This window comes from Astyanax mexicanus, chromosome 4, assembly GCF_023375975.1.
Source record: "Astyanax mexicanus isolate ESR-SI-001 chromosome 4, AstMex3_surface, whole genome shotgun sequence".
NCBI lineage: Eukaryota > Metazoa > Chordata > Actinopteri > Characiformes > Acestrorhamphidae > Astyanax > Astyanax mexicanus.
This window is the reverse complement of record NC_064411.1, coordinates 35,956,147-36,244,504: the sequence shown is the minus strand read 5'-3', so window position 1 is coordinate 36,244,504 and position 288,358 is coordinate 35,956,147. Positions and strand designations below refer to the sequence as shown.

Here is a 288,358-nt window from a genome sequence, read left to right as displayed (position 1 = left end):
CAAACATGTATGTGTTCCGATCACTCTATCACAGAAAAATAAGAGTTGTAGAACTTATTGAAAACTCAAGACAGCCATAACATTATGTTTTTTTACAAGTGTATGTAAACTTTTGACCACAACTGTACATTGTTAATAAACAGCTGTACTGCTTTCCTTCCTTATTTCTCCTTCTGTATGGATATGTGAGGTGTTTTATATAATCTGCGCAGCAGCGGGTTTGTGTGAATGCTCCCTTTAGTTCACGGTGGTTTAGTGAAGTGAAATACGAGGGAAATACGAGGCTGCGAATATAGAGCCAAACAAATCTGGAGCTGCGAATAACAAACCAACTTCAGCTTCGTATTAATCCACACATACACAACAAAAATAATCCCAGACGATTATTAAGCATCTGCAACTGCATACACATAAAAACAAAAAAAATAAAATAAATAAAAATAAAATATGCAGCTTAGTCTTTTTTAGTACTAGAGTCAGACAGAGTACGTTTTTTTGTTCTTATCTCTCCTTTAATTCTTTTTCTTATTAGAGAAAGAGGGAGAGAGAACATTTAAATTAATTAAATAAAAAGAACCACAACATACCTGTACATACACTATACTATCCGTATTTCCCGGGACATGTACGTATTTCACGTCCTGTCCCGGGCATTTTTTTTTTTTTTTCAGAAAGTGAGGAAATGTCCTGGTTTTTAAATTACCTTCATTGGACCAGAGAGCAGTAGACAGCGTGACTTGTCAGCGTGGCACCCTCCCTTCCATCCCTCCGGTGCAGTTTCACAGTAAGAGCACACACACAATTCCTACATTTGTAAATCAATACTGCAGTCATCCAGACTATGAAGGAACACATAAAAAATCATGTAGTAACTTAAAAGTGTCAAAAAAACTGCAAGGGCTGGTGCTCGATTGAGCGGCACCCGAGGGCAGGCCAGGCCAGCACAGAGGGTTAATTTGGCTAATTATTAACACCTGCTATCAACACCTTTAAAGCAAAGCCAACCAGCCACTCAGTGCTGGATATATGAATCTCAAGGGGTTTTCATTCGAGCTTCGGCTCTCTTTTCCTCCCTGCTCAGCAAGTGCAGTTTTCCAGACAAACCAAGTCTCCCTGAAGCTGCGGGAGTCTCCCGCATTTCAGTAGTGGCTCCCTGATGCCCGCGAGTCACATATAATCTCCCGGAATTCAGAACGAGTGCCCCAAACGCGCACACAGGCCACAGGCTTTTTTTTTTTCTCTAATCGCATGTGGGAAGGAGAGAGAAAACAGAGAGGGTTCTGATTGGCCTGTTCTCTGCAAAGAGTCTGTGAGACAGCCAATCAGTTTTTAGTGTGGGCGGGCAGTGTTTTTCCCCCCTCTCTGACAGGATTTTTTCAGTGAGTGAGAGAAAGTAGATCATGGCGGAGGCAATATTAATAATTATTGTAATATGATATGAAATGTTTTTGATGTTGTGCAATTTTTTGTGATATTGTAACTGTCAATTTTTGTCAAAAAAAAAAGGAAAGTAGAAGCAGAGAAAAAAAGATAAAACTCATTTAATTTCACCTCTGAATATTCTAAATTTAATATAAAAAAAATCGTAAAATAAATCATGTAAATGTAAAGTTTCGTTATCCTTTGGTGTGTGTTCAAAGTTTTTTTTTTTTTGGGGGGGGGGATGGAGGGGGGGGGGGGGTTAACCTCCCTGAAATCAACTTTTGCAACTTGGGATGTCTGGTTTTCCTGCCTGTGCTTTGAAGCGAAATTGGACAGCATAGCTGGCTTTCTTCTCCCCTCTCGAGTTTTTATCCCTCTCTCTTTCACTGGAGTCTGTGAGAGCCAGGGCTGACCCCGACTCCTCCTTTTTCCCCCTTGGAATATATATATACATACAGTGGGGAACCGTCATGGCCCTCTATATTTTTAAAACATATAAAAAATACTTATTTAAATACAACTTATATATACAAAAATATAAGCATATTATTCAAACTTGTCTTGGAACATGAGGGGTTAAAAAGTGGAGCCGTTGTCTCCCCCTATCGGGACTGTGATGCCTCTGCAGAAGGTTGGTTATTGGTGGGCCCGCTGTTAATTTACAGAGGGCCAGGGAGGTGTCATTCAGCGGCATGTCAGTGTCAAATGACAGTAAAATTGACCAATAATGTCTTCCCACTAAGTGGGCGGACTTAACGTATGATCATTTCCGCCTGCTGTGGCGAGGCTAGCAAGAGAAATAGCTAGTGAGATAAACAGCCAGCAGAGAAACAGCTAACCAGCGCTAGCTAGTTTGTTGAGTCATGATGGAAGCTAAAGCTAGCAGTATGGCTGTAGAGGAGCACAGCGCTGCACATTTGTTAAATTTGTTATCCAAACCATTTTCTAGATTTACTTTTAATGAGAAATTGACATAAGTTTAGCCTTGATTTCCATTGAGAAAGAACTGTTAATCGGTTTGAAAGCGAAAGATCAGTTTCATGACCCTGCTGCCATCAACCACTTTATCCAAAAGAACAGGAGAATGGACTTCATTTTCAAGTGTTCTCCTGATGAGTGAGTTATTTAAGGTTTGTTTAGGCCGCTGTGCCAACTGGTTTGATTATGTCTGCGCTGCTGATGCTGTTTGTGTAATTTAATTGTGAATTTAATGTGAATTTGATGTGAATTAAGACAGTTTCTGAGCTTTGCTGCTCATCGCGGCCAAACCAAGCATTCACTGCCACCAAAATTAACAAATAAAACAAGATAATCCCAACAGAAAGAAATAATATTTAACCAAAATGAATAAAAAGAAAGGGCATTCCTGCTTAAAATAAACTCAAAAGAACAGATAAAATTATGAGAACGGATCAAAAACCAAACTTGCTTTAGATTTTTCACCAGTGTCATATTCAGATTACTTTTCCACCTGGGGCTCATAATGACAGTTTATGGGGCGGGTCGAGTTGGGCTCGGGCAGAACCGTATGGGCTTGGGTCAGGCTGATCGGACCCCAGCCTGTGAAGGTTCTGGCAGAAATAGACTTAAAACTAAATATATTATTTGAAAGGGAGAATTATAAAATAGACTTAAAACCAAAAATATTATTTAAATGGGAGAATTATAAAATGCACCTTCATCTAAATATATTATTTGAAAGGGAGAATTATAAAATAGACTTAAAGCTAAAAATATTATTTTAAAGGGAGAATTATAAAATAGACTTAAAACTAAAATACTATTTGAAAGGGAGAGTTATAAAATGCACCTACATCTAAATATATTATTTGAAAGGAAGAATTATAAAATTAACTTAGAACTAAAAATAGCTGAAAGGGAGAATTTTAAAATGGACAAAAAACGAAATATATTATCTGAAGGGGAAAATTTTTTAAATAGTCTTAAAACTAATTATTTTTTAAAGGGGGAATTATGAAAAGTAGACTGTAAACAACATTTATAATTACATCATAGGTTTAATGAATAGCTTTAACCCTTTACTGCAGATCCATTTTTTTTTTGCTCATTTTCATGCGATTTGCACTACTATGCTATCACACTGGATATCTTAAGTTTTACATATAGCACGATGACCATTCAGGGCTTAAACTGAAGTATACGGTGACCGAGAAAGCCCAGCGCAGTGCAAATAGAAAAGCGCTGCAAAAGCACAAAACACATCCATCAAAATTACAACACAGGCGCAGCAAATAGAAAAACGCGCTGCAAAAAGAAAAACGCGCTGAAAGAGAGAAGTCTCAACCCTCTGCTAAACGGCACAAATACCAACACCTGCAACTGATCAACAGTTACTACAGGAGAGAAAGAAACTACAAATAAGGTACATTTTTATTAAAGTTAATTAGAGAATATTATCATAAACAGCCCATCTAAAGAAAAGCTATGCTAATGTTAAAGGGGCACTAAACCCCCTTGTTTTTGCTGACTTTACACTCAGCTCAAATAAAAAAAAAGGCTAAAAAATAAGAGGGGAAGTTTGTGAGGGGCACTGGGTGATGTATGGGTTTAGGGGCAGGGCAGGAGGGAAAGCTGATTGGCTGAGCTGCAGCAGTAAGACCCAGATGGTTGGATGTCAGCAAAGGGGCGTTATTATGACTGCATTACACCAGTGCAAATATCTTATGTTATAGCACGTCCTTTCATGTATTACTGCTTAACGAGATTTAAAAGGTATTTTCCTTATTTATTAGAGTATTTAGTGTTTTTATGGAGAAGGGAGGGAAAAAGAAGTGTTTAAAAGTAAAGAAACTGTACTGCCCCTGTTATAATATCTTTATTATGATGATAGGCACAACACTCTAGCTAGTAGTTTCCATAACCACATTTAATTTCCATCCTGCAGGACTTCAGAAAAACTCAAACAGAGAAGAGGAGCCGTGAAGACAGCGATGCGTATGGCGAGTGCTCTGAAATCAGTAGCACCAAACAGCTGAGCATCATAGAAAAACGCTGCCATAGCTGAGAAAGAGAAGTCGAACAGACACACATAAAAAAAAAACCTGCAATTCAGAATTAATCATTGCTGACAGAAAATAAAAACATAGATCTCAAAGCTATTAAAAAATGATCTTTAACAAATCACCTTATGCTACACTAAAAATAATGAACAGAGTTAAAGGCTAAAAAATTGGGAAAAATGTGAGCTACTACAGCTACAAAAATATGTACGGAACAAGATGATGTTAGCAATGTGACATTCCGGTAAACAAATATGGCGGTGTTGTGTCGAATTCAGCACCTCCCTCAGGAAAAGCACCCCCTCTGGTGAGCATGCGCTTTGTTGTTTTGTATGTAACCATGACTAAGATAACCACGACTTTTGACGTGTATTTCTAAGTAAGTTCATGCGGATTATCTCCGCTTTTATCAAGAAGACAGAGCGAATGTGCTCCTGAGAGAGGGTGCTTTTCATGGCGGGGGTGATACATTCGGCACAATACCAGCAAACCCAATGAGCAGAAAGTAATGATGTTAGCAACACCTTAGCAACCACCTGGAATATGTTAGCAATGTCCTAGCAACAGCTTAGCAACCTCTTGTACTAATCATAGGAACTCTATTTCTCTTATTTCTTTATTTCTCAACTCTGTGATGCCCGGGGCTGAGACTCTGCGCTCTGTGACACCCATGGCTGAATCGTTGCGCTCCGTGATGCCCGCGGATGAGATTCCGTGCTCCGTGACTCCCATGGCTGAAGAGCTGCGCTCCGTGATGCCCGCGGCTGAGACGCCGCACTCCATGATTCCCGTGGCTCATCCACGCTTCTCGACTCCGGCCACCCCAGAACCTGCATATGCTGCTCCCGCAGCCCAGGAACCTGCATACACTGCAGTACCAGCAGTTTCAGGCCCCGCTGCAGCTTCAGCAGCTCAAGTCACCGTGCCTGCTCCAGCTGCCCCTGTTCCCACTCCAAGAACTATGTTTGGCCTGCCCCGAGGCCTCCTGACCTCGCCCCTCACAGTTGATATCTGTAAACCTTTAAATAAATCTATATATATTTTTTTTACCTGATTTAGTCTCTTGTGGTGTTGTGTAGTCTTACTCAAGTATGAACATGTTTAGAGATGGAATTACAACAAAAGTCTCTGATTTGATTGGAATTAAAGTAAACTTTATCTCCTGGGAGGTATATGTTTATATTCTTGGTTTTGCAACCAACAATCATCAATTTGTGTTTCTCTAGATGCCGTAAGAAGCTTGGCCATCTACTTTGTTGTTTTTTTTTTGCCATATAATTGTTTGTTGTGCCCACCATATTCTTCTGTCTTTGATCAATGGTAAAAGATGGCTAAAATTACCATCTTACTTTAGAAGAGAAACACAGATACACTATATGTACAAATATATATGCAATATATGTACAAATGAGTGTCATGTATGAAATATTTGGCCATATAAAGTAAAAGGATATATGCACATATACAGTGCTCACCAAAGCTATTGCCACCCCTGGTTAATTGGTGTTCTTTGACTTTTAATAAATTCTTAATTTCTTATAATATATTACAACAGTGCAAAAAAAAAAAAAGCTTTAATTCAGGTTCCTTTATTTGGTGGGGAAAAATCACACAAGAAATAAATATTTTAAATTAAATCATGTGTGCCACAATTATTGGCACCCTTGATGTTAGTACTTTGTACAAAGTTCAAGACAGCACTTAATCCTCTCCTATAACTCTTCACAAGAAAAGAGAATACAGGACGAGGGGTCTTCCACCATTCCTCTTTACACAACCTCTCTAAATCCTGAATATTCGCTTGTGCTTTCTCCTCTTTAGCTAGCTCACCTCACAGGACTGACCTCAGATGGTCATGTAAGGAGCTTGATTTTGTGCCTCGTGAACCATTTTTGAGTAGATTTGGCCAAACCAGGATTATTCCACCATATATTGATCTTTGCTGGTATTTCAGCTATTTCTCATTTTCTGCAAACAAATGCACCAAATTACAATATTTTTATTTGGAATTTGGAAAAATGTTGTCCGTACTTTATAGAATAAAACAACAATGTTTCTTTTACTTAAACATATATCTATAAATAGCAAAATCAGATAAACTGATTAAGAAACTGAAGTCTCTTAATTATTTCCAGAGCTGTATATCTCTACAGTACCAGTCAAAATACAAGACAAACCTTCTCTTTCAATGTTTTCATTTTTCTTAAAACCCCTGTAAAGCATTAGGTGCTCTGGGGTTATCTGGGGTGCTGTTAACTTGCAATTTCTAAAGCTGGTAATTCTGATGAACTAATCCTGTAGAGCAGAGAAAACTCTTGGTTTTGCTTTTCTGGGGACCATTTTTGATGGTCTTTGCGACTGCACCTGAGGATACTTTCAAATTTCTTGAAATGTTTTGAGCCAAGAAATTCAATTATTATAATAAATTATTTCTTGCTCTGTGATTATAATTAGCAAAATATAAAATAAGTAAATAATTGGATACATTTCAGATACATTTAATTGACACATTTAAAAGTCAAATAAAATAAAGTAAATTTGTAACAAGCTAAAAATTGTAGTACAGTATGTTAAAATATATTTTCATACCCAACGAAGTATACTAGAAGTGTGCTTCATGGAGTGAAATTTGTGTCAAAAGTTTTCAAAAGACAAACAAATATTGCAAATATATACTTTTAAATATGCTTGGTTACTTTATTATCCTTTGCAGTTATTTTAAAATTATTTTAGGGTTTTTTTTTTTTTTAGTCATTGCTTTTATTTTTGTTTTTGTGAATTTTCTGTGGATTTTTTAAGTTAGTTACCTAGTCAGTGAGCTAGTGAGTTAGCTAGTTAGTGAGTTAGTTAGTTTCCTAGTCAGTGATCTAGTGAGTTAGCTAGTCATTGAGCTAGTGATATAGTTAGCTAGTTTCCCAGTCAGTGAACTAGTAGGTAGGTAGGTAGCTAATTAGTTAGTTTCCTAGTCAGTAAGCTAGTGAATTAGCTAGTTAGTGAGGTAGTTAGTTACCTAGCTAGTTAGTGAGCCAGTGAGTTAGTTAGTTACCTAGTCATTGAGTTAGCTAGTCTGTGAGTTACCTAGTCAGAGAGCTAGTGAGTTAATTAGTTAACTTACCTAGTCAGTGAACTAGCGAGTGAGCTAGTCAGTGAGCTAGTGAGTTAGTTAAATAAAAAGCTCACCTTGATGTTGTATGCTAAATATTCATGTGCAACATAGGTAAATAGCTAACTCACTAGCTCACTAACTAGCTAACTCACTGACTAGGTATCTGACTAACTCACTAGCTCATTAACTAACTAACTCACTGACTATGTATCTGACTAACTCACTAGCTCGCTAACTCACTCACTGACTAGGTATCTGACCAAATCACTAGCTAGTAAATTAGCTAGTTAGTGAGGTAGTAAGTTACATAGCTAGTTAGTGAGCCAGTGAGTTAGTTAGTTACCTAGTCAGAGAGCTAGTGAGTTAGCTAGTTACCTAGTCAGTGCGTTTGCTAGTTAGTGAGTTTCCTAGTCAGTGAACTAGTGAGTAAGTTAGTTACCTAGTCAGTGAGCTAGTGAGTTAGCTAGTTAGTGAGTTAGTTAGTTTCCCAGTCAGTGAACTAGTGAGGTAGCTAGTAAGTGAGCTAGTGATTTAGTTAGCTAGTTTCCCAGTCAGTGGAATAATGAGGTAGTGTAGCTAATTAGTTAGTTTCCTAGTCAGTGACCTAGTGAGTTAGCTAGTTAGTGAGGTAGTTAGTTACCTAACTAGTTAGTGAGTTATCTAGTCAGAGAGCTAGTCAGTTAGCTAGTTAGCTAGTCAGTGAGTTAGCTAGTTTGTGAGGTAGTTAGTTACCTAGCTAGTTAGTGAGCCAGTGAGTTAGTTAGTTACCTAGTCAGAGAGCTAGTGAGTTAGCTAGTTACCTAGTTAGTGAGTTAGCTAGTTAGTGAGTTACCTAGTCAGAGAGCTAGTGAGTTAATTAGTTACCTAGTAAGTGAACTGGTGAGTGAGCTAGTCCGTGAGCTAGTGAGTTAGTTAAATAAAAAAGTTCACCTTGATGTTGTATGCTAAATATTCATGTGCAACGTAGGTAAATAGCTAACTCACTAGCTCACCAACTAGCTATCTCACTGACTAGGTATCTGACTAACTCACTAGCTCAATACCTAGCTAACTTACTGACTAGGTATCTGGCTAACTCACTAGCTCATTAACCAACTAACTCCCTGACTATGTATCTGACTAACTCACTAGCTCATTAACTAACTAACTCTCTGACTAGGTATCTGACTAACTCACTAGCTAGCTAACTCACTTACTCACTGACTAGGTATCTGACCAAATCACTAGCTAGCTAACTCACTGACTAGGTATCTGACTAACGCAATAACTAGCGAACTCACTGACTAGGTAACTCACTAGCCCATTGACTAGGAAACTAACTAACACACTAACTAGTCAGTGAGCTAGTGAGTTATCTAGTTACTGAGTTAGTGAATTAGCTAGTTAGTGAGCTAGTGAGTTAGACAGTTACCTAGTTAGTGAGTTAGCTAGTTAGTGAGCTAGTGAGTTAGCTGTTTACCTACTTTGCACATTAATATTTAGCATACATCATCAAGGTGAGCTTTTTATTGGAGTGAAACACTTGTTTAGAGAATAAACATAACATTAAACTTAATGTTGTGCGCTGGAAGCTGTTCGCTCCCCGTGTTTGGAAGAACGCTTGAAGCTGGCGGGGTGGGCGTGGTCAGTCTCAGACAAGGGTTCAGGGAACCAGCAGTCAATCCAGAACCAGCTGACCAATGAAGATTCAAGGGTAAGCCTTCTTATAAACCCCACCCACCCCTTGAAAACTGTGCCAAAACTCAGAAGCAAAAAACTGAAGCAGAAGCAAATGAGAGATTCCAGAAGCAAAAGTCTTTACCAGAAAAATCCGCAGAACATTCACAAAAACACACAAATAAAAGCACTGACTGACAAAATCCAAACTAAAATATGTTTAAAATAACTGCAAAGAATAATAAAGTAACCGAGTATATTTAAATATATATATAAAAAATATATAAAAAATATATATTTTGCAACATAACATTTTTTAAATTTTGATTGCAGATTTTATTTTTTTTACAAAAAACGTTTGGCTCATAATTCACTCCATATATTAACACTATTAACACAAAAATCAGCCTTGCTCCCTTGTTTAGTATAAAAGTGTGAAAATACTATTTGTAAGTGTAGGGGCTGTATTAATACTAGCTTGGTTGTATTTATTAGCATGTAGATGAAGGACTAGGCTAGCAGTGAGAATCAGCTGTGCACCACAGGGATTCCTATGGTTGGACACATTTGTGTAATATATACTGGGTTAAACTCAGAGGGACACGGTAGGCTACTGTTGAGTGAAATACGACATGAAATAAAATCGTACTTAACATTATTTTTTTATTTCTGGCTCTGTCCTCTTTAGTCTCCTCTTTACTCTTTTTTAATAGGGTTTCTGTATGTGGACAGTCTGCTTTACCTAAAAATGCTACTGTAGCCGTTTAAAAATGGACACTATGTGCATCCAGCATTGTCTAACTGATTCTGAGCTAATGACTCCTTTTTTTAGCTTTGCTCTGCATTTTCCACAAACATTTAACCCTCAACAATCAGTTTAGCTCAAATTCTTTTTGGCTGAAAGGGTGAAAGACTTCTGCTTTATAATAAAATTGCATAACTGTTTTATTATGATCCACTTGTATTTATTAGCCTGTAGGTGAGTGACTAAGTTAGTTGAGCATCACATGGATTTTTAAAGGTGTTATTCTACAGTTTTTTTATTCATTTTATAATATTTAGTTGTGGTCTCTAGTATGAATGAACGCCATGTGAGCTGTTGTTTTTGTGAGAAAAAAAAAGTCCTCCTGTGATAGGATGTCGTCTCTTCCTCATGAATATTCATACATGCAAACATATCACCTCTGATTGGCTAACATCACTGTGCTACACATTTTAAAATTAAGACATTTTTACACTAATATAAGTTTTGCAATGCCATATGTTACTTTTCAACATATGTAATGCCCTACTAAGTGCAGTTCAGTCACTGACCTAGTCTTAGAGTCTCTGTAAAATGCCAAATCCACCTGAGATCCTATTTAAATCTATGTAAACAAACAGAATGGGTAGTCCAGGTCCAGAAAAAAAAAAATCCGGTGTGGATTTGTACTTTTAAGTAGTGTAAACAGAACTGTTCTAAACATACACACCTACCTATCTCAAGTGTACTTCGCTGGTGGTGTTCCATATACAAATTCGAACCATTTGTTCATTATCTCTGAATTACTGGGCAAGTCATAAAACACTAATGTGTTATTTGCACAAATAACACAGAAACGCACTGCCATGTTATTCCTAGCGCTGTTAGCTCCTGTCTGACGAGAGAGTGTTGTCTGTGGGCGATCATAAGCCAAGGTGGGCAGGGCCGTGAATACTAATTCACGGGTTGACATAGACACAGTCCTTTTTTTCCTGATCAACATGTATTTCTGAATATTTTCTTTTACTGGCTACTGTATAAAATGTTTGAAGAATAAAAAGCATATTTAACACTAGTTTTTATAAATAAAACGTCAGTCTCCTTTTGCTTGGGTTTGGGTTTCTGTCAGCTTTCAAGACAACATTTGCTTTGTCTAAAAATGCTGCTGTAGACGGAAAGTCAGTTTAGCTCCAATTTCTTTAGCTGAAATTGTGAAATGTGTCTTCTGAATAGAAAAAAAGAGAATTATTGCTGTTTTTTTATGATTCACTTGGCTGGAGGTGTAGGGGATATATTGATGTTTGCTTGGTTGTATGTATTAGCCTATAGATAAGGATGTAGGCTCACAGTCAGGTTAGCCATGCACCACAGGGATTTCTAAGGTTGGAGATACAGTATATACACTACCGTTCAAAAGTTTGGGGTCACATTGAAACGTCCTTATTTTTGAAGGAAAAGCACTGTACTTTTCAATGAAGATAACTTTAAACTAGTCCTAACTTTAAACAAATACACTCTGTACATTGCTAATGTGGTAAATGACTATTCCAGCTGCAAATGTCTGGTTTTGGTGCAATATCTACATAGGTGTATAGAGGCCCATTTCCAGCAACTATCACTCCAGTGTTCTAATGGTACAATGTGTTTGCTCATTGGCTCAGAAGGTTAATTGATGATTAGAAAACCCTTGTGCAATCATGTTCACACACCTGAAAACAGTCTAGCTCATTACAGAAGCTACAAAACTGACCTTCATTTGAGCAGATTGAGTTTCTGGAGCATCACATTTGTGGGGTCAATTAAACGCTCAAAATGGCCAGAAAAAGGGAACTTTCACCTGAAACTCGACAGTCTATTCTTGTTCTTAGAAATGAAGGCTATTCCATGCGAGAAATTGCTAAGAAATTGAAGATTTCCTACAACGGTGTGTACTACTCCCTTCAGAGGACAGCACAAACAGGCTCTAACCAGAGTAGAAAAAGAAGTGGGAGGCCGTGTTGCACAACGTTTGTGAGACGCAGAACAAATGAAAAGATGCTGGAAGAATGCCTGACGCCATCTGTTAAGCATGGTGGAGGTAATGTGATGGTCTTGGGTTGCTTTGGTGCTGGTAAGGTGGGAGATCTGTACAGGGTAAAAGGGATTCTGAATAAGGAAGGCTATCACTCCATTTTGCAACGCCATGCCATACCCAGTGGACGGCGCCTGATCGGAGCCAATTTCGTCCTACAACAGGACAATGACCCTAAACACACCTCCAAATTGTGCAAGAACTATTTACAGCAGAAGCAGGCAGCTGGTATTCTATTGGTAATGGAGTGGCCAGCGCAGTCACCAGATCTGAACCCCATTGAGCTGTTGTGGGAGCAGCTTGACCGTATGGTACGCCAGAAGTGCCCATCCAAACAATCCAACTTGTGGGAGCTGCTTCTAGAAGCGTGGGGTGCAATTTCTCCAGCGTACCTCAACAAATTAACAGCTAGAATGCCAAAGGTGTGCAATGCTGTAATTGCTGCAAATGGAGGATTCTTTGATGAAAGCAAAGTTTGATGTAAAAACAATGTTATTTCAAATACAAATCATTATTTCTAACCTTGTCAATGTCTTGACTCTATTTTCTATTCATTTCACAATGTATGGTGGTGAATAAGTGTGACTTTTCATGGAAAACACAAAATTGTTTGAGTGACCCCAAACTTTTGAACGGTAGTGTATGTATTATATAGTGAGTTAAACCCACAAGAAGTGAAATTTGACATGAAGTAAAAAGTAATACAATGTTCCAAATAATCAAAAAGAAAAAAATCAATTAATTTCCAGTACTGCCATTGTAGTAAGTACATCTATTAACATGTTTGCCCTGATCACTTTACAAAAAAATAAAAAATAATACAAATAATGTTACAACTGCATTTAGACTTTCCAGCAAATCTTTATGTAAAGCACTTTAGTCAGTTTGTGGATGCTGTTAGTAGCTGCTGCTAGTCAGCAAATGGCAGATATTGGTTATTTGTTTGGGAAGATTTTTAAGAGTTGTTTTTAACTTGACATTCTGAGCTTTAAAATTGTCCATTAAGTTTCGAGGCTAAACCAGTATAGTGTGATGTTTTAGTTTCTGCAGACTGGTGACTTGGGTGAAACATAAAAACAAAACATAGAAACTGACCAAGACTGTGACATGGTGATATTATGGAACAAGAGTTTGAACGCCTTTTAATTTTTAGCTAGTTAATATGAAAATACTTTGTCTCAGCACAACCAGAGTAAACAAAGCTGAACTCCTTTGTTGCAAAGAAATTGTATATTTACTGGACAAACTAGGTATCTAGTGGAAGCCAAAGAAATCTGCTTTGTTTCTTCATTTTATGTAAGGGAAAGATTTAATGTAATTATATGGCAAGTTATTGTAAATTGACTTATTATACCATTTTATAAGGAGTGTATAACACTTTTTTAAGGATTAAAATCTGTTGAAAGTGAAAGATTTCAAGTAATTATCAATCAATCAATCAATCAATCAATCAATCAACCTTTATTTTAACTCGGATGTACATTGAGGGCAGCCCTCATGTAGCCGAGCATTTACAGAAGCAGGGATTGACATAACAGAGAAAATGTAATTATTGTAAAATATCAGTAAATAAAGTATAAAAATAGATAAAAAATAAATAAATAAATAATAATAATAATAATAATCAAAATAAAATAAAATGAATGATTATAATTAAGTATGCTTTAATTGACAAAAAAATTAAATCAAAAGAAAGTAAGACTAATAAAACAAAAATGGTTTAAAATTAGCTAAAACTAACTTGTAAATAAATTAACTAACAAAAATAAAAGCAATAATAATAATAATAAAAATAGTAATACCAATAAAAGAAAATCATATCAAGATAAAAAGCAAAAATACAAAACTATTAAAATAATAAAAATAATAATATAATAACTGTAAGAATAAGAATAATAAAAAAAATAAATAAAATGAAAATAAAATAAAATTATAGGACAAGTTCTTGTTTACGATTTCTTGTTTTAAATGTGACAGTATTTTCACATTGTTGTTTTTTTACAGACATTTTTTGGCCTCCCCTGCTGACGGAAGATTTTTTTACACTTTTATTTTTGAACAGTGTATTCATTCATGGTTGTATACAGTCTTCATTTTATACATATATGTTCTAAGCGTCCGGTTTGCGTTGTATCTTGAATTGATTCCAAGCTATTGACTCATACTTTAATGCTTTCATTTGTATTTTTCTGAAGTATTTACCCTTTGAAATTCCCTCTGTAATGGAAATAAGTAGAACTTGAGGAGAAGAACCACGGCTCACAGCAGATTAGCTCAGTAATAAGGCATTGCTATATTAAGATTGTGACACCTAAAGATTTTTATATCTCATTTATCCGACATATTCTTTATTCCACGTGGGTCGCTTGATTTTTTCTGGCTTTTAATGCCCTTTAATGTGACCCAGTGAGGTTTTAAATAATGTAAAATACTGCCCGACATTGGGTCAATTTCAGAAATCAAAGCCGCGACGTAAAATTGGTTTGATTTAGCCCGTCCCCGAACCCAGCCCCTCTAAATTTAACAGTGGAGCTAGACATTATTTCTGCACACACTCAGGGCCTAATGCATCTGACTGCAAAGAGCGTAGACAGATAGCGCCAGCAGTCCTGTGAACTCAAAAGCGATCCACAATCTACTTGAAGTACAAAAATTGCCAGCAGGGAGCCTGAAATTACTGACATGAAATATGCATATGAAACTTTAATATTTCTCTGGCTTGTTTTCAAAGATAAGGGAAAAAATAACCACTGGAGTCAGGTGGGAGTTAATGTTTTATGAGACTAGCCCAGAGTGACCTGGCGTCCCGGCAGGCTGAATAAGAGGCACCTGGTGGGTTGAAGATTTCAAAAGACTGAGGAATAAAAATAAATAAATAAATAATAGAGAGGCAAAAACACTTTAGAATATTTGAAACAGACCCTTTTTCCATTCAACTGTGGGAAATATTTCCTTCGACAATACCCAAATGTTCTGTGCCACCAAAAAGCAGACTAAAAACTTTCTATATATACAGTATATACTGCTCTAGAAAAAAAAGAAAAAATCCGGAATATAATTAAGAGGAAGATGGATGATCACAAGCCATCAAACCAAACTGAACTGCTTGCATATTTTTGCACCAGGAGTAAAGGCATAAAGTTATCCAAAAGCAGTGTGTAAGGCTGGTGGAGGAGAACATGATGCCAAGATGCATGACAACTGTGATTAAAAACCAAGATTATTCCACCAAATATTAATCTTCTGAACTCTAAACTTTATAAATATGAACTTGTTTTCTTTGTGTTATTTAAGGTCTGAAAACTGCATCTTTTTTTGTTATTTCAGCTAATAAATGCTCTAAATGACAATATTTTGGTTTGAGATTTGGGAGAAATGCTGTTTGTAGTTTATAGAATAAAACAACAATGTTTATTTTACTCAAACATCTACCTATAAAAAGATCAGAGAAACTGATTCAGAAACTGAAGTGGTCTCTTGATCTTTTTCCAGAACTGTATATACAGTGGTATAAAATGACAAGGGTCATTGTATGCACCTGCCTTATTTTGTTTAAGGAATTTTTGCACACATTTTTGTAAAGCCTATAGTTGAATTTGGACACATTATGTGTGGAAACATTTGGTCATTAAGTAATTAAATGACATATAATTCAGATTTATTTATATAAAAAAAAAATGTTTTATATTTAATAACGCAGCTATTAAAGTCACTTGATATGAAGTGGAAACATTTCCTGTCTTACAAACAAAATCAGCTGTAGAAGATTCAGTTTGAGACACACATTATGGCATTTGGGAGCTTTATTGGTTTGTGTGTGTGGTGAAAGGAATTCTAATTAGAATCAGGCTAATCGATTTTTGGTAAAGCAGTTTAATTCAGAAGATTTTAATTCAAATGTATGTCTAAGGGTGATGTCACATACTAGCTTTAAAGTGATTTGGACCAAAACATGTTATATATATATATATATATATATATATATATATATATATATATATATATATATATATATATATATATATATATATATATATATATATATATACGTATATGTATATGTGTGTGTGTGTTAGCACAGTTTTGCATAAATAACGGGTTCCTATGTGCAATTGATTTGTTTGCTTGCCTGGTCGCAAGATCAGTCTTCATTGTGTATTTTTAAGCGTGAGAGCAGTGCATAAATTGAGCAGCTACTCCCATCTCAGTGTATAAATGTGCACACAAAATAACTTTAAAATACATTTTTTGTTAAGCATAGCATCTTGTACATTGACCTTATTGCAAAAGTAAGATATATAATTAAAAACATTATTAAAAACTACTAAAAGAACAGCATTTGTTACTGTTCCCACTCTCTAACTATAAACTTTACCATAAAATATAATTATTAAAATTCGTCAGATTTGTATTTTTTCGCAAAGTTGTGTGACTCCAAAACCCATCTATTTAATAACAGGAATTAATTTATAACAGGAGTGAGTTTCAGTAACTGGAAGGAATGTTGTCTCCTGGTTTATTGATTTATTGATATGAATATTGGTTAATGTAAACCACTTTTTTGTTACTGTTACCTTTAACTATAAACTTTACCATAAAATATAATTAATAAAATTCTTCCGAGATGTATTTTTTCACATTGTTGTGTGACTCCAAATCCCATCTTTTTAATAACTTAGTTATTTTATAACAGGAGTTCCAGTAACATGAATGAGTATTGTCTCCTGGTTTATTGATTTATTGATATGAATATTGGTTAATGTAAACCACTTTTTTTTCCAATTCTGTTTGGTTCATTGGTCCATTTATCCATTTGTTTAATAAATTGCATGATATTAAATTAGATCAATTTCAGGGTTGGGTCTTCTTGATAAGAGGAAATAGCTTTGCATCTTTTAGAAACATGCAATGTGCATGAATATATAGTGAGTCTATTGTCATAAATATCAATTATTTTAACACGCAGTCAACCATTTCTTTAAATAAATCAGTGAACTTGCTTTTGAACGTGCTTTTGAAATGTCACATGAGTTCTGGTAACAGGACTGAGAAAAATGTAACCATCTTCAGATTACAAACCTTGTAAAAAAAATTAAGTAAAGCTGCCTGAGTTTGACCTGTACATGTTTTAAAAAGTTAAACACATGTGTTATTAGACACAGATTTAAAAAAAAAAAATTAAGTTAACACAAGCAAACGGCACCCATTCGGTTGAATGGCCCTTATATAGTATTTTCCTGACGTCTTTAAGTACTCACTCTCCTCAAGCTAAAATCAGTGTCAACAGGGCTTTATAGCATAAAATTATACAAACATGTCAAAGAGAAAGAGGTAGATGAGAAAGAAAAATGTTGGATATGGAAACATGTCTCTGTCTCTGGTTGAGACTGCATTATATTCAAAACTCTGCAGTAATTGATATTCAGCATAGGGGTCATAAATATAATGTCCTATTTCAACTTTTATTTTAGTGTAAATCACTGACACTGAACCTTACTGGCTGATTAGGAGCGGTCGGCCCGGTGAAAAGTTGCCATGGGAACGCGGAGATTCATCAAAGTGACAGTGCTCGTCAGACCTATTCATCATCATAAACTAATGGAGTAGAATATTAGTGGAAATAAAAGCCACGCCGGTGGAGTTTCACACAAGGAAATAATGGGCAGAACTTGAGTCAGGTTATTGGTTAAAGACGTCTGGCGCTGTGGTTACAGGGTCGCTGCCCTCTACTTTGTTACTGTGCTGGAGAAAATGACTGTATAGCATCATTACGGTCATTTTAAGAGCACTGCATTCAGGTCAGATTTAACGAACTGATCAGACGCTCGCAGAAAAGCAAGTAGGAGGTTTAATAGTGTTGGTAATAGGCTGTAAACAACCATGTTGCCAGCATAAGAGGCATAAGGCATAAGCAAATGGTCATAACTGAGATAAAATATGAGCCAAAACCAAGCAACCAAACCAAAAGGGCAAAGTCTAACAGCACAACAATGAAAAAAAAAAGAGAGATCATACACAGACAGGCAATACATAAATGTTGGCAATACTTTGCAAAGTGAGAGTGCGAACAGACGGATATCAATACGAGGAGGCTTATGACTTACAAATCTAAAAGCAAGGAATCTAATACTCAGGTAACTGGAGACTGTATCTTATCTGATTGGTGGGAGAAGAATACATGACTGAATGTACATAAAAAGATGCATTGTGGGAAATAGACCTCTAGCATTTTCAGTTAAACAATTTATATAATGTACTCATGGCACTTTAAGCTTGTACTGTTTGCCGTTGCCATATGACAACTATGAGATTTATCTATTTTAACCTTAGTTTTAAAGTTCATTTGTTTCTTTTCATCTGCTAAGCTGAAAGCTTTTCATCATAGTCCATAATTATATCTGGTTACATACTTTCTCTGTATCTTGCCTTGACTTTTGTCTCATAAACATCACGCAGCAAGACCTAAGCGTTAATAAAACTCTCTCAAATGATGTGCAAAATCCACATATTTAAATTTAAAACACTGGGACACATTAGCCAATCAATGTTTTAAAAAATCAGTTCTTAACATTATTATTAAAACACTTTTTTTTCCACAGTTTTCATTAAGATTCTGACATTCAGATATTCAGGATTTGTTATATTTATGAGGGATTCATCAATGTGAGAAATGAGTTTTAAACAATTTAACATTTTAAGAATTCATGATTTTGACTTTTTTTTCTTGGACATTTCTTAAGAAAATTCTTATAAAGTAGCTGGTAAATAAGGCTTACCTTGATAATGTTTTTTTTATTATTATTTGTGTACTTGTGTAATGTCTGTATTTTGAATGATGTGTAAACAATGTAATTATTGTGCCTTGATAATGGAAATGTTTTTTTTTGTTTGTTTTTTTTCTGGTATAATTGTTACACTTTAGCCCTTGTGTGTCTTCTTTTCTTTCTTTACTTGTCTTTCCTCTTCCTGTCCTGAGTTTCTGTCATCCACAGCCTGTTTGTTTTCTTCCTCCATGTGCTCTTTAAGCACATGGCCCTGTATTGTTGTTGTCTTATCTGTAACCCAGCCCCGTCCTACTCATTAGTTTCCCCAATTGTCTTGTTTGTAACCCTGCCCCCTTGTTACTGGTCCCAGGTGTTCCTCACCAGCATGTATATAATCCTCTTTGTTTCAGTGTTTCTTGTCCAGTCTTTTGTATGCTTTCTGTGCTCATGGAAGGTTTGTGTGTTTATTGCTCCTAAATGTATCCCAGCTCTTCTATTTTTTATTCTTTTTTTAGTCTTGTTTTCATTGTTTAGTTGTCTTTGTTTTGTTAAATAGTTTTTTTTTTTTACATTTTTCTACTGTCTTTGCATTCTTTTTTTTGCTGGTGTTTATTTTTATTTTTTTTTTATAAATTATTCATATAAATTATATAAATTATGTTTTATAAATAATATATTTTTTTAATTAAATATATTATATATGTTGTTTTTTTTTTAACTTACACAGACAACTTGTGGATGTTGAATGTTTTTTTTTTTCTTTTTTCTTTTTTTTTTTTTACTGCATCGCCAAAGTATTGGATCGGGACTTGGTATCGGCAAAATTAAATGACTCACACAAAAAGTGATTTGGACATTCCTAGTCAATATGAAATATAGCAAAAATGATTATGATTGTGTCTACAATATATATTGTGCGATAAGTCGATAAGGTTATTAGTGTGACAGGCTTACGCTGCAAATAAAAAGGCAAAAAATAGACAAAATATATGTAAATTAAAACATATATGCTTATTTTAAGCAAAATCTGTCAGTGAGGTGAGCACATTTTTCTTAGCAAGATTTCTTAAAAAAGCCATTGCAAAGTCTTAAAATCAGTGAAAACAATAATTAGAATAACTTGTTGCTGACTTGTATTTATTGTGTGTTTAAATCACTTAACATAAGGTGAAAATTGAAAGTCAGACTGGTTTAAATAATTATTCCTAAAATAAGCAAATGGTCTTATACATATGCCGACTTTACAACAAATAATTTTTTAAGCAATTTCACTGCCACAGATACATTTCCAGGGTCGGTATAAAATCACTGCGGTCGCATCATCTTGATCTTTCAGTGTAAGGTGGTTAGGATTAATAGTTTTGGTCAGTCTTTTTCTCTTTCTGCATTCAAAACAATGTCAACAACCAATAGGAAAGCTACGGGAAGCATCTGATTTTACATATGATAAAAGAAGAACTATTTTTACAGTTAATATTACTTATATGGTTCTTACTTTAATATGTACAGTAGCACAGGTGGTTACTTTATTTGTAATGCACTTTAAAGACATTATATTTTAAGTTATTTTATTTTGCACTAGTTTGTCTTATTTGTGCAGAGTTATTTTTAGTGCAAACAAGTTTAATAAATTCTCATTTTGTGAGAATCATGTTTTTTATTGCTTTAATTCTAAATCTAAAACAAAGGCAAATGTACAGCAGTAAAACTGTGATTCTTGGCTATAAAAGGTTGTACCAAAAAGAGGAGAGAAAAACAGCTTATAGGCAGAGTTGAACACAAAATGTATACTATTTTTAAAAACTATCAAGAACTAACAGTGTGGCAGAAAAAATAAACTGTTGAATGGGGATAATCGTCTCTGATGAATCACGGTATTGACATACAAAGGCAGTTGTGGCCAAAAGGTGTTTCTGCTCCATTGTTAAACAGCTTCTCTGCCTGTGAAACTCCATTAGAAGCATGATGGGAAATAATCTTAGAAAGAATCCCTTTGGATTCTTGCAAATAGTGACCCTGCAAGCTCCTCATTCTTTGCTAAATCTTAGCCTGTTACTAGTATGTGTCTAAAAAGTCTGTGACTTGTCTTTAGATGTGAGAGGGTCACAGACTTTATGAATGAGTTCAAAGTTCAACTTATATAGCGTCTTTCTAGAAACCCAAGGACGCTTTACAATTTACATGTTTTTACACGTTTCAATAGCACACAGCATACTCTCAACCAGAAACGACTGTCCACCTGCATCGGGCACTACAGCATTTACCCAGGACAGAGTGCCAATCCATATCTGGGCACAGTCATACATACACACACAAACTTACATACATACCACACACTTTACACATACACACCAGATCAATTTAGAGTATCCAATTTTCTGGGCAATTTAGAGTATCCAATTAACCAGATTCATTTTAGAGTATTTGATTTTTCTGGGCAATTTAGAGTATCCAATTTGCCTGATCACCATGTTTTTGGACTGTGGGAGGAAACCTGAGTCCCCGGAGGAAACCCACACAGACACGGGGAGAACATGGAAACTCTACCCAGATAGGGACTTGAACCCAAGACCCCAGTGCTGGGAGGCGAACGCGCTAACCACTCTGCCACCGTGCCGCCTTGCCGTCTTTAGTCTGGTAAAGTCCTTTCCGACGTTGTCTAGTGTATCGTTCGCATTACAGTGCTTCGTAAGACAAAATAAGTCTTGTTTGAGAAGAAAAATATATTTATTGCCTTAAAATAAGTAATTTAATAAAAATAGATTATTTTACTTGCTATGATTGAGTCTTTTGCAGTGTAGGTTCTGGCCATGCTTTTCTATGATTATACAAGCTGCGCTTGTTGGGCAATTGAGAGCCAATGGACCTTGGGCAGTAGCTGAAAGCACTAATTAGCAGGGGTGGAGAAGATTTCTGAGGTTCATTGAATCGTTAGCATGAACTGTTCATCGCAGAAAATGACTGAGTCTGAGAGAAAAGCTCCAGCATTCTATAGCACTGAGTGTCATGCCATATGCTAAAAATGAGTCAATCTCCAGACGGCAGTAGAGCCAGCTGATCGACGGGTGGCAGTAGCAAATAATCCAAATATTTTACTCCTGAAAATTGCTTTCGGGCTGACACTTAGCAGCCCTTGGCTGGAGACGGGGTATTTCCAGCGCATTTGCAGGAGTTGCATGGTAATTGCCAGCTCGAAGCAGCTGGGCCATCCAAGAAAGATGAGAACCAGATTTATGAAGGGATGTCATATTTCACCCATATTTATGCCCGGCATCATGAGCGGCCAGGAAACATCAGGGCACTTCAAATTAGAACATGTTGTGCAGTTTAATAGCATGTTTGCAGCGAGGTGCCACATCTAATTCCACACATTTTCCAGCTGTTAGAAGAGCTTTAAGTTGTCATTCGTCTTGTGGGCAGTCGGGTTGGTAAGAGCCCGGAGCTAGAAGTTGTCTCATATACTGTATAATGTGTTTCTTAGAAGGTCTGCAGATATACTGAAAAATATCTAATGAACTTGTGGAGCTCAGAACAGCTCAGAATCCATAATTCACCCAAAGACATTGTAAATACTTATCACGTCTGACCCTGACTGCTCCTTTAGCTGCAGTATAATATATGAGAATCATACAAAGTGAGCTCTCAATCTCTATATAATATTTATATTTCACCACTCACCATTTGAGCCTTGTGTATAAGTTAGTACATTTATTCACAACATCTTTGTTTAAGTTGTACATGTATGTTGTACAGAAAAGGGTACTGTAACTGGAACCCATTTTACAGATATGTCACTAAATAGAACTAAATCCGGTGACCAGACAGGCCAAATAATGAGTGGTTTAGTTTTAGTCTTAGTCTTTTGATTAAAATGTATAATAGTCTTGATCACATTTGAGTTTTTGTCTAGTTTTAGTTTAATATATTTAGTCAAATAAAAAGTATAGAGTATTACTTTTTAGGGTTTTACTATTTTAGGTTTATGTTTTTATTTTGGGAATATTTATTGCTAATGTTTATTAAATAACCAGCCTTTACATTGTCACCCCTCCTTACCCCACCTCGATTGATGTAATTAATATACAGCCCTGGAAAAAAAGTGAGAGCACTTAAAAATGATGAGTTTCTTTGATTTGACCAAATTTGAAAACCTCTGGAATATTACCAAGAGAAAGATGGATGATCACAAGCCATCAAACCAAACTGAACTGCTTGAAATTTTCACCAGGAGTGGCATAAAGTTATCCAAAAGCAGTGTGTAAGACTGGTGGAGAAGACCATGCCAAGATGCATTAAAACTGTGATTAAAAACAGGGTTTTTTTCCACCAAATATTGATTTCTGAACTCTTAAAACTTTATGAATATGAACTTGTTTTCTTTGCATTATTTGAGGTCTGAAAGCTCTGCATCTTTTTTTGTTATTTCAGCCATTTCTCATTTTCTGCAAAAAAAAATGCTTTTAAATGACTATATTTTTATTTGGAATTTGGGAGAAATGTCTGTAGTTTATAGAATAAAACAAGAATGTTCATTTTACTCAAACATAAACCTATAAATAGCAAAATCAGAGAAACTGATTTGGAAACTGAAGTGGTCTCATAATTTTTTCCAGAGCTGTAAATATCATTATTATTTGTATGTGTGTCTGTGTGTGTAGGAGTGTTTGAAATGAGACATATATTCAAAGTGTAGCCTAGGGACCCTGATTACCTTAAGCCGTATAAATGCTTAGTGTTTCGTAAGTGTTCCAGAACAGTATTATAATGAATTGTAACATTGTAACAACACCACTGATGCATTTGTACACCCTTAATATGTAACATCTTTCAGTAGAACATTCTATTCGCCAAACAACATTTCCCCTTGAGTTTCCGCCTCGAATTTCAGACTCTCCCCAACTCCGTCACCCATTTTAACCTCAAGAAGGGCTTATTAATGAGATGATGAGTTGGGTTAAGTGTGCTGGGAGCTGGAAAAACACTAATGTAAATGGTAGGGCATCTCCAGGCCCAGTAGGTTATTGGACAACATTGCTTTGGGGAACATTTCAGCGCAAAGCACCTCGAAGCACAAGTGTCTCCTCAGTAAAAGCAAGGCGAAGTTTCCCCTAGTTTGTCCTTGATTGAGTTAATAGAGCCTGACAGTGGAAATGTGTTCTTGTTGGCACTGCCCTTTCCTTCGTAGCCATGGGCCAACCAATAGTAATGCCACACTGCTGTACTCCTAGTCTAATGTGCTGCTACGCTGTTATATATTCATGTAGGACCACGGTTCAATATTTAAATATATATTGTGCCCTCTATATATGCTGTGACAGTCAAGTCAAAATTGCTTTTCTGCCGGATACTCAAGCAGAGCAGCTCAGATATTCCTGCTATGTATATTTATTTTTAGGATAATACCCCCAGGGCCCCGGACCCCTGAAAGAAGACGAAGAGGAAGAACAGATATTGCATTAAAAAACTGACAAAACAGACAGTTTTTCACTAGACTTTAATCCATCTCAAAAGTAAAAACAGCCAAAAGTTTCAGAGTGGATTGGTTTAATATTTTAACTGTCAACATTGACTACATTGTAATATTTCTCACATCAAAATTATTCACACATTCTATAATGAGAAACCTTTAGGACTCTTCTTCTTCTTCTTTCTACAGCAGGGAACAGAATAAAATTCAGAATTAAATTTAAAAAACGACCCCTAAATTCCAATTCAATTCTTGGGTTTGAATTTGAATTTAAGATTACAAGAAGGAACCAGGAAGCTTTCGAATTGCAGGAAGTAGAATTAGAATTCCATGAAATTTAAACATAAAAATGCATAATACATAATTAAGGTGTATTGAACAATGAAGCTATAGAGAACATATTAGATATGATTACAACATGCATTTTATACAGATATTGTATAGAGTATGGACATACTCTATAAAACAGTTAAATTGCGAAATACTTTATTACTTAGTATTTCCCAAAATTCTGTGTGTCACGTCTGGTGTTGTAGGCACTTCCTGTCCTTCCACACTGGTCTCCAACGGAGGTTGTCAGCCCAACAACTACAATACCCAGAATGCACCACCCGCTGACAACACACACACTGCTGATCACGTGACACCTCACCTGCCCCGGCCTGTTAGCCCTGAGTATTAGCCACAGTATAAAAGTACTGCTCAGACGCCCTTCGGCGCCGCGTATTGCCTAGGTTTCGTCCGACATTACAAAGCGTTATTTTCTGTGATTATTTTCTGTGTATGACCTTGCTTTTGTTTTTTTTGACTACCGATTTTTGCCTTTGCCTTCGTTGTGGATTTTTTCGTGTATTACCCTGGACTGTTTATCGTTTATGTTTTTCGGATCATCTTTGATACTGCCTGCCTTGTGTATGACCATTGGACTGTTTATCGTTTCTGTTTTTGGATTGCCTCTGATACTGCTTACTTCGTGTATGACCACTGGACTGCCTCACTATCCTGTTAAGCTCTCCGCTCCCAGGTATACCTTTACTGGTGTTTTGTTTATACTGCTAATCTCATTCTCTGTACCCTGTGGGTTTTTAATAAAATCCTTGACTGGTTCCGCGAGTGTCTGTATTCTGTGCCCCACCATGACAGAATACGCGGCCTCACGTGAACAGACAGCGATCTCTGACCAGTTAAAAACAGGGTTGATTAGCCAGGGACAACTTCTCGGTCAGCACCAACAAACCCTCGTTGGTGTGACTCACGCTGTTACAGAGCTAGCTAGCCAGCAAGCTAATCAGCAACAACAGCTGACTAGCATCCTCGAGCACCTACAGGGATTAGCTTCGGCTAACGCTAGCTCTACTGCTAACCCTAGCCCCATGGCTAACACCAGGCCTCATAACCCCAGCGCTTCTTCCTCCGGATTTTTTGTGTGCAAACCGGAGTTATATGACGGTGATCCGGTGAAGTGCAGCGGTTTTATTTTACAGTGCTCTGTTTACTTCAGTAACTCTCCAGTGACTACTGATCAAGCCAAGATAGGCTTTATTATCTCTCGTCTCTCCGGGAAAGCACTCGAGTGGGCCACTGCTGTATGGGATAGCATTTCGGTGGCTAGCTACACGGATTTTTTGGACACTTTCCGCTCTGTGTTTGATCACTCGCGTTACGGTCAATTCAATGGAGAGTTACTGCTCGCTCTGAAGCAAGGTCACAAGCCAGTCGCTACGTATGCTCTGGAGTTTCGGACACTAGCTGCTGGCAGTGGATGGAATGATGCAGCGCTTCTTCCAGTGTTTAAAAACGGACTCAACCCAGACATTTTAAGAGAGTTAGCTTGCCGAGATGAAGCACTCACTCTGGATCAACTCATTGCTCTCTCGATTCGCCTGGATCAGCTGCTATCTCGTCGTCCCAAGTCCAGCGCCCACGTAGCTTCTGAACCCCATCCACACGTCTCTGCCAGCGGTTTCAGTGGTACTACATCTGCTCCGGAGTCCACACCTGAACCCATGGACATCCAGAGGTCCAGACTGTCTGCTGCCGAACGCCAACGCCGCATTCGTCTCCATCTATGTCTCTACTGTGGAGAGAAGGGTCATCACAAAGCTGAGTGTGGTTTCCTGACCCGATCCATGAGGCCTCCTGCGACGGGAAAGCGTGTGGAAAGGGTTCCACGCGCCAACGTGGTACGTAACTTGACTCCTTGTCGTGATTCTAAGAATTTCTTTTTGCCTATGATTTTAAGTTCATCCACTGGTTCTTTTCCCGTTGCAGCACTCGTCGATTCCGGATCGGAGGGAAACTTCATAAGCCTGGAATTGGTGAAAGAACACAACATCCCCACGAAGGAGCTCCGTCGCCCCATCTCTATCCACGCCGTTGATGGGAAATCGGTGCGCTCCAGACCTGTCACTCTCCAAACTGTGCCACTCTCTCTCCAAGCCAGCGCTCTCCACCACGAGGAACTGTCTCTGTTCGTGCTTCCCAGCACGGAACACCCGTTGATTTTGGGCATGCCTTGGCTCAAGACGCACAACCCTCAGATTTCCTGGCCTGAAGGGGACATTACGGTTTGGTCTGATTTCTGTTTTGAACATTGTTTAGCCTTTTCTGATATAGCCTTACAGTCCACTTCAATTGAAAGCCCCGAAGTCGTAGATCCTCCCGTACTTCCCTCTGAGTATTCTGATTACCTGGAAGTATTTAGTAAGGCTAATGCTACTAAGCTGCCACCACATCGCCCCTATGACTGTGCCATAGATCTTATTGAAGGTGCCACTCTTCCTAAGGCTAGAATATATCCTCTCACTCTTGACGAAGAGAAGGCTATGGCTACTTATGTGGAGGAGGCTCTTGCGCAGGGTTTCATTCGCCCATCTAGGTCTCCTGTAGGTTCGGGCTTCTTTTTTGTTAAGAAAAAAGATGGTGGTCTCCGTCCTTGTATTGATTACCGTGGTTTAAATGATATCACCAAGAAGTTCGCTTACCCGCTCCCTCTCATCCCTAGCGCTCTCGAACAATTACGTGAGGCTAAGTACTTCACCAAGCTCGACTTACGCAGTGCCTATAATCTCATTCGCATCCGTGAGGGGGATGAATGGAAGACTGCCTTTACTACCACCAATGGGCACTATGAGTACCTGGTAATGAGTTTTGGTCTAGCTAACGCACCGGCAGTCTTCCAGTCATTCATGAATGACATTTTTCACGACATGATCAACAAGCATGTAGTCCTTTTTATAGACGACATTCTGATCTATTCCCCAGATTTAGAGTCCCACGTTCGTCATGTCCGCTCCGTACTTAAACGTTTGCTAGACAACAATTTGTATGCTAAAGCCGAGAAGTGTGAGTTCCATCTCCAACGGGTCACATTTCTCGGCTATGTCATTAGTCCCCAGGGCGTCCTCATGGACGACACTAAAGTTTCCGCAGTCACCAATTGGCCCGTTCCTCAGTCCATAAAGGACCTCCAACGTTTTTTGGGCTTCGCTAATTTCTATCGGAGGTTCATTCGCAATTTTAGCAGTATTGCCGCTCCGCTTAGTGCATTGACTAAGGGGGCCACCAAGGTACTTAATTGGTCGCCTGCAGCTGAGGCTGCTTTTGCTAGGCTTAAGTCCGCGTTTGTTTCAGCCCCTATACTCGCTCATCCCAAACCCGATTTGCCCTTCGTGGTCGAGGTTGACGCTTCTGACTCTGGGGTGGGGGCCGTGTTATCACAGCGCAGTGGTTTTCCTCCTAAACTTCATCCCATAGCCTTCTTTTCTAGAAAGATGTCTCCTGCAGAACGCAATTATGGCATAGGGGATAGGGAACTGCTAGCTGTCAAACTAGCTCTCGAGGAGTGGCGTCACTGGTTGGAGGGGTCCGCTCATCCGTTTACTGTTCTCACGGATCATAAGAACCTGGAGTACTTACGTAATGCTAAACGCCTCAACCCCCGCCAAGCACGCTGGTCACTGTTTTTCTCCAGGTTTGATTTTTCTATTTCGTTCCGACCTGGTAACCGTAACACCAAGGCGGATGCGCTGTCACGAATCTTCTGCACTCCTGACAGCGCATCTCAGTCCTCTGAGTGTGAGCGTATTCTACCTCCAGACGTTAAAATAGCAGTTATTCACTGGGAGTTGGATGATCTGATTCAGCAGGCTGCTGAACGGTCACCTCCTCCTGAGGGTTGTCCACCTCAGAAAACTTTCGTTCCCTTACAATATCGTGATCGTCTCATTAGCTGGGCTCACTCTTCTCTCACGTCAGGCCATCCGGGTGTCACGCGCACCTTACAGTTAATTTCGGCTCGTTATTGGTGGGAAACCATGCGAGCTGACGTACACACTTTTGTAGTCTCTTGCTCGGTATGTGCTCAGTGCAAAACGCCAAAGACCCTTCCAGCCGGTAAGCTAGTCCCTCTACCCGTTCCAGAGCGACCCTGGTCTCATATCGCGGTAGACTTTGTCACGGACTTACCTGAGTCCGAAGGGTACACTACTGTTCTCACGGTGGTAGACAGGTTTTCTAGGGGGGTTAAGTTTATTCCTTTCCCTGCTCTACCTACAGCTTTACAGACAGCTCAGGCCATCTACTCTCACATTTTTAGACACTTTGGTATCGCTGAAGATATCCTTTCGGATAGAGGCCCTCAGTTCACGTCTAGAGTATGGAAAGCCTTCTTTGAACATTTAGGGGTTCATGTGAGTCTTACCTCAGGGTTCCATCCCACTAGCAATGGGCAGTGTGAGCGTGTCAATCAGGAGCTTGGTAAATTCCTCAGACTTTACTGTCACAAACATCCCTCCGACTGGTCTCAATTTCTTATATGGGCAGAAATTGCACAAAACTCCCTCACTAACTCTACCTCTGGTCTCACTCCCTTCCAGTGCATTCTGGGGTTCCAACCTCCGTTAGCTCCGTGGACAGCCGTGGCTACTGAGGTTCCGGCAGTAGATGACTGGATGAAACGGAGTGAGCAGGTGTGGGAGGAAACTCATCAGCAGGTCTCGGATGCGTTACACCAGTACAAGGAGAGGTCTGACAGACACCGAGGCAGTACCCCCCAATACCAACCCGGGGATCGGGTTTGGTTGTCTACACGGGACTTGAGGTTTGAGGGAGAGTGCAGGAAGTTGGTACCTAAATACATCGGTCCCTTTAAGGTGTTGTCTCAGGTTAACGAGGTTACCTATAAGATTGAGCTGCCAGCTCAATACCGTGTGCACAACTCATTCCATGTGTCTCTTCTCAAGCCTCTTGTCCCAGGTCCGCTCGCTGAGGGTACTCCAGATGACGTTCCGCCCGCGGCAGTGGAGGGGGAGGCCTCGTCTACGTATGCGGTGAGAGAGGTACTGGATTCTCGCAGGCGTGGTGGCGTACTCCAGTATCTGATCGACTGGGAGGGCTACGGCCCCGAGGAGCGTTGCTGGGTTGCTGCCGGCGACGTGCTGGACCCTGCTATACTGGCTGAGTTTCATGCCCGTTACCCGGGCAAGCCTGCTCCCAGACCCCGTGGGCGTCCCAAGCGCTCGCTTTCCTCGTCGGTTCCGGTGCGTCGGGGTTCCCGGTCTCTCAGCCCCCGCCTGTCCGGTACCTCTGTGGCGACTCCAGTTCCTCCCGCCGGTGCTCCCTGCTCGTCGGGTGGTCGTCGTCGTGGTCGTCCTCGTTCCCGTCCGACTCCTTCGGGGGAGGGTACTGTCACGTCTGGTGCTGTAGGCACTTCCTGTCCTTCCACACTGGTCTCCAACGGAGGTTGTCAGCCCAACAACTACAATACCCAGAATGCACCACCCGCTGACAACACACACACTGCTGATCACGTGACACCTCACCTGCCCCGGCCTGTTAGCCCTGAGTATTAGCCACAGTATAAAAGTACTGCTCAGACGCCCTTCGGCGCCGCGTATTGCCTAGGTTTCGTCCGACATTACAAAGCGTTATTTTCTGTGATTATTTTCTGTGTATGACCTTGCTTTTGTTTTTTTTGACTACCGATTTTTGCCTTTGCCTTCGTTGTGGATTTTTTCGTGTATTACCCTGGACTGTTTATCGTTTATGTTTTTCGGATCATCTTTGATACTGCCTGCCTTGTGTATGACCATTGGACTGTTTATCGTTTCTGTTTTTGGATTGCCTCTGATACTGCTTACTTCGTGTATGACCACTGGACTGCCTCACTATCCTGTTAAGCTCTCCGCTCCCAGGTATACCTTTACTGGTGTTTTGTTTATACTGCTAATCTCATTCTCTGTACCCTGTGGGTTTTTAATAAAATCCTTGACTGGTTCCGCGAGTGTCTGTATTCTGTGCCCCACCATGACACTGTGCTTGTTCTCTTTAAATATTAAAGCTATTAAAGGAGCTGTTGGCCATTAGAGGCAACAATGTTACCCGGTTAAGCTGTAAAATACTTTAATAAATGATCATTACATTTAACAAAACATTGTTTCATTTGATTATGCTGAAATAAAGATATTGCTAATCATTCATCATTAAGGGAATATATGCTTAATGTTAGTTTCTTTACTTATATTTCTAAGAAAAATGTATGTTAAAACTATCACATTCTCACTTAGAATAACGTGATATGAGTGAGTTTGTATGAATTGCCATTAGTTCAGTTCCACTTCCTGTAATCCAATTCCATTTAAATTTAAAATCCTGCAGAGTGAATTAATTTCAACTCCCTTCAGTAAATTGAATGAAATTCTGAAATTAAATATAATAATTTGTTTCAGATAGTTTATTTAGCAGTGAATAGGGCCAAACACTTATTTTAAACACAAGGAATAATTACTTAATTTATTTGAGTAGATGTGGTTAATGACTTTGATTCATTCATTTTAAATATATATCCTAGAAACACTCAGCCATACATATTTTTGACCCATGTAGAGGGAAAGTGATACGCAAATGTAAAAAAAAAAAGATAAATAACTAGTTTTTTGATGAATACCTTTAAAACCAAATGATTAAATTAATTTATTGCAAATATAAAGAAAATTATAACTCAGCCAGGTTGGTCACTTTTGACTCATTATGTGCATCAAAATAATAAATAAAATGAAGTTGACCAGACCAAACATGGCATTTGTAAGAAATTTGTAAAAAAAAAAAAAAAAAACTGTTTTTGATTCATTTAAAAGTGTTGGTGTACTTAACACAAGGCCACCTATTAGCAAGCTTTAGATCTTCAGATACTTTAAAAGAAGACCAGTGAAAGTAAAATGTACCAATGTATTTTGGTTCTTTCCCTCTAAACCATTATTCTGAATCACTAACGCTGTCCGACTCTTGGTTCTTTTGCTCTTTTCAGAAGCTTTTCCGACACGTTAGGATTCTCCACTTTTTCACCCCCGACTCTTTGATTGCGTTGGCAGTGTGTGTTTTTTTCTGGGTCATTATCCTTCTGCATGATTAAGCACCAGCAAATGACTGTGGAGGCTTTTTCCAGCACATGAGCAGAGAAGAGTTTTACACCTCTAAACTTTTTTTCTGTTCAGAGACAAACATTACTATTCATATTAATGAACATAGCCACTGACCAGCACTGCCACACGGATCTAAGCTTCATCACCACTTTTCTTTCTATCTTGTCCACCCTGTACAAGGAGTGTCTATTTGAATATGATGAGTTTCTTTGATTTCACAACATTGAAAACCTCTGGATTATAATCAAGAGGAAGATAGAGGATGATCAAAAGCCATCAAACCAAGCTGAACTGCTTGATGTTTTTTGCACCAGGAGTGTCATAACGTTATCCAAAAGCAGTGTGTAAGACTGGTGGAGGAGAACATGCCAAGATGCATAAAAAAATGTGATTAAAAATTATTCCACCAAATATTGATTTCTGAACTCTTAAAACTTTATGAACATGAACTTGTATTCATGTTACACCCAAAACTGTAATGCAAAATGTGATCTAATCTTCACCCAGGTCAATGGTATTGACAAATTTTATATGCCTAAATAAAATAACACAGCAAATAAAAGATCTTGAAGGTCTTTGTTGAGAAAACTCCATCAACACTTGGAATCAATAGCTGTTCATCCCACCCAGCACCACCAACCTGCATTCAGGAGGAATTTTAGTCCATTCTTCCTGGCAGAAATGCTTTAGCTTTGTCATATTCCTTGAACATCGCAAGTGTATGCCATTTCAAGTCACTCCATAGCATCTAGAATCTGTACTCTGACTTTGCCCCTCCAAAAACACATTTGTTTTTCTTAAGCCATTCTGTTGTGGCCTTGCTACAGTGTTTTGTCTAATAGGCCATTGTCCTGTTGCATTACCCAACTTCTTCTCATCTAAGATTCAGCTGACAAACACACACTCTCTTGCACTTTTTTCCTACGATAGTATATAAAATCTTTAACAATATCATTATATAAGTTTTAGCATCTCTCAAAATCGTGGAGGCCTTTCATCCATAACCAAAGTTTAAAATGTCCTTTTAGCGGGGTTCCTGTTTCTGCTTGTTTTCTCTTATCTTGGGAAATTGTTTAAATTGGACTAGATTTTGAAGCCACACTGGTTTGTCTTTGGGTGCCCCTGACTTTTATTTGGATATATCCAAGATATTTCAGGTCTTTTTGAGTTTTGTGATGGTCCACCCAAGATGCCTCCAAACCTCCAAGAAGTCTTTAGGTTTAGAGATTAGATCAGGCCGGAAAAATCCAGCCCGATCCCAACCTCACCTGCCGCATTCACTGTCATTTTGAGCCTGAGCCCAATTTAAACCTGATTTTTTTTTAGTTTTAAGTGAATTGTTAAAACTGAGCTTTTAAAAACATGTTCGGCATGTTTGAATTAGTGAAATCTGTTCAAAATGATTATAATGATGTTAACATTGCAACACTGAAGAAGCCTAGACCTATTATCTGAGATGAAAATGTTTATTAAGAACAGATCTCCAAAAGATGAATCATCCTGCATCTCAGCATGTCTCACTGATGTCTCATCGTGGATGAGTTCTTATTACCTGAAACTCAACCCCTGCAAGACTGACCTTCTGTTTATCCCAGGAGCAACAGGTCTTCAACACAATCTCTCCATCTCTTTCGAGAATTCACTCGTCAATCCATTGGCAGAAGCACGAAGCCTTGGCATAGTAATGAATATTCAGTTATGGTTCTCAAGCCTTGTTGCAAATTTGACTCGATCATGCAGATTTCTCCTGTATAACATCCAAAGAATTTGACCCTTTATCTCTCGGGAAGCCATTCAGGTGCTTGTGCAGTCTCTCTTATCATCTCAAACCATGACAACTACAAATCTCTACTGGCTAGTCTTCCACTGTAAGCCACCAAAACCCTGCAACTAGTTCAGAATGAGGCGGCAGTACAGCTCGTCTTCAATCTTCTGAAGTTCAGTCATGTGACTCCTTTGCTGCGTTCCCTCCACTGGCTTACTGTTGCCGCCTACATCAAATTTAAAACCCTGACGCTGGCCTACAAAGCCAAAAATGGACCTGTTCCTTCCTACTTGATGGCACTGATGGTCAAAATCAGATCTGTACCAAGAGCTCTTAGAGCTTCCAGTACGGCTCGGCTCAAACTATCATCCCTTAAAACCTACAGAAATCAACACACATCCCAACTCTTCTCTGTGCTAGAACCAAGGTGGTGGAACGAACTTCTACAGGGTGTCAGAACAGCAGAGTCACTCTCTCGGGCCGGATCTAAGCTCTAAAGTCAATGCTACTTCTAGACATGGTTAAAATTTGGCTTGTGTGTTGCATCCAATAGTTTTAAGGGGCATGTGTGAATGGAACTCCCTATTGTAGATCTTGCCAAATGTTCCCAAAATCTCCTGCCCATTTGTTTTTATCAGATATTGCTGAAAAATTATATCCATTGGGGTCCGTTGGGAAATATCCAAGCCAATATTCCTTTAGATACATTAATTTTTCTACTGTATAGCTTGGTATTTGAAACGGAAACTAATTTGCATTCATGTATTATGTTCCTATCCACTCTTAAATGTCAACTGATCACACTTTACCTGTCAAAATGCTTTCCTTAAAACTATTTATAGCAAATTTGAATCCGGACAATTTGCGGTGATGCAATCTTGCCTGGTGCGGGGCTGCCGTTGTGACGGTGCTGTGTAAATCTTGTGCAAACTGTGGATGTTGACTGGATTATTGAAGGCCTTCGCTAAGCAACAGACCTCAGGTATAAATAAACAGCCTCTCAAAATGTCAGCGAGCCTCAGATAAGGATCTATCTCTGCCTCAGTAATGCAACAAGCGAAGTTTTGGGCGATGCGGTAGGCGGTCAGAAAGACTAGATAACGTTGGGGCTGATCTCGTGGTGTGATAAGGGGGCCTCATGGGAGTCTACAGTACAAATTTTGGCGGTATTTTTTTTCGCTTGAACCGTTTGTCATCTTGAACAGCAGTCATATGAAACTTTAATAAACCCTCACTTGGTGGTGCCGGCTCGTTCTGTTTGACCTTGGCTTGAACTGCTGCTGAGCATCCAGCAGGGGTGATGTAGACATTGATACAGCAAGCTGAAGTGCACCATTAGTAATGTAATATCATGAAATACATAACTAATGGCGTAACGGAATATACAGTATGTTCAGTTGGTGCTATTGACTTATATACAATGACTTCTTACTAGAAATGCCTTTATTAGATGTTGCCTATTGGTTTATTTGGTTTATCAGGAAACTAATGAACCACCAAGGAATTAACTCAAGGTTGTGAGTTCAATAAATGTGACTAATAAGTTGCCACTATATGGCCCAAACATATCAAAACCCATTGATCGATACTGAATGTTGGTGATCTTCGGGCCTTCAGGAAGCACTGCATGATTAAAAGCAGGCATGATTCTGTACTGGACATCACTGCATGGGTTCAAATAAACTTCTAAAAATCACTATCAGTAAACAATGCAATGTTCAATGCAAGTTAAAGCAGTGTCATGCAAAGATGAAGCCATGTGTCAAAATCATCAAAAAACAGCATTGTCTTCTCTTAAACAAACTCGATTTAAAATTAAAGGTTTTGATGGCTATGACCACAGAATCATGCCTATTTTTTTTTTGCAGTGCCGCCTGAGGGCCCAAAGATCACCAGCACTGAATGTTGATTGCTGGTTGTGTCCATTGCACAAAGAATTTCTCCAGATTCTCAGAATCTTTTGGAAATGTTATGTACTATAGGAGTTGGGGTATTAAAGTCTTTACAACTGTATTATGATGAACATTTTCAAAACTCATTTTTAGACACAGCTTTTTTGAATATTGGTGAACATTTTTTTTTGCACCAGGAGTGGCATAAAGTTATCCAAAAGCAGTGCGTAAGACTAAATGATGAGTTCCTTTGATTTTAACACATTGAAAACCTCTGGAATATAATCAAGAGAAAGATAGATGATCACAAGCCATCAAACCAAACTCAACTGCTAAACTTTTTGCACCAGGAGTGCAGGCATAAAGTTATCCAAAAGCAGTGTGTAAGAGTGGTGGAGGAGAACATGCCAAGATGCATGAATACTGTTATTAAAAACCAGTGTTATTGCACCAAATATTGATTTCTGAACTCTTAAAACTTTATGAATATGAACTTGTTTTCTTTGTGTTATTTGAGGTCTGAAAGCTCTGCGTCAAAATTGTTTTATTTGAAATTTGGGAGAAATGTTGTTTCTAGAATAAAAACAACAATGTTTATTTTACTCAAACATTGACCTATAAATAGCAAAATCAGAGAAACTGATCCAGAAGCTAAAGTGGTCTCTTTAATTTTTTTTCCAGAGCTGTATATATATTTGTGAAGAGGTATATGTGTATGTATATGGACAATAAAATCTATTTTTTTGAATTAACAGGAGTTAAATTGGGATTTTTAACTCAGGACACTAATATGTTTTTCATGGGTATCAACAGTGTGGCAGCATTCACTTTAGTAATATTATGAAAATATGATAAAAACTAATAGCTTTTGACATTTCTTGCATCTGAATGGCTTTAGTTACGTCTATAATTAACTCGGCTCTTTTAGCATTTCTTGTTTGTCAGTTTTGCCATTAAAATGATAGCAGAATATCCTCATTTTCGACAAGATAAAAGCTTCAGGTAGGCTTTGAAGTAGCAGAATGATTTGTTTCAAAGAATGATGACACCCATATGACACCAAGAACCCCATGCTGCAATTTTTAAACTGCTTGCCTCAGCTGCTAATTAAGCTGTGATTGTGACAGTAACAGATAACAGTGTTTTAAGGTAGGTGTTTCCGATAAAATAGCCAATAAGTGGAGGTTTAAAGTAGGTGTTTCAGATAAAGTGGCCAATGAGTGAAACTTTGAAGTAGGTGTTTCTGATAAAGTGGCCAATGAGTGAAACTTTGAAGTAGGTGTTTCTGATAAAGTGGCCAATGAGTGAAACTTTGAAGTAGGTGTTTCTGATAAAGTGACCAATGAGTGAAACTATGAAGTAGGTGTTTCTGATAAAGTGGCCAATGAGTGAAACTATGAAGTAGGTGTTTCTGATAAAGTGGCCAATGAGTGAAACTTTGAAGTAGGTGTTTCTGATAAAGTGACCAATGAGTGAAACTATGAAGTAGGTGTTTCTGATAATGTGGCCAATGAGAGGTGGTTTAATGAAGGTGTTTATGATAAAATGGCCAAGGAATGGAGGTTTAATAAAGGTGTTTTTGATAAAATGGCCAATAAATGACATTTTGAAATAGGTGCATTTGATAAAGTGGCTAATTATTGGAGGTTTATTGTAGGTGTTTCTGATAAAATGACCAATGAGCAAAGCTTTGAGGTAGGTGTTTCGGATCAAATGGCCAATTTATGACATTTTAAAGTTGATGTTTCTGATAAAATGGAAAAAGAGAGGAGATTTAATGAAGGAGTTTCTGATGAAATGTTCAAGAAATGAGGTTTAATATAGGTGTTTCTGATAAAATGGCCAATGAGTGACATTTTGAAGTAGGTGTTTCTGATAAAGTGGCAAGTGGATGGAGGTTTAAACGTAGGTGTTTCTGATAAATTGGCCAATAGTGAATTTTTAAGTTAAGTGTTTCTGGTAAGATAATAAAATGTCCAATATGAAAGGCATATGTAGGTGGTTCTGATAAATTGCTGAATAAATAAATACTGAAGATAAGTGTTTCTGATGAAGTGGCAAATGAATGAAGCTTCAATGTAGATGTTTTTGATTAAAAGACCAACGCTTTATATGTTTTTGTATAAAATGTTAAAATGGCCAATAAATGAACCTTGAAATTAAGCTTTTCTCATAAAGTGGCCAGAGAGTGAAGCTATGAGACAGGTTTATCTAACAATTTGCCTTTTTTAGAGGTATTTCTGATAAAGTGGCCAATGAATGAATATGCAAGTTAGGTAGGTGTTTCTGCTCAAATGATAAAACAGCCAATGAATAAAGCTTTAGAGTAGTCATTTCTAGTAAAATGACCAAAAGAAGCTTCAATGTAGATATTTTTGAGCAAATGACCAATGAAAATAGCTTTAAGGTTTTTGATAAATTGCTAAAATGGGCAATTCATGAACCTTGAAAGAAAGCTTTTCTCATAAAATGGCCAGTGAGTGAAGCTATGAGGCAGGTGTATCTAAAAAACTGGGCATTATTCGAGATGTTTCAATGTGGCCAATAAATTCATATTCAAGTTAGGTGTTTCTTATTAAATGATTAAACAGCCAATGAGCTATAAATAAAGCTTTAGCGTATACGTTACTAATGGAGGCTTCAATGTAGATGTATTCAATTAAAAGACCAATGAAAACTTGTAAAAATTGTAAAATTGACAATAAATTAACCTTGAAAGTAAGCTTTTCCTCAAAGAATGGCCAGTGAGTGAAGCTATAAGGCAGGTCTATCTAAGAAAAACTTAGCTGTTTTTAAACTATTTCTCTTATTGTCTCCAATAAACTCAGGACAACTCATGACAATGAGCTCCTGCGTTTGATTTACAGTCCAGACAATTAAAAGAACATTCCTATAGAAAGACAGTATTACATTCTGATTTTGCAGAGCTCAGCATTTCCAACCATTGCGGATGTCTAGCCTTGAACATCCACGCTTTAATATTTATACTCTCCTGAAGATAAATCATTAGTATGGCTTTAATAAAGAGTAATTGTGTTCACTTTCTTCACGGCGGCTCTTTGCGGCGAGTGTGGATTCTGAAAGCAGTCTCTCTGACCTTGACGGAGGCACCTGCCGTCCATCGGTATTCCGTTACGATTGCGTACCCATTTTCACACTGATGGGAGCGCATCAATCACATTTAAAATTCTAACACTCTTGCCTCACCACCGTGGCTACAAATGAAACGTTTGCGAAACCTCGCTGTGATCTTCTCCGGAACGTCGAGGCCGGCGGATGGAGGATAGTGGTATTTTGGGTATGTGTATGTTATTTCATTTTATTTTATTATTTTTTTGTTCAGCATTTTGCCGGGAGAATATGAATGTTGTCAGAGATGAATGTCACGCTGTTTACTTCTGTTATGCTGACCGTGCCGCTGCACATGCGGTGCGGAACAGATTTTTAGAAGATGATAAAGCAAATAATAGCAGGGCCCGTGAAAAGGAGCGGGTGCGGGAAAGACTATTAAGCAGAAGCGGCAGATCAATGCACGTGGATGATAGGCTTTTTCAAAAAAGCACGGCTGTGATGAATGATCTGACCCGTCAGAGTTGACACGCCTCACATTTGGCCTGCCGGCGGTGATACTACGTGGTGCCTTGTTCAGGTCTGACCTGAGTGAAAGGACTGGTCAGCTTGCAACTGTGAATGGATGGATACTTTTATTGGCAGAAGCAAATAGGCCTGGAGGACTTTTCATCGACACAATCAAAGCTGGCAAGTTGTTTAGTTAAACTTCTGAAGCCGCTGTGGCTGGTGGAGCATAGTGGGTACCAATATTGGGTCCACTGTGTGCTAGACTAGAGCATCAGCCAAATGCTACAAATATATGTTACAAATATAATATAAATTAAGCAGTTCTACTAACTTTTTACCATATGTTGTAACCCAGCTAACAATTTTTAGTTAGTATACTTATATAGTGCCTTTCTTGAGACCCAAGCACTCATCCCCACACACTGGTGAGAAGCTGTAACTGGAAACAACCTTTGACTGTCCACTAGCCCAGAGTGCCAATCCATATCTAGACATACAGACCTATACACATTTAACCCCTACTGTACATACAGGTGCAGCTCAAAAAATGTTGAATATTGAACATTGAAAAGTTACTTTATTTCAGTAATTCATTTCAAAATGTGAAACTCATATTATATAGATGTATTACACACAGAGTGATCTATTTTAAGCCTTTATTTCTTTTATTGTTGATTATTTCTGATTATGGTTTACAGCCAATAAAAACCCAAAAATCAGTGTCTCAGACAGTCCTGCTGGAAAATGAAATCCGCATCTCCATAAAAGTTGTCAGCAGAGGGAAGCATGAAGTGCTGTAAGATTTTGTGGGAAATCACTGCACTGACTTTAGACTTGATAATATAACTCAGTGGATCAACACCAGCAGATGACATGTCCACATGACACCAGCAGATGTCATGTGGATTTCATTTTCCAGCAGGACCTGGCACGCTGCCAAAAGTACAAAATTGGCCATACAATATTAAAATTTTCTAAATTACTGACTTATCATCAACAATAAAAATTAATACATGTATATAATATACGAGATTCACATTTTGAACTGAACTGAATTACGAGTAAACCGCTAAGCCACCATGCCGCAGTAAACATTTTGTAAACATTGCAGTTTACTAGATGTTCTCAGAACATTTTTATCTAACGTTTTTTTAATGCTAAACAATCCGGTTGCCTTAAGATTTTTAAGCATTGATTACTTAAAACCTTTAGTAATGAGAATACAGTAAGTTATTTATTAGTTATTTAATTGTGTAATTTAATTGTTTTGTTATATAAATCATCAATCTGTCTATGAAAAGTGTTCCAAAATGACCTAGAATCAAATATTTTTATATTGACTTCCGTTAAAAGTAATGAAGTGTCTATAACAATTTGAGTCACCAGTAACTCTGAATCTAACAAAAAGGAAATGGACCATCCTTATGAGAGACAAAGAAATGAAAGAAAAAAAAATGAGGAGGCGGCTGAAGACGGCTCAGATGATGAGGAAACAGACACTGAAATCAAATGAGAGGCAGCAGGATGGAAGGATTAGCAATAGTATATCGAGAGATTAAAAATTACCATTAAATATCCGTTGCCACAAATGTTATCTGTTCAGCAAGAATATATCCATCTTTGTTTTAATGAGAGATGTTACACTTTGTTCACTCCTTTTTAAGCGAAAGCTGCTTTATGTTTTATTCTCCCACAGCAGACTGAGTAAAAACAAATACATTTAAAAAGATCACGTATGGAACGTATGGTAATTATTGCTTATTTTTAAAAGCATTAAGGCAAATAATGAATTCTCATCTGAATTAGTAAATATCAAAAATGTACAGCTCTTGTCGGCAGAGCTTCAGGCAGTATTTTTTCACTCGATTGGTATTTCATGGAAATCTGTGTGGGATTTAGCTTCAGAAATTTGCCCAGTCCCATTTCCACACTCAGGTTTTCCAGGTATAGACAACAGAGCGCAAACAGTGTGCTGCTGTCATGGCTATTTTTCTCATGAACAGGTAATCACTGAGTTTCAGTAAGGTTTGCTAACCATAGCCGGGTAATTTACCACCACCACTAGAGTAGTAGAGTAGTAGAGATGAAAACAAGTTCATTTTCATAAAGTTTTAAGAATTCAAAAATCAATATTTAGTGGAATAACCCTGTTTTTTTATCACAGTTTTCATGCATCTTGGCATGTTCTCCTCCACCAGTCTTACACACTGCTTTTGGATAACTTTATGCCACTCCTGGTGTTCAAACAGTTCAGCTTGATTTGATGGCTTGTGGTTGTTCATCCTCTTGATCATATTCAGGAAACTAATAATTTTTAAGTGGTCTCCAAAGCTGTATTAATTTATATATATATATATATATATATATATATATATATTTGGATTTATTTATTTATTTATATATTTTTCTTAATTTTGTTGGTGTTTTGTTAACCTATCTGTTTATGTAAAGCACTTTGGGCTGCATTTAAATGTTTAAAATGTGATATATAAATAAAGTGTGTTATTATTATTATTATTATTATTATTATTATTATTATTATTATTATTATTATTATTATTGTTAGAGCTGGGATAGCAAACAATAAAATAGTAACAAAAATGAGATTAATTTTAATCAATATTATTTATCGATTATTTTCTGGATGCTATAATTTGTGTATTTCCACAGCTTGCAGATGTCTTGATTCCTACAAAGCATTTTTCTGCTCACTGTTCACTTCTGGACACTACAGCAGCAACAACAGCAGCACAACAGCAGCAGCATCGAGGTTATACACCAACATCCAATTATGATTCCTGACGAGTGTGGAGATGGTCTTAGAGATGAGCTTGGGGCGTCTCGTGCGCCGCAGTTTCTTTTTGTTTAACAGGAACATGCAGAAACCCGCAACGCTGCGGCGATGGAGGCCTGTCTTCAGCCTGTGGGAGGATTTCGCCATCTCATTATTTCTCTGTATTTTCCTGCGTTTTTTTTTTCTTCTCCCTCTCCTTGCCGAGACAGGCTGGAATTGGTTGCCTATAGGTCGATTTGCAGTCTGGGCCAGATCACGGGTGACAGGCGAAAGACAGGTGGAGGTGTTATGAAGGGATGGACTCGGACTCGTACATGACAGGTGAACTCATGCTTAGAGGAAGACATAGCCGATCGCTGTATGGCTGAGAGAGCCGCTTTAGGCTGCTCAAAATACAAATGACCCACGCGTCCACGCCCGCCTCTCGCCTCGCGCCTTCCTCACGAGTGTGGCATCGGCATTATCTCGCCGTACAGGGCAGCAAAACAAGGCGTAATACAAACGAACTGATTAAAACCTCCGGTGGAGGAAGAATAGAGATTTATGAGATGTGAGGATGAAGCTGAGCTCGATAAATCCGCCTCTGTTGGTCCCTTAGACTTTAGATTACAAATTCCCTGCTTTATGGCTTATTATTTATTTTTATTTATATATATTTTTTTCATTTCTTGCAAACCTGAGCTCTGTAGAACATGGAGATACAGCATCTTTACAAATCATCAAACGTAAATTGAATAACAACAATAGAAACTTCTATTCTGGTTAAAATCCCAATATCCATTTCCACATTCAGGTTTGTCAGGTATAGACAACATAACGCCAACAGTGTGCTGACATCATGGAAACGGGTGAGCTGGCCCTTTTTCTGCTGAACAGGTAATCACTGAGCTTCAGTAAGGTTTGCTAACCATAGCTGGGTAATTTACCACCATCACTAGAGTAGTAGTAGAGATTTTAAAGGCATTTTGGACACTGAAACATATGTATTTACTATTGGTGTTTTGTTCAGCTATAATTTTTTTGTCCATTTCTTGTAAACCTGAACTCTGTAGGACATGGAAAACAAAACTAGAAACGTTCTATTCTGGTTGAAAGTGAAAGCAATTGAAAGCATTCATACATTTAGCCTCCAAATCTGTCTACCCCCCTTTCCCCAATCCCATTTCCACACTCAGGTTTGCCAGGTATAGACAACAGCACTCGAACAGTGTGCTGCCGTCATGGAAATGGGAGAACTGGCCATTTTTCTGCTGAACATGTAATCACTGAGCTTCAGTAAGGTTTGTTAACCATAGCTGGGTAATTTACCACCACCACTAGAGTAGTAGAGATGGGCATTTTGGTCACTGAAACATATGTGTTTACTATTTGTGTTTTGTTGGTGTTTTGTTCACCTACCATTTTTTTTGTTTGCAACAATAGAAACATTCTATTCTGGTTGAAAGTAAAGTGGTTGAAAACAATTATACATCATTTCATACTAACACTGTATAACTGTATATTTTTTTCAAGATTTGCTCTGTTTATAGAAGATAATAATGTTATCTTCACTTTAAATCTTCACTTTAAAGGACTATTATGGATTATATTTATAAGGAATTATAAGGAAACATGCTGACTTCAAGCACTGGCAGCTCTGGACAGCAGAGCTTCAGACAGTATTTTCTTACTTGAACTGTGCATTACATCACCAAAATCTGTGAGATTTGGCTTCCTAACCACCCTGCCCACCAACATTCCCCCAGTCCAACCCATTTCCACACTTAGGGTTGCCAAGTAAAGACAACAGCATGTAAACAGTGTGCTGCAGCCATAGAAATAGGAAAGCTGGTTATTTGTTTTGTTTTTTCTTCTGCTAAACAGGTAATCACTGACCTTCAGTAAAGTTCACTAACCATAGCTGCGTGATGTATCACTACCAGTAGCATATTAGAGATCAGTCAATCGTGCACAACACAGTTTAATTTAGGGTGTCAGTGTGTCTTTGCTATCGTAACAACGGGAAAATTATAACTGTTTAAGTGGGTTTTAAGATGAAAAACATTTGGTACATGAGTTTTTTTTTGTGTAAATAAGGCCTTCCTTTATATTTATAGTATAGTATTTCCTTTATATATTTATGTTTATGTGAACACATAAGAGTACATTTTGCATGGGGCCCGGACATGTCTTGAAACAGTCCTGCTAAAGGCCTAAATGCACCATAGCATGCTCAAAAACTAGACCTACTGTGTCTACATGTTGATAGTCATTTAAGATAAACAAGCGCGCATTCTGTATTTGTACAGTCACATTTTTTTACATGTAAAAAAGATTTAGAGACCACTTAAAAAAGATGAGTTTCCTTAATTTTACCAAATTGAAAACTTCTAGAATTTAATCAAGAGGAAGATGGATGGTCACAAACCATCAAACCAAGCTGACCTGCTTGAATTTTTGCACCAGGAGTAAAGGCATAAAGTTATCCAAAAGCAGTGTGTAAGACTGGTGGAGGAGAACATGCCAAGATACACGAAAACTGTGACTAAAAACCAGGGTTATTCCACCAAATATTGATTTCTGAACTCTTAAAACTTTATGAATATGAACTTGTTTTCTTTGCAATTTTTGGAGGTCGGAAAGCCCTTTCTCATTTTCTGCAAACAAATGACAATATCTTTATTTGGAATTTGGGAGAAATGTTGTGCGCAGTTTATAGAATAAAACATTATTATTCGCTTTTTTTTTCCAGAGCTGAATAATATGTTTCAGAGCTTTTATTCACATGCATAATCTCAAACCACAATACAAAGCAGACTGTAGAATGTGGGGACTTGGTGAGAAAAAAGTTAAAGGTAGTGTTTTCATTAGCGGTTTAAATCTAATAATAAACACTGTGTGCGCCAGGCATTATTTGCACAAAACTCAAACACATCTGCTCATAAAGCCAGAATTTCAGATGGCAGAACCGGTTTCTATTTAACTCAGTATTTTAGAGTGTGTTAAATTTCCAGTTTGATGCTAAGCGTAAAAGTCAAAGCTCACTTTTTGACCACCTCTGCTTTTGAGTCCTTGAGGACGGCACTGAGCAATAAACTGTTCAAGGGCTGCTGCATCACCTATAATCATGCCTCAAGAAACAGTGGCCTCGAAAACAAGAAACTCTGCACTGCCTTAATACACATAGGTAAGAACCGTCAATCTGGGCTTTAACGGTGCCTTCCGGGAAAGCTAAATTCTTTTCTTAATACTGAAGATTCCAGGAATGTTGAAAGCCGTTATTTTGTTGATATGCTCGTCATTTGAGGTTGTACATGTATTTCATGTATTTCACGTACAACCTTGTGTGTTGTCGAAAGCAGGCATGCTGCCAGAGTGTTTCCTTGTGGGTCAGAATGTGGCAGAGCCTTGACCTCCTGAGTGGACTTACTGCCCTGTGTGTTTTTTTTCTGCAAGGTCTCATTACGTGGACTGTGCTGGACACATTTAATGGGTTGCCCTTGGAAACTATTCTGCACATTCAGTATAGCTGGAGATTGCCTATGGGAGCTGTCTAGTTAAGTAGATGGTGCACTTCCTCCAGTCATTACTATCATTGTGATGCTGATAAGCACAGGTGTCTGTTGGTTGAAGTATCAAAGCTGGGGATCCGGTGCTTTCCTCCAAGTGCATTGGACGCTGAGTGTTGCTGCCTTGGACGTAGTTTGAAACAAGTAAGTGTATGAATTCACATGACTCAGAGGAGGCATGAGCTTAGGAGATAAATCGGGGATAAATATTGGAAATATCAAGAAAATCCCAGAAATCTTCCAAACTTTGCAATCTGCAAAGGATTAGTATTGGTAAAAAAGCAAACAAACAGCAACACATCTGATTCCACTTGTTTAATTAATTAGTCAAGTCTTCAAACAATGAAACACCAGCCCATTGCAGATAACACCAGCCCATTGCAGATAACACCAGACCTCCACGGTCTAAATGATAGCATTTAGGTTCTTCAGAAGATTAAATAGGTAATCTACTTGCAAACAAAGAAAATCAGATCTAGAAAACCATCATCACTGCACCTTTAGGTAAACGTATTTGCTAACATATTTCATCTTTTAAAGAGAGAACAAAAAATCCAACTCCAGTCTTGTTACAGATCTAAACCATAAACCCATAAATATTATAAAGGATATTAGTTGATCAAGTCAACTTTACTAATAAAAGCAAGCAGACAAATTGAAGAAAGCAGATTCAACCACATTGGAGGTTTTTGAGCATAAAACACCTTTTTAAGATCATGCCACAACTTTTCAATCAGACTTGCACTAGGCAACTCCTAGTTAAAGTCACCATCATTTAGTGTTCTGAGACATTTTAAGATGTACTTGCTGGTGTGCTTCGGATCATTGTCCTGCTGCAGAATCCAAGTATGCCTGAGCTTAAGGTCACAAATTGATGGCTGGACATTCTCGCTCAAGATATTCAGGTAGAAGATTTATTTTTTTTATTTTTTTATTTTTGGAAAATGTGAGACAGGCCTTTGTATTTTTTTTGGTCAGCAGTAGTTTTTGCCTTGGAACTCTCCCATGGATTCCATTTTCACTCAGTATCTTTCCTTTCTTGGTTCCTTTGGGACCTCTTAGATGAGTTGTCCATGCCCTTTTGGAGTAACCGCCTTTTGTATTTACCTTTGTTTGATAACAAAGTCCACTCTTCTTTGCAGAATTGTTTTAACTCAGCCACACTGGAGGGATTTCAAGCATTAACCACCTTCTTAAGATCGTGCTACAGCATCTTAATCAGACCATCACACTACCACCACCATGTTTTAAGTTTAGTATAATGTTTTTTTCTTGCAATTATGTGTTAGGTTTAGGTCAGATGTAAATGGAGGGGCAAATGTGAGATATGCCTTTGTGTTGTCTTTGGTCAGCAGTGGTTTTTGCCTTGGAACGCTCCCATGGAGACAATTTTCGACCAGACTCTTTCTAATTATTAAATCATTAATACTGACCTTAACTAAGCCCTGCAGCTCTTTGAATATTGTTCTGTGTTCTTTTAGGACCTCCTGGGTGAGTTGTCCATGCCCTTTTGGAGTGACTACTTTTTGAATTTACCTTAGTCTGATAATAAAACTTTTACAGACTTTACCTTTTTTACATTTCCCCTTTAAGTAAAACGAACCTTCAGACTTGCAGAAGGTTAAAGCAGCATTTATTACAATTCACAAACCTACAAAATGTGAATGTGGATGTCTTTAGGACCAGGGTTGAGAAACAGCGGACTGAATATAAGGCATCAGAACAGATAGAGTGTATTGTACAGTGTGTCTACCTACACGATCTGCAATCCACAATCAAATGGCCTAGCAATTTCATAAATTTCATAAGGTCAGATGATGTGGACCACTCACCTCAATGATAAGTTCCAGTCTAATGCTACGTTTGCATATAGTTAATATTCTGTAACCAGAGCATAGCTTTTATGCGCGCCCACTTTTACATCCACTTACTGACCACTTCATGATCCCTACCTTTTAGGCCCACTCTACCTACATTTTAAGTCCGCTCTATTGGTTACAATTACAGGCTGTGGTTCAATAGATGATTCACAATTTATCAACCCCCTCTAACAGACTTCAATTTCTGACCACTATTTCAGGACCACTGTTGTCCAAATATCCTTTGGCTGGTGGACTATTTTCAGCATCGCAGTGACACTGGCATGGTTGCGGCATGGCAGCAGGACAGTGTATCGGGCATGCAGTCAAAAATATCCTGCCAAAATCATCACTGTGGTTAGGAACTCAGCACTTGTGAAGAGAAAGCTGATGTGTAGGATGAACCAGGCATCTGTTGATCTACAGTGTTGATCAGCCCACCTTCAAGGTGATCCTAAAAAAAGTGTTTTTATAGATCTTCATCTTAATCTTCTGTTTTTTTTCCCCCTTTAAATCTGATAGCGGAACAAAGAATCAAACAAAACAAACTTATAACCTCCAGCGAGCGTGAGAGGCATAAGGCTTGACCTCCCTTATAGCTACAGGAAGGAACCTTGGGAGGAAGCATGGAAGCCTCACAAGAAGGGACCCATCCTCCTTTAGTCAAAACTGCTCATAAATTGTTGACAACTAAAAAAAAAAAAACTATACAGTATTATGATGTATGTGCATTACAATATCACAGGTTAGCATACAGGGCTTAATTATATTGAGGTGAACAAATATAATTGTAATATTGGTGGTGGTAAGAATAATAAGATTAGTTAATAAAATCAAAACTAAACAAATAAGTTTAAAGGTTATTTCAGAATTGCCAGTCTTTTTAAGAGAATGAATCCAGCACCCTGTGATCTAAGTAGTTGTGATGATTCATAATAAAATATCAGAAAATAAGTATATAAATAAGTCTGTCTAAAATTAAGAGCCAGGAGGTGTTTTTTTTTTTTAGAAAATCTTCATCTAAATCTTCTGTTTTTTTATTGGCCAAGGAGCTTTACAGAAATCAAATTGAAGGACATAGAATCATACAACTTACAACCCCCCAGTTAACAATAGAGTCGAGAGGCAAAACACCCTCAGAGATGTGGGAAGGAACCTTGGGAGGAACCATGAAAGCCTCACAAAAGGGGGACCCATCCTCCTTTAGTCAAAACTAAAGAAATCTTAATGTCTATGATGTAAGATGTATATAAATGTACTGTACAGTATCTCATGTTAGCATATAGGGCTAAATTATATTGAGGTATAATTTTATAATTATAATATTGGTGGTGAGAATTATAAGATTGGTTCCTGAAATTTTAGTGTTCAGTCTAGACTTTTAAGACCCAACCATTTTCTGGAAGGTTATTTCAGAGTTGCCAGACTTTCTAAGAGAAGGCATCCAGCACCCTGTAATCTAAGTAGTTGTGATGATTCATAAGAGAAGATCAGTAGTGTATTAATGTAGAAAATAAAGTACCTTAAAGAATATTGTGCCTGTCTAAAATTAAGAGCTAGGAGGTAACATAGACACAAGTACACCTTAAAACACTGGCATGCCTTTTCTCCAATGTCCACATGGTCCTGAATCTTCAGTATAACTTCAGCTTTAAGAATGAGACTATGTCTCAGTGAGTATTGGACATTTTTTTCCAGAAGTTATTTCAGAATTGACAGGCTTTCTAAGGGAATGCCTCCAGCACCCTGTGATCTAAGTAGTTCTGATGAGTCATAAAAGAAGTTCAGGAAATCACAATCAGTAGTGTATCTTTGTAGAAATTAAAGTGCCTCAAAGATTGATGTGCATTAAACTTTCAACACCTTGTCTAAAATATGAGAGCCAGGAGGTAACATAGACACAAGTACACCTTAAAATACTGGCTTGGCTTTTGTATACCGTCTACATAGTCTTGGATATGCAGTACATCTTCAGCTTAGACTTAAAAATTAAGACTGTGTCTCAATGAGAACCAGATATTTTCTCTAAAAGCTTTTCCAGAGTTTTATATTAGAGCTGTATAAGAGAAGGTATCCAGTACCCTATGATCTAAGTAGTTGTGATGATTCATAATAGAAGTTCAGGAAATCACAATCAGTAGTGTATCTTTGTAGAAATTAAAGTACCTTAAAGATTGGTGTGCATTAAACTTTCAATGGCTTGACTAAAATATGAGAGCCAGGAGGTAGCATAGACACAAGTACAGCCTGAAACACTGGCATGCTTTTCTCCATCGTTGACATGGTCCTGGATCTTCAGTACATCTTCAGCTTAGACTCTCAATGAATTCCAGAGTTTCATAAAGGGGGTTGTATAAGAAAAGTGTCTTCCCTCTACTGAAGTCTTCTAGAAATATGAACTAATAAAAAAAACAATGCCTATGATCTACTGTTAATAATTGAGACAGTTATAAGTAATAAAAAGAGGTGAGATCTTGCAAATAAGTAGAAGGGAGTCCATGTAAGGCATGGAACTGGAATGCAGTGCAGTTCTGATGATTCTGATAGGCTAATATGGTCAATTATTTTAGTTTTGACTCCAAAATTACAGCACAGCGATGATTGATGTGCTTTAAGCCTTGGTTTATATGCTGGAGCACTCGCACTTTGATCTGCATAATCAGAATTCGCTTAACGTGTAGATCACAGCTACGACAGGAGGCCCGCTGGTTTTGTTTCCATGGTAATGAGCCTTGGTGCACCATAGGATCATGTCGTGTCAGTGTAGGACTTGACCGCACAAGCCCTCAGACCTACCTTTCGCTCTGGTCATGACAAGAACCCTCCATGTCCTTGGTTTTTGACGGTTTTGAGTCTGCACCTAAATTAGATGCTGTCCATCACGCTGATGCCCTCAAGGCAGTCTGTAGCCCTGGGAGCGAGCTCTAGACCCACAGAAGCTCCCGACCACTAGGCCAAAGCAACAGAGAACCACCAAAAAAAAAAGTAGCTTTAGCCGTAGATTTGTGGTGTTCCAGTGACAGCAACAATTCCTTTTTACACAGGCCATCGATTCCACCCAGTAATCAAAGCGCCTCTCGGTAAAAGCCAAGCACAAAGCAATCCCAGCACAAAATGTACTGCAATTTAATATGTGAGGGACAGGAGCAAATAGGAGTCAGGATGAGTGGATGGGTGATTTAATTGTGTAGTCACTGCAATGTCCCCAGCGGTAGCTGATGTGTCCTTATTTTGTGGCCAGCCAGAGGCAATTAACTCTGCTTAGCTGCTTGCTAACAGTTTGCCGTGCTGTCGCGCAAGATCGCTCAGTATGCCGCTGTCGCCTTCACGCTGCTGAGCTTCGCAATACATTTTGTACGGGGGATTAGAAACGGAGCGTTTTTCATTTAGGCCCTTTCATATTTTCATTTCAGCTATCCGCCCACACGGACGATTTAAGGGAAATGACTTGATAAATGAAGAGCGAAAGAGAAAAGCAAAGAAATTTTGATGGCAGTGTTAAATAAGTACTTTATATCATTATATACTTTGTAGTCATTAAACAGTACCAGTCAAAGGGTTGGACAGTAGTGTAGATTAATGCTAAAATCATAAAGAAAAACATATGGATTTTTTAGTAATGCACATCTTGCTTAGAAAGAGACAGTTTTGCACATCTTGGCTGAATTTTCTCACTCAGCTTTATGAGGTAGATTCACCTGGAATGTTCAACTTTCAGTTAACAGCTGTGCTGAACTTGTCAAGAGGTAATTACCTAAGTTTCTTGCCCTCTTAATGTGTTTGAGAGCATCAGTTGTGAAGTTGTGAAGATGTAGAGTTACAGGTATACAGAGACTAGAACTACAGTTGTATGCCCTTTGGGATTACTTGGATTTCTGCATAAATTGGTCATTAAATGTGTTCTGATCGTCCTATTAAGGTCACAGCAATAGACAAACACAGTCTGCTTAAACTAATACCACACAAAAAATTATATGTTTGCATGGTTTTATTGAACACAACATGTTAACGTTCACAGTGCAGGGTGGCAAAAAGTATGTGAACCCCTAGGCTAATGACTTTTCTAAGAGCTAATTGCAAATAAGGGTTACAAAAGTATCTCGTATTTCTAAAAGCCTTGATGTTCACGTGTCCACGGTAAGACAGACGGTCTACAAATGGAGAAATTTCAGCACTGTTGCTACTCTCTCTAGGCGTGGTAAAGTCCTGTAAAGATGACTGTAAGAGCACAGCGCAGAATGTTCAATGAGGTGAGGAAGAATCCTAGAGTGTCAGCTAAAGACTTACAGAAATCTCTTGCACGAGGAAAATATTAAATAAGAATGGAGTTTATGGGAGGACACCACAGAGGAAGCCACTGCTATTAAAAAAAAACATTGCTGCACATTTGTACCCACAGTACCCGGATGTTCCACAGCACTACTGGCAAAATATACTGCGGAGAGATGAAACCAAAATTGAGTTGTTTGAAAGGAACACACAACGCTATGTGTGGAGAGTAAAAGGCACAATTACCAGTATAATCTGTTGTACCTATACTCAAGGTAGTTGAATTTTGGTACCACACTGGTTCTGTTTTTTTCTTCTTCTATTGTTGTTTAATGGGCCTCAATCAAATGTTTGGTTGAATCAGATCAAGTTCAGTTGATCCAATTTGACACCTTTTTTTGGAAGGGAAGGACCAGATTTTGGTTCTTTGGTCTGCACTATGGTTCGCTATAACTTTTTATGCCTACTGTTTTGGTTCAGACCAGACTAAACAAGCTATATTTTCTCTGTGTAACATAAGAATAACTCGGTACTTTCGTATTGTCTTCCAATAACAAGCCATTGGCTGGAAAATGCCTTTGAATACGTCATGGAATTTAAGACGTTAAACGACTTCCATTACAGTATCCTCTTCTCTCACCCTGTGAACCATCAGTACAGCAGAACATACTCATTCTGATTGAAAGCAGATAAAAATAACGTGTGAAGGCCTTTTTTTTCCCCCGAACCCCCCGGGGAGACGGGATTATTTTGTGCCTCCGTGACTTCTTTTTTCCCTCGTTGCTTCCCACCGAAGTAAACATGGCTGAGCTCATTTAATCAGCAATGTGCTTCTAAGAAGTACAGACGTCCCTTCCCAGGTGGGCGTCATGTGCACTACTGTCGTACGGATCCTCGGGGGGATTTCAGCCATGGCTAATACTGTAAGCCTAGCATTTGGCCAAAAAAAAAAAAAAAAAGACAAGGCCGGGATTTGCTCTTCCCTGCTCAACCCCGACTTAGAGCCGATGGCCTGATTGAGGGAAGGCACTGAGAGGGTCTCTACTGGCAGGTGGTGGTGGAGCTCAAAGAAATAAAGCTGTGAGACTTTGGACCCCCTTCCCTTCCCCCCACCTGTCAGCGGCACACGAGCAGGAATCAGGACGCTCCTGGATAAATACAGTCAGCAGATAATGAGACACGACAGCCATGGACTGGCCACCCAAGGAGGGTAGGGGAGATGAAGGGCCAAATTAATGGACCTGTGATGGAAAGACAGTCGAGGATGAAAGCATCCAATAAAAGCATCCAATTGCATCCTAATGGCCAAAAATATTCTTGTTGATGGCACGCTCTGTACAGTATACGGCATGTGTACTGATTCTCAGTGCAGGCTACTTTGCAATGTACAATACTGTCCAGTATTGCGCAGCATATATTGTGTTGAACTTCCTGTATTTACCTATAGCTTGAGACCTATTGAGAAAAAAAAAGCATTCGACTGGAAGTTCAGAGGTTTTCAAAACTGTCATATAATACAAAAATACTGTACTCCTCTTTGCTAGTTTTAAATACAAATACTTGTGGGCTTCATAGTATAGGAGAATAGTAGTGTCAGGTTGCATCGTACAAACAAATAAAATAAAATTACTATGTATGACCTACTGAAATGAACCATCTTTATTTTTAAAATAAAGTCTGAAATCTATTTTTGTTTTTTAAATAAAGTGGCCTGAACCCAACAATAAAGCAACAAGGATGTTTCACAATTACATTCTACTCACAATACTTTTCACTCAACACTCATCTGCACATACTGGTGAGAAGCAGCAGCCAATTACCCACTGCATACTCTCAACCGGAAACGACTTGAACCTTGGACCCCAATGCTGGGCGGTGAATGTGCTAAGCAATAAGCCACTGCACTGCAAGCCACTGTGGATGCTCCAACAGGACAATGACCCCAAACAAACAAAGAAATAAAATGTAATGGATAAAGCAGACTAACATTCTGTTGTGTTTTGTTTTTTGCAGTGATATTTGAACTTTCATACAGTTTTTACAGTTTTATTTTCAAAGGAACTGAAGTCAAAAATCGCTTAAATAGTCCACCCTGTCATTTGTGGACACAATAAAATAAAAAGGGATTAAGCTGAGAAACTAATTTTAATATCAGACAAATATAACCTGTGTAAATATAAAAAGCACTTTTTAAATTATGATTATATTTATTAAGGGGGAAAAAACAATCCCAACTAATCTCGTCCTTTGTGGAAAAGTGTTTGACTAACCATAACCAGGCCTGATTACTGTCAGACCTGTGGAATCAGGAAACCACTTTTAGAGCCTGTCTGACAACATGAAGCAGCTAAAAGATCTCAAAAAGCAACACATTTTGCCACAATCTAAAGAAATAAAAAAAAGATGAGAAAACAATGTCAATTATCATCTATTAGTCTGGAAAAGGTTACAAAGTCGTTTCTAAAGCTTTGAGACTCCAGAGAACCACAGTGAGCGCTACTATTCACAAACGGAGAAACCATGGAACTGTGACTGGCTGACCGAAATTACTCCAAAAGGGCATGGACAACTCATCCAGGAGGTCACAAAATAACCCAGAACAACATTTAATCCCTACTACCTTTCTACATCTTCCTTCTGAACTGCATGTCATTGTCTGCCGGTTTGCATTGTTGAGAATGTGTCGTGAATGAGAAGAGTGCTAAAGCTTCTTATTATGCTACTCTGCTATAGCAGCAATAAAGGTGACCTGATTTGAGTTGGATTGTGAGATGTTAATTTAATGCGGTGGTATAATGGCACTACGGCTGAATTGAATTGATTTGATCTGCAGTGGTGGGTCTTTGTGTCGCTGTGGAACGGTGTGACGAACGTGCGTAGGCCGAGCGGACGGGGTTGGACGAGGTTGGACGGGGTTGGACGGTGTTGGGCGGGGTCGGACGAGGTTGGACGGGGCTTCTTTCTTTTGGACTCGGAGAGCTTTCCATTCCCAAAGGAGCCCAATCAGGACGATCTGCTCTGTATGTGCCTCAGCGTACCAAAGGAATGAATCGTGCCTGTCAGATCTCATTGGATGCAGCCAGCACTGAGGAAAAATTAAATTCTCTAATGTGCTTTTGTCTGTCTCTCTGTCTCTCTTACTCGCTATCTCATAACCATGTGTTCTCCCCCCTCATTCGCTCCTGCGCTGCATTGGATTGTCTTTCAAATACCCTTATTCTAATGACAACCCTCCCCATCTGTTGCAACTTTGCATGCAATCCCCCATTGGCTTCAGCTCAAAAAGCAATTTTTGACATTGAAGTCTTTGCTTTACTGTAAAACGTTTCTCGGCGCGTGCGTTTGTGTGCGAGTGCGTGTGTGTACGAGTGTGTGGCCTATATAGTGAGTGCACTGCAAATTGTCTTCACAGCGCCACAACAACCGACGCTCATGCTATGCCGTGTGCATGCTGAGAAACACTGCAGTGATAAATCGGGTATGCAACATGTGCACAAAGATAAACAGTGTGTGGTATTCGCTAATAAGACTGTAGGGTAGGAGTGTAGACAGAGGAGTGATAACACACCACAGTGATGCGCTTCAAATAACTATTTTTATCGAATGCATATCATATTTGTATTCATACAAATACAATGGCTTTACTGTATTATACTATGCTGATGCCTCTATTTAAACTCTATTACTCTTAGTCTTGTTTATACCTTAGTACTTACTATATTATACTGCCACCTTTATACTTGTTATATACTATACTGCTGTAATATATAGTATGTAGTATATAATAGTATCATTATGTAGTTTCACACAGGGCTAGATTGGTTGGATATTTTTTCCCCCTTAATAAATAAAATCATTATTTAAAAAGTGCTTTTTGCTATTAAAGTTTTTTTGATTTTCTTTGATTTTTAAAACAAAGAAAAATCACATTGAAATATATATTTATATCGTTAATTTACTACTTTAAGCTTTTTACTACAATGTTGCCACTTTAATTTTTTAAATAATAATGTTCATAAATTTTACTACACTGTACTAATTTGCTATATTTCAACCTTCATTATTACTAAATTGTGTACAACATAACAATATACAACATAACAATACTGTTTTGCCACTTTTTTCATTTTCATTTTTATTGTAATACATTTCTATTACATTATACTACTATACTACATTACCACTTGCCATTCTTAAATTGTACTATACATGAGTTTATAATATAATAATATATTATAACTATATATTATAATATATAGTTATAATAATTTAACTATATAAATATAGTTTTACTTATATTTCTAATATACTATAATACTGTATAATGTTATATTTTTACCATATACAGTATAGAACATACTTATAGCCTATTTAAAACAATGAATAAATGAGAAGACTGAATAACTGATACTAAACAATGATGTTTTCTTTGATAAGTAAGATAAAAACACTGGTTTAGAATATTGTATTCACATAATGCTGAAAAAATCGAAATGGCTTAAAACCTGTTCAATTTCAGTTTTGTCCCGTTTTTAACCATTTCAACAAGACAATGCTCGTCCACATACTGCTGCCTTCTCTAGAGATTTTGCCTTGAAGACACAGCTGCTATATCTTGTCCAGCAGCGTCGCCAGATCTATCTTTGATTTAAAATAAGTGGGATAAAAAAAAAAATCTGTAAGAAAATGCATTAAATTGGCCAGAACTGCATGAAATCATTTAAGCTGAATGGAACAGATTATAGCAGGACATTGTTAGGAACCTCTACAACTCTACAATGCTGAGACATCTGGCTTATTGCATTCCACTTGTATTACAAATGTATTACAACTGCTTTACTACAACTTCTGCTAATATCAGTCTAAACCATCAAACCAAGCTGAACTGCTTCTTGAATTTTTGCACCAGGAGTGGCATAAAGTTAAAGTTATCCAAAAGCAGTGTGTAAGACTGGTGAAGGAGAACATGCTAAGTATGATTAAAAATCACATAAATCACCAAATATTGATTTCTGAACTCCTAAAACTTGAATATGAATATGAACTTGTTTTCTTTGCATTATCTGACGTCTGGAAGCTCTGCATCTTTTTGCTTGTTATTTGAGCCATTTCTCAATGCAATTTTCTTCAAATAATTGCTCTAAATGACTGTATTTTTCTTTTATATTTTTACTCAAACATTCAGAAACTGAAATGGTCTTTTCATTTGTTTCCAGAGCTGTATATGTGCAGCACAACGTGTATATATAAGGCCTGTTATGTCTTCTGAAAGTTTTTTTTTTGTTTTTTTCTCCTGTGAAAAATGTCTCTGAGTGCTTGCGAGTGTACGTAAGGTTGAGAGCAGGGTGATCAAAGGATGTGTCTTGTCTCCAGCAGGGGCTTGTTCGGGTGCGAGATGTGCAGTGTTTATGCCTATGAGCTGGGTCCTGACTCTAATTAAGCTTACCGAACCTGTGGCATCGCTCTAAACCCCACCAACCCCACCAACTCCCAGCCCCACCCCCACCGACCTCACTCTAACTCTGACTCAAAGAGTCTTTTTAGAGCCCACCATGTGCTGCGAGGATTATCTGAGTGTATCTCTTTTGCTCTATCTCTCTCTGTCGCACTTACACACACACACACACACACTCACACACACTTGTGTGCCTAGCCAGGCCATCTGCTCAAAGGTTGATCAGAGTGAGGGATTCCCGCAGATGCGCGGCCGCTGCTGAATGAAGGTAAGTGGTAAGTGCACACTAGAGTGGAGAAAGCTTTAAGCCCACGCACATTAACAACGGCAGAAGAGCCGCCATGCCACCGCCGTAGCATTAGCGTGATGCAGCGCTACCATTAGCGAGCCCAGTGGCTTAGCTAGTTTGCTTCTGTAATTAAGCTGCAGAGAAACAGGATCACAGCCCTTTTTTTAATGGCCCGTGAACAGAGTCATGATGGCGCCTTAGTTACGGATCACCCCGCAGTTTTTTTTTACTGCAGTTTTAAAGCTGAGGCGCTCGCCAGTGCTAGCCTTGAACCTTCCTCAGCAGGGGCCTAAGGCTGGAGTGCGTTTTGGGGGGTGTTCACCACAGCTAGTTCAGGCTACTCCAACATTAAATATGGAGAAGGCCTATTTGCAATAAAAATTAAATGATCTGGAGTTGCATAACGTCCTTTTTTTTTTTTTCAGAGCTCATCACTGACCCACATGGTGCGGATTTTCTGGATTGGTTGGTTCAGCCCTCAGCATAATACACGTTTTAACCCTCCTGTTATGTTACGGGTCAAATTGACCCGTTTTAAAGTTTTGAAGATCTAGGAAAAACAGTTAAAAGTATTTTTTTACTTTTAACTTTTACAGGGGTTGGACAATGAAACTGAAACACCTGGTTTTAGACCACAATAATTGGTTGTCCTGACGGACAGTTCTGGTGGAAACAGGAGAGTTGAGGTGCACATTGAATTCTGCCGTGATTTGGGCAGCCGTGGTTTTATTTATTTTTTTGATACAATCCGGGTTAGCACCCGAACATCCCTTTCAGACAGCTTCCTCTTACAGCGTCCACAGTTAATCCTGTTGGATGTGCTTCGTCCTTCTTGGTGGTATGCTGACATTACCCTGGATACCGTGGCTCTTGATACATCAGAAAGACTTGCTGTCTTGGTCACAGATGCGCCAGCAAGACGTACACCAACAATTTGTCCTCTTTTGAACTCTGGTATGTTACCTATAATGTTGTGCGCATTGCAATATTTTGAGCAAACCTGTGCTCTTACCCTGCTAATTGAACCTTTACACTCTGCTCTTACTGGTGCAATAATGTGCAATTAATGAAGATTGGCCACCAGGCTGCTCCAATTTAGCCATGAAACCTGCCACACTAAAATGACAGGTGTTTCAGTTTTATTGTTCAACCGCTGTATTTGCAAACACCCTCTGCAAAAACAAAACTAAATCAAAATTGCAATGTCATGTTTCAATGTTATGTAAAACTATTTTGTTTAATATGCTGGTCTTTCAATAGTAACAAAGTAGTGAAACATTAAAAAAAAAGTATGAACATGTATTTTTTAAAATAAAAATTGTGAATAATCCTAATTGAACCATTACCTGTCAGAGGTAAGGAACACCATTGCACTACCTATTGATAGAATAATTAGCAATGCAGGTAGTAATGAAATATTTACAGTGCTTTTTAGGATTTTTTTGGTTTCAGACATCTTTTGGATGGTTAAACATGCACCAGGTCAATATGACCCAGAAACAGCATTACTGTTCATGACAAATAAACATAATAGAAGGGTTAATACTTACAGTTTAAATACTATTATGCTGTTATATTGGCAGAAAAAAAAAACGTACAGGAAAAAAGTTCAGTCCATGGGCCCTATTTCAGCTATCTAACCCATTCAGCGCCAATGCCCATGTCTTGGAACTCATCTAGCCCACATGCCAACCAAGTGAGCCCCACATTAGAATGTTGGCTGGCATATTGCTTATGTGAAAATTGAGGTAAGTGGTGTTTACCTATTGCTTACTACACTATATTGCTGAAACTATTTACTCACCCATCCAAAAAAAACATCCAAAAAAAAATCTGGTGTTACAGTCACTTCCAAAGCCTTATAATGCTACTTATCTGGCTATATTGTGTCAAGCGTAAAGTTTGGTGGAGGGGGGATTATAAGATTATGGTTTGGGGTTGTTTTACAGGAGTTTATATACTGTTATACTGTTTAATTGGCAATACTTATTTATACTATAGAACCATTGCCCACTTCCTTGAACCCATCTAGCTCACATCCCAAACAAGTGAGCATCCTAACCATGTGAACCACACAGTATAATGTTGGCTGGTTATAACTGAGGCAGGTGTTGTGTCCCAATTGCATACTACACTACATATATTGATGAAGGTACTCACTTAGCCACAGGGTTAACTATGGATCCCATTTTTAGGGGAGCCTAAATGGGACCCAAGTGAGATAAGGGTGACCTGTAGTGATGGGGCTCATTTCTGTAACCCAGTACAATCACTTCCATGGCCCTGCAATGCTACTTGTCTGACTGTATTGTGCCAAGTATAAGTTTGGTGGAGGGGGGATTATGAAATTAGGGTGTGGGATTGTTTTTCAGGAGCTGGGCTCAACCCATGCTGTTCAGCAAAACAAGGTTCATAAACACATGGATGTGCAGGTTTGATGTGGAAGAACTTGACTGGCCTGCACAGAGTCCTGACCTCAACATAGTAGAATAACTATGGGATGAATTATAGCTGAGACTCTGAGCCAGACCCTTCTCATCCAACATTAGTATCTGACCCTGCAAATGTGCTTCTGGAAGAATGGTTAAAACTCCCACAAAACACACTCCTAAACCTTGTGGAAAGCCTTTCCAGAAGACTTGAAGCTGTTGTAATTGTAAAGGGTGAGCTGAGATCACATTACACCCAATGGATGACGAATTGGATGTTACATATCTTGATAAACATTGTCATGTGTGTACTGGGAATACATCATACAAGGCATTACCACTCACAAAAGACAGTACAGTGGGTGGTAAGGATTGTGATTGGGGCTCCATTCAATGGGGCATCAACCTGTGCAGCTGCTATTATATGGTCAAATTTCTACAAAACGTTTCTTTAAAATGTATACAAAAGGGATAGATAAAGCTTTCTATGGATCATCACCAACCATGGCAACATTTATTCAGCCACATGCTATTTATAGGACGTTTTCACACTTGTCTTAAATAATAAGTTTGCACCCGTGACTTTTTCAGGGCTTGTTTAGGGGAGGAGCTCATTATCGCTAGCTTGCTTACACACACAATACCTTCATCTGAACTGTGAGTAAATTGTACAGTTCCACACATATTTTTCTGCTTCTAAGTTCCCAAAGTAGTGTGAATAAGATTTTGCCACTTGCTGTGTTTTCTTATTTAAACGCTCAAGCAGCAAGGAACAGTGTTTTTTGGGATGCATGGCATTGCTTGAGAGCACCTGATTCATTGCTTGCCCCAGTGCTATAAAAGTGTGGTTTTATTAGCCATATATTGATGCATGATAGTGAAAAAATTATACTTTTGAATGTCCAAGTCAAGTCTCAAGTCTTTGGTTACAAGTCCAAGTCAAGTCTTAATTCTTTGTTGGGTAAGATTTGGTTAAGTCTCAAGTCGTGGTCACTAGTCCAAGTCAAGTCTCAAGTCTTTGGACGCAAGTCTAAGTGAAGTCTCAAGTTTTTGGTCACTAGTCCAAGTCGCAAGTCTTTGTGAGACATTGGTCAAGTCTAAAATCTTACGTCATGAGTCCAAATCAAGTTTTAAGTCTTTTAGTGACGAGGCTTGGTCAGGTCTCAAGTCTTTGGTCAAGAGTCAAAGTCAAGTCTCAAGTCTTTGTTGGGTGAGACTTGATTAAGTCTTAAGTCATTGACCACAAGTCCAAGTCAAGTCTTTAATCTTTGGTTATGAGTCCAAGTTAAGTCTTAAGTTTTTGGTCACAAGTCCAAGTCAAGTTTCAAGTCTTTGTGGGGTGAGACTTGGTCAAGTCTCAAGTCTTTGGTCACAAGTCCAAGTCAAGTCACAAGTCTTTGTTGGGTGAGACTTGGTTAAGTCTTAAGTCATTGACCACAAGTCCAAGTCAAGTCTTAAGTCTTTGGTCATGAGTCCAAGTCAAGTCTTAAGTTTTTGGTCACAAGTCCAAGTCAAGTTTCAAGTCTTTGTGGGGTGAGACTTGATCAAGTCTCAAGTCTTTGGCCACAAGTCCAAGTCAAGTCTCAAGTCTTAGTTGGGTGAGACTTGGTTAAGTTTTAAGTCTTTGGTTATGAGTCCAAGTCAAGTCTTAAGTCTTTGGTTACAAGTCAAAGTCAAGTCTTAAGTCTTTGGTCACAAATCCAAGTCAAGTCTTAAGTCTTTGGTCACAAGTCCAAGTCAAGTCTTAAGTTTTTATACTGTGATGTTGTAAAGTTTTATGTTTGAGATTATATACATATATGTATAGTTAGAAATGCTTATACCAAGGGTTATAAAGCATAATGAATTGTTTATGAAGCTTAATGAATGCATTGATAATGCTTCATAGATACCTGATTCATAGGAATTGTTACCATCTGAGTTTTCATCTTTGTTTAAATTAACCAAAGGTCCGTAAAAAAAAACAAAAACGCTACTGTAGCTCGCCCTTACTTACAGTTTCTTGCACTATCAATGCAGAATAAACACTGCATCTCCTGCCTATAAGAACATTAAGAAACAAATGTCTATGATAACTGCTTTTAACTCTAGCACTGTTTTACTGCAAACAATTCCCCCACTTTGCACCCCACTTTAGACATTTACACCAGCCATTACTTGTTTTTAATTGACGCACACAGTAGTGGCTTGCATGCTAATATCCCCTTATGCTCGAGAATCCTCAGACTGCAACACTGAGCAGTTATTTTCCACACAAGAGCTTACTCATGCTTCTAGGTCTTTCCCATCATTATAGTGAAATCTCTAAAAATTGATTGTACCATAGGTTGCTAATAGACCATATGTGTAATTAATGGCCCACAACAACCCACTGTTTCATGGACTAAATAGGTTGATCGCCTACCAACCGACAAGTAGCTGTTGAGAAAATAATAATGAATATAAAATGCTGTGAAATACTCTGTGAAAACCAACAAGACCACTGTCACCTACAGCCATTAGCGCTAGACCTCTACTACTGGTGCTGCAAAAGGTATGACCCTGATTAATTAGCCTTTACATGCCTGCTGTTCTAAAGAGCCGTTTCACCATTATGCTAAATGCTAGATCAGCAATAGTGTGTTAAGATTAATGCTTACAAATACAGCTACTGCTTAAAGCTATTGTATTTAGCAGTAATTGTATAGATTAGCAGCAGTTGCCTACTGAATCATTCAGTTTAAGATCTCTAATTCCTGGTACTTAAGCTGCTTTTGGGTGGTTTGAACTGGTCTTTGCTGGTTAAGGTGGTTGAAAAAAAATGGTAAGTCAAGGTAAGACAACACACAGTTCACTATGCTGGTCAGATAGCAGATAGTGTATGTTGGGTCATGCATGTGAACCAGCTTGGTCTAGTTGCTCATGCTGGTCCACCAGCTTGGTCTTCCTTATCATGTTGGTTGACCATCTTGGTTTTGCTGGTCCAACATCTTGGTTATGCTGGTCATGTTAACTGGCCTTCTTGGTTTTGCCGGTCATGCATGTCAAACAGCTTGGTCTACTTGCTCATGCTGGTCTACTATCTTGGTCTTCCTTATTATATTGGTCAACCACTTTGATTTTGTTGGTTCCCCATCTTGGTCATGCCAGTCAAGTTAACTGACCAGTTTGGTTTTGTTGGTCATGCATGTCATCCAGCTTGGTCATCCTTATCATATTGGTCAACCAGTTGGGTATTGCTGGTCCAACATATTGGCCATACTGGTCATGTTAATTGGCCAACTTCGTTCTGCTGATCAAGTTACTTGGCCATCTGCTGGTTATGCATGTCATCCAACTTTGTCTAGCTTCTAATGCTGGTCTAACAGCTTTGTCTTCCTTATCATATTGGTTGACCAGCTGGATATTGCTGGTCATGCCAGTCAAAATAATTGGCCATCTTGGTTCTGCTGGTTATGTTAATTTGTCAGCTTTGGTTCTGCTGGTCATGCATGTCAACCAGCTAGGTCTAGTTGTTCATGTGGGTCCACCAGCTTGGTAATCATTGTCATATTGGTCAACCAGCTGGATATTGCTGGTCCAACATCTTGGTGATACCAGCTTGGTTCTGCTGGTCAAGTTAATTGGCCATCTGCTGGTCATGCCTGTCATCCAGCTTCATCAAGCTGCTCATGTTGGTCTATCAGCTTTGTCTTTCTTATCATATTGGTTGACCATCTTGGTTTTGCTGGTCCACTATCTTGGTCATGTCAGTAAAGATAATTGACCATCTTGGTCTTGCTGGTCATGGTAATTTGTCTGTTTTGGTTCTGCTGGTCATGCATGTCAACCAACTTGGTCTAGTTTCTCATGCTGGTGCACCAGCTTGGTTTTCCTTATCATATTGGGCAACCAGCTTGGTTTTGCTGGTCCTCCATCTTGGTCATGCTGATCATGTTAATTGGCCGGCTTGGTTCTGCTGGTCAAGCATGTCATCCAGCTTTAAGATGCTTGTCAATTATGTTGGATGACTTGGTCTAGCTAGTCATACTGGTTGACCAACTGCGTATTGTTGCTGTACATCCAGTGTTTTTGAGTGTTTTTTGCTGGTCATGCTGGTCAACCAGCATTTTTGTTGATGAACCAGAAAGTTTCCAGTTCCACGTCGGTGGTAAAGCATTACATATGACTCTATATATGTAACATATTAGCCCTCTATAAATGAGGAGCCATGCTGGTCATATTGCCGCCATATGGCTTTCTTGCAGCACAGTTTCCCAACTCTTTATCCAACAGCAATATATGTTACAGTAAAGCCTAAACCTAAGCTAAAGCATCTATAGATGTGATTTAAATAAATAATAATAACTGCTCAGAAAATAGCAGTAGATCAAAATAGGTACAGTAGATCATCCGTGTAAACCAGCTAAACCACTAAACCAAACTCAAACAAAAAACAAAAGAATACCCTGATGAAGAGCTCAGCTGGTACTAGCACTTGTTGGCTTCTTCAAGCTGCATAAAATGAAATTCCAGCTCTTCAACTCAAACCATAGTGAAGTATTTCCATTTCTACCCAACCATAGAAAATTGTTTCAGAGTGAATGTCTTAATTCTTTCGATAAGCTACAAGCAATCAACTACGATGCTTCAAATTTAATTACGCCACACGTTTCTGATAACTATCTAAGGGTTGCAGCCTTTTCTGAATTCATTATACACGACTGCTGGAAATATTAGCCTTTCTGATTTGGCGCCAGCACAAGTTCAGTGTAATTTTGCCCACTCGAAGGCAGAAGTGGTACTTACAGCTGTGTACACTGACGCTAAAGCATGGGGCTGTTTGTTGATTTTTCTTCTCTTTACACAGAACTCAAAGTCTTCACAATATATGAGAATCCTACGCAGTTATTTGTAGTCTTCCTCTTTGTAGTTGGGTATTCTGCACATTTGTACATCTTTGCTCATTTACCAGCCTCCTTTTGGATCATGTTTCATGAGTAGTATCTGGATTTTGTTCTGGTAAGACTTCAACCACATGCATTTACACTTTTACACAAGATGCTGTAAATGAGATTGGTGTATGTGGCGTGAAAAGTAATTGCCCTACCCTACAGATTTCTTTTGTTTTTGCTTTTTTGTCATACGGATATTTTTCAGATTATCAAACAAACTTTAATATCAGACAAAGATATCCTAAGTAAATATAAAAAAGCAATTTTTTTCAAGTGAGACCTGCAGTTCTTAAAATGTTGTTCTGGGTTCTTTTGTGACCTCCTGGATGAGTTCTCCATGCCTTTTCTGTGTAATGTTCGTGGGCTGATCACTCTGGGAAGGTTCACCAGTGATCCATGTTTTCTCTATTAGTGAATAATAGCTCTTACTGCTGCTCCCAAAGCCTTAGAAACAACTTTGTTACCTTTTCCAGACTGATAGATGATCAATGACTTTTAATTTTCTGATCTGTTTTTGAATTTCTTCATAATGTGTTGTTTTTTAGATCTTTTAGCTGCTTCATGTTGTCAGACAGGTTCTATTTAAGTGATTTCTTGATTCTGCAGTTCTGGTACTAATCAGGCCTGGTTGGGGTTAGTAAAATTAAACTGTATTAAAAAAAAAAAAGGTGATTAATTGCAGTTAATATATAAGGGGCAAACGCTTTTTCAGACAGGGCTAGACTGGTTTGGATGCTTTTTTTTTAAATAAATTAAAAAAAGTTTTTGGTAACACTTTATAATACCTTTCATTAATGTACAATCAACTAATGATTAATAACTGTTATTTTTCACATTTTTAGAAACTAAATAGTTGCTATCACATTTGTAAATACTAAGGAACGCATTGGCAACATGAACTGCAATTGATAAACATTTGCCTGGTTTAAAATTTGAATTTACTAGCAATTTATTAATGTTCAAATTCTGATGAGCTACTGCTTTGTTCACATGTACTAATCATTAGTTATAAAGTGTTACCAAGTTTTTTTTTTGTCTGATTTTAGAGTTTGTTTGATAATCTAAAATATGTATGAAAGTATGACAAAAAATGCAAAAACAGAAGAATTGAAGGGGATTAATAAGCAACATGTCTACTTAAGAACATCCAAAAAATTGACAGAATAAACATTGTAAGAACATAAATTGTAAGGTCCAGAAAGCATTTTACTAACCAAAAATTGCTGGGTCCCAAAGTGATCGGATTTCAGCGATTGGACTTTTATCTGTTTGAAATGTATCTTGGGTGCATTCACACTTTAACCCACCAGAGATATGTCTTGTATGGTATTGCACTGTCACTGGAGGAATGCTATGATAAGTACTTGATAAGTCATGATAATTTGCCATGATCATCTTCCCATGAGTAAATTAGCCAGTGTTAACAATTTATACAGGAATGGACATTCCTACGCCATCCCCTAAGGTGTTGGCATGCCATTGTATTTGGATTATTATTGAGATAATTGGAATAAAACCTGGTATCTCTGAAAAATAGCAACTTTACAACTTTAGATTTAGATGATGTCTAAAATTAAATACTTATATTTTTGGTACCAGTAGAAATCGTTTTACACTGAGGTCTATTTAAAGTTCTGACAGTAAACTGAGGTAAATTGTACTCAGAGAAATTAAATCTGACTACTCTCCATCATGACACGTGCCTGAAAAACACTGCTGTGCAGAAACTCTAATTAAATATCCCATAAAACAGGAGAACGTATAGGCACACAACAATGACCATAATTAAAGATGACTGCAGGCTGGCTTACATTATTCATTAAATGTGAAGAAGGCATGACACTTGGTGTCATCCCTCTAGTCATCCCTGTAGATAAGGTGGAAGCTCCGATAAACGCGAGAAATTGGATGTCACTCAAGTAACTAGTATAGTGTTACTTACGTGGTGTTGGAAACTGCGAAAACACAGAAATAGTAACATTATCCCTCAATATTATTATACTGGCCAGCTTTTAAACGGACATGTGGGAGAGTGAAGTAAACTGAAGGTCACTCAAACACTCATAGCAAGCATACACTCTATAAAATACAGTTACAGTGCACCTAATGAATAATTGATTTCTATCATAAAAGAACACATCTTTGGCTGAACTGAACCATATTTATATTAAAGATATTAGAAATATTGGAACCATGCTGTCTTTAAGAGGCAACATTGCCTTATCTGCAACAGAACTGTACTAGATACGCTTTGGTACATGTGGGCCACATGTGCATTTTCAATATTAGGGCTTTTTTTGATTTATGTGTCGTTTATCAGAGGCAGTACTGCCATATATGTGCCAGAAATGGACCAGCTATAATTTGGTACATGTGGGCCAAATACACATTTTTCAATTTTAGGGTATTTTTTTGGCTCACATGCTGTTTTTTAGAGGCAAAATTGTTTTAGCTGCAGCAGAACTGAACTAGATGCGCATTGGTATATGCACTTTTACCTAATATGTAGTTTTTCACAGGCAGCGCTGCCATATCTGTGCCAGAATTGGACCAGATACATTTTGGTACACCTGGGCCAAATGTGCATTTTCAATATGTGGGCCACTTTTACCTAATATGTAGTTTTTTTACAGGCAGCACTGCCATATCTGTGCCAGAATTGGACCAGATGCACTTTGGTACATGTGGGCCAAATGTGCATTTTCAGTATTAGGGCCTTTTTTGGCTCACATGCAGTCTTCTAGAGACAACATCGCCTTTTCTGCAGCAGAATTGGACCAGATGCACTTTGGTACATGTGGGCCAATTGTGCATTTTCAATATGTGGGCCACTTTTGGCTTACATGATGTTTTCTAGAGGCAACATAGCTTTATTCTCAGCCAAAATGGACCAGATGCGCTTTGGCACATGTTGGCCTCATATGCAGTTTCAATATTAGGGCCAATTTTGATTCATGTGTCATTAATTACAGGCAGCACTGCCATTTTTTTCATGCTGTTTTTTAGAGGCAAAATTATTTTAGCTGCAGCAGAACTGAACTAGATGCGCTTTGGTATATGTGGGCCAAATGTACAATTCAATATTAGGGCCTTTTTTGGCTCACATGCTGTCTTCTAGAGGCAACATCGCCTTATCTGCAGCAGAAGTGGACCAGATGCTCTTTGGTACATGTGGGCCAAATGTGCATTTTTAATATGTGGGCCACTTTTGGCTTACATGCTGTTTTCTAGAGGCAACATCGCCTTATTTGTGCCAAACCTGGACCAGTTACAGTTACAGATATAGAACAGATTCATGGCACGTGTTGGCTACATATGCATTTTCAATATTAGGGCCAATTTTGATTAATGTGTCATTAATTAGAGGCTGCACTGCCATATCTTTGCATGAATTGGACCAGATGCAATATGTGTGCCAGAAATGGACCAGATATATTTTTGTGGGCCAAATGTGCATTTTTCCATTTTAGGGCATATATGTGACAGAGGTGGACCAGATACATTTTGGTATATGTGGGCCAAATGTGTGTTTTTTATATGTGAGCCAATTTTAGACCAAATGCCGTTTTTCACAGGCAGCACTGCCTTATCTGTGCCAGAACTGGACCAAAAGCATTTTGGTACATGTGGGCCAAATGTGCATTTTCAATATTAGGGCCTTTTTTGGCTCACATGCTGTCTTCTAGAGGCAACATCGCCTTATCTACAGCAGAATTGGATGGACTTTGGTACATGTGGGCCAAATGAGCATTTTCAATATGTGGGCCACTTTTTCCTAATATGTAGTTTTTTACAGGCAGCACTGCCATATCTGTGCCAGAATTGGACCAGATGCACTTTGCTACATGTGGGCCAAATGTGCAATCAGTTACACTGATTTTTTGCCTATTTTTCGCTCGGTTTTTGATCATTCTCGTTATGGACAGTCTAATGGAGAACTTTTGCTGGCTCTCAAGCAAGGTCAGAAGCCGGTGGCTTCCTACGCTTTGGAGTTCCGCACTCTTGCAGCTGGTAGTGGTTGGAATAACGCAGCTTTGATTAACGTATTCAGATGCGGACTCAACTCAGATATACAGAGGGAGTTAGCCTGCAGCGATGATTCGCTAACTTTGGATCAGCTCATCTCACTGTCTATTCGGTTGGATCAACTTCTCTCGCGCCGCCCCAAGACCAGCTCTCGCGCTCAACACACTCCTGTGACTCTGCCCCGCACCCCCACACCAGAGAAAGCTGCGCTGTCTGCCCCAGAGCCCATGGACATCCAGAAAACCCGGTTAACTCCTGAGGAGCGACAGCGTCGGATCCGGCTTCGTTTGTGCCTTTATTGTGGGGAGGCCGGTCATTTCAAGGCTGAGTGTGGTCTCCTGACCCGACCTGTGAAAGCTCCAGCCCTGGGACAGCACATGGAGTGCTCTCCACACGCTAACGTGGTACGTAAGCAAAACACAATTCTTCGTTCCAAATGTTTCTCATTACCAGTAAATATTATGTTGCCTGATGGTATGCTCTCTGTCTCAGCGCTTATAGATTCCGGGTCGGAAGGGAACTTCATCAGTCTGGACCTGGTTAAAGAGCATGGCGTACCCACCCGAGAACTTCTGCGTCCCTTATCCATTCATGCTGTGGACGGGAAGACGGTTCGCTCCAAGCCAGTTACTCTGCAGACACTACCCATCACCCTACAAGCCAGCGCTCTTCATTTTGAGGAACTGCCACTTTTCGTGCTTCCCAGCACCGAACATCCTGTTATCCTTGGCATGCCATGGCTGAAGACCCACGATCCCACTGTCTCCTGGCGCGATAGGGATATCACGGTTTGGTCTTCTCACTGTCATAAGAATTGTTTAGCTTTGGATAGTCTTATCATTCAGTCCACTTCTGTGGAGAGTCCTGAAGTTTCTGATCCCCTTGTTATTCCCACTGAATATTCAGATTTTTTAGAAGTGTTTAGCAAAGATAACGCTACTAAATTACCTCCTCATTGCTCTTGTGACTGTGCTATCGACCTAGTGGAGGGTGCCACTCTACCCAAAGCTAGAGTTTACCCCCTCACTCTCGATGAGGAAAAGGCTGTGACTGATTACGTTACCGAAGCTTTAGCTCAGGGTTTCATTTGCCCGTCGAAGTCCCCTGTCGGTTCAGGTTTTTTCTTTGTTAAGAAAAAGGACTGAGACCCTGTATTGATTACAGAGGTTTAAATGCTATCACTAAGACGTTTGCTTACCCATTGTCCCTTATTCCTTGTGCTCTTGAGCAGTTGCGTAATGCCTCCTATTTCACCAAGCTCGATCTGCGTAGTGCGTATAATTTGATCCGCATTAGGGAGGGGGACGAGTGGAAAACTGCGTTTACTACCACCAATGGCCACTACGAATACTTGGTTATGAGCTATGGTCTCACTAACGTCCCCACAGTATTTCAGTCATTTATGAATGACATCTTCAGGGACATGATTGGAAAGCATATCACTCTTTTTATAGATGACATTTTAATTTATTCCCCCGATCTAGAATCTCATGTTCAGCACGTTCGTTCGGTTCTTCAAAGACTGTTGGAGAACAATCTCTATGCTAAGGCCGAGAAATGCGAGTTCCACCTTCAGAGAGTCGCATTTCTCGGCTATGTCATCAGCTCCCAGGGAGTTCTCATGGATGACTCTAAGGTAGACGCCGTAACTAGTTGGCCAGTTCCCCAATCCATCAAAGACCTCCAACATTTCTTAGGGTTTGCAAATTTTTACAGACGTTTCATACGTAACTTCAGCAGTATAGCTGCCCCGCTTACAGCGCTTACTAAGAATGCCACCAAAGTTCTTAAGTGGTCCCCTGAAGCTGACCAAGCGTTCCAGAAGTTAAAAGCCGCCTTCGTCTCTGCCCCCGTTCTCATGCATCCGAAACCTGAACTACCCTTTGTAGTAGAGGTCGACGCTTCTAATACTGGCATAGTAGCAGTTCTCTCCCAACGCAGCGGTTCACCGCCTAAACTACATCCCATAGCCTTTTTCTCACAAAAAATGTCACCAGCAGAGCGTAACTATGGGATAGGGGATAGAGAGCTGCTGGCTGTCAAACTTGCTCTAGAGAAGTGGCGTCACTGGCTGGAAGGGGCTGCACATCCATTCACTGTTCTAACTGATCACAAGAACTTGCAATATCTCCGTACTGCTAAACGCCTAAATCCCCGTCAAGCTCGTTGGTCATTGTTTTTCTCTCGCTTCAATTTTTCTATCTTGTTTCGACCAGGTAACCGTAATACTAAGGCTGATGCCTTATCCTGAGTTTTCAGTTCCCCAGACCACACATGCCACGCTTCTGAGCCTGAATGCATTCTGCCATCCACAGTTAGAGTAGCAGCTATTAGATGGGAACTTGATGATCTCATTCAACAGAGTCTAGCTAACACACAACCTCTGGAGGGCTGTCCTCCTCACAAGATATATGTACCCGAACGATTTCGTGATCAACTCATTGGCTGGGCACATGCTGCCCTTACTTCTGGTCACCCCGGTGTTACATGTACGCTACAACTGATCTCAGCTCATTATTGGTGGGAAACCATGCGAGCTGACATACAAGCTTTCGTAGTTTCATGTTCTGTCTGTGCACAATGCAAAACACCCAAAACCCTTCCAGCTGGTAAACTATGTCCTCTGCCTGTTCCTGAAAGGCCATGGTCTCACATTGCCGTAGATTTTGTTACTGATCTACCTGAATCAGAAGGGTACACTACTATTCTAACAGTTGTGGACAGATTTTCTAGGGGGGTTAAATTTATCCCTTTTCCTGCACTACCTAATGCTCTTCAGACAGCTCAGGCTATTTATACTCACATTTTCAGACATTTTGGTGTCCCAGAGGACATTCTTTCGGATAGAGGCCCACAATTTACCTCCAGAGTTTGGAAATCTTTCTTTGAACACTTTGTGTCCACGTCAGTCTCACTTCTGGGTTTCATCCCACTAGTAATGGGCAATGTGAGAGGGTAAATCAGGAATTAGGAAAATGTCTGAGGTTATATTGTTTTAAACACCCTACTAATTGGTCTCAGTACCTCATTTGGGCTGAAATAGCCCAAAACTCTCTCATCAACTCCACATCTGGTCTCACTCCATTTCAGTGCATTCTGGGTTACCAGCCTCCGTTGGCTCCGTGGACAGCGTCGTCCACTGAGATACCTGCTGTTGACGACTGGATGAAGCAGAGTGAGCAGGTGTGGGAGGAGACGCATCAACAGATTTCGGATGTTTTACGCAAGTATAAGGAGCAGTCCGACAGACACCGTGGTACCACCCCCCAATACCAACCCGGAGACAGGGTGTGGTTGTCGACCCGGGACTTGAGGTTTGAGGGGGCCTGTAAGAAACTGCTGCCTACGTATATTGGCCCATTTAAGGTTTTGTCTCAGGTTAACGAGGTGACTTATAAGATTGAGTTGCCTGCTCAGTACAGAGTGCATAACTCGTTTCATGTCTCTCTGCTCAAGCCTCTTGTCCCAGGTCCGCTTGCTGAGGGTGTTCCTGATGACGTGCCGCCCGCGGCAGTGGAGGGGGAGGATTCGTCTACCTATGCTGTTCGAGAGGTGCTGGATTCACGCAGGCGTGGCGGTGTGCTCCAGTACCTCATAGACTGGGAGGGTTACGGCCCTGAGGAGCTTTGCTGGGTTGCCGCCGGTGATGTGCTGGATCCTGCTCTACTGGCCGAATTTCATTCCCGTCACCCTGGTAAGCCTGCTCCTAGACCGCGTGGGCGTCCCAAGCGCTCACTATCTTCTTCGGCTCCGGTGCGTCGGGGTTCCCAGTCTCGCAACCCCCCCGCCTGTCCGGCACCTCTGAGGCTACGCCTGGTCCTCCCGCCGGTACTCCCTGCCCGTCGGGTGGACGTCGTCATGGTCGTCCCCGTTCCGGCTCTGTTCCGACTCCCTTGGGGGGAGGTACTGTCACGTCTGGTGCTGTTAGCTCCTCTGTCCCTTCCACACCCAGCTCTAACGGAGGTTCTCAGGTCAACAACTACATTACCCAGAATGCACCACCCGCTGACATCACGCACTCACCTGATCACATGACACCTCACCTGCTTCCTCCAGGAAGCCCCGAATACTGATTACTGGCACTATAAAAGAGCACTCCACACAAACACCCACGCCGCGTATTGTAGGTTCTCCTCTTTACAAAGCGTTACTTTATCTCTTGTCTCAGTTTACTTTGTGTATGACCTTGCTTTTGTTTTCTCGACGCTGATTATTGCCTTTGCCTCTGATATTGGATTGCTTGTGTATTACCTGGACTGTGTTTTCACTACTGCCTCTTGGATTACCTCTGACATTGGATATCTCGTGTATGAACTCTGGACTGTCTCTCGTTTATGGTATGGTTTTGTCTACATTGCTCTGGTTTCTGGTGATTACCCATTTTCTGTATCAACCACGTCTTACATCTGTTTATTTTTATAATAAACGTATTGTTTTATCAGTATCTGCACGTGTCTGCAATTCTGTGCTCACCATGACACATGCGGGTTTCTAGAGGTAACATCGCCTTATTTGTGGCAAACCTGGACCAGATACACTTTGGCACATGTTGGCTGTATATGCAGTTTCAATATTAGGGCCTTTTTTGGCTCACATGCTGTCTTCTAGAGACAACATCGCCTTATCTGCAGCACAATTGGACCAAATGCACTTTGGTACATGTGGGCCAAATGCGTATTTTCAATATGTGGGCCACTTTTGGCTTACATGCTGTTTTCTAGAGGCAACATAGCTTTATTCTCAGCCAAAATGGACCAGATGTGCTTTGGCACATGTTGGCCACATATGCAGTTTTAATATTAGGGCCAATTTTGATTCATGTGTCATTAATTACAGGCAGCACTGCCTTTTTTTTGTTGCCAAAATTGGACCAGGTGCAATATGTGTGCCAGAAGTGGACCAGAAACATTTTGGTGCATGTGGGCTACATGTGCATTTTCAATATAAAGGCTACTTTTGGCTCACATTGGCTCAAATACTTTGGGATGCACTACCTTAGACTACTTTAAGGTACCTTAGCATAAAGTATGTTTGTTGAAAATGAATGCATTTAATTGCAATGAAACTATATTAAAATTATAGTATAGTAACCTTAGCTATGACATATTAAAAGTTTGAGTTTCTGCACGGATCATCTTCATACTAGACTACATAAGTCTGCTATATTCTTACTGGGGTGTGGGCGTGATGTGATGTGCAGGTGTGATGGATATACACGTATAAACCAATAGGGTGTCAGAATGATATATGTTTATACTTCTCTACATCCATCCACAATCAGATTCACTCTATTTGAATAGATAGATTTATCTTGATAGTTTTTTTTTAGATTTATTATTTCAATAATTATTCAAGTAAAGTATAGGTAGCCAACATTTCAAGTAATTTAAAGTATTTTTGCTTCATTACTCTATGTCTCTAGAGATAACTGCAGAAATCTATCAGTTGCAGATGCCTTTTTCTCCTAAAAGGCTATAAATACCAGCAATCTACTCATTTTTAAACACAGTACATTATAATGTACAGTCTGTATAATAATAATTCTCTCAAATCTTCATGTTCTACCTTGACACGTTATTATTTTCTTTCTGCAGTTTCCTCAACTGCAGCTCTTTAATCCGTAAAATTCCATGAAAGCAAACAGCTCAGACTGGAGGAATCCTGTATTAAACGACATTTCAAGGCTTTATGATATTGAAGTGGATGTAATGATATCTAAGTTTCCATCTCTGAAGCTAATGAAGCGTTTTATATAACAGCTAATGTTAATGAAGTTAATAAAGAATCTAATTACGACACTGAGAGGACGCTGTATTATAATAGTGAATAGTTGTGGTGAGAGGGAGACGGGTTGAGCAGCATGTTTGTTTAATATGTAATTAGAGTGATTTGAAGAGTTCAAGGTAGGAATGTTTTTCCAAATTGAATCATCATTTAGAAGCACATCCCTAGTGTAATGTATCCTCAGCGCTGATAGTCAGTGCATAACCTTCATATGCTCTGCTCCTACTGTACTGTATCTACACAGTTAAATATTATGATACAGATGCAGTAGATAGTAATAGAGTATTTAGCATAGAAGTAGAACTCTAGCACAAATTGAATTCTTAAACATACACAATTAATTAGTTAATTATTTAAAAAATATTTTGTAATAATTTATTGAATTATTTACGTGACAGTTTTAAGCATTTTATTTAACTAAAAAAAAACAACACTAGATTTTAAGTGGTTCACACTTTTACAGAAAGTACTTTAAATTGACTTAATAATACTCAGCTTTTAAAAGTTCTCAAAAAATGTTCAATAATAACTTAAAATAAGATCTTAAAATTCTTCCCTATAACTAAAAGTGAACCCAAAATACAGTATTTGTAACATTTGCAAAAAGATTTTGTTTACATAATCATAAACTCAGAGAAGAATTGATAAAACAGTGCCGCTACATTTATCCTGTCTCATTACATTTTGGAGTTTCTAAAAAAGGAATGAATAGACAGAAACTCAAGCAGGAGTGAGTGGCCAGTCTTCATTAATTGCACATTGCACCAGTAAGAGCAGAGTGTGAAGGTTCAATTATCAGGGTAAGAGCACAGTTTTGCTTAAAATGTTGCAATGCACACATCATTATGGGTGAAATACCAGAGTTCAAAAGAGGACAAATTGTTGGTGCACGTCTTGCTGGTGCATCTGTGACCAAGACAGCAAGTCTTTGTGATGTATCAAGAGCCACGGTATCCAGGGTAATGTCAGCACACAGCCAAGAAGGACCAACCACATCCAACAGGATTAACTGTGGACGCTGTAAGAGGAAGCTGTCTGAAAGGGACATTCGGGTCCAAAAAAACATAAAACAATTTAATGTGCTCCTCAACTCTCCTGTTTCCACCAGAACTGTCTGTCGAGAAATTAAATTATTGTGGTCTAAAACCAGGTGTTTCAGTTTCATTGTCCAACCCCTGCATTTTGTGTGCACATACATACATGTAATTTCCTGTTGATTCGGTGGAATATGCCATATCATATCTTGTACATTACCTTTATACATTTCTCTGTGCACAATCCAGCTCGGTTGCTTGTGAATTTATTACACAAATAAATATTAGACTTCAGCCTGAAAAATGTCATCTGATGTGTAAGTGTGTCATGAATCTAAATTCCAGTTCAAACAGGGACTTTGCTGTTTTTTTCAGAACAAATGAGAAGAGAAGGGATTTCGCTGTGGGTGTAGGCTCTGTTCTCAGTGCATACAAAGTGCTTTGTGAATAATCTTTTATACCACTTTAATTGATAAACTGGCTTGGAAGTTCCCCCCTACGAAAAAGAGGCCGGAATTAGTTTGAATGCGATAAGGCTTTAGAGGCTCGGGTCTCATTGTAGCCTCATAAAATTAGAGCACTGGCTTTTTTCTACGTTCCCAGAACGCTCTCCGTTAAGTGCATTTGGTGCGGTTAACAAGAGGCAGGCGACGAGGGTGAGCGAGAATACGCGCTGAGAGAATTCGCCGGGCCGCTTGGCTTTAAAGATATCCAGTGGAGATTTGTTAAAGGAAAGCACGCATTGGTTTAAATTCAGATTTTTACCTTAGTAGATATATGAGTCATTTCTATTGAGCTAAAGTGCCTACTTTCCCAATTTACTGCACCAAAAAAGCCGCTAAACAGTGAATTTTATGGCTGTTTTCAATGTTCTATTGCCTATTTGTGAAGCCGTTCATCATGGGAAAAGACATTTTATCGTCGGCCCCTCACTGTAACAAGCTGCTCTCTTGCTGTTTGTTAGCTCTCAGGCTTAACAAACAGAATATCATTTCATTTCATTGGCTTCTAACTGCCAAACAACGCTGGGTGCCCATAAAAAACATTATACTGGTGTTTACAGGCTTTGAAATGTAACGCTTTGAGGCACAAGCGACCACTTGTTTCTTTTTTGTTTTTTTTTCTCTCTCATTTTTTATTAAGCGTTTGTATTTAAAGAGGGACTCTCTACATTGTCTTAAAAAAACTCTGGAAAAAAATAAGAGACCACTAAAAACGATGAGTTTCTTTGATTTTACCAAATTGAAAAACTCTGCAATTTAATCAAGAGGAAGATGGATGATCACATCAAGCCATCAAACCAAACTGAACTGCTGAAATGTTTGCACCAGTAGCAAAGGCATAAAATTATACAAAAGCAGTGTGTAAGACTGGTGGAGGAGAACATGCCAAGCTGCATAAAACACTGTGATTAAAAACCAGAGTTATTCCACCAAATATTGATTTCTGATCTCTTAAAACTGAATATGAATATGAACTTATTTTCGTTGGATTGTTTGAGGTCTAAAAGCTCTGCATCTTTTTTTTTTTGTTATTTCAGACATTTCTCATTTTTTTGCAAACAAAAGCTCTAAATGACAATATTTTTATTTAGAATTTGAGAGAAATGTTGTCTATAGTTTACAGTAGTGGTAAAATGGCATACAATACAAATGTTAGAAGAAGTAGATTTCTGTAAAGCTGGACCTGCATAGTTGTTGGAGGAGCCTGTTCAAACCTGCTTACAAGATGATCCTGGATGATAATAGATTCATAAATAGTAGTAGTTTGTGATTATACATAGTAGATGACGTGCTATAGATATAATGAAATACAAAAAATATAACATAACTCAGCTTATGGCTATGCAGGAAGAGAAAGATGAGAAGGTAAAAAACTCAGAGATCTTCAGGCTGGAGTTCAGGCTCCTTCTCCTATAAGTAGAGTCAGGAAGGATAGATAATGGGAGGAGTTAAAGGGAGAAGATGGGGCGGCAGAAGGTTGCGAAAAACTCGCCATGACACATAAGAGAAATCAAGGGAATTTATAGAATGCTAGATTGGAAAAAGGAGGAGCTTTAGGCATGTTCCTCCTCTCAAAACGTAGTTATTTCATAATACCGCTAAAGAAAAAAGCATTTTATAAGGCTAAAATATGGTGGTTTGCCTAATAACAATAATAATCCCCAGTAAATATATTTTATGTAAAGTAGAGATTACTCAGACACAATGCTTACACCATAAAAACTGTGTCTGCAACTGCTTACTATTTCTTTTATTTTAGTTTTGCACAATGTCCAGGTAGAGACAATTGAACAACTGATATCGGCTTATGCAAATTATTTAGGGCGTGTCAGTGTGTCTTGGCTATCAAAATGACAGGAGAATTACAACTTGCAGAGCTCGAAATGAGAAAAGGGTATGTACTAACTGGCATGTTTTAATTCTCTTTTAATTAATCATGGGTGTGTTTAGGGCATAATGTCAGGTGTACCTTGACTTTGGATTGGTATTTTAATGGCGCAGCTCGTTATCCCCGGAATGCTAGATTGTTTTCAGCTGTTGTGCATTTTCTTTTGTATGTAAACCTGTTTGTTTGCATTACTTGTTGCGAAGTATTGCCACTGTTTATCAACAAATTACAGAGCATTCTCATTTTGTTTGTATTTTCCGTGCATAGCCTGTATTTTTTTCTTTGACTACATTACATTACATTTGGCAGACGCTTTTGTCCAAAGCGACTTACAATAGTCAAGTACAATGTAAAATAAGTTTAAAGGTAAAACATCTTTGGATAGGGATAAAAGGAGGTCAAAGGGGAATAATAGGATAGAGGAGTGAAGGAGGGGAAGAAGGAAATGAGGTTAGAAGTAGTTAGTGTGTTAGAGGTGTTAAGAGAGTAAGTGCTCTTTGAAGAGCTCTGTCTTCAGGAGTTTCTAAAAGATAGCGAGAGATTCTCCTGATCTGGTAGTGGAAGGTAGTTTGTTCCACCATTGGGGAACTCTGTATGAGAACAGTCTGGACTACATTTTTGATCATTTATGTGTTTTCCTGTTTTGTGGACTACATTTTGACCAGTTATGTGTTTTCCTGTTTTTTGGACTACATTTTTTTATTATTTATGTGTTTTTCTGTTTTTTTTTTTTTGACTACATTTTGATTATTTATGTGTTTTCCTGTTATTTGGACTACATTTTTGATAATTTACGTGTTTTCCTGTTTTTTGGACTACATTTCTGATCATTTATGTGTTTTCTTGTTTTTTTTACTACATTTTTGATCAGTTATGTGTTTTCCTGTGTTTTGGACTACATTTTTGATCATTCATGTGTTTTCCTGTGTTTTGGACTACATTTTTGATCATTTATGTGCTTTCCTGTTTTTTGGACTACATTTTTGATCATGTATGTGTTTTCCTGTGTTTTGGACTACATTTTTGATCATTTATGTGTTTTCCTGTTTTTTGGACTACATTTTTGATCATTTATGTGTTTTCCTGTTTTTTTGGACTACATTTTTGATCATTTATGTGTTTTCCTGTTTTTTGGACTACATTTTTGATCATTTATGTGTTTTCCTGTTTTTTTGACTACATTTTTGATCATTTATGTGTTTTCCTGTTTTTTTGGACTACATTTTTGATCATTTATGTGTTTTCCTGTGTTTTGGACTACATTTTTGATCATTTATGTGTTTTCCTGTTTTTTGGACTACATTTTTGATCATTTATGTGTTTTCCTGTTTTTTTGGACTACATTTTTGATCATTTATGTGTTTTCCTGTTTTTTGGACTACATTTTTGATAATTTATGTGTTTTCCTGTTTTTGGACTACATTTTTGATCATGTTTTTTCCTGTTTTTGGACTACATTTTTTATCATGTTTTTTCCTGTTTTTTGGACTACATTTTTGATAATTTATGTGTTTTCCTGTTTTTGGACTACATTTTTTATCATGTTTTTTCCTGTTTTTTGGACTACATTTTTGATAATTTATGTGTTTTCCTGTTTTTGGACTACATTTTTTATCATGTTTTTTCCTGTTTTTGGACTACATTTTTTATCATGTTTTTTCCTGTTTTTTGGACTACATTTTTGATAATTTATGTGTTTTCCTGTTTTTTGGACTACATTATTGGCTCATGATTACTCTTTTGGCTTGTGATTTGGCTCTGATATTTTGTATCAGTTCCTATTTGGTTTTGAATCTAAGCCTCAATAGAAGAATAGAAAATAGATCTTGTGCAAACATTATTTAGATATATAACTCAGAGAAAATACCTTAGATTTTTTGGCAAAGGACCTACAAATTACAACCCCAATCTGCTGTTGTTTAATGGTTCTGTATTTTGGCCATATGGGTAAATCTGACATTTTGAAAGAAATTCTATGTATGTATCTGAAAGGGTTAAGCAACTTAGAAGAAACCTCCCACGCTTTGAATCCAATACATGAGGTGTGTGTTTTTTTATGTTTTTTCACCTGCAGCTAGAGATTGTAGTGGTGTATTCATGTGGAAAACAAACAGCATGATCAGAAACCGACCTGTTTAATCCAGATACAAGACTATAATCCTTGTGTGTGCATGTGTGTCTGAAAGTGTATGTGTGTGTATAAGTGTGTGTGTGTTTAAATGAAATGGTTTATGGTAGGCTAATAGTGCATTATGATAATCCTCCAGATATTAAATGGTGCATTTGGTTTCTCTAAATCGAAATCAGTAAACTGCTGAGATGTTCTGATAAATATTAATGGTGGCAGTTCTGTAAAGATGACTCTCAAAGTAAAAAGATGCAAAGGAATGCATTTATTAGGAATTTGAAGTTTAAGTTATTTAAAGTGAGAGTAATTGCACCTAGCATGCTAAATACTACTTTTAAACCAGTCTCTTTTCAGAGTGAATGAATTTGGGGATTATAGTGAGAATTCTGTTGCATTCTCTTTTAGTTTGCCAGCTCTATTCAGCTCTAAAGACCCTATTTTAACGTTCTATAGAGCACTGGTTAATACACCTCTGTGTATTTGGTATCGTGAATGCGAAAAAGCATGCCTTGTGCTGTTCGAAATGTGCAAAAGGCATGTACTAATTCTCTTAATTAATCATGGGTGTGTTATTTTGGGTGTCATGTGAAATAAACCAATCAGTGTCTCAGTAGTCATTACCTTTAAGAACCAGGTGAGCTCTGACTTTGGCACATTTGTATCTAAACAGCGCAGCACTTTTACGCATCTCAGCAGAGTTCACAATGTGAAGGTCTGTCAGCAGCTTTGTTTAAGGGAACAGCAATGATATTTTATTCTTTAATCTGTTTATTGTTGATGTTTAAGCTGTTTTGCAGTGCGTTTATTTGTGCGTGTAACAAGCAGGGTTTAGATAGGCTAAGATTGGGAGGGTGACTGTTGACTGTTGATTGTTGTCAGGGTTTTAATCAGTCAGTGGTGCACCTGTATTTCCTGCCCCCAAGATAAAAACACACCAGAAATGAACTTAAACACACCTGACTTCCAGATCACCAAGCCCATTAGTGTAGATTTATTTCAAAACTCTGACGCTATTTTAACAGCACGGACACAATACATGAAAATAGACTTTTAGTAGTGTGTTAGATAGCAACAAGCAAAGAGAAGGTATATGATAATTCAGTATATCTTTGGTTTAACCATGCGCAAATAAGCAGATGACAATAAATTAAGCTGTTCAGATATCCCCATGTTCGCAGTAGCTCTTGAATCAGCACTATTGGCAGCACCATGGTTGCTCGAGTAACCAGAAAATTATAATTATAGCAATTATAGCTAGAAAAAAAGGCCTTCTGGGTATAATCCTGGTATACATGTGACACTGTGGATCAAGGAATACTAAATGCCAGAACATCCCAGGTCTCGTTCAAACTCCCCTCAATGCGCAATGTGTTGTTAGCAAGCTGACGAGTTTTTAGCCAGTTTGTAGCTTTTAGCCTTTCCCCACCCACTTTGAAACCATGAGATAATTTACAGAACTTACAGTAACAAAGGGAAAATAGTAAGGTATTTAGTCTAGTGACTGAGGATTTAGGGAAGTAAAGTTTCACAGTAACCATGACAACGATCCACTAAGCGGTAATAACCGTTGAGTTATTAGCCAGTTTTGCCAACTTTTTAAGATTTAGCAACTTTTCAGACCCTTCACTTTATGTTTAGTTAATTTCCTGAATTGATCATATTTGTGTCACTACTACCTGACAAATTCATAAATATTGGCTATATAGCTAATTAGCTAATATATAGCCAATTAATATCAAAAACTTAACAATATTCTCTGGGGTTTCTGGGGTTTAAGGTGAGGTTTTGGATCTCTTAAATAATTCAAAGACAGTAGAACGTTAAAGGACTTAATGCAACACTTACTTAATGCCAAAAAAATAGCTTGAACAGAATTCGAAAGATGATTACACCTTAGAAATCACTTAGCTAATACTTAAAGCATTTTTTTTTCTGCAACGTATTTAAGTTGTTATTAAGGGCAATCTTATTGAAAGAATCACCAGTTTTGAGGCTTTGTTTACCTAGCAGCCTGTATTCCCATGACTAGTCTGTAGGGGCAGATGAGCTGCTCTCCAGTATCAACAACACCATTTACTTTTCTTTAAGTCTTTGACTTTGGGCTTGGTTATGATACTTTTGGGGGATTTTATGGGTAAAGATGAGGAGTCAAGGCTCTTTGGGTGGTTCTGAATTGGCTGTGTTTTCTTTTGCTCGAAGCATGAATTCCATTCCATGCCCAGTTGCATGAATTCACAGAATAATCGCATATTTCCGCCGTAAAGCGGCTCGAAAACGAATTCTTGCATAAGGCATAAGGCTTGCTTTAATGCCAGAATGCGACGAATGTGCAAGGTATGAGCTAATCAGCCTGACAGCGTGTTTACAAGTGTTTGGAATCAGCGAAAAGCTGCATGTTTATATTGAAAAACTTGAACTTGGTTATGCAATTGGCAGAATAATCAATAATTACACAATCGGTAAAATAAACAATAGTGAGCCGCGCTGCGCAGCGACAGCCTACCCCGCGTACATGAGTGTGCCTCATACACTCATATGCTTCTACTCATCCCACGAGTTAGTCACTTTATTGACACAGTGTGAGTGCGGATGTGTGTGTGTGTGTGTAAGTGTGTGTGTGTGTGTGTGTGTATTTCCATGGCAAATATTCCAGGCATGAATGAACGCTTCAGAGGGAAGTCTCTTTCAAAATAGGTCAGCTCACAATGAGGCTTCACACATCAAAAGCTATTAAACATTAAACAGTGGGAGGCTTACCGTAAAAAAAAAAAAAAAATATATATATATATATATAAATATAAAAACAGACTTTTTTAACGGAGGAATTCAGTTTACGGAAAACAGCCCAGGTGTTGCTTTCGCGTTACAATTTTTTTAGAGGGAGTTTCACAAAAAAACACACAACCCACATCCCAGCTAAAACAAGTCTCCTGCAGTCAGAGGCGACGGATATACACATGTGCACTGCTACAAGCCTTCTCTTGTACACATGCACGCACACACACACCCCTAACACACACACACACACACACACACCACACACTCGCACCACATTTCTGAAACTCTGAACGTGGATGTGACAGAAATCCAAAGAGGGCTTTTCTGATGGCGAGGCTCCATTTCTCTTGGGGTTAACACACTCTCTCTCTCACACACACTCTTACACACACACACACAACAAACCCCTCACCCACACACGTACACACACATACACCAAGACACCCACGCACATAAACACACACACACATATATATACACACTCCCACACTTTCTCTCTCTTTCTCTCTGTGAGCGTGGCACACTCTGTGTGTGTGTTGTGTGTGTGTGTGTGTGTGAGCGTTGCTCTGTGTGTGTGTGTGTGTGTGTGCGGCTGCTGTATTAATCCACCGATGGTGGGGAGGAGAGTGGAACCCCCGCAGGGACGTGACAGCAGGCAGCCTCACATGTACACACACACACACTCACACACAGTGTATGTGGTATAAAACACACACACCCACAGCAGCCCAGCACACAACTGGACAAAATACAAGATACATACAATTCTGTAACAGTGCTAACTTAAAAAAAAATGTAGCAGCACCAGTCAAAAGTTTGAACACACCATAAATACAGTTGTTTTTCGTTATTATAAGATGTGCTGCATTGTAGATTAATACTTAAATCATCCAAATTATGAAGAAAAACATTATTAATTAATTGTTTTAGTCAACAAAACAGAAAGTTAAGCTAAACAAACCATATTTTAGATTTTTGCTTAGACAGAGACAGCTTTGCACATCTTGGCTGGATTTTCTCAGTCAGATTTATGAGGTAGAGTCACCTGTAATAATCAGCTTTCAGTTAACAGCTGTGCTGAACTCGGCAAGCGTTAATTACTGTTGAATTTTTTTCCCTTTTAAAGGTGTAAATTTGACTTTTATTGTAGTAAAACATGATAAAAAGTACTTACCTTTGTTGAATAGCCCACCTCTGCTCTCCTACAGCTTTCTGAAATACAGTCATTTTGTGTTTTTTTGCCCAGCACTCGCCCGTACAATGGTCGTATCAGGGCATATTTAATATTGATAAATCAATTTTAACACTGTTATCCAGGCTCAAAGTAGCTCCACACCTCCTTGCTAGAAACAGGAGAGCCCTGACTTTTAAAACGAGGCATTACTAACTTACAAAGTGCACAAGACGCTTATTAAAAAACACTATATTCATCCTATAATACTAGCTTCAGCTCCGTGCCCCGCCATCACTGTACTGATAATGATAGACATATATACATAGACTTGAGGAGTCCATGTATATATGTCTGTCATTATCAGTACAATTCTAGCAAGGAGGTGTGGAGCTACTTTGAACATTGATATTATAATCATATCCTCTTCCAAAACCAAGAACATATTGAATACCAGATATGGGCGAAGGTGAAGCAACAAACAAGTGCATTTTGTGACTGTCCAATGAAAAACAAGTATCTCCATTTTTGTCAATTTTTAGACTCCTACACAATTTCAACAAACCAGCCGTCCCTCACACTGTGTCAAAAGGTTTTGATAAATGGACCAATAGGGTGTCTCCAAAATTACCTAATAATAAACAGTTTGTACATTGACAGCCATTGAAGGTTAAGAATGTTTTTTCTCTCTTCTGTAAAGTTGCTGTTTTTGATGATCCTTGTTTTTCATTGGACAGTGGCAATATACACAAACCCAATTCCAGAAAAACTATGGGATGCTCAGTTAAATTGAAATAAAAACAGAATGAAATGATTTGCAAATCTCATTTGTGAATCTCACAGATCCATATTTTTGAACGCATATCAGAAAAAGTCAAAGTGAGACATATTACCATTTCTTGAACACGTAGCCCTATTTGAATGGGATTATTTTCTTAGGGGGACGTCTGTGAAAAATATTTAACACTTCTACTCAGCGATAAAACTCTTGCATCTGGACTGCAATAAAAAAAAAAAACAGGAGGACCAGTGAGTTTTAGGCGTTTCTCGGTCACATAACATCGTGTTCAGTAGCTCCTCCATTTCCACTCGCTGTTGTGTTTACGTGGATTTCTATGGAAACGCGCACCCAAAGTGTAATTATGGTGTGTAGCGGTGGACAAATAGATATTTTACTAAACGCAAGATGATAAAACTTGAACGAGAACTAAAATTACCGGAGGACCACATAGTTCGTCTGAGAAAAACACATACATGGTCGTTCTGGACGGGAATAAAATAACAGAGGACCCCCCATTAAAGAGAAAATTACCCCAGGACCCCCCCAAGAAACCCATCCAGATAGGGCTTTTTGACTCATTTAGAATCTGATGGCAGCAACACAATTTTACAAAAGGCTGCAACAAAAGTGCTATTAATGAAACACTTACACAAGTGCAACAGGAGCTAAAATGAGTATAAAAAGAGCATTTTTAGACATTTAGGCAGACATGTATCGCAACACTGGGTCTTGTTACACATTGCATTTACTATCTGCCTTGGTAAACTGAGAAGGTGCTTCATTATTAAAGTCTCGTCTTGGTGTTCTGAGCTTTGTGAAACAAGAAACCTAGAAAGGCTAAAGGCAGATGCAGTGAGACAAACAGACTGTTTTTTTCCATTATATGAGCTCTTTAACCTTTTTAATCCCTATCCATCCATATTTTCTTTTTAACTACAGTAAATATAATGGAAACCTGCTGCTGCTTACTAATAATCTAGCATTTTATTTTTCTTGTATGAATAATTAACAATGAATAATAAAATAAGCTTTCAAAGGTACATGCTATGCACACTATTTCCTGGAGACCCCAAGAGACATCAGCTACCCTGAGGGCATCTTGTGGTCTCGCTTGTTTTTAAAGGCATTATTAATTGCCCTCTAATGGTTAATTAATTGCCATGATGCAGACTTTGAAGTAAAGCATGTAAATGTTTATATTTAGTTACGTATGTATTTATTTGAGACTCTACAAGAGATCTGCTGCCCCGAGGGCAGCACGTGGCTTGTGTGGGCAACATGGAGCAGGAGGCTCTGCTGGGAAGGGAAGTAACAGGAGGACATTTTATACAGTAAATATTAAAGTAAGCTTGTGTATCAGTCAGTAAATCTGTTAATAAAACCTGATATATGTGCTGATACAGCTCTGGAAAAAAAAAAGAGACCACTATCAGTTTCTCTGATTTTGCTATTTATAGGTATATGTTTGAGTAAAATGAACATTGTTGTTTTATTCTATAAACTACAGACAACATTTCTCCCGAATTTCACGTAAATATATTGTCATTTAGAGCATTTATTTGCAGAAAATGAGAAATGGCTGAAATAACAATTTAAAAAAGATGCAGAGCTTTCAGACCTCAAATAATACAACATTGACTATTCCAGAGGAATGTTCTCCTCCACCAGTCCAACTTTATGCCACTCCTGGTGCAAGAATTCAAGCAGTTCAGCTTGGTTTGGTGGCTTGTGATCATCCATCTTCCTCTTGATTATATTCCAGAGTTTTTTTTAATTTAGTAAAATAAAAGAAAGTCATTAATTTTAAGTGGTCTCTTATTTTTTTCCAGAGCTGTATATGTGTTTATTTTGTATTAAAGCTCAGTGAGGCTTAAGTAGACAATGGATCTTGCCACAAGATTTAATTTTGGGTAGTGAACCTCTTGGTGAGAAACCGTTGACTGCTAGACATGCCTCTCAAAGACACCCAAAACATATTTCCCAGTTGACAGGCATTCAGAACGGGCACATCATTAGAATGACAGAAGCAGGAGGGTTGTTTTGACAAATTACCCACCATCTAATGGGCTGTCCATCAGCCAGCCACTGTCACCTTCAATTGCACTGGTGTCGTGAATAAGAAACCAGGAATTTTACAGACTGTGCAACCGTATTGTCATTAATATCCAGGTTCTTTTTGGGATCCGCTTGAGTTGGAGTATGGTATACTCATGATGAGCACTTCAACCTACTGCCACAACTGCTGGTTTGATGATGACCAGATGCCCAATGGCTCACAGTCAGCAACAGCAATAGCAGCCCAGCAATATGTGCAGGTCATCTTGCAGCCACATGTATTGCATCTCTTTTGGCATGGGTTTTTCTCTTTTTTAGCAGGATAATGCTCAACCACAAACAACAAGAAGCAAGGTTTCATTTCTGGAATGTCTCCAACAAATTGCAATGCTTCTTTAGCAAGTTGGCAGATTTATTGCGAAATAAAAAAGAAAAAGTATGGGACCAGTTGCGGATACTGACATGAGTCATACCTATGAGCTTGCAGGATCTATAGGTCCAGTTGTAAAATCTGTGGGCATCTGGGGGCAAATGTGCCACAAGATGCTATGCTCCATGCTAACCTTTATGTTATCTCTATCCAGGCTTTCAACGGGGTACTACAGCCTCCTTTAGATGGTACTGAATTTTTTGCACTATAATGCACACCAGATTGTAAGGTGCAATCAACTGACATCTATTTTCTGGTCTATTTTTATACATAAAGCGCACCAGATTATAAGGCACATTATGTGACACTATTAAGGAACAGGGATGTCACTGTGTTTTCCTTTTAATTCAGCAGCCAGTGAAGAGACCCGTGAAACTAAGCTAAGTTAAGTAAACAAAACTGTAATTCTTTAAAAAAAATATGATCTATTAAATTCAAACAAGCACTGGATGAAAAACGGTTTATTTTAGTGAGTTGAGCGCTTTCGTTTATTTACAGTAAGCTTAGAATTACAGATTTCCACTAAGGCTAGCCAGACAACGCTACACTGAGGAACCCTGAGTGGTCCGGTAAGCCAGAGCAATATTAGCTAGCGGTAGCGTGCAGGCTACAGTCCAATAAAACTCACCTCTGAACGATGAAGGAGCTACCACTTACCATGGTTAGTGGCTAATGCTAATACTGCTCCAGTAGTGCTAGCAAGGGTTGGCAGCAGGCTATAGGCTGATAATACTCACCTCTGAACACTGAAAAAGCTAGAGCTTAGTGCGTTTGGTAGGTAATGCTAATGCTGCTCTATTAGTGCTAGCCCGGGTTAGCAGCAGGCTACAGGCCGATAATACTCACCTCTGATCACCGAAAGAGCTAGTGCTTAGTGCGGTTAGTGGGTAATGCTTATACTGCTACAGAAGTGCTAGTTGGGGTTGCCAGCAGGCTACAGGCTAATAATAACCACCTCTGAATGGCGAAAGAGCTTATAGTGCAAAAAGTGCGGTACATAAAGTTTTCCACGATTAGTCAATATTAAAAAAATAAAAAAAACACAAAAATTACACTTTTTTATCCAAACTTCTGTAAACAGTAGTGTCGGTTTGTCGTGATTCATCAAACCACCCACAGAAACTCACGTGGAGCTTCTGAGGCTCTCCACGATGCTCGCAGCCACAAATTGAACATTTGTTGTGATTTATTAAAGCATAATGTGATATTGATTAACACATGATGTATCATCTGGCTCTACAACACATACACACTCAAACATAGCGATACACACATATACACACACATATATACACGCACGCACGCACCTCCAACACCAATAAAACCTAGGCACATGCCAACACACCCTGGCTGAGTGAATGAGCTCACTCTTTATCTCTCTGTCTCTCTCTCTTTTGCTCTCTCTCTCTCTCTCTCTCTCTGCCCCACCTCCCTCCAACTCACTGCAGCGCTGGGTGCTGGATACTGCCACACACTCAGAGCCTCTCCACACTAACGCTGCACTATAGAGACACACTCTTCAGATCCTCAGAGCGAGCGAGAGACAGAGAGAAAGAGAGAGAGGGAAAGAGTGAGAGAGAGAAAAAGATAGAGAGAGTCTACAGAGAAGAAGACGAGAAGGGAAAGATAGAAGATAGCAGAGCAAGGAAGATACTGATACTGATCAGATAATACTGAGAGAAAGGACAGAACAGTAAGAGTGGAGGGAAAAGAGAGCGAGAGACAGAGACAAACACAGCAAGATAGAGAGAGAGATAGAGAGAGAGGGAGAGAGAGAGAGAAAGATAGAGGGTAGCATTGACACAAACAGAAAGAACATAACAGTAAAGAAGAGGAAAAAAGAACAAGAGACAGTAAAGCAAGAGAGAGTCAGATGGAGAAAGATAAAACATTAAAGAAAGACTAGATAGAGGGAGAAAGAGAATAGATAAGGATAGACAGAACAGCAGAGAGAAGAGCCGTTATGTATGTGTGTATTTACTGGACGGAGAGTTTAACCAGCAGATCCATCCCCTATTCGGACTCCACCGGTTCCACTCTCAGGACACTCTGACCAGCGCAGTAAAGGTAGGTGTTTCTCAAAATGTTCAAAAGCTGCTTTCAGGCTTTTGTTAGAGCTTTTTAAGATGTTTCTCCACACCGGTCCTAGGAGAGCGAGGCTCAGACGTGAGGAGAGAAGCGTAATCAGTGTGCGGAGAGTGTGTGTGGAGTGTGTGCCGAGTGCGTACGAGCCAAGCGCAGCTCACGGATTACACTGATGAAGTCGTTTAAAAGGCTTTAATGATGATGAACGGCTCGTGCGCTCGGCGGTGAATCACCTCCCCCCTTAAAGACTGTCCACCGCAAGCGCTCACCAGCTGCTGGAAAGGGGTCTCCGCTGACCACGTCTGCTCAGCTTTCCCAGAGAGGGTCTGGGATGTTGTGTTTATTTGGTTTGATGGAAATCCGCTGGAGATTTAGTAAGAAAAAGAAGGAATTGGTTTTCATCCCAGTGGAGGAACTTCTGCAGGTTTTAATTCCAAGCCTGATGTTTTTGAACGGTTTAGAAGTTGTTGTTTTTATTTTTTTAAATCATTGACCATTCTGGAACAGGTAAATTAGAACTAGGGTGGTAGCCTAGATTGTTAAGAGTCAAGACCAAGACTTTTAGAAGTCAAGTCCAAGTCAAGACTGGGAAAGGAATGGATGAGAACAAGACAATGCCAATTCCAAATGAAGTTAAGACTAACAATTGAGCAAGGTCCCTTGGCAAGAGTCTTAAGATCGTCCTTGAGATCAAGACCTGTGGAGTTGAGGGTTTCTAGACACTCTTCCAAAAATTGACTTTAGGTCAAGGATTCTCTAATTCTTTATACAGTCAATTTAGTTCAAAACAGAACCACTACAACCCAAATAATAACATAAGTGCTTGAAGCATTCTTTACCTTATTAATTCGTTCTTCAAATAGCCTAAAGGAAAAGGTCTTGTAGATGGTTTTAATTCGGTACCATACAGAACCCTTTTCCCCAGGCCTAACATACATTAGGTTCTGGAAGTCAACCTATATTTTGTGGAGATCCTAGTCCTGTAGTCAAGACTATATTTGTAGACAAAAAAAGGTTGTGAGTAGTTGAGTTTAGGTCTGAAGCGTTGCATAAACTGGGTCAAGTTCTGGAACAGGAGTCTCCAACAGTGCTCCAAGAGTGCTTCCTCTCTGCAGACTTTGGACTCAATCCATCAGACCTGATCCAAATAATTAATGCTTTCACTCTTTGATTGGCTGAATTGGTGTGTGTTAAGTTTGGCTTAGAGTTGGAACCTTCAGGAAGGTAGCTCTCTCTGCTGGTAATCTAGACCATCAAAAGTGTAGAGTTCGCTTCAACCTTACTGGCATTGTGGACACCAATCATTCATCTACTAGAAAAATTGGTTAAGAGCTGTGCTGGAGCTAAGGGGTTTGTATATGGTACTTGGCTTGGGTGTATGGTTTTAGAAGTCAATCTGTAGTTGGTGTAAGAGTCTTATTCTCTTATTACTCTTCAGTAACCCTTGACCCACTGGAGCAGGTGTCTAGAGAAGCTTTGTCGCTGAGCTTTTCTATATGGTACTTGGCTTGGATCTGTGGTTCTAGACATCAATAGGAAGTTGATGGGTAACCTAGACCTGAAGTCAAGACCACCATTTTTTAAATCCAAGCTCAACAGTAGTTGACACTGATTTTAAAAGGGTATTCAAACCAAATGAGAGCCTGACTAAGTCAAGATTCAGACCCTAGAGTATAGAGTCCCCTTCAGTCCGTGGCAGCTTTCCTTTGACATCTGTGGTCACTAAGCATCCATCTGGAAATCTGTGTGTGAGGTTTTTAACTGCAAAGCTGATTCGCATCAACTTAATCTCAAACTCTTCAGAACCCCTTGACATACTGGAGCAAACATCGGAGCAAATGTTGGCGCTGAAGGTTCCTGTATAGTTGTTGAAGGTGTGGTTCTAGAAGTCTAGAAGTTTGTAATCTTTCTAGAGTCTAGGGCTGTAGGCAAGACAATATTTGTGGAGAGTCAAGGTTGAGTCTAAAGGATGTCAAGAAAAAGCTTGCAGCTTGCAAAGAAGCTAGAGCTGTAGTCAACATCAGTTTTGCTGGGTATAAGACAAGCCCAAGACTATGACTATTAACGGTTGAGTTAAGAAAGAGTCTAAAGAAGGCCAAGGTCTTAATCTAGACCCTTAAGAATGTAAAGTCCCAATCCGTCTAGTTGGCACAGTGACATATATGTTGGTCATCACTATCTGCATGTGGGGATCTTATTTCCAAATCTAATAGACTGAACTAATAAACTAATTTATCTCTTCAGGATTCTTGGATATGATGTATGGGTTTAGGAGAAAGTGTTTGCATGGAAACACGGAATGAAATTGAAACTACTTTTTTCAAGTTAACAGAAGTTATCAATGAGTCTAAAGGATTCAAATCTAAAGGCCAAGTCTAAACAGAGTCTAAATGAGAAGAACAAGTGTCTTAAATCATTTGGTCCAGTTTGTTGCCAGTACAGTGACTTCTCAGGTCCTTTTTTTTTAGGTGGTGTGTAATTTTTTTCCCTTCCCTGCTAAATTTTGACTACCTTCAAGTGCACATGTGTCATGTGTCAGAAGAATGAGCATAATGGATTACCATCAGATTGGATGGATTACCCTGAAGACTATAGAGGCATGAGTGTACGATAATAACATCTTTAATTTTGATAGTACTAACAGTATGTGATAGATAACAATTTATGTAACGTTAGTCTTTGGAGTAGGCCCTGTTGTCAGTACAGGTCTGCAATATTTGGATCATCGTAGATCTTGCTGTATGTAGGAGGCGTGTTTGGAGCCAATCTCTGGGCAGTTGGTGGGGCCAAACTGGAGATAGTGGAAATGAAACATCACCTGCAAGCAGAGAAGGGTGTGGAAGGGAAGGTCTTATAAAAACAGGCGGAAGCTGGTGATTGGTGGAGATATGAAAGACACGCATTGGGGTTTCCAGCTAAAACTAGTGCTGAAGCTTATATTTACATTAGATACAGGAATTAGAAATGTAACCTATTGTGTCCATACTGTTGCTTGACAGTTGCAGACAGGAAAGGAAGTTCGATTTCGGCATAACGGCGCTTCTTTTTCTTCTTCTATTGTTTAATGGGGATGAAAGCCTGCCATCGTTTCTATAATTGGTCCAAATCTTTAAACCACTCAAAAAAAAAATGTTTTCACACTGTAAACAAATCAGATCATGGGTCAGTTCATAAAAACCAAGACCACTTCTTTTGGTCAGAACAAATTTTGGTTCTTTGGTCTAGACTATGGTTTGTGGCACCGTTGAGCACTCTTTAAGACCAAGCCTTAACCAATCTTTAAATTACAAATTGAAACTGCAATTTATTGCTCTTTTCAAAACTGTTTAGTGGAGTCATTTAAAAGTGAGCTAAACTCTACAAGTAATTAAGGTAGAATTCTTGGGTTATTACTTTCATTTAGCAAAACTGCTTCAAAAAAATGACTTAATTACATGATTTATTGCATAGTTATCTCTACCCTCTCTGAAATTTCTGATTTGCATCTTATTCATATTCTGTATCAACTAGTTCAAGTCTGTACTTTCTGACACTTTTTAATTTGTAAGTTCGGATCTGACACAAAAATGGGGGAGGACGAATTTACATAAAAGAATCTCATCTTCAACTCACAAACACAAATGTGTCCATTCTCAGATCCACTTGACTAAATCAAACACAAAAAAATGAATAAAAATCTTTATACCATTTGAATTTAAGTCAGATGTCAGAATTTCAATTGGATTCAGTTTCCAAGTAGGGCATCCCCATAAGTCAGATTTTCTACTTGGAAAGTCAGGAAAGCCTTATTAACCCAAAGATCTTAATTCAAGATGGCTGTGTCCCATATCAACAGTAGTAAAAAATGTGTAGACTTTACTGTCTGACTTCTGTGGACATGTTTCTATAGTGTTTGAATGTTTAAAATACTGCACAGTGTGTTACTATCAACTGGTTTTGGCTAGATTCACAGTACAACATTGGAATAACTGTCAAAACAGCACTTTAAATAGCGTTTAGCTAATTATTTCTTTTAAGATGTAAAACAAAACTGTGTAAAATGATCTCAATATTTAACTGGAATGCTGTTGATTCAGGTGTGACATCATTTTTAGCTCTAACATCTGACTTTTAAAGGTATGAAATGGAATGAAACATAAATGTATGGCAACACTTTACTTGGATAGTACATTGTTGATGCCCTTATATATGCTCAACTTACATTTTATATATTATTCTATGTATATTAAATGCAACTGAAGTTGAATGTAAATGACTCTCTATGGAATGTAACCCTACTTCTACCCCTAACTCTAAATCATAAACTTGACCTTTAAGAATCAGATTAAGGGTTATATTTACGTTTTAGGGTAATGTTAGGGGTTGGTTTTAGGGTGGATTTAGGGTTCTGGTAAAATTTAGCACTGAGAATCAATTTGTTTTCAGATCTCCTTTTGTTTTGTTTTGTTTTCTTGTACCCTCTGTTACCAGTCACCTCTCTACAAAGGTGTGACAGTGAGATCTGGTTTGACTGAGGTTTATATAGGGTGCCGGACAGGTGCACCTGGTTGATGCTAATCACCTCAGGTATTCTGGGAGTTGAAGTTTTGAGATCCAACTGTACCATTTCTTTTCCTATGTCTAAAAGACAGGGTGGGGTTGATTTAGGGTTTGGTTAAAGGTAAACAAAAGCACTGAGAATCATTTACATTCAGAAGATATTCAACTTGGTGTTAGTTGAACATCAGTTGAGTGTTAGATGAGTGTTATGGTTGGGGTATGTAGGTGTTGGATTTAAATGCAGAGCAGATAGGGAGATTTATATAATGAATATATTTGTTAGTATATATATTACTTAATATGTTTTTACTTATATGGATATAGTTATATTATTCATTAGTCAGTTTGAATAATAGTTTTGAAATAATAATGTATTATACGCAACTGTTTCTCCACCAAGGAGACTGGAGAATAGGTGAAAAAAAAAAAATCAAAAGAGGTGTGCAAAAAAAAAGGCGGGAAACAGAGCAAAGTTCCAAATGTTCCAACAAAAGACAGCTTGCAGCTTTAAATAAACCAAACGAAAACACAACCAAACTCAAAAAAGATATATATTTTCTTTTCTCTTTTTTATGTATTTCTTTTCAGATATCTTTGCTTCTTTTGTGAACCTTTCTTTTGAGATCTGTTTTTATGAGATATTTGAGTTTTTTTTTTCTTTTCTTTTCTCTTCTTTTCTTTTCTTTTACCCTCTGTTACCGGTCAGCTCTCTACAAAGGTGCGACAGTGATGTCTGGATTGACTGAGGTTTATACAGGGTGCATCACAGGTGCAGCTAGTTGATGCTAATCACCGCAGGGGATTCTGGTAGTTGGAGTTTTCAGATCCAACTGTACCATTTCTTCCCATTTGTTTACCACTCCCCCTGCTGGCAGCCTGTGGTGTGCAGCACTGCCCAATCACAGTGAGCATCTTTGAGGCATCTATGAGGCATCTACAGTGGACTAGATATGTGTACATCAACGTTAGAGATCAAAGCAATATCCAGTTAGTAGTAAAATATTTTAAAAAATTCAGTTACAAAACATCTTGAAAAGACTATCCTTACTACAGCACTTCTAGAAGCTTTAGTTTCTTCACATTCAAATCTAATTTGCTTTAGATCTCGATTAGATAAGATTTTTCTTTATAGCAATCTTCCTCAAAGTTCTCCATATTTTGCTACATCCCAACTCAGGCTAAACTTTCAGTGGTTGCTCATCAGTTGCTAGTCAGCATGAGTTTAGGGGTTAGATACTATCTATTGAAGGATTTGTTGGGGAAACCAAACTTTTCTTCTATCATTTCTCCAAAAATTCTTTATATTCGAAGATTCCACACAGATTCCCAGTGGTTGGGATGAGGTTCCTGAGTGGGCAGCTCAGTGTCTGTTGGGTTAGCTTCGGCTGCTGCTGCTGGTCAGGCAGCTAATGCAGCGCTGCAGTGATGGGTTAAATATTTATTCTCAGAGTCCAGTGATGAATAAGAAATAGAGAAAGATGGGGGAGCAGTAAATAGGCTCATGGCGCTTCACTTCGCTGGGTTTTCAAACACACCATGGCCTGACGAAGCTGAGGAAAGTTCAGAGTGATGCTGTATCGTTTGAGCTCAGTACAGCTAACAATGTGCGATTGCTTGTTATTTAGAAAACCCAGAGATTAGGGGAGAATCTTAATATAAAGTAAATTTGATCTTTACTGAGGCTTTTATAAAAAGAAGGCTGGTAGAAAATGCTTGTGTTCACCATTGCTAGCTTGGTGCTAGCATAATAGTTCCTGTGAGAGTGTAATGTAAAGTTTCCATTAGACGTTTTATGGGAGATAGATGTATTTAAGGATGGTATCTAACATGCTTTTAATAATGTTTTGACTGTATTTGTCTCTTATTTTAACTACATAAAAAAACTTTTAAAAACTGTAATTCCTCTCTCTCTATTTTTGAAAATACAATAATATCAAATGTATATATGATATACACAGCTCTGGAAAAAAATAAGAGACCACTTCAGTTCCTGAATAAGTTATATGTTTGAGTAAAATGTACATAGTTGTTTTATTCTATAAACTACAGACAACATTTCTCCCAAATTCCAAATAAAAATATTGTCATTTAGAGCATTTATTTGCAGAAAATGAGAAATGACTGAAATAACAAAAAAGATGCAGAGCTTTCAGACCTCAAATAATGCAAAGAAAACAAGTTCATATTCATAAAGTTCATAGAGTTCAGAAATCAATATTTGGTGGAATAACCCTGGTTGTTAATCACAGTTTTCATGCATTTTGGCATGTTCTCCTCCACCAGTCTTACACACTGCTTTTGGATAACTTTATGCCACTCCTGGTGCACAAATTAAGCAGTTTAGCTTGGTTTAATGGCTTGTGATCATCCATCTTTCTCTTGATTATATTCCAGAGGTTTTCTTGCTGTATTTTACTAATCATATGTACATATTATCTATATTATGTACTATGTACTATTATCTATATAGAACATACAGTATAACGTCTATTTTTATTTTACTACATAATTTAAACAGACAAACTGTCCCTTACACTGTGCCAAAATTTCTTGATGAGCGGACCAATAGAAACACGTCAAAAGGACCTAAAATAATCTCTTTTTGCATTAACTTTTATTGAAAGTTTAGAATGTTTTTCTCTCTCCTGTAAAGTTGCTGTTTTGGAGATACTTGTTTTTCATTGGACAGCGACTACAATTAGAAGCAACCAATCAACCAACAGGAATGAAGCTTGGTGGGTAGTTGAACCAGACTGTCATGGAGTGTCTCAGAATGGCTGCACACCGGTCAAATTTGACGTTGACAAGTAGTTTGGTTTGTTGTGGATTCCTTGTGTTCCTTCATAATCTGGATGACTTCAGTATTAATTTACTGATTTAAATGTGGAAATCTGAAAACTAGGGCTATCTATGTGTAAATACTAATAGTTTAATGTCTTATTTAGTTCACTATATAGGAAAGTAAGGAGGCATTTCAGATTTACCCAGAAACAACTTGCTTGAGTTGTGACGTCAGCTTTTTAAAGCCTTCTCAAAATCAATTTTCCCCTGTTCATATGACAATACTGAAAACAGAGTTTTTTCAAAAAATCTTGGATCACCTTCTGAGTGATTTATTTTAAAATGCTTGTTTTTTTTTTAAGAGAACAGGGCACAAGAGAATCCAAAGAGTACATATGGTTGGGCATACGATAATCTAAAAGTTAATCTGCTGTGGCCCCACCCTTCTGAGCTAGTCCCCCCTAACCCCAACTAATCTAGATTATAGAATTAGCTTCAATCTAATGTTGTTTGGGATGGCAGCCTCTTGGTGCTACTTGAGCTTATTTACTACATTATTGTAACTAAGACGGATTGCAGAAAAACATCAAGCAAGCTACTATTCTAGCTACTCTTGTTTTGTATAGCTAAAACCCTTGACAGACCTTGGGGACAATGGCAATAAATGCACAAAAAATGTTGCACCCAGAAGGAAGGGTGTTGGCTTGCAATGTTATTAGAAATAAATATAAAGGATACCAGTCACAATACATGATTACACATTAAGATTTTATCAGTTTCTTTGGGCAACATATTCAGTAAAGAAGTAGTCTGGAACTTCCTGCCATGAGTAAAACAACATGAAAGGTGTCTCGGCATGGAATTGTAGAGGTTCCTAATGGTGTCCAGTGATAAAGAATTCATCCCATGCAGCCTGTATATTCATGCAGTTCCTACATATTTTGTTGTAGGGTTGGAATATTGATAGCATGTCCAACAGAATCCCACAAGACATAGTATCTGTGTCTTCAAGACAAACTCCAGATATGGAAGCAGCATATGGATGCAGAAACATTGTCCTGTGGGAATAGCATACCAGACTATTGCAGGACCTCATTAACCCCATAACTTTAGGTTATCAAAGTGTCTGTTATGAAGACCAAATGTGATCTGCCATCATAGAAATAGAGTTGAGCCAATGTAGTGTTAGGAGTCTTGCCCATGGAATCTTATTGGTGTAGAGCAGTATAGTCACCCAGATTGGGAATTGAACCTCAGTCTCTCACATGATGTGGTAGCTCACTTGCATGCAATGGTGTTATCCACTCCACCACACCAAAACACCAAACCTTTTGGATGTGTGAGGTGAATCAACAAACCGTTAATCTTGCCACTGTTGACAGATTCATTGGTTGCGTCAACTAAGGCAAAAGTGGGACTCTTCACTGAAGATCCATCTGCCATTTTGACTTCATCTTGGTGGAAACAACCAATGGATTTGTTTGTTATGGTACCAGAAAGTCCCTATTAAAATAAAAAGCCATAGCCCCAACACTTGCCCTAGCCCTAGCCCATAATTTGTAGTCCACCCCTGAAACTTCAGTCTCACAACCTTGTGATTCGCCGTAAACTCTCCTCGCTCATGGCTGTCTGCTACCCTTGATTCTGTTTGATTTGTAAATATGTCATGGCCTCAGTAAATATACTGGCAGAGCTGACTAGCTCATGAATGTTGGAGAGGATGTTTCAGTAAAGTATTCTGACTCAGCCAATCAAGAGTGGTTCACTCCAGAAGCCTAAACTCTGCCTCACTGAGCACCAAAAAAAACATATTTCTGTACTGATTTATGCCAATACACAACAACATTTACACAAATCTACTTAAATTCACATATTTACTGTCAGACATGTGAGTTCTGCTAAGATTTACTGTCTAAAACTTCCCTAGGTCACTTGCCCTGAGGAGCTTTCACATTATGCAGCCCATGCTGGCCACATGCTGCCCTCAGGGCAGGAGAACTCTGCCAGAGTCTCCAAAAAATACTTATAGTAAGAGTTACTGTTTCTTACAGTAAATTCTATTTTATACACATTTCAATATCTGCTTCAGGATAAATAATCAGCTATTAGCAAGCAAAGCAAGTTTAGGAATCATGTTCAAAATAGTGTGCTAATAGAATGTCAAGTAAAGTGGCAAGAGTTAAAATCAATCTGCTCAAAGCACATTGGTCCAGATGTTCTGGTCTTGTCTAGGTGTTCTTTTAAATCATGGGCCTGTCTAGAAGTTCTAGTCCTGTTCTTGTCTAGGTGTTTCTCTGCAGTTCTGGTCTAGACTCGGTTATCGCTGCAGTTCTGGTCTGGTCTTGGTTTTCTCTGCAGTTCTGGTATTGTCTATGTGTTTCTGAGTCCTGTTCTTGTCTAGAAGTTTGCTGAAGTTCCCTCTAAAACCTTGGCCTTGTCTCTGTGTTTTCTAAAAGTCTTGGTCTTGTCTACATGTTCTCTGAAGTCCTGGTCTTGTCTAGGATTTCTTCTTAAAGCTGGTCTTGTCTATCTGTTTTCATAAAGTCTTTGTTTAATTTATGAGTTTTCTTAACTCATAAATTGGTCTTGTTTAGAAGTTCTCTGAAGTTCTGTTCTCATCTAGATGTTCCTTAAGGTCTGGTCTTGTCAGGTGTTCTCTAAAGTCCTGATCTTGTCTAGGTGTTCTGTAAAGTCCTGATCTTGTCTAGGTGTTCTCTAAAGTCCTGATCTTGTCTAGGTGTTCTGTAAAGTCCTGATCTTGTCTAGGTGTTCTCTAAAATCCTGGTCTTGTCTAGATGTGTTCTCTACAATTCTGGTCTAGTCTAGGTGTTCTCTGCAGTTTAGATTTTGTCTAGGTGTTCCCTAAGGTCTTAATCTTGTCTAGAATGTCTATGAAGTCCTGGCCTTGTCTAGGTGTTCTCTAAAGTCCTGGTCTTGTCTAGATGTGTCCTGCAGTTTAGATTTTGTCCAGATGTTCTCTGAAGACCTGGTCTAGGTGTTCCCTAAGGTCTTAATCTTGTCTAGATTTTCTCTGAAGTCCTGGTCTTGTATATGCATTTTCTAAAAGGCTTGGTCATGTCCAGGCGTTCTCTGGAAAAATAGTCATTTTTATTTCTTTGACAGCAAGGGTTTCCACCTTGTACACCTGCCATAAAAATCTAACTTGCACTTGCACTCTTTCCGATGTTAGCTGCTGTACCTTGACATCAACTGTGGCAGGAGCTACCTGTCCCATGAGGATATTTCAGGATGGCTGTAGACTATATGGCTCAATTTGCTAGATCATCCTGACCTGATCATGTTGGCAGTAACTTGTAAATCAATTTCCAAACAGTAAACGAATGATTTTGTTGAATCATCTGCATCTACAATCTTCTTTCTGAAGATCCCAGAGAGCTCTTTGGATCTGGTCATGGTGATCCATTCAAATTTAACAGTCAAGTGCAAACCAAACAAATGTCTGAGGTTTAAATAAGATAAACTCCTACAAAATGCTCTCAAATGATCTCTCTAATTATGTGCAGCTGAAATTATGCTCTTAAAATGTATCGCTGTATTTTTTAAAGATTTTTAAGATTCTTGCACATATCATTTTTATAGGTTTAGATCTTGTCCTATTGTCAAGAGTAAAAATAATAAAAAAGCTTTGAACACTATAGGTTTTGCTTGACCCCACAAAATGACTAAATGTACTGGATATGAGCAATGCTTATAACAAGGGCATGATGGAAAAGCTCTGGTTGCATATGGCAGGGCTATAGCTGTAGCTAATCTCGTAATTAGTTATTAGTAGTGCTGAGTTAACTGCCCTTCATAATTGTGAGTATGCTGACACTAGAAAATGTAGTTTACCTTAAATATGACTAACATGAAAACTTTCCAGCACCTGTGTGCTAGCCTTCTGTTGCTAGCAACACAGCGCTATACATTTGTGCTGTTTGTGTCTAAATTACTTAGTCCTAAATTGAACTTTTTAACAGATAAAAAAATGACATTACCGTCATGGACCATGGAATTATATATTGATAAGACATTCTTAACGTCTGTCATGTTCATGTTTGTTGGTTAATTGCCCAGCCCCAATTTTAGCACAGCCACTGTTGGGCAATTTCAACCAATACAAGGTCATCTATAATGGATTACCGTCCACCTGGCATGAAGGGTCACATTGGTCTATTTTAATTCCTATTCCCTTTTTTTGGTAGCCAAATTGTTGCTAATTCTTCAAGTATAGTAAGTCTGAATTTAAAAACAATATCACCTGTGTGCTAGCCTTCTATTGGTATGCTTACTCTTATTCTTTAGGAGCCAAATTGCTGCTATTGCTTCAAGTATAGTTGTTTGGATTAACATTTACTGTTTTAGACTTCTGTAGGGGCAATTACCTGAGGAACTTTCACGTATCTTATGCAGCCCATGGAGGCCACATCCCATTCCCTTTTTTTGGTAGCCAAATTGTTGCTAATTCTTCAAGTATAGTTGTCTGGTTTAACATTTACTGTTTTAGACTTCTATAAGGTCAATTACCTGAGGAACTTTCATTTCGTGCAGACCACGCAGGCTACATTTTGCCCTCAGGGCAGCAGATTTCTGCTGGTGTCTTCAATAAAAAAAAAATACAGTATCACCTGTGTGTTAGCCTTCTATTGGTATGCTTATTCTTATTCTTTGGGAGCCAAATTGCTGCTATTTCTTCAAGTATAGTAAGTCTGGTTTAATATTTACTGTTTTAAACTTCCATAGGGGCACTTTCCCTGAGGATCTTTCATATTATGCAGCCCATGCAGGCTACATATTGCCCTCAGGGCAGCAGATTTCTGCTTGTGGCTCCAAAAAAAAGAATACTGTATACCTCTGTGTGATAGTCTTCTTTTGCTAGCAAAACAGTGCTTATTCTTTTTGTTTGGGATCCAAATTGTTGCTATTTCTATACAAGATTTCTGCTTGTGGTCTTCAAAAAAATTTTAAAACCGTATCACCTGTGCGCTAGCCTTCTATTGGTATACTTATTCTTATTCTTTGGGAGCCAAATTGCTGCTGTTGCTTCAAGTGTATTTGTTTGATTTAACATTTATAGTTTAAAACTTCCATAGGGGCACTTCCCCTGAGGATCTTTCATATTAAGTAGCCCATGCATGCTACATTTTGCCTTCAGGGCAGCAGATTTCTGCTGGGGATAACTTTCTTTTGCTAGGAACACAGTGCTTATTTGTAATGTTTGTGAGCCAAATTGCTGCTATTGCTTCAAGTATAGTTGTTTGATTTAACATTTACTGTTTAAAACTTCCATAGGGGCACCTCCCCTGAGGATATTTCATATTATGCAGCCCATGCAGTCCAAATTTTGCCCTCAGGGCAGCAGATTTCTTCTGGGGTCTCCAAACAAAACAAAAATTCTCTACACATCTGTGTGATAGCCTTCTTTTGCTGGCCACAGAGTGTTTATTGTTTTCTTTTTGTTTGGGAGCCAAATTGCTGCTATTGCTTCTAGTATTCTTGTTGCATTTGCTGCTGTAACACGTCATAATTGTGGCAACACCACTGAGCGCCAAACTATTCTATCAGAGACTCACGACAGTCACGCAGACACACGGCTGACATGAAAAGACTTCATTAGTCTACAGATTCATTTCCGTTAATTCTTCCCCCGCTCTCCCGCACGGTCTAACTAACTGATGTGCGGCTTCGTAGAGGCTTGATAGAGTTCGCATTGGGGTGTACAGTATGTGTGTGCATGCGTGTTTATTGTGTTGTTTTATCACGCAGCACGGCCGCATTTGAAAGTGCTTTTACAAAGGGAATTAATTCCTCATTCAATTCAGCGGCGCTCTGCATTAGCACACAATCGGGCTTTGTGGAGCGACTCCCCTCGGCCGTGTTTTCGGGCATGGCGGTAGCCCTCCGCTGATCACAGCGGCCAGGCAAAGCCGGCGCGAGCAGGCTTAACCTTGGCCATGTGCACAGATCACAGCTTCAAATGCTGGTACATGAATAACAAGGCTGCTCCTTTGAGCTTTATCTAGGAAGGTCCACCGATTCTGTGAATGCGAGATTAGAGGCGGCGCTTCTGTCGGAGCGCCGGCGTCCAGGGAATACAGCAACAATGAAACACTACATCTCTTTATTTACACTATGCTTTGTGCAGGTTAAATGCAGAACAAATGGAGAGAGAGAGAGAGAGAGAAAGAAAGAGAGAGAGAGAGAGAAACAAGAGTAAAGCTGAGTAGTGACGGGGGAAAAATAAAATCACTGTTCACTCCTCTCATAATGAAAAGTACAAAAGGGCAATGGTTATTTGTGTATAATATAGATGACATAGTGATTTGTAGATGATATAGATTTATATAGGTAGACTATTATATTATACACAGTATATACAGGGGTTGGACAATGAAACTGAAACACCTGTCATTTTAGTGTGGGAGGTTTCATGGCTAAATTGGAGTAGCCTGGTGGTCAATCTTCATTAATTGCACATTATTGCACCAGTAAGAGCAGAGTGTGAAGGTTCAATAAGCAGGCTAAGAGCACAGTTTTGCTCAAAATTTTGCAATGCACACAACATAATGGGCGACATAAGAGGACAAATTGTTGGTGCAATTTGTCCTCGTCTTGCTGGCGCATGTGTGACCAAGACAGCAAGTCTTTGTGATGTATCAAGAGCCACGGTATCCAGGGTAATGTCAGCATACCACCAAGAAGGACCAACCACATCCAACAGGATTAACTGTGGACGCTGTAAGAGGAAGCTGTCTGAAAGGGACGTTCGGGTGCTATCCCTATATATCCCTGGTACATATGTGGCACTGTGGATTGAGGAATGTTAAATCCATCCATCTGTCACCCACTATCAGGGCTTGCTCAAACCCCAATAATTGACATTGCCTTAAGCTTGTCATGAGCACAATATCCAGTGTTCAACCTCACTCACTAGATCACAGATACATTTATATGGATTTGGGCATTCCCAAGTTGTCTTCTTAGTTTACTTCTTGCCATCCCATGACTTCTGGCATGCCAGGATGTGTGCCATTTTGGAGAAAACTGTTATATACTGTACATGCATATATTCTATATGTGCTGTAGGTTTGATAGATTGATAGATATATAAATAGCTCCATCTAAGAAAAGTATATGTAAAGTTTTCATCATATTTTTGAAGCCCTCCATGTAATTCCTTTAAAATACATACAAATAAATAAACAACCCTCACCCAATACACTTCTTAATGAATTTCCAGTTCCCATTCAACACCTACGTCCATCTAATAGGTCCTTCCTAACAGAAAATCAGGTGAACTGCAGGTGAAAACTGAAGAAACCAATACAGCAGCAACAGTGGTTCTCAAACATTTGAGACCATGTACCACCCACAATCAACACAATCAAACCAAAAAAACTGTGTATCATCCACAGGATCATATGAAAGCAAAAAAGAAATATGTGTAATAACGCTCTTGGATATGAAATTGCTTTTTATCCAACAGCAACAATATGTGATTTTCTTAAGATTCTTAAGATCCAGGGATTTAGACATTCCCTGATACCCACCTGCATTTGCTTGTATACTCATGTTTTTGATGCATTAAAAAAACATATATTTGATGATATAGTTTGAGAAACACTGACATAGAAGATCAGATCAGCACCTAAACCTGTGCTCTTCTAAACTACATGTTCTATAATAACATATCTATAGTGTTAGAAATAAAACGTTGTATTTGCAGAACAGACTCAAGGTCTTCTTCAGAATGCAAAGCTGCGTAACGAGAAAACCACAAGCAAGAGAGAAATATCTTTGACAGGTGAAAAAAAAAAAAAAAAAAAACGACCAGGGAAAAAAACAGAAACATGGAAAATGAAAAGTGAGGATCAGGATAGTAAGAAAATGAGAAGCAGCAGACAGGAAATAAATCAGTTCAGATGAAAAATGACAAGACAATAAAATGCAGGGTACCATAAATAATATGTGTCCAGTGCAGAGGAGGCGCAATTACACAGGTCCTGAAGAGTAAAAAAAATAAAAATATATTCCAGTTAGAAAATACTTGAGTAAAGGTAGAAGTAGAATATATATATTTTAGTATTTTTTACTCAGGTAAAAGAATAAACACACACATAACTATATGTATACTAAAAAAAAAAATGTTTTGTGTTACAAATGAACACAAGATTGAATTAAAAATAAATTGATATGGCTGATGGCATGAATTGTCGTCTTATTGAGCTCCTATTGAGCAGACTCTGATACACATTTCCTAATAATATCACTAATAAAAGGGTAGTCAAACTCAGCCACGTAAAAATGCCATTCAAAACAACAAAGCCAGAGGTTTATATAGCAAACAATGTTTCATTCCAAATAAATCTTTGTATATAAACCAACCTGTATGGTGTTTTTTCAAAATAAGCCAAGGACTGCAACAGGAAAATATAGACACTGAAGACTCTGAAATATTATATTAATACTTACTAGGGGTGTGCCATATCATATCGTGCGCAATAATATCGCCAACATTTTTGAATATTGTGAACAATATTATACACTGAAATATCGTGGCAGCATATTACCTACCCCTATTTATTACACCAGGGTGTTTTTATCAAAAGAAAAATTCACACTGTTCTGACCTCTTCATTATATATTTACTATTATTACAGATTATATCTGTCCAGCATCATTTATTTTACTTCAGTATTGGTTATATATGGAGTGCATTATTATTAGTATCATGACATTCTGGTTCATTGACTTCTGTTACAAATCTTATAAAATTCTTTTTTTTATTATTATTTTTTTTAATCTCTCAGTTAGTGGTGTGCCATATCATATTGCATTCAATAATAAAATTTAATTTTAAAGAAATATATTTTTTTTTAATTCAGTGTTTTGTAATTTCACCAAGAGTATCATTATTGCGAAAATACCATGAAATATCGTGATATTATTTTAAGGCCATATCGCCCACCCCTAATACTTACATTATTCGAAATAATTAAATAAATATATTTTTAGAACAACAGGCTATATAAACTAGAAATTTTTAAAATACGCAGGAAGTATTAATCTTTTAAAAAATGTATACATGTTAAACTTTTATAATTTTATACATGTTTACAGAGAGAAAGAGAGAGAGAGAGAGAGAGAGAGAGAGAGAGAGAGAGAGAGAGAGATTGCCCCCCCTGACTGGACTGGAAGCCGTATATGTTTTTTTTTTTTGTTTTGTTTTGTTTTCACCTCTGAGTGACCATCTTTCTATTTTTCCTATCTCAGTTTGTCAGTCATACAATTCAACCAATCAGTGAAGGAAGGCAACGTTCTAGCCAATTACAGTTGGAGGGGGGCGGGTCACTGACTAAAGTTCATACTTGAGAAACAGCTACGCTCACCGTTGTTCGTGTGGCATGGATATTCGGACTTATTTCCAAACAAATAAGAGGACAACAAGTGACACTGGAGTACATGAGAATGGACAGGAAGCAGCACCATTCATTTCAGTTGGAAACGTAAGCGTTGAAGTCAACACTGGAGTAAACACAAACGCCGTCTGCCACTCTACTAAAAGTGGAGTAAACCTCTTTCTGCTCACCACACCTCCTCCCTCACATGCACAAACTTAGGTTTCTTGCAGGCAGAACAGTTCTCTGTTCTGCTCCTTGTACTCCCTAGCTGTTGTAGTTAACCCTCCTAGCATGAATGTTTACTTCAGTCAGTGTTCTGACATCAGTGCTTATGTTTTTCACTGCTTGTGTTTTTGCATATATTTGACTTTTAATTTAATTGAATGAACAAAGCACTGCACTATTGTTTTTTGTTTGTTTGTTTTAGATTTTGGGATTTTATTGACAGATTGTTGTTTCTCGGCACTGGAGTCGCCATAGAGCCGCTGTTCAATTTGAAGCAAATAAAAGGCTTTTTGAAAAAAATGTGCCCCCCTGAAAAAATACAATGCCCCCCCTTTAAAATGTTTCTGCAGCCGGGTCTGAGGCATGTTGACCTTAGAAGTCCAAGGCTACAAATATCTTTCTAACCCATCCCAGAGGTACTGGATGGAGCTCCATCTGTCCAAAGAACACAGCTCAACTGCTCCACAGCTCAGTGCTGGATGGCTTTGTACCCCTTTACCTGATGTTTGGTATTGAACATGCTGACCTTTGAAGACTAATGCTACAAACAAATTCAAAGAGTATCGAATGAAGCTCCGTAATTTCTAGAGACCTACTGCTCTCACTGTTAAAAGTACACATTTAAAAAAAAAAACTTTTAGGGATTCTTCAATTTGAAACTGTTTGAATCTGCTGCTCTACATCCAAACATCTTTCCAACCTATCCCAAAAGTATTGAATGGAGCTCCATCATTCTAGAAAACACAGTTAAACTGCTCTCACTGTTAAAAGTCTAACAGCATCTTGAGGAAGTTGAGTCAACTTACTGACCAAAAAAAACAAAAAAAACATTAGTTCCGAGAACTTAAAACTTCTTAAAATGCTTCTAAGTTAACCAACTTTTAGTTACCACACGTGTCAGTGCTCTTTCTCCAGTGTTGGTTCAAACTGCTTTCCCATAAGGCTCTTGGTGCCATATATTTGCATATTGGGCGTGGTCTCTCCCTTACTTACCATCTTTGTGTTGTCTGTTGCCCAACGCTACCTTATCCTAGGCATGTGTTGTTATAATATATGAGTTGATTGCAAAACTTCAGTGTTGGCGTGTTCTAAAAGCTCACAGTATGTTGGTTTGCTGTGGCAGAGTGAACTCTTTATAGAGTTTGCTATTATGCTGCCCAGTGTTATACCTTTAGAATTGGCAGTTCTAAAAAAAAATATATATTTCTTAAATCCACGATGCTTCAAAAAAGCTGTTGAGCTTACTAAACTTTTGTTCTGTAAATAAAACTCAGTTAAGTTAAATGATCTTAACCAATTCAAGTTAAAATGTAGCTTTGACTCAGTTAAGTTGACTAAATCTAAAATTGGATATATTTACAACTTAACTGAGTCAAATCTAAATGATAACTTGATTGAGTTAAGTTGAATGAACTTAAAATATTTTATATTTACAACTGAATAAAAGCAAAATGGTGACTGAGTTTGGTTGAGCCAAACTTTTTTTTACAGTGTACAGCTTTCCAATAAGGCTCCTGGCACCATAGATTTGCATATTGGGTGTGGCCTCTCCCTTGTTTACCATCTTTGTGTTGTCTGTTGCCCAAAGCTACCTTATCCTAGGCATGCCTTTGAGTGATGTATGTGTTGAGTGCGTGCTCTCAGTGTTGTAGGCTGTGAGAGCAAGTTACTTTTTGTGTGTGTTCATAGTGCTCACAGTATGTTGGTGTGGAGCTACAGGGTTGCTCTTTACTGGATTTCCTTTTAAACTGCACCAGTATTTTGCTGTTAGTTTTGGCAGTTCTATGAAAAGTGCTAAATATGTTGAGAATGATTTTAAAAACAAATTAAAATGGCTGAATTTCTTAAGCCCACAAAACATTTAAGTTAATTAAATTATTGTTGTGTGAAAAAAAAACTCAGTTATGTTGAATAAACTTACAATTTTATGTATTTAAAGCTAAACTTTTTTTCAGTATAATGTCCACAAGGCACATTTCACTTCTTGTGCCCAGGCCGTTAAAATAGCATCATAGTTTAGGAATAAATAAAAAAATAGACTTTTACCTCATCATTTTCCTTTGACTATAAGTTGTAAATATATCGAATTTTGAGTTCATTCAACTTAACTCAATCAAAGCTAGATGACAACTTTTTATTTAACTTAACTGAATTTTGTTCACATTATAGTTTAATTAACTCGGGAGATTTTTTTTCAAGTATTATGGGTTCAAACAATCTTTGTTTATTTAAAATGTATATATAGGTATTTAGCAATTTTACCATTTTTTAAGGTACTGCCAATACTGACAGCATAACACTGAAACAGCACAAAAATGAACTCTGCAGCTCCAAAACAACATACAACTAGCACTTTGTGCTCAAAACAAGTAACTTGCTTTTACAATCTACAACACTGACATCTAAGAACAAACACACATATATTAAATCAATGCACGCCCAGGATAAGGTAGCTTTGGGCAACAGACAACACAAAGATGGTAAGCAAGGGAAAGGCCACACCCAATATGCAAATATATGGTGTCAGGAGCCTAAAGGAAAGCTGTATAAACCAGCACTGTAGAAAGAGCATTAACACATGTAGTAACTAAAAGTTGATTTATATCACATTTTTTCACAATATTAGTTATTCTGATTAAAATACAAAATCTTTTTTTAAAATGAAGTGGTACACTGATTTATTGGTTTATTTCATATTAGGCTCAAAACACACCCACAACCTAAACCTATTTTGAGTTAGTTGAACATTTGTGGGCACATATTTACATTCAAACTGAGATCTTTGAGTTGAATCAACTTATAATAACTGAGTTTAGTCTGTTGCCATTAACAGCTTCTTTTCCATTGGCTTCTGTCACAATCTATTTGTGGGTGTGTCCAACAGTTTCTGACTAACACTCACCATCAGTGTGTAGTGATTCACCCTGGGCTACCTTAGAAATAAATCAAGTTCCCTTTTAGTTGAAATAACTTGATGTTTTCACTTATGCTAAGTCAAGTTATCATTTGCTATTACATTAAACATTTAAGCAAACCGAATGTCTTAGTTAAAAGTTAAGTAAGCTCAATTTATTTGGTCTTACAGTATAGCAAAAAAAAAAAGTTAAATCAAATTCACCTTTAGTTGTAAAAACTTCATGTTCTAAGTTATGCTAGCATAAGTTTTTGTTTCCCATTATTTAACTTTTTTAAGGAAATCCATTTTCTCAATTTTTAAAAAAGAAAATCCAGTGGAGAATTAGTACATGACTTTTTTGCATTTTGAGCCTTACAGTGTGTATTTTTTGTGTCCTTATGATACCAAAGACACACCGATAAAATTGATTAGTACACTTTAGATCACTTAAATACCCCAGGTGTATCACTACACACTGATGGTGAGTGTTAGTCAGAAACTGTTGGACACACCCAGTATGCAAATAGATTGTGACAGAAGCCAATGGAAAAGAAGCTGTTAATGGCAACAGACTAAACTCAGTTATTATAAGTTGATTCAACTCAAAGATCTCAGTTTGAATGTTAATGGGACCACAAATGTTCAACTAACTCAAAATAATTGAGTATTGTTTAGAAATATCCAATTTTATGGAAAACAGACTTAATTTATTTGATGTCAAACAACCTCTGGCTTTACAGTGTAGCGATGCTTTTCTACGCAGATCACATATGCTGTGCATATGAGGTTGAACCCCTGTGTCAGCACTGGATGCACCTTAAAGTAATAAATTTCCCGAGCTCTGCATTTGTTAGTGAAGTACGGTCTAGCGGGGAAAAACGAGCGCTCACAACAGAAAGTGAAAGAAGACAACGCAGGAGGAATTATAAATAGCACAGTAGTACCGAGGGCCAGACGCCGGGCGGAGATCCTCCCTGCTGCCGGCGCGTGGATCCTGAAAGCGTGCATTAAAAGTTGTTCGACTCATATAGTAGCGAAGTTCCCGCTGTGGTGTCTTGACTGGATTTTCCTTTGTAGTTACGGATGGCCTGCGCCACCTTGCCACCAGCACAGTGACTCACGGCCCCCACACTGGGATTCTATTTTGTCCTTGCCCTCCTTCTTTTGCCGAGGCAATAGCTTTTTAAATGTCATACTGGTACGTCTCCAGGGTTCTATAACCTTGTCTTGCATAACGTTCCTGTGACAGCGGACAGGTATTGCTGCTTTATTCCACCACTGTTTATTGGAACACCCTTCTGTACAGTACATGTGTGGCCCCCTGACTTCATGACAGTAGCAACGTGGGAAAAAAGTAGTCCAAGGACTAGGAAATAGTGGAGGTAGATTTGAGAATAAGCTCTTTTCAATTCTTAAAACTGGTGTGATTTAAAGCAGCAGTCCGTAAGATTTTGTCTCTTAAAATGGAAGCATTTAATGTATAAGGGCACAAAATATTCTTTTACGTTAATGTTTTTAGTGTCTTGGCATGACCATCCCTACGAAGTTTGTTGGATGTAAAAACAGAATTGTGCAACCAGTATCAGATGGTAGAGAGCAGATAGTTTTGTGTGTTAGAAGAACTAATATTATCAGGTTGAGTAAACTTACCAGCCAGTACAACTCAATAAAATGAGTTCAGAGAACTTCAACCTGAAAACTAAGTTTGTTGAGCCAGTAAAAAAATGGGATTTCAACCAACTTTTAGTAACTACACGTGTCAACGCTCTTTCTACAGTGTTGGTTCAACCAGCTTTCCCATAAGGCTCCTGACACCATATATTTACATAATAGGTGAGGCCTCTCCTGTACCTACCATCTTTGTGTTGTCTGTTGCCCAAAGCTACCTTATCCTAGTCGTGCATTTGTGTAGTAGCTGTGCTGACATCCAGCCTTCAGTGTTGTAGGCTGTAAGAACAAGTTACATTTGTTCTGTTTTCCTATTGGTAACAGTATGTTGGTTTAGAGCTGCATAGTTCACTCATATACTGCCCCAGTTGTACGCAATCGGTATGAGAATACTTACATACTTATAGTTACACCATCTTTTAACCAGAAATGTAGTAATGTTAGTTAATGCAACTTGATTGATTTTGTTTATGGTGCAATTCAATATTTCCTGTTCATCTTAAGTAGAACAATTTTATGTCTTGTTTTTTAGTGTAGCCTGTCATTACCAAAAATTGATTTATTAATCTTGTTGATTTGCTCATATAATATATTTTCTCAATCTTCCCTATTACCACTATGTCAGTTTAGCTGAAGTTGTCTTAATAAAGTCAAACTATGTCAATATTCAACAGTATGATAAATTTTATTCAATACTTTGGTCACACAGCTAATCCTTTACATACTTGTGCCTGTAAAAAGTAATTCGGATGCCTTCAGTTAATACTTAAAAAAAATCCCTGTTGTAAGATTAAAAAAAAGTTTTATAAATTGAGCAGAATTTTTCATCTTAATTTTTTTGTTGTATTGAGCTGTAGTGACATAAGAAATGGAAGTGCTATTTCAACACACTTTCCTGATGAACCCAGAATAAATAAATTCCCAGCCAGCTTATAGTCACACTCAGAAACTTGCTTTTATAGCCTTCAACACTGAGACCTGGCAATTACTTTTATCACCCATGTCAAGCTCAAGTAAAGGCAGTCTGCAGGGAATGATTACACGCTGATGGAGAGTGAGAGGTGGGAGGACACGCCCAATATGCAAATAGCATGACCAACATCAGGTGAAAACCCCTGCATAAATTGCTCAGTAGACCCTGTTAAACTAAAGAGTAAAACTGAGCGTGTGCAGTAGAGCAGAGTAGTCAGCTGGGCCTCAACTAGAGTTCAACTACAATTTGTACATTTTGCCAAAACAAAATGATTTAGTTAAAACAACTTTTAACAAGAAAATGAATAATGATAGTTGAGGCAACTAGTTTGTTATATTTTTTGTTCAGCTGACTTACAGTTTTTCTCAATTGGTTTGGCTCATTTCTTGAAACTGAGATGACATTCCTATAACTAAAAGGTAAATTAGCCAAACAGACTTACAGTTCTTCGCAACACTTCAGATAACCAGCAAAATGTCATATGTCTCACAAAACGTTCATTCTTGCTTCAAAATGAAGTCCCTCTCCCATATAAATAGTCAGTACCATAAAAATGGCATAGATCCTTCTCAATTGCTTTGGCACATTTTCATTCATTTCGTCCTCCTGTCAAAATAAACTGGACGGTGCAGCAAAACTACATGGATCCTCATCAAATGCTCATATCGCTCCAAAAACAGTTTACCCATGTGTCAAAACTAATTTCCTTTCTCACACAAATCATCAGTGTCCCCATAATGCATTGTCCCTTTGGCATTGTGTAAGTACTGCAAGTCAAAATGCTTAGATGTTTTGTCTTTTTGGCAGAGTTCTAGCTAAAGGAATACAATGTTCACACCACACGTCTTTACACATTACTGTAGGTAGAAAAGAAAAGAAAATACTAAGGAAAATGTATCAAATATACAATGTATACAAAATACAAAAACCTGCAAAAACAAAACAAAATACATTACAGTATGTAAAAAAAAACAGAGACTGTAAAAAAGATGGACGCCGTGTCGCCGTTCCCATTCATTTAATGAAAATGAAGCCAAAATCTTCCTCCATGTTTGCGATCCTGACACCCGATTCTGCACAGTAGAGACCAGAGGAGGGAGAAAGACTGTGTAGAGACAGCCTACTCATTTAAATAACCCCGCCCCTGAGGGCTGCCTCGCCGTCACAGACTGCAGAGCGAAGCAGAGCTAATGGTCTGTTATTGGTCCCACCCATAACCGGCCCTTTACAATAACTACACCGTTTTGAATAGAGCTGAATAACGTTTTAAAAATGAATTCTGTGGGGATATAAAAATTTGACAAAATAATCAGAGGTTTCACTAGCTGCTGCATTTAAATAATGGAGGTATAATTACAGTATATTATAACAAAAACGTGATTGAAAGTTGTTCTGTTTTGCCATTGAAACCTATGGGGATGGGTGGGGTTACACAGCTTTCTGCAGCCGAACAGCAGGGGGCGCCCGACCTGGGGTGGCTTCACTTTTGAGAGACGATGCTCTGTCCAGCTATACACAGTCTATGAAAAAACAGTCAAGCATCACAAATGCAATACAGTAAAATTCTGAATACTCTGTGTCACTCCCCTCTCTCTCTCCTGGTCATCTTTCTGGCCATCCATTCACTGCTGTCTGTTTGGCCACAAATTCTCATCAACATCGCATCTGATGTGTTCTTTAGCAATGCACCTTGGGAAGAATGCCTGAGCCATCCTCTACACTGATCGCCTGTTATATCATCACAGAAGTAGCATAAAAGTACAAGCACCAGGCCAAGCTGTATATATACATCAATGCCAGCATTCAAAATCATAGACAACACCTGTCAGGTAACAAACTGATGGATTGGTCACCTGTAATGTGAGACACCCCTCCTCGTCAAAACCTGCTTTCACCTGTTACCTACTCACCTGATTGTCATGAATTTATGAAATGTTCCAAAATATGTGTTCTGTATTGTAATACAATTTCTTAATTCATTTTGACATTTGAGCAGACTATTCTGCAGATGATGACTTATACGATGAAATTGTGCTGACATGTTTTGGAGAGAACAACCATTACACTGAGAACCAACCAATTGGGATAGACCAACTAGATGCATTCTTTTGGAAAATGTACTAAATGTAGGATGATTGTGTTAAGTGTAGGCTAATTGTACAAAACCATTTGCAAAGATGTACTAAGTGCTTGAGACATGTACAAAGCATTTGAAATGTGATGAAAGCAATGAGAAATGCCATTCTGTTGTGAGGAACCGCAAGTTAGTTTGGGGATTTGTCCATGTTATTTTGATAATGTCATCTCAGTTTCAAGAAATGAGCCAAACCAATGGAGAAAAACTGTAAAAATCACATTGGGGAGAAAAAAATTAAGTTGTGTTTTTTTTTTACAGTGCATGTTTAAGCCCCGCCTGCTCCTCATTCTCTCCACATGTGTGTAGCCTTGAGTCTTTTTTTGAGAAATTTTCTTCTCTTTTTTGTCTTTCCATTATATCTATACCTTTTTATCTGCCATGTTCTCTGTTTTCCACTGTTTATGTTTTATGTTCAGACACCTTTGTATTAGTTGTCCTACTTTCTCACTGTTTTTCATGCTTCTTTATTTCTCTACTTCTCTGCTTCTTGTTCTGTCGGCTCTGATTTCCCAGCTCTTGTTTTTCTATACCTTTAGATTGCTTGTCATCAAGCATGAACCCTGACAGCTTACATCAGTACAATGCAGTGTGGCAGACTGCTAATTAGTACTTAGTAGCGGCTGTGTTGTCGCATACGCCGCAGCACACGGGTGATCGGTTGCGTCTAAACTCGTCTGTAAGCTGTTCATGCTGAACACGTGTTGAACTTCACAATGATTTCTCCTTTTAAAACTTTTAAATAATATGATTGTGTTGATGGTGTTGGGTGTGAGAAGTTTATAAGGGCATTAACTATATATATATTTTTAATAACAACTATTAACTGTAAGATAAAGGTCAGAAATTCTATTTTATACAAGTAAACTGTGAAAAAACCCAGGAATAAACATGTTTTCTTTTCTATCTAAACACATGTGTCATTATTTCAGAATGTAAATACTTTTTTTTAGACTTTTCAACAGAACAGACAACATTATTACAATGAAATATAACAATACAAGACATCAAACCAAGCTGAACCTCTTAAGTTTTTGCACCAGTAGTGGCATAAAGTTATCCAAAAGCAGTGTGTAAGACTGGTGGAGGAGAACATGCCAAGATGCATGAATATATATATAGATTATATAGATGGCATACATGTTTTTGATGTACCATGTATATTATATCAAATGTACATGGACAAAAATACTTATTTGTTTGGTAAGAAACTACCTCCACCATGCTTGGAAGCTGCATGTTGTTTCAGCCTAGCGAGCTCTCACAGTGTAGAAACGTAAGAATTCATTCTGTAACTTCTACACAAAACTGTGAAGATAAAGGTCAGAAATGTTGTTTTATTCAAGCAACCTGTGAAAAAAACCTAAACACATGTTTCAATACGTCAGGATGTAAGTACATTTTTTGGACTATTCAATAGAACAGACAATATAATTACACTGAAATATAAAAAGAAGAGACATCAAACCAAGCTGAACCTCTCGGATTTTTGCACCAGGAGTGGCATAGCCAAAAGTTAGCCAAAAGCAGTGTGTAAGACTGGTGGAGGAGAACATGCCAAGATGCATGAAAACTGTAAATAAAAACCAGGGTTATTCCATCAAATATTGATTTTAATGTGGGACGGCCTACACGCCTACAGGTTAGTGTGGTGTTTTTTAGCTTTCATGGGACATGGAATAACATTTTAATTTAGGTGATGTGGCATGTCAGTGTATATAAATATTCAACTCTTGGAAAAAAAAACACTTAAGAGAACACTTAAAAATGATAAGTTTCTTTGATTTTATCAAATTGAAAACCTCTGGTATATAATCAACAGGAAGATAGATAATCACAAGCCATCAAACCAAACTGAACCGCTTGAATTTTTGCACCAGGAATGCAGGCATAAAGTCATCCAAAAGCAGTGTGTAAGACTGGTGGAGGAAACATACAAAGATGCATGAAAACTGTGATTAAAAAACAGGGTTATTCCACCAAATATTGATTTCTGAACTCTTAAAACTTTATGAATATGAACTTGTTTTCTTTGCATTATTTGAGGTCTGAAATCTGGAATTTGGAAGAAATGTTGTCTGTAGTTTATAGAATAAAAAAATGTTCATTTTACTCAAACATTTACCTTTAAATAGCAAAATCAGAGAAAATGATTCCTAAACTGAAATATTCATTTTTTTTTCCAGAGCTGTATATTCTATAGATGAAATACATGATTTTGATTTACAGTGTATATTATATCAAGTGTACATGGACAAAAATACTTATTTGTTTGGTAAGATACTACCTCCACCATGTTTGGAAGCTGCATGTTGTTTCAGCCTGGCCAGATCTCACAGTGTAGAAATGTAGGGATGAATTCTGTGACTTCTACACACAATCGTAGAGAATCTGAAGAAAAATCTGTCCAGTCAATGTTAAACTTCGTAGATAATGCAAGAAAATGACCAAATCTCTAACTCTTTTATTTTACACCAGTTCAGCCCAGGCCAGACCAAAGTTTAAAGCCCTGCCCGTATTTATTATATAATTTTGCATGTTTTTTTTTTTTTTTTTTTTTTTTTTTTTCAGCAAACTGTAACCCTGGAAATATTCAAAAAAAAAAAACAAAACGGATGATGCTGTTCATTTATGGATCCAAAACCCCACCAAGAAGATAAGCACCCAGTGTTAAATGACACATGGAGCATTTAATGAACTCGTGCCGTGTTCATTTCGGCCCAGCTGGGCTTATATAAACACAGTGGGCGTTAATTTAATACTGTGGATTTTGTCATGAACTATTTTAAAGGTTTTTTACAACAATGTGATTATTTTTTGTTGTTTTCCCATGATAGCACAATAAATAATTAAATAAATAAAAAAAGATCTCCCAAGCTGAGTTCTGAATTAACTTAACTTTGGGAAGTGTTTCTTTCCCACAACCTTATATCGTTTCTGTCCAATGAAAAACAAGTATTTCCAAAACAGCAACTTTACAGGAGAGAGAAAAAAACATTCTAAACTTTTTTACAGAGTTTATTTCAGGTCATTTTGAAATATTTCTATTGGTCCATTCATCAAGACATTTTGAAACATTGTTACGGATAGTCTGTCTGATCAAAATATGTAGTAAACTAAAAATGTTCAAAAATGGAGATGAATGGATATACACTTTTGTAAGTTATAGCAAGTGTGTAAAATGGCTAAAACAGTCCAATTTCAAAATATTGCTGAGAGTTGTCTGCCCCTCCCCCCAAATGTAAAGCCTCTATGGGTTGCAAGAGAATACCAGACCTATTGACATCTGTCTTGTAGTCCTTCTGGGATCTAAGCTGTCTTCATCCATCAAAAACATTGCCAATACTTACCTGTGATTTGCTCTGTCTCAGAACATTTTTAATAGAATGCCAAGGTGGCAACATGCTGTGTTTGACTGCTGTTGTGTTCTATACCTGGCAACCTGGGATATGGAAATTGGACTGGAGAATGAATGAACAGAGGGTGGAATCAGAAGCTAAAAAAACAGACAAGCTTTCTCCATATTTTAAATACATTGGCAATATTTAGTTATAATTTGCTCCATCTCAGGTCATGGAGCTTTTAAGAAGAATGCCAAGGTTGCCACATGCTACATGTGTTTACCTGCTATTGTGTTCTATACCTGGCAACCTGGGTTATGGAAATACGACTGGGGAATGAAGGAACAGTGGGTGGGATCATAAGCTATAAAACAGACACGCCAGGATTTTAGAAGGATGTCAAGTCAAGGTTGCAACATGTTGTGTTCAACTGTTGTTATTGTGTTGTATACCTGGCAACCTCGGGTGTGGAAATAGAACTGGGGAATGGGCTGTAATTGGGATCAGAGACAAAAAGACACACAGTTTTTATTCAAGTACATAAAATTTGAGGAAGAACATTGTAGCTAAACCTTAGTTAGTTCTGATTTAGCACAGAAAATATATGAATGATTCGTACGGGGGCTTGAAATCCTGGAAATGCTTAAATTTTAACATTCTGTTTTCCAGGCTGGAATTTTGGAGAAAGTGCTTGAAAATGCTTGAAATTCAAACTGCATTTACTTTACGATGAATAACTATCTAAATAACTAAATAAGTTTGCTTGAATAAAAGATTAAAAAATATATGTTTTTTTCATTTACCTAAATAAATAATAATAAAGTCTTGTGTCTCCATGTATGTGTGACAACAAATTCTGGTTCTTTCTCGTAATCCAAGAGCACTTTTTTCAGTCAGTGTTGTGTCCCACAGCAAAAAGGCAAGTGTTAAATTAACTCCCACAGAGTTGATTTTAACTCTTTTTCAGGGAGTTAAATCAATACTTTCAAAATAGTTAAACATTTAACACCTTGCCAGAGTTAAAAAAAAAATATATAAATGAGTAGGAGATTAGTCAATTAATATGACTTTTTATTATATAATTATTATTCAAAATAGGCTAGCACGTAATTTTCCATTGTATTTCTTAGTGCATTATCCTTAACACTTTATCACAATTTACTGAACAAAGGATGGTAGCTTGCTCTTATAGCCTCCAATATATTGGCTAGACAAACAACTACTGAACAAAACAAAACAAAACACACTACCCAATGGAAGGTAGCCCTGGCGGGCAAGATTTCAGACTGATGGTAAGTTAGGATCTGGGGGACACACCCATTATGCAAATAACGTGTTTAACTGGGCGGAGTTTAATTAAATCTCTGTGGAGTTGGCCAGTATTTATTGGGTTTAGTGGGATTAACACTGAAATATTCAACTCTGTCAAATAACTCCAACACTGAACACCATTTAACACTGAAAGAGTTAAAATTACACTTTGAGAGTGAAAATCAACTCTCAGCTGTTTAACTCTGAAATTTCAACTCTCCTGTGAGTTGCCAGGTTCACATTCACATATATATATATATATATATATATATATATATATATATATATATATATATATATATATATATATATATATATATATATGTATTTATTGTATATATATATATATATATTCCAAACCGCTGCTGAAAGGTCCTAGAAAAACTTGAAAATGGGCCTTGAAAGTGCTTGAAAGGTGCTTGAATTTTACCTTGTAAAAGGTGCATGAACCCTGAACAATATATTCAGTATTGGTTCATAAAAAAATAATTATTTCTACTCGTATTTAAGTATGGTACTTAAATTGACCAAATCTAAGGATTTGACTGAGTTCCCAACAACAGTACACATCAGTAGTGTAACCGTCTTGTCATTTTGTAGATATGTTGTTTCAGAAAGAGTTAAGGACCCAAAAATTGGGTATTGAACCCACAACCATGTGATTTGTAGCCCAATGCTCTAAATACAGGATCAGTACTGGCACGCAATTATTTATTTTCACATTTTAGAGATATTTTTCAAATGCTAAACACCCATTAAACTTGTGCGACATAAAAGCTGTAAGTGTTATCCAACAATTAGCGTTCACTTCAAAGATGAGTTGAAGAGAGCCTCTCAGCACAGCATGGGTGTTAAAGAAGGCTCGGCCCAGGGGAAGATAAAAGCATATGGCTTCCTGTGTTAGCCGATACTCGAGAGAGAGAGAAACACAGTGACAGTGGAACTGAAGAACAAGGACATTCAGATTTTTTACATGTAATTTATTTATTTATAATGAAGTCATTCTGCCTCATTTCCCATGTTAATTTAATTCACTCCTAGCTGTTAGTGTGTATGGCTGAAGTAACACAGGTACACAGTAAAAGATTAGAAGTGCAGTGGAATTAGCTCCGAAGCTCTTTAGATGTTGAGCTATTATTAACACTGACAAGGACAAGTGGAACAGATGTTTGGGCGAAGTTGAGCCGGGATAATGTTTTAAGTACAGGCTTAGCGCGCTCAGTTTTACTTTTGATTGCGATTGTCTTGAAGTTAAAAGCAAAGCAAGGCCTGACGAAGACATTGTGATGTTAATTTTAGCAACATCAGGAACGAGCTCGAAACATAAAAGTGGCCAACAGGAGCATTAGCATCCGTTTTTGAACAGGAAATGTTTGAGGTGTGAGAGTTGCAGGGCACAGATCCTAAAAAAAATAAACAAACAAACAAACAAACAAAAAACAACATTTTGGTAACACTTTTTAAGAATGATATGTCTATAACACTTTAGTAACACATTTATTACATTGCTATTAACATGGATTAAACATATATTAACACAAACATCATAAGTGGTGATTATAAATGATTATAATATACAGTAACAGTTAAGTTTGGACACACCTTCTCAATATTTTTTTCAAGGCCTGTCAGACTGTAAAAAAATAAAAATAAAAATAAATGAAATAAAATAAATTAATAAATACATTTTTTAAGAATGCTTTGTTTATAACACTAATAACACGTTTATAAAATGTGAATATAAAAAGTGAATATTTATTATATAGTTAAGTGATCAGAATACATCATAAGCTGCATTTATCAATTATAACAAAAGTTTGGACACACCCACTTATTTAATTTAAATTTTTACATTACATTATTACATTACATTAAATTTACATTTCCTACATTATAAATTACTACTGAATTCATCTACACTATGAAGGATTTTTGGTCCAGTCCTGATGAGCGCCAGTTCCATCATAATGTTTTTGATTGTCTTTGCAACTGCTTTCAGTATTTAGGTTTTTGAAATTTTTCTGATTGACTGACCTTCATTTCTTAAAGTATTTTTGTATTATTATTTTTTTTTTACTTAGTTAAGTAGTTTTTTGCCATAATATTGCTTAGAACATTACTCAAATAGAGCTATTCGCTGTATCTCACTGTAACTCTACCTCTTCACAACTTTAAAACTGATGCTCTCAAACACATATTAAGAGGGCAAGAAATTCAAATTATTATCTCTTGACAAGTTAAGCACAGTTGTTAACTGTTAGCTGTTTTTAAAGCAAAATAATTAAGCAATAATACACTCAAGGTTTGTGCTACAACGTGTTATATTGGCACTGCTGTGCTGCAGACGAAGATCAGCACAGCAGTGCCAATATTACGTGTTATAGCACAAATGTATTATTGCGATTATACCACAGTTCCAGTGAGAAAATACGATCTGTTTGGTTATAAAAACTCTGCATGTTAAAATAGTTCCATTGCGGCTTAGTTTGTAGCTGCGCTGTTTGGCTTGTAAGCGCTGCACCGTCACTAGGTTACCTATATGTGGTGGAGTAATACATAGAGAGTTTGGGTTACAGTGCATTACTGGCTGATAATGGCACTCATAGAATGCCTCTCAGCCAATCACATTGCAGGGTCAGAATTAACTTTGGTATAATGGTCTATTTGTAATCTAAAATTAGGAGCCCCCCTAGTGACTGTTGTATATACATTATGATAAAGCTGAACTATACCAGATAAAAATCAATCAGATGGAAATATTGAATTGTAAAACAAATGACAAGACAATGAATAACGAATGAGTGGTGCACCAAAATGGCTCTTCATTAAATGAAGAGGAACTGCCCTATATAAATACATAAAGTTGTTTTTTTTTACTTTGACTACAACAGTTACCAGCCATTAGAGTGTACAGTACCAAAGGTATGGTGGCTGTGGGGGTACAAAAAGTCTATGGCTTCAGAGTGACTGAAAATGATTGGGAGTCAATGGGTTAACAGAGGATGAATGCAGGTTAGTATAGTTATTGATTAGTGCCTGTGGTTTAGTGGCTGTTGGACGAAGGGGAACTGGGTTGGGATTGGATTGGGTGGGAATGAAAACAAATCGGAGCGAGTGGGAAGAACAAGTGATGAAAAAACAGCAAGTAAACGAGTGCAGTTCTCAAATTTGTTTTCGGGTCTTTCCCTGAGATGGAATTTCTAAAACTGTTAGTATCAGTTGAGCAGAAATACAGTAGATGGGTGCACAAATTTGCAACGTTTAGATGAAAAAAAAGTGCATCCAATCAAAAAGCTGTATACAAGCAAACACAGAATCAGACTGGACAGGTTGAGAGTTGGAGCAGTGTTGATATCTTGACAACTGTGCGATGAGTTAGGTGGAAAAACAACAAAAACAACAAAAAAGAGGCGACTTAAAAATGATGAGTTTTACCAAATTGAAAACCACTGGAATATAATCAAGAGGAAGATGGAGGATCACAAGCCATCAAACCAAGCTGAACTGCTTGAATTTTTGCACCAGGAGTAAAGGCATAAAGTTATCCAAAAGCAGTGTGTAAGACTGGTGGAGGAGAACACGCCAAGATGCATGAAAACTGTGATTAATAAACAGAGTTAAGCAATGATAAGATTCACACTCTTCAAAGAACAACCAGATAATGTAATTGGTTCTAACACACCACCTAAAACCATATATGCAAACTGGGAAATGCACTTTTTCACAGTCACATTTTAGCATTTAGCAGCTCTCAAATGTGTGATTAAGCAAATAACACCCTTCCTTTCATTATAAATAAATGGCTACTCCCCCAGAACACTGTATTTGCAGTCATATCTGCTTTTAGCTTCATTTTTGTATTTTTTTTCTTTCTAACAGCCACTTAATGTTTCAAACGCAACCGTGTTTTATGCTAATTCCAGTTAGATTAATGAAGTCCTTTTGAATTGTGGACAATAGCTGTGTGAAAAGGTCAGCTATGAACTCAAGTGCTCTTTTACAGTATGCAAGAGAAAACTCTTGGATACTTCTTAAGAAATTCTTCACCTGCTTGGAGGTTTTTTAGAAGGCATTTAATGGGCCTTTGCATTCAGGCAATGAGCTGGAAATCAGTCCATCATATACTTTTAATTTTTTTTTCACAGTTCTCAGAATTTATGTGTAATTCAGTATTCGGTCAGTTGGAGTTGAATGGTGGTTGATTATACAAAAAAGCACTGACTGAATACTTTTGCACGTCACACTTTTTAGAGTTTTATTGGTACAGGCTTCTTTAAAAAGGGGTTTATAAAAGGCTTAAAAAAGGGGATCAATTTTTTTTAAATTAGGTTGTAAACAGTTAAAAAAAACATTATTAAGCCAATTATAAGCAGTTAAAACACATTTATTAGTGTAATTGCAGGAAGCACTCACACTACTGTTCTTTTTAAATCTTATTATTATTATTATTCCCCCAGATTTTTGTCCAGCTAACTAATACTGCAATTTTCAAGATATTCCAATGTTAAAACATGCGTCCTTGTTGGGAATGGTGGGCTTTTATACAGCTTTTTGATCGGATGTATGGATTTCGTAAAACTTCGTAAATGTGCGCTTTTTTGCCCATTGAAAATGAATGGGGAGAAATTTGCACGCCTACGTACATCACAATTTTTTTAATAGGAAGAGGACGGCCTATAGAACGTATTGCGTTCTTTACAAAAATATGCTGAACGAAACAATACAATGCGCGGTTTTCGTTAAATTCTCGTACGATTTTGCCCAACGTTCCATCTAACGTACCAGCTGATTTACCATGGCAGGCCAGCCAGCGCTCCAGTACTGTGAGTGTATGGAGGAGCTATTGGATAAAACAGCTATTGGTCAAAAGTTTGGACACCCTGCACGCCCAGCAACCACTTAGCAACACCATAGTAGCCATCACAAATACCATAGCAACACCTTAGAAATCACCTACCAACACCTTATCAGCCACATAACAACACCTTAGCATCCACCTAGCAACCACTTAGCAACAGTTTGCAGCCATCATGGATACCATAGCAACCCCTTAGAAACCATCTAGCAACACCTTAGCAACCACTTAGCAACACCACACCATAGCAACAAACACAGATAAAACAGCAACACCTTAGTACCCACCTAGCAACTGCTTAGCAACAGCTTAGTAGGCATCATGGATACCATAGCAACACCTTAAAAACCACATAGCAATACCTTAGCAACCACTTAGAAACAACATAACAACCACCATGGGCACCATAGCAACACCTTAGCAACCACCTAGCAACCACTTAGAAACATCATAGTAACAAACACAGATACCACAGCAACACCTTAGTAACCACCTAGCAACCGCTTAGCAACAGCCTAGCAACTAGCAGAGACACAATAGCAACCAGCCACAAATCAGCACTGCAATTACAGTCTTTTCTGCAGGAAAAGATCTGAGGTTTGAAAGTACAAATTAATGTATTTCTATTATACAAATGTATTTCTGTTTATGTGTTGTAACTGTTTATTAATGGCTGTAAAGCCATGAATAAACTACTTTATTAACCATTTATTAACCCTTTATGAAGGACCCTTATTTTAATGTGCTACAGTTGTATTTAATTAAAACATTCAAAACCGTGTATCATTTTTGTTTAACTTCACAATTATGTGCTACTTTGTGTTGGTCTATCACTTGAAATCTCAATAAAATTCATTTTAAGTGAGATTACTGAATAGGTACACTTCTTCCAGCCTCAACTCCCAACAGAATGTAGGGTTGAGAAAAAAAATGCCTTCCTAAAAGCAGCCAATTTGTGGCTACCACTTCTGGTTGAAATCTTGCGCCAAGGGACAAGATCGGCGTGCAGCTCTTCTCAGAAAAACCATTCCCAAGTCAGAATTTTACCTCTTCCGTTTTCGAGGACTGGAAATCCTGAATCTAAATCCGGCTAATCTTATCTCGTCCAAGCAAGAACGCGAAGCGCGGCGCAGTGCAACATAAAATTACGCCACTGGAGCGAGGAAGAAAACAGCCCATGTATCTTCCCCCCCGTGCCTGGACTGAGTAGACACTATTACTGCCGGACCCTGCAATCATCCGCATAGAAAACAGGAAGAAACAGAGCAGGACAGGCAGATCCCCAGTGTGGTGGAGTGTTAGTAATATGAATCACGGCATGGAGAGCATAATGTGTTTATTTTTCTCTTTCCTTGTCGTTCTTGTTTTCTGGACACTGTGCATAAATGACTACGTGCCAGCGTGACTACATCTTAATCCCGTTTGATGTTACGGTAAAAACACCATCATTGGATATTCTCTTTTGGCGTCTGACGCGTGCATAATTTGACTATTCTTGTGCTCAAACTGCCCGTGAGGCAGCGTGGCGATACGGCCCACTCTCGGCACGGCAATCCGTGCGTCAGAACTCTCTCTGATAGGCCCTGAATTACAGGAACTTTACGCAGAGCTTCCTCGACTGGTAATTGGAATCCACTTTAATCACACTTATGACACTGGGAGCTCCATACTGCTGAATTTCCAGTTTCTAGATTTAATTACGGGATTCTTTCCTTTGTTATCTTACCTACTCGCTGCTTGCTTGCTGAACGAGCATGTGATATCTCCTTCCTGCTCAGAAAAGAATGAACTACTGTGTCTTTTTTGTGAAAGAAGCATTTTTTTTTTATATTACGTGGATTTGCCATTTGAACTTCACATTGAGTCACAATTTGATCAATAGAAATGTCCCAACATGACATTAAGCTAGGTAAAGATAGCCTTTCTTCCAAAACCAGCCTCTAAACCTTAAAAGCGTAACACGCACATGGCTCAAAATCTTCCTTACTACAACTACAAAAAGACTCAGGAGTCTTCTTCAACAATCATAGGATAAAGTATTACTAAGCAGTATAACTAATTCAGAAAAAAATAATCCCTGTAAACAAGACTAAAACAGATATTACCTGCTCAACAGCATCACTTTCCAGGCTATAGGTTAATCCACTGTTTGAATTCCTTCACATTTAAAATGTTCACTACAGTTTTACACTTGATCTTTATTAAATCTCATTTGGATTGAAGCCTCTCCTACTTTTGTCTTTCTGTTTTTAGCTCCTAACACGCAACAGTGTGTTAATGTTTGAGTCTATGGAGTGAACTTCACACACCTCGCCCAGCCTCTCTGAACATCATTTTCGGTATATTAGCATCGCAACCCTAACAGCTGCTGGCTTAACCAGCATCACTACCCCTGTGTTAGTCTCAAGCCATGTTCCTCAGGGCTCTAGACATCCAAGCACTGCTAAATACATATGTATATCAACATCTTAAGGCTCTCTGAGAGCAAGGTTTTTTGTTTTTTTTTCTAGGCAGTGTAATGTAAAATAGTACAAATGAAGTGTTTAAATTTGTCATTGGCAGAGAGGATTTGACAATTTTTTTTTATTGGCGCACCTCACATACTCAGCTTTCCGGCTCATCCCACAAATGCATGTTCCTTTTAATTGTGGCACCATTTAAAATATAAATTTGTTAACAAGAAGCATTATTACAACAGTTTCATCGTTACATTACATTTCATTACTTTTTGTGCTCACATTTTTAGCGATAAAACTTTATGCCAACAGCAACCTTTTCAAAATAAGGAGGTTTCATATCGCCAATGGTTGTGTGGCAAAACTTGAATTGCATTGCATGGCTGTTTTTTTGTTGTTGTTTAATTGTTTGTTTGGACAAATTGCCTCTTCTTACTTTTTCCATTTTTTCCCCTGTAAATTTGACATTTTGGAACATTTTTGATGCTTTTTGGAGATTTTTTAAAGGTTTTTGCATGACTAGCAACTGTATTTCTTCTCTGGAGTGTACTCTAAATGGTTAACAAAAGAAAAGAAACTGATAATTTGCAATAATCTGACAAAACAAACACCTTCTTAGCCTTTTTTTTTTCATTTTTTCCTGTAAATTTGACATGGAGTGGACACTTAATGATTAACAAAAAAGAATAAACAGATTATTTACATGCCTGTTTTTTTATGATTGTGTGTTTGGAGAAATCGCCTTGTCTGCCTTTTCCCCTGTAAATTTTGACATTTTAGAGCTTTTTGGAGCATTTTGGAGATTTTTGGAAGTTTTGGCATGACTATCAACTGTATTTCTTCTCTGGAGTGTACACTCAATGTTTAACAAAAAAGGAGGAACTGATCATTCGCTATAATCTGACCAAACAAACACATTCTCTGCCTTTTTCCCTGTAATCGTGACATTTTAGAGCATTTTGGAAATTTTAGGATTTTTTTTGCATGCCGATCAACTGTATCTGATTTCCTGGAGTGTACACTCAATGGTTAACAAATAAGGAAAACTGATCATTTGCATGCCTATTTTTTATTGTTTGTTTGGACAAAATGCCTTCTCTGCTTATTCCCTTAAAATCTCACATTTTGGAGGTTTTTGGAGCTTTTTGGAGCTTTTCGCATGGCTATCACCTGTAATACTTCTCTAGATTGGGCACTCAATGGTTAAAAAAAGAAGGAATGTATTACTTGCCATAATCTGACCAAACACTTTCTCTGCCTTTTTACTGTAAATTTGACATTTTGGAGATTTTAGGAGGTTTTTGAACTATATTTGTTTCCTTTTTTATGTTTCTTTGGACAAATGGCCTTCTCCGCCTTTTTCCCTGTAAATTTGACATTTTGGAGATTTTTGGAGCTTTTCATGTGACTATGAACTGTATTTCTTCTCTGGAATGTACACTCAATGTTTAACAAAAAAGAAGCAATGTATCACTTGCCATAATCTGACCAAACAAACACCTTCTCTGCCTTTTTACTGTAAATTTGACATTTTGGAGATTTTAGGAGGTTTTTGAATGCGTAGCAACTGTATTTGTTCCCTTTTTTTATTGTTTCTTTGGACAAATCACCTTCTCTGCCTTTTTCCCTGTAAATGTGACATTTTGGAGATTTCTGCATGACTATCAACTATATTTCATCTCTGGAATGGACACTCAATAGTTAACAAAAAAGAAGAAACTGATCATTCGCTGTAATCTGACCAAACAAACACCTTCTTTGCCTTTAAATTAGACATTTTGGAGCTTTTTGGAGATTTTAAGAGGGTTTTATATGTGTAGAAACTGTATCTGTTCCTTTGTTTATTGTTTCTTTGGACAAATCGCCTTCTCTGCCTTTTTTCCTGTAAATTTTGGAGGTTTTTGGAGATTTTAGGAGGGTTTTGAATGTGTAGCAACTGTATCTGTTCCTTTGTTTATTGTTTCTTTGGACAAATCGCCTTCTCTGCCTTTTTTCCTTGTAAATTGGACATTCTGGATATTTTAGGAGGCTTTCGCATTACTATCAACTATATTTCTTCTCTGGAATGGACACTCAATGGTTAACAAAACAGGAGAAACTGATCATTCGCTGTAATCTGACCAAACAATTTGTTTGCTATTAGGCAGTGTGTGTAGTGTACTGTCAGTTCCCCTCCTTTGAGATTCCTTTTGCTTACCTTTTAAGTTTCTGCTCAGCCTCTAGCTTCCGCTAACAACAGCCTCCTTCTCTCTAACCGAATGTGACAGTGCAGGTTCAGTGATTCCGCTGGCTGAGGGCTTACTGAAAAGTCTAATGTTTATTCAGCAATAAACGTCTTCGCCCTGTAACTGGGCCAGACTGTAAATGCGTGAGGCCCTTCAGCTAGTTTACTCTGGTCTGCTCTTCAGCAAGACCACTGACTCTGCTCACCAATTACCAATCAGCCCTTATAGCTCGGAGAAAGAGGGGCTTATACAATCAGGCAGAATATTAAAGGCATCCTTTACGTCATCAGGATCATCATCATCATCTCCAACATCCCTGCCATGTTCCCTCACGAACTTAATAAGAGCTTAATTCCACGTTTGCTTACTGCAATATCAGAAAGCTTAGCTTCTAGCATTCTAGCATTCCAGTTTTCTAGTTTTCTCTGAGAAAGATCGGAGAGCCTTCATCTCGCGTCGGCCGTCGGGATATAAGAGCACCCCCTGGGAGGTGCTGCGTCTTGAAGTCGTCGAGTGTGTAACATCTTCAGAGAAAAGATGAGGCCTTTCCCGGGGAGAATACAGCCCTGTACAGACGCAGTGTCCTGTCAACAAGAGACCTGTCACTGCTTTTGAACGGCTCCCACTAACTCCCCCGGGGCACTGTCATCACTCGCTATATGAGGTTGTCTAGCAATTAGCATGACACATTTCCTAAGAGCTATCTAACACACTTTCCCTAGAAAGATTTGTCAGGAGGGATGGGAGATTCCCCAGAGGCTTAGGCGTTCTCTTAAAGGGATACATCACCTGCATCGTTAACCTAAATGTAACAACTCGCTAACTAGTACTCATTGGCTTGGGGTTATCTTTAATCAAGTTAGCAAGCGAAAAACAGTCAGAACAGTTCCAACAGGAACGTAAGAAACGTCTTAATCTTTATGTCATAAGAGCATTAGATTGGTCTAGGAACGTTCTGAAGATGTGTGACATAATAATCGTTTTCTTACCAATTGATACTTTTAGCAATGTGGGCAGTGTGCCAAGTCCTGCTGGAAAATGAAATCTGCATCTCCATAAAAGCTGTCAGCAGAGGGAAACATGAAGTGCTGTAAGATTTTGCATGAACACGCTGCACTGACTTTAGACTTGATAAAACACAGTGGATCAACACCAGCAGATGACATGTCTCTCCAAACCATCACTGATCTTTAATACATTTTACATTTCATTTGGAAATCAAGGGATCAGAGTCTGGAGGAAGAGTGGAGAGACACACAGTTCAAGCTGCTCGAGGTCTAGTGTGAAGTTTCCACAATCAGTGATGGTTCAAAAAGCCAATTTTTTAGTTTTGGGAATGTTCCTTTTTAATGTTCCCAGCTACATGAATACTACAATTGAAAATGAACATTCCCAAATCTACAAATGTAAAAACAAAGCTAACATGGCTCTTTAAACCATCACTGATTGGTGGAAACTTCACACTAGACCTCAAGCAGTTTGGACTGTGTATCTCTTCACTCTTCCTCCAGACTCTGATCCCTTGATTTCCTTTGATGAAATGCAAATATACTGATGGTCAGTGATGGTTTAGAAAGACATGTCATCTGCTGGTGTTGATCCACTGTGTTTTATTATCACGTCTAAAGTCAGTGCAGTGTTTTCCCACAAAATCTTACAGCACTTTCATGCTTCCCTCCGCTGACAACTTTTATAAAGATGCAGATTTCATTTTCCAGCAGGACTTGGCACACTGCCAAATGTACCAATTAGTCTTAAATAACATTCTAACTTTCTGAGACACTATTTTTAGGGGGTTATATTGGCTGTAAGCCATAATTATCAACAATAAAATAAATACATGCTTAAAATAGATCACTGTGTGTAATACATCAATATATGCGTTGCACATTTTTAACTTAATTACTAAAATATAGCTTTTTTTATTGATATTTGAGATTCACTAGTATACTACACCAACAAACAAACCTTTACACACCAGGATACGTCCTTTACTGTAGGAGGAAACACCACAGCACTGGGAGACCAACAACTGGGTGCTAACCATTAAGTCATCATGTTTCTTTGTTAGCATTAGCACTAACATCAGCATTAAAATTAGCATCACTACCATGACTACTGTCATTAGTATTGGTACCACACTGTTAATATTGCTACTATGGCAGGGATGTTGGAAATGATCCTGATGGTCTAAAGTATGAGGGCCCTAACATACACCCTGCACAAGGCACGTCACAATGCTCATTGCTATATTACACCCCGTCAATAGTCTATTTTCGCGCCTTGCACCCGTAGCGTTAAAATATCGTCAGAGTTTACAAATAAGTCTACATGATGGTCGTGGTGGTCTGAAATAGAGCTGTGTTCAAGTAATTTCTGGCGTGTTTCTATTTTGCCGGTGGGAAATACAGGTGCATCACTGACTGATTAAAACCCAGACAACAGACAACAATCAGCCACCCAATCATATCTTAGCCATGCAGTTTGTCTACACCTACGCTTGTTACACACATATGGAGGCAAATCCAGCTTTTACATCAACAATAAACAGAATACAAAATAAAGAAACATTGCTGCTCTCTTAAATGAGCTCTCTTAAAAAAGCGCTGCACTGTTAAGGTACGAACGCTCCAAAGTCCGAGCACAACTGGGTCTTAAAGGGAAAGACAACTGGCACACTGATTGGTTTATTTCATGTTACGCCCAAAACACACCCATGATTAATTAAGATAATTAGTACATGCCTTTTGCGCATTTTAAACCATTTTAAACCATCCTATATGCCCTACATCAAGCTGTGTGATGCGTATTTGACTGGTGCGCTATAGATAGCTAAAATACGACCAAGAATGTTTAATGATATTTGTTTTGATTGGTTTAGAGGTGAACCGAATCCATTGTGGTTCTGGACAGCAGACAAAAGTAAAGTTCATTGGTTTGCAGTCGTCATTAGTCAAGTTAGTCAGTCAGAACAGCTCCAACAGGATTGGTTGTCTATGTTTTGCTGGACACCAAGAGGCTGCACTCCAAAACAGGAGGTCTACTGCATGAATCCAATTAATTACCACCAGCAGTCTCTGTAGACAGCAGAGCTGCATTTTCACATTTTAATTTGTGCAGCTCGTTTGCCCAAATGTAGCTTCGGTCCTTTGTTTTTTTTTATCACTTGCTACACCAAAGGGCTGAGGAGTTCCCTTGTACCTAATTATGCAGATATTTCTTCCATCCAGACTCTTAAACTTTTCTGCTTCCTGACCCTGAGCATCTGGACTGGCTTTTCGCCGCTCGTGACAGACCATCTGCATAGTCAGACCATAAACAAGCTCTCTGCTCAGACGGGACCGCCTTATTTTAGAGACTAATGCACCGCGAACGGCCAGCACATAGAACTTCTGACGCCTTGCTGGAGCCTTGCCAAAGCGACAAGAGCCTCATGTCTTTAGATTACATCTGGTCAATTCTTTGAAACAGTATCAGTATTGTGTTGCGATAAGATTTGAATTATGTGGATTTACACTGCATAGTGAAATGCATCTCAAGTTAATAAAAAAAATGCCAATTTTCTCGATGTGCAGGACTTATTACTGGTGTTTTGGAAGGTCTACTGGGAGGTCAATGGTTTTTGAAAGTGATTTGGAGTGATGCAGGTCAAATTCACCTCAAATTCACCTCAGACTACCTCCTAAAGTGGTTGTGATTGGATTTGTATCTGTTTTAAACGTGTTTTAAATACGTTTACACTTGCATTTTGATGTGGCTTGGCCTTATACTTACTGTACATAATGCTGATGTGTCATAATCAGAATTGAGTGCCTATTGGGCCTCTTTGCACATCTTGGCTGGATTTTCTCATTCAGCTTCATGAGAGGCAAGAGTTAATTACTTGAATTTCTTGCCCTCTTAATGTGTTTGAGAGCATCGGTTATGTTGAGAAGAGGTAGAGTTAGTGAGATACAGAGAAATGCCCTATTTAAGTAATGTTCTAATCCCTTTTATGGCAAGAACAGAGAACAGAAAACTCATGTTTCCAGTTTAATAACTTTTTATTTTCACTTTCTACTTCTGTCAAGCTGCACAACAGGGTGGATAATGACAGGGTGGACAATTTTAGCAAAAATTGTCATTTGATGAAAACATGGTTGACTTGGTTGAGTTGTAATCATTCCTATTGTTCATAATGACCTGTTTCAAAGGCACATTTAGATTTTCTAAAAACATTATTGCAATCTTTGACCATGACGGGGTGAATAGCTTCGGTAACACTTTATTTGGATGGTCCGTTCCTGATGCCTCATACATGCTCAATCTACATTCAACCAACATTCGACTAAATCTCAATTAAATGCAACTCAATTCTTAGTTGAATGTAAATGATTATCTACAGAACCTAGCCTAGGCCTCACCTTAACCTTAGGCCTAACCTCAACCATTAATCAAAACCTAAAACTATAACTTAAACCTTAAACCTAACCCTAAAACCTAATCCTAACCTAAACCTTAAATCTAACCCTCAACCAATCGTAAATCGTGAATCAACTCTCAAACCTAACCCTAACGAAAACTTTAACCTAAGCCTTTAAACTAATCCTAACCCAAATCTTACCCTACACCATAAATTTAACCCTAAAACAAACCTCAACCATGCATCAACCCTAAAACCTAACCCTAACCAAAACCTTAACCTAAACCTTAAAACTAACCCTAACTCAAATCTTACCCTATGCCTTAAATTTAACCCTAAACCAAACCTCAACCATGCATCAACCCTAAAACCTAACCCTAACCAAAACCTTAACCTAAACCTTAAAAGTAACCCTGACTCAAATTTTACCCTATGCCTTAAATTTAACCCTAAACCAAACCTCAACCATGCATCAACCCTAAACCTAACCCTAACCAAAACCTTAACCTAAACCTTAAAACTAACTCTGACTCAAATCTTACCTTATGCCTTAAATTTAACCCCAAACCAAACCTCAACCATGCATCAACCCTAAAACCTAACCCTAACCGAAACCTTAACCTAAACCTTAAAACTAACCCTAACTCAAATCTTACCCTATGCCTTAATTTTAACCCTAAACCAAACACCAACCATGAATCAACCCTAAAACCTAACCCTAACCCAAATCTTACCCTACGCCTTAAATTTAACCCTAAACCGAACCTCAACCAATAAGCAACCCTAAAACCTAACCTTAACCAAAACCTTAACCCAAACTCAAATCTTACCCTATGCCTTAAATTGAACCCTAAACCAAACTTTAACCATAAATCAACCCTAAAACCTAACCCAAAACTTACCCTACACCTTAAATTTAACCCTAAACAAACTTCAACCATGAATCAACCCTAAAACCTAACCCTAACCCAAACCTTACCCTACACCTTAATTTTAACCTTAAACCAAACCTCAACCTTAAATCCAACCCTAAAACCTAACCTTAACCCAAACCTTAACCTAAACCTTAAATTGAACCCTAAAACAAACCTCAACCATGAATCAACCCTAAAACCCAGCCTTAACCAAAACCTTAACCTAAACTTTAAATTTAACCCTAAAACAAACCTCAACCATGAATCAACCGTAAAACCCAGCCTTAACCAAAACATTAAATCTAAACCTAACCCTAAAATGTTAAGATTAGAGTTTTGTTTAGAGTTTGGTGTGAAGTTCAACAGATTCAATCAGAGAATAATTTACATTCACTTTAAAGTTCAGATATATTTAATAGACATACAATAATTGTTGCATGTTAGTTGAATATTAGTTGGGCATCTATGAGGCATCCATAATAGACCATCCAAAAAAGTGATACCAAAGTTTCTTTAAAACTGTATAAAATGCACAGAAATTACTTTAAAGTGAAGGTTAACATTTTTTATATTAGTAGTAATACATTATTTCAGAGTAAATCTTGATAAATCTGTTGTTAAACTGTGTTTATATAGATTTTAAACAAATATGCTGCAGAAACCAAAGACTAAGACTATTTGGGAACTGACCCTCATTCTCATAAGGTGCATACATTTACAGTACCTGATGTAAACACTGTATTTATGTACTTTTGAGTTGCTCGTTCAGGACCCAGTACTTAATGTGCTAAACATATTTAAACATGCAAGAGTGCTCAGGTTTTCTGTGATTGCGTTCTTCATACCAAACTTCATAATCCATGAAATCCAACAAGTAAGATTGCATCACAGTTGATGCGACAAAGCACTTGCACAAAGCATTTCCACTCCAAAAACTGAGGCTATAGACCTCTTTTTTCCCTCCACATGTTTATGGAGAACCATAACAAGAGATCAGCTAAAGTTCGTGACGTGAATATTAACACCGCTCTCTCTGCTCTCTCTCCTACAGGTTGGACACTGAACATTGCAGCCACCCTGGATGTTAGTTCATCAATGTCATCGAGGTGCCGGGGGCCGCTTCATCACGGATCTGGTTTTTCGTCGGCGGCCGGCGTTCCCGGTCACTTAGCATTCCGAGGCGGATTCTCCAGCTGAAGGTCCTACGCCCAAGCTTTTCCAATGCTCATGGGGAACTGCTTGCTGCTGTTCCTCTGGTGTCTCTTGGACAAAAGCTTTGTCTCTCCTATGCACTCGTCAGCTCAAAGCAGGTCGGGAAAAGAGCACCATCGGTGTCTGAGGTCGGAACAGCGGCGACATGGCGTGTCTGGGCTTCACCGAGTCAAGAGGGGCTGGGTCTGGAACCAGTTCTTTGTGCTGGAGGAATACATGGGCACGGATCCGCAATACATCGGCAAGGTAAACCAATTACCTGTTGAAATTCTTGCTCTGGCGTTGCGCGACCTCCTTTCGGAGAACGGTTTGAACTAAGCCCTGGCTTTCTAAAGAAATAAATCAAGAAGTATGTTTGGCTGCGTAAGCAGTTCAAAAGCTTGCACTTGAGACGCGATGAAAAGGTCTACGCTGAGAGGATTGTTATTGTTGTTTTCATTGCTCTTTTTTCTCCCTTTCCTGTTTATTTTTCTTACGATTGACGATTGAAAATTGTGCAGCCGATGTTGCAAAGCACCGAATGATGAGTGGCTGCAATCAGATGTGGGGTTTGGCCTCGAGGACCATTCCTCGATGCCAACTTTTGTTTTTCTTCAACTGGCAATTTGTTTTTATTTATAAGTCTTGTGTCTGGTCCTGGAGTAATGTCCTTGCTGTAGCAAGAAACCCTATTAGGGTTTTCACACATTCACTGTTCAGTCCAATTAAAATGTCTTTGGTGCAATTTGTTTGGGCAGGTGTGAATGCAGTAATCACACTCTGATGTGGAACAGAACAATCAGAACAAGACCCTTGAAATTTGGGGTTTAAGAAAATTATTTTTCTGTCATAATTGAGCAGGCCTCAGATAGTGCACAGATGCAAATCAAAAAATATTTTATAAAAATGGATGGTCAGACAAAGCAAGATCAATACCGATAAACAGCAGTAACAAGGAGATAATTCACTAGGGTTGATAAACAGTTCAGAGGTCAAACACAGCAAGGTAATATGTAAATTAAGGTCAGAAAACAACAAAAGCAAGCTCAAAACAAAAGAGTAACTCAGGTAATAGAATAACGCTTTGTACAAGGATAAACAATCAATACTCAGCACCGACTGAGAGCAAATAAGCTCTATATATATAGGGCTAAACCATGTGGCTAGAACTAGAAAAAAATGAAGAGACCACTTCAGTTTCTGAAAGAGTTTCTCTGATCATGATATTTATAGGTTTATGTTTGAGTAAAATAAACATTGTTGTTTGATTCTATAAACTACGGACAACATTCTCCCAAATTCCAAATACAAACAAGATGCAGAGCTTTCAGACCTCAAATAATGCAAAGAAAACAAATTCATATTCACAATGTTTTAAGAGTTCAGAAATCAATATTTGATGGACAACCCTGGTTTTTAATAACATTTTTCATGCATCTTGGCATGTTCTCCTCCACCAGTCTTACACACTGCTTTTGGATAACTTTATGCCTTTACTCCTGGTACAAACATTCAAGCAGTCCAGCTTGGTTTGATGGCTTGTGATCATTTGTATGTTTCTCACAAGAAACTTTCGAATGCAACTAAATGATCGTGTCAGCATCCATGCAATGTGTACTAACTATAACTCAACCCTCGTTAATATGCACAAATTACTGGTAAATCCAGTAAAACGTCAAGACCTGCAAAACAACAAAAGAACCAAGATGAAGCAAACAGTGTAATTTTAGTATCTGAACCTTAACCCTAACCCTAAACTCACTGTAACACAATCCTCTATTCAAAATACAGCACTTTTAGCTTTTAAGCGATACTACCAACAGGTTTGACAAAATGTCTTGTGGTGACAAAATGTCATATGGTGCGACCATGATACTCTAATTTACTGTAAAACAGACCTGATGAGAATCCATATACCATATGTCAGTTGTGTTTCCACCTGTGGGCCACGGCTACTACAAGAAGATTACATTAGAAGTAAAATTCTTATTTTTTTACTTCTTATTTGCAAAGCAAAAAAAAAAAAAAATCTCCAATATATAGATACATATAGAAATAGAGTAACAAGCTAGATAAGTTATGTTATTTGTGAGAGTCTAGAGAGAGAGAGAAAAGCAGTTGTGGTGTGGTATGTGTTGCAAAAGGTTGGGAACCCATGCCATATGTCATTGACCAGCTTCAACCTACAGTAAATTCATTAGGAGGCGTTTCCAGAAACATTTGGGCATATAGTGTTATTTCTCTTGTTATTTTGGCTGGGATGCCCCTTTAAGTACTCTGCACTGACTGTGTATCATCCCTTTTCTGTAATTGAGGTTGGTTGCGCCTTATTGGCGTTGTCGACTGATTGCCGCAGACGTTCCTGACCGTTTAAAATGATTGCGCCCAATGAAGCATTGTATTGGAAGGCTGTGAAATGCTGGCAGATTCGCATTGACCGGGGTAATCATTCACGAACAGTGTATTCTGATCCATCCAATCCAAGTAGGGTATGTCTGACATTATGAGGAGCAGGAGTTGAAGCCATTTAGGATATTGATTTTGTATTCAGTGCGAAGGCATGGGGGGTTAAAGGGATTTTATATTGTCTTATTTGTCCCGAATTGAATATGAAGGCGCATTATAGAGAAAGCTGGACCCGAGCACCTTTAGCTTAAAGGGATCAGCGCTAAATTGAATCATCTCCAGGCACTGTGACCGCAATCAAGCGTCGGCCCGGCAGACTGGTGTCGGGGTGGACGTGAGCCGGGGGAACGGCGGGGGGATTGCTGTGGCGTCTCGGACGCGTCAGTCCCGCGGCTTCCGCGGCAGCTGTGTTATCGAGTCCCTCGGCCCTCGCCACTTTAAGAGCTGCACCAGATGACACGGTGGAGCCGTGCCAGAGAGAGCTGATTAATCTAACCCAGAGGAAGCTGGCAGCAAGAGGGGATCAAACTTTAATTGCAAAGTTTCGGCTTGACGGGCTTAAATAAGCTGGCTCGGACAGCCTGCTTTAACCTAGTTAAAATGGGACGAGGGACAGGGAACACTCAGACATGTAAGGGAGACGGTTGGTGTGCATCATTTCAGTTCATAAAGGGACTTCAGTTTGATGAATGGAGAATTGAAGAAGGCATTATTCTATAGCTGCCACTTTCCTGGTCTTCGGCACTGGCAGTACAGTGTTACTTTGAACTTGCTAATGGCTGCAGTTAGGGGTTGGCAATATGGACCTAACATAACATCATGGTACTTTTGTACCCGTATATGTGAGTGAGAACAATACAACAATACAATTTATATTACAATAAAAGGGGCGCCGAGTGGTCCAGCAGTCTAATGCACTGCCACAATGAACGGGAGGTCGCAGGTTTAAATCCTGTTCATTGTCCCTGCTCCCTCCGGGTGGGTAGATGGCGCTCTCCTCCCATCACACTTAAAGGTTGCGTCTGTGAGCTGATGTATCGGAACCGAGTCGCTGTGCTTTCCTCCGAGTACGCTAGCTGCTCAGGCAATGATGCATCGGTAGCAGCTCGAAAAAAAAAAAAGGGGTGACTGACTGACTTCACATGTGTCGGCCATACTGTATCGATTTTCAAGCATAAAGTATTGATACTTTAATAATTACAACAGATACTTCTGTTGAGTAGCCCACCACCATTCACCCCCAGCAATGTGAAATCTAAACAAAAAGACTGTGATTTTTGCTTGATTTAAGTCTTATTTTACTCATTTTGAGATTTTGCAATTGTTATTTTGAGGAATTCTACAAAGGAAATATGTTCACCCAATTGTCAGATTTTCTTTACTCAATTTAAGCATATAAATAACAGTCACATCCTTAAATGTCCTAAACAGGCAGCTTACATCAAACTGATAGAACATTTTAAAAATATTCACAAATGAAACATATTTTACAGGAGGTGGCATGTGCTCGTCCAAACCCTCCTAGGCCTAGGATCGCAGGCGCCACTGGTGGTAATGGGGACGCACAAAAGGGTGGGACAATTGGATAGCCAAATTGGGAGAAAAAATTTAAAAAATCAGAAATAATAAAAAAATATATAAAACTATAAAAAATAAAAATAAAAAAACATCCAGACTATGAAGGAAAACATATGGAATCATGTAGTAACTTAAAATTCATAGAAACCAAACCAAAATATTCTGATGAACTTATCCTGTGCAGCAGAGGAAACTCTTGCTCTTCCTTTTCTGGTGCGATCCTGGCGAGTGCCAATGTCATCACAACATTTTTTGACGGTTTTGATATATTCCTTTGGTCAAAATAAGTTCCGGCATTGGAGGCATCTCGCGGCGGGGGAACCGAAGTCTTGGCTACCTGTAGCGACACCACCAACACCACTGCAAAATCTGGACACTGTATTATCTAACTGTAACACTAGAGCATTAATAATCAGCAGGTTATTAATGTAGCTAACTGATGATAATCACAGCAGCCCTGTAACAGATCAAGAGCGGAAAATGCTCTATTCCCTCAGAGCTTCTTGTCGAAAATCGTTTGCTCAAAAGGAATAAATCATTTGCACAAATGAAAGAAATCATTTGCTTGAATTAAAGAAATCCTGAGCACCAATTAAAGAAACCATTCACTCGAATTGCAAATCGTTCACTTAAATTAAAGAAATTGTGAGCACAAGCTGCTATATCGTTCGCTCAAGTTATTTATTTTTTTTATCCACAGATCCTCCCGGGCTCCGTAGTCTAGTCACAATATTATATATGTTATTTATATCATGAGACATGGGACTACTAACATATTTTATATATTTTGTATTATGTAATTGCTGTCAGAATCTTTAAACTCACATAGAGTTTAAAGATTCCACTCTCGCCAGCTGCCGACAGTCACAATCATCACCACCCTTATCACACCACTCCCACTAAGACCTAAAGCAGAAAGCTGACATTACTGCTGGAAAGTTACTGTAGCAGTCAGGATTTCTTTGTCACAGCTGGAGGATTCCCAGTGGTTGCATGATCCAGTTGCATAATGCATGCTGGGTAGTGTGGTGGAGGAATATTAATATATGCAAGCATTACAGCTGCAAAAATTGTGAATTCTCTCACATCACCGATGCTGAGAGATGTAATGCAGCAATACAAAATATTACACAATATGATAAATAACATATGAACAAGTTAAATCTTTACATGAACACTGCCACAGAACAGAACTGTGGTATGACGTTGGTTTCAGTGTAGAGTGTAAAGATTTGTGGTGGGTGTCAATCACGATCAATCACTTTTTTAAGCTTTTAATAGAGGCTTTTTTAATCTAAATATCAAGAATTAACCTGTGATTGGCATAGTAAAAAAACTATTAATATAAGTGTCAGTGGTGCCAGTTATTTTAAAAAATGACTATTAATCATAACAATATCCTTTGATTTAAATATTTTTCTTTTTTTTCTGGTGCTTATATTTTGGGAAAGAGACAGAACTAATTAACTAAAAAAATAAATCTTAGTAAGTGAACTTTTCTCATTTCAAGGCAATAAGTCTAATTTTTTTCTCTAAAATATTTTTTTTTCTTACCAAAGAATGCAAATGTTAAAGTAAGTAATATGTTTTAGGAAAACTGACTAAAGTCATTTGAATTTAAACTCACAATAATCACAAAACGTCACCAGTCAAGTTATTCTGATTCTTGTGTCCAAATTTAATATATATATAAAATCTATTTTTCACTTATTTTAAGAAATCTTACACTGTAAACCTGGATAAGTTGAGTTTACTTAAAAAATTTGAGGAAACCAGTTGCCTTAAAAAAGTTAAGTAATGGGTAATGAAAACTTAAGTTAGCATAACTTAAAACATCAAGTTATAACAACTAAAGGAGAAGATGATTTAACTTTTTTAATTTTGTTATACTGTGAGACCGGATGAGTTGAGTTTACTTAACTTTTTCAAGGCAACCAGTTTGCATTTTTTTTAGTAATGGGAATATAAATATAAATTAAAACATCAAGTTATTACAACTAAAGGGGAAGTTGATTTTTTTCTATGGTAGCCCAGGGGGAATCACTTCACACTGATGGTGAGTGTTAGTCAGAAACTCTTGGACACACCCAGTATGCAAATAGATTGTGACAGAAGCCAGTGGAAAAGAAGCTGTTAATGACAACAGACTAAACTAAAAAACTAAGCTAAGTTGGTTCAACTCAAAGATCTCAGTTCAAGTGTATATGTGCCCACAAATGTTCAACTAAATAGTATTGTGTAGAAATATCCAATTTTATGTAAAATCACGTATGGGTTTACAGTGTACTAAGTTTGCTTAACCCAGATTGCTTATTTACCTAATTTACCTATACAGTACCAGTCAAAAGTTTGGACATACAGTACTGTACAGTAAAACGTAACAAGGATTTCTTGTTTTTAACTAAGTATATTCTGTGAGCCAAGCTGAAGAACAAAGTGTAGTTCCAGATTTCTCCTGGATGCTCCTCAGCCAGCATGTGTATATTATGTTCAGTTCCATCAGCAGCTCACCTGATTTACCACATTAACCAGTAATTTACCAAACCAGGTGTTGATTAATATGATGAGAAGTAGAAATAATAACTCTATTAAACTCAGTTAAGGAGAGATTAGGAGATTTTTTAAAGAAAACAGGGCTGTAAAAGCTCTTCTTTTTGTAAAATTTCTGTTTGTATTTATTGTTATGCACAGTGTTTTACGAAGCTAATAAACATTTACTTCACAGATAAGAAGCTTTTTCTTTACTGAAATTCCCACATGTGCACAAAATCAATTCAATCTTTTTACATTTAAATATCCACTATAAAAACTTGTGTCTCAATAAAAACAATAGTGATTAATCACAATTAATCACAAAATATTGTTGCGATTAATCCAATTATTATTATTTTTTATTGATTGACACCACTACTTTGTACATAAGCCAGCAAATAAGCAAACAAACTCCCAAACAAAGTAGAAGAATGTGACCTTAATCTTCATCCGTGCCTTTGCCTTTCGCTTGTGCTGATCCCTCGCGCTCTTAAATGAACTGTATATATTTTCTGCAATGAAGAAGAAGAATCCAGGAGAGCTGAGTGAACCAATTATGAAGGGTGATCAAAGGTGGCACCTCAGGAAACTAATGTACAGCACGCTTCATCATCAGCTATCCGAGCGCTGGGCGCAGATTCTCTGGTGCTGCACATAAGCCGTAATGGAGATACATCAAAGGGGACGTATGCACGGAGAGGTCTTATGAAAGAAAACATGTAATTCTAATTAGAAGAGAAGAGAAAAGGAGAACTATGCGGGATTGTCAGCGTTGATATTTCGAATCCCGCTGAACTCGGTGGGAGTTCGCTTAACTCTGCCGACTTTACCGAGTAGAACGAATGGGATCTCTTTTTAGAACGCCGTTCCACTCCACTTTAACCCTTTGAACTCTAGGCTGTTTCGGTGTGTTTATTTCTCTGTTTTTGTCAGTTCCTCTTTCAGGTCTTATAACACAGTAATTATATCAGACAGCCTCATGCCCTGATCTCTTTTACTCCAGAAGCCATACGGCTGCTCAAAAATATAATCATTTAAAATGTAAAAGGAAGCAGAATTGTTATATTTTCGTGGATCTGGCCATGTTTTGGTCAAAATTTTACCAAGTGCCTGTTTTTTTTTTAACTTAGTTTTGAATGTATAGACTTTAAATATATTCACACCTAAGATAACTTTTCAAAAAATGCTTAGATTAGAGTGTTTATAGGTCAAAAGCATAAGAATATTGATGATTGTTCATTACATGGCTTATTAATTATTACTTTAACAAAGTACATGGAGAAAATCAGGCGGATTTATTTTTCTTGATAATCACACCTCTAGGATACATGTAGATAAAAACTAAAAACCTGACACTCAGAGCAGCCTATGCCTTTCAGTATTTTAATCAGGACACACAAAGAAAACTATACACAAAAATGTAAACTTTTTTTAGTCTAAATAAAATAATAATGCTAAGTGTAAAATCACTACTTAGTAAAAATGTGCAAACTTAGTAAAATAAAAACTATATAAAGTAGTGCACACATACCTAGCTTTAGTTTCACACTTTTTCTGTGGACACTTTTGTGTCATTTACTGATATTATTTGGTTTGAAACATCATATAAATATGTTTGAGGCACTAAAGGTAAATAATATTGGTTGGGGAAGGAGATCTCACTTTTTTAGGTGTTTTTCTCAATGGGTTTCTTGTAGATTTAGCTTTACCACACTGAAATGTCATTGCTATTTTTAGAAAGAGTAAGTTCCGCCCTTTCTAACCATATATGAATTATGTTAATGTGTGAAGGGATTCCTGAGTAATTAAGCTGAGAACACAAGGTGCGATTCTGGACAGAAAATCCGTCCATAGGGTTCCAAGAGTTAAATACACATCATCCTCTTTCTTCTTCTTCTTCTCTCTCTCTGTGACGGCAGCAAACCCAAACAAATCCTGATAGTGTTTCACTCCGCATTTGTTTTACTTCTGACCGCATAAACCCTGTGAGCGGAGAGGCTTTTCGGGATCTGCCCCACATTGCCGGGAAGACAACTTTAGTCAGCTTAGTCCTTGCGGATTGCAGAGCCTTTTGCAATTTGATTAAACTGCACAGCGCCTGCAATTAAGTAATCTGTTAATGTCCCCCATGCTGGGAAGAAGCCATCTGTAAAATAAATAAATAAGTCCATAAATAAATAAATACTAGTCTTGGCATTGCAGGGTATAGATCTAGCTTAGCATAGAGAATGACTGTGTTTGTCCTCCTTGAGCCGGGAGGGAGTTTAGGATGGTCTTATGACTGTCATAAGACTTCCCATCGCTTTTCTGACATTCCAGGGAAGCATGGAAAAGAAGTTTCCTTTATTTCCTTGATGTTTATGCTAAGTTTTCTGTCCTTCCTGTCCAGGGTCTCTGTAACGCACAATGCAAATGCTAAAATGCTAATTTTATAATGTCTTAAAATTGTGGTCTCTAGTAGGAATGAATGCCAAGTGAGCATTTATTCATGTTTTTAGTACCTTGGAGGAGTGTAGGGGTGGAATGGTAGAATTTTGGCTCTTGCTCATGAATATTCATACATGCAAACATATCGCCTCTGATATGGCTAACAGCACTGCGACACCAATAGACGTTGAAACAGACAACAGTTACAACCGTTTTAAAATAAAGACATTTTTACACTAATAACAGTCTTTGCAAGGTCATATTTGACTTCACAACATGTGTAATGCCCTGCTAAGTGCAGTTCAGCCACTGACCCTAGTCTTAGAGTCTCTGTAAAATGCCAAATCCACCGTAGATCCTATGTAAACCTTTAGTTACACACAAAGGTGAGTAGTCCAAGTCCAGATAGTGAAAATCCAGAAAGAACAGACACAGAACTGTTCTAAACATATACACCTACTTATCACAATTGTACTTCGCTGGTGGTGTTCCATAGACAAACGGTAAGGTAAGGGAAACTTTTGGGAGCAAAAATCAGAAAGTACAGGCACCTACAGCTCGGAATTGTAGTTTTAATGCTCTACTTACTAAAAATGTTGGCATTAAATATGGATCTTGGGCTAAGATTTGGGCTTATAATGACAGTTTATGGGCTGGACCAGGTTGGGTAGGGTTGGGTTGGATTATTTGGGCCTGATGCATTTTGAATATCTATAAATGGTTACAATCAAACAAAAGACTCTGAAACTGGATCATCTACAAGTGACGCAGCCACTGTCTCTCTGACTGAGAGAACAGAGAAAAGCAAGAGTAAAACCAAGCAAAGAAAATACAGCAGGTGCTGTGTTTGGTTATTAATTGCAAATGAAATATTCTGGAAGTAGCGAGAAATTTTAAGGTATTTTAAAATAACTAAGCAATCTTCTAAAATGCTTCTGCCTGACTTCCAGATTATAGTTCAAATTCTCTCACAGCAAATGATCCATCCAACTATCTATATTTAGAAGCAACACACTTTTTTTTTTTTTTGTAATTGTAGCTTTTTTAGTCAATAGAAATCCCAATAGTTACCTCTCAGAAATTGCGTTCAACAAGCCGCACTCTGCCCTTTACAGTACAGACAGATTATAGCAGTCGCTATTGGTTGTAGGCCTGACCTTTAAACTGCAATTTCATCTGTAGAGTAAGTCTTCTTTTTCTTTTTCTGTCACCGGCGTCCCCTCCGCAAGCGGACGCCGCTCTGCTGCTTAAATTCCAGTAGATTTATTGGCGGTTGACATCTTTAGCAGCACGCCTGGAGATTGAAAGAGGCCCACTCTTAATTTATAGCCCCCATTGACATTCTCTATAAAAGATTAAGCGTATGAATAAGGCCGGACACGGCGGCCGTTTTTTATCCCTCTATTATGGCTCGTGGATTATCTGCTACCTTAAAGCCAGCCCCGTGACCCCGGCCGCTAAGTAATGAATTCTTTCATTCGATGGCCTGTTGTACCTCATCTAATGGGATTTTTTAATTAACTTGACAAGGCTTACATGCTGATAGAGAGGAATGCAGTTGGTACAGATGGACTCGGAGCAGTTCCGTTTCCACAGCAGCGAGAGCCTCGACTCTGTGGAGGTGTCGCCTGCAGTGCCGAGGGATCAAGTACAGTCTATTCATTGTGAGCGAGCTGAAGTCAAGCAATTTGCATCCATTTGCCACATCACAAAAATAGCAGCATCTTCACTTCCACCGAGGGGGTTTGGGAAACTCACGGATCGAGAGCTCGCTATTCATTCCGAGGCTTTAGTTGTGACAGTTTTAATCTTTAATCCAAGACTAGGTGTAATCTCCCATAATCTCACTTTAGTGTTATAGGACTTTGTACTTAACGCTGAATTGGATTTTTAGCCAAATGGATACACTCAATGGATACCCAAGCAACAAAAAACGCATGGCCTATTTTTGGGGACGTAACTTTTACGTAACTAATACATAATAACAAATATCGCCTCGTTAATCTGGCTGCTTAAATGTGGATACACCAGAAGTTTATGAAAAATGGCACAAAAATATGAAAAGGTACACTGTAAGCCCGGAAAAGTAACATTTATTTAAAACAAACGGTTGCCTTAAAAAAAGTTAAGCAATGGATATTGAAAATTTAAATTAGCATAACTTAGAACATCAAGCTATTACAACTAACTATATTACAACTGTAACTATTTGTTATACTGTAAAACCGGATAAATTGAGTTTACTTAACATTTTTAAGGCAGCTGGTTTATTCAATTTTTTTAGGGTGAGTTTACTTAAAATAGTAAAGTAATGGGGAAAGAAAACTTGAGTTAGCATAAATTAAAACATCAAGTTATTACAACTAAAGGGGAGTTTGATTTATTTGTAAGGTAGCCCAGGGTGAATCACTACACACTAATGTGAGTGTCTGTCAGAAACTGTTGGACACACCCAGTATGCAAATAGATTGTGACAATGGAAAAGAAGCTGCCAATGGCAACCGATCTGAATGTATATATGTGCTCACAAATGTTCAACTAACTCAAAATAGTTGAGTATTGTTTAGTAATATCCAATTTTATGTAAAAAAGACTTAAATCATTTGAGCTCAAACAATCTATGGGTTTACAGTGTATGAAAAGGTCTTCTGTAATCTGTAATTTCTGGTGTGGATAAATGTCCATTTGTCATCATGTTAGATTTTGTCATATCCTAAAAAAAAAAAGAAGTTGCAAAACCTGTAATTTTCATTGATAAAACTGATGATTATACAGGCTAATTCTGTAACTGTATCTCTATGGTTGGAAGTGGCTAGTCATCTGAGAGGTAAATATGGGGATATATGCAAATATGTTTATGCTTATATATTTGTAGAAAAAAAAAAGCAAAAATGAAAAAATAAGAGAAATGTTACAAAATATTTAAGTATAAACACTGGCTATTTTTGTAAGATATTTTTGTCTATATTTTAGTGTTTAAGTCTATTTGCATTTGTATGGTTATGTATTTGAACAGACAATCAAAACATGCTGTTTTTGTTACTGTTCCTTTAAGTGGCTAAGTGGTTGTAACTAAACTGCTGTGAATCAAATAGCTGGATATATGCAAATATGTTGCGTTTGTATTTGTGTGACACCACACAAATACAAACAAACAAACAAACAAACATAGTTAGTATTTTTGTGCATCACATACTATTTATCTAAGAGCTGGTGTGGCCAAACTAGGTGGACTGACATCACAAAAACAAACAAACAAACAAACAAATAATAAAAACAAACAGGCTGTTTTTGTGGAATGGCAATAATGCAGTTATTCTAGCTTTATTGACATCCATCACAAAAACATCAATCAAACAACAAAAACACAAAAACAGGCTGTTCTTGTTTTAGTTACTGTACCTTTAAGACTGACAAAGGTAGTCTAGTTAAATATAAAGATAAATGCAAACAAAAATAAAACATAAAATAGACTTTTGTAGGTTAGCATTGTGTGGCTAAACTACTGTGGGCTAGAACAAATCTGTTTTAATCAATAATGGGCGGGGCTAGACTGCTGTAGACCGAATAGGTGGAGACATGGAAATAATATCACAAAAACAAACAAACAAACAAAAGAAAACAGTCACATAACAGTCCAAGCTAAAACAGTTCCTCCTTATTAAGGAATGAGTGGAGCTAAACTGCAGTAGGCTGAATATAGGGGTGGATAAATGCAAATATGTTTGTTTCTGTGGCATCAAAAAAATAAAAAAAAAATAAAAAAAAAAAAAGTTAAACAGTCACCTAACAGTCCAAACTAAGATTATCCCTGCTTATTTAAGAATGGGCAGAGCTAAACTGCTGTAGGCTGAATTTATAGGGGGTGGACATATATGCATTTTTTTCAAGTGACATCACAAAAACAAACAAACAAACAAACAAACAAACAAAATAAACAGTCACCTAACAGTTCAAGCTAAAACAATCCCTGCTGATTTAAGATGGGTGGAGCTATATATATATATATATATATATTTACAATAATAATAAATGAGTGTATTACAACCTCATTTTCACACTTAGAATTATACAATTCTTAAAAACTAACCTGTGCAAATGAACTCAATTCTAATTGGCTGTTGTGTATCGTGCCTGACAGCATATCATTGCTGTCAAATGAAAAACAAGTATCTCCAAAACAGCAACTTTACAGGACAAAGAGAAAAAAAACTTCGAAATTTTCAGTTGAAGGCAAAGGAGTTTATTTTTAGGTCATTTTAAAGTATTTCTATTGGTCTGTTCATCAAGAAATTTTGGCACAGTGTAAATGCTAGTTTGTTAAAATTATCGGTACCACTTTAAAATAAGACTACCTTTATAAAGGGTTTATAAATGGTTTAAAATTATTTTATTAATGATTACTAATTAGGTTGTAAATGCCTTAAAAATCATTAATAATCAGTTATAACACATACGTACAAGGGGCAACAATATAGATGGCTGTGGGTTCACTATTCGGCAAACCACAGGTCTATGTACATTTCTACGTACGTGTTATAACTGATTATTAAAGATTTTTAAGGCATTTACAACCTAATTAGTAACCATTAATAAACTAATTGTAAAATCATTTATAAACTTTTTACAAAGGTAGTCTTATATTAAAGTGGTACCAAATTATCTAGTAAACTAAAAATCGACAAAAATAGAGATACTTGTTTTTCATTGGACAGTAACGATATGCTGTGTTTGCTCACTGTGCACTCTTATATAAAACAGATGGGATTACCATGATACGGGCTCTTTAATCTGCACAGCAGCCCATTTAGACGTTTTAAAGTAGTTACAATGTCAAGTGAGGGGCCAGCAGATAAATCACCGCAGGGCCATTCGCCTCAATTCTCTTCAAACGAGCCCAAAGCGCATCCCGGTGCTGTATCTCTGGCCCCGCAGCCGGGTCGCAGGAGTCACATGATGAGAATTTTATCGGTCGGGGCAGGAGGGGTCAGTTTAAATCAGATTTGGACAGATTTGGAAAACCCTTCATCTCTTTCGTGATGGCGGATGAAAACTGAACGCTACCCCTCAAAAAAAAGAGCCCACCGACGTGACAGCATTACCGCGTGCGTCGCCTCAGTGATTACACAGAGCACTCGGATACTTGTTCAAATACAGCGTCGTACACTCTCAGAGCCTGTTTATGCTGACTCTATTCCTTCTGATTGATTTTTCTCAGTGTAGGGATGTAACTGAATACAGAGCCGACCGGGCCGGCAGACCAGCAAATGCAGGGAAATCAAATGGGGAAAGAAATCTCGTACAGCATAAAATTACCTCAGTGAGCTGAATCATAAAGGAAAATTATATAAATATATTTTAAACTAACTTTAGTACACACAAAGGTTCTACTTTTTGCTTATTGTTACTGTTACACAAAAACCCTACTTTAAGAATTCCTAAAAATAGCTCATTTACAGTAGACAAAGAATCATTCTTCACTTTCACTGGAAGTCAGGGTAAAAATGTTTAATTTCAGGCAATGTTGCAGCATTTCTATTGGTCCATTTATAAGAAAATTTAGACAAAATGTGAAGAACGACTGCCAGATACAGATTATGTCAAAAGTGAAGAACACCAATGTATTTATTCTTTAATTTACAACGGAAAGATCATGTAGAGCAGGGGTTCTCAACTGGTCTCAGCCTAAAGTTCTCCAAAAGCAGTGTGTAAGACTGGTGGAGGAGAACATGCCAAGACGCATGAATACTGTGATTAAAAACCAGGGTTAGTCCACAAAATATTGATTTCTGAACTCTTAAAACTTGTTTTCTTTGCATTATTTGAGATCTAAGAGCTCTGCATCTTTTTTTTTTGTTATTTCAGACATTTCTCATTTTCTGCAAATAAATGCTCTAAATGACAGTATTTGTATGTGGAATTTGGTAGAAATGTTGTCCGTAGTTTATAGAATAAAACCACAGTGTTTATTTTACTCAAACATATACCTATAAATAGCAAAATCAGAGTTTTTTTGAATATTTGGTGCATCCCTGCAAAAGAACGCTTTGAATCTCTGATTTTGAAGAGTACAACTACAGTATAGCCATTGTAGCTCCAGGTTTGTCCTACATGACTTTTGCTAGAAATCCCAAATGTTTCTTGCTGGACTCACAGCGAACTGTCATGTTCTTCTGAACCCTTGCAGCTGCACAGTGACCTGGATAAGGGAAATAATTTGGTGAAGTACACGCTGTCGGGAGAAGGAGTGGGCTCCATTTTCACCGTGGAGCCGATCACGGGAGACATTCACGCCTTGCGGAGCCTGGACCGCGAGGAGAAGCCTTATTACACACTGCGGGCCCAGGCGGTGGACGTGCTAACGGGGAGGCCGCTGGAGCCCGAGTCCGAGTTTATTATCAAAGTCCAGGACATCAACGACAACGAGCCAAAGTTCCTGGAGGGGCCGTACTCGGCCAGCGTTCCCGAGATGTCACCCGTAGGTAAGCCTGAGCCCCACCCCCCCTCCTTATCCCTCGAGCGAGCGGTTGGTTGGGGAAGGTGATAATATGAGGGGAGAAAAGCTCCTAAAAATACATCTCATGAATGTAAGATGAGGATTTAACCTCGTGCAGGCCTTGCCTTTGGGCAACGCCTGTAAAATTCATTCTTTAAATGACTCGTCTCGCTTACATCAAATACTGCGCTTTCTTATCCCATGGAATATAGATGAATGTGATTACACAGCGCCCGCCGTACCTGCGGGAATTGCTTCACCGGAATACAAGTGGAAGATAACGTATGGTCCCCAGATCCGGGTTAAGATCATGGATTCTGTTGTTGTAATCTCGAAACCGATGTAATCTATAAAGCAGAGTTTTTTTTTTCCTTTTATTTATTATTTATTTCGTTATTTCATTATTTATCATTCTCCAGTCCCAGACAGGGTATGAATCATAGTTGTATTATAATGACGGAGGCCGTTCTCTATTAGCCTGTGCCGTTCCTCCTACACACTCATGGTCATTGTGAAGGCCTCCGCTAAAGAATCGTTTAATGGCGTGCCAGGCTCAATCTACTAAAGCATGGATTAAAAGCTAGGCCTAGAATACAGAAGATTAAATATTCTGTTAGAGAGTTTGCGTCTTAAACGAAGCTTCAGATCAATCAGGCTATAAAAAGTAGTGAAAACCCTGCTTTTGGCTGATTCCATCTTCAACACAAATAAAAAAAAAAAAAAAATGGGAGGAGTACTTTGGAAGTGGCATTGGGTGATGTATGGGTTTAGAGGTGGGGTGGGGTGGGAGGAAGAGCTGATTGGGCTGAGCTGCAGCAGCAGAAGCAGTGTTCCTCTGATACTGGTAAGACACAGATGGTAGGACGTCACCAGGGGGCGGTATAATTGATTTTATTGAAGTATATTGATTGCATAATATGCAAATCAATCAATACTTTGGTACACTGACTGACACATCATCCTCGCCTGTAGTACAGTTGAAACTGTAAGGGCGATGCAGAGGCATAAATGACAGGTTTTATTTAGTTAGACACTTTTATATACAAACCAAGTACAGTAGATTACCTCAGTAGTGCTATTCTAATCATACATTTACTTCAGCATTGCCATTCTAATCATAAATGTATCCGAACAGTGCAAATTCATGTAATTCATAAATTTAGCTGGTAGTGCTATCTATTCCAATTATACCTTCCACTCTACTCATAAATATACTTCAACCATGCTTTTCCAGTTGTTTTCTATACAAACAAATGCTAAAGATAAGTTAGCTCTGCTGATGTTACTATTAAGCCATGCTATTCTATTAACGCATTTAGCTAGATAGCTAGCTACCCCAGCAGTGTTTTTTTTATCATAATTACCCTCAGCAGTGCAATTTTAGTCATACATTTAACTTGGTAATAAAATTCTAATCATAAACTTATTATTATTTTAATGGTAAATGTACTTTGGTAGTGCCATTCTAATCATGTACCTCAGCAGCGCTATTATAATCGTATATTTGCTTCGGTAGAGACACTCTTAACATAATTGTACCTGAACAGTGCAAATTTATTCCTTAATTTAGCTTAGCAGTGTAATTCCGATCATAAATATCCCTCAGTAGTGCCACTCTAATCATGAAATACTTCAGCCATGCTATTCTATTGGTATTCTTTTGGTAAAGAAACAAAGCAAATACTAACGATAAAGTTAGCACTGCTAATATTACTACCCTAGCCCTGTACAGCTTACATCTTTCAGCCAGTTTGTGATGAGGTAGCTAAACTGATACTAAGCATGATGCAAGTGGTGCTGAATGCTTGTTTCATATTGTTTGTATGAGTAGCCTAAACATGAACTTAAACATGCCGTTTGTTGGCCGTTTGCCAGTTTCCTGACGGCTATGACCTTCATTATCTCATTCCCTGTATAGCATTGAATGTTATCATTAAAAATCTTAAAATAATCATAACTTTTGAGGAAACACTGGAAAATGAATCAAAATAAATATATATATATATATATATATATATATATATATTTAAATCATTGTTCTGCATAAAGATTTACACTGTAAAATTTTGGTTGCCAAATATTTGGCACATACATGTACATCATTTGTAGGCCTAGATGATTATTCTATTCTAGGACACTAGGATCTTGAATAAAGCATCAGAGCAGTCGGGTCATAAAATGGTCTATACTATTTATACTGCACTATAGAGTATTTACTGAAGGAATGGTTGAAAGGTTGAAACAAGGACAATTGACGCAAGATGTTCCCATGTGTTCAGGCACGTGAATGACCTGCCGCACCGTTCAGAAACCCTCTGCACGTTTGGTTATTTGCTCTCTAGAACAGAATTGTGATCTTGTTAACCTGGTGAAATGAGATTTCAGAGCATCCTTGAAAAACGACTGGAAAGGGTAACAAATGGATTTCTAAAGCAATGGTCTTTTGATATACGAACTGAAGAGCTGAGACATGCAAAAAAAGGTAAACTTTACTCAAGATTTTTTAGTGCATTACATAAAAAGCACAGCTTTCCTATTTGCATAATGACATAGTCCCCCCAGCCATTATCCACCACCAGTGTGTAGTCTTTTCCACTATGGTTACCACTTCCTGTACTGCGAAGTGTGAACATGTAATGGGAGAATACACTGGCTAAAGTAAAACAGGGCTATTTTATCCTGTATTAAAAATCAGGTTTTAATTTTTCTAAATACAAGCTAAATTTCCAAGAGAACGTAGCCATGGTTGATCATATTGTTTAAAAAAAAAACAATTAAACACAAGCAAAATCCTTGATGGGATTTGAAGAAGACGGTTACAGCACACCAAAACCAAGAATATCAGTGAACTGCAGGCCAGTGCTCATGAGAAATGGGATAAGATTCCTCAGGAACGCTGCCAGAAGCTGGTGTCTAGCAAATGGGTCTCACTGCTGCACTGAGAATAGTCCACCAACCAGAAATATCCAGGCAAAAGCATCCTGTGATCACTGGTGAAGGACTAGAGGACGACCAACACACACTACAGTATGTAGCAACAGAAGAGCTTCACTAAAAAAAATGATGAGTAAAATTTACTTTAAAAAAGTTTCGCAAATATCTGCATTTGCTTTTTTTAAGTAAATTTAATTTCAGATAAATTTGAGTAACCTCAACTCAGTTTCAAGACTTAAATGTTACATAGAGTAAATAAGTGAACTGTACTTCACTCAGTCCTTTCTTTTAGTAAACTTTACTTAATTTCTGCATACAATATTACCTAATTACAATTACTTCATTTATACAATATTACTCAAATAATTTATGATACATAATATATTATACAGGGGTTGGACAATGAAACTGAACCACCTGTCATTTTAGTGTGGGAGGTTTCATGGCTAAATTGGAGTATCTTCATTAATTGCACATTGCACCAGTAAGAGCAGAGTGTGAAGGTTCAATTAGCAGGGGAAGAGCACAGTTTTGCTCAAAATGTTGCAATGCACACAACATTATGGGTGACATACCATAGTTCAAAAGAGGCAAATTGTTGGTGCACGTCTTGCTGGCGCATCTGTGACCAAGACAGCAAGTCTTTGTGGTGTATCAAGAGCCACGGTATCCAGGGTAACGTCAGCATACCACCAAGAAGGACGAACCACATCCAACAGGATTAACTGTGGATGCTGTAAGAGGAAGCTGTCTGAAAGGGATGTTCGGATGCTAACACGGATTGTATCCAAAAAACATAAAACCACGGCAAAAAAAAATCACAGCAGAATTCAATGTGCACCTCAACTATCCTGTTTCCACCAGAACTGTCCGTCAAGACAATAAATTATTGTGGTCTTAAACCAGGTGTTTCAGTTTCATTGTCCAACACCTGTAGTTCCGGAAATTTAAATATTTTTAGTTAAAACTCACATATTACAATGTGTCAACTATTTACTTAACTTTTTGCATACAATATTACTCAATTAAAATAACTTAAGTCATACAATATTACATAAATTATTAATCATTTATGATGCATAATATATCATACATTCAGAAATGTTACTATTTTTAGTTAAAACACACATATTACACTGTCTCAACACATGGATGGCATGTAATACATTCTTTTTAGTATACTTAAATTCAGTACACTAATATAGTATGCAGAATTTAAGTAAAGTTTACTAAAAGAAAGGATTGACTGTAGTTCAGTTTAATTATTTACTCTATGTAACATTTAAGTCTTGAAACTGAGTTGAAGTTACTTAAATGTATCTGAAATTAAATTTACCTAAAAAAAAAAAGCAAATGCAGAAAGTTGCGAAACGTTTTTTTAAATTAAATTTTACTCTTTTTTTTCAGTGTTCTGTATCTTCTGTCGTCTTTACTGTTAATTTACAAGGTGGAGCAGCTATAGGTCTAGTTATGTCTAATTAAGTGTACAGTTACTGGGCACAGTGTTTAAAAACTCCAGCAGCACTGCTCCATCTAAACCACTCTACAGAGTGCTACTCTAGTATATGGTCAATTGGTCTGATCAAATTGACTCAGACTGCAAACAGACCACCAGTAAAGAGCACAGATAGACATAAAAATAAACTTAGAGCAATTGTCTATTTAAAAACGACTTTTTTGAGTAAAAAGAATGAATAAAATGCAATTAAATGTAATATATGCCCCCCTACTATTAGATAAACACCATTTCCCTCAGGAGAAAAAAATCAGAGCTTTTTCACACCCACGAAGCAATCGTTTGTTAAGCAGTGAGCAATGGGCTGCTGAATTGACCGCTGCTTAAAGTCATGGCCCCCATTGACCACTCTGCAGTGTTGGGTTCTGCAATGTGACTTTTGTAAACAGTGTGGTTCTGATGTCACCCTGCATGGCGCAGGGAATCGACTGGGTGCTCCGCTAGCGCTACTGGCTAATTCATCGTCTCTCCAGCGGACAGGCCTCTGGAGTCCAGGGTATTTTTTTCTTATTGATCACATGCTAAACTTAGAAAGACATTCTGTGTAATTCTGCTCAGTTGTTTAATTCCACTAGATTATCTTCAGTATGTCTGAAAATGGCATATTTCCGTAACATTGGTTCCTATAAACCCTGCATTCATAATAACTTATACAGTGGTATGAAAAAAAAAAATGTGGGCACCTTTAATTATTTTCAAGATTTTCCTTTATAAATCATTGGTTGTTTGGGTTTAATTTTAGTTAAATACTGTATATCATATAGCAGACGAACCCAGTGATATTTCAGAAGTGAAATTAAGTTTATAGGATGTACAGAAAGTGTGCAATAATTATTTGGCAAAAAATGTGTACAATTATTTGATTTAGCATTAATTATTGGAACACAACTTGTTTTGGTAAGTTCACTGACCCTTGTCCTACAGGGATTGCACAATGAAACTGAAACTCCTGGTTTTAGATCACAATAATTTATTGTCCTGACGGACAGTTCTGGTGGAAACAGGAGAGTAGAGGTGCACATTGAATTCTGCCGTGATTTGAGCAGCCGTGGTTTAATGAACATCCCTTTCAGACAGCTTCCTCTTACAGCGTCCACAGTTAATCCTGTTGGATGCGGTTCGTCCTTCTTGGTGGTATGCTGACATTACCCTGGATACCGTGGCTCTTGATACATCACAAAGACTTGCTGTCTTGGTCACAGATGCGCCAGAAAGACGTGCACCAACAATTTGTCCTCTTTTGAACTCTGGTATGTCACCCATAATGTTGTGTGCATTGCAATATTTTGAGCAAAACTGTGCTCTTACCCTGCTGATTAAACCTTTACACTCTGCTCTTACTGGTGCAATGTGCAATTAATGAAGATTTGCCACCAGGCTGCTCCAATTTAGCCATGAAACCTCCCACACTAAAATGACAGGCGTTTCAGTTTCATTGTCCAACCCCTGTATATACACAGATAAATCCAATTGTAAGAAAGGGTTTTCCTCCTCTTTGCATCTTCTCTGAAAAGTGGGAACAACCTGAACTTTCAAATGACCTGAAAGCTCATTTGAGCTAAGTTTCCTCTGTGAGGAACAAAGTGAGGAAATGGAAGACCACAGGCACAGTTCTAGTTAAGACCTGAATCGGCAGGTCAAGAAAAATCTCAGATAATCAGAGAAGAAGGATGGTGAGAACAGTCATATTCAACCCATAGTCACAGACCAGCTCCAAAGAGCTACAACATCATCTTGCTGCAGATGGAGTCACTGTACATCACTCAACTATTCTCTATTCAGCGCACTTTGCACAAGGAAAGGCTGTATGGGAGAGTAATTAATGCAGAAGAAGCCTTTTTTCTGAGCAAATGCCACAAACAGAGTCGCTTGAGGTATGCTAAAGCTAAAGCACATTTGAACAAGCCAGCTTTATTTTGGAATCTGGCGCTGTGTGGACTGATGAAACTAAAATTAGAAAGTTATTTTGAGGGCGGTTATTTATGCATGGCGGAAAAAGAACACAGTATTCAGAGACAAACACTTCAAACGCTCCCCACAGTAAAATTTTGTGGTGGTTCCATCATCATGCTGTGGGGCTGTGTGATCAGTGCAGGTACTGGGAATCTTGTTAACGTTGAGAGTCTCATGGATTTCAGTCAATATCAGCAGATTCTTGCTTGAGAACATTGTTCAAGAATAGTGAGAAAGTTGAAGTTGAAGCGCTGGAACTGGATACTTCAACAAGACAATGACCCCAAACAATAAACACTGCTCGAAATCTACTAATGCATTCATGCAGAGGAACAAGTACAATGTTCTGGAATCATCTCAGTCCTCAGACCTGAATATTATTACTGAAAATCTGTGGTGTGATTTAAAGTTTTATAAATGTTTTTTAAAGAAGAATGGAACACAATACCTTCAACCAAAAGGCAGACTCTTATTGGAAGCTATAGGAATACATTAAGAGGCTTTTATTTGTGCAAAAGTAGGATCTACTTAATATTGATGTCACTTTTGTATCTGTTGGGGTGCCCAAACTGATGCACCCCCTCTAATTTTGTTTAAAGAATTATTGCACACTTTTTGTAAATCTTATAAACTTCATTTCACTTCTCAAATTTCACTCCAGACCCAAGCCCAGTTGAGCATCTGTGGGACATCCTCAAGTAAAAGATGTAAAAGTGCTACTGGCTAATTCACCTCCTCTCCAGTCCTCTGGAATCCAGGGTTTTTGTTCTTGTTGGTCACAAGATTAGAGAGACATTCTTTGTTTTGATTTGTGGATTTATATGAAGTGTTATCCTTATTTTTCCTGAATGAATTACGTACTCATGAGGATTTATTATCTGCTGTTTAGCTGAATTATAAATATCACATTCAGAACCTCACCAGCTGAACTGATGATCACACTGATGTTGATCAGATATGCACCATATGCATGTTGTCTTTGAAGCGCGGCTCGTAGTAATGCATTCCAATTGCGTTTGGTTGCGTGTTGTTTGTTCCAACAGGCACATATGTGATGCAGGTCACAGCCACAGATGCAGATGATCCCACTTACGGAAGCAGCGCCCGGATCGTGTACAGCATCCTACATGGACAGCCGTACTTCTCAGTGGACCCCAAGACTGGTAGGAGAATCTATTGAATATATGTATTTGTACTCTTAAAAATATGCTTTATAAATGTTTTTTTTTATTATTTCATATTTTTTTTTAAATATGCTATACAAGAACCACATTTAGTTCCATAGGAACTGTACAATCACACTGTAAAACTTGACAAGTTAAATAAATTCAAAAGATTTGAGGAAATCAATTGCCTTAAACCATTTCAAAATGCTACAGTAATGTAACTTGATACTTATGTAATTAATAGTATATTAAAGCTTTTTTCAAGAATTGAATGTCGTCATTTAATAATAGCTTGATTTGCTTGATTTTTAAGACTCCAAAATCTGGTTTGTGCAAAACCGCATGGATATTTTTCTTAGGTTAGACTTCTAATTTCTCCAAAGTTGTACAGTAATGTAACTTTATACTTATGTAATCAATAGTATATTAAAGCTTCTTCAAGAATTCAGGGGTGTCATTTCATAACAGTTTAATTTTCTGGTTTTATAGGACTCCAAAATATGGTGTAAGTTTGGCCTACCATTACTCCAAAATTGTACAGTAATATAACTTGATATGCATGTAATTAAAAGTATGTAAAAGCTTCTTCAAGAATTGAATGTCGTCATTTGATAATATTTTGATTTGCTTGATTTATAGGACTTCAAAATATGGTTTATGCAAAACCAGATAGACATGTTTCTTAGGTTAGACTTTTAATTACTTCAAAATGCTACAGTAATATAACTTGATATTTATGATAATAATAGTGTATTAAAGCTTCTTCAAGAATTCAATGGTGTCATTTCATAACAGTTTAATTTGCTGGTTTTATAGGACTTCAAAATCTGGTGTACGTTTGGCCTCCCATTACTCCAAAATTGTACAGTAATATAACTTGATACTTATGCCATTATTAGTATAGAAACACTTCTGTACAATAATTGAATGGTGTCATTTGATAACAGTTAGGTTTTATGGTTATATTGGACTATAATAAATGTAACAAATATTAAGATTTGTGAAGTTTTAATCAGATGGTTGCTTAGTATGTGAGGTGAGTTGGCAATACTTCGCAAAGAATGTTGCAAACAGAAATGCTATGTACTGTATACATACAGGTAAAGGTGAAGTCAAATAGTGTGAGCTTTATTTAGTTATTTACATTACATTACATTACAGGGCATTTAGCTGACGCTCTTATCCAGAGCGACTTACAATTATTTTTATTACTATTACAGAGTTGGGCCAATGTAGTGTTAGGAGTCTTGCCCAAGGACTCTTATTGGTGTAGCACAGCATACTCACCCAGACCTGGAATTGAACCCCAGTCTCCCACATGGTAGCTCACTGGCAGGTGGTGGTGTTATCCACTGCACCACACCCAACACTATTTTATATTTAGATCATTTACAGATACAGGTTTACAGGTTTATTTGGTTATGTTTCTTGCATTATAAATAGTTTTGGTTTGGTGCAAAAATATATAAAATTGTTCTATAAATCAACAAAAAAGGATGTTTGTTACTTTTGAGTTAAAAATATATATTTTTTATTTCTAAATATTATATGTTGTGCTTAAAGTCTTTTCAGTCTCATAGACATTAATTCTGGAGCACAATTCGAAGTTCTGTTTGTAAATGTTTCTATTTATTAAACACCACCTGACTCCTGACTCTGTAAACTGCACTTGTCTGGCCAAGCCTTAAAAAATTCTTTTTGATTTGAGAGAGGGCAGCTGACCTTGGCTTTGCACTGTGAAGGCCATCGGGGGGCTTCTTTTTATGATGCAACACATGGTCCACTCTTTCTTACAGGCATGCCAGAATAAAAGTTATGTTTATTAAGTCTTGTGCTGCACAACATTCGAGAAAATTTAAATTTAAGGCAGGAAGTAGAGAAGTATTAAAGCTGCAGATGAGGGAAAACTCAATGATTTATATATATATGTGTGTTGTTTCCTGTAAGAGCATAGAAGATTAGACATCATAGGTGTAAGAGGTCCTTAAAATAAGATTTCACTTCATCAATTTTTGTTTTCCAGGTTTTTCCAAGTTTTTTTGTTTTTTTGTAATTACAGTTCCATTTCAAAATGCAAATAAGCCACTTTCTAATTAAATTTCCATACATTTCCATATTTCAAAGCCGAAAAACTCTACCCATGGGACCATGTAATTGATTAAACTGTTCATTTTCTTTATGATAAAGGGATTTTACAGAACACATTTTTGCTGTCTTATTGTTTTATTGTTTAATCAATTAAACACAAATAACTGTGAGGATAGATTCAATGTTAGTGTTCTTTTTTCAGGTCTTTTTGAAGCACAGAATCAAGTATAAGTCCAACTAAAATCCGTATATTTCAAAATCCCTCTGCAATATTATTCCAATCATTGTCCACCTCTTTAGAAACCCCCAATTTATATTTCCAATCATTGGCCACTTTATTAGAAACCCCAACCTTGTGCTTCCAATCATTGGCCCCTTTATTAGAAACCCCAACCTTGTGATTCCAGATATTGGCCACTTTATTAGAAACTCCATCCTTGTGCTTCCAATTATTGGCCACCTTTTTAGAAACTCCTAGGTTATACTTCCAGTTACTGAACACTTTATTGGAAACTCCAACCTTGTGCTTCCAATTATTGGCCACCTTTTTAGAAACTCCTAGGTTATACTTCCAGTTACTGAACACTTTATTGGAAACTCCAACCTTGTTCTTCCAATCATTGGCCACTTTATTAGAAACTCCATCCTTGTGCTTCCAATTATTGGCCACCTTTTTAGAAACTCCTCGGTTATACTTCCAGTTACTGAACACTTTATTGGAAACTCCAACCTTGTTCTTCCAATCATTGGCCATTTTATTAGAAACTCCAACCTTGTGCTTCCAATAATTGGCCACTTTATTAGAAACTCCAACCTTGTGCTTCGAATCATTGGCCACTTTATTAGAAACTCCAACCTTGTGCTTTGAATCATTGGCCCCTTTATTAGAACCCCCAAACTTGTGCTTCCAATCATTGGCCATTTTATTAGAAACTCCAACCTTGTGCTTTCAATCATTGTCCATTTTATTAGAAACTCCAACCTTGTGCTTTCAATCATTGTCCACTTTATTAGAACCCCCAACCTTGTGCTTTCAATCATTGTCCACTTTATTAGAACCCCCAACCTTGTGCTTTCAATTATTGGCCATTTTATTAGAAACTCCAACCTTGTGCTTTCAATTATTGGCCATTTTATTAGAAACACCTACCTTGTGCTTCCAATCATTGGCCACTTTATTAGAAACTCCAGCCTTGTGCTTCCAATCATTGGCCACCTTTTTAGAAACTCCTAGGTTATACTTCCAGTTACTGAACACTTTATTGGAAACTCCAACCTTGTGCTTCCAACCATTGGCCATTTTATTAGAAACTCCAACCTTTTGCTTCCAGCCATTGGCCATTTTATTAGAAACTCCAACCCTGTGCTTCCAATCATTGGCCACTTTATTAGAAACTCCAACCTTGTGTCTCCAAACATTGGCCACTTTATTAGAAATATCTACCTTGAACTTCCACTCACAAACCAGTTTATTGGAAACCACATCTTTGTGCTTCCAATCATTGGCCACCTTTTTAGAAACTCCTAGTTTATACCGCTGAAAAAAACTTCTTTGTGCTTCCAGTCACTGGCCACTTTATTAGAAACACTAATTTGTGTTCCCACATAATAGAAACCTTTACGTTATACTTCTTCCACTCACTGCCTACTTCATAAAATGTCTTTGAGTGCAACGTAGAGCCATATCTAGCAGTCAACAATCTCTCACCAAGAGGAACACTACCCACACTAATTAGTAGTCATCTAGAACCAGCAAATCAAATGGTTATGAACTGACACAATTGAATTGAAGAACCCTTTCCTTACTATTAGGAAAAATGCACATTTGGTTGTTCCTGAGCCAGAAATATACAATCTGAATTTTTTGTCCACTTCTGGGGCACCACAACCCTACCTTCTGTCTTCCTTTCCAAAAAGCATTGCAATTCCACACTTGGTACCAACTATTTTTCGTAATTTGAACACTTATCAAAACACTATTCTGGTGGTCTTTATCTCCATTAATATTAAAAAAGCCTCTGTGAGATGGTAATTTTCTATGACGCAAGTCTGGCAAGCTATCAAGCACCAAATGCACCCATAAACAAAGCCTTTTTTTTTACGCTGGCATTTTCTTGACCCTGTGTCACGCCAGCATCTCCTGATCAAAAGGTATTCCCTCTGAGAGAGAAACTATTAGAGCTGATTAGCCTTTAGCAGAATGTCAAGCGCTCACCTTTTATAGCGCTGCCCTTAGGAACGTGGATTAATGAAGGGCTATTAAAATGCTTATTTCCCTTTTCTAGGCTTCGGCCATCAAAAGAATATTGCATTCCAGGTATGTTGTGACCTCATCGCCTAACGTATCTGTCTCTTTTCCTGCTCTGCCTGTTTCTTCATGTCTTTATCCAAGGGGTGATAAAGATCGCCTTACCCAACATGGACCGGGAGGTGAAGGAGACGTACCAGGTGCTGATCCAGGCCAAGGACATGGGTGGGCAGCTAGGAGGCCTGGCTGGGACCACTACCGTCAACATCACCCTGAATGACGTCAATGACAACCCACCCAGATTCGCTAGAAGTACGTTTTTGAATACACTCATTACCCATGATTACGATAATGGAGAATCTACAGCAAATTGGCCACTTTATAAGATTATCTACAGTACCTTGTATTTCCATTCACTCGCCACTTTATTGGAAACACTAACATTGTACTTGCAATTCACAGGCCAGTTTCTAAGAACCTTACTAGAAACCCCCACCTTATGTACTTTACTCTTACTGGTCACTTTATTAGAAACACCTACCTTGTATTCCCACTCACTGACCACTTTATTGAAAAGACTAACTTTGTATTTCCACTCACAGGTCAGTTTATAAGTATCCCCATATTTGTGCTTCCAATCATTAGCCAACTTATTACAAACCCCTACATTATATATTTTACTCATTGGTCATTTTATTAGAAACACCTACCTTGTACTTCCACTCACTGGCCACTTTATTAGAAACACCTACCTTGTGCTTCCACTCACAGGCCACTTTATTAGAAACACCTATAATATACCTCCACTCACTGGCTACTTTATTACTTTATTAAAAACACCCACCTTGTACTTCGATTCACTGGCCACTTTATTAGAAACACCTACCTTGTGCTTCCACTCACAGGCCACTTTATTAGAAACACCTATAATATACCTCCACTCACTGGCCACTTTATTACTTTATTAAAAACACCTACCTTGTACTTCCACTCTCTGGCCACTTTATTAGAAACACCTACCTTGTGCTTCCACTCACAGGCCACTTTATTAGAAACACCTATAATATACCTCCACTCACTGGCCACTTTATTACTTTATTAAAAACACCTACCTTGTACTTCCACTCACTGGCCACTTTATTAGAAACACCTACCTTTTACTTTCATTCGATGGCCCTTTTTTAAAAACACCTACCTTTTACTTCGATTCACTGGCCACTTTATTAGAAACACCTACCTTGTGCTTCCACTCACTGGCCACTTTATTAGAAACACCTACCTTTTACTTTCATTCGATGGCCCTTTTTTAAAAACACCTACCTTTTACTTCGATTCACTGGCCACTTTATTAGAAACACCTACCTTGTACTTTCACTTACTGGCCACTTTATTAGAAACACTACCTTGTACTTCGATTCACTTGCCACTTTGTACTTATGTACTTTGTACTTATATTTTCTGACCTCTTTCTGTAAGTAAATGCCAGCTTGTACTTTCACTACTGTCCAGTTTAATTGAAAACCATATTTTGTACTACTGCTAATCACTGGCCACATTACTAGAAACAACCTAAAGTAATAAACTGTACTTTCTCTCACTGGCCACTTTAATAGAAACACCCACCTTGTTCTTCCACTCACTGGCCACTAAATGTCTTACGTGTCTAGTAGTCAACAATCTCTCACCAGGAGGATCGCTACCCAAAAGTAGCTTCTGAGAGCATTTATATATTCTAGAGCATCAGACCAGACCTTTTGCAGCAATCTGGGATGTGTCACATGCATATTTATTAATTTATTTATTAATATTAATTTAAATATTTATATATTTAGCATTAGCAATTGCTATTTGCCTTTTCTAGTGCTGTAATAAAAGCAATTAGCTTTGTATACAGTGCAGATCATTCTTTCAGACTGTCCCAGCTTGTCTCAAAGTCTCAGATCCATGCCTGTCCACACTGCAGACAGCTCGCCGTACACAAACACAAACAGCTCTGAAGGATTCCGCAAATGTGATTGCCATGCTTGCGCTTGCTGGCAGAGCTGTTGAAGTGATTAGTGGATAATTAGTGCTAACTATCTCTGGAAGCTTCCTCTCACTGTGAGGGCCTTTAGGTCTCATCCTGAGTGTCAGATTTGTTGCTAGTTGTTTTTTTTTCCCTCTCACAAATTTATTCACTTTTCTATCTCTTTTTTTTTTTCTGCGGATTTTCTTTCAGGTATTTTTCACTTACGGGTTCCGGAATCGGCGCCGGTCGGCTCCTCGGTGGGAAAGATTAAAGCACATGATCTGGACTTGGGGAAGAATGCAGAGGTGGAGTACAGCATTGTTCCCGGAGACAGCAGCTCGATGTTCGACATCTACACTGATGAACAGACTCAGGAGGGAATCGTACTGCTGAAAAAGGTAAAATAAGAAAACCCAGAGAAGCCTAGTTTTGCCCGACTGAATCGTCAATGGCTGTGGCATAAAATATGTCATATATTGTATTACGTTTTGTGTAGCATATCTAGTGACCATGCCTGGTGAAGAACCTTAAAATGTAGGGTCTTAAGGTGCAGAACATAGAGTGCCAGTCAACACACCTTTTCATTTAATGTTTTAAACATTTTTTACTTTATTTTTAAGTCATCCAGACTATAAAGGAACACATACAGTAAGGAATCACGTAGTAACTTAAAAGTGTTAAACAAACCAAAATACTCTCATGAACTTATCTTGTGCATCATTGGTAACTCTTGGTCTTACTTTCCTGGGGCTTCCTGATGAGAGCCAGTTTCATCCAAAGGTTTTTTTTATGGTTTTTGCAACTGAACTTGAGGATACGTCCAAAGTTCTTGAAATGTTTCAGATTAACTGACCTTCTCTTCTTAAAGTAATTTTTTCCTTAAAGGTCTCATTCTATCGTTTTTTCATTCATTTTAAAATGTCTAGATGTGGTCTCTTTATGAATAAATGCCATGTGAATCGTTTTTTTGTGGGAAAACAAATGGATTGGGTGTTTCTGTATAACCTTGCTTTAGTCCACTGGATTAGTGGTCTCTGAAGAAGAATTTTGGCGCCATCTACCCAACCAGAGAGAGCAGCTGCCAGACAATTGACCTTCAATTGTGCTCTCTCAGGGCTCTGGCAGCTAATGACCAGCTGCATGACTAGGATTCAAACCAGCAATCTCCCAATCATAATGGCAGCACTTGGAACACTTGGTGCCCATTTGTTTTGATGACCTGTGCATAAGTCTCATGAGACACTTTTAACACCTGACGTGAAACATCCTGATGTTTTGTACATGTGAAATATTTTTTTTAATACATCAAAAACATAATTTAAACGTACCTTTAAGCTTGTTTCTTTTTTTATTCATTTTTTTTTTCTTTTTTTCATCTTCCATATACAGTAATTACGCATATAGGACTTACAGCTTCATGCCATTGCTCTTCTACGGCCGAATGCTTTCTGTACACGACTTTTTTGCGTTTGCCTGTTTGCCCCAGGGTGAGCGATTCTTATTGCTACACACCAGCCTCACCATCCTCGGTGAATAATGCAGTACCAGTCATAAAACTGTTAATGTCCTACCCGCTCCCCGGTGCTGCCTGCTCCAATCACAACCCGGATCCATCATCTCGTTAATGTGGGTTACAGCTATCCCCAGGACATCCCAACCCCTGTTTCGCCGACACGCTAACGTGTTGACGCACAAACAGCAGGGGCGAGCTCGTTCCAGCGGCTTTAAAAAATACATTGTTTGGGGTTTGGGGAAGGGAAATGTCCGACCTTTTCTTTTTTTTTCTCGAATTTAGGCGGCATGAATAAATCAGTCGGCGCTCGGCGATCAAGCGCTCCCACCTCTTGATGCGATGTGACAGGTAGATCACCCGGCAGACATCAGGTAACGCGTCCACTCTACACCGGTGGGCATCCGCGAAGATAAGTGCTTAGCTGTTCAGAACGGCCTGGTAAAAGCTTGCGGATGAGGCCGGAGTGCTCTCCATCCTCCGCTGAGAGGGAGGGGAGGGTTATTCTGTCATTACTCCGAGCCGCGGCAGTTAGCTCTGTGGGAGTCCAGGGCTACGTGATGACAGTCAGTGACTTCCAGCCTTTCAGGGCAGCGGAGCGGCTGCCTCTTCAAATCTACAGCTCTTGCAGTGTCAGTGCCTTTTGCGAAGGCGGAGGATCTCTGATCTCTGATCTCAAAAAAAACAAAAACCTCAGTCTTGAAAGGTTCTGGCGAGGGCATGCTCTAATGGCGCTGTTCTTAAACAAAACATTTGGGAAAACATGCAATGAACCGTGGCTTACATTTATGCTAATGTAGTCAATCGGAGATGTTCACCTTAATACAGCAGTTGCACCGAGACCTAAGGTGCAACCTTAGAAAGACAAAGGTTACCAGGAACAATAAACATACCAGGAAAATTAAACATTAAACAAGGCCCTATCTTTCACCAATGGCACTATTTTTTTCTCTACATCTCTAATGTCCTGGTCAAAGTATTAGTGTTGAGATTATATACAGAATCATTGGATGCATGGATGCAATACCATGCATCCAACATTGTCCAGAACTTCATTTATGCCAACAATTTAAAGTTCTGGACATATTGATTTGAAATGTTACTTTGAATAGCAGACTTTGTCTGACGGAGGGATCTGTAATAATTAAACGTTAAACAAGCCCCTATCTTACACCCATGGCACTTCTCAGTGCCTATTGCTATCTTACACCCCGACAACTGCGTCGTTTAAATAGTAACAGTGATTGTGAATATATCTACACTGATGCGTAGATGGGAATATTGGGAATACTGATATAGAAGGTCCCTTGAATAGTACATTTATTAAGAGAATTAGTACATGCCTTTTGTACGTTTTAAGCCACGGAAGGAATACTTTTCCTGTTGTTACAATAGCAAAGACACACTGACACACTTTAAATAAAGCTACATGGTTGACGGTTTGCCAAAGGATTGGTAAAACAGAGCCTTTACGCTGATTTGGGTGATATTTATTGAGATACACATACAGACATAGTGTATAACACGTGTAATGCAACAAGCCATTCAGTCCCTTGAATAGTACACAGCAGCTTTACCAGCAGACTTTGTCTGATGGAGGGATCTGTACCTACTGTCCGTAACAAATACTTTATACTTTCAAATTATGAGTTTTGTGACAGTAACCTGTGGTAAACTCTCAGAATAAACATGCAGGCATGGCCAGCAACATCATATTTACATAAAAGTGACAGAGCTCTTAAACGGCTCATTCTGAAAAGGACTGAAACTGGCAGAAATAGAACTGGTGAGATCTGTTAAGATCTTCATGAACATGTTTAGTATACCCCATAGACCTATTATAATGTGTGTTAGAAAAAAGAGATATAATATGTCCTCTTTAATTTCAAATGACTGCCATATAAGGAAGCCCTTGGACTGAGGAATCAGCTATCAGGAAACCAGCTATTTATATTTTTTCAGCTACGTATGTCATTTTTGATGTATGCATCCCAACCCCAGTTGCAATGCTTACAAACACCTTATAAATAACTCCTGGGAAGATGCTGGGATGAGGATTGAGCGATGAGGAATTCCAGATATGTCAGCAGTATCTCAGTTGTAAGTACAGTACAGTAAGCAAGGAGCTGAACATGGACGGCACCTGTGTAGATACGGGAATAGCATGGATCTGTAGGATTCCCTTTCTTTATGCTGGTTCTAAAATGTTTCATAAATAATACATTGGATCTCAGGAGACTAAAGTCGGCTAACCAGTAAGCCTTAAATTGTAGCTGATAAATCTGTATGTAATACTATGTCTGCTAAATCCAATAGCAACTGTGCAAGAACAGCCATTTGCATTTGTGTCTATTACAGACAATAATCTACATTAATTAAGTGATTAATTGACAATATGTGTAGAAAACAGTTACCCTGTACATGCTACAGGAATTTTTCAGAATCTGTATTAGGAAAGGAAAGTATGTATTATTTAATTGCTGAGTGTAGTTTAGTTTATTACTATGTAATAACCATTTAAAGCTGATGTGTGCAAGTTTTGGGATTTAAAGGATTTAGGGCCCTCTCTGGTGAGAATGGGTAATTGCACCAATCATACGGAAGAATAATTTTAAACTTGGCGGGTGTGATGCGGTCTCCTTTCAGAGTGGATGAATCCGATTCCAGGTTATGTTCAGTCAGAGAGAGACTGTCTCTTACTTTAAAATATTTTTTATTCAGATACATATTGTGATTTTTGGTTTAGGGTAAAAACATTTGTAATGCAGGTTAATGTAAATAAACCGGTGTCAAATAGTATTCTATGTTGTTAAGCATATTTTCTACATTAATAAAACTAAACATGGCTAAATGCAGTTTAATGGCATTTTTCGACAAGCAATAATGTGAAAAATAATAAATAGACACCTTCACTAAGCAGCTAACAAAACACTAGCATTAGGTGTAGCTAGACGGTCAGTTAGACGGTAGCTATTTATATTGTTTACAATATACACCATGCATGCATATGGCACATCGCAATATAGCTAGTCAACTACTGCAGCTACACTGTGTTACAGGAAATGAAATCCACAGCGTTTTAGAAGCTAGCTAGTAGTAACAGCCAAATAACTGGAATAGCTCTTTCCTGTCCAGCAAGAAGAAAGCCTCTCCACCGTTCAAATCTGATATTAATCCTGGTTTTAGCGTGGATTCTATCCTGTTCCTTTTTGGCTTCAGAGCTTGCTTCACTCCTTCGTTTTTTTTTGGTTTTACTATGAGTGAATGAGCTACTGAGGTCCGAGTTTACCTTTCTGAAGTCCCCACTGTTCCACCAGCTGCTCACGTTAAGTAAAACTGAGCCGGATCCTCTTTTAGAAATTGTCTGTGTGACGTAAGTACGCAAAGGTGTGTGATGTGGCTAGAAGATCTCCCGTAAAAAGGGGTCTCTTAAAGCACAAAAAAGCCTGAAAAAGTCTGAAATCAGCCTCTCCTCCGCTTTCTCACTCTGTAGTTAAGCCTGTGGTGTGTGTGGTGCTGAAGCCCTGTCCGCGTGGAGCTGGTTGGCTACCGCCTGAGAACTAGCGGAAAAACGAGAACGGGCGGAAACTAAAGACAGGGAGTGGCGATGGCGATGGTCCGGACCTTGGACAGACAAAATTTTCTCCAACTGGACCGTGCTGAATTCTAATTAAATACCTCTGCTTTAAACACTGGAAGAATCCGCATATTTGCAGAGAAGTGTTTAACAAATGATTTATGCGATTGTGGAACCTTAAGAAAGAGTCAATGCACATTCCATTAACATACATTTGTTCAAATCAAAGGACTAATTTTTGTTCTATATTTTCTCAACAAACTCAAAACCAAAAGTACTGGTATCTCTCAACAATCTGGCATCTTTCTACAAAGCTCCTTTAGCAGAGAAGGAGTCATTGGTAAGTTTAGATCCTAGAAGGTCTACAAGACAGGCTCTGATCTGCCTAATGTTCTACATTAAACGGCTAAAACAGGTAAGCATTGAGCTTCACCTAAGATCACCTAACCATACAGTGAATAGTTAAATAAAATTACATGCAGCTAGGTTATTGAGGCAGTGAGTATTATTTGAGATAAAAGGTAAAGTGATCCAGACTAGTGCTTGCTAACACTGTCATGATATAATATGCTATAATCTAAACTGCTACAATATACATTAGACATTAGGAGCAACAGTGCAACAGACATATATGATAGAAATCAAAAGTTTGACTCTATATTGACTCAATTTAACTTTACATGTAATTATACAGTGTCATTGCAAAAGTTCTTGAACTCGTCTTGTGCTCATTTGTAATTAGTGTCATCAACTTGGCAACCTGCCTAAGCTTTGTGTCTGGGGAGGAGGGAGAGGTGCTGACATCTCTTTCCAGTGTTTTAAAAGTAGACTGCTGTAGCTTTTTTTTTTTTTTTTACGCTTTAAAACTGTTGGAATTTAGATTATTTTAGACATAGTTGTGAAAATGTGGGCTTTTAGCGAACTTAGCATTGTTTAAGCCAAGGAGACTTTAGTTGGCACACTGCCAATTGGTTGACATAAGCTTACATTGCTCATTAGCCAAATTAGCCAAACTTTGAACACCAAATATGCTGAATCTGAGCTGCTCAACCTTTTTAATTATTATTTTTTTTCTTGAAACTAGTGACTAATCAAGATACATCAGGGTGAATGTTATATATGATGTCTAGTAATGAGATGTTGCACCATGCGCTCTTCTCGTCCTTCCCTCCTGCTCCCTTCCCATATTCCCCAAGCTGCATTCAAACTCCAGAACAGCTGCAGTGCAGGACAAAGTCACGCAGTCCTTACGCTGCAGAATGGCTGTGCCATATCTGCTGACCCAAAAAGAGGCTGGAAATGGATATGAGGGATCCTCACCGTGGGGCTCGGAACAGGGTCAATGACAGCACCCCTCCGTCCTCAACCGCAGACCCACCTTCCATCCTCCTTTTTACCACTTCTGCCCTTTTGTAGGGACGGAACTGATGGATGCTTCTCTTCTTTCATACTCTGGAATTTTTCGTTTCATTATTGTCTATTTTAATATTTCTATCCACCATCATTGCAATATTAAATAGACTACTAATTATAATAATTCTAAAAACAAGCAATGTGGTCTGGTAGGTTTGTTGGGAATAACTGATTTTTACTTTTTAAGTGTCAAAAAAAAAAACCCACATACTTAAAATGAACAATATACTTAAAGGGGCATATTAAAGCTCTTTTTACACAAGATAGAATAGATCTATGGGCTTTACAAAACATCTTAATGAAGTTCTTTACACACAAAAAAATCACTTTCAAATAAAGAGTTTTAGCAGTTTCTGGGCTCTGTCACTTTTATGCAAATAAATTAACAAGCTGTTGCTGACCACACCATGTTTACGCATTAGTGTTAGCTTGTGCTAAATCTCAAACACAAACAAGCTGGTTCATGCTTAGCTTCGATAGAAACACAAAACTGGAACATTTTTTTTAAAGTACTTACATCTGTATCCTCATCTGCAGACCTGCCCCAGACAGTAGTTAAAGATTCCTCCCTCTGACAAAGTCTGCTGGCTTATCCTGCTGTGTATAGTCTATAGTGCCAGGGTGGTTCCTTGCCGATTTTTCTTATTGTGAAGTCAAAATAAGGGAGCAATTAAATAAGGGAGCTCATAGCTTTTTCAGCTGACTCACAGAAAATGGATAAAAGATTGAACTTTTTTTCACACTTTTTTGCAACGTTTATAGGGGCAATAGAGACCCTCAGTGTTTTTTTTTTTAACTGCAAGATTATGCAATGATAGGCAGAGACCCATTAGAGACCCACAGTTCCTTAGATTTTTTTAGATTATTTTATTTTTAAAAATTCCTGATTCGGCAGGAGACAAAATATGCTAATTAATGGTATCATTGCTCTGGCCCAACAACCCATGCATTGTTTTATAGGCTGTATTTATTCTAAGAAACGACAGTGTGGTCTGGTAGGCTTGTTATATGTAATCTCTCTCTTTATATTTACAGTAATTTAAAAATGAACAAAATTAACCAAAATCACAGAATTTCACACAGCAACTTATTTACATTACATTAACTTTCTCTTCGTTATGCTCTGTGCAATTGCACATTATCACCAAAGAGGTCTCTAAATACCCAAATACTTAAAACTAATGGAGTTTTGCTTTATTTTTTGTGACTAGCATTGTTGACACAGGTGTTTATCAACTTTGCAATTGTGCAACTGTGCACAGACCAGTATAAACTGGGACGCAGTGGAGCATTCTCATCCAAATGTGAGCCTAAGGTGACCATGCATAATTCCAGGGCTTGAAGAGCCCTTAAGCAATAGAAATGTATTGTTGCATAATTTATCAATTTATCGCTAAAATGAAATCAATCAGATAATCCTTGTAGATCCGAAAGAGGGAACGAGATAGAGAGAGATAGAGATGATGTGGTGGATGGGAGAATCCCCGCTGCTTTCCCGCACACAGGCATGGACATTATGTAGTTATGTATTTATGCAAATGACATGCAAATGAGACAATCTACTCTACACTCTACGCATTCAATTAATGATTTGCAGTAATATAGGAAGACTTTAATTGGCTCTGAAACATTGCTAAACACAATGTCACTGGTAAAGGTCATTTAACAGACACTATAGCAAGCTAGTATGCTCTAAAAGGGCTTACATTTAAGGAACGTGGGCTTGGTGGGTTCCTGGTAAGTTCCAGGTGGGTTCTGGGTGAGTATGGCCTCTGAGTGGGTTTGTACATTGGTCCCATCTTGGTCTTATTTGCAGTGCAAAGTATGTGCACAATTTTGCGCCCAAAAAATGCCCACAAAAACATGATTTTTAGGCTTATTTTGGCAACTGCGCTTGCACAGATCTCCACATCAAGTGGATGGCTTCCTCACTAGCAAGAGAGAGATTTTATCCATAAACTGATGCCATGATTAGTGTTAGCAGAAATCCCATACTCTAAATGTTGCTGTCAATGGTTGGTCTCCTCATTGATAACAACATCTCTGGTACAACCTGGACTGGAGCTATAATTAAACCCTTCGTGTCCTTTCTATCACTGACCCTGATGGGCTTTCATATTTGGGGCCAATATGGAACCGGTGGACAAAATCTTCTGGTTCCCATTGAATCACATTGGCATCCATAACAGCAACTCCCAGTCAAGCCCAAAGCCTCCACAAAGATAATCTCCACAAAGTCCCCTTTCACCCCATTCCACACTGATGAAAACACAGTTTCCACTCCCGACAGCTAGTCTACTATGTCTGGAAGCATCGAGGCTAACCTTATCTCAAGCACACTGACCTTCTCAAGCAACACTGCGTCTGGAGTGCCGCAGCAGAGTGGTCTTTATTGTTGTTTCTCAATAAAGCTAGTGTACACTGGAATGAAATGTCATTCTTCAGGTCCTGGGTGGAAAGAACTTGAAGAACAATGTGCACTGACGACATGACAATGCATATGCAGGACAATGAATGGTGTATTCATGATGCTGAAGAGACTGGTCAACGAAAGAGTACAACAGTTGTGTTTCACATTGGTTAAAGTATGAAGTATAAAGCATGAAGAGCTTTGCAAACCCCTTATTGACGCTATCATGTCCTTGGAATCTAGGTCATTGGTAGTAGTAATGTTTATAGTCTTAGAAGAGCATCCAATACCTTTGAGATTAGCTTGAGTGTTAGTTTTACCCTTAATAGCCTCAACCTGTCAACATACCTAGTTTTAAGTCAAGTCAAAAAGTAGTTTGCAAAGCCATCCATGCTGTGAAGAAGTTGAGGTACATCTTCATTCAATACCGTTGTCCACAGTTGGTGTTTATTTTGAGTGGAAGAGTGGCTCCACTGGGGTCTTTTGGTTCCAATTCCTTATCTGGGTCTCCCCATGTTCCATTTGAGTTTCCTCAGAAGATCAGGTCAATTAATTACTGTAATCAGTGGCCAATCCAGTACTGCAGATGTCTGTTCATTTCCTTTTCAGAGTACAGTGTTGCAGCAGTTGCATGTCACCTTTATAGGAAGGTGCTATATACTGTCTTACTAGGGTCTCCATCCACTACTTTTGGGATGAGCTAGAGTGGTCTTTATTGATTTAATACCCTAAGGCCACCATGGCCATTGCCAAGCTCTGGCTTAGAAATAGGTACAAAGCCTCCAAGCTTTGGGATGTGGAGAAGAGTAGCATCACTGTTTTTAATGATTGATGATGGAACCCCATCCAGAACCTTTGGGATAAACTGGAGTGGTGTTTGAATCCTTAGTAGCCTACGATCACTGAGATCACTATTCCCAGTGCTAAGAGTCAGTTAGTGATGTGCATAGCCCTCCCTGCTGTGAAGAAGTGGAGCAATGTTCTCTGCACTGGTGATGCAGCTGCATCCAGTACTTTTGGGATGTGCTGGAGTGGTGGTTGCAGCTTTAATAGCCTAAGATCATCATGCCAGTGCCAAATAGCAGCTGGGAACCCCCAGGCTTTGGGCTGCAAAGCAGTGGAATCCCATTCTCTGGAGTGATGGAGTGTATTTGGCATGAGTGGGAGTAGAAGTGTTTGTAGGTTTAATAGCCTGGGGTCATAATGCTATAGTGGCAAATTTCGTCTGGGGGGGGCTTGTCGGGGTTGGGGTGGGGTGTAAAGCCTTGGAGCTTTAGGCTATAGAGCAGTGCATCCTGGAGCTCCAGGTTTTTGATGTGTAGGACCACCAGAGCTTACAGTATGTTGCAATGGCTGAATGCAGTCAATGGCCACTTTTTATTGTCGGCCAAATGGTTTCTAAGGTTGTGCCATAACTGTCCTTGATGGTACAGATCTTTTAAACCAACCTTCAAACCAACTTTTAAACCTTTTTCCATTTGCTGTGTTGCTAAACCATGTAGGTCTGCAACAATTTTAGTAGTCGATTATTCCAACATTTAATTATTATTATTATTATTAGATTTGATTGATTTTAGAGCCATAGGCAGATTTTACAGGACGTTTTAATTGTTGATTCACCCATATACTATATAATTACAAAGCATATTATAGGAAATATTTCATATAATCCATTTATTTACAGTAAGCTTAGATTTCCAGATTTCCACTAAGGTTGTGTGCAGCAGCATTAGCATTAGCAGTTAAACGCTAGTGCAAGCCACAGTTAGCAGCTAATGCCACGTGACAGTGCTACACTGAGGAACCCTAAGTGTTCTGGTAAGCCACGGTGATACTAACTAGCAGTTCATGCCACGTAGCTTGTTGTAACACAGTAAACAGGCAGACTGCAGTTCAATATACTTGACACTGAACAAAAAGAGCTAGCACGTAGCACAGTTTGCAGCTAATGCTAATGCTGATGCTGTTCCAACAGTGCAAGTCAGGGTTAGCAGCAGGCTACAGGTTGATAATACTCACCTCTGAATGGCGAAAGAGCTAGCACTTTTAGCAGAGTTAGTGGCTTATGCTAATTTTGCTCCAGTTTCAGTGCTGGAGAACTAAACAAAAACTCGTACAACTTCAGCAAGGTTGCTTTACTGCTTCCTACCGCCTGACTGGTAAAATTCATACAAAAGATGCATCTGGATTAAAAGATTAAAAGCCACACTGTCGTTTTTATTTTTATTTTTGTAGTGTGAAAAATACGGTACCTATAAAAGGTGTGAATACCACTGGTATCGCTCATCCCTCCTACTGTTCGCTACTCTCCTCTTCCCTCCTCTACTCTCCTTGCGGTTCTGCTGCTTCTTTAACCCCGCCTCCCCCCATGCAGCGTTGCTGTGGGACCTTGTGGAAATGCTGAAGCGGTGCATTTTAGGGTCTGTCTCAGCTTTAGAGCAGGTTGGAGCTATAAGAGGATCTATGGGACTAAATGGGTTCAAAAGGATAATCGCCTGTGTGTGGACAACGCGACAGAGGTGGGCTCACGATGCCTCGGCTTACCTCGCTCACTGATTACGTGAGCTGGAATGGAAGGCCTGTGAGACTCCCTGGCTTTTATTTAGCGTATAATATGTAAGCGTTATCTTTCTGAGAGAGGAATCCTCCCCGTGGGAAGATGATGATGGCTGTCAGGGTGATGGCAGGGATGAGGCAGGGAAGCATGGGAATGTGCGAGAGGCAGGAGAAAAAAATCCTGCTGACAGTCAGCTTTGTTGTTTACAACACATTTACATTAAAGATCAAGCATAACATTGTGACCACCTCCTTGTTCTTCACTTTGTTCATTCGATGTCCTGTCCTTCACTCTATTAGACAATTCTACCTACACTGTTAAAAAAAAGTGTAAAAAAAAAAACAGTAATTTTCCGGCAGCAGGGGGCGCCAGAAAATATCTGTAAAAAAACAGAAAAATACTGTAAAATGCTGAAACAGATATAAACGTGAAAAAAAAAACAGTTGATTAACAAAAACAATTACTGTCATTCATGAAATATTTATTAAACCCTTGAAAAACAGAGTGAAATGATAATAATAATAATGTGTTGCTAAGGTATTCCTATGCAGTAACTATGGTGTTGCAAGATTATTACTAAAGCTTTGCTATGGAATCTGTGGTGGTGGCTATGGTGTCGCTAAGGTGTTGATATGTGGTTGCTAAGGTGTCGCAAGGTGGTTGCTAGGGCTTTGCTATGGAATCTGTGTTGCTACAGTGTTGCTAAGACAGTAACTAAGCTGTTGCTATGATATGCATGATACTTATGTCTTGCTGGGGTTGCTAATGTGCTAGGTGATTGCAATGGGGTTGCTATAGTGTCTGTGGTGGTTACTATGGTTTTGCTAAGCTCTTGCTATGTGTTTGCTATACAGATAGCATACCACAGCAACACCTAAGTGGTGGTTGCTGTAGTGTTGCTAATGTCTTGCTGGGTGGGTGCTAATGTGCTGGATGGCTGCAAAGGGGTTGCCGTGGAATCTGTGGTGGGTGTTGTGGTGTTACAAGGTGGTTGTTAAGGCTTTGCTATGGGATCTGTGGGGCTTGCTAAGGTTACTAAGATGTTGCTATGGTACATGTGGTGTACCATAGCAATATCTTAGTGATAGTTGCTGTAGTGGTTGCTGTGGTGTTGCTAATGTCTTGCTATGAAGTCTGTTGTGGTAGCTATGCTGTTGCTAGGGCGCTTACTAAGGTGTTGCTATGGTATACATGGTATAATTTTACAAAAATCGACTGTATTGTCTTGGTTTGTACAGCAAATTTTCTGAGAGCACGCAATCAGTTCTATATACAAGCTGAATTTGGTCTTAATTGTTCTTAATGGGCAAAATAATCTGACATAAATGAAGTTTTTACCAAAAATGTGTGTCCAATCAATAAGCTTTATACAGGCCCACCACTTCCAGTCATGATGCACATATCTTAAAAATTCCAACAAAAAATTGCATACTGAAATCACGCTAATTATGTAGAAATATGAAGTGCTCCAACAGTATATAGCTCATATGTGTGTAGAAACACATTCTTCCATAACACCATTAGCAATTCATGAATGAGTAAACCAATTACTGAGGGAATTAATTAGGGATCTGGAAATGGTGCCATATGGAATAACGGAAAATCCAAACGTTCCGACCAATCAGCATCCGGATCAGAGAGAGAGAGAGAGAGAGACAAGCATTAACTTTTGCTCTTCAGCTCACAGCTCACTCACAGCAGCCTTGGAGAACTCAAGCGAGCGAGAAAAGTAAACGGCGCCACCTAAAGGCCCTCGGGGAGGTTGCCGCTGCCCCTGCTTTATCTCTGACAAATGCAGCCACAGAAACGCTGCGGAATATTCATGTTCATGCTCTGTTTCAGCAGCAGGAGTGTTAGTGTGTCAGTGTTATGTCGTTTCTGACACACACAAGCGTATGTGTGTTCTCTGAAGCGTGGCGGCAGTAGATACACTTGCGCATTTTGATCGTTTTCAGAGCCTTCAGTGCTTAGACCCTACTCAGATGACGAGAAACACTGATTTTTATGGAATTTAGTGTGTGTAAAATGTGGTCGATATGGAGAGAGAGAGAGAGAGATTGAAAGACAGAAAGAGAGAGAGAGAGAGAGAGATAAAGCGTAAAATGTGAAAAAAAACAAATTCTGCCCCACTTTATAAGAAGTGTCTTTAATAACTGTGTAGTTACACATTAATAATCCATGTAATTACAGAGTAACTACATGTTAAAAAAAAACATTGTTGCATATTACAACTGTAATAAATAAATCTGTACCAATATGTACGTCACTAGTAGTTACATTGTTTTACATGCATTATTAATGTGTAACTACACAGTTATTAAAGACATTTAAGACAATTATAAAGTGGGCCTTTTTGGGGATGATATACTGCCCCAAAAATTATTGCAATAAATAGAATAGAAAAATGGAATTTAAAACACATGATATACCACTGATATAATCATAAGAAATAAATCTAAACAAATAAGTCAAAATAAGTAAAGTTAAAGCATGGTCAAATGAAGAAATAAATTATTACAGCAATTTGTCTAAGTCCTGAAGCAGCAATGAAGCATCAGAACATCACACTAACACCACCATGTTTTAAGTTCTTTTCTGAAATTACTTGTTAGTTTTATGCCAGATGCAACAAGACACACACCTTCCAAGACTTTCACCTTTTCTCACGATGCAAAAAATATTTACCCAAAGTCCTCAGAATAATCAATATGGCTGTTGTGTTCTTTTTGATTAACTCTTCCATGGATACCATGTTTGCCCATTTTTGTTTATTTCTTATTATTGAATCATGAACACTTAACTTTACCGAGGTAATTGAAGTCTGCCATTCTTTAGATGTTGTTCTGGGTTCTTGTTTTGACCTCCTGGATGAGTTGTCCATGCCCTTTTGGAGTAATTTCATTACTTTTCCGATGGTCACTCTTGGGAAGGTTCATATTCAAACATATTCATATTCAATCTCTTTTTCATATAGGGCCAGGTTGGTTTGGAATGCATTTTTTCCCATTCATCATTTAAAAACTGCTTTTTCATTTAAACAGGTTATATCTGTCTGATATTAACATTTGTTTGACAATCTGAAAAATATCAGGGCGACATATAAACAAAACTTTACTTAAAATACTTGTTTACACTTTATCCCAAAAGACTTCAATGAGTGTCTCTTCAATGGCTTTGCTCAAAGAACCCTTTGTAGCGTCTTCTTTATTTTAAGGGCTTGTGTATATAAATATATATATATGCACCTGAGACTGTGAGAAATAATACGTGTGTTTGCGTAAGTGTGTGTGTGTTTTCCCGGCAGTGTAATCATGTGTGATATCATGCTGAGTATTGTTCTCCTTTCCTAGTACCTGGATTTCTCCTGATTACTATCATCTCCCTTAAAATAGAAAGCATTTTTTATTCAAATGCAACACTGTTATGATTAAACTCCCGTTCTCACTTTTAGATTCATATTTAAACAAACAAGCTCCAGGCCAGCACTTTCCACAGCCTGTGCTCTGTGTTATTCGGTGTGATGTAACTTTTACGTGTTACTGTGCTGTTATGTAACGCTGAGTTGAGTGATCAGTGGCGTCACCCTTCGTTCTGTGTGATGTGATACGGCTGTAGTGAAGGATGCAGCTCAGGGAGGGCAGTTCAGAGTTCTGCCGCACTTTGTTCCGGGTCATGAAGCACATTAGCTTTATTAGCACTAATAAGGCCAGTTGAGTGGCGGCGGTGCGAATCAGGTGGATGACCCGCCCGTCTGTCCTGCTGTGACTCATCACCTCCAGTGCTCGGCGATGGTCAACATAGCCGGGAGCTCTGCTCAGAAATGATCGTTCAGGCACAAGCTCGTGAGATTGGGGGTTTGGACACAACAGCGATTTGACTTTCATTTAAAAAATTATTCAAAGAATCATGAATTCCAAAAAAATAAAAATACAGCATATTAATGTTTGCTGGTTTAAAGTTTCTTTACAGAAAATTACCTTCTTTAAAACGATAGATTTTCATCATCAGATAGCACTGCATCAAGAACCATCAATCATCAATAGCTGATAGAACAATATAGGGAAGCAAGGAATGACTTTGACAAATCTTTGTGAGTTAAATTCACAAATACCACCTTAAACTTTACTGCACAAAAAAGAAGCTTTTTCTGACCATGTCCAGAAGCATCATCAACTTCTCTGGGCTATTCGCCATCATGGATTTACCATCACACACTGGAAATAAGTATCATGATAAGTATGACCAAAGACCAAAGACTGAACAGATCTATATTTTAACAATCTATTGACGCAACGTCATTCTCCTAATAATCATGGACGTCATTTTAAATAATCCATTCATTGTTTTACTTGCCCTAAGAGACAGGTGCGCTAGATAGATAGTGTTAGATAGATATATGAATACAGGTGTGAGAAATCAGTACTCAGGTGAGGAAGAACATCTCTCATATGCTGACTGAAGAAAATTGACTATACTATGTATATGTTTCTGTGTCTTGGTCATCAAAAATATAGATCAACAAGTCTGTTTGTGGAAGATGAAAGTAAAAAAAAAGTAGATCTTATTAACTGTGTAGTTTCTCCTAAACAACAATGAGATCAGATGGAAAGACAAGGGAGAATTTACAGAAGTCTCCAGCTGCTCAAATGTGTCTCCTGAGATAAAGAGCTCAGTAATGTTGCCCCTTTAGGTTTGTCGTAGCTTAGCAGTTGGGGGGAAAGGTGGCACAGTGGTTAGAGCACCAGGCCATCGATGATAAAGTTGTGGGTTCGACATCCAGGTTTGACAGGCTGCAAATATCTATCTTCACAGATCTTATATCACATTTGTGGCTCAAACCACATTCTTAGTTTTGACTGCTTTTTTTGTCTAATGCTATTTTTCCTAAGCGATTTTAGGAGAAACATCTGTGACTAAGCCAATTTCTAAATTAAACCCAAATAAGAATCCTGGTAACACTTTATTTTAAGGAACACAAATCAGGCGCTTATTAATGTCTTATTATTTGCTTACTACTTTGCTCACTACTTTTTGGGCTTTATTCTGTGTAAGTGTTTTTGGTGCTTAATTAGCAGTCTGTTATGTGGGAATTATTAATAATGGCTGTATTAGTTCTTATAGTACATAATAAACAGTTATGTTAGCACCCTTTTAGGCAGATTATTAAGCATTAACTATTAGCTAATTCTACATTTTATCAGTGTATGATTGGCAGCAGTTTGATCTATATAAGTTTGCCAAGGTTATGACTGTTAATAAGGGTGTAATAAGTCACTAATAGACCAAGAAGTGTACCATATTCTAAAGTAAGGTTCTGTTCATCACTAATTAGAGACTAAAAAGCACAAAATAAACATTTAATAGGTCAATCTCCATCACAATTTAGCTAATAGGAGCTTATTAATTCACTAATACACCAAATAAGTGTACCATATTCTAAAGTGAGGTTCTGTTCATCACTAATTAGAGACTAAAAAGAACTGTGTTTGACTTCCCATGTCAAAAATGCAATTGTCCCAATAAAATAACAGAAAACACATTTTAGCACATTTATTCTCTATTAAATTCAAGCAGTTTTATTTTCTGTTAGGATTAACATAACTGGTATTTTTTATTTTATTTTGCACAATAAGAACTAATACATTAATGAGTTACAATACATACATAAAAAGGGCAACAATATACATGGCTGTGGGTTCACTATTTGGCGAACAACAGGTCATTGTTGCCCTTTCTACGGATGTGTTATAACTGATTATTAATGATTGCTTAAGGCATTTACAACCTAATATATAACCATTAATAAACTAATTGTAAACCATTAATAAACCCTTTATAAAGGTAGTCTTATTTTAAAGTGCTACCAAATAAAGTGTTGCCAGAATCTCATGAGTAAATCTCATGAGACATCAAAGATCAATATTTGAACATTGACAGAGATGACAGAGATGGGGAAAAGCTAGAACATGTGACAAAGATCTTAGAAATACAGTTTTCCTAAGAAAAATAATGCAGTTAGCCTGTAGGACCTCACCGTTTCCTTGTAATCAAAACCCTCTACCTGCTGTTCCTTGCATTTTTCACACCCTGTCCCTATCACACCTCCTCCACCACTGTGACTCAGTCTAATCTCTCAGTTCGGTCTATCAAAGCAGGCTCTGGCTTTCCAGCCAAGCTGAAGAAGCTGGAATTTTTAAAACCTCGATTTTCAAGCCATGGTCTGAACTTTAGACCAAAATTCTGAAGTAAATGATTTGATGATCTGAACAGGTGGTAATCCACATTCAACAAAACACAACATATGTACAGTATGCCTGGTGGAACTACTTATACAGTATTGAAATATAATGTACAACAGTACCCCAGGTATACATTATTATTTCTCAGTTAAACATTGCCTGAGACAGTCTTATTCGTTGGCTTTCACATTTTTAATCTGTTTAAATTTTTAAATTGAATTGCATCCATGCGCTATGATGTATTTCTGTATTTTTATACTTTTAGACAAGATGCAGGCGGACAGCAGCGTGGTGCTGCTGTCACTGCTAACCAGACCACCCACAGAGGAGGAAGCAAAACACGGCTAGGTGTTTCAGACAGGCTGCTGATGCTTCCTCCACGGCTCTGTACGCCTCAGGCTACCTATTTGAGGAAAAAAAAAGAAAACTAAAAAGGAAGAGAAAACAACTTCAAAACCAATCATAAACTATGAATTAACATCCGATAGATTATTTAATACCAGGAGATTCTGAATCTCACATTGGATTAAGATGTGATGAGAGGATACTACCTAATACTAGTGCATCTCAAACAATTAGAATATCATTAAAAAGTTACTTTATTTCAGTAATTCATATATTATATAGCTGTATTACACACAGAGTGGTCTGTTCTAAGTGCATTTATTTATTTTTTATTGTTGATGATTATGGCTTACAACCAATGAAAACACAGAAATCAGTTTCTTAGAAAATTTGAATTTTGAAAGACCAGTTGGTACTTTTGGCAGTGTGGGCAGTGTGCCAAGTCCTGCTGGAAAATGAAATCTACATCTCCATAAAAGTTGTCAGCAGAGAGAAGCATGAAGGGTGAATGTGTAAGACTTTAGACTTGATAAAACACAGTGGATCAACACCAGCAGATGACCTGTCTTTCCAAACCATCACTGATCTTTAATAAATTTTACATTTCATTTGGAAATCCAGGGAGCAGAGTCTGAAGGAAGAGTGGAGAGACACACAGTCCGAGCTGCTTGATGTCTAGTGTGAAGTATCCACAATCAGTAATGGTTTAGAGAGACATGTCATCTGCTGGTGTTGATCCACTGTGTTCTATTAAGTCCAAAGTCAGAAATTTGAAAACCTCTGGAATATAATCAAGAGGAAGATGATCACAAGCCAAGAAACCAAGCTGATCTGCTTGAATTTTTGCTCCAGGAGTGGCATAAAGTTATTCAAAAGCAGTGTGTAAGACTGGTGGAGGAGAACATGCCAAGATGCATAAAAATTAGGGTTATTCCACCAAAAATATTTATTTCTGAACTCTTAAAACTTTATGAATATGAACATGTTTTCTTTGCATTATTTGAGGTCATTTTGTTATTTTAGTTATTTCTCATTTTCTGCAAATAAATGCTCTAAATGACAATATTTTATTTGGAATTTGAGGGAAATGTTTTCTGTAGTTTATAGAATAAAACAACAATGTTCACTTTGCTCAAACATAAACCTATAATAATCATACATTTTTCATGGTAACTGTTGTTCTTCCAAATAGAACTGCGATAAGACACTTCCTTCTGGGTGCAACTATTTTTTGCACCCATTTTTTGTACGATAGGCGTAAGAGTATGTCTGTATGCCGATGATTATGCTGTAGTAAGCTCATTGGTAAATATTCTCTCAGATGTTCTAGTCGAGGTATCAAAGACAGAAGGACTAAGGACTCCCTCACCATGTGCAAGCCCTAATCAAAGCACTAATCTAGTCATAAACCAGCGCTGCTAAACCAAATCCATCACACATGCTTGCCCGGGCGCGCAAAGGTAGCTATTTCCATATCAAAGTGCTGGGACTGGCAGGAACATCCGTACATGCTTTTGGAGCGTGGCCAGCTTTTGTAGAATAGCTTCTTGCAGCTGTAACGTCTGAAAGATTCCTCCACCCTCGTTCGTCTGAAGGCCGACTTTAATTGCAACTGAGAACAGAGTGGAACAGCATGTAGTTTCGCTGTGTTGAGTGGTACAGTTCACCAGGTTACACGCGGAGCACCAGACCTTATTCAATACACCTTCTAATATTTTTTTTTCTCCGAAAAAAGGGCTGCGATGGGCAGTATAGCCAAAAACCAGGGCAATGTAGGGAATGTAGTGAAAAATCAAAGCATAGAATCAACGTCTTGAAGAGTGCAGTAAAAAAGAAAGAATCCCATCAAAAACAATTAGAGTAAAAAATACAAAAGTCAAGTCAGAATAAAGTTAAAAGTTTTATCCGCAGGTAGGAAAGAGGACTTCAGAGGAATGTCTTACTTCATCAATCGTCTATCAGCACAGGAACTGAACATTAGGCTTGTTTCTTTTCTTTTTTTTTCAGGATTTGCCTTCTTTTTAGTGTCAAGTGAAATCGACCACTTTTAAACATTTTGATGTTTCAATTTTTTACAAACCTTTCTTCTTTTCTTAGAAACACTTAGCTTGCTGCTGTGGGTTAAAGTAGAGATGCCTTAAGTAAAATATTCCTTTGGAAACAACAGATGTCCTCATTTTTTTATTTCCTCTTGAGTAAAACTACAAGTATACAGTATTACAAAGTATTTGTATTGTACTGTATGTACCAGACTAAAGTACCATAAGTAAAAGTACATGATTTATTAAATTATGGCTCTAAAGATGAGCCAAATATGAGCTTTTTAGGACTCATTGCCACTTTAAAAGAAGGCTATCCTTATAAAGGGTTTATAAATGCTTTGTAAAGGGTTTTATAAATGTTAGTAATTAGGTTGTAAACCTTAAAAACATCAATAAGCACTTTGAAAGGGCAATAATGACATTGATCTATAAGTGGTCTTCTATAGAAGTCTGAATTTAATTTTGCTGCTGCAATCATAAACTGCATCATCAATAAGGATTAGTGAATGTTTTTCAGAAGAAGCTACATAATTGACACTACCTCCACCATGCTTGACTGAATAGCCTGTATGTTATGAAGGGGACTTTTTTGTTTGAAAGTGGTCCATACCTCTATGTTGTGTTGAAACACAGTAGGTGAATAAAGAGTACCCATTTAACAATGGTGAGGATATATTCTGTAGTAAATAAAATGATTTTGTATATTTCAAGACATTAAAAACTTTAAACATTTAAACTTCAAACAAGGACAAACCTTATAGAAAGAAGCTAAAATTTAAATTTTTACAGCAAGAAATACCAGACATATTCAACCCAAACCTTTTGCATTTGGCAATTTCAGTTGGGAAAAAATAATCAATGTCTTGCAATTCTGTACGGTTACACCAAAAAAAAAAAAAAAAGCATAAAAGCAGCCCTAAACCAAGAAAAATAGAGAAATTGAACTTTTACTTCTTTTAGCAAAATATACTTGAAAGGGGACACATTATATCAAATTATACATTTTTTTAAAACAAGTTAGGTCTATGAGCAAAACAAAATATGCTCATGAAGTTCTTTGCATTAAATCACTCTCACGTTTACTTGCCAAAGTAGAATTTTACAACGTTAAAACTTCCATAACCTAGTGCAGAAATAGTGACAGAAATATTCTATATTTTTAGCTAAAGTAAAAGTAAAAAAACGAGGCCCAACACCTATTGCTGAGCCCTTTGAGAACAAACAATCAACTCACAATGATTTGGAGCAAGTTTATGTGCATGGGCTCGTGTAGCCGCCCCCGTCATCAGAGCATCAGAGGCAGAGCAAAGCTAATTGAAGCAATTTACTCACTGTCCTTCAGCCGTGGAGCCCCATCGATTTATTTGTATTTCCTGTCTGTAGTTGTTAATGTCAGCAATTCAAGCACACTTTGGGGCTTGACTGGTATCAGGTCGTAAATAACTTCGCATTTAATAAAATTCTCCTCTAAACACCAGACAGGTTGTTTGTTCGTCGGCTTCGTTTTAGGAGGTTGATCTGACTTCTAAACGCCTACTGAAACTTGCTTGGTCTTTTAGACATTTCAGTTTGGTCCAAACCAGAAAGGCTGGTGTGAAAAATGCCACTAGGGGCGCTCCAGACAAAAGATCCAAAATTTGGTCCAACCAGTTGAGGTGGTCTTAGTCCAGATCATTGTCAAGTGTAGAGAGGCGAAGCCTATGTTGGTGCAGTGTGAAACCAAAACTAAATGGCCTGGATGTACAACTTTACAGAAGAGAGATGAAACCTTCTTCACATTTAATGGAAGTCAACAAAAAAGGAGCTTATTTCAGGTAATTTTGGAGAATTTCTATTGGTCCATTCATCAGGAAAATTTGCCACAGTGTAAGGGACAGAATGTGTGTTCAAACTATGCAATAAACTAAAAATCAACAAAAAAATGAGGTTCTTGGCTTTCATTGGACAGCGATGATATACTGTATAATGTAAAAAGTACATAAACATTGGATGGTCTGGATGTTCCTACATGTTTTTTTGTCCATTGCATCAAAAATTTTTCTTGAAAACTGAATCATCTGACCACAATATGCCTCTGAGCCCATAAAGGTCAATGCTGCTTCTGGACATGGTTGACCTATGGCTTCTATTTTGAACTCTGTAGTGTTTGCAAAAGGTGCATAACCTCATTGGACCTGAAAGGGAAAGTATATCTTTCCTTATACCATCAATATCATTCGATAAATTCTTTGTGGGACCTTGGTGCCTCTAACTGTCCTTCTACATGTAGGTCTTTTGCTCTTAACTCAATTCCACATCTGGTCACCTTATGAAATCTGAGAAATGAAATTAGAAGAACTGACACAATGACAGACCCTGTCTTTTGTACTGGAATATGTCTGAATACAGTAGATGTTTCCACTCTGTGATGGTCCATCCAGATGCCCCCAATCCTAGAGAAGTTGACACCAAACATGGATACAAAACAAAGGAACAAAGTACATAGAAAACATAAGGTAGAAGAGCTATACAAGATAGATTTAATCCTGGGTGACTAGCGAATGGAAAACGGGGCTATATATACTCATGGGTCCAGGTGTGAGCAATCTCAGAGGCAAGGTGAACCGGAACGCCAATGTGTCACTTGATCCAGCAAGTCCAGAGGACCGAGCGCAAGTGCATTCTGGGAACTGCAGTTCTGGACATTGTTCATTTAAGGCTTCTGTTTTGCACAGTAAAGATTTAAGTGACATTGTACACGTGAAACTCTGTAACTCTTTATTGTAGAGTTTGCCAAAAGATGTAGTATCTTCTTAAAACCTAAAATGGAAAGTATCACTCCCCTAATTGCTCCCCTAATTCCATTGATATCATTTGATATATTTTGTTTTTTTCTGGCATCGTTGTGGACGCAACTATCCTTCTGGATCTTTTGTCCAGTATCGGACCATTATCTGGACACTCTATTTAATCTAAGAAATTAAATCTGGCACAACACCGATTCGTCTGTCTACAATAGATGTTTTTATAGTGTGATGGTCCAACTCAGATGCTTCAAAGTCCAGAGAAGTTGATGTCATATCTGGACAAATCAATTTTGGCATCTTTGTACCCCAACTGTCCTTCTAGGGCTTTTGTCCTGAACTGAAATTCTGTACCAGGTCACTCTATGAAACCTGAGAAATGAAATCAGAAGAATGGACACAACCTTGTACTAGGATACTAGGATTTGTCAGACAATACAATACATGTTTTCACCATGTGATGGTCCATCCCAGATGCCTCCAAGCCGAGAGAAGTTCAAGCCACTTCTGGACATTGTTCATTTAAGATCCCTGTTTTGCACAGGAAAGTTTTAAGTAGCATTTGTGAATAAAACTATGCGTTGTAACGTCTTAAAACTTCTGAAAACCTGAAAGGGAAAATCCTGAAGCGATATCATTGATACCATTTGATCATTGCTTTTGTAGAACTCTTGTGGATGCTGGAATGTTACTGACTAGAGTCAGACACTCCCTGCAAAAATAAGGAGAGGAGTCAAGTTTTGAGTAAAAAGGGAAAACATGAGCCAAAATAGTGACTGAAAAAATGAAGAAGACAAGTAAAACAACAAAAAAGGGTTGTTTAAACAGCAACAGAACCTTGGCATGAGGCTGGATAGACATTGGCATTTTGGCAAGATTTTTATAGACAAGAAAATTCACAGCAGATGAAAACAATCCCAAATTGCGTGGATGACAAGCCAGAGAATGAGACTTGATTGGAAGAGTCTGGACATGTGATATTGTCAGATGCATACTGGGATTGTAGTTCTGGAGGAGAGACTGTTCATTGACAGAAAAGGAGAAATGCAGGCTTGGGACTACATGTCTGAATCAGGCTTAACAGATGCAGTTATCCATCTGGATCTGTTGTCCTGTATTGGACCATTCCATATCTGGTCACTCTATGAATGCTGGGAAATGAATAAGAAGAACCGACACAACCTTATACAATGACAGCCTGACAGCCTTATACAATGACACCGTGGATTTGCTACTGGGATTCTACTGTATAATGTTTCATCCCAGATGCCTCCAAGCCCAAAGAAGTTGATGCAGCTTTTGGACATTGTTGAATTGAGGTTTTTGTTTTAAGGCACAGTAAAGTTTTATTTGGCATTTGTGAATGTAACTCTGTATTATAGGGTTTACCAAAAGGTGTCTTGAATCTCGCTTCTGTAGTTTCATCAATATTATTCTGTACTCAAATATTATTGCCCCCAACTCTCTGGTCAATAAATAAAAGATGATAAATTAAACCAAAAGGTTCCCCTTCAATACCTGTCTTCACTCAGGCCATCACAGGAAATCCAAAGGCTGTTACATAGTGCTGCACAGTGTCGGAGGAAGGCAATGTTGTGGTCAACCAAAGAGTCTTGCCATCACTCCGACTCTCTCTCTCTCTCTCTCTCTCTCTCTCTCTCTCTCCCTCTTTCTCTCTTTTCCTGTCTCTCTCTCCATCCCCATTTAGCTAGTGTGACTGTGTCAGATCCTGCCTTTTACACGCATGAAAGCGCTTCGTTTTCTCTCCCCTTCCTTTCTCCCTCTCTGTGGCGTGTGGCGTTAGGGCCGAGTCAATGGCACCCTCCAGCCTCCATTTCCCTCTCATCTCCGCAGGAGCGCTCTGTTATTGAAAGCTGCAGCCGTTGCATCATGCCCTGAATGAGGCGCGATGTGTTTCAAATTCTGGGCGGGTCTGTCAAATACAGCCTTGCATTTTGGAGTGTTCGCAATCCAAGGAAAAGGTGAGCTTGCTGCATTTTGCTTAGAAGTTGGATATTAGTTGCATTGTGTCTCCGCAGGAAACCTTTCTCCCGGCCTCGTCTTCCAAACCCAGCATCAAATACAATCCAGCTCTGAGTCTGTTCTTCTTTTCTCTTCTATGTTTCTATTCTCCAGACCTCCATCTAAAGAGAGGATACTGTGCACAGAGGACTAAGAAGTCTTTCAGTTCCAAAAGCTTAAATGTACAGAACTCTGTAAAGGTTTTAGGCACAAAGGTTTTAGGCACCTATATGTACCTTATTCAGGACCAGAGGGTTCAAGTAACAAGTACAAATACTTCATTACCTTACTTAAGTAAAAATTCTGATCAATATCCAGCTTCTACCTGCCTTCTATCCAATAATGGCTATAAAAGTTGTCTTTTAAAATGGTAAAAACATAGTAAAAAGGTTAAAATTGATAAACGGTTAAAAACATGGGAAAACAGTAAAAACCTGGTAAAAACTTGGTAAAATATGGTAAAACTGTAAAAACAATAAAAACTTGTCAAAACATGGTAAAACAGTTAAATTATGGTAAAATGGTAAAAACATTGTAAAAACATAGTAAAATGGTAAAAACAAGGTAAAACAGTAAAAACATGGTAAAACATGATAAAACATGGTAAAACAGAAAAACATGGTAAAAAGATTAAAACACGGTAAAAAGTGGTAAAACATGGTAAAACGTTAAATGGATGGGATAACAGTGAAAACATGGTAAAATGTGGTAAAACATGGTAAAACAGAAAAACATGGTAAAAAGGTTAAAACACGGTAAAAAGTGGTAAAACATGGTAAAACATGGTAAAACGTTAAATGGATGGGATAACAGTGAAAACATGGTAAAAAGGTAAAAACATGGTAAAAAGGTTAGAACATGGTAAAATGTTAAAAACATGGTAAAAACATGGTAAAAACATGGTAAAAAGATTAAAACACGGTAAAAAAGTGGTAAAACATGGTAAAACGTTAAATGGATGGGATAACAGTGAAAACATGGTAAAAAGGTAAAAACATGGTAAAAAGGTTAAAACATGGAAAACGTGGTAAAACATGGTAAAATGTTAAAAACATGGTAAAAACATGGTAAAAACATGGTAAAAAGGTTAAAACATGGTAAAATGTGGTAAAACATGGTAAAATGTTAAAAACATGGTAAAAAGGTTAAAACATGGAAAACGTGGTAAAACATGGTAAAATGTTAAAAACATGGTAAAAACATGGTAAAAAGGTTAAAACATGGTAAAATGTGGTAAAACATGGTAAAATGGTAAAAACATGGCAAAATATGGTAAAACATGGTAAAAAGGTTAAAACATGGTAAAACGTGGTAAAACATGGTAAAATACGGTAAAAAGGTAAAAACATGGTAAAACGTTAAAACGTGGTGAAACATGGTAAAACATGGTGAAACAGTAAAACATTGTAAAAACGTAGTAAAACATGGTAAAACAGTAAAAACATGATAAAAACATGGTAAAATCTAAAAAAACATGGTAAAACAGAAAAATATGGTAAAACATGGTGAAACATGGTAAAAAGGTTAAAACATGGTAAAACATGGTGAAACATGGTAAAAAGGTTAAAACATGGTAAAACATGGTAAAATGGTAAAAACATGGTAAAATATGGTAAAACATGGTAAAAAAGTTTAAAACATGGTAAAACGTGGTAAAACATGGTAAAATACGGCAAAAAGGTAAAAAACATGGTAAAACGTTAAAACATAGTAAAACATGGTAAAACACAGTAAAACGTGGTAAAACACAGTAAAATGTGGTAAAACGTGGTAAAACATGGTAAAATGGAAAAAACATGGTAAAACATGGTAAAAAGGTTAAAACATGGTAAAACATGGTGAAACAGTAAAAACATGGTAAAACATGATAAAACATGGTAAAACAGAAAAACATGGTAAAATGTGGTAAAACATGGTAAAACAGAAAAACATGGTAAAAAGGTTAAAACACGGTAAAAAGTGGTAAAACATGGTAAAACATGGTAAAACGTTAAATGGATGGGATAACAGTGAAAACATGGTAAAAAGGTAAAAACATGGTAAAAAGGTTAGAACATGGTAAAATGTTAAAAACATGGTAAAAACATGGTAAAAACATGGTAAAAAGATTAAAACACGGTAAAAAGTGGTAAAACATGGTAAAACGTTAAATGGATGGGATAACAGTGAAAACATGGTAAAAAGGTAAAAACATGGTAAAAAGGTTAAAACATGGAAAACGTGGTAAAACATGGTAAAATGTTAAAAACATGGTAAAAACATGGTAAAAACATGGTAAAAAGGTTAAAACATGGTAAAATGTGGTAAAACATGGTAAAATGTTAAAAACATGGTAAAAAGGTTAAAACATGGAAAACGTGGTAAAACATGGTAAAATGTTAAAAACATGGTAAAAACATGGTAAAAAGGTTAAAACATGGTAAAATGTGGTAAAACATGGTAAAATGGTAAAAACATGGCAAAATATGGTAAAACATGGTAAAATACAGTAAAAAGGTAAAAACATGGTAAAACGTTAAAACGTGGTGAAACATGGTAAAACATGGTGAAACAGTAAAACATTGTAAAAACGTAGTAAAACATGGTAAAACAGTAAAAACATTATAAAAACATGGTAAAATCTAAAAAACATGGTAAAACAGAAAAATATGGTAAAACATGGTGAAACATGGTAAAAAGGTTAAAACATGGTAAAACATGGTAAAATATGGTAAAAAAAAGTTTAAAACATGGTAAAACATGGTAAAATATGGTAAAACATGGTGAAACATGGTAAAAAGGTTAAAACATGGTAAAACATGGTAAAATGGTAAAAACATGGTAAAATATGGTAAAACATGGTAAAAAAGTTTAAAACATGGTAAAACGTGGTAAAACATGGTAAAATACGGCAAAAAGGTAAAAAACATGGTAAAACGTTAAAACGTGGTGAAACATGGTAAAACATGGTGAAACAGTAAAACATTGTAAAAACGTAGTAAAACATGGTAAAACAGTAAAAACATGATAAAAACATGGTAAAATCTAAAAAAACATGGTAAAACAGAAAAATATGGTAAAACATGGTGAAACATGGTAAAAAGGTTAAAACATGGTAAAACATGGTGAAACATGGTAAAAAGGTTAAAACATGGTAAAACATGGTAAAATGGTAAAAACATGGTAAAATATGGTAAAACATGGTAAAAAAGTTTAAAACATGGTAAAACGTGGTAAAACATGGTAAAATACGGCAAAAAGGTAAAAAACATGGTAAAACGTTAAAACATAGTAAAACATGGTAAAACACAGTAAAACGTGGTAAAACACAGTAAAATGTGGTAAAACGTGGTAAAACATGGTAAAACATGGTAAAATGGAAAAAACATGGTAAAACATGGTAAAAAGGTTAAAACATGGTAAAACATGGTGAAACAGTAAAAACATGGTAAAACATGATAAAACATGGTAAAACAGAAAAACATGGTAAAATGTGGTAAAACATGGTAAAACAGAAAAACATGGTAAAAAGGTTAAAACACGGTAAAAAGTGGTAAAACATGGTAAAACATGGTAAAACGTTAAATGGATGGGATAACAGTGAAAACATGGTAAAAAGGTAAAAACATGGTAAAAAGGTTAGAACATGGTAAAATGTTAAAAACATGGTAAAAACATGGTAAAAACATGGTAAAAAGATTAAAACACGGTAAAAAGTGGTAAAACATGGTAAAACGTTAAATGGATGGGATAACAGTGAAAACATGGTAAAAAGGTAAAAACATGGTAAAAAGGTTAAAACATGGAAAACGTGGTAAAACATGGTAAAATGTTAAAAACATGGTAAAAACATGGTAAAAACATGGTAAAAAGGTTAAAACATGGTAAAATGTGGTAAAACATGGTAAAATGTTAAAAACATGGTAAAAAGGTTAAAACATGGAAAACGTGGTAAAACATGGTAAAATGTTAAAAACATGGTAAAAACATGGTAAAAAGGTTAAAACATGGTAAAATGTGGTAAAACATGGTAAAATGGTAAAAACATGGCAAAATATGGTAAAACATGGTAAAATACAGTAAAAAGGTAAAAACATGGTAAAACGTTAAAACGTGGTGAAACATGGTAAAACATGGTGAAACAGTAAAACATTGTAAAAACGTAGTAAAACATGGTAAAACAGTAAAAACATTATAAAAACATGGTAAAATCTAAAAAACATGGTAAAACAGAAAAATATGGTAAAACATGGTGAAACATGGTAAAAAGGTTAAAACATGGTAAAACATGGTAAAATATGGTAAAAAAAAGTTTAAAACATGGTAAAACATGGTAAAATATGGTAAAACATGGTGAAACATGGTAAAAAGGTTAAAACATGGTAAAACATGGTAAAATGGTAAAAACATGGTAAAATATGGTAAAACATGGTAAAAAAGTTTAAAACATGGTAAAACGTGGTAAAACATGGTAAAATACGGCAAAAAGGTAAAAAACATGGTAAAACGTTAAAACATAGTAAAACATGGTAAAACACAGTAAAACGTGGTAAAACACAGTAAAATGTGGTAAAACGTGGTAAAACATGGTAAAACATGGTAAAATGGAAAAAACATGGTAAAACATGGTAAAAAGGTTAAAACATGGTAAAACATGGTGAAACAGTAAAACATTGTAAAAACTTAGTAAAACATGGTAAAACAGTAAGAACATGGTAAAAACATGGTAAAATAAAAAAAACATGGTAAAACAGAAAAATATGGTAAAACATGGTAAAACGTGGTAAAGCATGGTAAAACATGGTAAAACATGGTAAAATACGGTAAAAACGTGGTAAAACATGGTAAAATGGTAAAAACATGGTAAAATCTAAAAAACATGGTAAAACAGAAAAATATGGTAAAACATGGTAAAAAGGTTAAAACATGGTAAAACATGGTAAAACGTTAAACGTATGGGATACCAGTAAAACATGGTAAAATATGGTAAAAAGGTATAAACATAGTAAAATGTGGTAAACATGGTAAAATTGTAAAAACATGGTAAAACGGTAAAAACTGGGTAAAAAACGTAGTGAAACATGACAAAACATGGTGAAAGGGTAAAAAACATGGTAAAACATGGTAAAGGGGTAAAACATGGTAAAACAGTAAAACCATAGTAAACAATAGTAAAAAAAGATAACATGGTAAAAAACATGGAAAAACATGGTAAAATGGTAAAAACGTGGTAAAACATGGTAACACAGTCAAAAAACATGGTAAAATGTGGTAAAATATGGTAAAACATGGTAAATCATAAAAATATGGTAAAACATGGTAAATCATAAAAACATGGTAAAACATGGTAACACAGTAATAAAAAACATGGTAAAATGTGGTAAAACATGGTAAATCATAAAAACATGGTAAAACATGGTAACACAGTAATAAAAAACATGGTAAAATGTGGTAAAACATGGTAAAACAGTAAAAACATGGAAAAAAAGGAAAAAAACATGGTAACATGGTAAAATATGGTAAAACATGGTAAAAAGGAAATAAAAACATGGTAGAACATGGTGAAACACATGGTTAAACACTGCAGTGCAGTGTGAGATTATGCGTTTGTTGTGTAGGATGATCCTCTGCTCTGTAGATGCTGTAGATCTCTGTGAGAATGTAATTGAGTTGTATGATCAGTGAGATCAGATAGTGATGTGGGTTAATCAGTTCTGTCACTCAGCTGGTCTCAGAGGAACACAGCTGCACAGCCCGGTGCTGGTGGGAATAAAGGCCTCCCGTGGGTCAGGCTAGATTGGAAAAGCGCGGTCACGCTGGTGCTTTGTGGGTAAAATGGAGCATGGTAGCAGTGAACTGGACTGATAGCACAGATGCGCTATAGAGAAAGGCCAGCGCAGGGTCTTCTATCTGCAGAGGCTTTGTGTGCTTTAATGTGTGCAGCAGGCTATTGCAGTTATTCAATCAGCCCATTGTGGCTCTGCTGGGAAAGCAGTGCAGCGAGCAGACAGCTCAATAATCTGAACAGAACTGACTCTGGATGTACTGGAGGCAGTGAGAGAGCAGAGGAGAGGAGAGGACACTTGCAAAGGTGGAAAAGATGTTAAAAATCCTCCTAAAAAGTCCATGTGTCTATTAGTGCGTGATACAATATCTAGATGCTTCTTTTGCTACTGGTTTGTTCTTGACCTGTCCACACAGGTTTCTGTCTGGGTCTTAGTCGCCTGTTCAAACAAAAAACGATAAAATTGTGGTAAAAACATGGTAAAACATGGTAAAAAAAAGTAAAAACATTGTAACAAAAAAATGGTAAACCATTAAAAACATTGTAAAATGGTAAAAACATGGTAAAAACCAAGGTAAAATGTTAAAACCTTGTAAAAACATGGTAAAACGATAAAGTCATGGCAAAACATGGTAAACTGGTAAAAATATGGCAAAGCAGTAAAATCATGGCAAAAACATGGGAAAACATGGTAAAACCTGAAACCTGGGTGCGTTTCCCCCCAAAAAAACCTTTATACGATGTACTTAAGAACATTCTTAAAATGACGAGCATTTTCTGAACCCCTTCAGTTCATTCTGAAGTTATTTCTGACCCACTCGTAACGGCTTATAAGCGTCTTTTTGGGCAGTTTCATCAAAAAATGGCAGAATTCCATTTCGATTTCTTATTGACATGGACCATCTTTGTGAAAAGCAAAAAGGGAAGCATATTATCATGTTATATTATGACCAGTTATTAAAATCTATTAATTCTCGACATTTAGAAGGCATGTGAGAAGTTAATTGTAAGATTCTTAAAGTTACATCTTTCATAAAGTCGTTGGGATCATCCGTTATTGGGAAACTTTTTAAAAAAGGTGGAAATGTTCTTCAACCACCAGTTTTAAAGTGTGAACATATTAATGAATACTTGAGTGTGTTTCGGTCTTGAATGTAATCTAACCCGGTTGAATCCTCTGTTTTTCTGTGTTCTGCAGCCGCTGGACTATGAGAACAGAAAGGCCTACAGTTTTAAAGTGGTGGCATCAAACCCTCACCTGGACCCGCAGTTCCTCCACCTCGGCCCGTATAAAGACTCGGCCACAGTGAAGATCAGCGTGCTGGATGTGGAGGAGCCACCCGTCTTCAGCAGGTCCTCCTACAGCATGGAGACGTATGAAGACACGCCCACAGGAATTGTTATTGGTGCAGTGACTGCAGAGGACCTGGATGCAGGGGATAGTCCAGTCAGGTAGGAAAAAACACATTAAAAACACATACTTTAACTAACTGAGAGATGATATGCAGCCATGGGCCTTTTAGAGAGGTAATGCAGATTTTTTACTTATTAAAAAAATGCTGATTTGTTTGATTAAAGAAGTAATCCACAATCTTAACCTTGTGATCATGCACATTAATTTGGACGGATAATACAGGTTTTTTTTTTCGGCTTATTAAACTTATTACTTCATTTTAAATGTGAAAATGCTGAATTTCTTGTTATAGATTATTTAAACAGGAATAATGTATTATTGTAATATATTTTGTATAATTTAGAGAGTTAATGTAGACTTTTCTTACTTTCAGAGATAATGCAGACTGTTTTTACCTACATAAATTATGTATATATTTTTTAACTTTCAGAGATAATGTAGATTGTTTGTTACTTTCAGAGATAATGTGAACTTTTTTCTTACAAAGATATTGCAGACTTTTTACCTAAAGAAATAATTTAAATGTTCTTATTTTCAGAGATAATGCACACTTTTTACTTACAGACGTAACAAAGATTTTTTTTTTTTGCTTCAGAAATAATGTAGACATTTTTACTGTCAGATATAATGAAGACATTTTTTACTTACGGAAATAATATAGATTTTATTTACTTCAGAGATAATGTAGTTGTTTTTTTTACTTTCAAAGTTAATGTAGACCTTTTACTTTCAGAGATAATGTAGAATTTGTTACTTACAGAGGTAATGTAGATTTGTTTTACAGCAGAGACAATGTATTTATTTTATTCCAGAGATAATGTAGACTTTGTTTACTTACAGAGATAATATAGATTTTTTTTATTTTACTTCATATACTCTGTAGACTTTTTTACTTACAGGGATAATGTTTTTTTTTCTTACAGAGGTAATGTAGATTTGTTTTACTGCAGAGACAATGTATTTTTTTTTTATTCCAGAGATAATGCAGACTTTGTTTACTTACAGAGATAATATAGATTTTTTTTATGTACATAGATAATGTAAACTTTTTACTTACATAAATAATGTATTTATTTACTTAGGGCTAATCAATATTTTTAACTTATAAATTATAAAGATATAAAGATTTTTTTTACTGAAAGAGATTACATATATTTGTACTTGTTCTTTAGAGTGATAATATAAATTTTGACTTTTTTGACTTAGAGATAAGTAACGTAGATGTGTAGGTTTGTTACTTATAATGTTAATTTGCTAGCTGTTACTTACCAAATATGTGGACTTTGTTTTTTACTTATGCCAAAATCAAGTAGATTTTTTTCACACACATACATACATACACACACATACAGAACATTTTTTTATGATGCATTAATGAATATATAAATCAGGGTTTATTAATCCTGGTCCTGGAACCCCCTGCTCTGCATATATTAGTGGTGTCCCTGCTTTAACACTTTAACACACCCACTGCACCCACTCTTAAAGGGCTTGTTAATGAGCTAATTAGTTTAATCAGGTGTTTTGGGAGATGAAACGCAATGACCAATAACCCCCCCAACCCAACCCCCAACTCCCAACCCCCAGTACTGCACACGCCCACATACACACACACAATATGTGCACCCAAATATAGAAACACAGAGACACACACATACACACATACATGTGCATTCATGCATTACTGTGTGCACATACATGAATGAATACAATTGAGCATGCAAACCTATGAGCATACGCACACACACAGTGCTATCTAGTAATAGTGTTCCTAGAGTTTAAAGAAGCACTAAACCCTAAATCATTGTTTTTTTTTTTTTTTTTTTCATTAATAGCAAAAATGTGTTCATCTAAAGTAATTAAACATACCAGACCTGCTTAAAATTTAATAAAATATTTCTAATCTTTATAAAACGCTCTGCGGTGTCCTCTCAGGTTCAACTGTGCTATAGGTGTGGATGATGTGTCCGTGTATTTGGGCATCAGAGGCACACTGCTCTGTCCAATCAGCTCTCCCACCTGCCCCTCCTCTAAACCCATACATCACCTAGTGCCCCTTTAAAACTACTTCTCCCATTTTTTTTTTTTTTTTTTAGCATTTTTCAAATTTGAGCGGAGGGTGGAGTTTAAAATTTAAAGTCAAGGGGTTTGGTTACCCTTTAAAGCTGTGCGTGTGGTGTTCCACCGTTCGCTTTAAACACACACACACACACACAGACACACAGACACACACACACTCCCCTGAATGAATCCACTCTGACAAACTATCCACTGCGGTTTGGAGCTGACCACTGGATTTAGTGTGGCATGCCGGGCTTTACGCAGGGCTTTCCCCTCCCCTCTTTCCCCTCTTTCCCTCAGGTGAGCGGCTGAGGGAGCGGGGGCTTGGGGGGCTCGGGGGGTGGGTGTTGATGTTAAGAGTGTGTGATGTACTGTAGCACAAAACATGTCATCGTTACAGAAGTGTTTGTTTTGGGATGAATATTTCATGTAGAGAGACAGAAGTGGAGTGTGTAGCTGTTGAGTAAAACTCGGGAGACGGTGGTCTGCCATTAATATTTCATTACGCCACATTAGCTATTATTGGACTGGGGGTTTGGATTACAATTGGATTACACTGGAACACACACACACACACTGACCTAACAGTGGTGTATGAATAAAGAATGATGGCTTTGCACAAGCCAGCAGTACCTGCGCTGTAATACCTTTTTTAGTGTTTTCCTAAACTCACTAGTGAACACGACCGACGATGACGTTGATGCATTGAGGACTTTCACGGTAAAATTTGGCATTTAGTTAAAGTATGTCTTAGGCAGATACGTACTGTATAGAAATGATTGCAGATATGGTTATTATAATTAGACACTAGGTTTTGCCAGGTTGTTCAGATGAGTAGTGTTCCTCCTGGTGAGAGATCAATCATTGACTGCTAGACATGCCTCAAAGACAAACTCAAAGTGCCCTGTTTTAGCGATCTATTGGGCACCAGTCAATTGCGCATTACGCAGCTTGATTTTGGGGCCGTGTCGTTGTGTCTTTTGTATCGTGAGGGCACAAAAAATCAGCCTTGTGTTGCTCAAAATGCGCAAAAAGACATACTATTTCTCTAACTCTCTCCAAAATAAACCAATCTGTGTGTTATTTGCCATTCCCTTTAAAGCAGCAGGTAGGATTTCCTTGATTTTTTATCTTTTTAAAGAAGTGAAATTACAGCTTGAAACTCACTGCAGCACTGCATTGAGGTGTAATAGGAGGAATAGCGGTGCTCTCGTGTCTGTGCCGGAGCTCCTCTGAGCTCAAACCAGACTCTGTAAGTTTTCCGAGATAGCCGCGACCAACGCTCGCGAGAACTGCGACCTGCTTTCCGAACTTTAGTTCTAACAGTTCTACAAAGACTACTGGTTCATTCTTTACAAACTAACATGCAGACACTCTGACAGAAGCTGTCTGTAAAAGCCAGAAAACGAGAAAGAGAAGCTAATCCACCTGAAACATTTATTACACTCTACAACTGTAGGGGGAGCCCACGAGCACAAAATCATAATCCTACCTAGTGGAGCTTTAAGAGCCAGGTGTGCTATGATTTTGGCACGTTGATATCTTAACAGCGCGATGCTTTTGCACGTCTCAGCAGAGGATACTGAATGCCGCGTTCACGTGGTGATGCGAAGGTATGCCAGCAGCTCATTTAAGGGAAAGTTATTTAATTCTTCATTCTGTTTATTTTTGATGTAAAAGCTGGATTTATGTGCTGCAGCGTGTTTATTATGTTATTTCTTGGATGGACCACTTTGGGTAGGTTTTGACCACTGCTTACCAGAAAAAAAAACAAAAAAGACTGTCATGACTAACCAACAGATCTCAGATCATTTTAAAGATTTTCAGGTCTTCTCAGATACTTGCCATTTTTTTCCTGCTTTTTACACATCAACTTCAATAACTGACTGGTGATGGTTTCTGGCTGACAGGTGGCACAGTATGTGGATGGTTTATAAAACAAAAAATAATCATCTTGCTTCTCTTAATTCAGTGATGCTCCCCATCTCAAAGTCCAGACAGCCAGACAAAATGTTGTAGAGACATGTTTAATATTTAGTAATCTCACCAGGAGGTACACTACCCAAAAATAGCCTTTTTTGGGGCTCTTGTGGTGTTTCCCTCAGTGTGCAGTGTCAGTACATACCAAAAATACTCCAAGGAACTTGGGTAATCGGTGAACCAGAGACAGGGTCATGGGTGCTCGAGAGTCAATGATGCAATCCAAGAAATCTACACTGCAAAATATCTATTGGCAAAAACTAAAAAAATATATGCAAATTAAGACAAATATATGTATATTAAGCAAAAAAATCTGCCAATGGGGTAAGAAAAATTTTCTTAGTAAGATTTCTTACAAATAGCAATGGCAAAGTCTCAAAATGAGTGAAGTAACACCTAAATCAAGCAAAAAATCACTGTTTTTGGACACAAGAATCAGAAAACCTTGATTGCTGCTTGATTTTGAGTTAATTAAATTACTTACAATGAGGTACAAATTCTAAGTAAGAATGATTAAGATAATTAAAATAAAAATTAAAATAAGCAAAATAATCTAAAACTTATAATGCTTAGTAAGACAAAAAGTCTTATCAGAGAAGAAAATAAGATTTATTGCCTTAAGTTAAAAAAATTTCACTTGCTAAGATTTCGTTTTTTGCAGTGTACATCTCACAAATTACAGAATCTCCTGCTATTGTTGGTCTTGGTTCCCGATACCAGAGGACACTATTACCTTTACAAGTTCTTTTTTGTGGCACTAGGGGGACTTAACAATGCTATTACATGTTAGGGCTGAGTAGCAGTTTCATTACATACAGTATAGCCCCATGTACCTCCTGGTAATCTCTCACCAGGAGGTACACTACCCAAAAGTAAACTCTGTGAGCCTTTTTTTATGACCTTTTTAGGGAATTTGCTACACCTCAGAAATTACAGGATCTTCTGCTAATGTTGGTCTTGGTTTATGTTTTTTGTTCATGTTTTGGTGGCACAAGGGGGCTTCACAATGGTATTATATGTTAGGGCTGGTTAGCAGTTTCATCATTTCATACAGTAAAAGCCCAATAAAAGTCCTGTTTTTTTTTTTTTTTTTTTCATTGTTGAAGAGCAGCAATGCTCTATCAGTGTTATCAGTTTTGCTGGGTTCTCTAATCTCACCCCTGTCTGCTTTCTCATTTCTGCTCTGAAGGTATTCCATTGAGTGGAAGAAGGATGCTGAAAATTACTTTGACATCGACCCTGTCGAGGGCACCATAACCACCAGCGAAGCCCTGGACCGAGAGGCGGAGGCCAAACACAACGTTACTGTTGTTGCGACTAAAGTTAGTAAGTACGAGCCCACAGAGAGAAAGTGATGGCGTGAAATGAGAACTGTGAGGAACAGCGTAGTGATGAGTTTCTGCTCAGCTATATTGCTTTGAAGGTTTTCACATTAATCAATGTCAGCAGTTCATGTATGTACGCCTGTGCTTACATGATGCATGATGCTGCTGCCATCTAGTGGAGAGTTATGAGAAATGCAGGAATAAAAGCATATTTACTTGTAACTGCTTTGTCCCAGTTATAATCACCATTTGGGTTGAAATGATGCCTATAGATGTAAATCAAAAGCTGTATAAATTATTAATAATTAAAACAAAATGGGTAGCTTTTAGGACCAGGGCTAGACTTTTATTCCTTCAATAGGCTTTATGGTTAAGATAAGGGAAAATATGAGGCAAATATATATAGTTCTTCCAAACTATAATACGACAATTTAAATGTGACATCTTCTTATAGTGTAAATATCTTACAGTATGAACAATTTACAGCCACTGAAGTTAAAAGGACCCCTAATTAGACAAATCAGATTTTACATTATTAATGTCTTCAAATTCATCCTTTTAGCGACAAGTAACATAAGACAGATTTAGCTGTATGTTTGTTAAAAGGGAAGGTTAACAAGTTGTTTTCAGTTTTCTTTTTAAAGTAAATGTGTGCATTTGCAAGGAAATGTTAATATTGTAGAAATTATAACAAACAGTTTAATCAGAAATCTTAAGACAAAAATATTTGATTAACAAGAGATATCACTTTTACTAACTACAAATAATATATTTTTTAGAACTTTTAATTTCCTTCCATAACATGTTTTCCTGAGATACACTGTATAATTTCATCTCATTAGTCAAAAGAAATAATTGTAACTCTTTAGTTACTTTGCAATTAGGGATGCACGGAAATCTTATTGAAATCTGTAGATATAGCCAATATTTTAAGCCAATATGCTTTGTATGCCGGAAAAATAAAAATACCTAAAAATACTAAAATTCTATTTATTTAAGTTATTTTTTGTTTTTTGTTTTTGTACAATAATCGTTTGGGCAAAAAAAAAAAAAGTCCTCAATATGTCCTCATTTAGGGACATAGAGTTTACCATATTTTTTACACTATAAGGCGCACCAGATTATAAGGCTTACTATCAATGAACGTCTAATTTTCTGGTCTATTTTCAAACCATTTTATACTATTTTCACCATGTTTTCCTTCTAATTCAGCCGGCCTCGCCACAACTTGTAAAGCTAAGCTAAGTAAACAAAACTGTAATTAAAAAAAACAACAACATTCAAGTCAAATGAGCACTGTATGTTAATCTACACAGATTTCTCTTGAAAACTGTTTATTAGGGTGAGTAAAGCAGTTCTGTTTATTTACAGTAAGCTTAAATTTAGCGCTCCATGCTGGAGAACTAAACTGAAACTCCTGTATAACTCTGTACTTTAGCATAACCTGTAAAGCTAAGCTAAGCTAAGTAAACAAAAAAAAAACATTGTCAAATAAGAACTTGATGTTGTACACAGATTTATCTCCTGAAAACTGTTCATTGATGTGAGTAAAGTGCTTCTGTTTATTTACAGTAAGGTAAGATTTCCAGATTTCCACTAGCGCTAGCCACAGTTAGCGGCTATTGCTGTCTGACAGCGCTACTGTCATGATTACCCAGGACTCAGACAAATGCAGACATAAATAAAAGTATTTATTAGAAAAAGGAGCAGTACAGAGAGTAGTCGGGCAAAACAGGGTATATACCAAAAAACAGATGCATACAGAGAAAACCATACCGTAACGGGGTACACAGTCCGGGGTCTAACACAGGCAGGGCAATATCAGAGAGCAGGCAAAAATCGAATAAACAGTCCAAAGGTCAGAAAAACACGAATAGAGCAGGAAACAGGGCAAGCAAAAATCGAGGTTGGGGTACACGGAAAAAAGGTAATACACGATGTAACAAAATAGAGATCAGAGAAGCGTGTTGTAAAGCTGGACGAACAGAACAATACTCAGCAGGGAGTGAGAGTTCTGAGAGAGCTTAAATAGTGTGTAAAACAGGTGTTAGTAATTAGGGGAATTGCTTCCTGGTAAGGTCACATGACCACTAGAGTCTCTTTGTGGTGTGTTCTGGGTATTGTAGTCTTGTGGAGCAGAATCGCAGATAGAGCTGATTGTGGGAGAAACACCAGCGCTAACTGCGCCAGGCGTGACAGCTACACTGAGAAAACATGAGTGTTCCAGTAAGCCAGGGATATATTAGCTAGCGGTTTGTCCCACATAGCTTATTTTAACATGGTAAACACGCAGAATAAAGTCTGATTTACACACCTCTGAATGACAAAAAAATCTAGAGCTTAGAGCGGTTAGCAGCTAATGCTAATTACTGCGCCAGCAGTGCTAGCTGAGGTTAGCAGCAGGCTACAGGCTGATGATACTCAACTCTGAACGTAGCATGGTTAGCGACTAATGCTAATAACTGCTTCAGCCTCAGTGCTGGAGAACTAAACAGAAACTTCAGCAGAGTGGCTTTACTGCTCCTTACAACCTGACTGGTAAAATTCATACATAAGGCACACTGTCGATTTTGAGGAAAATTAAAGGATTTTAAGTGCACCATATAGTGTGAAAAATACGGTATTTTAATATTTTAAGTGTAATTATTTTGAGTGTAATTATGTCATGTGACCCCTAGATGGTATTGGAAGTGTCTACATATGAGGCCAAAGGGTAAATGATTTTTAAAAATATATGCATAATAATAATAATAATAATAATAATAATAATAATAATAATAATAATAATAAAAATATATGTATTATGTATCATGGTGCAGAGAAGCAGAAATGTAATGTCCCCATAGAAATGTAATGTCCCCATATGAGGACGTGGGGAGAATGCAAGAGATTAATATTACTATAAAATATTACTTAATTAACTGGGACAAAGCAGGTTTATCAAATTAACTGATTATGCTGAATGATTATGATGCACTGAAGAAATGCAGATGCTGTCAGACATTCTTGCACTGTGAAAAATGCAGAAATGTCCAGCAGGTGTCAGTGTTTCACACCTCACAGCCCACAGCTCTGCTCTGAATTAGTCCATGGTTTCTGTCAGTATTGTGAAGACAGCCATAAAATCCATGTACCAGTATGTGTGTGTGTGTGTGTGCCTGAGCGTTTCCCAGTGTGTGTCTCTCACTCCAGTGCATGGACACTGCCTGCTTTGATCTTTCAGACAACCCCCTGCTGTACAGTCGAGTTAGTGTCACCATCAGCGTTCTGGATGTCAATGAGTTCCCCCCGGAACTCTCCCACCCTTACGAGGCGTTTGTTTGCGAAGATGCAAAAGTAGGCCAGGTAAGTGTGTGTCTGTGTGGTTGTGTGTGTGAGAGAAAAAGAGAGGGAGAGAGTGTATTTGAGAGAGAGAGAGAGAGAGAGAGAGAGACAGCAGCTGAGAGACAGACAGATATAGAGAGGAACGAAGGAAAAAAAAAAAAACAATAACACCAGGAAGGAGTTGTTGGAATGGAATGAAACATACAGTGGCTTCAGTTTCTAAATCGGTTTCTCTGATTTTGCTATTTATAGGTATATATTTGAGTAAAATTAACATTGTTGTTTTATTCTATAAACTACAGACAGCATTTCTCCCAAATTCCAAATAAAAATATTGTCATTTACAGCATTTATTGGCAGAAAATGAGAAATAGCTGAAATAACAAAAAAAGACGCAGAGCTTTGAGGCCTCAAATAATGAAAAGAAAACATGTTCATATTCATAAAGTTTCATGAGTTCAGAAATCAATATTTGATGGAATAACCCTGGTTTTTAATCACAGTTGTCATGCATCTTGGCATGTTCTCCTCCACCAGTCTTACACACTGCTTTTGGGTAACTTTATGCCTTTACTCCTGGTGCAACAATTTAAGCAGTTCAGCTTTGTTTGATGGCTTGTGATCATCCATCTTCCTCTTGATTATATTCCAGAGGTTTTCAATTTAGTAAAATTAAAGAAACTCATCATTTTTAAGTGGTCTTTTTATTTTTTTTCCAGAGCTGTGTAACCTGGTGAAACATAGAAAAAACATAGAAAAATGATGATTTCATGTATTAAGAAAAATAAATTATCCAAACCAATCTAGCCCTTTGTGAAAAAGTGTTTGCTCCCCGATAAACAAACTGAGATTAATCACACTTCAATTTGACCTGTAGAATCAATAAATTACTTAAATAGAACCTGTCTGACAACATGAAGCAGATAAAAGATCTCGAAAAGCTCAAATTATGCCCCAATCTGAAGAAATTGACAAACAAATGAGAAAACAAAGTCATTGATCATCCATCTGTCTGGAAAAGGTTACAAAGTCATTTCTAAAGCTTTGGGACTCCAGCAAATCACAGTGAGAGCTACTATTCACAAATGGAGAAAACATGGAACACTGGTGAACTGTTCCCCAGGAGTGGCCGGCCGACCGAAATCATTCTGAAAGGGCATGGACAACTCATCTATAAGGTTTACCAGACAATCCTAAAGGAGAATATCCGGCCATCTGGTAATGACCACAAGCTCAGGCTTACTTGGGTTCTGCAGCAGGACAATGCTCCAAAGACACAAACAAGTCCACCTCTGAACGACTTAAAAAACTAAAATAAAATACGAAGGTTTTTGAGTGGCTGTTCATGCTGGAAATCCCTCCAATGTGGCAGAAATAAAACAATTCTGCAAAAAAAGAGAGGGCCACAAGTCCTCCGCAGAGATGTCAAAGTTTAAATTATCATTGAAAAAGTGTTTTTTTTATATATTTACTCAGGTTATATGTGTCTCCTCTCCTGGCAAGAGAGAGAGAGAAAGGACTGAAACAGAAAATGCAGACACAAATAGATACACACAAATAGAGAAGAGAGATATACTAAGAAAGAGGAAGTGTGTGTGTGTGTGTGTGTGTCTTCTGAGGCAGTGCTGCTGTTGTTCAGGGTGTTGTGGGTAAAAGTGTGTGAAACGTACCTTGATCTCCTCTTTTCTTGCTGAAAGAGTGGCACTCTCGCAGAACTATCAGCGACCCCCTGAGCCCTCCCTTCACACAGCGCCGACAGCAGCTCCGCTTCAACCAACTCCTAAAAAAGAATCACACTGCCGGAGAGAAGAACTCCTCTCCTCTGGAACCTGATTTACAAACCCAGACACATTATCACACACACACACTGAACCGTCACACCCCTTTGCTGGCTCTGCTTTAGGGCTATTGCACTTAATATATTAAACATAATTACTTCATTTTAATGAGCGTATGTTCCCAGCACATATGCTCTACACATTTATTAGTATAAGTATTGTATGGGGACAGCTTTTCTCATAAACAAACTCAGTTGCCCAGTGCCTAGTATGGAAAATTACGCATATCCATTCATGAATTTAAGGCTTGTAGCACATAAAAAAAAGTAGGGATGCATTTTTTTAAAAGCATTTACCTCTTTCTCTTGTAGTTTTGAGTCCTTCTTACATTTTGGCACCAACGATTTCAAGCAATTAAAAATGTTAGGTGTTTCTTTTTTGCATTTATCATGCAGACCTGTCTTATGCCTGAATCAGACTACACAAATTTAGCTCAATTTTGACCCGATTTTGTCGGAGCCGACAAATCATCCGAATTTTAGTGTCACGAGTGATAAAGGTCCGTGCTGTATGACATAGTCAAAGAGCAGTCATTTGACGTGAGTGACGCCGTCGGAGCGTCCGAAAAAAGACTAGCATGTTAGAATTATTTGTATTTTATTGCTGAGTTTGACTTGCTTGATAAGTGTTGGCAAAGTAACCCCTTAGAACCCCATGTGGTGCTGTGAGCTGTTGCTCAATAATGGTTCTTGATTCAGTGTCATCTGAGGGATTGGATTGGAGATACCTGGTCTTTAGCTCAGACTTTCTCTTGTACTTGCCCTTTATGCACTGAAATTCCAGCTGATTGCTTGAATGATTTAATAAAAACACAGCTCTGGAAAAAAATAGGAGACCACTTAAAATGATGAGTTACTTTAATTTTACCAAATTGAAAAGCTCTGGAATATAAGCAAGAGGAAGATAGATGATCACAAGCCATCAAACCAAGTTAAACTGCTTGAATTTTTGCACCAGGAGTGGCATAAAGTTATCCAAAAGCAGTGAGTAAGACTGGTGGAGGAGAACATGCCAACATGCATGAAAACTGTGATTAAAAAAAGCAGGGTTATTCCACCAAATATTGATTTCTCAACTCTATGAACTTTGTGAATAAGAACTTGTTTTCTTTGCATTATTTGAGATCTGAAAGCTCTGCATATTTTTTTTGTTATTTCAGCCATTTCTGCAAATGAATGCTCTAAATGACAATATTTTTATTTGGAATTTGGGAGAAATGGCTGTAGTTTATAGAATAAAACTAGAATAAGAATGTTAATTTTACTGAAACATATACCTATAAATAGCAAAATCAGAGAAACTGATTTAGAAACTGACTGGTCTCTTAATGTTTTCCAGAGCTGAGTTGTATATATTGTGTAGTCAAAATGAATAATTTTTAATTATTTTAATAATAACTTTTTAATAATACAAATAATGATGTACATTTATCAATAGAGGACATAGAAGTTAAGACAAAAACACAGGGCATTTTTTGACAGGGCCTAAAGGAGGCCAACGGAAAATAGTTGTGATAGAGGAGCAAGGGAGGGGAAGAAGGAAATGAGGTTAGAAGTAGTTAGTGTGTTAGAGGTGTTAGGAGAGTAAGTGCTCTTTGAAGAGCTCTGTCTTAAAGAGTTTCTAAAAGATAGCGAGAGATTCTCCTGATCTGGTAGTGGAAGGTAGCTTGGTCCACCATTGGGGAACTCTGTATTAGAACAGTCTGGATTGATTTGCCAGGAGGTAACATAGACCTTTGGGAGTGAATGCAAGTAGGAAGGAGCCTGTCCTGTCATCAGCTTGTAGGCGATAGTAAGAGCTTTGAATTTATAATATGAGCAGCAACTGGTAGCCAGCGGAGCTCAATAGGCAGTGGGTTGACATGTGCCCATTTTGGCTGGTTAAAGACCAGTTGACTTTACCTATTTATTTATTTATTATTTTTTTACGTCATTATGAACCTTAAATTGACCCCCTCCCAACTATTTCCTCAATGTGCTACAGGCCTTAAACGCAGGAATGATTGTCTATTAACAAATAAAATCAAGTTGACCAAACAAAACATGAACTATGTTGGTGTAACCGGTCGTTACAGATGAAAGAATCTGCGTTGTGTTTTTACTGGGTTTTAATCTGATAAACAGAAATAAACAGCCTTTAGCTCTGGATAGGTTGGCACCTCTTTTCTCCTCTCCACTCCACTCTCTCCATTACACATCATGTACAAAAGGGCACATATTCAATATTTACATGAATTAGATTTACAGGCTCACACGCTAATAAACTTAATTACAGAGTAACAGATGTATAGCTTAGCATTTCATAGGTTAAAACATGCTCAAACTAGCACAACTAGCTTAGCCATTAAGCCGCTTAGCCTAACCGCTCTTTAAACTTTTTTTTAACACAAATAAAATAAAATCTCCTCATACCTGATAGAAATAAACAGCCTTTAGCTCTGGATAGGTTGGCACCTCTTTTCTCCTCTCCACTCCACTCTCTCCATTACACATCATGTACAAAAGGCACATATTCAATATTTACATGAATTAGATTTACAGGCTCACACGCTAATAAACTTCATTACAGAGTAACAGATGTATAGCTTAGCATTTCATAGGTTAAAACATGCTCAAACTAGCATAACTAGCTTAGATATTTAGCCGCTTAGCCTAACCGCTCTTTAAACTTTTGCAACGCATATAAAATAAAAACTACTGACACCTGATAAACAGAAATAAACAGCCTTTAGCTCTGGATAGGTTGGCACCTCTTTTCACCTCTCCACTCCTCTCTTTAGTTAGTATAAAAACATATAAAAACAGGGAATAATTATTTTGCTAGTTAGCCTGCATGCTAGCATAGACCATGTGCTGTAGCATTAGCAGTGCACACACATTATTCTATAATTTATAATATATTTTAATGCACAATTGTTGTTGTTAAACTTGGGGACATATATAGAGCAATTAAAAAATAGAGTTTTATGATGATCTTATAGTATAGGATTATTTTTGGATTAAAATCAGAGCACTTTCTGACACCTACTTCTCCATTTCACATCATGTACAAAAGGAAAGAGGCAGGGTAGGGGGCAGTGTTGGGAGTAACGGCGTTAAAACTAACGGCGTTACTAACGCAGTTACTTTTTTCAGTAACGAGTAATCTAACTAATTACTCTGACTTTAACTATAACGCCGTTACCATTTCCGACACCCCGTTACTGCACGTTACTTTAGCAGCTCTATGAACTTTTTTTTTAACTTCACTTTGCCCTGGTTAACCTCCCTGTTTCCGGTGAACTTGAGCTTCTGGCCGCTGTGCCTGTGGTTTGGCGTGGTGAAGTGAGGCACAATTGTGATGATTTGCGTGCTCTAATTAATTCAGTGATCGCCGTGGACAGCCCAAGTTCAGAATTAAGGACGTTAAGCACCTGACCCGAGGACCGACCCGAAATCGGGCTCCTATTTTTATTTTATATAAAGCTCTGGTGTGATAATCACAATGTTGCTAAGTAACCAATTATTATTGTTCACTAAAGCGAACGAAATAGCGGAAAGTGAAAAAACATTTGTGTTAACTGAATCTAATAAAAACGGTAATTCAAAGGAAAAAACATTACTATCTCGAACTGTGTTTTGTGTTTATAAAACTAACTAAAACAAACTGAAACTACTGATAAAATACCCTCATTTTCGTGTTTAATTTATTTATAAGCGCTGTTGTACAGCGGAGTTGTACAGCGGGCGGTGTTGTGCCGAGTGCGCAGCACCTCGTGGTCCGTTAGTTCTTGTGTAAAGCGCTCGCGCTAGCAATCCCACCCTAAAAACTTACTGAACAGAAAAAATAAAAACAAAATAAAATTAAACTATAATAAAAATGAAAAATGTAATCACGTAGCTCTGGGCGCACGTGAACGCCTGCGCGTTTGACTTGCAGCACTGTGTGTAGCTGTTCTTAAAAATAATTTAAATTAAATAATAGTTCTATGCTTCTATGTTACAGTGTTAAATAACATAATTCTGATTATATTTCGCTCATTCAATCAGCCCGAAAACAGACAGTTTATGGGGCGGTTCGGGTCGGGCTCATAATGACAGTTTATGGTTAGGGTTGGGTAGGGCTTGGGCAGAACGTGCACGGGCTCGGGCTGGGTCGGGTCGGATTTTTGGGCCCGATCTAAGCTCTATTCCCTTTTGGTGAAGCTGTTATATTAATACCATTTTAACGGGCATTAAATTGTTGTTTTTGTCCATTATTTTGTTTTGTTTATATATACATATTTCTTTTGAGTGTGGCTTGGTTTGTTTAATTTCATCCCCAGACGCGTTTTTACGCTTTTTTCAGTATTACACGTTTTAGTAATTTTCTTTGGTTGTGTGCAGAATTTCGTTTAGTTTTTTTGAAATTTGTTAGATTATATTTTTGTCAACATTTTGGGTTTATTTTCGTTTGTTATTTTCCTAATAATAATAGTAAATGCATAATTGATTTCCTTTTTTTTGACGGGCGAATAATAAAAAGTAACGCAATAGTTGGTAACTACTGGTAACTAATTACTTTTATAGTGGAGTAACTCCGTTAGTAACTCAGTTACTTTTTTGAAGAAGTAACGAGTAACTATAACTAATTACCTTTTCAAAGTAACGTGCCCAACACTGGTAGGGGAGGAAATATAAGAGGGGGAAAGGGGAGGAGCCATCCCAACCTAGCCACTCCATATTAATATAGGCAAACATAAGAAGAAGAATTTTGGGGAATTCTAACAATAAAACACACATATATATATATATATATATATATATATATATATATATATATATATATATATATATATATATATATATATAAATTTGAACTCTGTTGCATTGGGTTCTTTCCAAATGTCATAGGACATGGATCTAATATCATGCCCAATGACTTTTGCCACATCCCATACGAGCAAAGGAACAGTATATATAGTGCATGATCACCATCATAACCAACAGTGACAGCCTCAGGAACAAATTTACACTCAGCTGCTTCACTTGTTTGATAGATAGCAACATAACTCAGATCCCAGCACTCTGTGGGTGTTCTATCACTCCAAGAGAGAATATATCCAGGTGTCGTCGTGCACTGACACTATTCCTCTTGACACGTGTCAGTCTTCTCAGCGTGCATGCACTTCGGAGTGTCTAGCCTTTGATCCGCGCAGCGGGACGCTGTTCTGAGCGTCCTGCTACTGCAGTGTCAGCGCACCACCCAATGGATTACAGATCATTAGATCAGAATCACTTTTCTCTGTGTTGGGTAGTTAAAAAAGTAGGAGTTCAGTGAAAACAGAAGACACGTTTATTATCTATGCAGTATTATCTGCTATACAGTATTACTATCTTACACCCTGCCAAGAGTCTATGCTCATGCCTTTCGCCAACACAGTTAAAATAGCGTCAGAGTTAAAGAATATAAAATATTTCCACCACTGGATGTGGTAGTCTGAAAGTGAGGTGTGTTCAGGTAAATTGCTTGCGTATATCTATCTTGGCAATGGAAAACACAGGTGCTCCACTGACTGATAAAAACCCTGACAACAGTCACTCGTCAGACGTTCATTGCTATCTTGGCAATGCAAGTGTGCTCAAAGCACACTCAATATGTGTGTATCCCTGCATGTTATACACACACACACAAGGGCAAAGTGGCAGAAGTGCACAAACCCAACTTTTACATCAAAAATAAACAGAATACAAAATAAAACAACATTCCTGTTAATGACGTGCTCACGCACCCTCACAGCGTGAACACAGTGTGGTCAGTTTGCTCTGCTTAGAAAACTAAAAGCGCTGCACCTTTAAAATAACAATCTGCCAAAGTCAGAGCACACCTGGCTCTTAAAGGGAATGGCAAGTGACACACCCATGATTACTTAAGATAATTATTTCATTTCTTTTGCACATTTCAAGCCACGCAAGGCTCACTTTTATGCTAGCTAAGACAGACAGCTGACAGCTCGCCTATACTTCACTAAAACAGGGCCCTATGTTATAGCTAATTTTCCATCGTGTTCTATGATTGTTATTAATAACCTTTACTTATACTAAATGCAAATAATAAAGGCACCTCTAAGCATCCTGTCAGCACTGATTGCACTGATTGTTTCCCCTTTTTTTATTTATTTCACATTTTTCCCTATTTTCTGATGCAGCATTGAAACGACTCGGTTCCGATACATCAACTCACAGATGCCTTGTGCTGATCAACATCATCCTTTGGAGCATTGAGGGGAAAAAAGCGCCACCTACCGACCCTGAGAGAGCAAGGCAAATTGTGCTCTCTCAGGGCTCCGGCAGCTGTTGACAAGCTGCATGACCATTTTTGTATTTTCCAACTAAATAGATTTATTAAGTTTATATCAAAGTCTTGATATACAGTTGACTTACATTTTACCAATTACCATCTTCACATATATTGATGGCAGATTTACACAGCAGCACAGTAAGCTGTAATTTGCTCCTACGGCCTTCAGTCCTGAGGCCAGGCCCTTTACCAAATCATGGAAATGCATTCTCAACCCCAAAAACTTTCATGTGGCTAATGAAATTAAAAAGCTTTGGGCATGGGCATGACAAAACATACCTTGTTTGTTTTGTTTTGTCTTAATGGAGGAACAAGCTTTGGATTTAAGGCTAATATGTGTCGAATATTTAATATTTCTGACCTTTTCACCCCTCAGCACTGAAATTACATTTCTGTTTTCTTTATTATGTGCAGGTGGTTGAGATCCTCAGTGCAACAGACAGAGACATGCCTCATGTAGGACACCGGTTCTTCTTCAAATCTCCAAGAGACGTCAGAAATAGGAACTTCACCATCAGAGACTATGGAAGTAAGTAACATTCATGTTAGTATTGTGTGGAGTGACTAAAATATTAACATGAATCTCAGAGAAGATTTCATGTTTTCTGCTTCTTTGCCTACAGTATATTAAATGGATTTATGCAAATGATGTCTATTCTGATTGGCTTGTACTGTCTTGTACTCCCCTCAGTACAGTAACAACACTTCATACTACTATATTAGGGACATTAGGGGAGCTAACCAGCTGCAAACTAAAGAAGCAATCATGGTTCATGGCTATGACTTCATAATTTTTTTGCTCTTTTTGTGTCTTTATATCGTCGCTGTCCAATGAAAAACACTTATCTCTAAAACAGCAACTTTACAGGAGAGAGAAAAAACTTGTAAACTTTCAATGGAAGTCAATGTAAAAAGAGTTTATTTCAGGTCATTTTGAGGAGTTTCTATTGGTCCGTTCATCAAGAAATTTTGGCACAGTGTAAGGGACAGTTTCTCTGTTCAAATTACGTATTAAACTAAAAATCGACAAAAATGGAAAAAAAGTGTTTTTCATAGGACAGCGAGGATATGTTCAGTAAATAAAAAAAATAAACATAATAACGAGAGTAAATTTACAATGATATGAGCCCTTTAAACCAAATTAGCCCCGTGCCATGTGGTAGACGCATCCCACAAAGCCGCGTCTGATCCGTCCGTACAGCTGCTCGCAGCTTTTCTCACCGAGGTTGCAGCACCCCGAGCGCCGAAGTTTCCAGCGCTCTGTAGTATCGTCCGCTCTGATCCAGAGAGACAGGGTGACTCAGGGCGACGCATGGCGAGCGAGCGCAAGGTGCATCGACGCCTCCCGCCCTGTCAGGAGAGATCGGCCAGCAGCCCAGGTGGAAATAACCCCCCGCGACGGGGTCGGTCACCTCACCGCTCCAGACTGGCACGCCTCCATGTGTCAAGCTAATCCTTAAAAAACACCAGCTCTGAGACCTTTGCCACCCGGGTGGTCCACTGTGGTCACGGTCTCCAAAGCATGTTCAGTTTCTTGCAGCTCAGCTAAAAAAAAAATGACACTGCTGTGTGCTTTAGTAGTGATATTAACAATGCTAATTGTAGTGATTAGTAGCATTATATTAGTAGTAGCAATAGTGATAGTGGTGTTGTTGTGCCGATTTCAGCATCCCCGCCAGGAAAAGCACCTCCTCTCGGGAGCACGCACGTATGTCTTCTTGGCTTTAACTTTTTTAAATAAATGAAAGTACCTAAGATACTGTTCTAAGCTACTCTGACTCCTATGAAATAATGAAAAATTGTCATGTCACCTGCAGCCTCTCTCGTGAGGGGGTGCTTTTCGTGGCGGGGGTGCTGAAATCGGCACCATAGTAGTGCCTAAATCTGCACCCCCGCCAGGAAAAGCACCCCCTCTCTGCAGTGCTTACGCACCGTCTTCTTGATAAAAGCGCTTTGACTTTACTTAGAAATATGCTCTGAGAGGGGGTGCTTTTCCTGGGGGTGGTGTTTAATTAATAAACAGTGGCAGTACTACCATAGCTGTTTTTAACTCATTAAATTAAATTTTTAATTTTCTATCTTTTATGCATTGATTGTTTTGCTCTATTTGATTTCTATTGTATGGTATTGATGATGTTGATGATGATGATGATGATGATGTTGATTATTTTACTATGTATTTTCATATTGTGTTTTTTTTTTTTTTTTTTTATGCAATGTAAAGCGTCTTTGAGTATCCGGAAAAGCGCTATAAAAATAAAATGCATTATTATTATTATTATTATTATAGCAGTAGTGTTAGTATTATTTATGTTTATATTTTTGACTAGTATGAATAGTGATCGGGGTAATGGTCATGGTGGTAGTAGTTGTAGTGTAGTAGTGGTAGTAGTTGTGGTAGTATTACTGGCAGTAGTAGGGGTAGTGATAGTGATAGTAGCAATGGTGACAGTGGTATTAATAAAAGTAGTATTAGAGTTACTAGTAGTTGTGGTAGTGTTAGTATTATAAAAGGATCAGTAGGGCTATTGATATAACTGGTAGTAGTAGTAGTAGTAGTAGCAATAACTGTAATTGGTCATTGTTGTTGTAGTACTAATGGTACTATTAGTAGTATTAGTAGTATTATTGACAGTATTGAGAGTATTATAGTAGTATTGACAATAGTTGTACTAAAATACCAGTTTTGTGAGTGTTAGTAGTAGAAACAGTAGCAGTAGTAGTATTGACAACAGCGATACTAAATATCAGCCTTTTGTGTATTGGTAGTGGTGGTAGTAGTAGTAGTAGTGTTTGTAATAGCAGTAGTAGTATTAGTAGTAGTATTATTAGTAGTAGTAATATTGACAACAGTGGTACTAAATTGCAAGCTTTGGGAGTGTTATTAGTGGTAATAATTGCAGCAGTATCAGTAGAGTTGTGGTGGTAGTAGCAAAATAAATTGTCATAGTAATAGGGTTATAGAGAAGCAGTGAGCAGTTAAGACACTACTAATAGTAGTAATAGTGGTAGTTCTAGTAGTAGTAGCAATATAGATACATAGACAGTGGTGGTGGTGGGAGGAGTGATCTAGTAGTGTGGCAGGTGTGGTAGTAGTATTGAATAAAATTATTGGTATTACTAGTAGTAGTGGTACTATTTGTAGTATTTGTAGGATACCACTAGTAGTAGGGTTAATGTTATTCATAGCAGTTTGTTAATAGCAGTAGTGGTGGTATAATCAGTTGAACTAGTGATAGTAGTAGTAGTAGTAGTAGTAAAAGAAGTAGCATTGCTATTAATAGCACTGACTGTAGTAGGAGTAGTGATAGTGATAGTAACTATAGTGACAGTATTATTATTAAAAAAGCAGTAGTGGTGCTACTAGTTGTAGTTTTAGTATTATGTATGACCTAGCAGGGCTATTAATAGTACTGGTAGTAGTAGTAGGGAGTGTTAGAAGTGGTGGTAGTAGTAGTAACTGTAGTAGACATTGTGGTGGTAATAAGATAATTACTGTAAGTAGTGTTTGTATATTGTTTTTAGTAGTAGGAATAGTTACATTTGAGGTATTAATGCTAACATTAGTAGTAGTGGTAGTAATATTATTACTTGTACCAATAGTTATAGCAGAGTAGTAGTGCAAATATACTGTAGATAGAGGTAGTTGAGGAGTGATCTAGTAGTGTGGTAGGTGTGGTAGTATTAGTACTACTACTACTACTATTAATAGGAGTAACAATGGTAGTCGTGCTGGTGGTGGTGGTAAGTCGTACTAGTGTAGTGTTGGTATTAGTAGTGGTACTGTAGTAGTAGTAGTAATAGAAGTGTAGTAGCTCTATAGGTAGAAATATGTATTTAAAGCAATGTTATTAGTACTAAAGAGTGTTAGTAATAACAGTATTTTACATTACGTTCATTATTATCATTGATATGATTACTGTTTTATGTTTTATTGCAGATAACACGGCGGGGGTGGTGACGAGGAGAGCAGGCTTCCAGCGGAGAGAGAAGAGTGTGTATCTGGTGCCGGTGGTGGTGGAGGACAGTGGTTATCCTATCCAGAGCAGCACGGGGACGCTGAGCGTGAGAGTGTGCGCGTGTGACGGCGAGGGGTCCGTACTGTCCTGCAGCGCCGAGGCTGTTTTCCTGGCCATGGGCCTCAGCACCGGAGCGCTGGTGGCCATTCTGCTCTGCATGCTCATTCTGCTGGGTAAGCAGCGTTCAGATGTGATAACTGACACTGACACAGAGAAGGAGAGAGAGAAAGAGAGAGAGAGAGAGGGAGAGAGAGAGAGAGAGCTTGAGTTAAAAAGATGTGTTCCAGAGTACACTGGTAGCGGTTATTCTAGCTGCTGATGCTTTGCAGCCTCCACACACCAGTGAAACACAATATAAACTTTATTTTTTGACCACTAGAGGGCACTGCAGTAGAAATAATAGATTTAACTGATGGCGATGTGAAACTGGAACAGAAGAAGAAAAATGTATAACGCTTTCTTAATTACAGTCACAGCTTTATTTAGCCAATTTCTCACGCTGCTTCTTGCCTTTAAAACCTACAGTATTTAGGTCTAATTTATTGCCCTTGTGAGTTGAATCCCTCCCTCCCTTTCTCTCTCTCTCTCTCTCTCTTTCTGTCACTCTTACCCTACCTTGCTCTCTTTCCTGTCGAGCTCTCGGTTTCTGTTGTTCTCTCATTCTTTCTACTACTCTCATTTTTTCTTACTTATCTTATTTTTTTTCCTCTTCTGCCCCTTTCTAAGTCATTATCAGTAGTAGTAATGCCAATAGCAGTAGTGATAGCAATTGTAGTAACAGTAGTAGGAGTGGTAGTAACAGTATTCATAGCATAGTAGTAGCAGATGTGTTACAGTAGATGTAATGGTCTTAGTGGTAGTAGCAGTAGTTGTAGTAGTTGTGGTGGTGGTAGTAGGAGTAGTGGTAGTAGTTGTAACAATAGTAGTAACGGCAGTAGTAAAAGTGTAACAGTAAGAGTAATGGTAATAGTAGCAATAGCAGAAGTAGTAGTAGTGACAGTAATAGGAATAACTATAGTACTAGTTTCATAGTAGTACTGGCTGAGGTGATAGTGGTGGTAGATGTAGTAATAGTAGTAGTAGTAGTAGTAGTAGTAGTGACAGTAGCAGTGATAGCAGCGGCAGCAGTAATAGTAGTTGTAGCAGTATCAGTAGGAGCAGTAATAACAGTAGTAATGCCAATAGTAGTTGTAGTGGTGTAGATGCAGAAATTGTAGTAGTAATGGCAGTAGTGGTAGTAACTAGTAGCTGATAGTACAAGTAACACCAGTAGTGGTGGTAGTAGTAATGACAACCATAGTGGAAGTGGTAGTAATTTTAGGAGCACCAGTGACATTAGTAATAGTAGTAATAAAGGTGACCATGGTAGTAGTAGGGGTGGTAGTAGTAGTAGTAGTAGTAGTAAAGGTAATAGTAGTAGTAGTAGTAGTAGTAGTATATGAGATAATAATAGTAGTGGAAGTCATTTTAGGAGCACCAGTAAAATTAGTAATAGTAGTAATAAAGTTGGCCATGGTAGTGGTAATAGTAGTAAAAGAGTAGTGGAAATAGTGAGTATGGGTAGTAGTAAAAACAGAGCAAATAATAGTAATAGTATTAAAGGTAATAGTAGTAGCAGTAGTAGTAGAGGAGATAGTAATAGTAGTAGGATTAGTAGTAGAAGTATCAGTAGGAATAGTAGAAGCAGTAGTGGAATACCTAAAGATAGGGGTAATAGTAGAGACAGCAGAAATAGTAGTAGTAGTACTAAAGGTAATAGTAGTAGCAGTAGTAATAGAGGAAATAGTACTGGTAGTAGAAGTAGTAGTAGAAGTATCAGTAGGAATAGTAGAAGCAGTAGTGGAGTTAGTAAGGGTAGGAGTAATAGAAGCAACAGCAGAAGTAGTAGTAATAGTAGTAGAAGCAGTAGTGGAATACCTAAAGATAGGGGTAATAGTAGAAAAAGCAGAAATAGTAGTAGTAGTAGTATTGAAGGTAATAGTAGTAGCAGTAGTAATAGAGGAAATAGTACTGGTAGTAGAAGTAGTAGTAGAAGTATCAGTAGTAATAGTAGAAGCAGTAGTGGAGTTAGTAAGGGTAGGAGTAATAGACGCAAAAGCAGAATTAGCAGTAGTAGTAATAGTAGTAGTAGTAGTAGCAACAGCTGATAGTAGTAGCAGTGGTAGTAGAAGTCTTAAAAGTGACCATGGTAGTAGTACTAGTAGTAGTAGTAGTAGTAGTAGTAGTAGTAGTAGAAAGTGTATCGGAATAATAGTAGCAACAGAAACAATAGTAGTAGTAATCTGTCTTTCTCTCTCTGTCATCTCTCACAAAGATAAAAACTGTCTTCAACTGTCTTTGAGAATCATGTCAGTTTTGAAAGATGTCTTGTCAATCCAGGGAAGGAGCTCCCAAAAAATGTCTGCTCTGGACACTTCCTGTGATTACAAGGTCATAAGTGCAACCCATTTCTCACCAACCAATCTCTAGAAAAGCATCAATTAATGTTGTGACCTTCCCACAAATAACACACTTGCTGTCTGCAGATATGTGAGGTATTACCGTTTTTTGTAAGAAAAAGGTTAATACCTCAAGCATGACAATGTCAAATTCTCAATTTCATTTTTACAGGACAGGTAGCCAACACTCTCTTTCATTCTTCTCATTCTTATTCCTTCCAAAGAGACATATTTGCACTTTGGCCTTCCCCTGTTTGGGGAAAGGGTCTTGAATACAGATTGCACTTTAATGTGGAATGGGGGGAATTTCCATTAGCGTGCCAAGCATGAACTCATGCTTGCAAACCCAATACATGTAAAGTGTTGGTAAAGGCTGTGGCCAGCGACGAGTAGGCTGGAGATGTCGAATTCTAGATTCTATAGCAAATGTTTATTTAGATTTTTTCAGTATTCTTTCAATATTCTCCCAAATATGCCCAATGAAAATTAATTAGATTTGCTGAATTGCCTCTAGGGTGTATTACTGCTTTGTAACTTGTGATGCTAGATAGACTCCAGGCCCGGTAGAACCCCTGGCAGATCAACCATATACAAAATACTTGTGTTGGACACACAGATGGAACGTGTCTTAAGTCTTTAACCGCATCTGTGCCTCACAGTCTTGCACAAGTAGTGAGCTGCCATCACTGCAATGCCTAAGAAGCAGTGAAGGTTCAGGGCATTGCTCAAGGGGCCAAGAGTGGCAACTTGTCAGAACCGGGCATTGAACCCATAAGCCATGAAGCCCAGAAGAGCACTGAGGGTTAAAGGAAGCCAGGGAAGCAGTGAGGGTTACTGGTCTTGCTTAGTGGCCAACAGTGGCCCTGCTCAAGGCTCCAACATTGGGTATCAAACACCCAACCCTGCCATAAATACTCTTATATGAAGTATCAGATATTCTGCCATTGGAATAAGATGCAACTTTGGCTCAAAGGTCTATTGAAGAAACAGTCTTGGAACCTAAAGGGTGTTGATTTGATTTCTTGGGACCTGCAAATGGTGGGGATGTCGACAAGGCAGTGAAGGAACAGTGGTTTCACCTCCCTCAACTGCTCAGGTTCAGGTTTGCCTACCACACCTGTGTGCTATATGCTCATTCCCATGGACAGGATCATGTAAAGCTTAAATTCAGTTTAACTTGCTACAGTGTGTGGCTTATGTTTGAAAAAGATGTCTGTAAATAAGTTAAATCCTCTTAGAAGATTCTGTCAGCAATTGAAAAATGTTGATGTCTGTTTGTTGTGTTGCAGTGATGGTGGTTCTATACGTGTCCATGAAGCGGCACAAGAAGAAGGACACCCTGATGTCCTCAAAGGAGGACGTGCGGGACAACGTGATCCACTATGATGACGAGGGCGGCGGCGAGGAGGACACTAACGCCTTTGACATCGGGACACTGCGCAACCCCAAAGCCGGGATGCGGGAGTCGACGCCACCGCGCCGGGACGTACAGCTGGAGGCTGAGCCTGTCCTCAACCCCGAGGACACAGAAGACATCCGGGCATACATACAGCAGCGTCTGCAGGAGAACCATGCAAGCAGTACAGCGCCACCGTACGATTCCCTGGCCACGTACGCCTATGAGGGCTCGGGCTCGATGGCTGACTCTTTGAGCTCGATCGAGTCCTGGGCGCTTGAACCCGAAGAAGACTACCGGTCCATTCAGGACTGGGGGCCACGGTTTAAGACTCTTGCCGGAATCTTCAGCCAGAGGGAGTCGTCTCAAGGTGCGGAGAGACGCCCCGAAAATAGAGGCAGCCAGCCGCCGGCGGAGGGATCAGAGGAGCGGCCGGACTGATGTGATTTTATTTTTCAGCTGAGCTCTGTGAAAACGCCTGGAACGTTATTGATTCCGAGCGGAACGCTCCAAGACTCGCTACAGCAGATGCAAAGGCATGTGGTGTGTTTTTCCCCCTACATGCCTCCCTTTGACCTATTTCTGTTTTTAACTCATTTCAGTATAGTCTTTTTTTTCTTTTTTGTCTTGAAAGTTGCACTGACAGACAAATCCTTCCAATTGCATTTTAAGTTCGGCTTTACGTTTGTACTTGTCAGAACCATCGGGGAAAAAAAAATCCCTTTTTGGGGATTCTAAGACACCGCTTTGATATGAAAAAGTGCCTCAAAAACAGTTTTCTCGTTTCTTCTCCCTCAGTTATAGACTCGTTCCTGGATGCCGAGGAAAGGCAACAACACGCTGTAGCTCATTTCAAACTTGTTACAGAAAAAAGAAAGAATAAAAATCAACAAAAATAATGGACCAAATGGACGAAATAAATAAATAAATAAAGTTCAAAGCCCTCCGTCACTCTCTGTAATTTTCCAGGCAGATTGCTGATGTCTCGTTAAAAAGCCGTCCAAAGGGAGCACGGGAGCGCTCCACGCCTGCTGTTCCACCACGTGGGCCGTTTCTACAAAACTTGTGTCTGCATTGAACCAAGCGTTTTGAGTAATAAAGTTGTTTGAGATAAGATCTGCTTGTCTTTGCACTTTTTTTACTCGCACAATGCAACATTGGCGACTTTAAGGCCTGGCCAAAAAAATATATGCTTCCTGGTGATTCAATCAGAAATTATTAGCAAACGTATAGCAGTTAAATCCTATAATAGTAAGTCCACACTTCAGGTTTTTACTTTAAAAACTATGTGAATGCCACACTTTTCATCAACTTGATAAACCCAAAAACAGGACCCTGTGGGACATCACAAAATGTTCAGCCTTAACACTTTATTTAAAGGATGCCTACATAAGGCTTCATAACACATTCATAAACATTGAATAATCTTTATACTGTATATTTCACAATCATAAACCACATCTACTAAGTCTTGCTTTCTCCCTCAAAGGTGTTACTGGGACAGCGCCTACCTGTTAAAATATATGTTTTTCAGCTTAAATTAAAGTGAAGAAGGTATGTTTTAATCTATATTACTCTAATAAAGCCTCCCATAGGATGTAGAGGTTATAAGACAGATGCCCATTTTTTTTATGATTTAGTGGCACTCAAACTGAAGTGGTAACGCATCTCTACCTCAAAGCATATGGAAACATACTGAAAAAATGCTAGCCGACAAAATAAAGCTGACCTAATGTCACAAATTCAACTTTAAGTCCTGACCATAAAAAAAAGTTACATTCAAGTATTGCTTTATAAATGCATTATTCAGTATTAATCTATGTGTTATAAAGCCACTATGTTGGAACCTTTTCAACCTTTCAGTGTTACCAAATATTTAAAACTCTGGATTTGTCATATTGTTTCTGCTGGAAAAGGTCCGCTTATGGAAATAGTCTTCCAGCTTTCTTCCATTTTTGAGTCCTCTACTCAAATCGAGATTAGGCACCAAGTTTCGCTTGTATACCAGCGACAATTTTTTTTGTTGTCTCAGTGTTATTATGTATGCATTGTCAGTGACATCGTTAACATGGACAATACTTTCCTGTTGGAGGCAAATCAAGCCACTTTGCCGTTCACATTACTACCAATGGAAGTGGTTTAAGCAATTTATCACCATTCTTCTCTGAGAAACAATGTCTCTGTTCACACTTGTACATTAAGTACAACAGATGGACATAGACTTGAATTGATTTTTATAATACATGTTGACGTCCACAATATACTCTGACCTCTGTTTCTTGTAACTCCATTGCGTGAAGGCCATTGAAGCCTATCAACTAATTCACAAAGGGTCACAATGACCATTGTGGTGACCATGAAGTCTCTGAAGCCCTAATAGCCCTAATAGCTCCTCTGGGAGAACGTTAGGCTGAAAATCTATTGGTCTTGCGCTTCAACCTTCACCTACAGCGGTGGCCCAAAGGTTAGAATGTTGGGTTATTGGTCACGTGGTTGTGGGTTAAGTACCCAAATCTGCCTAGCTTCATCTATTGGCCTCTTGAGCCAGGCAAGAACCCTTTCTGCTCATGGGGTGCCATAGAATAAAATATTATCAATGTTTTATAGCAGGATAGTAAAAATAAATAAAGAAACAATTGTTAACATTTAAAAAGAAGTCCAGTCAACATTGTATTTATTTAGAAATATGCCTATGAACAAAGGAACCAGAAGTAGTGTGTAAAGCATCAATATGCCTGGAATCTCGACACGGAGTTGTAGAGCAGGAGTCGGAAACAGGCGGCCAGAAACATCTGGACCGTAAGGTTGTTTGAAGTATAATGAAGAATAATGAAAAAATAAATAAATAAAATGCTCCTCTAGTGAGCTTTTGTTTACATTTCTCCCCTGTCTTTCTGTTGCACTTGGCGTGACTTTAGTTTCCACCTGTTGTTTTTTTTCTGCTCCGTATCTCCTTATAAGCGTGATTTTTCCAAGTCGTGTCTCAAAATTCACTAGCCGGGGCAGCGGTAGTGTATTGGGCCATGACCCTGACGACACGCATTTGATCCCGCGTGAAGAGCGTTTTTTTGTTTTTCCTTCTTCTTGGGTTTACCTACTTTGAATTCAACTGTTCTGCAATTGGGTTCAACAACCCTCTGGGCTGGAGAGCTTCTAGTCTGTAGTACTCCATCCCATTACACTTCATTTTCCAAGTTTACACACAATGGCTTGGAAAATATCTAAAATATCAAACTTAATTGCCGACCCCTGTTGTAGAGGTTCCTAATGATGTCCCGCAATAATCCATCCCATGCAGCTTACATATTTTCACACAGTTTCTGCAGATTTTGCAGTAGAGGTGGAGTGCTATTGGTGCATCCAATAGCATTCCTCACATTTTTAATCTGGAATAGGCCATGGCCATGGACTAATATCGGGGTCTTCAAAGTAAGCTTTTAGGACCCCAGCAGTATGTGGATGAGCAGTGTACTGGAATATACTTTCAGTCAAAGTAGGGTCATCGGTTGAAGGACGTCATCAACATAGAATTTATTCCGTTTGTATCAATTCAATTCAGTTTTCATGGCCAATGTTACAATCCAGTCAGTTGCCCAGAAGCTTTACAAGAAATGGTCTGGACTCCAGATTAGGGAATCGAGTGGTACAAACACAAGAAGGCTCTTAGTGTTGATCTGCAGAGCAGCTCTGGTTTCACAGGCTCCCAGTAAACATACCCACTATGATCCCAATCTCACCATTTGATGATTGTTGAGTGTGTTATTGGTCTTCTGATAAAGGTCACAGTGCTGTCCTTACATAGATGATGTGCTATCTAAAAAAACAGAGATTCTTAGGGATCCCTAGAGTTGTAAATTAGGGTTGACCAAAAATCTTGACATTCCTAAGAACAGCGTATTTAAAACAATGAAAGACATGATGTCCGTGATTACCGTAACTGATAACTGAAAAATATATACACAAATTGGTTTGTACACTGATATGATGTTAATCCCATGTGTCCCATGACTTTTACCCTTTCTATGGAAGAGTTGACAGAGTTGCTTGTCTGTTTGCATGGACAATTTGAGTCAAAAGCCACCGTGTTGTATACCCTGGGTCTTAATGCCTTTCATGACATATGGTATATACGCAATGCTGTGGATCAGTAATGGAAAGTCTTATTCATCTGGCAGCCACTATCAAACTCTGACAATTCAGATTCCCTTCCCTTGGTCAGTGTTCAGCTTTACCCATAAGAGAACACCTCACAACATACTGTATATTGTATGGGTGTGGGCATTCCCTCAGGGTTCACAAGGGCATGGACAACTCATCCAGGAGGTCACAATAGAACCAAGAACAACATCTAAAGAACTGTAAGTCTCAGCTGCTTTTGGTCAGTGTTAATGATCCAATAATAAGAAAGAGGCTGGTCAAAAATGGTCTCCATGGGAGAGTTCAAAGGCAAAATCCACTGCCGAACAAAAAAAAAACACAAAGGTCCATCTTACATTTACCTATAATCATCTTAATGATCCTCTGGTCTTTGGGAAAGTATTCTGTGGACTTACGAGACAAAAGTAAAAACATGTTTTAAAGGTGCATACCCCTGCTACTTCTGGCGTAAAACTAATACATAATTTCAGAAAAAGAACATCATACTAAATGTAAAACATGGTGGTGGTAGTGTGATGGTCTAGGGCTGCTTTGCTGCTTTAGAACCTGGACAACTTGCTGTAATTGATGGAACCATGAATTATGTTCTCTACCAGACAATTGTGAAGGAGAATGTCTGGCCACAAGTTAGAGACCTTAAGCTCAGGCTTACTTGGGTCCTGCAGCAGGACAATGACCCAAAGCACACAAACAAGTCCACTTTGGAATAGTTTAAAACAAAAACTAAATTAAGGTTTTGGAGTGTCTTAGTCAAGGTCTAATTGAGATGCTAAGGCATGACCTTAAACAGGGCGTTTATGCTTGAAAACCCTCCTATGTGGCTGAATTGAAACAATTCTGCAAATAATTTGAAATTAAGATGTGCTTGTTAATCTGAAAAATGTAAATATGATAAAAAATGCAGAAACATAAGCATAGCTGCTATTTTGGAAACTCACGTTCTGGCAGGCTTAAAATGTTCCAGATCCATCGCCTTTACCAGTTACAGCCATGATTGGTAGGGAATAGGCCAAAAGTAATGAAAATGGCTCAATAAAGAAATCAGCTATTCGCTCCAGCACACTGACCTGGCTGTACGATCGTACTATTGCAAATGTGTTTCAAATAGACCCATCGACCCCATTTTACAAACAAAGACGAATGGAACTCAGACGAGACTGCCGATGATTTGCGCCATTCCATTTACATTTCAATCCTCATCTCCCCTTCAGGTAATCACCTTGTCTTGCATTTCTGCGGAAGAGCATTCCTTCATTTCCCACATCTTATTTCCAGGTACAACCTGTTATCCCCCTTCTTTCCTTCCTTCCTTCCCCACATCCCGGAACACTCTTCTTATTTGTGGACAAGTCTATGCCTCTGGTTTCATAACCCCCTTTAAAGTGCTATCTGCAAATTTAAACTTAAATGTCAAGTGGATTTCAAATGTCAGATGGTGCATCAAGGTTTATTATAATGAGGCAGCTAACTTCCCTCTCATCTCAATAAAACCAGAGATAATTACAAGCTTCTGAAGGATCTCGCCTCCAAGAAAAGGATAATAATACGGTGCTGTTCACACCATTCCAAATTTGATTTGCTCCTGTAGAAAAACACACAGCTTTCGCCCGAAACGAGGCACGGAGACGGGAACTCCAGAATGCCAAGAGGGAGCACTTTATCTGAAGGCTAACTTCATCGGAACTTCGTGACTCATCGCATTAGCAGAGAATTATCATGTGTTTTCAAAGTGATAACTAAGTTTGAAGAGTTTTGGTCACTATTCACAGGATGACATGAGATGTTTTATTCAGTAGACACTGTAATTATTGCATAAGGAGCCCCAAGCTGAAGTAATTACACTGACATGCCCACAGTCAGGAAACTGGAACTAGTTATTGTGTTCCATGATTTTTGCCACGTCCAATGGAAGCTAAAGAACTCTGTATGTGAGGTTTTCTTCTAATGCACAATTCTGGCGCCAGAAGTGTTAGACCATCAAAAATGTTATGATGAAACTGGCACTCATCAGTATGCACAGTATACATAAAATTGCTTATTTCTAAACAATACTCAACTATTTTGAGTTATTTGAACATTTGTGGGCACATATACATTTCAACTGAGATCTTTGAGTTGAACCAACTTATAATAACTGAGTTAGGCTGTTGCCATTGGCAGCTTCTTTTCCATTGGCTTCTGTCACAATCGATTTGCATACTGGGTGTGTCCAACAGTTTCTGACTAACACTCACCATCAGTGTGTAGTGATTTTCCCTAGGCTACCTTAGAAATAAATCAAGTTCCCCCTTTAGTTGTAATAACTTGATGTTTTAATTGATGCTAACTCAAGTTTTTATTCCCCAATACTTAAAAAAATTAAAGCAAACCAGCTGCCTTAAAAAAGTAAAATAAACTTAACGTATCCAGTCTTACAGTATAACAAAAACAAAAAAGTTAAATCAACTTCCCCTTTAGTTGTAATAATGTGATGTTCTAAGTTATGCTAATTTAAGTTTGCATTACCCATTACTTAACTTTTTAAAGGCAACCGGTTTTCTCAATTTTTTAAAAAAGTAAATTCAACTTATTCTGTCTTACATATATGGCTGTACATACTTATGTGTTATTGTACAAACTTATGATGAACAAAATGAGGTATTATTTACTGTCATGTCTGGTGCTGAAAGCGCTCCCATGTCCCCCACATCCAGCTCTATCTGCGATTCTCACGCTTCCAACTACAATACCCAGAACGCACCACACAATGACAATGCACTCACTCCCGATCACATGACACATCACATGACACCACCAGGAAGTCCCAAGTACTGATTTTCCCTTAGTATTTTAGGACCACGCTTACTCTCACACCTAGCCGAGTATCTGTTTGGTTCATCCTGCATTACAAAGCTTTTTCTCTCCTGTTTTTGTTTTCTATCGACTGGATTTTTGCCTGCCCTGTGATACTGCCTGCCTGTGTATGAACTCTGGACTGTCTCCCGTTTATGGTATGGTTTCTCTACGCTGTGTCCTACTGGTATTGACCCTGGCTTCGTTGACTACTCCTGTTTGCCTTCTAACTTTCAATAAAGATATTTTATTGTATCCGCACAAGTCTGATTCCTGTCTGGCCCTGACATTTTTTAAATAACTAAAATATAAATAGTGTATTCATAGGAACTGTTGCCAAAAAATCAGTTTACTCAAGTTCCCTCAAGGCTTAGTTTTGAAGAAAGCCCAGTTTTTTGAGTCAATTTAAAGTCTTGATCTTAAGGCTGAAACTGGTCATCCATTAGTTAAAGGTGGTTTTGTCTACTTGCACAATTACAAGTATAGAGTACACAGTCAATATAACAACTGTCACACTGAATAGCACACGTGGCTAGCCATGAAACCGGTAGAGGACAGGGAGAGCAGACAGCAGTTCCAGCGCTTCCCTTCATCCGGCAAGTGGCCACATCCTCACCATGAATCATCCCTGATGAAACCCAGGGGTGAATTCACCTTAAAGTTCAAAGACTTTTCTCTTTCATGCCGTGGAGCCGGAGCTGGTCGGCGCGAGAGCGAGCGAGAGCGTGCAGGCAGTCGCATGCCACCGCCGAGGCAGTGGGAGTGAAATATCATTCTTTCTGTCCTACTTAAAGCCGAGCTCACATCAATCATGTAAACGCCAGCCAAGTCATAAACAACTTCAAAAGAGAAATCAAACCCGTGATTCAGAGCAGCGACGGCTTTCTGCCACGGTCCACTCCAAATCCCACCGCAGGATGATGCCGACCGTTCAGGAAGGTCTTAACGTCGGGATCGCTCTGTAGGTTAAAGATTTACACACACGCCAGATCTCACTGACTGTTACTCATCTCCTCCTCACGCTGGAGCTGAAGTACAGTCTGATGATATATACAGTAGCTGTACACAGACCCTGCATTTACCCTGCTGCAGAACTGTGCTCATAATCCATTTTACACACTGACTCTATTACTGCACTTCCTCAACTTCAAACACCAGCCCAGACGTGTTTACCTCACACAGCTTAAACCCACCATTCAGCACTGCACACACACACTGCACACACACTGTACACTTAACCCAGCACCAGACACTCTCAGTACATAAACACAGAGAAAGAGATACACACACACACAGACAGAAAGACAGACACAGAAACAGACAGATCAACAGACACAGAAAAAAATAGACAGACAGACAGACACACACACACACACACAGAAACTACCAGACAGGCAGATAAACAGACAGACAAGACACACACAGACAGACAGATAGCCAGACAGAGAAACAGATAGACAAACACACACACACAAACAGACAGACAGCCAGACAGACAAACAGATAGATAGATAGATGTAGTAAATGTTAGAAAAGAAAGAGAGAGAGAAAGAGAGAGAAAAGTTTTGAAGTGTTAGAAAAGAAAGAAAGAAAGAAAGAAAGAAAGAAAGAAAGAAAAAGAAAGGAAATGTAGAAGTGATAGAAAAGAAACAGTAGAACTGAAAGAAAACAAGAAAAATAGAAAGAAAGGAAAATGAAGTTTTAGAAAAGAAAGAAAGAAAGAAAGAAAGAAAGGTTTGAAGTGTTAGAAAAGAAAGGAACAAAGATCGAAAAATAGAAAGAGAAGTTAGAAGTGTTCCAAAAAAGAAAGAAAAAAAGAAAGAGTCAAAGTGTTAGACAAGAAAGAAAGAAAGAAAGAAAGAAAGAAAGTATTAGAAGTATTAAGAAAAAAAGAAAGAAAGAAAGAAAAAAGAAAGAAAGAAAAACAGTAGTGATACTTAGCTACAGTATATGGATGCATGAATATATGGATGATGAGTCAAGAGATCGATAAAACAAATAAATTAAAGTAACAAAAAAATGAAGACAGATAGAAAGAACTGGATGTATATAGATAGTAATTGTAGTTCTTCAGTAGGTAAAAACACATTAATATAATGATTTAGAAGGTGAGTTTTGTGACAGTGACTCTGGTGTATTTGTGAGTGTGTTGCGAGTGTTGAAGAAGGGATCAGTCTGGTTTAGGGAGCTGAAAGGGAAGAGTTTGACCTATTTGTAGTGCTGCAGGATCTCTGTGTGGAGATGAAAGAGTGCGCAGTTGTTTTGTCTTGGTCTGAGCGTGTTATAATCACGTGCCGGCGCGGCGCGGCGCGGCCGTGAATGAGCCAGTGACTGCTTTAGCTTCAGCTGAATGGAAATGGGTCATGCTAATGTACAGAGGCGATGTTTACCCTATGTTTCTAAACAAATCCCTCCACCTCCTTCCTTCTCCGCCGACTGCGTCCCAATTCCCAAACCCACCTCTGCTGCTGTTGCACTGCCAGTTCTCCCGCATTACTATTCTCTCTTCAACTTTCCTCACATTCATTGCTCTAAATATGTCACTGAAAAGTTCCCTGGCGAACCAACGGAGATTCTGATGTGTGCTTTAAGCTCTGTTTCTTTTTTTTTACCTCTCTCTCTCTATCGCTTTCTTTCACTCTACCTCTCTCACGCAGAGGAAGAAACAGAAACAGAGACAAAGAGAAGTCGAACATCACAAATCTCTGCTGATAAGATCTGCTGATAGCAAGTCCAATGGCATCCCCGGGAAACGACGTGTATAAATGTGCACACAAAAATTAACTTTAAAATACATTTTATTACTAAGCAAAGTGTTTTGCACATTGACCTGATTGCAAAAGTAAGATGAGCAATCAAAAAAATGAATAAAAACTACTTAGAACACTGAAAAAAATAGCATTTGTTACCATGTTGTCCACGCTCTCTAACTATAAACTTTACCATAATATATAATTATTAAAATCCTTCAGAGATGATATATATATATGTATATTTTTTTTTACAAATCCCATCTATGCTATAAAAATATTTATATTAAACACACATACACATTTTGGTTGTGTCCCTGGGTTTCACTCAGTCCTGTTACCGTAAACATTACCCTGATCCTCTGGAAAATCTGGAACATTCTACAACAGGAAGTCACATCTACAACAGGAAGTGACATCAGTTGGTTCTTCTCAAGATCATGTTTTTTTTTCTGTATATTTGATCTTATTGTAACCTTGACTGAGTAGGTCAATCTCAATCTCAACACTCTGTCCTGTTACCTAAATTAATTCTTAGATCTTATTGGTTTATTTTTGTAAAATTGGTTGATTTTGGGAAAATCACTAGAATGTGCTCAGTGTCTTCATGCTATTAGCATAGCCGCCATTTAGCTATTTTTCTTTTTTTTTGTTTGTTTGCTAATTCTACGCCAAAAAAACTAATTCCTGTTACTTTCAGTCCTGTTACTCAAAACAGAAAAAGTAACAGGAATGAGAGCCAGTAACAGAAGTGAGTTCCAGTAACATGAATGGGTCAACCATTTCTTTAAAATAAAGACTTTCTTGAGAGAAAATCAATTTAGTGGACTCACATTTTAGTAATTAGTGGACTTGCTCTTAAATATGTTTCTAAATGAGTTTTGTAACCATCTTCCACTTAGAAACCTTGTTAAAAATAAAGTAAAGCTGCCTGAGAATGACCAGTACATTTTGAATAGTTAAATATATGTATGATTAGATTTACAGTTTAAAAAAGACAAAAAAAAAGCTTAATTTGAAACAAATATGGCTTCTGGATGTAGGACCTCATTACTGCGATATATATATATATATATATATATATATATATATATATATATATATATATATATATATATATATATATATATACACATAATAATATAATATATATATTAAAATTGTTAAAAAGAAAGAAAGTAAGTAAGCGTAAGAGCAAAAGATTAGAAGTGTTAGAAAAAAGGAAGACAGAAAGAAAGAAATAAAAGAAAGAAAAGAAGAAAAGTAAGAGAGAAGGATTAGAATTGTTAGGAAAGAAAGAAAGAAAGAAAGAAAGAAAGAAAGAAAGAAAGAAAGAAAGAAAGAAAAATTAGATAGATAGAAAAAGAGAAAAAATAAAAAAGATTAAAAGTGTTAAAAAGAAAGAAAGACAGTAAAAGTAAGAGTGAAAGATTAGAAGTGTTGAACAAGAAACAAAGAAAATAAGAACTGTTAGAAAGGAAAAAAAGAAAAAAGATAGGAAGAAAAATTAGAACTGTTAGAAAAGAAAGAAAGAAAGAAAGAAAGAAAGAGTGAGTCAGATAGATAGATAGATAGATAGATAGATAGATAGATAGATAGATAGATAGATAGATAGATAGATAGATAGATAGACTGTCAAATTGCACATATTGTATGGTGGATGGATTGATAGATACACAGAAAGAAAAGAAAGAAAAACAGAAAGAGAGACAATGATCTAGTCTAGATCTAACATCTAACATCACAAATCTCAGCTGATAGCATCTGCTGGATCTCTCAACATCATACAAAAAAATAAAAACCTTCCCACATTCCGTGTCACATTTTTTTCCCCCATTTGAATTATTCAGGTATTGTCGTGCTCCTCCTTTCAAGGGAAAAGTGCCAACATACATATCATTAGCATATGCATCTCGTTAGTGCTGTGATTTCGACATTTCTGCATAATTAAATGATTAAGATCGTTCGGAGAGGGGATTGGAGGTGTGAAACGAACGTTCTGTTCTCAAGGAAAGATTGGATCAGAAGTATCAGAAAATGAATTTAGAAGATCCCTTACAGAACGTTGTGTTGAACCAAATGATTATGAAGACACTGCCTTATTCTGAGACATTGTTTGTCTCAGTGATGTAAAATAGTTTTGGTTAAAATGGATTTATTGTTTAATAATCTCATTGTAGAAGCATATTATATATACACTGCCTTGTAAAGCTACACTGTACACAAGCTTGAATTTACTCAAAAAGCTCAGGAAACTGGTTGCCTTAAAAAAGTTAAGTAATGGGTAATGAAAACTTAAGTTAGCATAACTTAAAACATCAAGTTATTACAACTAAAGGGGAAGTTTATGTGATTTAACTTTTTTATTTTTGTTATACTGTAAGACCGGATAAGTTGAGTTTACTTAACTTTTTTAAGGCAGCCGGTTTGCTCAAATGTTTGAGTTGAATTTACTTTAAAAAAAATTAGGGAAACCGGTTGCCTTAAAAAAGTTAAGTAATGGAGAATAAAAACTTAAATTAGCAAAAATTAAAAGTTAAATTAAATTAAAAATTAAAAATTAAAAAAATCAAGTTATTACAACTAAAAGGGAACTTGATTTATTTGTAAGGTAGCCCAGAGGGAATCACTACACACTGATGGTGAGTGTCTGTCAGAAACTGTTGGACACACCCAGTATGCAAATAATGTTAATGGCAGCAGACTAAACTCAGTTATTATAAGTTGGTTCAACTCAAAGATCTCAGTTTGAATGTATATATGTGCCCACAAATGTTTAACTAGGTCAGAATAGTTAAGTATTGTTTAGTAATATTCAATTTTATGTAAAACAGACTTAAATCATTTGATTTTAAACAACGTACGGGTTTAAATTCAGGTTCAGGTGTGCCACTGACTTATTAAAACCCTGACAACAGTCAACAATCAGCTGCCCATTCCTAGCACTGTGCACTCCTAGCACACACATTCTCCTGCAATAACAACAATAATAAACCGAATAAAAAATAAAATAACATTTCTGTTCTCTTAAATGCTGAAACGCTCAAAAGTGCCACGTTGTTAAGATACAAACGCGCCAAAAAGGGAATGACAACTGTCACTGATTGGTTCGTTTCACGTTACACTCAAAACACAGCCATGATTAATTAAGAGAATTAGTATATGCGTTTTGCATGTTAAGAGCTGCACAAGGCATATTTTCCGCACCCTCACGATACCAAACACACACTGACACGCCCTAAATCAAGCTGCACAATGCGTAATTGACCGATTTGCCAAAGATCGCTAAAACAGGGCCCGGTGTGTTTATCTAGAACGCACTAAACTGCTCTGAATGCCTCTTAACCATCTAACTATGCAGACTGCTGGCTGCACTGTCTGCTCTATTGTTTCATATATCGATCAGCTTTCATCTGCCATCTTCATTAGTGAAGTTCTCAGGGTTTTTTCTCCATTTCGCAGTGTCTCAGGAGGCTTTTAGGTGAAATCTATATTCACAAATATTCCTGGTCCGTTTAGTTTATGAGTAATATTCGCTTCAGTAATGTGTGGAATGATATCTATTTTCTTGTGTATATGTGTGTTCATTAAGGTTGTTTATGGACTCATATCTCCAAATTTAGTGTATATGCGTGTTTTTTGAAGTGTTTATTGACATTGTTTATGGACTAGTATCTCATAATCTAGAGTATATATGTGTCCATTGAGGTTGTTTATGGACTAACATCACACATTCTAGCGTATATGAATGTCTATTGAGGTTGTTTATGACTGATATCCCTTATTTGGTGCATACATGTGTTTACTGAGGTTGTTTAGTCAAAGTCAAAGTCAAAGTGGTTTTTATTGTCATTTCAGCTATATACAGAGTACACAGTGAAACGAAACAACGTTCCTCCAGGGACCATGGTGCACATAAACACAGTGTAGACAGAACAATAGTGCAACAGTACAAAAGTGCAGACAGACAATACAACACCATACAGACAAAGAATAATAAATAACAAGACAGTGTGCAAATTATGCAGTGTGCAAAAAGTGTGCAAAAAAGACCAGTGAGGTAGTAATTACCTCTATTACACAGTGTGCAATAGAGTCCAGTGAGGTAGTAGGGTTTTTAGTGCTTCCATTTTCTGGGGTAAGTGGGGTAAGAGTGTGTGTGCATGTACAGAAAAAACATCAGTTCAGTCTCTGCAGTTGAGGAGTCTGATGGCTTGGGGGTAGAAGCTGTTGCAGAATCTGGTGGTGCTGGACCGGATGCTGCGGTACCTTCTTCCCGAAGGCAGGAGGGAGAACAGTTCGTGTGAGGGATGAGTGGGGTCATTCACAATGCTGGTTGCTTTGCGGATGCTGCGGGTGGTGTAAATGTCCATGATGGAGGGGAGAGAGACGCCGATGATCCTCTCAGCTGTCCTCACAATACGCTGGAGGGTCTTGCGGTCAGAGACGGTGCAGGTCCCAAACCAGGCAGTGATGCAGCTGCTCAGGATGCTCTCAATGGTCCTAGAAGAGTGTGAGGATGGGTGGAGGGAGACGGGCCTTTCTCAGCTTCCGGAGGAAGTAGAGACGCTAATATTATATAATATTATGGGCTAATATTGCCTATTCTAGTGTATATAAGCATTTATTGTGGATGTTTGTGGGCTAATATCTTACATTCTGGTGCTTAGAAGCATTTATTGAGGTTGTTTATGGGCTAATATTGTCTATTCTAGTGTATAGAAGCATTTTTTGTGGATGTTTGTGGGCTAATGTTGCCTAATCTAGTGTTCAGAAGCATTGTTTGAGGTTGTGGATGGACTAGTATCTCACATTTTAGTCTATAGAAGCATTTATTGAGGTTGTGTATGAGCTAATATCTTACATTCTAGTGTATAGGTGCATTTATTGAGGTTTTAAATGAGCTGATATTGCCTAATCTAGTGTATAGAAGCATTTTTTGAGGTTGTGCATGGACTAGTATCTCACATTCTAGTCTATAGAAGCATAGATTGAGGTTGTTTATGGGCTAATATTACACAATCTAATGAATAGACGCATTAATTGAGGTTGTTTATGAGCTAATATCTCACATTCTAGTGTATAGAAGCATTTACTGAGGTTGTGTATGAGCTAATATTGCCAAATTTAGTGTATAGAAGCATTTATTGAGGTTGTACATGGGTTAATATCCCACACTCTACTGCATAGTAGCAGTTATGGAGGCTGTTTATAGGCTAATATCTCCTATTCTAGTTCACAGAAACATTTACTATGGTGTATATCTTAATATCTCCTTTTTTATTCTATAGAAGCCTTTATTTGGGTTGTTTATGGGCTAGTATTGCCTTTTCAAGCGTATAGAATCATTTATTGATTTTGACTGGGCTAATATTGCCTTTTCTGGTGTATAAAAGCATTTATTGAGGTTGTTTATGGGCTAATGTCTCATTTCTAGTGTATATAATAACTTATTGAGGTTTGTACATGGACTAATATCTCCTATTCTGTGGTATAGAGTGTTTAGAGTATTTAATGAGCTTGTTCATAGGCTGATATCTCCTTTTCTAGTGTATAACAGTTTATGGAGGTTGTTTATGGTCTAGTATCTCATATTCTGGAGTATAGAACCATTACTTGAGGCTATTTTTGAGTTACATCTCATTTACTAGTGCATAACAGTGTTTAGGGAGGTTGTCTATTGTCTAATATCTCATATTCTAGAGTATAGAACCATTAATTGAGGCTATTAATGGGATATATCTAATTTATTAGTGTATAACCATGTTTATGGAGGTTGTTTATGGTCTAGTATCTCTTATTCTAGAGTATAGAACCATTACTTGAGGCTATTCATGGGTTATATCACGTTTGCTAGTGTATAACCATGTTTATGGAGGTTGCTCATGGTCTAGTATCTCCTATTCTAGAGTATAGAACAACTAATTTAGGCTATTTATGGGTTATATCTCATTTACTAGTGTATAACCATGTTTATGGAGATTGTTCATGGTCTAGTATCTCCTATTATAGGGTATAGAACCATTATTTGAGGCTATTTATGGGTTATGTCTCATTTGCTAGTGTATACCCATGTTTATGGAGGTTGTTCTTGGTCTAGTATCTCCTATTGTAGAGTATAGAACCATTACTTGAGGTTTTTTATGGGTTATATCTCGTTTACTAGTAAATAACAATGTCTATGGAAATGATTCATGGTCTAGTATCTCCTATTCTAGAGTATATAACCATTAATTGAGGCTATTAATGGGTTATATCTCATTGACTAGTGTATAACCATGTTTATGGAGGTTGTTCATGGTCTAATATATCATATTCTAGAGTATAGAAACATTAATTGAGGCTATTTATGGGTTCTATCCCATTTACTGGTATATAACCATGTTTATGGAGGTTGGTCATGGTCTAGTATCTCCTATTCTAGAGTATATAACCATTAATTGAGGCTATTAATGGGTTATATCTCATTGACTAGTGTATAACCATGTTTATGGAGGTTGTTCATGGTCTAATATATCATATTCTAGAGTATAGAAACATTAATTGAGGCTATTTATGGGTTATATCCCATTTACTGGTGTATAACCATGTTTATGGAGGTTGGTCATGGTCTAGTATCTCCTATTCTAGATTGTAGAACCACTTTTTGAGGCTATGTATGGTGTTATACCTTATTTAGTAGTTTATAACAGTGTCTATTGATTTTTTTCTTCTTCTATTATAAAGTATAAACACATTACTTGAGGCTATTAAACAAATATCTCCTTTTTTTAGTGTATATATGTGTGTTTATTGAGCATGTTCATGGACTAATGCCCCCTGGTCTAGTTTGTGTAGGTAGTAGTTGTTTACTAAGACTATTTCTGGACTTATAGCTCATATTTTTGTGTATGAGTGTTTTAATAGAGACTATTTATAGATAGTATCTCCTGTTTTAGTGCATCTAGCTGTGTGTTTGAGCCGATTATAGATTAATATCTCTTTTTCAGGCATATTCGAGTGTGTCTTTGAGTTGTTTGTTTGCAACGTAATGTCTGCTGCACTCTCTGCTCTATAGTTTCATTTATTGATCATCTTTCATCCACCATCTTCATTACTGAAGTTCTTTTTTGCAGTTTCTAGAGGGGCTCTGGGAGAAATACATATAAACACTCCTGTTCCATTTAGTTTATGTATAATATTGTCTGAAATATCTCTTGGCTGGTGTATATATGTCTTTATTAAGACATGCAGATACAAGTAAGTGGGTTGTTTATGGACTAATGTCTCCAATTACTGGGTTTACTGTATGTATGTTACTGTATGTATGTTACTGGGTTTATGTATGTATGTTACACTATACTGATTTAAATCTGGTTAACGAGCTAGCTTACCAGTACTGAGTTTGCATGGAAGACCAGATTTTCAACCACCTCCATCATCAAGGTAAACTTAGACCATCTAAAACCAACTACCAGCAGGTTTTCAGCAGGATATTGAGGCAGATTATGGACAAATACTTCCTAATATCTTATTTTTTAAGGCATACAGTACCACTCAAAAGTTTAAACACACTTTAAGTCATCAAAACTATAAAGGAAAAACAAATGTAATTGTTCAGTGAACAAAAAAAAGTATATAAAAAAACAGAACATGTTGTGGATTTTAGATTCTACAAAGTAGGTACCCTTTGCTTAGATGACATCTTGGCGTTTTTCTTAAATTATCAGTTAACAGCTGTGCTGAACTTGTCAAGAGTTAATTACTGGTATTTCTTGCTTTCTTAATGCATTTATAGAGGTAGAGTTGGTGTACAGTGAATGTTCTATTCCATATTATGGCAAGAACTACTCAACTAAGTAAAGGGAAAAGATCATTAAAAACATTATGATGAAACTGGCACTCATCAGGACCACCCCAGGAAAGGAAGAGCAAGAGTTACCTCCATTGCAAATGATGCAAGTTCATCAGAGTTATCAAAATATATATCATATTCTAGAGTATCAGAGTGTTTATAGCGGTTGTACATTGACTAGTATCTAACATTCTAGTGTATAGAAGCATCTTGGCATTTTCTCAGTTAACAGTTAACAGCTGTGCTGAACTTGTCAAGAGCTGAGTACTTGAATTTTTTTGCCTCTTAATGTGTTTGAGAGAATCAGTTCTAGTGTTCTAATCCATATTATGCCAAGAACTACTCAAATCACAACTACTTAATGAACTTTGAAAGTGTCTTCAAGTGCAGTCGCAAAGACCATTAAAACATTATGATGAAACTGGCTCTCATCAGGACCGCTCTGGAAAAGGAAGAGCAAGAGTTTCCGCTGTTGCACAGGATAGGTTTGTTTAACACTTTTAAGTTACTACATAATTCCTTTTTGCGTTCCTTTATTCATTTACAATGTAGGAAAAAAATATGTAAAAGTCTGAAAGGGTTAAATAAACCATCAGGTCTTTCGCGATAGTATATGGTCCATAAAAAAGCCAATAATCCAGCAGATCATACAACCTATCAGATAACTTTAATGACAGTATCTGAGCAGCAGACAATCAATATAACCTTTTCCACTTTTGGTCCCTCTATGGGTAACCTATAGATGTGTATTATCTTTTTTTTTTCAAGAGCATCACTCCATCCCTTGGCGGTGTGAAGGGAGGGCAGCTGAAAGCCATGTTCTACAAAAGGAGAAGAGCTAAAAGGCAGGCATTAGCTTTCTACAAATATCAGGGTGCCAGAAAGACTATCTGAGAATCTTGCACAATAAAGGTAAAATATGGATTTGGACACATAGAGATGGAAAGAAAGTTAAGAAAAATCAGTTTTACCATATGATCCAGGTGTTAGATCTCTCGAGAACTCATATCCTGGAGTTAGAACTCTTCAGAACTTTTTTAAAATAATTTTATTACATTTTTATTCCTTTTTTTTTCCCAATTTATATGGCCTATCACCCAACCCGCTCTTTAGGACTCCTCCGATCACAAGCGCCACTCTTTATGAACTGCTGCTGATGTATCAGGAAAGCACAGCGACTCGGTTCCGATACATCAGCTCACAGATGCCTTGTGCTGATCGACATCACCCTTTGGAGTTATGAGGGGAGAGAACGTCATCTACCCACCCAGAGAGAGCAAGGCCAATTGTGCTCTCTCAGGGCTCTGGTAGCTGACGGCAAGCTACATGACCAGGATTCAAACCAGCGATCTCCTGATCATAGTGGCAGTGCTTATCCCACTGGACCACCCAGAGCCCCTCCAGAACTCTACTTTAAACTATGCTTTGGGTTGTTTTCCAACTGAATGACGCAGGTTTCTATAACGCACCCCAAAATTCCTCAGTATTCTCCAGGTTTCATTCAGCTGGGTATGGATAGTGTGAGCTGGCACTATTCTAAATGTGTCTGCAGGTCGGCTTGAATTTGTTTTTAGAAGTTGACTCACTTTCCCTAGCCACCATTCAAACAATACTTCATTGCAATATCTTATCAGTTTTCATTTTCCGCCCACCTCCAGGGAGGTTAGCTTCTGTGTCATGGGCTGCTTAAGAAATATAAATGGATTTATGAAATGTGTTGCACAAAATATATTCTAAAACAATGGAAAAACAATACATCAGCCACCAGGTAGCATATAAATAATAATTTAGTGTGATTAACCTTCTGTGAGGGAAAGTTTTTTAGTCATTAAAATCTTTCATTGACCAACACTGTGAACAGTTCTAACTCTAGCTCCTAATGACTTTCACATCTGTCTTTATTGGGTGCCTTTGGATTTTTCAGTTTGGTCCAAACCAATATAGCATGTGTCAAAGGACCAAATGACTAAAATTTCATCAGATCAAAAAACAGGGTCTCAGTCTGGATCGATATCTGAACCATGATTCAGTTTGTTGGTAGTGTTCAAACACTTTTGAAAATGGTTCAAACTGTCAGACCATTTAAAGGAAGTTGAGGCAGGTTGTCCTCACCTATTAAACAATAGAAGAAAAAAAAAAGAAATGTTCATTGCTACATTATACCCCGTCAACAGTCTATTTTCACACCTAGTGCCCCCACTGTTAAAATAGAGTTTAGGAATATATCTGGCGTGTGGGAAATACAGGTGCGCCACTGATCGATTAAAACCATGACAACCCGCTCAACGATAAACAGAATAAAGAATAAAATAACATTTGCTGTTCCCTTAAATGAGCTGCGGGCATATCTTCACAATGTGAATGCGCAGGTCAGTTTCCTCTGCTGAGATGCTTAAAAGTGCCTCAGTGTTAAGTCAGAGCTCACCCGCATCTTAAAGTAGATGACAACTGGTACACTGACTGGTTTATTTCATGTTATTATATTTCATGTTACACACCCATAAGTAAAGAGAATTAGCTCATGCCTTTTGCATGTTTTGAGTGAAGCAACGCATATTTCTTGTGCCCTCACGATACCAAAGACACTCTGACACACCCTAAATCTAGATGCATGATGCGCAATTGACCGATGCGCTATAGATCACTAAAATAGGGCCCATGGTGTCGTCACAATCCGACCCCCCTTCACATAATTGCATTTCATATGGCAGTATGAACCCTAATAACAGATTATTCTGGTGATTCCTGTATCTACTGTAACTGTACATTAATCTTTTTTTTTTATAAACAGAAATACAAGGAATCTAAGAGAAATCTAGTTATGCATGTACACACTATTTCTTAGCATCAATAGAACAGAAGAGAAACAGGAGAGTTGAGGTGCACATTAAATTCTGCTGTGATTTGGGCAGCCGTGGTTGAATGTTTTTTGGATACAATGCGGGTTAGCACCCGAACATCTCTTTCAGACAGCTTCCTCTTGCGTCCACAGTTAATCCTGTTGGATGTGGTTGGTCCTTCTTGGTGGTATGCTGACATTACCCTGGATACCGTGGCTCTTGATGCATCACAAAGACTTGCTGTCTTGGTCACAGATGCGCCAGCAAGACGTGCACCAACACTTTGTCCTCTTTTGAACTCTGGTATGTCACCCATAATGTTGTGTGCATTGCAACACAAGATGGCTTTATTCTGAAAGCTCTGTAGCTCCTTATTGAAATTATTATTGATTCTCGCATCAGAGTGCAGCAGGTTCAGTCCACAGAAATACTCAATTTCCGCCTAACTGACTGCTAGGAACTGGCCTGATTCATGCACTTTGATTTAGCATTTGGACAGCAGCAATAAAAACCTGAGAGCTAAAGTAATGTAAGAAAATACGGGCCGGTATTGATGTGGATGTTTATGACATCAGGCGTATAAAAACGTGTTTTAAAGGTGGAATGATTTGAATGTTACTATTACAGGAAAAAGGTAATGTATACGCTATGTGCTTGCAGATGTCAAGTGATGCTAGTGATGCTATCTCTCGCTCTATCTCTCTTTATCTCTCGCTCCCTCTATCACGATGGCCTCCGCAGTAGCACTTCCCACCGTATTGCTTTTCCACACAGCTGCCCAGTTTATTTCAGCCATTCCCGGATGTGGGTTTAGTGATAGACCAGACAACTGCTATTCTCCCTGTGTGTGTGTGTGTTCACAAAGGCATCATCATATCCAAGAAAAGCAACAGTTCAGCCGTACACACACACCCCACCAGCAGCATTCGCTAGTCTCACTTTTTCCAAACCAGAGATGTCGGGAGGATAAAACGGACCATTGGATTCACTGCCTCAGCAAAATTAGGCCATTCTACTTGAATGAGGGAAATGTGATTTTACAGGGCATGCGATATCGGAAAAATTAGCGCGCTCACCCTGTCCTTTCAGTCTGGAGAGAGGCCAGATCATTCGTTTTTGCAATGCAGTAAACCAACTTAGCAGAAATACTATACTGGAAGAGGGATTATTCTATTATTCTAACCACAAACGTAAATACTGAGTCGAAAGAGTCCACAATGTTTTACATTGTTATTAATTTTTAATACCCATAAGGTCCAGTTTAACCTGATCTCATAGAGAACATATCCATAGTCATTTGTTATCATCTTGTAAAACGACTCATTGTTACATTCAGAACAAATATGACCACAGATGAGTCCTCTGAGGACTGTCTCACAACGAAGAATTAACTTATAACTGAAAATGTACTTAACTGAGAATTGACTGAAAACATACAACTGAGAATTGATTTACAACTGGGAATCGACAAACAAAAATGAGAACTGATTCACAACTGAGAAACAGACTCACGTCTAAGAATCGACTCAAAACTAAGAAATGACTGAATACTAAGGCTTAACTACCAACTGAGAATCAACTTAACTGAGAATTGATTCAAAACTAAGCACTGATTGAATTTTAGGAATTGACTACGACTAAGAATCAACTTAACTGAGAATTGATTCAAAACTAAGCACTGATTGAATTTTAGGAATTGACTACGACTAAGAATCAACTTAACTGAGAATTGACTCACAACTGACAATCGACTCAATCGACTCCCATCTGAGAACTGACTCAAAACTGAGCACTAACAGAATACTAAGAATTGACTAACAACTAAGAATCAACTTAACTGAGAATTGACTCACATATAAGAATTGGCTCACAACTGATAATCAACTTAACTGAGAATTGACTCACATATAAGAATTGGCTCACAACTGATAATCAGCAACTGAGAATCGACTCACATCTGAGAATCGACTCAAAACTGAGAACTGACTGAATACTAAGAATTGACTAACAACAGAGAATCAAATTAACTGAGAATTGACTCACAAATATGAATTGACTCACAACTGACAATCGACTCAATCGACTCACATCTGAGAATTGACTCAAAACTGAGCACTAACTGAATACTAAGAATTGACTAACAACAGACAATCAACTTAATGGAGAATTGACTCACAAATAAGAATTGACTCACATGATAATCGACTTACAACTGAAAATCGGCTCACATCTGAGAATCGACTCACAACTGAGAATTTACTCACAACTGAGAATTTACTCACAACTTAGAATAGACTCAGTCAGTTGTTAATCAGAATTGCAAATTGATTAACAACTGACAGTTGACTCACAACTGAGGATTGGCTTAAACCCAAGAATCAACTCAAAACAGAGAACTGACTGAAAAAAAATAAAATTGACTAATTGCTGAAAAGTGTTGCAAAACTGAAAATCAACTCACAACTGTGTTTTGCGTCACTTTTCAGCAGTGAGTCAATTCTCAGTTGTAAGTTAGAATAACTGAGAAATGACTCATAGCTGACTTGCGACTCAAAACTGAGAATTAACTCAAAATTGATTCACATTATCGTATTCAAGTAAAAACTAAAATGTAATATAAAATGTAAAATGCAATATAATTATCTTAATTAACAGCTAAACCTAATCTTAACCTGGTCATAACATACACTTTACCATACACCTAAACCTAACCTTAAACCTACATTATAATAGAGTCTAATTCTATACTTTTACTTATATGTAACTTCACCTTAATCTATATCTATAGCTATCAACAATCTACACATTAATCTACACTCAGATCTAATATTAACCCTTATTCTAAATCTAGCATTAAGCATTGTAAATAATCCATACCATTTGTCCAATCATTTCTTTTTTATAGGAGCAAAAAATGAAAAATTACTTTCAGGCACTGTTTTTATAATTCTTCTTCAAGTACACAACATATAGGATGTTTGCGTGTTTGTATGTACACAACCATGTTGCTTAAGAAAGAGGCTAATTTTGAAGCTATGTTTATCTTAGATCAACTATGTGTGGACTAAAACTAGAAATGTAAACACACCACACAAAAAAAAAGAACGTAACATAAACCCTGATATTGGCCCTTTAATGCCCTGCAGATGAACGCATTAGCATGTCGGCAAGCTTCGAACTGTCTGAAACCCCCCACACAATCTTTGCAGACCACGTCGGCTGATACCAGAAGAAAGCGCAGGGCTTCATCCAGCATCTACACGGCCAGCCGCTGCCACCGCCGCTGCCGCCGCTGCTGGCGAGAGCACCCGTCCTGATTAGCCTGGTCATGCAAGAGCAGCCACAAAGCAGATCTCTCAAAGGCCTGAGTCTCACAGCCTGTGAGCTTCCGCTGTTTAACATTCACGACGTGTCCTACGCCTCCGCCTGCCGCATGCAAGCACTCCCAATAATGAACACCATATTGTCTCCTGAAGTGCTGAAGAAAATACAAACTCATATTTTTTCTTTCATTATAAGGTTGCATTAGCATATTGGGGAGGTTTGCGACTTCCTTCGCAAGCTCTCCATAGTCAAGAGTCAAGAAAAGCTTTAGTCGTCTGTGAGCAGCAGGCTATAAAATAAAGTTCCTGCGGGGCCTTTCGGAAGGTACAAGTCAGAAGACTCAGGGGCCGTGGTTACTGGACCGTACAGTACAACATACTACAACACGGTGCAATTAAACAAGAGCAGTCCTGTACAATACAGTCAACTACTATAGCAATCTGTAGGGGCAAATCCTGACATAAGGCATAACATGAAAACACCAATAGTAATCAGACAGATTAGACTTTCTTGAGATTCATCCTGAAGACCCAGATTCTTTACTACAAAGGTATTTTGGTAACACTTTACTTGGATGGTCCATTTGATGATGCTCAACTGACATTCAACTAACATTCAATTGCATTATTAACTGAAAGGTAAAAGTAAATGATTCTCTGTTGAATGTAACCCTACATCCAACTCCACCCAAACTCTAAACTTAACATTTTAGCACTGGTTTTAGAGTTAGATTTAAAGTTTAGGTTAAGAATAGGTGTAGGGTTAAGTGTAGGGTTAGATTTTAGGGTTGATTAAGGGTTAGGGTTGGGTGTAGGGTTATGTTCTTTTTTGGAATCATTTAATCATTCAACATATGGTTAAGTGGCAGTTAATAGATATTCAGTTGAATCAGATGGACTATCTAAGTAAAGTGTTACTGGTGTTTTTGCCTAGTAAGGGTGCCTGACTACTGAAATTATATAAAATGTCCTGTTTAATACAAATACTGTGAATAGAATCCATGGGAATCCCTAAAACAGACATCTCACCTTTCCTGTAACTTGCAGGATTCTCCCACATAATAAGGGTGGCTGTCTGATGCTGAAAATTATGTACAATATTACAGAAATCAGGACATGATAGGCTGCTGTATATCAGGCTCACTTGTGCACTTTTTTGGACTTATTGAGTGGGATTTTCATCCTGATTGATCTATCTGTTTTTGTGCTCAGTAGACCTATCGGCATGGACAGAACTTGCACTCAACCTCTTGCTTTCACAGTGCATCAACTTAGCATAGCTTAAAACAGGCAAAATAACATGCACTGAGTCTTGCTAGTATTGCCCGCAGTGGGCAAATGACTGCAAGACATGATGAGGTAAGTTTCCAAGGGTCAATCTTTCTTCTACATCTGCTAAAACATTAAGGCCACATCTTTTCACGGCTGACCAGGAACCATCTCCAAGCTGTGCCATTTCGGAAACTTTTCAACCCGTATCTTCTTTGTTCTTTGCCACAGTCAGTAAGATCTTTAAACTTTACTTTTTCCTTGATCCATTACCCATAGTACTTCAGAAACTGAGTGTTCAGTCACAGTCTAGGAGATACCCAATACCAGTCTCAAGGATTTAGCTCATAGGTGCGTAAAGCTATCTGTAAGACAGAATCTGTAAGAAGAAGATGAACACGTCACCTAATAAGTCTTTGCTTGTCTTTGCCGTGTCCTGCAGCCTTGCCCTGAGAACGCTTTTAATTTCTTCCTAAGTGTTTTAATCATCCCTGGCCTCATTATCAGGGCTCCTTTCCATCAATCTCCTCTGACGCCTACAGAGCCATCCGCCCACTCGTTCTCTGGATTTATGGACTGTGCGGGGGACTCACCTCCCTCCACCCCCTCCCTCATCCCCCCTTTACCTCCATCCTTCCATTCCGTCCAACCCTAGGGCAGCCATGCCGACAGTAACTGGAGATGACAGAGCGTTCTTTGTCGGAAAAGGTCGAGGTCAAGGTTCCGCTTCTGCTCCGCTGGAGGAAAGTGTGTTATTGTCACGGCCAATCCTCGGCAGGTCCGGTGGGAAAGGGAGAATGGCATCCGTAAATGGAGATGTCATTGTACATCCAGCCGAGCGACTTAAGGCCCGACGCCAATCACCCGAGCCCGCGACAACTCCCATCCACACCTGGCTATCGCACAAAAGAAAACTATTTTCTATCATTTCCCTCCTATTCCCTTTTTTTTTTTGCTTTTTATTTGCTCGACCGACTGAAGTGCCCTCACTTCCAAAGGCCTAGCCTGTTCCACTGCTTATAATGAGACACTCTGTCACTGCCGAAGGCTTGATATAACTTTGAGGAAGAGTCAGTTCAGGCAACAATCCAATTAAAATCTCTTAGGTGGAGCCGAGAGACTGAGATTTCATCTCGCCACCCTGACACCTCACGCAACACTGACCTTGGGCAAAGATAACATGGGTTTCAAAGCCATGTTTGCCACACTGTCCTACCCCTGTGCCTCCTCTCCTTTCCACCGCAGTGGTGTTGTCCGATACCTCTTCTAGAAATCACCCTTTAACGCTTCAGAGACGCTGTTTATATCCAGCTATGATTTAATGCAAGTTGTGAATAGTTCCCTGAAACAGACTGATATGTTCTATATTCTGTGGAAAGTGGAAATTCTGTGTTCAATCCTAGAAGAAAAATATTGCTTAGTAAGATTTCAATACAGGGGAGTGCCTTAATCCATCCATGAATTCGACAGATATGACCTAAAATATTTCATACACTGTCCAGTGCACTTCTTTCTAAGGCACAACCAATAGAACAGAATTCTCAGAAGGGGAACTAAATTGGATTTTCTGGAATAAAGGTAGACCATTCAATACCTATGGGATGAGTCTGAGTCAGAGATGTTCATAAGTCACTAAATACAAGTCCAAGTCAAGACATGTGCCTTTAGGCTAGAGTCCAGTTCAAGGCATGAGTCTTTAGTCTAAGTCTTTAGTCCATGTCAAGTCTTGAAGCTAGTGCCCAAAGTCAATCAAGTGTCTTTCAGCTAAAATCCAGGTCAAGACAAGATTCTTTAGTCTAGAGTTCAAGTCACGTCACAAGTCTTTAGGTTAGAATCCAATTTAATCATGAGACTTTAGACTAGAGTCCAGGTTAAGTCTAGCATTAAGCTAGCACCAGTTATGAGCCTTTAGGCTATAGTCCAGAGTCAAGACACAAATGTTTACGCTTGTGTTCAAAGTCAAGGCTTGAGTCTCTCAGTTGGAGTCCAAAGTTAAGACACACGTCTTTAGGCTAGTGTTCAAATTCAAGACACAAGTCTTTAGGCTAGTGTTCAAAGTCAAGACTCAAGTATTTAGGTTGGAGTCCAAAGTCCAGACAAAAGTCTTCAGGATAGTGTTCAAAGTCAAGACACAAGTCTTCAGGATAGTGTTCAAAGTCAAGACACAAGTCTTTAGGTATGTGTTCAAAGATAAGAAACAAATCTTTAGGCTAGTATTCAAAGTCAAGACACAAGTCTTTAGGTTTGTGTGCAAAGATAAGACTCAAGTATTTAGGTTGGAGTCCAAAGTCCAGACACAAGTCTTCAGGATAGTGTTCAAAGTCAAGACACAAGTCTTCAGGATAGTGTTTAAAGTCAAGACACAAGTCTTTAGGTTTGTGTTCAAAGATAAGAAACAAATGTTTAGGCAAGTGTTCAAAGTCAAGACACAAGTCTTTAGGTATGTGTTCAAAGATAATAAACAAATCTGTAGGCTAGTGTTCAAAGTCAAGTCATTAGGTTGGAGTCAAGATACACATCTTTAGGCTAGTGTTCAAATTCAAGACACAAGTATTTAGGCTAGTGTTGAAAATCAAGATACAACTTTTTAGGCTAGTATTCAAAGTCAAGTCACAAGTTTTTAGGTTGGAGTCCAAAGTCCAGACACAAGTCTTTAGGATAGTGTTCAAAGATAAGAAACAAATCTTTAGGCTAGTGTTCAAAGTCAAGACTCAAGTATTTAGGGTGGATTCTAAAGTCAAGACACAAGTTTTCAGGCTAGAGTCCAAAGTCAAGACATGAGTCTTTAGATTAAAGTCCAAAGTCAAGACCTAGAACTGTAAGCTATTGCACACAGCCAAGTCAAGTGTGTTAAGACTAGAGTGCAAGTCAAGCCACCAGTCTGTAAGCCGGTGCCCAAAGTCAATCAAGTGTCTTTTGGCACAAGTCGAGGTCTAGACATTTATTTTTTTAACTAGGTAGGTAACAAGTATTTAGGTTAGAATCCAGTCAAGTCATTGGTCTTTAGGCTAGAGTCTACAGTCAAGATGCAAATCTTTAGGTTAGAGTCCAAAGAAAAGATATAACTCTTCAGAGTGTACTTTAAATTGACAGTGTTTAAAAACTCCAGCAGCACTGCTGTGACTGATCCACTTTTAATTATAAAACTACAGATTGCTATTATACGCTCAGTGGAGCTGATATAATTGGACGAAGAGAGTATAAACAAGGAGGGGGTGTTAATAAACAGGCTAACACACTATTATATTATAAAATACAGTAATTACATACAATACAACCCAGAAGTATGTACTGTATTGTTATTTTAATGACATATGAATGGCACAGCAGAACAAAAGCGATAATACTTCACTAGTACGGGTTAAAAAGACTGCACTGTTTCTCTGTTTGGGCTTAACCGCCGTCCTCTTCCCTTTTAAGCAGTCATTAGCAGAGAAAGGCTCGTTCATCATCATTCATATGAATCTCAAACACAACCTAATCACCTTAGTGCAATTTAGCCCGCCTAATTCATCACACGTCCGTGCTGTCGTTCAAACGCTGGAGCTTGAAAGCGCATACGCTGCACCATTTAGACCGAAAGCCACACAACGTGCATACAATTACACAGCCTACCCAGTGGCATAACCAGGATATTATGGGCTCAGTTTCAAAGACAAATGAATGGGTCCCCCTCATATGAAAATAAATAAAGAAAGTAACAAAGTAATTTGCTTGTTTAATCATTATTGCTATGTCTCTGCCAGGTTGTTGCTGTAGTGTAGGCTAATGGTTGCTGTAGATCATGCTATGCTATGATAATGATATGATAGTTATTCATGGATGAGTCATTTGTGATCAGAAATGAACAAGAATAAAGACTTTCCAACCTTAAATGACCTGAGTACCAGTAAGTAAGGACACACCTTCTCATTCATTGCTCTTATTTGTTTCTTTCTTTTCTTTCTACTAAATTAATACTGAACCAATCCAGGTTTCAAATGAATTAAAATGCTATGTGAAGCATTTAGGTGGGCTCTTATCTGGTGGCACGTAACTCTGTACATTTTAGGAGTCTATCCATTAATTTCCTTTGTAGAAGCTTTACAAAAGAGAAAGCAACATGAATGAAGTTGTAGTGACTGTTTGTTTTTTCAATTATTTTTCAAGTACATGGCAAAGAGATTGAGTGTATTTGTCAAAACAGCATCATCAGTGTATGTAAGTTGTATGATGAATAGAAAAATATGTATGAATATCTGGAAACAGTGCCACCAGTAGATGGAGTCCAAAGTCAAAACACAAGCATTTAGGTCGAAGTACAAAGTCTTTAGGTTGGAGTACAAAGCCGAGACACAAGTTTTTAGGCTGCAGTCCAAAGTCAAAACACAAGTCTTTAGGCTAGTGTTCAAAGTCAAGACACAAGTCTTTAGATCGGAGTCCAAAGTCAAGACACAAGTCTTTAGGCTGCAGTCCAAAATCAAGATATAGGCCTTTAGGTTAAAGTCCAAAGTCAACACACAACTTTTTAAACTGAATTTCAAAGTCAAGACAAAAGTCTTTAGACTGGATTCCAAAGTCAAGACACAAGTCTTTAGACTGGATTCCAAAGTCAAGACACGTTTTTAGACTAGTCTTTAGGTTACAGTCCAAAGTCAAGACACAAGTCTTTAGGCTAGTGTTCAAAGTCAAGACACAAGTCTTTAGGCTAGTGTTCAAAGTCAAGACACAAGTCTTTAGATCGGAGTCCAAAGTCAAGACACAAGTCTTTAGACTGGATTCCAAAGTCAAGACACATGTTTTTAGACTAGTCTTTAGGTTACAGTCCAAAGTCAAGACACAAATCTTTAGGCTAGTGTTCAAAGTCAAGACACAAGTCTTTAGGTTACAGTCCAAAGTCAAGACACAAATCTTTAGGCTAGTGTTCAAAGTCAAGACACAAATCTTTAAATTGGAGTCCAAAATCAAGACACAAGTCTTTAGGCTACTGTTCAAAGTCAAGACACAAGTCTTTAGATTGGAGTCCAAAGTCAAGACACAAGTCTTTAGGCTGCAGTCCAAAATCAAGATACAGGCCTTTAGGTTAAAGTCCAAAGTCAACACACAACTTTTTAAACTGAATTTCAAAGTCAAGACAAAAGTCTTTAGACTGGATTCCAAAGTCAAGACACATGTTTTTAGACTAGTCTTTAGGCTAGTGTTCAAAGTCAAGACACAAGTCTTTAGGCTAGTGTTCAAAGTCAAGACACAAGTCTTTAGGCTAGTGTTCAAAGTCAAGACACAAGTCTTTAGGCTAGTGTTCAAAGTCAAGACACAAGTCTTTAGACTGGATTCCAAAGTCAAGACACAAGTTTTTAGACTAGTCTTTAGGTTACAGTCCAAAGTCAAGGCAAGGCAAGGCAAGTTTATTTATATAGCACCTTTCATACACAACGGTCATTCAAAGTGCTTTACAAATTAGAAAATACACAGAGAAATCAAATAAAAAATAAAAATAAAAAAAAACATGTAAAAGATTAACAGTAAAAATGGAAATAAAAACTAAAATATGAATAAAGCATGATTGATTAAAACATGATTAAAACAAAGAGAATTAAATTAAAAACATGTAAAAGAACAAGTCAAGACACAAGTCTTTAGGCTGCAGTCCAAAATCAAGATATAGGCCTTTAGGTTAAAGTCCTAAGTCAACAAACAACTTTTTGAACTGGATTTCAAAGTCAAGACACAAGTCTTTTAGCTGGTCATTTACTTAAATAACGTACATAAAATATGTATAGTATCATAGTGCAAATATTACGCATTTCTTGAGGTACACTTTATTATGAGATCTCCCTGTGCAACAATAGGTTAGATAATGAAATGATGCAGTATTTGAGAGAACTTGTTTAGCAGCATTCTACAGGACATGCAGAAGCTCCAGAGTGCAATGAGGCCATGCAACACTGTAGAAAGTTGACAAAGGCAGCTGCAGGACAGCGCTGCTCGCAAAGAACCCAACTTTCTTATTCTGAGCACACAAAAACACACACTGCTTCCACCACCAGCCTGTGGACCAGCAGCCAGAAACAGCTCCTTCCCTCAGGCAGGCCCTACAGGAGCACGTCCTGCTCCTCGCCGCTGGATGACAAACCGTATGATTCTATTGATTTATTTATTTAATTCTTACTTATTTATACAGGAGAGAACCTGCTGGATGGAGATCTCCTTTTCCCTGATTGCCATACCATAGGCATACTATTGCCATGCCAACGGTAAATCCTAGAAAATATACCTTCAATCATTTGTTGTAAACGACATTTACTGTGTGCAATTACCTACGCAATTATGCTATAACTGTTAAATGACTCTTAAATGCTAAATAACAATACTTTGATGAAATATGCATTTCCTGAAAAAAAAAATATTACTGCTAGCTTTGCTAAACATACCATATTTTTCACACTATAAGGCGCTATTAATTATAAGGCGCCTTAAATGCGACTCTAGTAAGGCACAGGGGTGTCGCCATGTTCTCCTTCTAATTCCTTATAATAATCTAAAGGGGAAAAATAATTTTTATTTTCTTAAAACATACTTACACAGTTTTCATTGCTTTCTTATTTGGAACTTGTTCATTTTACACATCATGAATTAGACTTTTTATGTTAGAAAAAATCTGTATCCATATACTATAGCTCTTGAAAAAAAAAAATCAGAGACCACTTCAAAATGATCAGTTTCTCGATTTTGCAATTTATATGTTTTATAAATTATATTTCTTTGTTGTTTTATTTTATAAGCTACTGACAACATCCCCAAATTCAAAATTAAAATGTCATTTATAGCATTTTTTTTGCAGAAAATTACCTAGTCATATAAGTTAAAATAACAAAAAAGATGCGGTGCTTGTAGACCTTAAATAATGAAGAAAAAAATTACTTCATTCTACTCTGGCAACGTTCTCCAACTCTGATGACAGTTTTTGGCATCAGGTTACCCAAAAGCAGTGTGAAAGACTGGTGGAGAGCAGGCCAAGATGCGTGCGATCAGGCTTATTCCACCATTCTGAACTCTTAATGCATTAAAACATTATGATTGTTGTTTCTAAATGAATATTTTTTTTCGCTTTTTTGACCATTTCTAATTTTCTATAAAAATGCTCTAACTGACAATAGTTTTATTTTAAATTTGGTAAAAATATTATCAATAGTTTATAGAATAAAATAACATTGTTCATTTTACTCAAACCTAAGTAAAAAGTGAATTCAAAGAAACTAAATGTGTAGATTTATTTTTTACTTTTAAAGGTGCATATTGGTAAAGGAGGTCCAATGTTTGGGTGGTGGAAAACCATTGACCACTATCAAAGGGCTAAAATATGCTAATAAAAAAAAAAACATAATGTACTCACAGTATGAACAGATGGGCTTTATTCTCTAACTGCACAAAAGCAAGGTGTAGATAGCCTCATCCTCCTGTTTACAGACCCTTCATAATAACAGGTCATTTGTTTTACACAGAGGATGCTATTAGAATACAGTATAATAGCTTTACTATCAGCTCGGGGCTTGAGGCTTATTATCACTAGTGCATCCCTAAAGTGCTTTAGAAAGGCCATATCCTCCTCTATGCTTATTATTTTGTCCTTTGGGGTGCACTTCTGACATTTTTGTGGGTTTCTGTATCAACCAGAGTCATAATTCATTTCTAGATGGCAAGATTTCAACAGGCTACTTTTGTAACTGTGCTTTTGCTAAGTGCGGACCACGCCTTATAGAAGTAGAAAAGGAGGAAGAAAAAGGGGAGGGAACTCGGGGAAATTTGGGCTGGAGTTCTGAACTGCGTGCTGAAGAAGCGTGCAGTTATATCCCCCCCTTTTTATTTAATGAGAAGTGGAAGAGTAGAAAAAGGGGGTTGTAGGGGAGGAGGTGGGTTGCGAAGTTTTCGTCACGAGAGGTAGTTAGTTAGGGGAGGTATTTATAGGACGGTTGATTGATACGGGGTGGAGTTAGAACGTAGAGTTCGGGCGTGGTCCTTCTCCCAAACTTTTGTTATTACATAACATCATTTAAAGAAGCAACGTGTAGTAAATGGCAGCAAGAGTGTAAAATTGTTAACACAGTCGTATTTCAAACTGTGTCCACTGGAGAGAGCTGTCTGCCCCGCAGGTTGCCAGGTTATGGACGCTGGAATTACAAAAGAGAGGGCAAGATGAGTTCAATAACCTTTACAGTGCTGTGAATCTGAAAAGGTGCCTGTTCTACCACATCCCAAAGATGCTCATCATTGAGCCATGAAGCTCAGACAGGTTGCCAGGTGGTGGACACAGAAATTACAAAAGCAATTGCAAAATGACTTTAACACTTTAACACAGTCAAACTTTCAAATTATGTTCCATCTGATCCTTGGTTGTGACGGATTGTTCATGACGTTCATGTTGGAGCGTTACAGTATTAGCTAGGACTAGCCTGGATTACTTTAACTTTTTTATAACTCCTAAAGGGCATGGCTAACTCATCCAGGAGGTGGAATGTCCTTGACTGTTCTCACCATTCTTCTTCTCTGCCTTTCTGATATTTTTCTTGGCCTGCCACTTCTGGGCAGTTAAAGTCTGCCAAGAGTGGCACACTCTTAAATTTGTATATTGCATTGTGCAGTATATTGCAATATTTGCTCATCTCTAATCATGGAGCCTTTAAGAAGGAGAATCCTGATGTTTTTTCTGATGTCTGAAAATACTGATATGCAGTATAATTTTTTGCATTGCAATACTGTTTAGAAGGAAAATAAAGGTGCCATATATATAAATTATTAAAGAGCAATTGATTTAATTGAACTAAACATACATAAAACCTTCCTAATGGTGTCCAATAATAATAGCACAAGCATTAGCATTCCAGAGGTCTGGCGATGCAAAAAGCCATGGCATAGTATCTGTGTCTTTAAGGGACGCTCTTGTGATGGCAGCAGTATGAGCTTTATAGGGTAGAGTCACCTGGAATGTTCAGCTTTCAGTTAACAGCTGTGCTTACCTTATCAAGAGTTAATTACTTGAATTGCTTGCCTCTTAATTTGTTTGAGAGCATCAGGTGTAAAGAGGAAGAGTTGGTATACATTAAATAGCCCTGTTTCAGAAATGTTCTAATCCATATTACAGCAAGACCTACTCAACTAAGTAAAGACATTTGAATTTATGCAACAGGAGTGGCATAAGGTCACCCAAAAGCAGTGTGAAAGAGTGGTGGAGAGCATGTCAAAAGATGTATGAAATCAGGGCATAGTATCTGTGTCTTTAAGGGAAGCTCTTGTGATGAGGATTTTCCCAGTCAGCTTTATGAGGTAGAGTCACCTGGAATGTTCAGCTTTCAGTTAACAGTTGTGCTAAACTCGTCAAGAGTTCATTACTTAAATTTCTTGCCTCTTTATGTGTTTAAGAGCATCCGTTTTAAAGCTGTGAAGAGGTAGAGTTGGTGAGATACAGTGAATAGCTCTATGTGAGTAATGTTCTATTCCATATTATGGCAAAAACTACTCAAATACTTAAAGAATAATTAAGAAATCAAGTTCAGTCAATCCAAAAGTCAATCAAGAACTTTAAATATATCCTCCAGTGCCGTCTCAAAGACCATCAAAACTTTTATGATGAAACTGGCTCTCATCAGGACCGCCTTGAGAAAGGAAACCAAGAGTTACCAGCCTCAAAAACATCACAAGTTAACAGCACCCCAGATAAAGAGTCACCTAAATATCTCAGAATAAAGCAGTGTATTCATGAACATTTGATGCAATAGGTGTTGAAATGTTCTGAGAGAAAAAAAAAAATTGAAAAATGTTTTAATCCATATTATGGCATGAACTTCTCAACTTAATCAAGATAAAAAAAGAAATATGAAAGTCAATACAAAAAATAAATAAATAAATTTGAAAATAGTGTTAGACAAATCATTGATCTTGGTGCTGTCCATGTAAAAGCTGTCCTCCCCTTGCAAAAGAAAAGCGTATTAAGTATATTTTCAAAAATATGTACTTAAATACAAACTAAATGTACTATTTTGGAACAACGTATGACAACTTAAGTATATTTTATTTATAATTAAGCTTGTAAAATATTTAAACCCAACATAAAAGCATTAAATTGTGCTTTTGAGTAATTTTTTTTTTGTGCAACTTCTGAAACTTAGTGTAGCTTTAAGTATGTGTGTATTTTAAACACTTTTTATATTACACTTGAAGTATATTTTAAATGTACTACTACTAATATTGTGTACACCTTAATGCTTAATGCTACTGGAAAAAAATACACTAAAGTGCACTCTAAGCAGTATTTAATACCACTATATATCTTTTTTTTTTTTCTATCAACATAATGTATAATTTAAACCTCATATTACTGTATATAATTATTTTTCAGGAACAGCAATGGTGTTCCCGGGTCAATTTGACCTGGTGCATGTTAATTATCCTAAATTATGTCTGAAAAAAAAAAATCCTAACAAGTAGTGTGCATATTTTATTACTAACTCCATTGCTAATTATTATCAATATAGTCAATATATTTGGTGCATTGGTGTTCCTTATCTATACAAGGTAATGGTTCAATTAGGATAGTTTACTCGTTTTTAATGAAAAAATCATGTTTTAAACCTTTTTCTAAAGGTTTTACTACTTTATTCATTTTGAAAGACCAACGTATAAAAAACAATAGCTTTACATAACATTAAAACATAACATTGGGCAACTTTGTTCTAGTTTTTGTAGTTTTTTGAGATGAACCATTTTCATATTATATGTTGATTACACTAATTGAGGCAAACAGAAGAAATTTCATACTGAAAAAAATATATTTTTAACTGTTTTTCCTAGATTTCCAAACTTTAAGACGGGTCAATTTGACCTGTAACATAAGCGGAGGGTTAAAGCATATTGCTAAAAAATTACATTTTATGGAAATACAGAGAAAGTACTGTATATTTAATGTGTATTTTCTTAAGTATATTAAATTCAAAAGGCAATTTTAGTATTATTTACTTATTTTTTTATTTTTTTTTTTAACATAACTTTTAATGCTCTTAAGTGTACTTCCTCTTCACAAGGGTCCACATAAGAATCTGTTGGTTGTCTCCACCAAGACAAAAGTGGGATTCATTATTGTCAATCCATTACAGTCTAGCACACCTTCCTATTGGTCAATCCTGTCAGTTGATTTCTTCTGGATGAAACTCTTATGTTCCTGTATTTTAAAGCGTTTTTCCATGCTATGGGCCCTTTAACGCAGGCCCTACATTAGCTCAGCAGATTTATTTGGCTGCCACTGCCGGGCTCTCTGTGTTGTTTCTCGGAGCCGCTGGAAGCGTCTTGCGCTCATCACCGCTGCTCGAGGTGTTTCTCCCTCCATCTGTGCGTCTTACGCCGGAAAACACCATCTGGACATTTTGACGGCCTCTCAAACCACTCTGCCAGGCAACACAATCAAAACCTGCTAATTTATTTTGACCCCAAAGCAGACAGTCACACACACACGTGCGCGAACGCACGCGCTCGCACACCCCGTACACACTCCCGGCTTGTTGAGAAACAGGTGCACGGACGATAAGGGTCGCGGGGCCCTGTTACACACAGGAATTACTGCAAACACGACACACACTCTCTTCAACCTCAGCGCAAACAGGGCCACATGACTACAAGCCGAGTGCGTGCCCGAATCAGCCTATAATTAATTCAACATTCAGTGGAGGGAAGAAAAAAAAAAAATATATATATATATATATATATATATATATATATATAAGTAATTAACAAATTCAAGTCATTTTCACACCGGAACGAAAGCAGGTGGCTGCACTGGAAAGAAATGCATTGAAACGTCTTAATCAAAATGAGTTTGTTATCAGTATATTTGTTGCCAAAAGCAAGCAAGTAAATGAAGAGGTAGAGTTGGTGAGATACAGTGATTAGCTCTATCTTAATAATGTTTTAATCCATATTATAGCAAGAACTACTTAACTAAAAGTAAGTTAAAAAATACTTCAGTCAATGTGATACATTTTAAGAACCTTCAAAGTATCAAAGACCATCCAAAAAACATTATGATGAATCTGGTTCTCATCAGGACAAATCAGAACAAATCAGGAAATGTCAGGTCCAGACAGCAACCAGACAAGGGTGGACAGAGTTTATAGCTTTTATTAAAAGGCTGAGATGGTACAGGGGTTATGAACACAAGCAGGTACTGACGCAGCCTGCGGGAAGGCGGTGTTGGACGTTCAGTACGTCCAGTCCCGCCCACCTTGGCCGTGTCATGTCTCAGTTCCGCCTCTGAACGGAAGTAAAGAAAGAACAGGGCTTTTAGCTATTTTAGCGGTTGTATTTTATTGAGACTTTTTATTGGAGGTCCATTTCCATCCAACCCCGCCTTCCCGCAGGCTGCAGTCAGTACTAGTTGGCCGTTGGCCGCAATGCTTTGCGTAGGCGTTTGGCAGCAAGCCAACAGTTTGCTCCTCCTTTGCGGGCCGCCTATTGGAGAACCCTGGTTTATTACATAATTTGAATGGACAAACTGTTCCTAACAATGTGTCAAAATGTATTGATAAATGCACCCATATAAATTCTTTACTTAAAAAAATTGAGGAAACCGGTTGCCTTAAAAAAAGTAATGGGTAAAAAAAATTAAGTTAGCATAACTTAGAATATCAAGTTTTTTTATATTGTAAGACTGGATAAGTTTAAAGGCAGCTGGTTTGCTCAATTTTTTTTAAGTAATGAGGAATAAAAACTTGAGTTAGCATGATACTTAGCAAGTTACTACAGCTGAAGGGGAACTTGATTTATTTCTAAGGTAGCTCAGGGGGAATCACTACACACTGATGATGAGCGTCAGAAAGTGTTAGACACACCCAGTATGCAAATAGATTGTGACAGAAGCCAATGGAAAAAGCTCTTAATGGCAACAGACTAAACTTTTTTAGTTATTATAAGTTGGTTCAACTCAAAGATCTTAGTTTGAATATATATATATATATATATGTGCTCACAAATGTTCAACTAACTCATAGTTTGAGTATTGTTTAGAAATATCCAATTTTATGTAAAACAGACTTAAATCATTTGAGTTCAAACACTGTATGGGTTTACAGTGTAGGGTTTTCATAAACACTTTGGTCTAGGGAGTGGGTCTAGGAGGGAATGACTGCACACTGACGATAAATGGGGGTAGTGAACCAGTATGCAAATGGATGGTTCCAGCAACCAATAAAGCAAAATCTCGGCCTCTCGTATTCACAGCCAATTCAATCTGCACTTCAGTGTACTTTCTGACAGTGTTTTAAACCACTACCTTCATCACATTATATGGAGGATTATTGTTACCTTTACAGCCATTAAAGCAGGATCATCTGGAATTAGCGGATAATCACACGCCGAACAACCACGCAGTACAGGGACACTGAGAAGTGCTTTGTTTACATTCTTTCAGTCTATCAAAGTAATCCCTTGGCATCCTTACAGTAGCGGTCTGGCCAAAAATCAAATGTGCACTCTTACAGCTATTGTAGTCGATCAGCGAAGACAGTTTGAGTGTCTGGTGTTTACTTCTTTAGTTCTGCACTGGAGCTGCAAGGCTAATGTGTTTTATCAGGTAATGGAAGCTTATTGCTGCCCACCAGGTCAGACTCACCCTTTCACACCATCTCTACAGCACTGGCAGGGTGAAGACCAGTATTAGCTTCCTCTGAGATGTGTTCATGTTCCACCATATCTTTTTTAACTGCTGCTATTTTAACACCACTGCTCACTTCAACATGCTTGGAGGAGAACACTAACTACTACTGCTTCTGTGAGGCTTTTTAGCATTGTGCAATTTTCTGAAACGACCATATTTTTCACTCTATAAGGCGCATTTAAAACACTTTAATTTTCCCAAAAATCGACAGTGCGCCTCATAATCTGAGTCACCTTATGTATGAATTTTACCAGTCAGGTTGTAAGGAGCAGTAAAGCTATGGCGTCACATTAATGTCAAAAGTCGAGGGCGCAAAAATACAAGTCGGGGGTGCAAAAATAAATGAAAAGAATTAACAAGCGTGTTTTAACATTTTGAGTGTGTAAATGAACTTCTTGTGAGCACAAATGTGAAACTAGCGAGCAAAAAAAGGGAAATAGGTGCACGCTGAAGAAAATGTTGCTCTCGAGCTAAATTTTTCTCCTCTCGGGTGCGTTTTTTTCCTCGCACCCTGTGTGAATTACCTGCAGCAGCAGTTTGTGCTCGATTGAGGTTTTTGTGCTCGAGTTTCGAAAGGGGTGGTTTTGACAGTTTGGGGGTGGGGCCAGGGTCACCTCCCTCAGCGAACGCTATTGGCTGATATCTCCAGGGTTTGTGACGGACCGCCTACCTCCACGAGCCAGAGGAGGGCGGGGACAGAAGGATATAAAAAAGTGGGCGGAGCTGCAGTGTTTTAAGCTGAGCTGGAGGCCTGCTCAAACATGAAGGTTTTCAGTCTGGATTTAAAAGTGTTTAGTGTTGGGGCTCTTCTAATGCTCTCTTTTAACTGATGCAATTTTTCAGAGCAGCGTAGTAGCTAAACGCTCCCTCTCCATGTTTAGTTTTTACCTTCGGCGGCACTAACTGACCAGTTAGATAAATATGCTGGACCTGCACCATTAAAGGGGACACGAAACATTTCAGTTTGTACAAGTTTTCTAAGGGATTAAATATAATGGAATTTATTTGGGGGGGGGTAATTTTTTATATAAAATGTTTACACACTAAATTATAATATATTATGTTTGTTACGTTTGAGCTAGGGCGCCGCCATGTTGCCCGTGCAGCGCTGGTGACGTCACGAGGTTGGTTGGTTTAAGATCCCAGGCATATAGCTAGAGGAAAAGAGCTTATTGTTTGTGGAGATTATGGATGAAGACGAAGCTGAACTAGGCTAACATGGAGCATTTACTCAGAGATGTTTCCTGTATAAACCTGAGCAGAACTTTTCAGTTTTGGGAGTGTTTATTCTCTCTCTACGTGGAGCCGTGCAGAAACCCTGCAGCCCGTCAACAGCAGGTACTGCCATCCCGTTAACCAGCTAGTTTATATACATTTAGCTATTTAACATGTAAAGTCCATTAAGACTGAATGAAACGTGCATGATTTAAGTGGATTTTGAAACATGTTGGGTAGCTATGGTAAGATAGCTAGAAAAGTAGCTAACGCTAGCTATGTTATCTTTAAATTGTCAGCTTATCTAGACTTTCGGTAACGTTACCTCTCGCTGCTCTGCTGGGTGAGCGCGTTGTTTGGCTCGTTCTGTGCGGCTACAGCTGCTGCTCTTATAGTAACGGTACCCTCAGTCTGACGGTCTGTACATTCCAGCTGAGGACAAGATGGCGCTGCCCTTACTTAAAAAATGACATTTAGATTGCTCATTATTTTAATTCCGCTTCACTGACAACTGTTAAACTTATCAGATTTGTTAGAGTGAAAATACATCTTGTGAATTAAACTAAATACTTGAAGTGTTTCATGTCCTCTTTAAGACATTTATAGACCAGTAACAGTACCTTAAAGTCTGTTCTGTAATATACTGGTATCCAGTGCAGGGATTTAAGGATGGGGGTCATGAGCTCCCTTCTTTTACTCCTAGTGAGAATTCTACATCAGCTGAAGCTGTTTAATTCTCTTTTTTGGGAGTCCAGTTAGGAGTCCATTACAGTAATCAATCCTACTAGAAATAAAGGCGTGGATGAGTTTCTTCAGGTCTGATTTAGACAGAAAATCTCTGATCTTATTTATGTTCTTGAGGTGATAAAACACTGATTTGGTGATAGCTTCGACATGACTGTTAAATGTGAGATCTGAGATCATTTGTGCAACAAGAATAAGCACTAGTTCTTTAGAGGTCACTAGGAAACGAATGGTTATTATGGTCTGTCTTGTCAGCAGCGTTAGCCTAGTGCTATGTCTTGGCTGAATTTGATATTTCGCCAAAGCTCTGGCCTTAATGGGGATGCCACGACTGCATTCCTCCCCCAGCACCTGAGCAGCCTTTCTTATTTTAATTGCTGTTTTCTAAATACTGCACTGTAAATATCACGGCGCCCAGGAGTATTCATACGTCAAAGAAAGCGCCGCCCCCCCCGCTGCGCTCGCCTCGCTGCTTCCGAAGCAATTTTCTGCAATCTGCCCGCACTAAATTCTCCCCCGACACTGATGGGGATCCCACAGGGTCCAAATGGTCAAATAAACAATCTTTCAGCGCAGCGCAGCGCGTGCGTGCGTGCGCGTGTGTTATCATTTCACGGGTCACGTAACGTTTGATAAGATGCGCGTTAGATTAAAGAGAAATCCATCTTATCGTGCGTCACGCTGGACTAAGCGGTTCTGGCATTTGGAGTAAATCTCAGAAAGATTAGATTAATAACTATCATTACTTCTCTTGTTTTTTTTTGTTGTTGTTTTTTTTTATTACGCTGCTGTGTGTTATTGTTCTGGGCGGTATCAGGGAAATCTCACTCAAGTTAATTAGTTAATATGGAGCCGAACGAACGCCAGAGTTGTGATTAGTGCTATCGCGTTCGGAGGAAGGAGAACGGCCCCAAGCACACTGTGTTACTATCAGATTCAACATTCTTTAGTGCCGTAGAGAGAGAGAGATACAGACAGAAACAGAGAGAATTTCCTGAACGTTTTTGCTGTTTGTACACACCTTTTCTATTCTACAGTTGTATTTATTATCTATTTATTTATATATTTACCCTTCATCACAATTAAAAACTGCTGTTATTAAATGCAATTTCAGAAACTAACCTTCATTACCTGATATATAGTAATAAACACAATAGGCATTTTTGCGGAGTCCCTCAGGGTTCAGCTGTAGGGCTTATGAAGCAGTTCATTTTGACAGAAGTGTGGTTGCAGTGCTGAAGAATTGAACTGTAGGCATGCAGTATGTGTACAGGGCATGCCAAAAGTCTCGGGGAAAAAAAGTTTTTCTCACTTATATGTACACTTCTCACTAAAATGTGTTTTACATTTGTTTATATGTACACTGACATGGCAAAATTCATGGGACAGCAGTACGTAAGAATGCTTTCACATCTACTTTGTTTGGTCCAGATTTTTCAGTTTGGATCCAGACCAAAGAACCAAAGCAACAGGTGTGAAAAAGGAAGCAAACCACAGAACCACAGTCCAGAGTTTGGTCTGACCAAAAAATGGGGTTTCGTTACAGGAATTATAGGAATTACGGCAGTATTCAAACCAACCAGAGGACTTGGGGTGTTTTTCACACCAGCTGAAATGAACTCTGGTGCTCCATGCTGTTTACACTGATGTGCAGCGTTCACTGCTCACAGCAGCGCTACTCTGTTTACTACACATACATCTGTGGAGCACTTCCTTATTGAAAATATTTTTCAGCATTCTGTGTTCAAGCAGCTTCACGCTGCACAGATACTGTGTAGATATACGTGCTGGAACACAGAATCTTCTCAATATATTTCTCCTCTGACCGATCAGAGGAGACAAAGTGCTCGCGTGTTTTAGTGGTGCGCATTTTGGCGCGCTTAGGTTTGTGCCTGTGTGAAACCAAACCAAACAAATGGAGAAAACACTCCAAGTAAGCAAATTTATGAACTGATTCGAACCAGAGAAACCAACTACTGGTGTGAAAGCGCCCTTAAAGGTAAGGCGCACTGGATTATTAGGCGGATTATGCAACACTAATAAGGAACAGCGGTGTTGCAATGTTTTGTTTCTAATTCAGCAGGTCTCGCCTCTGGTAAGTTAGGGCGCTATCAGCTAGCAGTTCGTCCCACGTAGCTTGTTTTTACATGGTCAATGTGCAGGCTACAGTCCGACATACTCTGAACGACGAAAGAGCTAGCATTTAAGAGCTAGGGCTTTACTGCTCCTGGTAAAATTCATACATAAGGTGCACCGGATTTTAAGGCATACTGGCGATTTTTAAAAGAAATAAAGGATTTTACGTGTACCTTACGGTGCGAAAAATACTGTAAATAGATTTTAGTACACATTTTGGTACCACTTCAAAATAAGACTACCTTTATAAAGGTTTTATAAATGGTTTACAATTAGTTTATTAATAGTTACTAATTAGGTTGTAAATGCCTTAAAAATCATTAATAATCAGTTATAACACATACGTAGAAAGGGCAACAATATAGATGGCTGTGGGTTCACTATTTAACAAACAACAGGTCATTGTTGCCCTTTCTATGTATGTGTTATAACTGATTGTTAATGATTTTGCATTTACAACCTAATTAGTAACCATTAATAAACTAATTGTAAACCATCCATAAACCCTTTTTATGTACCCTTATTGTCAGGTAAAGTGTTACCAGGGAAAACAAAGAATAGTGTAAGAAACTATTAGAAGATAAGAGACAACATTAGAGTTATATATAGAGAGAGAAAGACAGAAAAGAAAGAATTGAAGACTGCAAAGGAAATAGAAAGAAATAAAAAAGAAAAAAAAATAGAAAGAAAAAGAGAATAAGGAAAGAGGTAGAGTGTAAAGAGAAAGCATGGACAAGAGACAGCAAAGTAAGGGTATAGGAGATTAATAGAAGACTAATAGAAGGTGAGAGAAAGAGAGATCGAGAGAGAGAGAGAGAGAGAGAGAGAGAGAGAGTGTGTAAGAGAGAGAGAAAAGATAGGCTGTCTAGATTGGATGATAGTGCAGAGGAAGCACAGCTGCATTAAAACCCTCCCGGTACTGAAGGCTACTGTTCACCTATTCAGAGTCTGTGTTCTCCATATGGATACACGCTTCATATGAACATACAGAAAGAGAGAGATACCGAGTCCAGAGAGACAGAGCGCGAGTGTGTAGCCATCGATCAGCTAATTGCAGTGAGTGAGGAGGAAGCTCCTAAAACCTTGTGCGTCTGTCTGCCGCGCTCTACAGCGGCTCGCTTTCATCCTTTCATCCTTTCAGCCCGAGTGCCGGCAAAAAAAAACAAAAAAGCACACATCAAGAGAGCAGGTAAGAGACGCGGCGTTTCCATTTGACACAGCGCTGTTTGGAAATGAGACCTAAAAGCAGACGTGTTTTGCTGTGGCACTGAAAGCAGCTCCGTTGAAAGCGCCGCTCGGAAGCTTGTTCTTTGTGCTTTGATTCTTTTTAACTGACGGCGCTTTCGCGGATAAAGGTGCTGACATGGCTTTGTTTAAACTTGGGCGACGGAACCACAACAGAATTTGTCAGACGCTTTTCTTGTCACATCTCGTAGAGTAGAGTAGAGCGGCTTCGCCGGAGGAGCAAAAGTTCATTTTGAGCATGATTCATCATAACATAACATTTAAAAGATGGAGGATACTTGTTTGCAACATACTGCACTTAAAAGAGACAAATCTAAGAAAGGCTGATGGGCAGTTTGTCAAAATGACCCCCTGTCAAATTCGCTACAGTCACACTACCCAAAATCAGTCTCTTAGAGCCTGTTTACTCAAGAAGGAAAATAATGATTCATTACACCATAGAATTTAAAAGACATGACTTCTGTTTGCAACATACTGTACAGGCAAACTGAAGACATTTGTTAAAATATATATATATATACCATCCCGTTTATCTCAGTCCAACAATAGGCCCCTTCAACTGGGCAAAACATATTTCAAGGTCTTGCAGAGGTATGTTGAGCAGTTAACAATCTCTCACCAAGAGGTACACCACCCAAAAGTAGCTTTTTTACCCCATCATGATTCATCATCACATAGAGTTTAAAAGACAAGATTCTTGTTTGCAACATACAGAAAAAAAACCCTTCTTCCTTGTCTTAGTCCAGTAATGTCCCACCTCTTAAAGTCTTTTAACTGGGAAAAATATATTTGGGTGTCTTATAGAACAATGTATAGCAGTTAACAATCTCTCACCAAGAGAGAAGCACTACCCAAATTCAGTCTCTTAAAGCCTTTTTACTCAAGAATGGAAGTAATGATTCATTACACTATAGAATTGAAAATACATGACTTGTTTGCAACATACTGTACAGGCAAACTGAAGACATTTGTTAAAAAAAAAATATATATATATATATATACCATCCTGTTTCTCTCAGTCCAACAACAGGCCCCCTCTCCAAGTCTATCAACTGGGCAAAACATATTTCAGGGTCTTGTAGAGACATGTCGAGCAGTTAACAATCTCTCACCAAGAGGAACACTACCGCAAAGTAGCCTCTAAGAGCCATTTTACACCGTCATGATTTATCATAACATATAGTTGAAAAGACAAGAATCTTGGCAAACTAAAAAAGTCTGTTTGCAATTGGTTATGGATAAATGTCAACTATCTCTCACCAAGAGGTACACTACCCAGAGTAGTGATGGGCCATTTGTTTAAATGACCATCCTGCTTCTCTTTGAGTGTATGTATTCACAAACCCCTCTTTGTCAGATCCCAAACAGAACCTGGAATCATTGTGAAAGATGGTGAGGCTTCAGTCCATAGCCATCTATAGGTTTTCTTGTTCATGACTTCACTGCAAATTAAGGTGATGGAGGCTGGTTGACAAGGACATCTACTTGAAATTACCATCCTGCCTTTCTCAGTCCAGTGATGGGTCACCTCTCAAAGTTGGCCAACTGGGCAAAATATCTTCAATTTTGTCATAGAGGTATGCCGAGCAGTCAACGATCTCTCAGCAAGAGGTACACTGCCCAAGAAAATCCTTGAAAAGCTTTATTTTATTATCTTTTTAGGCAAGAACTGGTGTTTAATTAGCCTGCGATCTAACTGCATATCAAGTTTTGCAGCATTGTTTTTTTCTTGATAATGAATGTAGTATCATATCACGTGGCTTTTTTGTCAGGTCCCATAAAAAGCTAAAGAACAAAGCACTGACCTGTAGGACATAAGTGAGGGCTCTTAGGTAATGAATGTGGATGAGATTTCTAAATGACGAGTCAGTTGTCCGTTCACAAGGACAATTCTAGCCTGCCATGCCGGTCACAATCATTACCACCTACTGTAATGTTCAAAAAGTACAAGAGACAAATATAACTACCGGAGTTTGTCAGTGAGTTTATTTCCCAAAATTTCAATTAACACCAATAAGTCATCTAACACGTAGCAGCAACAGGTGTTGAGCATATGCAAACATGTGAAGCTGCTGGAAAGAATGACGAGAGTGTGGAAAGTTCCTAGACAAATGGGATGCTCTGATGAATGAAGAAGATGAAGAAGATGACGTGGGTGTGTTTAACACTTAATGATTAAATATCTAGTCATTAATGATTAAATATCAGGTAGTACATGTGGCAAACATTCCTATTGGTACAGTGATTGAAGAAATTAGTTCACCTGGAATAGTTTTCTCCGATGTCTTGCAGCTCCAGCTCATCCCAAAAAAAAAAAAAAAAAAAAAACTCTTAGTTGGGTTAGGTCAGGGGATTGTAGAGGGCAAACCCTTTTTTTTTTTGCTAACTACGTAATTTCATATGTGTTCGTTAATTGTTTGCATGGCTTTAATAGTAATCTACAATGTAGAAAATTCATTAAGTAAAAACATGGAATAAGAAGTTTTGACCAAACTTAATCTATCGGAGACTACTTTTGGATAGTGTACCTCCTGGTGAGAGATTGTTGACTGTTAGACATGCCTCCACAACACACTCGCTCAATACTTTTTTTACAGTTGCCCAGTCCAGGACGGTCGTCTGTCTGTCCACCATCCAGCCATCGTGACCTTCATTTGCAGTGGTTTCATAAATGAGACACCTGGACTGTTGTGGACATGAACCGTATTGTCTTTAGCAATGAGTCTAGGTTCTGGTTGAGATCTGACAATTTGGTTGGAACTGTGGAATAACACACTGTGAAAAGTCTCAACTGCTGGTGTAATTTCAAAAGTTGGTCACCCCTAGTAGTGATATGAGGTACATTACAGTTTTTCCCAAAGGTTTAAACTCATTTCTAGAAACTTGGCTTAGTTTCTCAAAACTCTAAACACAAACTGAAAACGATTAACTGCTTTGTTGAAACTCCACAAATCTCTTGCAAAACTGATTCCTTCCACTAAAACAAAACACACACAGCTATTTATATGCTTATCTCTTGCAGAGTATCAAATAAACACTGACAAGATAAATTCAAAGCATTATTATCAGAAGTATTTGGTTATGTTTTTGACTTCATGAGACCACTGTACAAATTTGAATGCAGACAAGTCCATGGAAATATGTTGGCTTTCTGTTCTTTATATTTATTTGGTGTGGTGTAGGACCCCCCATATAGCATTTACAGTACTAGATGTATATGCGACACAAATGTAAGCCATTTTTACTGTATGTAGTTTGTTGCAAAACTGTAATTTTCATATATGTAAGTACAATGAGAAACATGACGTATTAGAAAAGTGAAAACAATCCCTTTATTTCTGCTGGTGATCGGACTGAACCAATTTGTGTTTAATAATAAAACCTGATTATGACAAAAGATCACAATTCCAGCTTTTATTTCCAGGTATTACATCTGGATCATCTGATACACACTTTTCAGAAGATAGCATCACTTGTCTGAACCCACCAATTTTTCTTGATAGCAAAAGTATTGGAGCATTTCATTTTTATGCAGACTGTGCATTTATAGTTAAAGGAGTAACCAACATAAAAAAAGCTGTCTATTGGTGAAACACCTGCAATTGTGACGCTAAGAGAAGATCAAAAATCAATCAGAGCCATTACAGAAATCTCGGCCATAGCCAGTAAATCTTTTTGGAATGTCCTAAAGAAGAAAGTCGTCACTGGTGTACTTAGTGGAGGGAATAACATGATTTGGGCTTGCATGGCTTCTTCTGGTATGGACTCATTAATCTTTATTAATGTATAACGAACTCCTAAGTTTATATAAACCTTTTTCTTGTACTCTTAATTTGAAGAAAGATGCAACCAAACTGATTGGGAGATCATTTGTCATAATATAAGTACAAAAAAGATGCAAAACACCCATCACATTTTATATTCATAAATTAATACCTGTTATATTAGCCATAGTTCACATTAATTCTCTGTACTGTTTTGTTCTGTTATTTGTTTCTTGTTTGTTGTTTGTTTGTACTGAGCGGGTCAACCCGAGTAGGATGGGTTCCTCGGACTGAGTCTTGGTTCCTTCCAAGGTTTCTTCCTCTTAAAGGGAGTTTTTCTTGCCACTGTGTCACCATAAAACTGGCATCTCTGTGGTGCTGCTCATAAGAGGCGTGGACCTGTTTTACCTGTAAAGCGGCTTTGTGACAACCTTTGTTGTAAAAAGCGCTATATAAATAAAATTGAATTGAATTGAATTGAATTAAATTGAAGACTAAAGGGAGTAGCCCCTCAAAACAAGCATCACCAAAGAAGACTGCAAGAAGAATGCACTCAATATCGATGTGATTTCTCAATGTGGAGTCACTTGTCTGTTCAAACTGATCTAGGAACAAATCTAGGGGCAAAATGTGGAAGGATTAAGACTGGTGTAGTCAATCTCCAGACTTATATCCTATAGAAAAAGCATTTTATCTGCTAAAGAGGAGACTGAAGGGAGTAACCCCTCAAAATGAGACTTGATGCAGTTAACGCAAGCAAATGATTTACAAGTGAATAATGAAGTCTTATTCACTTTTATCTTTTAAAAGTTTCTGTCTGTTCCAGTGCTTTTGCTCACAAGAAAAATGGTGGATTCAGACAAAATTTTATGAAAATTCTGATCTTTTGTCAAACCCAACCTAATAGGCTAATCATATTGTGTAATGGTGCATATACGTTACATACAGGGGTTGGACAATGAAACTGAAACACCTGTCATTTTAGTGTGGGAGGTTTCATGGCTAAATTGGAGCAGCCTGGTGGCCAATCTTCATTAATTGTACATTGCACCAGTAAGAGCAGAGTGTGAAGGGTCTGGGTAAGAGCAGGGTAAGAGCACAGTTCTGCTCAAAATATTGCAATGCTACGCAACATTATGGGCGACATACCAGAGTTCAAAAGAGGACAAATTGTTGGTGCACGTCTTGCTGGTGCATCTGTGACCAAGACAGCAAGTCTTTGTGATGTATCAAGAGCCACGGTATCCAGGGTAAAGTCAGCATATCACCAAGAAGGACGAACCACATCCAACAGGATTAACTGTGGACGCTGTAAGAGGAAGCTGTCTGAAAGGGATGTTCAGGTGCTAACCTGGATTGTCGTGACAACAAATTATTGTGGTCTAAAACCAGAACTTTCAGTTAAATTGTCCAAACCCTGTATACATATGTATGTATGTGTACATATTTTACCAATTATACATATCCCATACAAACGCTATAAATATACATTATGCAATATGTTATGCATGATATGCCCTGCTTAAAAGACATTTTACACATATATGTCTCAAACGCAAACATATGCACGTGTAAGCACGTCTATTAGGACTCAACACCCCTGCACGTGTGACGCCTCATTAACTGTGAGCATTCTGAAATACACACAGTACAATGCCTGCTGACTGCCAGCATGCCTTCTGCTGCTCAGGTGTGAAGTGAATTTATGTTGCTGATATTGGAGTTGAGTCACTGCCAAGCCGTAGAGCAGCAGCAGCAGCAGCAGCAGCTGGGCCTGTTTCAGAGGCTGCCTCTTCAAAAGACAAAGAACTGGAGGAGCCTATGCCTAAAGAAACCCACTCTGGACCAATCCAGTCCCATCAATGCACTCTTTAGCCACTGGAGAGATGGAGGATGGAGGCAGAACAGTCATGTGCCCATACAAAGCCAGCGTCTTCTAATAACCTTTACAAAACGCCATTGGTGGGTTTATTAAAACTCATTTTCTTATATACAATACTTGAACATGAAGAAGCTTTTCTACAATTTTAAAGCAGCAATCCTTAAGATTTTTTTCTTTTTAATAAAAAAAGCATAAAAAAGTATTGCTAAATTGGGACTCATGTTTGTTTGTTTCCCCTGCATGTGGCCCTGTGTGTTCCTCCTGTGTGTCTCCACCCCTGTCTTCAGTGTGCTTCAGTGTATATATCTGTAGCTCCACCCCCTCGTTACCTTTTCCTAGGGGTTTCCCTTTTCCTTTTCCCTTTTCCACTTCATTTTCTGAATCAGTTTCTCTGATTTTGCTATTTATAGGTTTATGTTTGAGTAAAATGAACAACAGACAACATTTCTGTATATATATTGTAATTTAGAGCATTTATTTGCAGAAAATGACCTCAAGTAATTCAAAGAATATTCATAAAGTTTTAAGAGTCCAGAAATCAATATTTGGTGGAATAACCCTGGTTTTTAATCACAGTTTTCATGCATCTTGGCATGTTCTCCTCCACCAGTCTTACACACTGCTTTTGGATAACTTTATGCCTTTACTCCTGGTGCAAAAATTCAAGCAGTTCAGCTTGGTTTGATGACTTGTGATCATCCATCTTCCTCTTGATTATATTCCAGAGGTTTTCAATTTAAAAAAAAAAATCTAAACAACTCCTTTTTTTCCAGAGCTGTATATAGTCCCTTTGTTTCAGTGTCCCTTGCCGGTTCTTGTGCGTTTGTCATCTTTTCAGGTTGTGTGTTTCTTTGTTTTACCGGTTCTAGATGTACTTCATGTCTTCTAAATATGACTCTTACTTGTTGACACAGAATGTTGATTAAATATAATATATTAGAGCTCCTTAACACCTAAGGTGTTCAATTAAATAAAAAAAACAGTATTTTAGGGACACTGAAAGTTAAGAGTCGTAATACGTATATAGTATAACATCACATTATTTTGAGTAAGAAGTAGTATGCATTCTGAGAACAGAAAAAAGTTGTAATATCTTGAGAAAAAAGTCCTAATATTTGTTGAAAAAACATCATATTATTTCAAAAATAAAGTTTTAATATTAGGATAAAATCAATGAGAAAAAAGGTGTACACTGTGGCATTTTGAGAATTTAAAAAGTGAAGAAGTTTTAATCCCCAAAACAAACAAGCAAACAAAACTCAACTTCAGAACATTATATTTTTAAAGAATGTGATCACAACATTTTGAAAACAATATAGGTTTAAAAAAAATATAGGTTTAAATCGGATCTCCGGTTAATTCTGCGTTTTACCAAGACATTAAATATGACAAGCCACCTGGTCATGGAGAGAGTGGTGCTGCCATGAGTGGTGGGGGTAGTGGGGGTGGTGGGGGATTGTGGGGGTGTGGGTTGAGCTGCTCTGTGGTGCGGCGGGCAGTGAGTCTGACGTTAAGTGAAGTTTAAGGGGTAACCCTACCTAGCACTTAATGCTGTATCTTTACAACTAAGGCTGTATCTCTGAAATCATTTTGTCCTTTGAGTTTTAGAGCTGTAAAATTGACTGTGGGGGGAAGCAGGTAGGCGTTCTCTGCTGCAGTGCTGTTAGCCAATCAGAGGCGATATGTTTGCATGTATGAATATTCATGAGCAAGAGCCCGAATCTTGTCTTTCACTAATTGAATAAACTAAAGCAGAGCTAAACAGAAACACTGTAGCACTTTTTTTTTCACAAACTATGAGAATTTTGGCAATTCTCTAGTGCATTCTGTTTTATTATGTATTTATTTATTTATTTTTAAACATGTGCTCAACACAAGATTAGAGACGTTGAGAGCATTACAACTAAGGAATGTAATTAAGCAACATTAAATTCTATATGACTGTACATTACGCAGCACGGCTTACCATCTGGAGCCAGTGCGGTAAGATGGTTAATCATGGTGTGGATGTCTAAATTCATCACAGACTGGCGCTGAGATTCCTGCATGGAGCCGTTTCTTCTCGCAGTGCAGGAACTCTCTCCGCTGATGAGAAATGGAGTCCTGTCACTCGTCATTCCACATGAAGTGCTGCGAATTTCCCAAAAGAGCCGGAGAACAAAGATCATAGAGAGTGTTACTTCAAACACTGCTTCTAAATTATTAGACGACAGTTCCGCTGCGGTGCCTTTAGAAAACTTAGTTACGACTCTACGGTGGGTGACATGACAGAAATGTATTTTCACAATACTTTTTTTTATAGTGTAATATGCTTACGTTGTTTACAGGCTCTTAATATTTTTAAAGATTTTTTTTTATTGCTGCAGTGTTTTTTGCAAATTAAACCCGTTAAGACCCTCAATTGTAATTTTGTTATTGTGTGAATGCCTATGCTGTTTTTGCAGGTGCTCTCTATAAAAGGGCCTAAAAAAGGCTCCTCCCCTTTCATGACCTGGAAAATCAACCTTTACATCCACTTCAAACTCTTTTTTTGTTTGGTTTTGCTTTGGGAGCAACAGGTCCAGGGTTCAGATCCCGGACGAGCCCCCAATTCTGTTAAAACCTAGTCATTTAAACCCAGACCCTTTGAAGACAGTGTAAAAGTGTGAACTGAAATGATTTTATTGAAAAGTGAAATGAGGAAATTTTACTTCCAAATAATGAGTCCAAATAATAAATAATAAACAAAACGGTAACACTTCCTATGAACCCTGTATGCATAATGCATTATATGACATGCGTAATACCTTATAATTACTGTAATAAGCCTGTATAATTGCACATAAGTACTTACAGCTACATTCATAAAACATTATAAACTACAAGTAATATGGTTTATAAAGAAATGGCATACAATGCCTTGTAATATCTCATCATACAAACATTGTACAATGTAGTGTTGTAATGCACTATACAGATTTGGTGTATTTTGGCATAATGCATTATAATATGCAGCTATAAATCAAAAGTGTGTACAATCATTACTGACTTAATGCATTAGTGTTTTAATATGCATTTTAAAAGTGAAGTAAATTCTATTATGCCTCACTGTAATGTCTTATAGAGCATTATGAGTGCTCTTTACTAGCTTAAAAAGCACATGAAAACACTAATGCATTATACCAAAATATACCAAATCTGTGTTATAGTGTATTACACCACTACATTGTTCAATGTTCGTATGAACAAATATTTTAGGGCATTATACGCCATTTCTTAATAAATCCTTATACTTGTAGTTTATAATGTGTTATAAATGTCACTGTAAGTACTTATGAGCAATTATGAAGGCTTATTACAGTCATTATAAGGTATTATGCATGTCATATAATGCATTAAGGAATACAGGGTTCATAGGAAGTGTTACCAACAGAACAACTACACTTACACAGCTAATTAACTGTAATAAACAAAACTAACAGAGAGAATATGAAGTGAATGTTCCAGGTTGGCCTGAACAAGACAAGTTTTTCCAGGTCATGAAAGGGGAGGAGCCCAAAACATCTCATTTAAATGAATTCAAATGTAAGAAAGACATATTACAATATTTATTTATGGAACTACCTAGCAATCATTTAGTAACACCATACCAATCAGGCAGGAATACCACAGCATCCACCTAGCAACCACAATTCTGTTATGCATAATAGTTATTTAATCCATATTTGTTAGCTATTAAATTTAAATTTCAGCAAAAATTCAAAAGTAATCTACCTTTTAAACTCGATACTTGACGCTGTGCTTACATCATAAAATAAAATAATAAACGACCTAAACAAATGATCACTAATATATGTCACCAGTCTTGGTTAAATTAGGAACAGGATTCATTAACAACATAAGTTGATCTAATACATTTTGGAGCATAGATGTTAGGATCTGATTGGATTCAGCAAAAAAAAAAAATATAGCATTAGTGAGGTCAGAATGTGGGATGACCAACACGCTGCCTCACAATACTCAACTCCCCAACCCATTCTAAATGTTTTATATTCATAATGCATCAATAATAAGAGGTGTTCACAGATATTTGGACATATTTTGACATGTATAGTGTCAATTTGTCAACGTTGTCAATTGAACCAGTAAATAAGTAAGTTACCAGCAGAACTAGCCATTAGAAGTTTCCAGAGATTCAATATATGTTAAATTTTCCGGACTTTTTAACTTAGTGTCCGCCATTATTGTAAATGGATCTCTAGCCTTTGCATATCATCCGTTGTAACAAGAGATAAGTAACAAGGTGATTTAGCGATCATCACTGTTCACTAGAGTGGACTATGGAAGTGCCCTCAACATCACTCTGGAAATCCATTATGTAATTCCAACAAAAGGGTGGCATGGCCCTCAAACACATTAGCAGTGTCCTCAAACGTGAATAGCGATCTATTTCAGTCAAAGTGGTCAAGCTTCCATCATTCCCAAACACGTTCATATGTTTAAAGTCGCTTTCACATCTATCTTGTTTGGTCCAAACCTTTTGACAGCAGAATTTAACAAAAGAACAACATTGATATGGATCGCCTGGACCATGATTCAGTTTGTTTGCAGTGTTAAAACACTTTACTAGATGGTTTGGACTTTCCAACCAATCACAGGATGTTGCAACAGGCTTTTTCACCAATTTTACAGCAACAGAAGAAGAAGAAAAAGAACTCATGCCTTGCCAAAATCTGGTTTCCCTTCAAATGCATGCACAAAATGGAGCCAGCCAAAAGAGATGGTGTTGAAGCGTACACATCTTGACCATGATTCAGTTTGTTTGCAGTGTTAAAACACTTTTCGAGATGGTTTGGACTTGCCAACCAATTACAGGATGTTGTGACATCCTATCTTAACCCATTTAACAACAACAGAAGAGGGAAAAAAAAGAATTGGCGGCATGCTAAAATCTGTTTTCCCTTTGAATACATGCGCAAAATGGAGCCAGCCATTGAGATGGTGTTGAAACGTATATATCTTGACCATGATTTAGTTGGTTTGCAGTGTTAAAACACTTTTCTAGATGGTTTGGACCTTCCAACCAATCACAGGATGTTGCAACAGGCTTTTACCCATTGAACAACAACAGAAGAGGGAAAAAAGAGAACTCATGTATTGCTAAAATCTGGTTTCCCTTCGAATGCATGCACAAAATTGAGCCGACCAAAAAAGATGGTCTTGGTACAGATCGTCTTGACCATTATTCTGTTTGTTTGCAGTGTTAAAACACTTTTCTAGATGCTTTAGACTTTCCAACCAATCACAGGATGTTGCGACAGGCTATCTTCACCCATTAAACTACAACAGAAGAAGAAGAAGAAAAACAACTGGTGTTATTACTGGTGCCAAAATCTTACTTCCCGTCAAATGCATGCACAAAATTGAGTCAGCCAAAAGAGATGGTGTTGAAAAGGATACATTTTGATCATGATTCAGTTTGTTTGCAGTGTTAAAACACTTTTCTAGATGGTTTGGACATTCCAACCAATTACAGGATGTTGCGAAAGCCTATCTTCACCCATTTAACTACAACAGAAGGAGAAAAAAGAACTGGTGTCATGCTAAAATCTGCTTTCCCTTCGAATGCATGCCCAAAATGGAGCCAGCCAAAAGAGATGGTGTTGAAACGGATACATCTCGACCATGATTTAGTTGGTTTGCAGTGTTAAAACACTTTTCTAGATGGTTTGGGCCTTCCAACCAATCATAGGATGTTGTGACAGCCTATCCTCACCCATTTAACAAAAACAGAAGAGGAGAAAAAAAGAACTGGTGTCATGCCAAAATCTGGCTTCCCTTCGTATGCATGCAGAATGGTCACAAAGTGTATGCGTGTGACTGCTATATCTACTGTAACTGTAGATTATCACTTATTTATATCCAGAAATAAAAGGAAGCCAAGGGAAATCTGTTATGCTCAGTCTTCAGCATGCCACTGAGTGCAGAATTTGAAACAGCACCTGGCAAAGCAATTTGACAAACTGACAATTTGACAAATCATTCAATGTAAAGTATTGAGAGAAGCATCTTACACACTGTAGTGGATGGCAACAAAACCTAAAGGTCTTTAGTGTAAACGGCTACTCAACGCATAATTTGGAGTGTAGAACCACAATTAACCAGAAAAAAATGTACATGCACAAGCTAGAATGAACAAAAACCTTGGTTCAGACTCTGGTCCAGACTTTGAGGTGTGAAAATGACAAAGTATGTAGTACTAAAAAGTGGTGATAACCTAAACACCTGCATTTACTGTGCAGTTAAACGCACTGCTCTAACAGAGCCACGGCTGTAAACCTAAAGCTCTTTGAAACCGCAGACAGTGATGGAGATGAGTGTGTGTGTTGGAAGGGGTGTGGAGGTGGGGGTCTGGTTGGCTTGCTCTTGGCCAGCCTTTTCCTTTTGATGTTCCTCTTGAGTGACTTTGATTTATATATATATATTTTCAGTTTTTTGATGAAGATCATGAAAGGAAGCCTCTTCTGGCCTAAAGAGCTCCTGTTCCTCAGATTTTTCGCAGCCCTGGTTCACACCTGACTGGCAGCCTGAATAATGAAGGCACGGTGGGTGGAGGAGTGATGATGAAAGAGTGAATGCAGAGGACCGAGGGTGGAGGAGAGAAAATATATATTTCATATCCTGACAGATACACACTCAAACGAACAAAAGAGGCTTTTACTTTCACTTTGACGCATACAGTGTATCTAAAAAAAGCATTTAAAGCTTATTTGTTCAAAATGCTTTAATCTGGATGGTCAAACAATGCAGTTTAGCTACTGTTGGCTGTTAAGATGGTCTAGTCTGTATTGTGTGAAATATACTACATACATACAAAGAAACAAAACATTATTTGATGTGTGTGAATGTGTTAAATTATTCAGTACCACTTTAAAATAAGACTACCTTTATAAAGTGTTTATAAATGCCTTAAAAATCATTAATAATCAGTTAAAACACATAACTAGAAAGGGCAACAGTATAGATGGCTGTGTAATATTATTATAGTTCACTATTTGGCAAACAACAGGTCACTGTTGCCTTTCCTACTGTATGTATTATAACTAATTATTAATGATTTTTAAGGCATTAACAACCTAATAAGTAACCATTAATAAGCTAATTGTAAACCATTTATAAACCCATTATAAAGGTAGTCTTATTTTAAAGTGGTACCAATTATTCTATACTGCATAATGGCATTGCATAACTGTATAACTCCCTTTAAAAGTAATTCACTAAGCCTGAATTACAAACCAAGCACAGTATTTAACAGCAGATTAAGTCTTTAAACTTGTTAGAAAAAAAATAACAGTTTTAAGTTAATTGAAGTGAGTTTTTCCTAAGTTTTGTTCAACTTTTCCTGTGTTGTTTGGCCTTTGGCTTGGGATCATTTCCGCACTGAAACATAAATATTCACCATAGCTGCTTTCAGAATTGTTTATCAGACTAAATAATCAGGTTATCTTGCAGCATCTGGATCACAACATGATGCTACCACCCCCATGCTTCACTTCTGATATAGTATTCATAGAAGAATGAGCATTGTTGGGGTAGAATATATTTTTTTTTAGCCATTTTTAGCCAAGATGCTTCAATATTGTCTAATTTGACCTCAAAATCCTGGAAAATCTTACAGCACTTCATGCTTCCATCCACTGACACTAACACTGACTTTTATGGAGATGCGGATTTCATTTTCCAGCAGGACTTGGCACACTGCCCACACTGCCAAAAGTACCAATTGGTCTTATATAATATTCTGATTTTCCGAGATTCTGACGTTTGGGTTTTCATTGGCTGTAAGCCATAATCATCAACAATAAAAGAAATAAACGCTTAAAATAGATCACTCTGTTTGTATATCATTTATAGAATATATGAGTTTCACATTTTGAACTGAATTATTGAAATTAAGTAACTTTTCAATGATATTCTGATTTTTTGAGATGTGCCTGAAGCTTAGAGTTCAGTTGCATTTACAGTAAAAGATATTCATTCAGTTGAACATCCAATTAAAGATGATAGATACAGCTTTATTTCTCAGATAGTGGGGTATCCAAACCATTTTCTTGTCAAATTCATGTCTAATTCTATAATAATTACAGTTTTTCTTTGATTTCATGTCTTGAAGGTAGTATATGTTGCTCTATGCCCCTTTTTTTGAGTGAAAAAGAGTAATGATCTTGGATCATTGTGTGTTATGCCCCAGAAATGCATGCAACTAGACTTTTTTAGACCTAGCATTTCCTTTTAAAACACATACATGTCACTTAATGCCTGTCTATAGAACAGAAGAGAACAGTGGGGGAGAATGTATTGACTAACACTAAAGCTAGTACAAGCTTTGTCTGATTGGCTGCACTTTATTCTCCATCCAGCAGAGAACCCCAGCGAGTGTCAGATAGGAAAGAAAGGAAAGAAAAGAGCAGCCGGGTCTCTCCACCTGACAGCGTGAGCAGTGTGGAAAGGAAATATTATGGAATTTGCAGAGGCAGAGGAGATTTGACACCTCCAGACAAGCTATGAGTGAGCTAATTGGGTAGTTTATTGCATCATAAACTGTCTTTACTGGTTCTTTTTTTTAGAACATGAAGGAAACATCAGAGAAGCTTAAGCCAATGTAACAGACGGGGACAAATGTCATTTATTTAATGCAATTTCTGCCACTTTACATCACAGGAAGCATAATGTCCACCCACATTCTCAGGCTATAAGAGTGTAGGTGTTGCTGGGTTGCAAATTATTGACCTCCTGTTGTGCAGTATAGTTTAATGAAGTTATGCAATTGATGACAGTGAGTGCAGTTGCATCCTTATAATCAGAAAATCATGAAATGGATCCATAATGGAGAGATATATAAGCTAATGAGGGACTCAGCATTTACCTCTGCCCTGGGGGTAAGGTGATGGTGGGGGAGGTTTGTGTGTGAGGTTATCCTGCAGGTGGGCTTTGAAAAAAAATCACATGGTGCCCCCAGAGTTATCTGGAGAGTTATCTGCTCAAATTAATTGTATTTGTTAATATGCTGTACAGTCGTTCCTGAATTTCAGCCCTGCAACACATTCCAAAAAAAAGTTTTGGATTTGTTGCTGATAACAGTCTGGATGGTCTTTTTTTACAGCTTTGGTCAGAAGCACATGGAATCCATGATTTTTTAAATTATGTACAGCTCTGAAAAAAAAAAGATACCACGTAAATAGGATGAGTTTCTTTGATTTTACCAAATTGAAAACCTCTGGAATATAATCAAATACAAGGAAAATGGATGATCACAAGCCCTCAAACCAAACCAAGCTGAACTGCTTTAATATTGCACCAGGAGTAAAGGCATAAAGTTATCCAAAAGCAGTGTGTAAGACTGGTGGAGGAGAACATGATGCCAAGATGCATAAAAACTGTGATTAAAAAACAGGGTTATTTTACCAAATATTGATTTCCGAACTCTTAAAACTTTATGAATATGAACCTGTTTTCTTTGCATTATTTGAAGTCTGACAATATTTTTATTTGGATTTTGGGGGAAATGGTGTCCGTAGTTTATAGAATAAAACAACAATGTTTATTTTACTCAAACATAAACCTATAAATAGCAAAATCAGAGAAACTGATTCAGAAACTAGAGTGGTCTCTTCATTTTTTTTCCATTTTTTTAGGGCTTCTGTTAGGCCAGTAAAGTTCTCAGTCATATTTGTAAATGTAACTCTCTACACCAGCTATTGGAGAAAGATGGTTCTTGAGGCAGTGCTGTCCAAAGGATCAGAGATCACAGGTGTTCAGGTTATACTTTATTTTCTGTCTGAAGTTTCTGAATTTTGCTTTTTTAAAAATGTGTAGCCAAAGTTACTGTTAATAATAATCAATTAGACTGAGTCAGTTTAGCGCTTTTGAGTTAAATTAAATCAGTGCACTTCAAAAAAAAACAAACAAAAAAAAAAACTCCAGGTACCATGCTGATCTAGTTAGGCTGGGTTCTGTTGTTTCTGATTTAGTTTGCAAATTAGCTAAGTTTGAAAAGTTTTCTTTTCTATTATTGCAAATGTGCCACTGAGAAAATCATCAAGTAATTGCTGTTGCAATTACATTAGATTTCTGCTTCTTTATTTAGAGTTTAGGATTTTTTTTTTGTCTGAGCAGAAAGACATAGTAATCTAGTAGCAGGGAAAGTGAATTTCCTCATACAAAGTGTGGAAAGCTGTATTTGGTCAATTAAAGGCACACAAAATACTGTTCCCAAAAATCAACAGTGCGCCTTATGTATAAATTTTACCAGAGTCAGGTTGTAAGGAGCAGTTAAGCCACTCAGCTAAAGTACAGCATTATACAGGAGTTTCAATGAAGTTTCTCCAGCACAGAGGCTGGAGCAGTATTACCATTAGCCGCTAACCACAGCGCTAGCTTTTTTGATGTTCAGAGGAAAGTATATTGGACTGTAGGCTGAGTGTTTTCCTTGTTAAAACGAGCTGCAGTTAGCATTGAGACTAACCTGCTTCAACCCTGTGGATCCTGGCCTGTTTAACTCTGTAAATAGATACCTTTACACAGTGGCCATTTTGAAATTACAGGATTATTATTTTTAAGTATTTTATTACCTTCTGACCCTCACCTTCTGTCAGTCAGCATTGAAGCTCTAACTCTGTTAAAGTTAGCTGTTAGCATAGCAGCTAACCTGTCCCAAAACCTTCAAGGCCCCAGTGCTGTGTCCTTTAGCATTACAGCTCTAACCACTAACCTTCCCTTTACAGTACCGAACAATGCTGTTGTGCCTGTTAGCACTGCGGCTCTGGCCCTGTAGAGCCAGGCAGTTAGCATAATGGCTTACTGGCTCAAAGCTTGCTGAGCCAGGCTGTTAGCATCGAGACTAACCTGCTTCAACCCTGTGGATCCTGGCCTGTTCAACTCTGTAAATAGATACCTCTACACAGTGGCCATTTTGAAATTACAGGATTATTATTTTTAAGTATTTTATTACCTTCTGACCCTCTAACTCTGTTGAAGTTGGCTTTTAGCATAGGGGCTAACCTGTCCCAAAACCTCCAGGGCCCTATTGCTGTGTATGTTACCTTCACAGCTTTAAACACTAACCTGCCCCTACAGTACTGAACATGGCTGCTGTGCCTGTTAGCATTGTGGCTCCAACCTTGTTGATCCCAGCGGTTCGCATAATGGTTAACTGTCTCAAAGCCTGCTGAGCCAGGCTGTTAGCATTGAGACTAACCTGTTCCAGCCCTGTAGATCTTGTTGGAGCTTCTAACTTTTTGTTAGAAGCCTCCACACAGTGGCCAACTTGCAATTTCAGGATTAGTTCTTTTAAATTTTTAACTAAACACATCCATTAAAATAATTAGTAGTATACTTTTGCATGAAGTATCATAACTACTGTCATTTCTTTGTGAATGGCACATCATTATCCAAACATACACACTCTAAGAATTCAGTCACAATTTCCACGTTGATGCACGAGTCCCATTATTAAAGCAGGGACATGAAGTGAGCTGAGCCCTGTGCCCATTTCCTATTTTTAGCAGTGGCAATGGAGCCTAATACGGACTATGCAAATAGCCACATTTCCAAAATGAAAATGCCCTAAAATTACAGCTTTGTCCACAGAACGAGCCGCACTTGAAAAATCAGAAAAATACTAGAAACCCAGAATAAAACCTTAGCAGCCAGTAAATAGTGGTCATTAAAAAATGAGAGTTTCTTTTTATTATTATTTTTATTTGTGGCTAGATGAGTTCTGTTAGAAAATGGAATTTTAAAGGAGCTGTATCCTGTTTTCCAAGTAGTGCCTGAAGCATTTCTATGAAAAGCTGCCATGCCTCCCTCTTGGCCATTTAGACGAGGGCTACGTACATCATTGGAGCCCTGGGGGCAGCCTTATTAAAGGTAAGTACTTATAAAGTGTAAACCAAGTGTCCAGACCATTTTAACCCAGGACTAATAATGATTACTTGCGGAATGGCCACTTTAGATATGAGGTACTATATAATTATGATGGTACCCTATATATATACAGTGGTTTATACAGTATATAGCAGGCCTGATCTCTATTTAAAGGGGCAGGAAGGGCAAATAGGATCACCTAGTGTGATATTAATTTGGTTGGTTTCTTTTTTTTTCTTCATTTTTTGTATTCATTTTCTATCTTTTTTAGATGTTTAGTAGAATTGCAGATGTATTTATATTACAATAATTACAAAGTACAAAACGTTTCTTTCAACATTTTAAAATCAATGTATTATTTACCATATATTTTGTACGTCTGCTCCAGCCTTGCCAAAAAACAGCTTCGGTGTCTGTTAGCATCTTAGCTCCATTTTTGCAAAGGCCAGCATCGTAGCTACAAATATGCGGCGGCTGGATGTTAGCATTGCAGCTAACCTTCTCGAGACCATCCAGGCCCTAATGATTCTGACCTTGCTGAGGCTGGATGGCTGTTAGCATCACAGCTTACCAGCTCAAAGCCTTCCTAACATAACTGCTGGGTATGTTAGCATTGTGGCTACATTTGTTTAGAGGCTGGCTCTTAGCATCACAGCAAACCAGCTCAAAAGTTTCCAATCAAAAGTTCTGTATCTATTAGCATTGATGCAACATTTGTTTAGAGGCTGGCTGTTAGCATTGTAGCTAATTAGATCAAAGTCTTTCGAACACCACTGGTGCATCAGTCAACATCAAGTCGTTAACCATGCTTAAGCTGACTGGCTGTTAACATAGCAGCTAACCAGCTCAAAGACTACCAAGCATAACTACTGTTCCCGTTAGCATCGTAACTACATTTGTTTAGAGGCTGGATGTTAGCATCGCAGCTAACCAGCCTAAAGCCTTCCAAGCATAACTGATCTGTCTGTTAGCATCGTAACTACATTTGTTTAGATGCTTGCTCTTAGCATCACAGCTAACCACATCAAAACCTTTTAAAACCTACTGGTGCATCATTCAACATCTGGGCTCTAACCACGCTTAGGCTGGCTGTTAACATAGCAGCTAACCAGCTCAAAGCCTTCCAAGCATAACTGCTGAGTCTGTGAGCATTGTAGCTACATTTGTTTAGAGGCTAGCTGTTAGTATTACAGCTAACCAGCTCAAAACCTTCCGAGCATTACTGCTGTATTTGTTAGCATTGAAGCTACATTTATTTAGTGGCTGGCTGTTAGCATCACAGCTAACCATGCCAAAGGCTTTCAAGCTTAAATGATGTGTGTGTTTGCATCGTAACTACACTTGTTTAGATGCTTGCTCTTAGCATCACAGCTAACCACCTCAAAACCTTTCAAAACCTACTGGTGCATCATTCAACATCTGGTCTCTAACCACGCTTAGGCTGGCTGTTAACATAGCAGCTAAGCAGGTCAAATCCTTTCAAGCATAACTGCTGTGTCTGTTAGCATCGTAAATACATTTGTTTAGAGGCTAGCTGTTAGCATCACAGCTAACCTGCGCAAAGCCTTTCAAGCATAACTGCTGTGTCTCTTAGCACCCTAGCTACATTTGTTTAGAGGCTGGCTGTTAGCATCACAGCTAACCTGCCCCAAACCTTTCAAAAAATAAAAATAAAAAATCATAGTGTTTTCCGATACCCAGTTCCTTAGTGTGTAATGAAATAAAAAAATAAAGATAAAGAACTTTTGAGAAAATGTAATTTAATCTGAAAAATTCTGATTCGACCTTGTGGAAAATTGATGTGGTGGTGCACTGTTTCCGTGTGCAGTGACACCTGCACAAATATGACCTTCATGGTAGAGTCATTACAGGAAAATCATTCCTGCTTCCTCAGACATGGGCGAAAGGTCATCCTGTAAAGGTCAGAGCAAGTCAAAGTTGCTGCATTATTGGCCATCAGTCTGAATCAGTTTTTTTCAATTTTTCAAAACACGTGAGAAGCTTGAGAGATGAAAGTCTTAATTGCTGTGATTTACACTTCAATGAATGAACTGAGCCATAACTCTTTGAACTTTTCCATAATACACGCAGCTTATATAAAGTACATTTATATATATTTTTATATATATATTTTTATATATATATTCACTTGTGATGGAGATATAAGCATCTCTCAGGAACAAGGTCATGGTCAGCCATGCTGAAACATCAAGGATGCTGGTTACATGCTTACTTCCAGCGCTTGCAAACTTGCAAATACAAAAACACAATTTGACATGGATGCAAGGATGCATCAACATACATGCTAACATATGCATACAGCTCTGGAAAAAAATTAAGAGGCCAATTAAAAATAAGTGTTAAGTTTTTTTTTTTTTTTTCAAATTGAAAACCTCTGGAATATAATCAAGAGGAAGATGGATGATCACAAGCCATCAAACCAAACTGAACTGCTTGAATTTTTGCACCAGGAGTAAAGGCATAAAGTTATCCAAAAGCAGTGTGTAAGACTGGTGGAGGAGAACATGCCAAGATGCATGAAAACTGTGATTAAAAACAGGGTTATTCCACCAAATATTGATTTCTGAACTCTTAAAACTTTATGAATATTAACTTGTTTTCTTTGCATTATTTGAGGTCTGAAAGCTCTGCATCTTTTTTGTAATTTCAGCCATTTCTCATTTTCTGCAAATAAATGCTCTAAATGACAATATTTTTATTTGGAATGTGGGAGAAATGTTGTTTGTAGTTTATAGAATAAAACAACAATGTTCATTTTACTTAAACATATACCTATAAATAACAAAATCAGTGAAACTAATTTAGAAACTGAAGTGGTCTCTTAATTTTTCCAGAGCTGTAGAAAAAAAAAACATACATTTGTAATGAGACAACAATGAGACAAAATTATTCCCAAAATCCAACAAATCCAACTTAAAAAAAAACAAATGTTGGGACAGTGCATAAAATATAAACGAATGTAAATAAAAACGCAATGCAGTTGTTTGCAAATAATTTTGGTGCATACTGTATTCATAATGGAATATAGAAGCTAAGGCATTTTACCATTTTATTAACCATGAACTAATTTTGAAAAAGTTGGGACAGGAGAGAAAACACTGGAAAAGTAAGTGTTAAAAATAAAATAAAAATAAAAAACTGCACTAGGAGCAATTAGCAACATGACTGGGTATAAAAAAGAGCTTTAGAGAGCTAGAGTCTCTCCAAAGCAAAAACACACAGAGATTCACTCATCTGTGAAAACTGCATCTAAAAATTGTGAAATTATTTCAGTAAAATGTTCCCCATCATTAAATTGTGACAATTTTGGATATTACACCATTTACAGTACATAATATCATCAAAAGAGTATTAGAATCTGGACAAATCCCTGTGAACAAGGAAAAAAGCAGACATTCAGTACTGGACACTAGTGATCTTTGGGCCCTTTAGGTGGCAGTATATTAAAAATATACATGATCCTGTATAGGAAAACATTGTGTGGGTTCAGAAACGTCTCTAGAAATCATTAGTTAAAGCAACAATCAGTAATAAATCAGTAATAAAGTCAAGCGAAATATGTGAAATGGACAATGAGTCCAATTTCCAATTGCTGGATAGAGTTTTCTGCCCCACCCGCTCTTCTCCAGATGCGAAGCTCATGCAAGTTACAAAATGACGTTATGTGATGTCTTACTCTATAGATAATCGGTGAACATATACATGTTTTATTTGCCAAAATGTCCATCTCGACTGTACTAAAAGTTTCAGTAAATTACTCAGCTACTGAACCTTACTGAAGCTGAGTGATTACCTGTTCAGCCGAAAAAACAAGCAAGCTGAAGCTCTGCTGACAAGAGCTGCCAGTGGTTAAGCTCAGCATGTTTTTTATTTTAATATCTAATGATACATCCTGGTCATGTTATGCGTTACTACAGAAAAAAAATCCTTAATGGTCCTTTAAAGCTAAAAAAAATTTAATGCAGAAAAAAAAACATATGTCAACACCAAAGCTCATTTGAAAAATCATTCTAGGTGACTCTTCCCTTATAACTTATGTGTAACTGATGTGCAAAGCTGTCATCCAAACTAAATTATACCACAGTTAGTTTAGACCCTGCAGTGTGATTGGTTGAGAGGTGTTCTATGAGTGCCATTATCAGTCGGTAATGCACTGTAACTGAAGCTCTCCATGTATTACTCCGCCAAATGCAGAGTAATCCGCTACGATGCAGCACTTACAAGCCAAACAGTGCAGCTACAAACAGAGCCGCAATAGAACTATTTTAACTCGCATAATTTTTATAACCAAACAGATTGTATTTTCTCATCCTCTTTAACTCAAATTTAAATAAACATTGATAATGGTGATAACTGTGATATAATTGCAATAATATACTCAATGTTTGTGCTATAGCATGTAATATTGGCACTTGAGTGTACTATTGCTTAAATATAAAACAAATCTTCATAGTTTGTATGAATTTAGTATTAATCTAGAATGTAGAATATTTTAAAATAATAAAAAAAACTCTGAATTTAACATGTGTCCCAAATTTGGGTTGGTACTGTAAGTAAATAAATAAACAAAAACAGATGGACAACTCAAGTTTGGTTGGGTGCCATTTGTGCTGTACATCAAGCCATGTTGTAAATCCACTACCCAACTGTGGTCAGCGGCCACCACCAGGCCGTGCCACTAATTTACTCCAGTAGTCCACTGTAGAGTGGACGCTGCCTTCAACAAGGCTGATTGATCGCTCCACACTGCAGCTCCCTCAAAGCGCACATCGTTCATTTCTTCATTACTAGGTGCTGAAGCCGTAGTGCTGTGAGTCAGCGCTAGAGTAAATATGGAGGCATCAGCAGGGGTCTTGTCAGCAAGCTCTTTAGCAAATGGACAGGGAAGCCATGGGTGGCGCTTTCATTCAGAGTGTGGGTAGAGTAGCGTACATCCAGACTCAAAGAAATGAGGGTTATTTTTATATTTACCAGGGAAGTCCTGATACTATGAAGTGAATTGGGATTGAGGCCAACCCATGTGTTTTTAATGGATCAGGTATTGTCTTTTTTATACGATTCAGTTCTAACTTTTGGATTTGTCTTTACATTTGTTGAGCAGCTTCCTACATAATTATCAGCTGCTAATTTATACTATTGTTCTTGCAGTTTATAGCAGTTTTACTGATAGCATTGTGCTACCCTTCTGTACCCTGTGACTGATCCTTTGAAAATTCTGAGAGACTAGGAATGGTTGAATCATTTTTTTTTTATTCAAAAAACAGTTTTATATAGGAAATAGCAAATTTGCTATGTTATAAAGTTCAATATGTCAACTAATGAAACCATGTATATAAGTGGTTTTAATATAAATAAACAAACTAAACAAAAGCAAAACAGAAAACATACACTGGAAACGAAATAAAAAATCACGATAAAACAACACTGGGAAGCTAAATAACTATGTGAGTAAAATAAAACATAAATAAACACATTTTAAAAATAAGTATTTACCTTAGGGCTGCCTCTAATGACTAAGATTAATGTAATGTAGTCTAATTTATCAGTGATTTGTTGTTTGTGTGTGTGTCTGCTCTTGTGTAAAAATATATTGTTACCATAGTAATGGAACTATAGTTTTTTTTTTTGTATTTGAAAAATCAGGAACCAGGAACATGAAATTGTTCAATTATTCATTTTAGAAGTAAATGCTCATTCGAATGTGCATTGACCTACACATGCAGTAACATGTAATGCATTTGTAATGCATGTGTTGTGCAACATGCCAGACATGTCAGCAATGAGTTTTAGAAGTTGTAGAGGTTCCTAATGGTGTCCTGAAATAATCCACCCCATGCAGCTCAAATATTCCTTTAGTTTTTTTTTTTTTTTTTGGTGGGTGTAGGTAGGTAGTATTAATAGCACATCCCAGTAGCATCCCAGACAGTTTATTTAACGATAGATCTGGTGGTGCAACTCTTTTGAGATGGCAGCAGCATGTGGATGAGCATTGTCCTGTTAAAATAGCGAACCAGATAAACAATAAAAAAACAATGGTGATTGGATGGACAATACAAATTTGCAGCCCACTCCTTTACACTAGGAGTTGTGGACATTTTATGCATGACAACAAACGGTTGATCTTTGAACTGATCACAATAATGCCTAGAACACATTTGTTGGTCATCTCAAGCAAGACAAAAGTGGACTTTTCTTGACTC

The 288,358-nt window shown here is 37.9% G+C and overlaps 1 protein-coding gene across 1 annotated transcript; it reads left to right on the top strand.

The window, feature by feature from the left end:
• The first annotated feature begins 88,507 nt into the window (after positions 1 to 88,507).
• cdh12a (cadherin 12, type 2a (N-cadherin 2)) lies at positions 88,508 to 221,679 on the top strand. Its single transcript, XM_049478519.1, has 12 exons — positions 88,508 to 89,106; positions 134,297 to 134,703; positions 149,567 to 149,861; positions 157,322 to 157,441; positions 161,925 to 162,092; positions 163,999 to 164,186; positions 195,649 to 195,902; positions 201,095 to 201,231; positions 204,454 to 204,575; positions 213,125 to 213,239; positions 216,651 to 216,902; positions 220,457 to 221,679. The coding sequence occupies exons 2-12, from the start codon at positions 134,467 to 134,469 to the stop codon at positions 221,002 to 221,004; spliced, it is 2,436 nt and encodes an 811-aa protein (XP_049334476.1). The 5' UTR covers positions 88,508 to 89,106; positions 134,297 to 134,466; the 3' UTR covers positions 221,005 to 221,679.
• Positions 221,680 to 288,358: the final 66,679 nt, after the last annotated feature.

Excerpts from the sequence above, each read along its gene's own strand:
- cdh12a (XM_049478519.1), top strand. The coding sequence starts at position 134,467 with ATGCTCATGGGGAACTGCTTGCTGCTGTTCCTCTGGTGTCTCTTGGAC. Across the intron at positions 134,704-149,566 it reads ATCCGCAATACATCGGCAAG|CTGCACAGTGACCTGGATAA; the intron begins GTAAACCAATTA and ends GAACCCTTGCAG. Across the intron at positions 157,442-161,924 it reads CTCAGTGGACCCCAAGACTG|GGGTGATAAAGATCGCCTTA; the intron begins GTAGGAGAATCT and ends TCTTTATCCAAG.